Source organism: Monodelphis domestica, chromosome 5, assembly GCF_027887165.1.
Source record: "Monodelphis domestica isolate mMonDom1 chromosome 5, mMonDom1.pri, whole genome shotgun sequence".
NCBI classification, from domain to species: domain Eukaryota; kingdom Metazoa; phylum Chordata; class Mammalia; order Didelphimorphia; family Didelphidae; genus Monodelphis; species Monodelphis domestica.
In genome coordinates, this window is record NC_077231.1 from 105,231,128 (window position 1) to 105,490,574 (window position 259,447).

The following is a 259,447-nucleotide window of genomic DNA, read 5'->3' on the forward strand; positions in this document are numbered from 1 at the left end:
AATTGGGCATGCAAATTAAAAAACTAGGAAGTGAACAAATTAAAAATCCTCAGATGAAGACTAAATTAGAGATCCTAAAAATCAAAGGAGAAATTAATAAAATTGAAAGTCAAAGAACTATTGATTTAATAAATAAGACTAGAAGCTGGTACTTTGAAAAAACAAATAAAATTGACAAAGTACTAGTCAGCCTAATTAAAAAAAGGAAAGAAAAAAACCAAATTGACAGTATCCAAGATGAAAAGGGAGACCTCACCTCTAATGAAGAGGAAATCAAGGCAATCATTAAAAACTACTATGCCCAATTATATGGCAAAAAATATGGCAATCTAAGTGATATGGATGAATACTTACAAAAATATAAATTGCCTAGACTAAAAGAAGAAGAAATAAATTACCTAAACAACCCAATATCAGAAAAAGAAATTGAACAAGCCATCAAAGAACTCCCTAAGAAAAAATCCCCAGGTCCAGATGGATTCACAAATGAATTCTATCAACCATTCAAAGAACAGCTAACCCCAGTACTATACAAACTATTTGACAGAATAAGCCAAGAAGGGGTTCTAGCAAATTCTTTTTACGACACAAACATGGTACTTATCCCAAAGCCAGGCAGGTTAAAAACAGAGAAAGAAAACTATAGGCCAACCTCCCTAATGAATATAGATGCAAAAATCTTAAATAGGATACTAGCAAAAAGCCTCCAGGAAGTCATCACAAGGGTTATCCACTACGATCAGCAATCTACGAGAAGAAAAAAACTATCCTCAAGCAGAGGACAAACTGAGGGAGTAAAAATACCGAGGAAAAGCAACTGCTTGACTACAGAGATTGAGGGGACATGATTGAGGAGAGATGCTAAATGAGCGCCCTAATGCAAATACCAACAACAAGGAACTGGGTTCAGAGCAAGGACACGTGATACCCAGACGAATCGCACATCGGCTAGGGAAGGGGTTGGGGTGGGAGTGGGGGGAGGAAAATAAAGCGATCTGTTTCCAATGAACAATGTATGAAAATGACCAAATAAAATAATGTTTTTTAAAAAATTTAGTTTCAGGACAAATTTTTATCACATCAAATCTGAATTTACATCACAAAATCAAAATCTCAAATTTCCCAAGAAATTAAAGATTTTTATTTGTAAGCTGTGTGATTTAAAATGAGCTTATCTATTTTCTTTTATTATCTATAAAGGGGACAAATTTGAACCCATCTACCTGGATCATAGTGAGATGCACATAGTTTTGAAGTGCTTAACACACAACCTGGCATATGGTATACCCTGTATGCTTATTAATTCTAATTTCTTTAATTTGATGCAATTGTTCCAGAGTAGATAACTCTATATTGGGTTTTAAATGTGATAAGTATATCATGTTAAAGGTTATAAATGAATGATTTTCTTCATAAGATAATTTGGAAATGCATTTGACTGAATTGATGTCATCTGAGTAGTATAGTAATAAATTTGTTTCATGTTTTAAAAGCATGATAGTATGAATTATTATTTCTAAGTTTTCTTGTATTGTAAATTTTAGGAAACTCGATGGAGTCAAGATGGCGGCATAGAGGCAGCAAACATTCAGACCTCTGAAAACCCTTCCTCACCAATTAAAAACAAAATGCTCCTAGGGGACTGAAAACCAAATCTATCAACAGGACAGCGCTAAGGAATCCTCCTGCTGGACTCAACTTAAAAGTTACACCCGCCAAAAGCCTGAATTCAAAAATACTCAGCTTTAAGGGGAAGGAAGAAGGAAGTTCCCAGGACCCCTCCCCCAACTACAGTACTGAGTCTCCAGCAGTGGCTGGAATTTCTAGGCAGGCAAAGGCGCTAGTATGGAGGGAGTACCTTACAGTCAAACTGTGCCAGGCTCAGGGTTTTGAACACAGGCAGCAGGGAAGCAACTGGAGGAGAACCTCAGAGAAGGCAGCCCAATCATAGCTGAGACACTCCATATGCCCCCCACCCCCCGCTTCCTGAGGTTTTTGCCTCAGGGCACATCCAGCTCCACAGGGTTTAATCTTATCAAGTCTTCAGAGGGCAGGGAAGCTCAAGATCCAATACCTCTCCTCCATAGACAGCTCTGAGAGCCTTGCTGATTAAGCACCATGAGTGAAGGCTGACAGAAAAACCCAAACATATAGATCCAGCACATAATGAGAGGAGCAAGACTACAGGCAACCACAGGGGGAAAGGAAGGGGCAAATATGAGCAAACAACAGAAAAAGAAAAAAGAAATTACAATTGACAGCTTCTATCTAGGCAATGAACAAAGATCAAATGTAACAGGAGGATCAAGGAACACCAAGCAAAAACACAGAAACTCCAGTGAATAGGATCCAGGCTTTGAAAGAACTCAAAATACAATTCAAAACACAATTAAGAGAGGATGAAGACAACTGGGAAAAGAACTTAAAAAGCAAGATAAGTCATCTGGAAACAGAGACCCTTGAAATAATGTGAGAAAATAGTGTCTTGAAAGCCAAAATTAATGAGCTTGAAAATGAGGCAAAGGAGATGAAAGATGAGGCAAAGAAAATGAAAGATGACCTCCAACGAAAATCAGACCAGAAGGAGAAGGATGACCAAAAATCCAGGGATGAAATTCAGTCTTTAAAAACTAGAATAAAATAATTAGAAGCAAGAGACTTCACAAGGCAGCAGGAAACTATAAAATAAAAGCAAAAGAATGAAAAAAATTGAGGAAAATATGAAACACTTCATCCACCAAACAGAAGATTTAGAAAACAGGTCCAGGAGAGATAACTTAAGCATCATTGGTCTACTGGAAGACCATGACAAAAGAAAAAGCCTGAATATCATCCTACAGGAAATTATCCGAGAAAACTGTCCTGACATTCTAGAACAAGAGGGAAAAGTGGATATTGAAAGAATCCACAAATCACCTCTGGTAATTAAACCCCAACTGACAACACCCAGGAATGTTATGGCCAATTTCAAGAACTACCAGACCAAAGAAAAAATATTACAACCTGCTAAGAAGAAGTCATTCAGATACCATGAAACTACAGTGAGGATAACACAGGATCTGGCTGCATCTACACTGAAGGACCAAAAGGCATGGAATATGATATTGTGGAAAGCAAGGGAACTAGGTCTATAACCAAGAATCAACTACGCAGCAAAACTGACTATATTCTTACTAGGGAAAGTATGGTCATTAATAAAATAGAAGACTTCCAAGCATTTGTAAAGAAAAGACCAGACCTGAACAGAAAATTTGATGCCCAAACACAGAACTCAAGAAAATCATCAAAAGGTAATTAAGAAAGGGGAAAAAACAAAAACAAACAACACCCCCTTTTAAAGCAACCCAATAAGTTAAAATGATATGTATCCAAAAGGAAAGAGGATATTAGTAACTCTAAAAAACTGTTGTTATCAACTAGGTAGCTAGAAGAATTACAATTAGAGGGAACAGTGACAAACTGAATAGGATGAAATGCCAAGAAATAAATATGTATATAGATATATGTATGCATAAATATATAAGTACATATACATATATAAAGCTAGAGTTTTTAAAAAGAGGTTAATACTAAGAGAAATGGAAAAAGAAACAAAATGCGGTAAATTTATGTTACAAAGAAGTGCATGGTGGGAATGGGGGAGAACATTACTACACTGGAAAGGTAAACAGGTTGGAGATAGGAAATACTCAATTCTTATGTGCATTTAAATTGACTCAAAGAGGGAAGAACAAACAACTCCATTGGGGCAGAGAATTGATTTGCTCCCTATAGAGAAGTAGAAGGGTAACAAAAGAACTGGTGGGGAGGGAAGTAATACAAGGGAGGGAGAAGGTGGGGGGTGAGATAGTTTAAAAATACTTTAAAGAAAATAAAAGGGGAATAAGAAGGGAGGGGGGGTAGAAAGGGACGTAAAATAAGGGTGGGAATTGGGGGGACTGATTAAGAACAAAACACTGGTGTAGAAGGAAATAGTGAAAGAAGAAAGGACAAAACTAGGAGTGGAAATCAAAATGCTGGGAAATACACAGCTGGTAATCATAACTCTGAATGTGAATGGAATGAACTCACCCATAAAATGGAAGCAAATATTAGAGTGGATTAGAAACCAAAACCCTACCACATGCTGTCTACAAGAAACACACATGAGGAAAGTAGACACACATATGGTAAAAGTAAGCGGATAGAGCCAAATCTATTGGGCATCAACTGATAAAAAGAAGACAGGAGTTGCGGTCATGATATCTGATAAAGCCAAAGTAAAAATAGATGTAGTTAAAACAGATAGGGAAGGTAATTATATCCTGATAAAAGGTGGTATAGACAATGAGGAAATATCAGCATTCAACATGTATGCACCAAATGGCATAGCATCCAAATTCCTAAAGGAGAAAATAGTGGAGTTCAAGGAAAGGAAAGATTTTCAGACCAAGCAAGAGTTAGAAAAAAAATCACAAAATGTAAAATAAATAATTTTGATTACATCAAATTAAGAAGTTTTTGAATAAACAAAACCAATGCAACCAAAATCAGAAGGGAAGCAATAAATTGGGAAAAATATTCATAAAGAAAACCTCTGACAAAGGTTTAATTACTCAAATTTATAAAGAGCTAAATCAATTGTACAAAAAACCAAGCCATTCTGAAATTGATAAATGGCCAAGGGACATGAATAGGCAATTTTCAGATAAAGAAATAAAAACTATTAATAAGCACATGAAAAAATGTTCTAAATCTCTTGTAATCAGAGAGATGCAAATCAAAACAACTCTGAGGTATCACCTCACACCTAGCAGATTAGCAAACATGTCAGCAAAGAAAGTAATGAATGCTGGAGGGGATGTGGCAAAGTTGGGACATTAATTCATTGCTGGTGGAGTTGTGAATTGATCCAACCATTCTGGAAGGCAATTTGGAACTATGCCCAAAGGGTGCTAAAAGACTGTCCTTTAATCCAGCCATAGAACTGCTGGGTTTGTACCCCAAAGAGATAATAAGGAAAAAGATCTGTATGAGAATATTCATAGTTGAGCTCTTTGTAGTGGCAAAAAACTGGAAAATGAGGGGATGCCCCTCAATTGGGGAATGGCTGAACAAATTGTGGTATCTGTTGGTGATGGAATACTATTGTGCTCAAAGGAATAATGAACTGCAGGAATTCTAAGTGAACTGAAATGACCTCCAGGAATTGATGCAGAGCGAAAGGAGCAGAACCAGGAGAACATTGTACATAGAGACTGATACACTGTGGTACAATTGAATGAAATGGACTTCTCAATTAGTAGCAATGCATTGATCCTGAACAACTCGGAGGGATTTACAAGAAAGAACACTATCCACATTCAGAGGAAAAACTGGAAGTAGTAACACTGAAGAAAAACAACTGCTTGATTACATGGGTCAAGGGGGATATGATGGGGAATATAGACTCTAAATGATCATGTTAGTGCAAACATCAACACATAGAAATAGGTTCTGATCAAGGTCACATTTAAAATGCAGTGGAATTTTGTTTCGGCTATGGGAAGCAGTGAGGGGAGGGGAGGGAGGGAAAGAATATGATTCTTGTAACCATGGAATAATGTTCTAAATTTACTAAAGTTTTCAAAACAAAGATAAAATTATGTCATTGGAGAATTTATTTCCTGATTTGGATACTGTAAAATTATTAATTAAGTTATTAGAAGCTATTGTTATGTCAAAACCTACACACCATTTAATTGAGTATATTTTAAAAGGTAAGAATAATTACTTTTTGAGTGGGAAAAGGAAAAGGAGGCAAATTTGTAAATCTTCTTCTAAATAAACTTGTCAAGTTTTCTCAGACCATCTGTATGAACAAGGGCCATATCACCTTATCAACACTATAGCAGAACATGCTAAATATTGTGAGGTTTTTAGACTTGGACAATTGAGACAATGGGATTTCACTCCTTGTAAAATAATGGGGAAGAATTCACCACCTTATCAGTACTAAAGAATGAATTTCATTTAAAACCAGCTATCACTTATAAAAATCATGACACTATAGCTGTCAGTTTTACTGTAATTCATGTTTTTCTGGCTTTAATTTTGTGAATGATCATATATTCATTATCTAAGTGGAATTACAGGTTATAATATTTTACTGATGTCTAATTATTGCTTTTTACATCAGGATAATTTTAAACTTGAGAAGAGATGAAATTCCGTGTGTGTGTGTGTGTGTGTGTGTGTGTGTGTGTGTGTGTGTGTGTGTGTGAGTGTGGCTTGGTAAACTTTTATTGCTATCTGACATTGCAACATGAAAATACAATAACTGCATCTAGCCCTAAACTATGATTAATGAGACTTTGCTGAGTAAGGTAAAACCTTTTGGGATTGTGAATTTTCCTTTTGAGTTTTATATTCATGTATGTTTGTGTTATGAAACAAATATTTTTGAAAAACATAATATATAAATGAAAACAAGTTTTTCAAGTTCAAACTGAAATGATTGAAGTGATTCTGTGTCTTTTTAAAAAACTGATCTTGCTAGTTGATTTTATCTTGTAATTGCGTAAGTCATGGATTGGTAGCAACCCCAAAATTGTTGATATTAAAAAGATAGACCTTTGTTTTCATGGGAAGTTTGAGGTGAGTAAAATGTTTGCAGTTTCCTTAAAACAACACAGTCCGTTTTCTCCCTTTTTAACTCAGGGTAAAATTGCAGTGATTATCTCTACTGTATGTTGCATCTATTGACATTATTCAAGTTCAAATGAATGTTGAAATCTCAGCGAGAGACATTTTTTATCCACTCTTGGTCTTTCTTGTGTATATGAACAAGCCAAATTCATTTGAATGAAATCAAGAAAATGAATCTCTTCCAGGAGACTGCAATATTTTGGGAATTTATGCAATTAGCACAATGCTACCCATAAAGAGGAGCATTTGGAAGACCTCATCATCCATAGAGAATCCTTCCTGTAACTGTATTTTGGGTTAGATTTCTTTCATCAGAGAGATGGATACATTTAGTAAGAATATATCTCTGTTTTATTCCTGAGGTTTATTATCAGTCAATGAACTTGGTTATTTTAGCTGTTACATCTTCTATGGAATTTTTATCTTGATATGTGATTGGAAGACAAACTGGATATGATTCTGAAAAGGTAATATTTTATTCTGAATCAAATATGAAGTAAATACATTTCTTTATGTAATCTTAAAAATTAAAAGCACAGTGGAATCTTATATTCCTTGCAAGATCCTGCTTGTTCCATCCCAATAAAAATTAATTGCTGAGGATGTCCTCAATGCTTGTAGATAATTCTGAGGCAGCTAGGTGGCTCAGTGGATCTCTTTTCTGGATCTAGGCCTGGAGATTTGAGATCCTAGTTTCAAATATAGCCTCAGACACTTCCTACCTATGTGACCCTGGACAAGTCACTTAACCCCAAATGTCAAGCTGTTACCACTTTTACCTTGGAACTGATATTTACTATTGAATCTAAGATGGAAGATAAAGATTTTTTAAAGAAAGATCATTATCATAAAAGACTGTGTAGAGGTGAGATAGTGGGCATATACATCAGCAATTATTGATGTTCTCTCATTTTTAAGAATCAATAATCATTTAAAATAACATAATTATCACATAATTTATATTTTCCCCTTGGATACATTATATTCCTTAAAAATTACATCTAGCACAGTTATTATATATATATATATATATATATATATATATATATATATGGTCATAGCATATATATATATATATATATATTTGGTCCAATATATATATTTAGTCCAATCAGGCTGCTTTTCCCATCATTCTCTTTCCTTTCATTTCTACCTCCTTTATAAACATCTAAGAAACTGTGTTAGGGTCCAAGGGTTTTGGTTCCACCATGCTTGAGAAAGCTGAAAAGGTTTGATTTTTCTTCTGTTTGTAGTCCTCTCTCTCTCCATTTTCATCCCTGAACATCCTTGGGTATGATTTTGCTTAATTGAGAATTTTGCCAATCTTGCACCAAACTTATTTTACCCTCTATTCCTTCCTGCTAAATTAGAAGTTATCACTCAAATTGTTCACCATCTTTGGTGTTGCTTTTGACAACCATTCTCTTCTTTTGGCAAATAGGTCCAATGTTGACTGTCTACAGGGATTTTTGCACTTTTGGTCTTCCTATTGTAGCAATTTATATCAGTTTAATTTCTGGGTGAAATTTTATAGTCAATGTTGATGTTATTTCTACTGTCCATTTTTTCCTATTTCTGATATTCAATAACTTGTTTAAATAATTAAGTTACACATTTTTATTTGTATACAATATCTTTTTCTTATAATTCTTTTTTCTTTTTATATTGACTATATCTTGTCATATTCTTGCTTGTTATTAATTCTGATTTTAGATATGATGAGTTAATGGACTGACTACAGGAGAAGCTGGTTCAAAGATGATTTCCAAGTTAATAACAAGTTTTATAACAAGAAAGAGAAGCAGCATATACTAGGCCTTTTCCCTATCCCCATAACAATATTATTATTGTGGTTATTATTTAAATAAATTATGAATATGAGAAATCTAAGTGACTTAATCAATTAAGTGATTTTTATATAAACATGCTTAAGATTTGTGTGTTGTAACATTGCTATAATCCTTAATTTCATTTTAACAAAATATGAAATCAGAGAATTACTTATAGAGTTTATTTTATGAGGATGTTAAAGGATAATTTTTTTGGGGGGTCAAGAATGAGGAATATTACTATTTAAAGTTTTCGAACCATTGATTTGCCCTTAAATAGTGTTCTTTGTAATAAAAATGATACTGTGTGTCAATTGTAATAAATTAGAACACTGGTGTTGCCTATTGTAATAAATGGATACTTTGGCTTGACTAGAGAGATACTAGGGGAAATCTGAGTGTGCCTCGTTGTAATGGAGAGAGATATACTAGAGGAATACTTGAGGATGTCTATCAATTCCTTAGATGACTAATTGATTAATATTTTTCCTACCCTCCTCCCCCCTCAATAACTCCCTTCACTTCCCTCTTCAAAAGCCTTTCAGCTTTGCCCCTACCCCCCTCCTTCCCAGAGTGGACTATGAGATTTAGAGAAAATATTCTTTCTCTCTTTCTCAAGTAAGGGGGTTTATTGGGAAAGACAGAACAATAATGGAAGGTGAGGTGAGAGGGATGGGGTTATCCCTAGTCTATAATGAGGATTAGGAGGATTTTGAGAAATGTCAGTCCTGTCACAACTGTGACACAAAAGTCTATCAGGGAGATGGGAGGATAATTGATTTTCTTCTGTCTTCTTCTAATCAGCCCAGTATATAATGGTCAGTCACCAACATCAGCCACACCAAAGCCTCAGCCTAGGTCAGAAGAAGCCAGGCTCTCCCTTGGTCACAAGCCAAGCCAAGTCTCCCAGTTCATCTGCTGACTAGGCTCCAACTATTTTTCCTGGGAACATTCCAATGGAATGTTATGCTTTGATTGACAGATGAGGTTCTTTACTTTCTGTTGCATGCTTGTCTTGTCTTCTAAATCCTCTCCTTTACGTCTTCCTAGTATACTTAAAATATTATTTGTTATAAAAACTAATAAGACTTTTTCAGCATATCAGGCAAGCATAATATTAAAAAATTGAAGCTCATCTATAAATTGATATACAAATGATGGGTGTGTGTGTGTGTGTGTGTGTGTGTGTGAGAGAGAGAGAGAGAGAGAGAGAGAGAGAGAGAGAGAGAGAGAGAGAGAGAGAGAGAGAGAGAAATTTAACATAAGTTTGCAGTTAATAGGGCTATTTTTCCATGGAGTTCCCTTTTTTTCTTTTTCTTCAGTATGTTTTAAACTCTTGTATAAAAAATAATCACCATAATGCAATGAAAATAAGCCTATCTTTGTTTAGAGACAAAGTCTATTATAGAAATACAGATGGTAATTTTTTTTTTAAGTAGATAACTTGGGGCTGCTTGGTGGTTCAGTGAATTAAGAGCCAGGCCTAGAAATGGAATATCCTGGGTTCAAATATGGTCTCAGACACTTCCTAGCTGTGTGATATTGGATAAGTCACTTAACCCCCATTGCCTAGCCCTTACCGCTCTTCTGTGTTGAAACAAATACACAGTATTGATTCTAAGCAGGAAGGTGAGGTGTTTTTGTTTTATTTTATTTTTTTAAAGCAGATAACTTTTGAGGATAAGTATTTGGCATGAAGAAAGGAGGTGTGGAAATGGGAACTAAAGGAGAAGCGACTCCCATGATTCCAAGTCCCTTCTTCCAGGTGGGGAAAAGTAGAGGTACATTTTTCTCTTCATTGATAAACGTCTAAAAATATTTTTTTAGATCTACTCAGATAGCCTCTGTCACAGGATTTCGGAGTATTTTCTTGTGTCTAGAAAGAATAATGAAGAATGGTGAATGAATGAAAAAGCATTGATTATTTATGGTGTTCTAGACACTCACTACCTGGGGTACAAACACCAATAGTCCCTGCATGAAGGGGCTTACAACCTAAGCAGGGAAGCCAGCATGGAGCGGTAGCAAGTTGTGGTAAGAGATGGGCATTTTTGGACTAGGAAATCTCAGCTGGGGAATGACGCCAGAAGGCAATGGATTAAATGCGGTTTCTGGGGCCGGCATACAGTGAATCCTACTGGCTCCATGTGCCTCCGCTCTGGCGCTAACTCCGTTCCCTCGCTATTATCTGAAGGGTCCAGTCCAGTTTCTGTCCTATGAGCAGAGCTGCGTGTCGGAAGCACGCCTGCCTGCTGCCCAAAGACCCTCCACCCAGAACTTAGGCTGTGCTGACCAGAAACCTGGGCAGACCTGAATGATACGTCTTAGGCAATCTCTACGTCTTCTCAGACACTGGACCGTCAGCCGCCGCCTCCTCGTTCCTTTGATTGAATGCGACCCTTTGGGAAGAAGCGGTGCACCTTTTTTTCTCATTTCGGGGAATTGCACCTGCTCACTCCCCGCTTCCCAACTCTCGCAGCTCATTCAGCCCTCTCTCCACTCAGAAAGGCCCGAATCTTTGCTCTCCTTAGAAATGAGATGACCTCAAATTGCATCCTCATTTCCGGTCCGAGGTTTTCTTATAATAAAAAATGGAGCCCTGAGCGTGCAGTCCGCGGCGAAGCGGAAGAGGTCTGGCCCTGCTGTTATGCAATTAGCACGTATTGCTTAATAAGTCAAGCTCCCAAGCTTTGTTCCGGCAGTTATTTCAGATTTAACCCATCGTATCCGGAACAGCGGTGTAATTATTGCTATTGTCTCAAAATCGAAGGAGGAACGGGGAAGAGTACAATGAAGTCATCTGCCTGGAAAGAAGAGGGCCGGCCAGCAGCATCTTGACCGGTTGGGGTCAGACTCGTGAGGGAGAACTCAGTCAGGGTGCAGGTGGCCCGGACAGAGCTGGGGAGTAGTTTGGGGACAGGGGCGCAGAAGACAATAGCCAGAGGAAAGCCTTGAATAAAGACAAACAAATTCATATGGAATGGGTTTATTTAAGCTCTGTCCAAGCTTTCATTTACAAGAATATTTTCAGCAAAACATATACAAACAAAACACAGAAACAGCATTTTAAAATGTGGCCTTACATAAAATCTTAAACGGACAGCATTTACAACGGAAGATTCTAAGCCTTTGGATAAATTATACATCCTTTTTCATTATCCATTCTATAGCATTTAAAAATTCATACAGGCACAATGGAAAGTAATTTTTCCTTACACTTGACCTATTTACATAGCTTTTCCCACTGCAGATATGTTTCATATTGTAACTGCCAAGGTTTAAAAATGTATTATATTTAAAATGTATTTAGCAGAATATATAAAAATTAGATAAAAAGGAAGGACATTTTGTTATTAAATAAAACGAAATTAAGTGGTGATAATAGAAACACTTCATAGGAAAATAGATCAATATATTGTTAGGACATAAAAACAGTTCTCATCACAGAAGGTCTGAACAGCACTAAGAACAAAATGTAGCGATCTCCTAGTATGTCAGTCCTGAGCACAGAGAATAACAGAGCTGCACAACTTTGGTCAATAAGGGGAAAGGCCAACATTAACAGACACTATTTAGTAGCCTTAGTTGCAGTTCAAGGAGCATCAGAGGTATGAGGGACTAGAATTTCATTAACATTTCTAATCTGTTGCAAACTGAAAATCATGTGAACAGGATGCTTAAAACAGCTAAGGGTTTGCATTGTATTCCATTTTCAAATCCCATACCATGAATGTTATGAAAGCAAACACAGATCAAAGAGTTTTCAAGGTTTTTTTATATAGAGGCACACAATATATTTATTATATTTAGCCACAACTAAAGAAGACTCAAGCATTTTATTCAAAGTAAAGGTATATATTTGTATATGTGTATGTATATATGTATATGTGTGTGTGGGTTAGATTAAGCATAGGTTATATGGAGAAGTTTAATGACGTGACTACAATTCATATTTTCCAATTTTGTTACCATGTGTTTCCAGTTCATTTCATTCATCAATGGCTGTCTAGTATAGGAGAGAATACAAGAGAGTACATAGCATTTTGTCACAGTATTCCATTTAATGACTATCTAAATTTTGTTTAATTAAAGGCAATATCTTCATTGAGGTCTCCTATGTCAGAGATCTGACCATCTTGCAAATTGCGTGCTTTCCAAATCCTCACAGTATGATCACTGCAAAATAAAATATTAAAAATAAATATATGCATAAAGTCAAGTCTATTCAATATTTTAGTAAATGTGACTACTAGTCTAAATCACCACAACTACTTTTAAAATCTGTATTCTTCAACACTTTATCGGCATCTAAGATTACAATGCAAATCCTCCTTGTTAGAAACTAACCATCATGAATTATTGGGTGGCCAACCTTCTCGTGACTTATCCATCATATGATTACAAACCTGCTTAAATGTGGCTTCATATAAGTAAAGATATCAGATAACTAGTCTCATATATATATATAAAACCTTCCAGATTTGGTAGGACTTGACATAACTTTTACTCCATTGGCATGGTCCTAGAAACTTGAGGGTTATCTCCACAGCTATATTCCCCATAACTGCTATTATACCTCCCCAAAAATACCAAAGTGAAATCATACCCAGTTGTTGGGGGACATCAGAAATTTTGTAAAAGGTGAATTCAAATCAACTTAAGGTCTTAAAAAAGAGTCTTACAATAATATTACTGTGTTTCAAAAAAATTATAAGAGCCTATTTTGTGCTAAGAATTGAAGTAAAAAAATGAAATCATCCTTTCCATCAAGAAGCTATCTTCTTGGGGGTCTATCCAAAGAAATTAATAATCAAGGAAAGATGAGTTTGTACTTGCATTAAATGTTACAACTATAGAAGACTCCAACCAAGAGTCACACGAGAAGCAGCACTTGAATAACAACATAACCTACCAAGTGACCTAGGAAAAGGGCTATTTGAAATAGAAAATTTGACCTTAAAAAAGAGATGCTATGAATATTAGGACCTTAGGACAAGTTATTAAATAGATATAATCATTATTGTGCATTCTTACTCTTCCAACACAACAGTCTCCAATGTACTCCTTCTGTCTACTTATGATGCTGACAATGTTATCAGAAAGCTGCAGTGAATGCTAACAGAATGGATATGTTTTATAGAATTTTAGAGTTGGAAGACATAATTATCTAATCCAATCCTTTTTTATAGACAGAATGCCCAATGTAGTCAAATGATTTGCCTGTGGTTACATAGGTAGATAAAGGAAAGGATGGACTTCAGTCTTCATACTTGAGTATGAAGTTTGGTGTTCTCTTACTGCCTACTCTCATTTATATCTCCTGTATTATATTAACCAATGAGAATGTTGGTTTTTATCATAATTGGTGGCCATGTTCAATGCCACGGTTTGAATGAACCTCAGTGATCTGAAATAAAGAGTATCAGTTTGTAAGGCTCAGAATCTCATAACAGTAACTACAGCAATTTGAAATCCTATCTTTTCAAATCTAACAATTCTGTAGGTTTATTTTTGCTTTAGTGTCTTGACATTTCCTATCTTCCTTCATGAGAATTTAATATCAAATATCTGCCAAATATCTGACCAAAAAGGTCAGGCTCAGTTTCTGGACAAGTTCTTAACAATCTCAGAATCTAAAACTCCAAGAGTTTAACAGCTGAAAACAGTTGGCAGTAAACTACCAATCAGATTTGGTTACTTTCAAGGGATTAATGTGAACCAATAAAAATGATGAGGGGAAAAGGGAGAGAAGCTAATAAAAATAAGCACTGTTAGCCCAGATGGGAAGTACAAAGGAAGATGATAATCTGTCACGATATAACATTTGTGAATTTAACTCTGGAACATAGTCTATTACACAGTGGATAAATGTTGAGCAAGACTGTCACATAATGTGGGGAAGTAATCATAACAAATGTTCATGACAAATCTGCACTTAACAATAGATAATAATTAGTCATTGAGAATATCAGATAAAGAGGTGACCCTGAAATCAAGAAGTCTTGGATTCATATCATACCTTGTACCCATGAAGGCTGTGCCACTGACCCCATCTACACCACAGGCATTTCTCTAAGAGCATTAAGTTACACATCAGATGCTACATTGGTAGAGAGAGTTTCACTACCAGAAGTTCTCTATACCAGTGAAAGCACATGTCTGGAATTAATAATGATAATATATTAATAATAATACAATTAGAGAATTGAGCATAACACTCATTCCAAGCCACTAACTAAAAATCCTGTCTTGTTTTATAAGGTAATAAAGAGCTACTATTATTCATATTTATATTATAAGGGAAGAAGGCAAGGTAAGATTTAATTGACTTGTCCACGGGACTGATGATAATTTGTATAAAGTGGAAGGGCCATGATCTTCTGTGAGAAAATGGCTTTTAAAATTATTCATATTGGAAGCATTTTTAATTACAAGTGATCAAATTAATGACTGAAAAATTATTAATGAAAAATGAGATGTACTATTTCAATTTTAATATGAGAACAAAAATGTATTCCTCCAAAGCATAAATGAGATATCACAGAGAAATCTTAAAACAGATATCAGAGTAATTATATAAAAAGTTACAGGAAAAAATAATTTTCTAGATTTCTGTGGGAAGACATACAGATTATAAAATATCTGAAGATTAGGTACAATGTAAATAGAAAAAAAGAAAAACAGACTTACTCAGCGGCAGTAAAAATCTGGGTAGTATTGACACAAATGGCATTTATAGGACTATCATGACCTTTCATCTCTCCAACTGGTGCAAAAGTATCCACATTCCAGAGTTTCAAAATGCCTCCTCTGCAGCCACTGAGCAGAGCAGGCTGGCCTGGAACCATGCCCAAGGCACACACCCAGTCCTTGTGTGCATTTGGAACTTGCTGCAGGTAAAAGGAAACCAACATATAAATGGAGGACTTTCCAACTCTTCTCATATAGAAAAAGTATACATATTTGAAATATCTAAAATGGAATAGCCCAAAGTTTGCCTAAACTTTTTCAGAAACAACTCATGGTTCTTTCCCCTCTCCCCCGTTCTCTCTCTCTCTCTCCTTCCCCCCACTTCTCTCTCTGTCTCCTTCTCTCCCCCGACCCCAGCCCTTGGGTGCTTCCGTGGAGGGGGTCACTGTCTCTTAGCCAGCATCATGACAGCTCTCAGGCCCCTCAGGAAGCCCAAGAACATCAAGAAGAGGACCAAGAAGTTTATCTGGCACCAGCCCAACAGATCTGACAACATCAAGAGAAACTATCATAAACCAAAAGGCACTAACAACAGAGTGCAAAGACAATTCAAGGCCCAGATATTAATGCCCAACATTGGTTATGGAAGCAATAAGAAAACAAAGCACATGTTGCCCAGTAGAGTCAGGAAGCTCTTGGTGCACAATGTCCAAGAGCTCAAAGGGCTCCTGATGTGCAACAAATCTTACTGTGCTGAGATTACTCACAATGTTTCCTCCAAGAATCGGAATCATTGTGGAGAGAGCAGCTCAGCTGGCCATCAAGATCACCAATCCAAATAATAGATTGAGGAGGGAAGAAAATGAGTAAAATGCTTTGCACATCTTTGTCTTAAATAAACCCTCAAGCTACAAAAACAAATAAAACAAACAAAAAACACTCCATGGTTTAAAGAATGAAAAAACATCTTTCATAGTTTATTTTCCAAAGAATGTAAGACGATGAGCCTTCTTCATAAATATAGGATTACAGTTTAAAATAAGATTGCATATTCAAAGTATTCAGAGGCCATCTAATCCAATTCCCTCACTTCACCTGGGAGAAAACTGAGGGCCAGAAAAGTTAAATGATTTGTCATAGAGAGGTTCTAAACTTGGGGCCTCTGGCTTCAGAGTTCTGGCTTACACTATTCTTTATAGTTAGAAGGCTGACATTCTGTCTCTCTGGACCCTCCTGTCCCACTGTATAGATGTATAAGTATATGCATATGTATGTAAGTATGTGTATGTATGTGTATGTATATATACATATATGTGTGTGAATACACACATCCTTGTTTATAGGCAATGAATATATGTTTTCAAATTAAGAAGTACCTTCTGTTGGTAACACCCTTTTGCTCTACCTAAATATACTAATGGTTATGGTATTATCTATTATAAATGACAACACGTAGTCATTTATAGTCCCCTTTGAATAATCTGATAATAATCCAATACCATATCTTTTCTGTGATGCTGAGGATAATAAGAAAGAAAAGACTTTTTAATAAACTATTAAATTTTTATGAAATATTTTGAAACCCAATCACTAACATTATGTTAAATATAATTGCTTCATTTGTGAGCATAGATTTTGGAGTTAGAGGGTTTGTTATGGGAATTACATAAACAAGAATCTTAGGGTTGGAAGTGATTTCAGACATCATCTAGTCTGACTCATCTCTGAGCAAAATGCCTATTTATACCACTGACAAATAGCCTATTCAACTTTTAGACAGTTAAAAGGGTTAAGACATGTTATGTAAATCTAGGTACATTTAATGTAAATGACATTAAAACCCCCCCAAATTTGTTTCTCTTCAAATTTTCCCCACTGCTCCTCATTCTACCCCCTGGACCTTACAAAACATTTTAAAACTTTTCTTCATAAGACATGCCTTCAAATATTTGAACACAAAAATGTCCCCAGCTAAGTCTTCTCTTTTCCACATCCCCAGCGCAATAATCGATCAGTGAGTTAACAAGCATTTATTAATCCTCATATGCCAGGTCTATAGGTACTTCAAATGATGTTCAGATGGCATTGTTACTAGTCCTCTCACAACCTTGAACATCCCCTTTAGACACATCCCAGTTTGCCAATGTCTTCTTTAAAATGCAGCATCCAAAACCAAACACAATACAGAAAGGCCTGATTTGGGGAAACTACAGTAGAACTATAATTTCTCTCATCCTGGATGATAGAATTTTAGTAGGGTGGCATTAGAGAGTAGATAGAGATCTGGCTACAGAGTAAGGAAGACTTGGGCTTAAATTATGTCTGAAACATTCCAGCAGCATGCCTTCTGGCATATCACTTAAACTCAAGTTACTCCCAAGCAGCCTTCTCACACTGAGTTATAGATCAGTTGCCAATATCAATGGGAAGATGTGTCTTCATTGAGAGTTATTAGTATAAAAGAGGCAAACAAAAAACAAATTTTAAAAATCATGTTACAGCATATTCTCCATCTCCTAGTTGTAGAAATGATGTTTTTAAGTAAAGGATTTTCTATTTCTCTACATTGAGCCCATCCACAAAGAGGTCTTTGGATCATGATCTGTAGTCCAATGTATTGCCCTTCTTCCTAGTTCAGTGTCGTTTTCAAATGATCTAGCCCTAAACCTCTTCATTTGACACATACAGGGGAAAGATCTCAGAGAGGTGCAGTGTCTTACGTATCACATAAAGAGTTCTTTTCTCACTATACATCCAACTAGCCTACCTCTTCATGTTTTCAGTAATACATTCATTTAATTGTTATAAGAACCAGTATGGTATTGTGGAAACAGTGCTGGATTTGGCATCAAAGCACCTGGGTTCAAATCTTGATTCTGTAGGTAACCCTTGACAAGTCTTTCAAATCTGGGTACAAATTTCCTCAAAGGTAAAGTGAGGGATTTGGAACAAATGATTTGCAGAAGGAAAAACTATCCTGTTGGACAGTAGAATCCTAACCAAAAAACAGTTTGGTGGGATGAAAGTTATGGGCTGAATACTAAAAGGTAAAATTTAATGGAGATAAATGTGATGCCCTATACTTGGTTTAAAAAACCCCAACATGCATTGTACATGGTATGGCCATACAACAACTTGTGTGAAAAAGATCTGTGGGGTTTAATGGACAATAATAACAAACTAACATTTACTTAGTGCCTACAACATGTCAGGCATGATGCTAAGTAAAGTACTTTATAATTATTATCTTATTTGATCTCACAACAAACCAGAGGAAGGTGCTAGTACTATCCCCATTTTAAGGATGAAGAAACTAAGGTAAATACAGCTAGTAAGTGTCTGAGGCTAGATTTTGTTCCAAGTCTCCCTAATTCCAGGCCAATGTACCATCCACTACACCACTTAGTTGCTTCAATATGAATGAATATTTGACATGCTCCTTGGTAATCCATTCTGCTTGGAGTTTTTTGAACTAGATGGGAAAAAAACCAATAAGTTTTGGGGTCTTTGAATTCATCAAGATTATATGACATATTTATATAGTACTTTTTACTGTATTTACATAGTATCTTGTATAGTTGCTCAGTATTTTATACATATTATCTCATTTAATCCTCAGGAAAACAAAGAAGGGAGCATATTTAGTATTCTTATTTAGCAGATGAAGACAGTTGAGAATCCAAGATTAAATAGTCTGGTCAGAATCAGACTCAAACTTAGGACTTTTAACTAGTGCTCTTTCTGCTCTAGCTGGGGTTCTTAACCTTGGTGTCATGCAGACCCCTTAAGCAGTCTGATGAAGCCTCTGGATTTCACTTTAGAAAAATGTTTAAATGTATAAAAATTAAATACATAGGACTCTAAAGGAGACTGATTCCATTGAAACATAGTTATTGGGCATGACTAAGGCCAGTCCCCTATTATACTGGTTAGATTTTGGATATGAATGAGATTCTCACAGGTCATTTGACTTTAACCAAAGGAGCTTTACTGTTACACTAGGAGAAGGATATCCAGCAAGGCTCTTCACTGAAGATAACCCAGTCTTATCAGCCAAGATGGTGCCTGGAACTCTTATTGGCAGCTTCTATTTGCCCAACCAGGAAATCTACAGAACAAGCCTTTAGTCCCATAAGCTAATAAGACTTAAGGATGTTTTCAGTATCTTTAAAGGCAAAAAACATTACTGCCAAGTTAATATACACAGATCAACATACCAAATCATTATAATTTTGTGAATTCCCTTGGTATCTTATAGATACAAGATACAGCATAATTCTATACCTTAAAATGCTAATTTCGTAAGTGAAGGAATGCAGAGCTTTGAAGCACTGCTATAAAATTCACATTTTCTTTTAACTGAATATTTTGCATGATTGGAACAAAAACTGTTTATAGTAAGCCCTGATTAAAAGGATCTCTAAAAGATATTTATGTAAAAATTATGTACAGAAGTAATGGAGAACAGGCAATAGTTTTTTGGTGTAGATTTCATAGTGCTCAAAGATTTTACCTGAAGAAGGTCTTTTTGAGACAAATCCCATTTCTTTATCCCATTGTCTCTGGATCCGCTGAAAAGATTGTCCCCTTGTATAGTAAGGGCTTCAATGCCATCATAATGAGGGGGCTCAAAATTGTGGGTTGGACTTACAGTTCCAAGAGCTCCTTCAGTTACATCAAACATCTAAAACAACAGAAAAAAAAAGAGTTGAGCATGTCTAATTTTAAGTAATAATTGTTTTCTTTTGAACTAGATGATTATTTAATTGGTATATGGAATTTCCAGCAAGGGAACATCTGCAAACAATGTTATCTGCTATGCAACTTAAGTTTTAGCAGGTTTCCCACAGGTAGTGAGAAGTTAAATGATTTGTCCAAAGTCATACAGAAAATTTCTGTCAATGGTGGTACTTAAACTCAGGTCTTTCTGACTTGAAAAGCTGTCTCTACATGACATTACCACTCTAAAATAAGGACTTACCATAAAATGTCCAGCAAAGAGAATTTAACATGGAGAATAATAGGAATAAACTTGAGCTGTGTTTTTAGGCAAGGTTTTGGGGAAAAAAAATTTTAACATTGTTTATTTTCAACTTAAACCTGTCAAAATACATGTGTAACTGTGAATATCTGATACATACAGTTTGCCCTTTTCTATTATGTACAGATTTTTATGCATCTTAATTTTTTTACAATCCAAATTTAGTATTGTGGTTTCAACCTGCCCTGGAAGTCAATGTTTCTTTCTGAATTCCCTTTATTATGGATATTTTTTAGTTTTCTTCTAATTCTCTCCCCTCTAAAGAAAAATGACAGCCTCTCTGTAGAACAAATGAAGATGGTGGTATAAAACAACTACTCACATGATGTGTGTCTGAAAACATACTTTCCTTCCTATATCTCTAGCTTATCACCTTTCTGCCCACTGATTTCCCACCTCTTTGCTAGAATCAGGATTTATCATGTTTTCTAAGTCCTGCATTGATAATGATCATTCAATCAATCAAATCTGTTACATGTCACAGTTGTATTTGTTTATGTTACAAATAAAAATTTGTCTGGAGGCTCAGCCCTAGAGTTATAAGCATTTATTAGTAAAGAGAAAGTTTGATAGAGATCTCAGCCTTTCTAATTTAAGGTAAGATCAGGTGCCAGATTTTAGCCCATCGAGGTTCCCTCCATGCTTCACTGCTACTTGCCAAGCACCTGCCCAGGGACTCAGTCTGTGCCAAGATCAGAAGGAAAAAGACCCTCTTCTCACCTCCTCGCCTCTTAAGCCCCACTGGTTCCTCCCTGTGTGGCCACACTGAGGTTCATGCTCACACCGAAGCTCAGGTTGATGCCAGGGGACACCAGGGTTAGACCTCGTACTCAGGAGCAACATCCCCTAAATAATTTACTTTACACATATACAATGCTGTAGTTATCACATAAATTACAATGTTCACTTCATGAAGCATCAATTTATACATCCACTCACACATTTTTCTGAATCTATCTCTTTTGTCAGTTCTTATGGTACAGCAATATTCCATTAAATCCAATACTTCGTATTTGTTCAGTTATTCTCCAACTGATAAACACCAATTTTGTCCTACTTTGCTAAAACCAAGTGGTATTTAAATATTTTTATACATTTAGGCCTTTTCACTTTTTATTGGTCTCTTTGGAGCATAAGTCTAGTAGTTATCAATGGGTCAAAGAGAATGCATTTGTGTGACTTTTTGAGTAAAGTTCCAAATTGTTTCTCAGGATAGCTGGATAATTCCACAGCTATATGAGTATGCTAGGCATCCCAAAGCCTCTCTAACAATTGTCATTTTAAACAATCTGATAGGGGTGATGCATAACCTATGCATTGTTTTAATTTAAGTTTCTTTTATTATTAATTATTTGGAACATTTTTCCTGTGATTATTAAAAGCTTCCCTTTTTCCTTGTATATATCCTTTTAGTCATTTATCTGTTCTTATTCTTTTCTGCTTCTAGCTTTGGTGGGAAAAGGTTATAGGAATAGAAATGAAAGGAATCAGAGCTGAATGTGGAAAAGAAATCATGTAGGTAAGTTAGAAAGATTTGGACTAATGAAGTAGGTCAGAGAGTAAATGGGGGATGGAGGGGAAATTTGGCAAAATTTGGGAGCCACTGAGGAAAATTCGAAGAAGAATCTCTAAGTCAAAATACAAGTCCAAATTCTACTTTGATATTGAAAGAGAACCAGGATCAAGGACAAGTAAGGATGACAAAGAAGAATTAGTGAGTAGAGAAGAGATGGCAGCTGATCAAGATAAGCAAAGGTAAGTAAAAAATGATAAATGGAACAATTAAAAAATTAGGTAAACTGATCTTATGAATTTTAGGTCAGTCATTAAGCATTTATTATGCACCTTCCATGTGGCAGGCCCAGTGCTAAGTGCTGGGGATTGGTGGATGGAACAGAATAGTGTAATAGAGAGTAAGAGGCTGAAAGAGAGGTGATTATGACCATAGTTGAGACAAAGTATTTTTAATGGAGATATTGAGTTGGTGATAATTAGCTGTAAAACTTTTAACTAGGGTTGAGATATAAACACTCATAAGTAGTTTAAAGAATCAAAGCTGAAAATATCATTGATAAAAACCAGAGAGAACATTATCTGTGTTCTGTTATGAGTAAATAATGTTGTATAGGAGACTGATAAAAGTTGTCAGGGGTTATTAAATATCAATAGGAGGTTGATAAAAGTTGTGGAGTTCATTTTGGTACACCACCAACACTTTTTATTTAGAAGAGAATTGGGATAGGAAACAGGAGGTAGAAAAATGGAGAATATAGTTCTTATATAGTATACCTATGCCTATAAATCTAAACCCTGTACTAAAACTTCTAATAAAATCCTAAAATCTAACTGTTTTCTTTGCAGTTTCTTCTTGCCTGACAAAGCAGGCCTAACCTCCTACTCTAACTAAAATAATAATTCCCTATCTATCTTACCTAAACTAATAAATAACTCTTTACCTTCTCCAACCTCCTTAACCAAGTATCTGAAATCAAACTGCCAGAAGCCAACTGTCAGATCCTGCTGACAGAGAGCACAATGAACCCCTTCAAACCCCTGTCTCTGAGACAAAATGGGGTAAACTTATATCTCATAAAGAAGCACATGATGGGAGTGGGGGAAAACACCAATACACTGGAAGGGTAAAGAGGTTGGTGACAATTAAATACTTAATTCTTACATGCATTGAAATTGACTGAAAATGTGAAGAACAATCAGATCCATTGGGACAGAGAATTGATTCGTGCCCTATAGAGAAGTAGAAGGGTAACAAACAGACTGGTGGGGAGGAAAGCAATACAAAGGAGGGAGAGTAGAGGGGAGGGTAGTTTTAAAAATACCTAAAGAAAAATAAGAGGGGAATAAGAATGGAAGGGGGGGAAAGGGAAGTAAAATAAGGATGGGAATTAGGGGATCTGATTAAAAGCAAAACACTGGTGTAGAAGGAAAGAGTGAAAGAAGAACGGGTAGGTCTAGGAGTGGAAATCAAAATGCTGGGAAATATACAGGTAGTAATCATAACTCTGAATGTGACTGGGATGAACTCCCAACGAAAACGAAAGTAAATAGCAGAGTGGATTAGAAACCAAAATCCTACCATATGTTATCTACAAGAAACAGACACGAGGCAGGCAGATACACACATTGTAAAGGTAAAAGGCTGGAGCAAAATCTATTGAGCATCAATGGAGAAAAAGAGGGACAAAAGTTGCAATCATGATATCTGACAAAGTCAAAGTAAAAATAGATCTAGTTAAAATATATAGGGAAGGTAATTGCATCCTGATAAAAGGCAGTATAGACAATGAGGAAATATCAGTACTCAACATGTATACACCAAATGATATAGCATCCAAATTTCTAAAGGAGAAACTAGTGGAGCTCAAGGATGAAATAGATAGTAAAACTATACTAGTGGGAGACCTGAACCTTCCTCTATCAGATCTAGATAAATCAAACCAAAAAATAAATAAGAAAGAGGTAAGAGATGTGAAAGAAATCTTAGAAAAATTAGAGTTAATAGATATGCAAACTCTTATCTCTGAGACAGCCAGAGGAAAATAGCATCCAGAACTAACTCCCACAGTTCCTTAAAACTGCTGCTCTTAAAGAGACAGTGTGAAATGAGAAGACTTCTGCTCTTAAAGAGACAGAATAATATTTACGTAACTTCCTCTAAGCTAGGAATTCTGCTCCTAAGGAGATAGAGTGAAATTAAATAATTCCTTATAACAGTTCCAAATTGTAGGCTGATCTCCTTTCTTGAGAAGGTGAAAAAAAATCAAAGGATTCTTTCCATTGTATAGTTTGTAAGGAAGAATTAATGCTAATTCATGGGAAAATTCAGAACAGATCATAGCGATAGTTGGAAAACATCATGCCACACTAACCACATTTCCTTTTTTGACTGTATTATTAAACAAGTTGATGAGGGCAATAGTGTGAATTTAGATTACCTACATTTTTTAGGAAAGCTTTGGATAAAATATCTCATTTGATTCTTGTAAAAAATATGAAGAGACATATAGATAATATATAATCATGCAAATGTAGAACTGGTTGGATTTTCAGCTACAAAGAATATATATTCATGGTTAAATATCAGTATTTTAGGAGGTTTCCAATTGACTACTTCAGTGTTCTGGACTTGTCCCCATACTGTTAATGTTTTTATCAATGCCTGACATTAATGCCCTGATAAAGACATAGATAGTATGCTTATCAAATTTACATATGATACAAAGCTGCATGTATAGCCAATATACTAGACAATAAAGCCTGGATTGAAAAGGACCATGTGATGTTAGGGCATTGCTTGATGGGTCTGAGGGCAAATTTAGCCTGCCATCTGTTTTTGTATGGCCTACAAGCTAAGAAAAGATTTTGCATTTTAAAATGCAAATCATCCCAATATACTTCCACATATGTAATTATTTTTAAATGTAAAAACTATTTTTAGTTTGAAAGATTTTTTTTTTTTTTGTGGCAGAGAAACTATACTTATTCCACTTGGTCCTAGAAGGCAGAAACTAGAGCAAGAATTGGAAGTTTAAATGAATTAATTAAAATGTCAGGAAAAAATATCAATTAATTAGAACTATTTAAATATAAAACTGCCTTTTCAAAAGGATTTCTCCCCTTTCAAGGCCTTCAAGAAGAAGCCCAATGATCAGTTATGTCATAGTAGGTTTTCCTTTAATGTATGAATTAGATTGGATTTGCCATTGAAGCCTATTCCACCTCTCAAATTCTCTGAACATGATGGATACTAAGACTTTTTATGGGCAACAAGAAGTGTTTCTCTGATACATGTTTCCCTGATAATTCTAACTGCATTGATTTTGTTTGTGCAAAAGTTTTCCAATTTCATGTAATCAAAATTGTCTACTTTACCTACAGCCCTCTCCATGGAAGTCCTCTCCTGACTATGGCTATAAAAGGCATCTCTTTCCTTGTTCAAATATGACCTTTTTTGTTGTTGTTTAAAATGACCTTTTACACCTGGGTCTTGTACCCATTTAGAAGCTATTATTTATTGAACATACATAATATGGAATGTTGGTCTAAAGCTAATTTCTGCCAAATGTTTTCTAGTATTCCCAGAAATTTTTCTCAAATAGTGGAATCATAATTAGGGTGGGGGTGGGGTATCCTTGGGATTACTGAATAATATGCTGCTTACTACATTCATTTGTTTTGGGGTCTTATGAATCTATTACAGAGATTTGGGTTGTGATGTTAACTGGGTGTTTTCAGGTTAGGATTTCTATAAGGTAGAATCTTTGGATTTTCACTTGTTCTCTAGTTCTAATAGATTCAGCAGTTTTCTTTGATGATTTTTTAAAAATACATAGTTTTCAGGGAGTTTGATTTTATATTATGTCCCTCACCTGTTTTTTGGTCAGTTGATTATGACTGTGATCTTTGACTTGGTTTTAATATTTTCCTTTCATTCCTAGAGACACTGAAGTGTGATTGCTCCATTCTCTTTATGCTCTAATCTCTCCCCAGGGGGATTCCATTACTTGGTCAAAATTTCTCTTTTCTCCTAAGCTACTCATTCTCCATTGATTTTCTCCTTTCCAGAGCTCTGATTTCAATTCCAATTTTATTTTTTAATTCCTTTCAGCCACTATTTGAATTTTCCTTCTTTGTATAGTTAGTATTTTTTCATTGTGTCTATTATTTTCTTCTTTTTACTCACATTTCCAGCCTCAGTTCCTAGTTTGTGCTGGGGCCAAGCTTAGCCCTCTCATACTCTTCAAAAGGATATCTAGATCCACTTCAGTCTTGATCTTGACTTCTCAGTTTCTTTCTCCCGACTTCCACTTTTTGATTTATTTGCACTCAGACACTGACAGGCTTCAGAGTAAGCAATCAAAGCTTCAGTTCAGGTTCCTGGTCCCTTTTGTATCCCTGGTCAGAAATGATACTTCAGGCTTCAGACCTATTTATCTGAACTCACATAGGCTTGTGAATTCTTCCAGTGCTTATAGCTGCTTTTTTTGTGTAGTCCTGGGTTTGATGAAGGAGTTTATAATTGTTTCTTTTGGGGTTTCTTGACCATTATAGTATTCAATTGGTTTCCTTTTTAGATATTTGCTGTGGGAGAGCTAGGTTCATTTATAACTTTTCATATCACTATCATAACTATATTTGATCACTTTTCACATGTAATATACCTTACTGTCCAAAGAATTCTAAAGAAATGTATACTTATCATCATGAGTAAACAAATATGCCAAATCTTTGGCAACAAGAATCTTATATATTAGAAATAATTGTTACCCAAAACCATTTCAATGCTAAGATTACTTTTTGAGAGGATCAGAAACATTTCAAGTGTCAAAGAAATAATAATCTGGAGGTTCAAAATCAAAAGGTTTTGAAGATTTTTTGGAAAACGGAAGATGAAAGAGAGGTATAGTTCTTTGCTCCTAGGAGTACTTAACAGATGTTTGTTGAAATGAATTAAAAGGGAAAGATCTTTTGTCAGCATTCACATCCTCTCAAATAATGAAATTTTAACTTGATACTACAATTGTTGTTCATTTTAAGAGGACAAACAACATCATAGGGTGATATCTTGACATGTGTGAACTAGATTTAAGTGAGGGAGAGTTGCATAAAGTCATCAGTCTCACTCTCTCTTCTAGTCACTGAAGTCCAGTGGCAAGACAAGAGTTAGGACAAGCGGAAGACCTTGGTCTCTCCACTCTCTTACCAAGCTCCTGTGCTCCACAGCGCCTGCTTTAGCCACCTTCATGACTGTTGAAACAAACTGTTCCTATTCACCCATTCCATTAGGGGAGGTCTTAATATTCACTGGGGTGAACATCTCCCTGACTCATCAATTTGTCTGAGGCTTTCCAGTTACCCTCAACCTAGTGTAGAATGTCTGCAGAGGCAGTTCTACCAAAGCAGGGCCTCTGTGTATGCCACAGCTTCTTGGAGCCATAGATGAGTTAGTTGGACACCAAAGGCAGCCGAGCAGCCTCTGAAGCCTGAAAAGGGTTCAGCAAGTCCTCACCCCAGATGTGGTCATCCTCCCTCCCTATGCCCCAGTCCTACAGGATTATTAGTCAAAGATAAAGACAGGATCAAGAGCTAGAAGGATCAGAAACATGAGGGCTTTCAGTTGTCATCTAGGCCAACTTCTTGATTTTATGGATAAGGAAACTAAGGACTAGAGACATCTTGACTTGTCCATGGTCAAAGAGAGAGTAAGCAGCAAAGGGAGAATTTGTAACCCAATCTTCAAAGGCCAGTGCTATTTTCACTACTGTGCTGTCTCCTAACAACAATATGTAAATACTTGCTAAATGAATTAATGAAGGAAACAAACAGAAATCCTGTACCTTGAATTGGGAAGTGCAATGCTTAATTGAACTGCATACTTTACCACATAATATATAATTAAAAAAAGACAATCAAAATAGAAAAAGAGTGGTGAGGCAAGAGCTTTTTTATAGACCTCTAGAGGCTATAGTTATTACCATCTAAAATCCTGGTGGGCTTTGCCCAGGAGCTTAACAACACTAAAAAGTTATGCCATAGAAAGCAGAGTAATCTGGACTTTTCATGTTGTAAAATTCTGAGCATGGGAAGGAAGATGTGAATTTTTAAATTCACAATTAATTTAAGTCACAACCCCCCCCCCCAGAAAAAAGAAAGAAAAGAAAGAAAAGGCCAAAGAATATACTATATGAATATGAAAAGATGTACATACCTTAATGTAGTGATCTTTGGAACCAGTAATGATCAAATCCTGCCCATTGGAAATCTGATCTACAGTAAGGCACATAACAGGGCCCAGATGACCAGTTAACTTTCCTGTTGACTGAAACCTTAAAAAAAAGAAAGAGGAGAGTTCCGATCAAGATGGCGGCTTAGAGAGAGCTAAAGTTCAGATCTCCAGAAACCCCTTCCTTACCGATCTCAAACTGTATGCTCCTAGGACACCGAAATTCAAAACAAACAACAGGATAGATCCAGGGGACCCTCCTCCTGGACCTGGATCAAAAGGTACGTCCCCCCCCCAAAAGCCAGAACCCGAGATCACTCGGATCTAAGGGATAGGCAGAAGGAAGGTCCCAGGACCCATCCCCCCCAACCCAGAGCGCTGAGTCTGAGGCAGCAGTGGGAACCTAAGAGCCAGCAAAAGGACCCCAAGGCCAGCTATTCTGAAGGCCACACCCTGAAAATAACCTGAGCCAGTTGTGGTGACAGAGGGGAGCATGTAGCCCCCTGGCTGGATCCTTTCGTCCGAGTCTCAGGGAAAGTCCCTGCTTTAAGACACACTCAATCCAACCCAGGGGAAATTAATCCTATCAAGAGCCCTCAGAGCTCCGGGAAGCCACAGAGTGCAGGAACTTCTGAGACAACAGTAACTCTCAGGGCCGGCTATTCAGAAGGCCACATCCTGAAAACAACCTGAGCCAGTCACAGGGGCACCCAGAAAGCCGGGAAACAGAGAGAGACAGAGGGGAGTCTGTAGCCCCCTGGCTGGATCCTTAATTATGGATCCTTAGTTAATGCTATCAGGAGCCCTCAGAGCTCCGGGAATCCTCGGCCCCTCCCCCTCAGAGTGCAGGCCTCTCTGGCCCACAAAGGCTCAGAGATACCTCGGGGACAGTGCAAAGCTAGGCTCAGAGCGTGGGAGTAAGGCAACGAAGAAGCATCGGGAGGGAACTGAGTGCAGTAACACCCACGAATGGACAATTTGCCTGGGGCTAAAGCCTCTGAACACCATGCAGAGATAAGAAAAGCTAGACCTCCCCATGCAGATAGAGATGGCAAACAGCACAGAAAAGCCTCAATACTCCAAGAAAAACAAGAAGAAGGGGACAACTTTGGACACATTTTATGGAGTAAAAATACAAAATACAGAGGAGATAGAAGAGGAAACACAAGCAAATGCTCCGAAACCTTCCAAAGGAAATGGAAACTCTTCACAAACCCATGAAGAATTTGAATCAGAAATGATCAAAAAGATGGAAGCCTTCTGGGAGGAAAAGTGGGAAATCATGCAAAAGAAATTCACACATCTACAAAACCAGTTTGACCAAACTGAAAAGGAAAGCCAGGCTTTAAAAGTCAGAATCAGCCAACTGGAAGAAAAACAAGCAAGAATTAATAAAGCAAAGCCCAAAGACCAAGAAATTAGAAGAGAACATAAAATATCTCACCTACAAGGTCATAGACTTGGAAAAGAGGGAGAAGAGACAATTGAAGAATAATTGGATTACCAGAAAAGCCAGAAATAAACAGCAAACTCGACATCATAATACAAGAGATAATCAAAGAAAATTGCCCAGAGATTCTAGAACAAGGGGGCAATACAGCCACTGAAAGAGCTCACAGAACACCCTCTACACTAAATCCCCAAAAGACAACTCCCAGGAATGTAATTGCCAAATTCCAAAGTTTTCAAGCAAAAGAAAAAATCTTACAAGAAGCCAGAAAAAGACAATTTAGATATAAAGGAATGCCAATCAGGGTCACACAAGACCTTGCAAGTTCCACTCTGAATGACCGTAAGGCACGGAACATGATTTTCAGAAAGGCAAGAGAGCTGGGCCTTCAACCAAGAATCAGCTACCCATCAAAACTGACTATATACTTCCAATAGAAGATTTCCAAGATTTAGCAAAGAAAAGACCAGAGCTCTGTGGAAAGTTCGATATCAAAAAACAAAGAGCATGGAATACCTGAAAAGGTAAATATGAAGGAAAGGGAAAAGGAGAAAAATGTTATCTTTTTCTTTTATTCAAACTCTCTTCTATAAGGACTATATTTATATCAATCTATGTATATTAATATGTGGAGACAATGTAATGTGTAAATAGGGGGAAAAGAAAGACCAAATAGAATAATCTTTCTCACACAAAGATTCACATGGGAGGGGAAGAAAACTCCTATAAGAAGAAGAGGAAGAGAGTTTTTACTTAAACCTTACTCTCAGGGAAATCAACTCTGAGAGGGAAGAACATCCAGATCCATTGGGATCTTGAATTCTATCTTACCCAACAAGGGTAGGGAGAAGGGAATACCAAGGGGGATGGGGGGGAGGGAACATAAAAAAGTGAGGGAAGAAGAGGGGGGTGGGGGAGGGAACAAAAAGGGAGGGGCTAGAAAGGGAAATATATCAAGGGAGGGGACAAGGGGGACTGATTTAAAATAAATCAATGGATTAAAAAGTTAGAGCTGAAGAAGAAAGGTTAGAATTAGGGAAGGATATCAAAATGCCAGGGAGTCCACAAGTGACAATCATAACTTTGAACGTGAATGGGATGAACTCACCCATAAAACGAAGACGAAGAGCAGAATGGATTAGAATCCAAAACCCTACCATATGTTGTCTCCAAGAAATACACATGAGGCGGGTAGACACCCAAAAGGTCAGAATTAAAGGGTGGAGTAAGACCTTCTGGGCCTCAACTGACAGAAAGAAGGCAGGAGTTGCAACCATGATATCTGATAAAGCTAAAGCAAAAAATAGACCTGATTAAAAGGGATAGGGAAGGTAATTACATTCTGTTAAAAGGGACTTTAGATAATGAGGAAATATCACTAATCAACATGTATGCACCAAATAATATAGCACCCAAATTTCTAATGGAGAAACTAGGAGAGCTGAAGGAAGAAATAGACCGTAAAGCCATATTAGTGGGAGACTTGAACCAACCATTATCAAATTTAGATAAATCAAATCAAAAAATAAATAAGAAAGAGGTAAAAGAAGTGAATGAAATCAGAGAAAAATTAGAATTAATAGACATATGGAGAAAAACAAGTAGGGACAAAAAGGAATACACCTTCTTCTCAGCACCACATGGCACGTTTACAAAGATTGACCATACACTAGGTCACAGAAACATGGCATACAAATGCAGAAAAGCAGAAATAATAAATGCAGCTTTTTCAGATCACAAAGCAATAAAAATAATGATCAGTAATGGTACGTGGAAAACCAAATCAAAAACTAATTGGAAACTAAACAATATGATACTCCAAAATCATTTAGTTAGATAAGAAATCATAGAAACAATTAATAATTTCATTGAGGAAAATGACAATGGCGAGACATCCTTTCAAACCTTTTGGGATGCAGCCAAAGCAGTAATCAGAGGTAAATTCATATACCTGAATGCTTATATTAACAAACTAGGGAGAGCAGAGATCAATCAATTGGAAATGCAAATAAAAAAACTCGAAAGTGATCAAATTAAAAACTCCCAGCAGAAAACCAAACTAGAAATCCTAAAAATTAAGGGAGAAATTAATAAAATCAAAAGTGATAGAACTATTGATTGAATAAGTAAGAAAAGAAGCTGGCACTTTGAAAAAACAAACAAAATAGAGAAAGTACTGGTCAATTTAATTTAAAAAAGGAAAGAAGAAAAGCAAATTAATAGTATCAAAGATGAAAAGGGGGACATCACCTCCGATGAAGAGGAAATTAAGGCAATCATTAAAAATTACTTTGCCCAATTATATGGCAATAAATACACTAATTTAGGTGAGATGGATGAATATATACAAAAATACAAACTGCTTAGACTAACAGAAGAAGAAATAGAATTCTTAAATAATCCCATATCAGAAAATTAAATCCAACAGGCCATCAAAGAACTCCCTAAGAAAAAATCCCCAGGGCCCGAGAGATTCACAAGTGAATTCTATCAAACATTCAGAGAACAGTTAATCCCAATACTATACAAACTATTTGACATAATAAGCAAAGAGGGAGTTCTACCAAACTCCTTTTATGACACAAACATGGTACTGATTCCAAAACCAGGCAGGTCAAAAACAGAGAAAGAAAATTATAGACCAATCTCCCTAATGAATATAGATGCAAAAATCTTAAATAGGATACTAGCAAAAAGAATCCAGCAAGTGATCAGAAGGGTCATCCACCATGATCAAGTAGGATTTATACCAAGGATGCAGGGCTGGTTCAATATTAGGAAAACCATCCACATAATTGACCACATCAACAAGTAAACCAACAAGAACCACATGATTATATCAATAGATGCAGAAAAAGCCTTTGATAAAATACAAAATCCATTCATATTAAAAACACTAGAAAGCATAGGAATAGAAGGATCATTCCTAAAAATAATAAACAGTATGTATCTAAAACCATCAGCTAATATCATCTGCAATGGGGATAAACTAGATGCATTCCCAATAAGATCAGAAGTGAAACAAGGATGCCCATTATCACCTCTACTATTTGACATTGTACTAGAAACTCTAGCAGTAGCAATTAAAGAAGAAAAAGAAATTGAAGTCATCAAAATAGTCAAGGAGGAGACCAAGTTATCACTCTTTGCAGATGACATGATGGTCTACTTAAAGAATCCTAGAGATTCAACCAAAAAGCTAATTGAAATAATCAACAACTTTAGCAAAGTTGCAGGATACAAAATAAACCCGCATAAGTCATCAGCATTTCTATATATCTCCAACACAGCTCAGCAGCAAAAACGAGAAAGAGAAATCCCATTCAAAATCAACTTAGACAAAATAAAATACCTAGGAATCTATCTCCCGAGACAAACACAGGAACTATATGAACACAACTACAAAACACTCTCCACACAACTAAAACTAGACTTGAGCAATTGGAAAAACATTAACTGCTCATGGATAGGACGAGCCAATATAATAAAAATGACCATCCTACCCAAACTTATTTATCTATTTAGTGCCATACCCATTGAACTACCAAAAAATTTCTTTACTGATTTAGAAAAAGCATAACAAAGTTCATTTGGAATAACAAAGGATGAAGGATATCCAGGGAAATAATGAAAAAAAAAACACAAATGATGGGGGCTTTGCAGTCCCAGACCTCAAACTATTTTACAATGCAGCAGTCATCAAAACAATTTGGTACTGGCTAAGAAACAGAAAGGAGGATCAGTGGAATAGACTGGGGGCAAGCGACCTCAGCAAGACAGTATACAATAAACCCAAAGATCCCAGCTTTTGGGACAAAAATCCAGTATTTGATAAAAACTGCTAGGAAAATTGGAAGACAGTGTGGGAGAGATTAGGAATTGATCAAAACCTCACACCCTACACCAAGATAAATTCAAAATGGGTGAATGACTTAAACATAAAGAAGGAAACCATAAGTAAATTGGGCAAACACAGAATAGTATACATGTCAGACCTTTGGGAGGGGAAAGACTTTAAAACCAAGCAAGACATAGAAAGAATCACAAAATGTAAAATAAATAATTTTGACTACATCAAATTAAAAAGCTTTAGTACAAACAAAACCAATGTAACTAAAATCAGAAGGGAAACAACAAATTGGGAAAAAATCTTCATAGAAACCTCTGACAAAGGTTTAATTACTCAAATTTATAAAGAGCTAAATCAATTGTACAAAAAATCAACCCATTCTCCAATTGATAAATGGGCAAGGGACATGGATAGGCAGTTCTCAGATAAAGAAATCAAAACTATTCATAAGCACATGAAGAAGTGTTCTAAATCTTTTATAATCAGAGAAATGCAAATCAAAACAACTCTGAGGTATCACCTCACACCTAGCAGATTGGCTAACATGATAGCAAAGGAAAGTAATGAATGCTGGAGGGGATGTGGCAAAGTAGGGACATTAATTCATTGCTGGTGGAGTTGTGAATTGATCCAACCATTCTGGAGGGCAATTTGGAACTATGCCCAAAGGGCGATAAAAGAATGTCTATCCTTTGATCCTGTCATAGTACTACTGGGTTTGTACCCCAAAGAGATAATGGGGAAAAAGACTTGTACAAGAATATTCATAGCTGCGCTCTTTGTGGTGGCCAAAAATTGGAAAACGAGGGGATGTCCATCAATTGGAGAAATGGCTGAACAAATTGTGGTATATGTTGGTGATGGAATACTACTGTGCAAAAAGGAATGATAAAGTGGAGGAATTCCATGGAGACTGGAACAACCTCCAGGAAGTGATGCAGAGCGAGAGGAGCAGAACCAGGAGAACATTGTACACAGAGACTGATACACTGTGGTTCAATCAAACGTAATGGACTTCTCCATTAGTGGCAATGCAATGTCCCTGAACAATCTGCAGGGATTGTGGAGAAAAAACACTATCCACAAGCAGAGGACAAACTGTGGGAGTAGAAACACCGAGGAAAAGCAACTGCCTGACTACAGCGGTTGAAGGGACATGACAGAGGAGAGACTCTAAACGAACACTCTAATGCAAAGACTAACAACATGGCAATGGGTTTGAATCAAGAACACGTGATACCCAGTGGAATCATGTGTCGGATATGGAGGGTGGGGGGGGGGGAATGATCTTTGTCTTTAATGAATAATGCTTGGAAATGATCAAATAAAATATTATTTAAAAAAAAGAAAAAGAAAGGTAATGTGGGTATATATCAAAATCTCAGTTAGGAAGAATTTCTGGAATTATCTAGTTCATTTGAATAAAAAGTTCCACAATCTATGGGATAAGTGGTTAGGGCAATTTTCAGCAAAAAATAATCTAAATGTGCTTTAATATTGATTTTCATTTATTTTTTTCTCCATAAATTAAAAAAGTAGAATTCTGTAATAAATCCTGTTCTAATTCTAAACCTCCATGACACTCCATGTCATGTCAGAAATTTTATACTTAAAGGGGGGATGGGGAAGGAAGTAAATTTGGGAAATGAAATTCAGGTTTGACTAGTTCCAATAGTCACTAAAAAGAACACAATGGATTTATGGGAATTGGGTTCATATTGGGTTTTACTAATTCGGCCTCAGTTTTTTTATCTGTAAAATAAGAGGGCTATACTAAATGATTTTTAGGGTTCTTTTAACTCTAAATGCTAACCATTATAAAATCTTGTTCTCCCATAAAAATATATAGCTAAGGACTAAAACAATATAGACATTCGATCCTCAGTCTATAAAAAGGTTTAACCATAACCCAAATGACTGTAACTTACTAAAAGGCATTGTTCCTAAAACATGAGGAAAATGTTCCTGTATATAACTGTTCATGATTACTTTGTATTTTAGACTTTAGTTGATGCAACAATATCAATGTGACTGGTAACTACATAATCAGTAGTATTATGGGAAAATCTCTTTCATTATGTGTCAGAAGTAGCAAATATGAATGTTTAAAGCATAACTCCAAGGCAGGAAGCCTATGAAGAGATTGAAAAGATATGAAAATGACATTCTTTAATGGAGAAAGAATTAGTTTGGAAACATTAGACTTTCGCTCTATTTCTAACTTTTCCAATGATTTTCTCTATGACCTTAGAGAAGCCACTCCATTTTCATCTCTAAAATGAAAAATAGATTGTGTTTCCTAAGTTTCCTGTAGTTCTAATTATTTATGAGATACATACACAACCTGACTTTTGTTGAAGATCCTGAAGTCAAAAATATTTAGATCCAAGAAAACTAAAATACTTTTTCTTTCTACATCAGGGACTGGGGTACAAAGGTACCTTAAGCTTAAGGATGCTAGTTTACTCACTACTTGTTTCTCAAATAATTTGACAAAATGAGCCCAGAAGAGTCTATTTTGGGGTCCAAAGAAATCTATTTTTGACTATTAGGAAAAACACAGGGCCTTTAAAAGTTGGCCATCTCATCTGTCTTATAGTTTCCTCATTGAATGGAATGACCTGTGACTCTCCCACTTCAAAACAAAAAACTTTAGGTGTCCTTCCTGAGAGATTCCATTTCTTAAAACTTCTAGAATAAATTTCTGTTTGTATGGCTTTGGTGACATGGCATATTTACTTTACAATTATTATCATTTGTTGAGACTCTTACTTTTCTTCTTAGAACTAATATTGTGCATTAGTCCCAAGGCAGAAGAATGGTAAGAGCTAAGAGATTGAAGTTAAGTGACCTGCCCAGGGTCACACAGCTAGGAAGTATCTGAGGCCAGATTTGAACCCAAGAATCCATCTCTAGGCCTGGATTTCAATTCACTGAGCCACCTACCTACTTCCTTACTTTAACTACTTATTTTAACTTATTGAACTATTGGTAAATAGACTCCATTTGAGATTTAGGTATGGACACATTATTACTGCAACTCCTCCCCTAAATAGACTGTAATATCTATCATGAATAGTTATCTTTTAACATAAAAATCCAAGTGAGTGTCCTCTCTCAAGAATGAAATTCTGGAAACAGGAAAATAATTCTTATAAGGAGGCAAAGTGAGAGTTGTACAAACAAACTGATGTAGATACACACACAAGAACCTTTTTGATCCACTTAAATTTTTAACATACATATACAAAAGAGAGAGGTAAGATCAACAGAGGAGAAATATAAAATTATGAAATGAACTTATAAGATAGTTAAGAGGGCAGGAGCAGGTGCTAATAGCTAGAAAAAGGACATTGATATCTGTCCCATTCTGAGGTTACATATTACAATAAATTCTAGGACAGTTTTCTGAATTAACTGTAAAACTAAAGATGTTAGAAAGAATGAGAAAAGAAAACCCTCTGTGAAAACAGTAATGAGGCTCTGGGGGTTCTGGTTACCAAGTAGGTTTTCACTGTAATATTTATTGACGTTTCCTGGGAAAGTCTGGTATATGGGATTATGCTATAAAATGGCTAAGTCATGGCAATGACTCTTATCACAAAACAAATGACAGCTGAATCCCTGGCAATGTCCTCTCAATTGACCTGAATCTTTTAAATGGGCCATAGTCAGTGGACATGGGGCCTTAGCAGTTAGTAGCTGTAGGACACCTAACAACATTTGGAACGAGAAGATCTTGGCTGGAATTTAAATTTCCCTCATGTTCTTCATCTGGGGCCAGGTGTTACTGTTAGCCCTACCTAACACACATGGTTGCTGTGAGAAGGAAATGAGACACAGTTGCACTTTGGAACTTTAAGCACACAAAAGCTAGTATCATTTTTGTTTAACTACATACCTCTTCAGGTCCCACATTCTCACTGCATTTCCAGAAGCTGCATAAAGAAAAGTGCCATTTGGGTTGAGTGCAATTTGATTGATTTGATTCTCTCCTGAAGGAATAGTTACTGTACGGTTAGTACTCGTATTGCAGGCATCACCAGGCATAACTTGACCTGAAGACCTTAACAGAGATGAAGAAAATTATACTTCTTTACATAACTTTGTTGTAGGACTTCTGAAAGTCAGTAGAAACCCAAGTCTTATACATTCTTTTTACATTTTTCTTTTGAATTTGCACAACTTTAAGATAATGCGAAGAGTAATAAACTAAGCAACTCTCTCATTTAGCAGAAGCACTTTAAAGGAGATTTAGAACATCTAAGAAGAGGGGACCAGATTATACGATACTTGAGTTATGAAATCGTATGACTTGAGAGAGGTTTATTTGCTGAAACTGTTCTTGAAAAACATAAAATCCTTGTCTTCCTGCAATTTTTAGGTCTTATATTAAGGATTAGTGATTTCATCAGCATAGAGAACTCTTACATCTCAGTCTCAGACTGAAGTCTGCCTGTGTCTTGTTTGAGTGTGGGACATTGAATATAAGTGATACTCCCATGGTCAAAGAATTAGTAAGAAAGGCAGGATATGAATCCAGAATTTCTTGACTATAAACTGGTACTCTGTTCATTGTGTTATATTGCTTTTATTTTGCCTATATTGAAGTAGATTCTTAATCATAAAAAAGAAACTACTTTCACATATTAATGTATTTATATCAATAAGTATCTCTTAAGCTCCTATTATGATGCTTTGGCCAAATTTAATCAAATGATTAATACTTTGGAAAATATTATGTTTTTATTCCTTGACTTGACTTTGGTATTAAGACAAGGAAGTATGATATTTGTACATGATCTTGTTCTAAATTTTTTAAGTAGATGTTAGAAAAGGGAAAAAAATGTTTTCTTTTACTTACGTCAATGTTCGAATACACTTTGCTGAGTCTCTGATGTCCCAAACTTTAATGTAAGATGTTGAAATAGTGAAGACCAAACTGGTATAATTACAGTATTTCACAGAAACGACATTATTAGGATGACCACCCAGTGACATTATCTCTTGTCCAGTTACTAGATTCCATACTTTACAGGTACGATCTTAAAAAAAAAAAAGCAAGAAGCTTATAATAAAATGCATAAACATATTCATGTCTAGGATTATTTTAAGTGACAGAATAAAATAAATATTTAACTTAAAAAAATAAATCAGCTAGTGGTGCAGTGCATGGCTGTAATCCATTACTGGGAAAGATAAAGCTAGTAGATGACTTGAGGTCAGAAGATTTGACCTGGAATGTGCTTAGCAAATCAGGTAAATCAGGTGTCCATACCAAATCTGACTCTAATATGGAGGGCACATCAATCTGTTAAAGGAGAGGCAAACCAGCTCAGGTCAGAAATGAAATAGGTCAAAACTCTAGTGCTTATCATCAGTGGGATCAGGCCGATGAGTTGTGGTTGCATTTCCAGCTTGGGTGAGATAGGGAGACCAATCTTAAAAAAACAAAAATAAACCAAGTGGTATCCTATGAATGACAGAGAATCCATTTCTTCCCAACTTGCTCTCTTCACTATCAAATAATAACCTCAATTCTCATACCCAAATCTGAGGTGAGATTTACATAAACCTGGTGAGCAGAAAGTATTTTTTCAGTTTACAAAGCTGATGACAGAGTTATATAACATGTTTCAGATGATACACACCCTATTCCAACAGAATCTTGGAAACATGTGCCAAATTACATTATTCAAAAGGTAAACTAATAATGCCTAAGCAAATGTTACAAAATGTTCATGAATTATTCTCACAATTGGGCCAACAGTCCTATTATTGTCGTTGAAGAAAACAATTGTCCCCATTTATTTGAATGTGATCTCAGCTCCAGGAAAAAATACATGGTTAGGGAAGGGAAGACCATTCATATGGGCTCAAAAATGAGATAAAAATTAATTGGACAAAATTTTTTGTACAGACAAAACCAATAAAACCAAGATTAGGAAAAAAAGCAGAAAACTGGGAAAAATTATATAGATAGTCTAGTCTCTTGGATAAAGATCTCATATATCAAATACCTAGAGAATTTTGTCAAATTTATAAGAAAATGAGTCATTCCCCAAGTGATAAGTGATCACATGATATGAACAGGTAGTTTTTGGAAGAAGAAATCAAAACTATAAATAGTCATATGAAAAAATATTTTAAGTCATTATTGATTGGAAGAATGCAAATTAAAACAACTCTGAGATATCATCTCATACCTATCAGATTGGCTAAAATGATAGAAGGAGAAAATGACAAATGTTCAGATGGGGAACAATGAGGAGACTAATACTAATACATTTTTGGTGGAACTGTGAATTGAGCCAACCATTTTGGAGAGCAATTTGGAATTCTACTCAAAAGAGTTATAAAACTATGTGTACCTTTTGACTCAGGAATACCACTATTAGTGTTGTTCCTTAAGTGATTAGGAAAAAAGAAAAAGAGCCTATGTGTTCTAAAATATTTATAGAAGTTCTTTTTGTACTGGCAAAGAACTGGAAATTGAAAGGATGGGGAATGGTTAAACAAGTTATGGCATATGATTGTGATGGAATGTTATTGCACTATAAGAAATGATGAGCAGGCTAATTACAAAAAACATGGAAAGATCATGAAGAGTAAAATGAGCAGAACCAAGAGAATGCTATGTATATAGCAAAAGCAATATTGTTTTAAGAATAATTATGAATGTCCATCTTAGATCAAAGAACTAAGGTTTTATATATATATATATATCTACATAGATACATACATATGTCAAATGATGCCTTATCTGGTGCAAGGTGAGGAGGGAGGGAGGAAGATACCTCAGAACTTTAATGTAACAAAAAATGAACTTAAATTTAAAAAATTAATTGGGCATAATATTTTCTATATTCTCCATAACATAACATAAGTTCAATGCATAATAATGAATTCTAAAATTGTTGTTTTGTCTATGATCCTACTAAATAATTGCATTTCAAGTACTTGATGTCAGGATTTCTTCTGTCAGGACTCTTCCCTACATATTTCCTAACCTTACCAGATAGATAAAAGCCCCTAAGAATCCTTTACTTGTCTTGCTTATGCTGTGTAATTGGATGTGAGCGCATGAGCATGAGGGAGATGGAGGATAAAAAGTTTTGCTGTGGCGTTGCCCTCTCTTGGCTTCCTGGAACGCGCTGAGGAGACTGGCTGGAAGCCAGTTGAGAGAATCCACACATGTGATCAGTTAGGTTAGAAAATCAGGCTTTTACTTCTATTCTTTTTATTTTTTCTACTTCAAGTGATTATTAATAAAACTCTATGGGAAAATGAGAACCTGGAGTTATTGATATTATTTAAAATTTTTGCAACATATTGTCTCTTATGGTTATTCTCATGAACTAGGCCATTTCTGCTTCCCTATCATAACCTTAATTTCTGACTATTACTACCTTCCATTTAGGAAAGAATGAGCCTGTGATTTCTGGCTCTGACCAGTTGTTGTCCTCCTGGAGTTGCTACAACTTGATTTAAAATTCCTGTCCTCATGTAACAGTTCTAGTTGTAACCATGATGTAATTCTGAAGGTTCACCTAAGTTCTCTGGATAGTTATGTAAAGCTTATATAAGGCTGGATTGAGGGACTTCACATTTCTTAGACCAGTTTATCTCATAGTATAGATAAATTTAAAAAACAAAAGCAGGTATCATTGATGTGTGTATGCATTTAAACACCAAACACCACAATTATAGAACAAAACTTATTATATTTAAGTACTTAACATGAAAGTAGGGTTAATTTTCACTCATATGAAATTATGTCTCCATTAGAATTTTCTCTTATTTCTGGAGAGAAATCTCCATAATGAGATATTAGACATTAGCAATTATTCCACTGTATGCAGGTGACCTGGAGCCCTAGAAGGTTATGATAAGAGAACAAACGTCTTGGCAGATCCTATAAAACTGGAACAATTCTGAATACAGGTTCAGTGATGGGACCCATATTTTCCAAGGATCAGCCTAGTTAGGTTTGGAGAGATTGATTACCATGGGACTAACTATGAAGTGATGAATATTTTTGTGGACACTAATTTATGATCACTATCTAAGGGATGCTGAAGTTGTTATCTCCAGTGGAGGGAGAACCACACCAATGAAATAAGGGAAGTTTGAGGTAAGTACAAAATTGTTCCAACTATAGCTGGTCTGCAACTTCAAAAATGTACTGCCAGCTCATTTTTCGTTTTTTCAATGTATCATTCATGTAATAGGAATTAGTTTCTTGCTATCTTCCTATACATATAAGATTACAGTTAGAGCTAGATGCTCTCTAAGGTGCTCCCATGGGTAAGATGCTATGAATCTGTTTATGTTAATATCATAAGTACACTCACCTTTTGAGCCAGTGAATAGAAGATCATCAGTGGAATCTATACAGAGAACAGCTTTTGTATGCCCTTCAGCAATGTGAATACATTGAAGTGGAGAAGATCTGATACTCTTAGAAGCAGGAAATGGGTTGATTATTCCCCTGAGGGAAAAAAGAGATTCATAATGTACTTGCAAATGAGTATCATATGTTGTTATATTCTCATTCATTTTTTAATCCTTGACTTTCAGAAATCTTAAGTAAAAATATCAATGCTACACTTCTGCTTCTATTATTTTAATGAAAATGCAGAGACCCCACAGCACAGAAATAGGGAAATGTAAACTCTGCAAGTCTAATAGAGAAAACTGTGCTAGAAGTAGAACACATTACAAATCAGATTTTTTAAAAGCAACTGAACAATTATAGGGAAGACCTATATTAGGAGCAATTTATACATTTAAAAAAGCCCTGTGACTGTTACAAACTCAATACTGGCCAACTACATAATGCAGCTTCCATAAAAGCTAAAACAACAGAAGTAAAAATTACAGGGTAATAGGCACATTCTTCATACTAAACTCCACCTTTTTTACATTAAATCTGAAGTATGTAATCAGCTCTAGTGGGTATCACATTCTAAGATGAATGTTGACAAAGTAGAACATTTGGTGAGGAACCAAAAGGGAAGAATCTGGAAACCAGAATATTTGAGGAAGAAATAAGGATATTTATTTAATTTGGAGAAAGACATGGTCAATATTTTCAAATACATGAATGAATATCTATTAATCAGGGACTAAACTGTTTTAACTCAAAACAGAAGAACTAAATTCAGGGAATGGAAGTCACAGGCAGACAGATATTGTCTAACAAGAGAATGTCTTTGAAGAAATGAGCTTCTCTGAACCAGACCAGAAGTACCTAAAAAAAGGCTAACTGGAAATTAACTAGAAGTATCTAAGTAATGGCTCCCTTGACGGGGACATTATAATAAAGGGAATATTTTCAGCAATTGAGAAGTCTCAATTTTAAAACTAGAAAGTAGCCTTGGAGATCATCTAGACCCAAGGTATTTGACTTATTTTTATTTTTGAATCCTTTTGGCACTCTGCTAATGCCTAATGCCCCTTTCTCAGAATAATGTTTTTGAATACATACAGTAAAATACATAGGATTACAAAGGAAACTAATTACACTGAAATATAGATTCCAATGTATAAAAAGTTAATGAACCTAAGATTATGAAATCCTGACCTAGGCAAACTCTTTATCCTAAAGAAGAAGAAATTAAAGGCCAGGGAGATAAACTGCATAGTCCAAGATCAAATAAGTAGTAAATGGCAGAAACTAGAACTTTCCCCGACTATATCATGCTGTCTTTCAAGAAGATTATGAGTGCTAATGTGCCTTCTATATCCAAAACCCTATGGTTCTAAATTCTTGGTACAGTCCCTGTAACAAAAAAACATTATTCAAAGTATAATATTTATTCAAGTGTTTTGAGGACTGAGAAATGACAAAGTAAGGATTGGATGAGATAATCTGAGACATAAAAAAAAAACCCCAGATATTAGAGTCATTTAATCTAGGGAGGCAGAAAAAAAGGAAAAGAGAAGATATAATTCAAGGATAAGTGTGAGGCTCATGGAAAAATCTTGGAATGAATGTTTCTTCTTTAATTTCCACAAAACTAGGATTACGTTAAATTGAAGACAAACTAAAATATATGTAGGGAAAAATGAGTTATTGTAGCGAGTAAAAAAATGGGGGAACAAGTGATGAAAAATTTTTGACTATCAAGGTTTGTACAGTTTATATTTAATCCAACTAACAGTAGAAATAATGGAAGTTTCCTTAAAAAGAAAATCACAAGATTAATGAGGAAAATAGAGTTTAAAATATAATTTTCATATCTTTGAGTGCATGTATGGGGGGAGAGGAGAATAGACATAGAGAAAACAATATGATTATGTCAAAGTAATCCAAACATGAAGTAATGTGACAAGGAAATCACTTTAAAAGACTGATATATATTAATTTAAGGTCGCCAAGGAATTCAGCTATGTAATTCCTAAATGAAAACTCAAGTCAGCAGTCAACCTTTTATGGAGTTTAATTACAAACAGGAGGAAGAAAGGTATTAGAGATAGAGAGAGAGAGGGAGAGAGAAAGGGGAGAGAAGGGAATAGGGCTTAAATACCCCTTCTGTTTAGCCCTTAGATAGCTGAGGCAAAGAAAAGAGATCAGTCCCTATCACTCACGTGACCAAAATGGAGAAACAGTCTCAGGGGCCTCCACCTCCAGCTTCCTTCCGAGCAAGCTTCTCAGAGCACCACCTCTCAGAGCAAAAACCTCTCCAACCCCACCAGTCCTCAGACCCCCGATATCTTTAAGGAAAACATCCAAGTTCCCTCCCCTCAGTTCTCACATCTACCAATCACTGTCCATGTCTTCCCTGTGCCAATGGTGGCTCTAGCTTAACCCAGGACCGCCCAGAGGTCTGTGGCTTTGCACATGTCTGTTGAAGGTCATATTCTCAAATAATTAAATCTTGATCCTTTGCTACAGCCCTTCCTAAATCCTGTTACCCTGAGTAGGGTGGAGATTGGAATAATTAAATTTTGATCTATGCTGCAGCCCTTTCCATTGTTCAGCAAAAGGTTTCTGTCCTAAAGTAATCTTAAGAAGGGAGGAAGAACCTCCCTTGCCAATGGGGTTCACATTCCAATAGAGTTCCCACTATCAGTATGAAATTTTCCAAGTATGAAATTTCCCAATGATGAAATTTCCAACATTTATAAGTCTAAGAAATTTTAAGGTTTACAGTAATGTGGAGTTAGAATAGGGAAATGGTTATAGGAATGATTTCTTTTGCATCTCTTTCTACTCAACTTCCCTATAACATTCCTATTCTCCTTTCAATTTAACAATTCAATAAACATTCACTAAATACTATGGGCAAAACAAAGTAGTAGGCTCTGAAGGAGATACAAAATTTAAATGAAAACAATCCCTTTATTCTTGAAGTTTACAGTAGAATGGTGAATTATTACACATATAGAAATGACTACAAGTAGAGAGTAGCAGATTGCGGAGGCACTGAATACCTAGCAAGAGTCTGAATACATTTTATTATATAACATAGAGCCTGTCTATTTCACATGGATAACATGATTTTTGAGTAGAAAAATGACCCACCCAGATCTATGGATGAAAGAATGAATATCAATGAATGCATGTATAAAAAAATAAGCTCATTGTTATGCAAAATTATGTACAAAGCATTATGCTAAATGTTAGATACATGGTTACATTCTAATGGGTAAGGCATGAAATATAATAGTTTTCAACTACAAATAATCAGTCTAGTGTCCAGAAGGATATTTTTTGTTATCAACATGAAAGATAGATTTCGGGGAGGGAACAGAGGTAGAAAGAACAGTTAGGAGGATAATGTAAGAGATAACTGAGAGCCTAGACAAAAGATGGTGGCAGTGGAAATTGAGGAGAAAATGGATTAGAAAGATGTTGGCATCTTAGAATTAGAGCAGAATTAGTGTTCTCTGCTCATCAAATAATGGATAGTAAAATGTCTCTGATTAGGAGTAATGCTTCCATCTTTTATTAACTTAAGTATAAATTGAAACAATTAAATTAATTAATTAAATAATGAAAATTAAATAAAAATTGAAGAGGGAAATAGTTTCATTTATTAACTTCATTTTTTTCTCATGTATAAATCTTATATATTAGCAAAATTCATTGATTTAAGAATCTGGTAAAAAAGTTTGGTCAGTTCTTTTCAGGTTGTGATCCTAGAATTCATGTCTTTTTCCTTAGGCAGAAGTCAACCAATTAATACGTTTGCTGAAAATTAAACAAACAACCAACAAATGGGACATCCTCAAAAAAGAAAAGGCAAAATCTTTTCAATGCTATAGATTCTTAGTTGTCATACTCACGCTGAGTTTAATGTATCAATATACCAAACTGTGTGTGTGTGTGTGTGTGAGTGAATGCATGTGCATGCAGTGTGCACAAGTTTCCTATGGTCATTCACATCATTCCAGAGGTGTTACAGCTCTTCATCAAATAAAATTTTAGTTTCTATCCACAGCAATTATAAAGTAGTTTATTCTTTGATTAATGCTCAGTGTGATAAATAGTTAAGAGTCAAATAGAAAAAAAAAATTATCTCATTATGTAATCTTATGTTTCAGAGGGAAAAATATCAGTTGTTTTTATTTTTCTCAGACAACTGCCACTTTGTTACAAGGATGTCATGTATTGTGCCATAGGTGATGTGACTTCACAGGCTTTTATTACAATATTTCATATTTCTCCAAACATTTGCCTTCTGTGACTTGTGGCAATAGTGTTTACTCCTCAGTAAATTTGATAAAGAGGCATGGAACTATTTTTTTATGTTCTTATGATTGTGTTATGAAAATAATTATAAAATTATAAAATTTGATTTATTTTCATTTTTTATTACATAGAAATAGCCTTAATTTTTTAGAGCAGTAAGTTTTCATAGTACTACAATGTCAACATAAATTAGGCTTACATATTAGAATTTTGTTTTCTATTTAAAATAAAACCATGCAAATTTTTGGGGAAAAAGTCAACTATTGAATATTTTAAAATAATACGAATGAAATTGTTGAAGTTATTTTCAACAGAAACTAAATATAAAAAAAATTCTTTGTTTTTCTCCAGGAAATCCATAAAAGTGTTTATCAACAAATAGGAACATTTTATCTCATCTTCATCCTGCCTACATTCTAGAAGATTGTCTGGTAATCAACAAAATGTCTAGATAACAGGGAAGATAAGAGATGAAAGGTGACAAAGGGAGAGAAGAAAAAAGAGGGAAAAGGTAATAGAAGATTCAAAAAATAATTCTTATCCTTGTTGAGTTGTTATTCCCTTAAATAAAAAACTAATGAAGTGTATAATTCCATACATTAAAATCCTGTTTCCCTTTTTTCTTGGTTAGAAACCTTTTTTCATCATTCATATCATTCAAGGTATTTATTGCTCTGTAGAAATTTTTTTAACCCATATTTTCCATCTTAGAATGAGTATTACATATTGGTTCTAATATAGAAGAGCAGTAAGGGCTAGGCAGTTAGGGTTAAGTAACTTGTCCAGACTCACACAATTAGGAAGTAACTGAGGCTAGATTTGAATCCAGGACTTCCTGTTTCCAGGCCTGGCTCTCAATCCACTGAGCCACCTAGCTGCCCCCCTCTGTAGAACTTCTTAAAAATTCTTGATTTAAAATAATATTAATAGTCACAAGTAGTATCTCACTCATAATCCCTCATATATCCATGAATTAAGTATAGTTAGTAAATAGACAATAATTATTAGCATCTATGTATATATAATTTCCATTAAAATATATTATGCACACAGCAAGCAAAGACTGAAAATTTAAAAAGCCATCATAACAAAAAAGTTTATCCCTCCTTTCCCCTAAAAAGCATGCTTACAAAAGGGTAAATTTCTGGCAAAAAAAAGTAAAAATCAATGCAGCTTTATGGTTTAGAAGGAAAAAAGAAAGGGCATGCAAGAAAATAATGGCTTTGCTTGGAAAACTCATGAAAGACATTTTAGGGCACCAGTAAGAGACCAGAATGCAGGAAAGAAAGAGAGAAAGTACCTGTGTACCTCCGACAGAGAGGAATCACTGTCATCAGACCTATAACGAACAGTGGTAGTAGCATGAGAAGAAAGAATATAGGTATCAGCATTGTAAAGTTTCTGAATGAACTGAACATTAATAGCATGGCTAACCCAGAAATGCTGCCAACCTTTTGCTTGTGATATCTCCTGGGACTCTGAGTTAATATCAGTAATTTAAAAAATTGTTAATATAGAGAAGTCTAACTTTTATTTCAAATTTTTACTGTTATTCCAAATTTTCTAAGTCATAACTTATTTCCTGGAAGAATACAGAATGCAGGGAGGATAAAAAGACTATAATAGAAATTCCTTTGATTTTAAACGATTTCCATTTAATTTTCTTAAATGAAAAATGTTAAATCTATAAAAAGAGGAGTCTCTCATTTAGAAGCTCCACTAGGAATAAGTATAGTAAATTTCAATTTCATCATAAAAAGAAGCATAAAAATATTAAGTTTATTTAAGCAAAGAAAACACAATTTTATTTTTATTGTACAATTTACTCAGACCTAAAGATAGTGGTGGGGTATCACTCTGTGGCTTGTAAGTCTTCAAAATGGAGAATGGTCATGTTTATCCTCAAAAGATTTAGGAAAAGTATGGGGTAGAGGGTAAAGTTTGATGGGGTTTGAGATAAAATTTAGTGTTTGGAATTTGCCTAGCTTGAATCTGCTAGTGTAATAAATGGCCTACGAACTATTTTAGCTTATTCAAAAGAAGACTTATAGAATATAAAATTGATATAAGAGAGTTCCTGAAGGAAGAAAATATGTTGTATATTTGGGTATTGACTATAGCAATTTTTCATTTTATAATCAAAACTTTGCAAATAGCTTTCAGCTTTAAAATGATTATTTATAGAGTCAAATTAAGTTGGTAATTCATAAAGTAATTTCATCAAGAAATGTATATATGTTATCAAAATTATTCCAAATTAAAAAAAAATTTCTTATGACAGTGAAAGGTATTATAGATATTATTTGGTGACTTTTAAAGATACTTAATGAAGTCACAACTGCCAAAAGGCTAATTTCTTTCCTAAATATAATTACAAATATTAATTAACCTAAATAAAGATAATAAACATTTTACATATAAGTTTAAATAAATTAAACCACTTTGATTTCAAGAAAATGATTTCAAATAGAAATTTAACTTATATCCGCTCACTATACTTTTGTTTGCAATTTTTTAAATTAATTAGCAGAAAGTCCTACATAAGCTAGATTGACTTATTCATGGCATTTTGATGGTATTCTGTAAATTTTATGATCCATTGACAAATACTTGAAGAAAATGAATAGCCCAGAAAAGCAAGCAATGAAAAAATATACATACTCTCAATATGCTACTATTTAAAATGAAAGCAGTTTCCAAATATTAATGAAAATTAATATGTGAATTATGCCAATAGGGTCAGTACTGAATTTTTTCAAGAGATTCTTATTTGACAATTTTTTTTAAAGTTTGTTTTTAAAATCTTAATGTTTGTACTGTCAGCATGTTAAAATAAATAACTATTCCTTTTTCCAAAAACAGAATTGATGCCATTCTTTGGTAGAAATAACCTGACAGATCAAAAGGATTAAAGTCCATTTAAGAAAAGTCATTTTAGGGGGCAGCTGGGTAGCTCAGTGGATTGAGAGCCAGGCCTAGAGATGGGAGGTCTTGGTTCAAATCTGGCCTCAGGCACTTCCCAGCTATGTGACCCTGGACAAGTCACTTAAGCTCCATTACCCAGCCCTTCTCACTCTTCTGCCTTGGAACCAATACACAGTATTGACTCCAAGACAGAAGGTAAAGGTTTATTTTTTTTTAAAGTCATTTTAGACTATTATATCTGAAAGAGGTTATTTTGCCTCTAGCAACACAGAATATTGGGGTGAGAAGATATAATATAAGAATTGAAGAAGTCCAAACTTAAACTTCTTGGGGCCTTAAAGATACTTTTTTTTTTAAAGGAATCAGGCAAGTCAAGCTCTGAAAGTATATAAGTACAAATCTTCTAATAGTAAATACCATACAGAAGGAAAATAGCTTTCTATAATGCTTGCTCTGTATTTCATTTAAACATCTATCCACTGGAAAACAAATTTTAAAATGTAACAAGTATTTAACTTGGGAGAAGATGAAAAGTTTTTTGGAAACCATATTGAAGAATTTAAAAGTGCTATGGAAGGTCTTTCCCCTGAGACTTACTTATCCTGCTGAACTGATGTGTTTCCCTGAGAAACAGTAAGACGACTAAAAACATTCAGTTCATTACGGGGCCGGCTTGGTGGGGAAGAAGGAGGTGAAAGACTAGCCTCTGAAGTTCCAGAATCTGAGCTACAAGAAAAAAAGAACATTAAAAGATGTGTCTTTAGTTGGTTATGATTTGTTAGAAAAGGTTGAATGAAACATGTGTAGCACAGCTTTAATTAATTCCAATATAAAAGAAAAGATAGCATGCAATCTCATAAAAATTCTGCAGAATGAAAAACCTTGATGAATTCTTGTGCTGACCACTGGATCAGACTATAAAGTTCTATGCAAAGAAACCAGAAGTTGGTGTAATTATATATCTTCCTCAAAGACATGCAGAATATTTTGCCTAATTTTTATATTTGTAAGATATGTATTTGCCTCATTCCTAAAATAATCTGAAGAAATTAATTTCAATACAAAAAGGCAAAAATAATATAAAAAAGGCAGGTGAATTATTAAAATCTGAGTCTATGTCTCTAGGCATATTTAATTTAATAACCAAAATAGCTAAACAATCTGAGAGATTAATTCTTAGAAATTTGTGATAAATCAATGTGACTAAAAGTTCCTGTCAAATAATTTGCCTTATGGGTACCTCTGTGTATGCACTTAGCATCTTCCTCACTTGAAATTTGCTTTTGAGAGGCAGTTTGGCTCCAGGGATAGACAGAAAAAATGGCAGTGTAAATAGAGACATGGATTCAAGTCCTATCTCTGACATGGCAAATCATTCAATCTTTCCAGGCTCTAGGAAACTATTATAAATTGCAGAAGTGGTACTGACGAGCACTGGTAGAGGAGTTTTCTTAGCTAGGAATATCCTATAGTAATGAAATAACAGGTCCAATCTCTATCCCCACAGTCTTTACAGATGCATTATCACCGAAGAGTACATTTTATCTGGGACATGAAAGGCAATAATAACTTACTGCTTTTGTTCCTTGGTCTTCGATTTTTCTGCTCTCTCAAATGCCTTTCTCTTGGTTAATGGTGATGGTTCAGGTATTTTCTTTTCAGGTACAGAAGACTGTCTAGAGCTAAGATGATAGAAAAACTTCTTTAAGTACTAACATTTAAAAAGTTGAAATATAATTTAACTTGCCACATTGCCACTTTTATCTGGCCATTTGCCCCATAATTATTTCCCTAAAGGAGAAATTAAATAAAAAGCATAATGTGAAAAAGATTGAAGAGAAGAGAAACTCTGGACAAGAAAACCTTCAAATTACTTGATACATTTCATTAAATATATACATTTTATATGGTTCATTTGACATTTAAACATTAGTGGTGCATTATTTCATGTCTATGTTAAATATACTTTAAATAATGGTTAAATTGGATATAAAATCAAACCACTAATTATCAAGGAAGTAATTTAAACGATTTAAGATATTATTTTTAAATGATGTGTATTAAATTAACAAGCTGACTAAAAACATACTTATATAAATGAATTAGCTTCATTTAATAGCACACTAAATTATGAAAATAAGAACTGCTCTCTTGGAATTCAATTCAAGAAAATTCAACATTTTTAAGCACCTACTTTGTACAGACACCTTTTTAACATTTTTAGCACTTAACTTCCCCTCCCCTATAAGCTATCAAAATTTTATATTGTCTTGTTCTTATTTTTATATTACAACAAAATCCTCTAAAAGGCAGTTTATATGAGGGGAAAAAAATCTTTGCTTTATATTTATGCTTGACTACTAAAAGGATTGTTTTATTTTGTTTTAGGCATCTAATTTATTTCCAATTTATTGCATAAATAGTGCTGCTGTAAGTATTTTTATTCAGATAGATCTTTTCTAAATCATTTGTCAGGAAGTATGAACATTTTGGTGACTTTTATGGCATACTTCCACACTGCTTTCCAAAGTCAAAGCTCAACTAACAGCAATTTAGGTTGGCAGTTTTTCCACAATCCCACCAGCTTTGGACATTTTCATCTTTCATCACAATTACCAATTTGATAAATATAAAGTAATACCTCATGCTTATTTTAATTTGTATTTCTTCGATTCATTGTAATTTGAACACTTTTCCAAATGGTTGTTGGTAGTGTTCTTAATATATTTCCTCTTTCCAGCATTTAGCACGACTGGAAAATAGTAATGGCTTAATGCATGCTTAATGACTTGACTTGCCTTCTTTCAAAAACTTTCTAGAGAATTATTTTTAAATGACAATGTAATTTAAAATATAGGTTCCATAGGATAAGTGGAAAAAATGTGACTGTTAAAGCATAGGATATTTACCTCAAAATGTGAATCTGAATTTGACAGAGAGCACATATTGCAGATGAAGTATGGCATACTTTGAGTAAATTATTTTACTTTAACAATAAACAATTTTAGCTTTTATTAATTAAATCTTCATAACAATTCCAAAAAGAATATTTACAAATTAACATTTAAGAAAATTAAATAAATTAACAAGGAGACATAAGACAACTGTGCCTTCCATGATCAATAAAACCCAACACAAAGGCTAAATGATAAAAACTACAAAAAGAAGATATTACCTGAGTCTGGACTCCAGGCCATAGTCTTGGAGTCTTGAGGCTCCAAAAGTTTCTATTCATCTGACAGACTACATATTAAAACATGCACGTGCCTAACATCCACTCTAGCCTCGTAAGCAAATTTTATCATAAAAGCACTGAAATGCTCAGCTGTGTCAGTTAGCAGTGTCTAACAGCAACTGCAATTATTTGGAACATCTCAAGCACATGCAGGAAATATTTGACATCATTAAAATTAAATCTAAACTGAAGTCATCAGAAATATTTGTAGAAAATAAAGGTTATAGTAGAAGAAAAGATATTTTTGAGTAGGGGAAAATGTGTTAATTACCTTATCTGCAACTTTCAAGCCTGATATGGAATATATAGATCATTATTTTTAATATTCTTTAACACAGCTATGCTGTTGGACCTACAAATTATTTGGTATGAAAAATGTCAATAGATCTGAACCAGGAAATGGTCAATATAATTTTTAAATATGAAAATCAATCTGCGGGAATAGATATTTTTCGACCAACAAAGGAACATAATTTTTAATAGAACTACCTCTGAGCTAAAGTTGTATATGTAATGAAATACATACAATGAAAAGAAGTGAATTGCCAGGATGGCATGTGACAAGATTATGAAGGGCTAGAGCTGAGCATAATAACAGGGATGGAGACTGTAGCCTCCATTTATGATACTTTGAAGAAAATACCTTCTACTGAGAAATCCTTAACTGCAATAAATTTCAAGGAGTGAGGATCACTATATATTTTAATTAAATTATGTTCAATATTAGAAAATGAGGACATGTGCAATGGATTTACTGACCTCATTTCAACAGAGCATAATTTAGATGTTTAGAATTAGGATTAGAATTTATATTTATGCAGTGGCTCCTTAAAAAAACAAAACAAAACAACCTTTCACATAAAAGATCCCCTCTAAAATTTATAAATGAAACAACTTTAATTCTGAAAAAAAAATTCATCCAGAAAGATCCCAAAATCCACATAAATTTTAAGGTATGAAAAAAATTAATGAATAAAGTGCATCTAATATTTATTAGTTTGAAAATTATAGATCCTATAAATTAAAAAAATATTAACTACATAAGATATCTGCAACATGCACATAAAAAGCCAAAAGATAGAAAGTTAGTTTAGCTGGGCCAAACTTACATGCTGCCTATCTTAGAAGGTAAGCCAGACGGGGTAATGAGCTCTTTATCCCTAGCAGAAGTACCACTTGTCTCTGTATTCATTCCAATCTCTTGCCCTTCTGCAACAGGTGTAAGAGGGCCAGACAAGATGGCATCTCCTGTACTAGTGTCTGAAGCTAGTTCACTGCTATCTGCATAGAGCAATTCCATTTGAGTTGTGGTCCTCCTTCGTGCCTAATACCCAAAGGGGGAAAAAAGCAGTTAGAAGCAAACTATGATTCAAAAGATTAAGAAATATCTAAAACTTTTGTTTTAATTTTTAATATGGAAAAAATATGTCAAGATGCCATGTGAGAAGATGAGGGTCTAGAGCTAGACTTAGGATGTGAATAAATGGAAATTTTAAAACTGCTACTTAATTATAGGACCAGAAGTTAAAGCTTGGTAGCTTCCTCTATAAAATACTGAATATATTTAAAACATTCAATAATTGTTATAAAATTGTACTATCCTTATGGCACAAATGTGCCCCTAATTCATAATTAAACTAGTAGAGAAATAAACCACTTTTTAGATTTTTGATGAAATGTTCTTATAGCCTAAAGAATATCAAGTCCAATCCCATTCCTTAGATGCTAGATTTATGACAAGTAGGATGAGTGACTTAAGTGTAAGTAGAGAGAATACATAGATGGGCCAATGTACCAAAAATATCAAGCACCAAAATGATAGAAAGAGGGCTGGATTTGGAGTTAGAGGATATGAGTTCAAAACTCAGATTTGCCATTTTTCTGTATGACTTTGAATATTTCAATTAACTTCTCGGGGCCTAGTTTCCTTAAAAGCAATCTTTTACTGTTCTAATCCTATGAAGAGCTACACAGATATAAGTCCTAAATAAATTGGCTAAATCTTTCAATATTATATACTTCTATGTGAATTTTATGTGAAAGAATATAAAATATAGAGTAGGAATTTTAAATGAGACTTCTTAAATGTAACATATTACATATAGCATTTATACTCTTAAAGAACCACCTTTACAAATACACACTGAAGCTTTTGAGTTCTTTAATAGTGACAGGACAAACACTGTTCAGAGGAGTATGTTATAAAAAGACAAACTTTAACAGTAAACTCTTTGGTCATTCTGAATTACTCAATGTTTGTATACCATTTCAGCCTCCTTTGCTTGTTTCGGAATTTCCTCTTCTAATAATATTCTGCCCAAGAAATTATAAATGAAACACAAGTCCCCCCAAAAGAAACCTGCTTCATAATTTTTGGATATTATTTAAAAGGTAAGACAAAAAACTGTTTCTCAATCTTGGAAGCACAATGGCAAAATCTTCCAAGTATGACAAGCTAGTATAAAGGAGAGATATTTTGTAATATACATGTAAAGGTGAGACAGATGGCTGAGTCCATCAATCAATCATTCATCCAAACACATTCACCTCTCTTAAAGGAACTAACAAAATGTCACATCCCCAAACTTTAATCAGGCAAAGACATCCTACAGGGAGAAACTCTCAGTCAGGAGGCCTAGTAGGGAGGTAGTCATAGCTCCCCTCCTGGGACCCAGTGTGGGATTGTGAGTGGGGGTTGAGCAAGTGCAATATATAAGCAATATGCAATATAGAGATAGATATATGTAGTGTGTTTATATACACATATACTTATATATACCCAAAAGTACAGGAAAGATTAGTGGTAGAAATTCACATTTTTCCTATTATTCCTTTATTTCACCTTACCTTGTTTTTTGGTTTAACTTCACCACAAAGCTTCATGAGGTCTGAAGACAGTGAGCTAAAGGTAAACAAATCATTGAAAAAATGCTTAAAAAACTCTACTCCACAAATGTATTGATGGCTGAAAATTCTTAATTGGGACAACTTATCTTTGTTTTGCTATTATCATATTATTATTATAGCATAGTAAGGATGACAAAACTATACCAGTGGGACACAAACTCTGGCAGCTTTAACATGCGACTAAAGATTTAAATGGACACTTAGGTGGTGAAGTAGATTGAGTGCCAAGTCTGGCATCAGGAAGATTCATCTCTGAGTTAAAATCTGGCCTCAGATACTTTACTAGGTGTGTGACCTTAGGCAAGTCATTTAATCCTGTTTGCCTCAGTTTCCTCATCTATGAAATAAGTTGGAGAAGGAAATGGCAAACCACTCCAGTATCTTTGCCTAAAAAAACCCCAGTGGGGTCATGAAGAGTTGAACATGATTGAAAATGACTGAACAACAAAAGTAACAAGGATTTAAGTATGGTTCCAAATGACAAGGTCAGCTTTCTGAGGACCAGCATAACTAATTATAGACAAGCCCAGGACCAGCTGTTAGGCTATCCATAAATACTAACCTGTTGGACTCTAAATGAGAGATCCTTATCCAATCACCAATAAATGTACTGATGGAACTAAATCACATCAGCCTTGATAGTCTTGATATAAGTGAAACCCGAAGACAAATGTGAGTGGTAGTGTGAATTTCAAAACTACTCAACCCTGTTCAAACCATTCTTTAGAGGATGGGATTTGGCTATTTCCTGATCAATAACAATGGAGATAACAATGACAGAATCAGGTCTTGGAAACTACAATCTCCACCCTACTCAGGGTAACAGGATTTAGGAAGGGCTGCAGCAAAACTCAAGATTTAATTATTTGAGAATATGACCTTCAACAGACATGTGCAAAGGGGACAGACCTCTGGGAGGTCCTGGGTTAAGCTAGAGCCACCATTGGAACAGGGGAAACACAGGAAGTGAGGTAGAGGACAGCTGAGGAGTCTGGGGACTTACTGTGTGGAGGAAGGAGGTTGTTGGAGGCTGGTGGCCTGGAGTGGAGGCCCTGAGACTGTTTCTCCATTTTGGTCATGTGAGTGATAGGGACTGATCTCTTTTCTTTGCCTCGGCTATCCAAGGCCTTGGGCCTTTGGCCCAGCCTAAGCAGAGCAGGTATTTAAGCCCTATTCCCTTCTCTCCCCCTTTCTCTCTCTCTCTCTCTCTCTCTCTCTCTCTCTCTCTCTCTCTCTCTCTCTCTCTCTCTAATACCTTTCTTCCTCCTGTTTGTAATTAAAAACTCCATAAAAGATTGACTGCTGACTTGAGTTTTCATTTAGGAATTACATAGCTGAATTCCTTGGCGACCTTAAATTAATATATATCAGTCTTTTAAAGTGATTTCCATATCACAGTAGCCAAATGGAAGAATAACTCTCAGCTTCTTTTCAAAGAAGCAAATAACAGGGTGGGTAAGACTAATTTCATTATGCATCCAAAGATAAAAAGAAACAGCATAATTTCTTAGAATGCTTGATTGTTATATATGGCAGTGTTCAGGATTATCATTTGCAAAAAGTCAACTGAGGACAACTGTAGACTGACATCTGTTGCAGAGAATGAGGAGGTAAAGAAATTCAAGGAATATTTTAAAACTATTCTTCAAGCTATAGCAACATAAAATACATTATAAAGGTTAGGTACAGGGAATGATAGTTAAATACAATGGAAAGTATTTTCAGGATTAAGAGGGCAAAGATAAATTTAAGAGGTGAATTACACAGAATTAAATGCTTGGGTTCTTCAAGAATGATCTAGGGGGCAGCTGGGTGGCTCAGTAGATTGAGAGTCAGGTCCAGAGACTAGAGGTCCTAGATTCAAACTTGGTCTCAGACACTTCATAGCTGGGTGACCCTGGGCAAGTCACTGACCCCCATTGCCTACCCCTTGCCACTCTTCTACCTTGGAACCAATATATAGTATTGATTCCAAGATGGAGGTTAAGGGTTAAAAAAAAAAAGAACGATCCAGAGCTACTGAACATAATGATCATCAAAGCACATCACAAAAAAATGAAACTAATTATATCTTTGTAATAGGAAATGACTGGCCATTACTTTGGCAGACATGTCTAAATCAAATGATGCATATTAAGACTATAAACTAGTTATAGCTAAATTCAAAATCAATACCAAACTGGAAGAAAAAAATTGAAATGAGAAGATAAAAGGTTAAAATCTCATCTCTTTCACTTACTAGCTAGTCACTTAACCCTTCACCTATTAATTGAGAAAGGCTAGAAAGATGACTTCCATATTTTAATCAGACTATAAAATTCCAAATATTGAAAATTCCTCCACCAATACAAATGGAGGTTTGTTTATAACTTGCCACATAAGTTTTAGAGGATTATTTGTGATTCTAAAATGTTAAGTAACTTGCCTAGAGTCACATAGCAAATAAATGTGGTAAGTACGGCTTGAATAGAGATTTTTCTCTCTTTTGTACTTTATGGACTCATCAATAGTCTACAAATTATGCCAAATTTCCTCTTTGAGAAGATATGATATACAATTAAATGAGCTTGAACATGATCTTTTAAGTAAGCTATCAACACCAAGCAAGATGGAAAATGGATGAAAGGACAAATAATAATATAGTCTATCACCATTTCCTAAGAAAGCCACTGTTACATGTCAAATGCAAAATAACCTAAAAGCCTTGTGAGTCAGACTTGCAAAGGTTGTCTGCCACTGGCATATAAACATCCAAGACAGAATTCACATCTAAGTGCAGATGTTCCTGCAGATGGGTAACATTTTGCATCAAGACTTTTAATACTGTAGGACATTCTAAATAAGATTCAGAATTGCTCAAAATAATTCAGTGGTATTATCTTTGCTAGAAAAAACAAGTGGATAAAGAATGCCAATTGACAGACTATGATAGGAAGCTGGAGGGACAGCCCAAAGGGCAAATGTGGTTGCTAAGGTGTTTTTCAGTCATATCCAACTTTTCATGACTCCAGTTGGGGTTTTCTTGGCAAAGATACTAAAATAGTTTGCCACATTCTTCTCCAGCTCATTTTATTTTTATTTTTAAATTTAAATGTATTTGTTTGTTACATTAAAATACCCATTTAACTCCGTCATTTCCTCCCATTAGAGAAAGCATAATTTGATAAATAAGATAAATGTATATGTAAAACTATGTCTTCTTTATTTCTGTTTATCAATTTTTTCTCTGGAAGTAGACATACACAAGTCATTCTTCAAACAATATTTCTGCTGCTGTATATAACATTCTCTTGTTTCTGCTTGTTTTACTCTTCCTCACTTCATGTAGGTCTTTCCCTGTTTCTCCAAAATTAACCTGCTTGTTATTTCTTACAATGCAATAGAATTCCATCACAACCATATGTCACAAATTGTTTATCCATTCCCCAACTGATGGGCATCCCTGAAGTTTCCAGTTCTTTTCCATCACAAAGAAACTCCTATGAATATTTTAGAGCAATATGTTCCAGCTCATTTTATAGATGAGGGAACTGAGGAAAATAGGGTTAAGTAATTTGTTCAAGGTCACACAACTACTAAGTGTCTAAGGCTATTTTTGATCTCAGGAAAAGTAGATTTGCTGACTCCAGGCCTGGCACCACCAAGCTGCCTCAAATATAGTAGACTAATGGAGAGGCACACACGCAAACATAAATATGCAATACTTATTTTTTCAAATATATAAACATAAATATACATATTAACCTATCTATATGGATATAAATATGTCATTATCTAACTATGTCTATGCATAGAAGTATATAATGCACACATACCTGAATACATATATATGTAAAAGAGAAAGAAATAAAATAGGAACACTATTTTTGGGGGCCCTATCATATAGGCTGGCCTAGCTTTTCCTAAAACCTTAATAGGCTCCATTAGTTTTCCCTTAAAAACACTGAAATTATCCCTGAGATTTAATTGGCTCAGGGGATTAGGCTTTGGTTCGTGACTTAAGTTCCTGGATAACAGAGTATAAAAGGGGGAGGGCCACAAGGAGCTCTGGCTACTTTCTCAGGATTCTGACCACTGTCCAGAGAAAAACTCAGAGGCAGTAAGTTGTGTTCATCTGAATCAAGGCTATGTGCTTGTTGAGTATCCTTTTCATGCTGTGGCTAAGAATATGTCCTTTCATCAACTACTAAATGTCCCACAAATGTCTCATTCATTCCAGTCTAAAAGCTGAGGTACCAGGCTGGTGTGGCTGGGCCTAGCCTACCACAGATGGGCAGTGACCTGAGTCCAGAACTCAACTGGAAGAAAATTACACACTTTGTGTCTGAGAAACTGTTTAATGCTTTTAATTACTCAAAGTTTCTTCCTGAAACAAAATCCTGTCTTTTAAAAATAAAAATGCTTCTGGTGATATATCATGGCCAAAAAAGAACATGATGATTGTCAAAGAATGAAAGGATGATGGATTGGTATATGGTGGGTACACACAGTATTATAATCATCAACTAAGCACTAAAAAAAGGCATAAAAGCTAACATCAGAGATGGAGGTGGAATGGTCACTTTTGGAGAGTCAAGCAATAACTAATGAAGTCAAGCACTCTTTTGTTATCTGTTCAAAGTAGAGGAATCCATAGGAAAATTTCTTAGTGCAGAGCTTCCTGTAGAGGTTTCATGGAAAGGCTTCATCACATAAGAGGTGTGTGATATGCATTACTGAATTGAAAATCCACATCAGTAAGATTAAGAATCCATTAAAATACTGAAGTAGGTCTCTGGTTGTAGAAAATATTCATTTAGTTAAGTAGCTTTTCTAATATAGTACAATTTAATATAGTTCATATAATTTCTTAAAAAGTTATAAACAATATTTTTTTAAAAAGCTGGACAAATCATTTAACTTGGGCAAGTCATTTAACCTTTGTCTCAGTTTCCTTATGTATAAAAAAAAAATTATATAATAGAAGTACTCGTTTCTCCCAAGTGTTGTGGAAGTAAAATTATATAATATTGGTTAAGCACTTGGAAAATCTTAAAGCATTATATAAATGTTAACATCATCATCTTCATTATCAGCATCATTATAAAGACTTACCTTCCTTCTATTCCTGGGCTGTTCAAAGGGGCCTCCTCATCAGTACTATCCTCTACATTTTCTAAAAAACAATTTCCAAAATAGAAAAATAGATATAATTTACATCATAGCCCATTAAACCAGCTACCTAGATTTCAATGTAGGTATTTCTGTTCTAGTCACTAAATGGAATAAAACAAAAGAAAATATATAATAAGATATTTTTTCTAGATTAAAGCAAAAGATAAACTTAAAAGTGGGAAGTAGGAGGGATAAGAAAATAATGCATGACATTTCAAGGATGAGCACAATTCTATGGATTTGTGAACATACATATCCTTTGCTCCAAATTTTTACTGTATCATTTCTTAATCAGAAAAGAAAACCCTATGATTCCACATGGGTGTACTCTAAGGTGAATCATTAACATATAAACTGTGTACTTAAACTATAAAGTGAAAACATGTTTAACTTGCATCAATTAAATTAAGCTTGAAAAAAAAACAACCCAAAAACCTGTGCCTGAAATTTTTTAGAAGTTATACACTAATACAGATCTAATTCAGTTTCTCAGGATTCTGAGTGCAAATAGGAAGTTGTGTTCATCGGAATCAAGGCTCCATCCTTGTTAAGTATTCTCTCCATGCCTTAGCTAAGTTGATGTCTTTTTGTCAACTACTAAAGGTTTTACAAGGGTTTCATTTTATTCCAGGCTGAAAGTTGAGGTACTGTACAGGTTGGTGTGGCCAGGCCTAGCCTACCTCACATGGACCATGACCTGAGCCCAGAACAGACGGAGGAAAAGTGCACACAGCATGCCACAGATGTCAGCACTTTGATAAACTTATCCATAATAAACATAACTCCAGTCATTTCAGATAAATGCACCAAACTAATAACAACAAAAACATATAAATCCAATAGTCAGGAAAATAAAATGCCTCCTTTGCATTTTTATGGTCCCCCATTTCAAGAAATGTGGCAGCTAGATAGCCCTGGGTATAGAGTGCCTGGCCTACTCAGGAAAGCTCACCTCCCTGAGTTAAAATCTGGCCTCAGACACTTACTAGCTGTGTGACCCCAGGTAAGTCACTTAACTTTGTCTTCCTCAGTACCTCATCTATAAAATGAGATGGAAAAAGAAAATGGCAAACTACTGCAAAATCTTTGCCAAGAAAACCCCAAATGGAGCCACCAAAAACTGGACATGAATAAAACTGAGTAACAACAAATATTTTAAGACATTGCGCTGATTTGCTTGTTTGTGGCTTTAAAGTAATATCAGTAGGAAAATGATTGATCAGTATACTGCTCTAACACCTCTTAGATCTATACCCTTCTCTGTAGTCTCAGAGCCACAGTTTCAGATCGCCGCCTCAACACCTGAAATAACATCTTAAATAGCCTTCTTGCCTCAAATCCTTACCCTATGGACTATCTAGAATACTTATCTCCTAATCTCGTGGTGGAGAATTGGATTAGAGATACTAAACAAAGTTTTTTTTTTTTTAAATGTTGTTTACAACCCTTTTGCTAATGATTTAATAAAATTTTTACATAAATATACATTAGATATTGGTTCATCATTTTCTTTCTTTTACTTTTCCCTGGTGTAGAAATCAATTGTATTCATTTCACAGGAGTCTAGAGGAATTTTTATTTTTCTTTCTTTCTTGCAAACAATTTATGTATTATTAGAATTGTGTTTTTGAATGTTTGACAGAATTCACTTATAAATTTGTCTGGTCTGGTTTCCCTATCCCCACTCCTTTGGGAATCCATTTGTAGTTTGTTCAATGTCTTTTTCTAGGCTGAGCAATTACTTAAATCTTCTACTTCTTGTTCTGTTATTCTGGATTTTTAAAAATTTTAGTAAATCCTCGTCCTTTTCATTTAAATTCTCAGGTTTTTGTTAGCATGTACCTGGGCAAAAGAATTTTTTAATAATTTCCTTTATTTCCCCTTTTCTATGAACTCTTTTTCAATTTTTTACATCAGCAATTTATTTTTCTGCTTTTTAAAAAGATTAGCTAGTGGTTCAAATTGTATTATTCAAAGACTAGACCCTAGTTTTATTAGTTGAGCAATTCAATGAGTTTTTATTATCAATTTTATTATAATCTTTTAACTTTCAGAATATCTACTTTAGTATTACGCTGTTTCCTAAAACAACAACAACAAAAAAAAAAACCCTGTAGTTTAATTACTGGTGCTCCAGGTGGCTTCACTAGTGTGGTGCTTCTCTCTACCTTCCTTATCTTCACTCATTTACTGGAGCCTGGACTGGTTTCCTCCTTCAGAGATCCAACCTAGTCTGCCAGAGTTAAGGGTGGCTACCTCAGATGTAGGTCCTGTTCCAGATTCCACTGACTTTTGCTCATATTTCTATGTAGTTTTGTTTCTCTTGAGTTTTCATCATTTTTAACTTTATCAGGGGTTCTTCTGGAATACTATCTGGGACTTGTCCAGAAGGGCCAGGCTCCTTTACCAGCTTTTATATCACCATCTTAAGCAGAAGTCCTACCCACTCAAAGTTCATGTTAGGGGCCATGAGTCCTTTTGTGACTCCACCTACACTATGTCACCTCATGCTTTGAATGACTTGTTCTGTAACAAGTACTTATCTCCAAAGAAGTAATGAGAAGTAATGAGATTTACTGAATAGTGAGAGTGAGATGGCCTGAATCAAAAAAGGAATAGGCTCAAGTCTCCTTTTAGTCTGATTATGTGACCCTGAGAAAGATGCAGAGTGGAGGTTTTTTTTTTTTTGGGGGGGGGGTATTACCAATGTAGGAATTTGTTTTGTCTGACTATTCTTTATTTTTATTTATTTATTTATTCTTTATTCTGACACTCTTCTTTATTTATTTGTTTGTTTGTTTGTTTATTTTATAAAAATCCTTACTTTCTGTCTCTGAGTCAATACTGTGTATTGGCTCCAAGGCAGAAGAGTGGTGAGGGCTAGGCAATGGGGGTTAAGTGACTTGCCCAGGGTCACACAGCTGGGAAGTGTCTGAGGCCAGATTTGAACCCAGGACCTCCCCTCTCTAGGCCTGGCTCTCAATCCACTGAGCAACCCAGCTGTCCCCTAAATTTTCAAATTTTAAGATTAATTATGAAAAAATAAAACTTCATGGAAACAAGAACATTCCAAAAGAACCTTTCAGATTTTACCTTGCTGGTGAAATTTATCTAATACCTCTGGGTATTCAGGTGCAAAGTCAAAAAATATAGAAAGGCTAAATTTCCTAATATTATGTATAGAATTACTCTTCTCATACTGACAAAAAATAAAATTCCACATATAATCCATGGAAGTAGTTTAAAATGCATGCTTTTTTAAATGCTGCAATTACAAACACTGACATGCCAGTCTATAAAAGTCTGTCTTAAATATCAGGATCAATAACAACACAATAGGCAAATTCACAAAGAGCTTAGGTTCCAAAATAAGTTACTTGATGTTAAAACAAGGAATGAAAGTTAATAGATATGTCTTTAATTAATACTATTTGCTGTATTTCTCTCAGCTGTAAAGAGAACATAAATGAGATGCAGTCTACTACATAGGGCTTACAAGAAGTCACAGGTTCTACAGAACTTCAGAAGACAGAAAGGTCATTAAGTAAGGCCTATTTCTCACTCTGACCCTCTGGTAATTAAGCGATGAACTGCAACACAAAGTAGTTTTGAATCATGGAGAAAAGTAACTTTGTGATAGTATGTTTATAAAAACAGTACATGCAAAAGCAGGTGACTGTTAAAAAAAACAACACTAAGATGCACCACAGTTAGTGGACATGAATAATTAGTAATTCATGCAGCTGTAGAGTACACAAAAAGCTAATATACTCACCTAATGATATGCTATCTAGATCTGTGTAAACAATAGTAAAAAGGAAACAAAAAGCAACACTCCAATCAAAACAGATCCAACTTCAAAAATTGTCCCATAAAATAAGATTATGTCCTGTTTAACTTTAAGAGAAGTAGAATAGATGCCGTAACAAATATAATTTCATCCTTTGATACATATGATCTGCTTAATATCTTAATAGTCTTAATGACACTCAAATAGCTTAGTTGAATTTTTAAGATCATGACAACTATATTATAAATTATCTTTTTTTCTGTTCTGATCTATCTTCAAAACAGTTCCTGCATACAAATTACAAACATGGAATAATTTTCAGAAACCTAAGTAAATACAGCATCTATTCACAAAAGTAATGGGAAAAATATCTAGCACAGCAGGCAGCAAGAGCTAAAAATAACCATGCATTTTAGTAAACTAAAATGTAATCAAAATTACCTTGTAAAGCATGTCCTAGTAAAGCATCTAGCTCAGGATTTAATTCTGCTTTCTCTTTCAACATATGGAATAAAAGCTGATTTTGAGTGGCACTAGTTATTTCCGTTTGCTTAAGTCGCCCTTCAAGAACTTTAATTTGGGCCTCTTTCTGGGCTGCTTGTAGACCCTGAAATGTCACCAAAAATTAAAATTAAAAATGGGCCACTTTTGAGAAATGAATCAAAATTTATTTCTCCTCAAATGTCCACATTATTGAAGGATTCCCTCTCACCTCGGGAAAAAACTGATATGAATCACAGGACAATTTAACCCAGATTAGCCACAATCACATTTTTTACTCATTTGGGAGTAAGAGGAGAAAGATGTCTTCTAGTCAAACAGGTTTCAAATTAAACCGCTATTTTCTTTCTTCTTTGAATTCTGATTGAATGTCTAAAAATCAGTAACAAAGCAAAAGCAATATGCTGGGATTTGGGGGCAGCTGGCTAGCTCAGTGGATTGAAAGTCAGACCCAAAGACTGGAGGTCCTGGGTTCAAATCTGGGCTCAGACACTTCCTGCCTGTGTGACCCTGGGCAAGTCACTTCACTCCCATTGCCTAGCCTTTAGCACTCTTCTGCCTTAGAACCAATACACAGTATGGATTCTAAGATGGAAGATAAAGATTAAAAAAATACTGGAATTCTTCTAACTTCTAGAACTTTTATCTTTTTGCTTAATGCAAAAGGGATATTAATTTAGTCTCTAGCTGTTAAAAATTTTAGGATAGTAAAAGACAAGCTAATGAAAAATGAACAGCAAAAGTGATTCTGCTATCCAACAAAATGTTAAACTATGCATATCCCTTTACCCAGCAATACTACTACTTCTACAGTCCTAAAGAGTTCTAAGCTAGGAGGAGGATATATATGTACAAAAATATTTATATCGGCTGTTTGTAATGGCAAAGAATTAGAAAATGTGGAAGTCTCCATAAATTGGGGAGTGGCTGAACATGTTACAGGATATGTATGCAATGAAATATTATTGTACCATAAGAAATGATGAAGAATGGGTTTGGAGAAATCTAGAACAACATGAACTTCTGCAGAATGAAGTGACGAGAATCAGAAGAACAATTTAATAACAATATTGTTAGGAAAAAAAATTTTGAAAGACGTAGAAGCTCTCATCAGCACAATGATGAACCATAACTGGAGAGGCCTCATGATGAAATAGGCACCTTTCAATAGAGAGGATGCACTTAATTCAGATGGAAACATTTTTTGGATATTTCCAATGTGGGAATTTGTTTTGCTTGACCATACAAGTTTGTAATGGGATTTTGTTTTTCTTGCTTTCTCCAATAGGAGAGAAGGGTATTTTAAAGGGAAAGTGGAAGAAAAAGAAGGTGGATCCTATATAAAAATAATATAAAGTTTTATTTTAAAAAATCAGTTTGACATGTATAGGAACATGACACATTTTCATAGAACCAATGAAAGTTATTAGGCACAGTAGTTATGTTTTCAGAGAACTGGGCTGGACCTGATTAATATGTTCCAGGATGGCATAAATATTTAATACTATGTTTAGTGTACTCCCTAAATACTGTATTTGTACTTTACCTTATTAATGCCCATTGACAGAAAATGGTCTAGAAGATAGCGAGCCTCTGTAAGAGTACAAGCATTTATCACTGCTGTGACATCAAGGGTCTCTCCTTCTTCCTAAAACACAAACAAAATTGTGATCATTAATTTGAGCTAAATCAATTAACAACTACACAATGAATGTTTAATATGTGTCCTTAATGTTTTAGCAAAGAATTCCTGCTAGTGTAAATATTTTGGCTTTTATATATTACTAAAGACATATATAATTGGAAAAGTAAATGTAAAAAGTAGCAAGAATAATAAGAATCCAGGAAAAAAACCGCAAGCTCAATCATTTGGGTGGGTCTCTTAGAAAATATTTATTACAAAACATGGGGAAAAATCCACACTGGATTAGATGATGTTGATGTTCTTCATGGAAGGAGTTACCCACACTGAAGAAATCATGGATCCTAATATCACATTTATTATTTGTAAGGCAATGTTAACAATTTGGAAAAGCATAAAATGCAATCCCTGCCTTAACATGTTTACAATCTATTAGGAAGAAAAAATATAAAGACATATGTGAAAAGTGAAGTAATATTATAAAGCAGTGTAAGTGCCACAGGAATCATAAGTTAAAAGGAAAGAATACTTCAGAATAAGGTATCACAGAAGTACAGAATCCCAAAAACTGTCTACTCAAACTCTTCCCTAAGGTATGAATCGGTAGTGTTTTTAAAAATTATATTTATTAATTGGTAATAATTTTTCAAACTAAAAAATAAAATTATACTTATATAGTATTTTCCTTATTGTATGAAAAGTATTGTTTCCTCTATTTTACAGATAAGAAAGTTGAGGTAATTTTTGAGCTGGCCTTTAAAGGTTGAGTAGTAGTTGGTAAAAGAGAGGATAGAAGAGGGCATTCTTGGAAAGGAGGAACTGATCAAAGCCATAAAGGAGAGAAAGCACATAAAGTGCATTCTTGGAGAGGTGTGGGTGGGAAGGAATAAAGAACAAATCCAATTTGGCTAGAAGAAAAGGCTTAGAAATTAAATATTGGAGAGCCCTGAATTTTTGTTTCCAGTTTAAGATTGTTCAGCGTAAGAGATACTGAATAAAGCTCCTTAACTTCTGAGGTTATCTCTGTTATAAATAAGACTTTAAGAGTAAGTAGTATAAATATAGGGTTAAGAAATACCAGCAAGGATGGGGGATGGGGGGAGGAAAAGAAAATGATCTTTGTCTTTAACGAATAATGCTTGGAAATGATCAAATAAAATATTATAAAATTTAAAAAAAAAAAAAAAAGAAATACCAGCAAGGACAGAAAGCTTGGAGTATTAGACAGATAGCCAGTCTTGGAGACAAGAAAGCCTAGGTTCAAATCCTGATTCTGACATAGACTGCCTAGTTGATCAAGAATAGATTATTTAATTTTACAACACTCAAGAAATTAAAAAAAAAAAAAAAAGAACAGTTGTCTGTCTATATTGGTAGAAAGAAATTTATTAAACTAGAAATTCCTTATACTAATGAAATAACAGATTTGGATCTAATAATGATAATGTAAAACTTTCAGTCACTCCCCATTACCTATGAAACAAAATATAAACTCATAATACAAACTATAAACAACTTTACATTAAAAATCTTCCACAATTTGACCATATTTTTAAACACTTCCTTACATATACTATATATTGCATCCATGTATTTGACCTTGAGTCCTTATAACAGAATAATTCCCCATCTTTTCCTATTAAAACAAGGCCTAACTCAAACATTATCTGCTCTATTAAGTCTTTGCTAATTTTCATCTCCACTCCAAACTACGTATTTGCTCTCTTCCTCATTAAATATTTCATATTACTTTATTTGGACCTCTCTTAAGTACTCATCCCCCTTACTAGGATATAAGTTTCCTGATGATATGGACTTAGTAAATTATTGCACTAAATTGTTGAAATTTTTTAACTAGTTGTAACTCCTTCAAAAATGTTTCAATTATTTAAATGTTTAAAATTTAAATGTTAAAAAAGCAAAAATGTTTCATTATTATTTAAAGCCCCTATTTTTAAATATAGATATGTTTCTAAAACAAGCACATACAGTGATAGTCAAGTAAGATGAAATAGGTGTAGACTGAACTAAAATAAGGGTCTTTAGATTCCCAACAATGCTAAATAAAGTGTGTTAACAAAAACAAAAACAAAAAAACCCTTGTAATAAATGTATTGAATTGAATATAAATTTCACAAGGGAGGAAGGAGAGGAGGAATAAATAAATGCTTGCTCAGTAAGGAAAAAAAAAAGCAAATAAAAGATAAATAGAAAAGAAAAGTAACTTCACACACACATTTTCAGAGGACTAAATTTAGTATTTATAGACATAGTTTTATGACCCATTGGCAAAATCATAGACTAGATAAAGACAACTAAACCATAAACTACCTTTACACATATTAAAAGACCTCTACAAGTTTGCCAAGTCATAGAAAACTCAAATATTTTGTTGATTTTTAAAAATTAAATGTAAATTTAAAAAAAAGTTCCACTGCACCAAGTCACCAAGTATTTTTTAAAATTACTGACCTTTGCTTCTTCCATCTGCATGATATTGGCTTGACAATCAGAAATACTGTCATTGATGTAATCTATATTTGCAGTTAGTGACTCCATCTCTTCATTAATGTTAAGCACATTTCTATCACTATCTCCATTTTCCTTAGTTAATTTTTCCTTTCTTTTTGAAAGTTTCTCTCTTCTTTTTGTGAGTTCTTCTCGTTGCTATTGACCAAAAAAACAAAAAATGGAACATGAAAAAAATATTAACAAAAGCAAGGCTAAGAAAAAACTTTTTTAAAAATTGGTATATTTAATCATGGAAAGAGTAAGTTGAACCTAACATCTAAATTGAAGTATTATATGTCATACCTTAAGGAGTCTATTCATATCAGCTTCCATATTTGAAATTGTCATTCTCTGCATAATGATGTCTGTGACCCGACGCTCAAGTAGCTGCCATTTCATCCGTGCTGTCTTTGATGTGAACACACGACCAGTTATTCCTTTTCTCTGGTATTTCTTTCTGTAAACATTTGTATAAAAACATTTCTGAGCATAATTTTAGCATACATATTTACATAATACAAGGCTTTTCATGTAATCACTCACTCACCAAAAAGTAACTATGTTAGACCCTGGGGATAAAGACAGGAATGAAACTGTCCTCCCCCTCAAGAAGTTCACATTCTCTCCAAGCAGACCATGTGTGCATCTGTAGCCAAATTTTTATTATTATTATTATTATTATTATTATTATTATTAGCCATATAATATTATTAGCCAAATTATTTGGTGTGAGGGGGAGATAGGAAAGGCTGTGCATAGAAGGTCGCACTTGAACAGAGTGAGCATGAAAGGGACCTGGGAATTGTGAGGGGAGAGGGGAAGAGGCAGTGCTGCTGAGCTACAAAGGGAAGTGTGAAGACAGGAGAGAAGAAATGGGGTTTGATGTGTGAGGAAGAGCAAGCCCAAGTCCTATGTGAAGAGACATCATGTATCTAAGGCTGGAAAGGTATGCTCATGTACATTTAGGGGCAATACCTAAAAGAGCTATTTCAGGAGAAAAGGAGAATTATTTCTACCTGGTACCATTCACTGGAACAATTGGTAATGCCTGAACTCTTGCAACTGGAATCTTCATTTTCTGTTGTATTCCTCCTCTGGCTGAATCTGAATCTACAGAAGTTATATTAGACCCTGAGTCCTGAACAGGGACATCAGGTGAGCTCAGTTTCCTAACAACTTTCCCAGCTACTTTATCTGACATGGGTCTTACTTGCCGACGAAGAGCTGTAACCTAAAAAAAGAAGAGATGAGCTCATGTCCTTACTCTAAGAAATTATTAAATTTATTACAAAAATTTCCAAAACATCTCATTACTATACCTCTTCTGTTTTACGACGAAGAACCACTTCTTGATTTCTCTTTTGAGCTTCCAGAAGCCTGAGTTGATGCTACAAATAACATTAAAGAAGTCAAGAGCGGCAAAAGTAAAAACCTATTATCTCTCATTCTATTCCATTCTGGTCCTACTGAGAGGAAATATGCTTTCATATAGAACAGGTGTCCATAAAAGCAGCCCCAGACTACTTAACATTAACTATGTAACAGACCATAACATTCCTAAGTTCAGCTCAAATCAGACTAAAGCATTGTTGGGAAATATTTAACATGATAAATAAAAATATAACAAACATTTAACAACTAAGTCAATAATTGCCCACAGAAATCTTTTTGCAAGGATTAGTCCCTATTTCTACTTGAGTTTGACACCATTGGTGTAGAGAATTGAGCAGAAGGTTCACATTCAAGTCCTGGCTCAACCATGTTATTTGATCTATCCAAGACTCATTTTCCCTCTCTATAAAATAAAGTAATAAAATTAAATGACCTACTTCACAGAGCAGTGAGAATCAAATGAGACATATGTGACACATGTTTTATAATCACCGAGCACTGTATAAATGTCATTTAAGAGGCAACTGTGGCTCAGTGTTTAAGAGCACTGGACCTGAGTCAGAAGACCTGAGTTCAAATCCAGTCTCAAGACACTTCTTAGTGGCTTAGTGGATGGAGAGCTAGGAAGCCTGGAAGACCTGAATTTAAATTTAGACTCCAATGTTTCCTAGCTATATGGCCGTACCCAAGTTATGTAACTTCTCACTGACTGAAAAAAGGATCCTCTGGAGAAGGCAATGGCAAACCACTCCAGAATCCTAGCCAAGGAAATGCCATGGAGAGCTAGGGTCCATGAGGTCACAAAGAGATGGACGTGGCCGAATGACTGAACTACAACAAAAGTTTTCATTTAACATTCAAGAATCATAACTCTGTTCTGCTATTATTTTTTATTTCTACTAATTCTTCTCAGAGGGAGTCTCACATGGCAGAAAGAGAAAAGTCCTTGAAATCAGGAAGATAATGGTTCAGGCTGCACCACTCAAAGAGATACTCTAGCAGGTACCCAGGAAGGCCATTTGACTCCTCCATGAGCCAGGCAACTCACTCAAACCACAAGATGAAGAGCAGCCACCCACTGGCTCGGGAGCCTGAGGGAGTCTCCTCACTAAGAGCTCCTCAGCCCAACAAAACCACACCTCTGGGCTCCGCTCTTCTTCCCCTCCCAACAGTGATTAAAGGCTGAGATATCAAGGAGTCTGCCTCTGCTGAGATGGGCCTGGACGTTCCACTGCTGATCAGCATCTCAAATGAATCAAGCAGAGTCACGTCTGGTTGGAAGACGCAGTGCTAGGCAGCAGCATGCTGCTTTGCTGGTTCTGGGATATGAAAGAGAACCCCTAGAGAGTACTATAAATACCAAAACTACAAAGAAAAAGTCATGCCAATCACAGAAAATCATCCAAAAGAAATACTTTTAAGAGCAGCAAGGTATAGTGGAAAGTTTGCTGAACTTGGATTGAGAAGAGGCTTAAGTATCTGAATCCTTCCTCCTATATGCACTACCTGCAGAGCCATAGGCAAGTCTGTTAAAATCTCAATCTTAGTTTTGTCTGTAAAATAAAGATGAGAATGCTCACCTGAGTACTGTTGTAAAGATAAACTTAAAAAAAAAAAACCTTATTAAATTCAAAATATCAGCTATGACCATTTTCAGGAGTAAGTTCTTTCAATAAAAAAGCCACTTGTGGCAGCTGGAATTCATGCATAAATTTTTATTTTTATCAGCATTCTATGGCTGTATTTGGAAATATTAACTTGGGTGAATTCCAAATGAGACAGACCATGTCATTCCTGAATTTATTATTTAGTGGTTTGCCAGTTTGTTTTCAAGTATTCCAGACAATTTCTAAAAAAATGGTGACTGCATTTGTATGTTTCTTAAACATTGTAAGCTACACATAAGAAGTATGATAGGAACTAATGGGAAAAGCTTCTGACCAACAGACCTGAACTCTCTGCCTGAACCAGGAATTGAGTGTCTGTCCCTAGACAAGTAATTTCATGTCTCATGATCACTTTTTCTTCAAAGATGGGGTTTAGATGAACTCTAAAATCACTTTTAGCTGTAAAATTCTATGATCTATAGAGCATCTCCCATGTAATAAAGAGTCCTAGATTGTTTTTGAGGGCTTTGAAAGGGGTCACACTGCTGGTAGATGCCAGAGGCAAGATGTGAATATAGACCTTCCTCTCTAGTCATTCACCATTCTACTTTATTCAGAAGGAAATCTCAATTAAGAACTCTGCCTGTGTGCAAACACAGACCCATTCACACTTAGGCTAGGAACTCTTATAAGGCAATTTACAGAGTTATAGATCCAATATGCATCAGCCCCAAGAGGCGGTACAGATTATTTCTAATCCAGAGATGAAGACACAGGCACAGAAATCAACTTGTCCAAGGTGGCATGGCTATGAAGTGGCAGCCCCAGTACATACTGAGTCACAGAATCAGAATCTCAGATAGCAGTTTGGAAAGGACCTCAGATATTGCTCAGTAAAACCCAGTCCTTATAATGAATCTTCATTACAATCTATAGAGCATCCTTTGTTTGCAGACCTCCAAGGAAATTGACTCTGTTTGGGATAGCTCTAATCATCAGGAAATTTTTCTTAACATCAAGCCTAAATATACCTCCTTACATCCTCTACCAAAATTGATCCTAATTCTGTCCTCTGGGGCTAAGCAGAACACATCTCACTTCTCTTCCATACAATGGTCCTTTAAAAGCTAGAAAACAGCCAAATGGTCCTCAAAAGTCTTCTCTTCTATAGACTAAACATCTCTAGCTTCTCAAATCAAACCAAACGTGGCATGATCACCACACCATTCACCACTCTGGTTGCCTTTCTTTGTACACTTTCTTCCCTAAAATGTAGCTTCCATAATGTAATATATTACTAAAGATGTGGCCTGACCAGAGCAGAATTCAGAGGTACTGTCACCTCTCCCTGGTCCAGACCTAGATGCATTGCTTTTCTTAATCCAGTTTATGATCTTATTAACATTTTTGGCTACCATATCACATCTTTGGCTTAAATTGAGCTTGTAGGCCACTAAACACCCTCCTCCCCCCCAATTTTTTTCAAGTGAACTGCTGCTATTTTTTCCATGCCAGGTCCTTCTTTCATTTATAAAATTATTTTGAACTCAACTGTAATAATCTACACTTGGACCTATTTAAATTTGCCTCATAATTCTAGCTGGGATTTTGGAGGATCATGATTCTGTCATCTAATATGTTAGAAATCCCTTTCAGTTTTGTGTCATCACCAAATTATAAATATATTCATTATTGACTATCAAAGCCAATTGATAAAATGTTAAATAGTACCAAACAGGGCCAAAAAGAGATTCCAAATTAGCAGTACACCATTTCTGACTATGTTTTGGTTGTCATTTAAACATTTCCAAATCCACCTAATTTTGATATTGTCTGTCCTGCAACACTCTGTCACTCAACACAGGGAAGCCTCAATCAGGAAAATCTGGGTTCAAGTTCCACCTCTACCTCATAAAGGCAGTGTGGCCTTGGTCATATCATTTAAATTCTTAGCACCTCACACAACTAACTCTAAGACCTATGTTGTAAAACAATGAACAACTGTACTTATAGAAATAATTTTTTCTCCAAAATATATCTAAACAGATAGTCTAGATTTAAAAAAAAAGTTGCCAAAAGACAAAAACTATAATTAGGAAAACTATTTTTCTAAAATAAAATGCCTTCTCTTCCCCAAAGGTCCATTTTAATTCCTCAAAATTACCTATATTTATCTGTATTTTGCAGGGAGGTTTCATAGAATCAAATATCTAGTTTAATTATATTCTTTGAACAGAAATTCTCTACTGACAAGTGATCACGTAGCCCTCCCATTTGAAAACTTCCTAAAGTGCTAGAGAACCTATTACCAGAGGCAGATCATTTCCCTTCAGAATAACTATTCATTAAGAGATTTTGCTTTGCGCCAAGACCAAATCTGCCTCTCTGTAACTTCTACTCAAATTTGACACAATCTGCCTACTAACATACAAAGAATGAGAAAATAAAATATTAAGCGAGAAATCCTTTTCTGATAAGTAACTTTCTTTAAACTGCAGAAAGTTCTGGTTAGAATATCTGATAACAAAAATGGTTTACTCCTTGTGTGACTTTGGGCAAGACATTTACCTTTCCTGGGTCTCAGTTTTTTCATCTGTAAAATGGTGATTTTAGAACTAGATGGTTTCTGAGTCCTGTTGAGCTCTGGATCAATGATCTTCTTGTCTCTAAAACCATACTGTTATCTTAGAGCTAGTCAGCTTTTCTCATTATTCTCCCTATGAAGTCTTTGAGGAATAAATTTCCCCTAACTAGAGTCATAATTTAACTTTTTTAATATAAATGCACATATATTATACTTACTATAATTCATCACTAGTGATGTAAGCTTTTGGAAGCATTGTTAAAACAAAATTCTAGTATTTTCCATATGGCATTTTATGTAAGGTCTATAATCAACATGTTAAAAGAAACTTCTACATTCTGAAATATTAAAATTAGTTTTAATTTTTACTCTTGATAAAGTCAAATTTCCCCAAAGAATTTTCCTGTAACAACTTAGCAAATGAATTCAAAGTCTATGGCAAAAACAAACAAAATATTGTAACTAGAGTATTTGTGGTTATTCATTATTTGGGGGGAGCTGGAATCTTTAGACTCACATCTCGTTTACGCTGATCCTTTTTAAGTTGTGCAATCTCTCTGTTCCTTCTAGATTCTGTCATTCTGGCTTTTTCTTGTTCTTCTTTCATTTGTTTCATCAGGCGTACCTATATCAATCAGACATAAGTACCTCAGAATCACAAGAAAGAAGTTACATATAAAAATGATGTGGTTTACTTCAAAGTAAAACATTTGCAATTTTGTCATAAATTTTAAATGACCAAGGGGTTTCAGCTGGAAGGGGGACTATAAGTACAAATGAATATACAAGAAGGATTCTAATGTATTTTTATGGAAAATCGTCTAAATGCCATGCACTCAAGTCCAAAACTTGGATTTGCTAATTAAGTTATACACACAAATAAACAACTGTTAAGATTTCTATAGTTGCTCATGTTTAGCATTTTTAGGAAATGAACTGTGGTTTCATCTTAAAAATGAAACAGTCTATACACAGAATATGCCAGGACTTAGATATATAAGTATTTCCAAATTGAGAGAATATGGAACACTACTAGTGTAAAAATGGAGATTTGAACCCCAGACTTCAATCCCCAGAAGTCCTTGCTAGTTCCCAGAATGCCCTATAATATCACCGGAGTCCTCACCTGGGCCAAGAACAAAATGGGTATTTAAACTGACTGTACCACCTACTTGCTCTCTCAGCTTCCACTTCTAAGGACAGGCAGGCAATATGTGAGAGGCTGTGAATGAGCTATGTGCCCTAGACACATGCTTTCTTATTTTGTATTTTCTTTATTTCTTAATTCTAATAATCTTTAATAAACCTCATAAAATATAATACTCTTAGTAGAAAAATGAATTTAACTTTTACACTAGGCCATAAGAAATAATGAACAGGGTTACTTTTTAAAAAATGAAAAAGATCTACATAACATTATTAAACACAAAATGAACAGGACGAGGAGAACATTATATACAGCAAGAGAAATGCTGTTTGAAAATGTCCACTTTCAGAGAAAGAACTGATAAATAGAAGCAAGCAAGACATAGTTTTATATGCATACATACATACATATATATATACATATATATATATATATATATATATATACACACACACACACACACACACATATATATTTACTTTTTTTGGTGAAATGCCTTCTCTAGTGTGGGAAGGGGAGTAAGATTCCTGGGAACTTTGATGTAACAAATGAATAAATTTTTTTTAAGAGAATAAATACATGTGAAAATATAAAGGGAAAAAGGAATAAGAATTTGAACTGATTTTTATAAGAAAACAGTTAAGATGAAAATAGTCTCCAATCAACTATTTCTTCACAGTTTTAGGGGCAAGTGTCATTTGCAAGATTGAAAACCACTTTACTGAACAAATATTACTTTTTTGTCTTCTAACCCCAAGCGACAATCATTCCAAAACAATCGATACCTTTGTTTTTTTCATCTCCATCACATCCTGTTGTAATTTCTTTAATTGCTTTTCATACTGAGATTGATTTTTGAGCAAGCGTGCATGTTCCTTTTGGGCTGTTTGAAGTCGCTGTAGCTCTTTGTTCATAGTCTGGAGTTTTTTCTCATACTCAGATCTTACTTTTTTTGCTTTTTCTTCTGAGCAAGATTCCACAGAGCCTAGAGAGTCCAAAATACCTGAATTATCTCATGTGACACTCCTGCAAAATTCCTCATCATTCTGTCTACTGTGCAGTAATTGATGGTCATCATCTCTGCCTCAGTTCAGATAGGTGAGCTTTTGCCTTATTTTGCCCAAAATCAGGCCTCCATGTCCCTTTCTGACATGCTCTATGCCATGCCCTTACCCTGATATCTCTCCTTATTTTCCCTCATTAGAACAGACACTTCTTGGGGTCAGAGACTGCCTTGCCTGCTTGTCTTTGGATGTTCAATTCTTCGCAGAATGCCTAGTGCCTGCATACATGATCCTTTCTCTCTAATCTAATTTATCTATCTGTAAAAGAATTTCGACGTCATCAATTCACAAATCATGATTTTAAAAGGAATACCCACCACAGAATGCTTTCTTTCTTTTACTTCTTTCTTCCTTTTTAAATCCTTACCTTCCATCTTAGAATCAATACTAGTCACTGGTTCCAAGGCAGAAGGGCAATAAGGGCTTGGCAATGTAGCTTAAGCAACTTGCCCAGGGTCCCACAGCTAGGAAGTGTCTGAGATCAAATTTGAACCCAGGACCTCCCATCTTCAGGCCTTGTTCTCTATCTACTGAGCCACCTCAATGCCCCCACAGAATGCTTTCTAAAAGACAAGTAAGATTTTAATAGAACCAGATCTCTTTCTTGTTGGGGGAGAGTTAGAGCAGTGGACAGAATTCTGCGCCTGGAGTTGAAGATTTAAATTCAATATGACCTCCAAAATGTGTTAGTTGTGAGACCCTGGACAAGTTAACCTCTGTCTGTCAATTTTTTTCAACTTTAAAATGGGGATAAAAACAGTACCTACCTTCCAGGGTTGGTGTGAGAATCAAGAGGTATTTGTAAAGTGGTTAGCACAATGCTTGACAGGTCCTTAATTAATGTTTGTTTTCTCCCAAATCTCCATTCTACTACCCATGCTGATGTGCAGGTAATTTATTTTTTATTTTTGAAAAAATATACACATTTAATTGAGATATTAAGACAAATTAATAAAATAGTAATGAATAGTCTGAACTTTGTGCAAAGTAATTATAGGATCCTGAAAAGCTACAAGTCAAGGTAAAAAACAGTCAAGGTACAACTACTTAGTACAATGAAACTAACATTTTCATCTAGCTTCTAATTTGACATTTTCTTTCATTCATAAAAAGAAATGTAAGATAAAATTGAAAATAATCCATGTACACTGACTTAAAGCATAATTTTACCTAAGTTTTGTAGCACTTGATCTCTTTCAAGTTGAGTATCCCGAATTTTATGTTGCAACATCATTAGCTTTTCTTCATATTGCTTTTTAAGTGTCTGTAGTCTTCTCTGGCTGTTTTCTAGTTCATCAATCAGCTTTTGCTTTATTGCAATTTCACAAGTAATATGTGCTAAGTCTTCCTGATAATTGGCTATTTATAAAAGAAAAGAACAAACGTGCTGAGAATGTGTCCAAAAGATGATTGTAAGGCATATGGTGTTCAAATAAAAGCAGGAAAATGGTCATTTGCAACCATATAGTCATATTTGGGGAATAAGGAGAAAATTATAGGGTAAGCCAGAAACTAGATAAATGCTATTTTGTCTACACAAAAGGTCAGCTTTCTTAGTGTACCAAATTATTTTGATACAGAAAACACTGCCTGTTGGAAGTATAGAAGGAAATCAAACAATACCTAAATTTAATAACAGAAGAATCACTTTCCTAAGGAAAATAAGAATACATGGGTCAGCAGTCATGAAAGCTTCTTTTATAGTAATGAGAAAAACAAATGTATTTCATAGAAATTTAGCTCCCCAAATGCATTTTAAGTAATATAAAGGAGGGAAGATGGGTACCTTTTTCATCTGACTCGGAATCAGATTCATCAGAGCTTTCACCAGCTTCAATGTTATCCTCCTCCTCTTCTTCATCTTCTTCGTCTTCCTCGTGTTCACTTGCATCTTGGTTTTCTTCCTATGAGGTGAAATGTATGGAAATTTAATAATGGCAAAGAATTTTGGTTTCCTCATAAAAAGGTTCTACTAATGAAAAATGATTATTTTTATGAAAAAGGCAAAGAAAATTGCATTTTTCAAAAATCCCCCAATCACTGGAAGATTTCAAATAATAATGATATATAAGAAAACTTTCTCCCCTAAAACAAAAGCATATCCAAAACTATCCCAGTATTGTCCTTCATAGACCAACTTCCTTAATGATAGAATCTAAGATATGCCAATCTATGAAGCTAATAAAGAGGAAGAAATTGCCTTAAAAAGTCTATAACAAAAGTAATAATTTATATGTATGTCACATTTTTGTTTCAAAGTAATGTTAAGACATATCCTAAGAATTATAAACGAGTCCAGTGATTAAAATAGAAATACTCATTTTGTCATACTTACTATTTCTATTTCATTATTTTCTCTTTCTGAAATAACCTTTTCTTCTTTCCTTTCCTGTTCAGTGTCTGTATTATCCTCTTTAACAACACTAAAAGAAAATACAAATATGATGTTAAATTAAAGATGTTATTAATTTGCTTCTTCCTTCATCTATTTTCAAAATAATACTCTACGACTATTTTGAAAATATAGTCTCACAACAGATCAGAAGATTAGGCTACACATTGCAATGTCTGATGCTTCAGAGAAAGATGGAAAACAATTCACTCAGTTCTATGGTCATTTATTACTTTACAAGATAACTGATCATTTATTTTATTAAAGAGAAGGAGATTTTGCCCTGAAGCATGAGAGTGATGACACAGCTAAGAACTATCATAGCTAGAATCTGCTAATAAACATAAGCACTACCCTTTCCCCTCCATCTCCCACAAGGATCTATTTTAAAAGCAAATTTCAAATATACATGTAATTTTTCACAGCTAAACATAATACAGTCTGTGTCTCCACTATAGCTCAAGTCAAAGTGGATCATAAAAGTCAAGCTCCACTCTGCCTAAATGATTTGCCTTTGGTGTCCCAATTTATACAAGAGGTCAGCTTTCTTAGAGCAACAATGCTGGGACTTTTTTCTTTAGCCATCTCCATAGCATTTGGGCTATGTTTCTCTTTGTGTTATGACTGAAAAAGTTATCTGGTTTTTTAATTACTATTTTGAGTATCCAGGTTGGGCTCTGAATCTTTATGAAAATCCAAATGGCTTCCTACAAAACTTGTCACACAAGAATACTTTCCTCTTCAATTATCAAAGACCAGAATGAACCTATGAGAGTCATTTCAGATTATTGCTCTTTTCTGGGCTAATCCATTGCTGGACTTTAATGAATGCTATGAGGGCTTTTAGATGAACAGCAAGACTCCATCAAACTGCAGGTAATAAAATAAATAATCACTCTTCCAGGTAAATGGAGACATAGCCTTAGGATGTGAAACAGGGAATTTGCATGTACCTTAATTAGTTGAAGAATTTGCCAAGATAAACCTTCCAAACAAAATAGATGTTTCACAGGATAATAGATTTAGAGCTAAAAGTAAACTTAGAGATCATGACATCTAACTCCATATTAGAAATGAGGAAACAGTCCCTGAAAGCTAAGTGACTTGCTCAGGACAGAAATTTTAATGAATGTTGACTTAAGACTTTGTTTAAAAAACTAAAATGACATTTTAAGAACTAAAAGAATATAGAAGGCATTAAGAATGAGACTTCCAAAATGAAAAACCCCTTGTAATACGTGAGGTACTAAATCAGAATAACTTTACATCAGCATCTTTTAGATATTCTAATGCTTTCTAAAGTTTTCCCTCAAATATACAGATTTATTTTTAATATTTTACTCAAAATAGAACTTTATTGAGATATAAAATTTCTGGAGTCTTTCATAATGAGAACTTAAAATTCACTACACTGTTGCTTTTACCAAAGACGTGTTAATAAAAAAAAACAATTAAGAAGAAAATAATGTATTAACTAAATCATTTTATTTTAAAGAATTAATAATTTTAAAGGTAAAGAGAACAAGAAAGGGATACATTTATAGTGTTAATGCAAACTGGAGAAGCAACAAAAGAATTAAAAGTAGACTATAAAAGTAAGTTAGAAACTTTTAAATTTCAACAATATGTATTCTGATGTTAAGGGAAGCAATCAGTATATGTATGACCATTGGGGGGAAAAATGATAGTGAAATGTAATGAAGACTCACTTGTTCATGGATTTCCCACCTCCATTCAAACAAGGTTGACCCCTATTTTCAAGGAATTCATAGTAGTATTATAGATTTTGTGAAACATTAGAAATACAAGCCTGCTGAATCGAATCAATGAATCAATCACCAATTTATATTATGCACTTTATTATATGTATAAAGACATTAGTACTCTTGTATAAACTTTATACTCAAAACAAAGTCAACATGTTTTTGTGTGCATACTTGGAAACATGCATCTTATTAGGTAACAGGGATTCACACATTTCATACATTTTAGAGTGAAGATAATGATAAGCAGAATCAGGAAACTTAAAGGAGGCTGTGAATAAGGGAGCTGATCTTAAGAGATGGCATAAAGTATGGTTCTATTAGGAGAAAGAAATGAAGGAGATACCAAGAAAATTATGTTCTGACAAAAGAGGAGGGAATAAACAAATTGAGCAGATTTTAGCTATTGTTATCATATCAGGATGATACAAAGATTTGGTCTGAAGCAAAACAGGTGCCACTTGGAGAGGGCTTTTGGAAAAAAAAATGTGTGCAATATACTGAATGCTTCTCTTCTCTTGGTTATTCAACATATTGGAACTGCTGATTTTTCACAATCATAAATTCCTACTTGAAAACTCAGAAGGGGAAGTTAAACTCTTTTACTTAAATACCAAGTCCAGTGTCATCACCTAAAAATATGTCACTGGTAGCAGCACTATACTTAAGGCTTGGAATAAAGAGGTAAAACAGATAGCAATGGAGGAAAAAACAATCTGACAGTCTTATAGCATCTATTTCTTTGATACCTCCTTGAATATTGTATCTCCTTCTCATCTTTACTAATCCAGCCTGGTTCCCTTTCCCCTACTTCATTCAACTTAACTGATTTATTTCAAATTTTTTTTTAATTCAACTATCTAGCCATCACATCTTCTACCTCACTCAGTGCAATGTTGCTCCTCTTTTCTCAAGAATACTTAATTCTTAGTTTCAGAATTCTCTGAAAGTAAGTAGCCCATAATTTTTTCCTTGTAGCTAATTTTCTTAAGTTGGTTATAGAATATTACCCACTAAATTTGATGTGAACCAAGTAAAAGGTCTTTCTGCATGGATTTAAAAAAAAAAAAAAACCTCGTACCTCTAGAGGAAGGAAATCTCCTTCTACAACAGCATAAATTTTGCAACTAATAATCTTAATGAATTACCAGAGGGCACTGAGAGATTAAGTGATTTTCCCAGGGTCATAAACAAGTCTGTGTTAAATGTGGAACTTAAATTCAGTTTTTCCTAAGTCTGAGACCATTATACCATATTGCTTTTCATGGATAGTGCTGTCTCCTAAAGGTAAACTTGGGCCTGCATTTGTCTCCCTATCGAAGATGTTAATTTAACTAAGTAGAAAATATAGTCAAATGAACAAATTTCATTAAAATTCAATATTGCCAAATTTTATAACAGAAAAATCAGCAGTCTTAAACTCTTAAATTAATTTACCTTTATATGTCACTTTTAAGACTTTGCTTTCCAAATCCAAATTTACATTTCACTATTCCAGTATATAAGATAGAGTATTAAATGTTAATCAGTCAATGTATAATCTAAAATTAAGCTAAAGCATTGCAATAAATATTTAAATTTGTGTTTTAAAATGTTCCTTATATTTTAGAATATAAATTAAGTAACTGGGAGGCACGGTGGAAAGAGTGCCAAGCCTGGAGTCAGGAAAACTTGAGTTTAAATTTGACTTAAGACACTTAATTTTGACTTAAGCTGTGTAACCCTGGGCAAGTGTCTTAAGTTCTGGCTGCCTCGGTTTCCTCATCTATAGAATGGAGATAATGACAGCACCTATCCTCCCAGGGTTGTGGTGAGGATCAAATGAGATAATAATTGTAAAATGCTCAACATAGTCTCTGGCAAGTAAAAAGGGCTATATGTTCAGTCGATAAGTAAATTTTATTAATTTAGTAGTTTTCTAGTATTCCTAGTTAAGAAAATAATATTTAGAGAAACAGAAAGTGATTGACTACTATTGACTTTAACTAGGCACTTGACTTAGATGGCTATAATATCAATAAAGTATTTCACAATTATCAGTATCTTAGTTTTAAATATACTATACAGTATGATCAATGAGGGTTTCCTCATTAATTAAAACTAACTAGATGAATCATTAATCTAAACTCAATTATATTGAGTAAGAGCAGGAATCTTGAAATGAAGTTGGGAACTCAGTTTTCTAGCAGTGGATATTAAAAGAAATGCATTATTAAGCAGATCAGTATTATTCAATATCAGTGGTTCATATGCATATAAACTAGGTATTAGGGTTAAACCCATGATTCCATTAGCACAGGGAAATTTCAGATGAGGAAACTCTCTCTTACAATACAGGCCAGAAACTTATCTGGAATTTATAGTCTTGGAAAGCTGACTAGAGGACAGAGAAGATAATGTCTAGCCCAGGGGCAATGAAACTTGAAAACAGATCTTCCAGACTCCAAAATCACTCCACTGTGTCTTGCTGCCTGTCATATATAAACCAATATGTCTAAAATGTTTTAAAATTATTCAAAACAATTTGCTCCCAAATATTTCAAATGTTCTCTATGAAATCTTGTTTAAACTACTATGAAGAAAATACTTGCAAAGCAAAATTTAGGCCAATTCTTGTCTTGATCACAATTCTGAGTCCAATGAGTCCAAATTAATGAGGTATTACTAATAAATCATTTATCTGAGTTTATAAATCTTGCTAATATACAATATTAGTTTATGCAAAGCATAGTTAATTTCTTAACACCACTTCCTTAAACTACAAATGTATTAAAAGTGGTTTTTAGCATGAAATGAAAATAAGTTATAAAACAAAATTATATTTCAACTTTAACAATTATTTTTAAAAGTTTTCTACCATTCACAAACTTTAGTTTTTCCTTTTATAAAAATAATTTTAATAGCAATTTTCATTACTATGTTTAGATAGCCTTTTTAAGAAAAGAGATTCCATAAATCTAGAGCAGGAAGAGACCTCTGAGGCCACCTAGTCCAACATTTTCATTTTATAATTGCAGAAACTGAGGGCCATTGCAGTTAAATCATTTACCCTTGTTACACAGACATATCATAGATGGGACTAGAACTAAAGTTCCCTGACTAGTAGACATACCTTTTCTATAGTAACATCATGCCAAAGATTAAATAGAAATAAAAGCAACTGATGGTTTATCAAGTCTCATCATAAAAGGTAAATTTCTCATCCACTTTATTAATCTCCATGTTGTTGACCAGTTTCTTAAAAATACTGATTTTTTAAAGGAATGGAAAAAATTCATTTTTTGTTGGATTGTTTCCAGGACTTTTAAAATTAAAGCTATGTCACCCCATTTACAGTAGTTTAGTCTAATATATGAAGGTGCCTCATTCAAGTGACAGTTTCTTTTGCCTTTTGGGATAATTTTTTTTAAATTCTTATAAGGTTTATTATCATTACTGTTAATCTGATCTAAATCAATCAATCTAATAGTAGATTTTTTGTGTATGTTAATTACAACTAAATACTGAAATAACAGTTAAAATTTTAAAACCTGGGAAGTATTCCAACCTTTTCTCTTCTTGATTGCTTTCCTCAAGTTTCTGAAGCCTTCAAAAGCACGAAGTACAGTATTGGAAAGCCAAGTCAATGAAGGACAAATCAGACAGTAAAAAGTGAAAGTGACAAGAAGGTAAAAAATGAAACATGAGCTTGAGGACTTAAAAGTTTTAAAAGATATCATCAAGGATATCATTAAAGGACAATAATACATGGTAAAAAGGCAATACATTTTGCATGAATAAAGAGTAAGTAGAAAAACAACAAAGACAATAAATTTATTGTAGCTATTTACATTTTAAGCTTATGCTTAGCAGTTTTTAGATACAATACTTATTTTAGTTGCTCTTTTTCCCATCTTCCCCCCCCCTCCAATCTGCCTTCTTCCTTCAATGCCTCCTTAAAAAACCTTTTAATAAAATCACTAAAAGGCCATTTGAGAAAAGTCTTATAATTCAAAAAGTAATGCCTTTATACCATAAAAGAAGAGAGCTAATACTGGATATTAGCTTACTATCTTAATGCATTTATTTTACATTTTAACAAACTACACATAAACATTAAAATCTATAGAAAACGCATACTTAAAATTGCTAGATACAACAAATGGATATGCTTACTTTTAAATAGATAAAAATGTACAATTCATGTATTTTACAATTATGACCCATGATGGTAGGATTAAAGATGTTAGGCATTTAATTGTTTGTTAGAAACTAACAACCAAAAAAATAAGTCAGAAGCAATGGAAATGTTAAGATGGAAAACATTGCTGTCCACTAGAATTACAAAAATAACTCAATGTAAAAACATACATGGGGAAACTGTAGAAATATGACTAAGATCCTAAATAATGTATTGAATATTCAATACATGCATATTAGACCATTTAGTTAGTGAATGGAATATACTGAATACAAATATTTGGGCAACAGACAAGAATAGACCTCCTGTTTTAGCCATATATAACAATCTTCCTGTAGCACATTCATGCCACAAATTCTAAACATTTTTTGTAAACTACTTAACAGATAGAGAAACTGATGAGAGGAGGAATACCCTGGCAAATCAGGCCCAAAGCAAAGTCTTCTGACTTTCACTCCAAAAAATGTGTGTACTGGAATATGTTATTTTTTGCTTGTTTCAGTTTTGTTTCACAATTATTTTATACACTTACAAAAAAATTATATCCATCTTTAAGAGGAAGGAGAAAGGATAATTTCAACTATAACAAAGCACAGTTTGATGCATAGAAAAAAAGAAGTAAAATCATTAGTGGAAAGAAAAATTTCAATTCTTAAATACTCAAAACCAAAAGTACTGCTTACAGATGTATTGAAGTAAAATTTCTTTTTCTACAAGTTCATTTACAAATTAGATGTCCAAAATGTTTGTTAATCTATTTAATTTACACACTAAATATGTTAATATAATGAATAATGTTTTATATTTGAGACCAATAATCAATCTAGTGTTCATAAATTTCCATCATTTAAATAAACATGATAGTGACAATTGTCAAAACAGCAATGAAAAACAGTTTAAAATAATCTTTCTACTAAAAAGTATATACAAAGAATGAACACATTTTTATTACTAGGCAGACTGATATTTATGCTAAGGAATTCATGCTTTATCTAATTACTTTCACATATTATATACATGTAGGTATACAAATGCTTTATTCATACCTGTATATGTATAGAAATAATACATTATACAAAATTTGAGCAGTCTTTCATATGAGTATTTGTAATTCATCTTTTGAAAACTTCCAATTTTTTACCACATTGATATTGGTTATCTAAAGTGGTGTGTGATTTACTTGTGATAAGCAAAAATTGTGATATGTCTCATTTGGTAAATATATTGATCAAACATGTACTTCTGCTAACACTAGTGGCTGACTCAGCACACCTAACTGACCAGTTAAAACTAGGTAGGGTTGGTTTCTCTAGCTTAGTTTTCTGAAAACAGAGAGCCAGAATTCATACTAAACCAGTTTCATTACTCTCTCTTGTCTTTTAAAATATATGGTCCTGGGGCCAGATAGCCAGGTCTAGAGATGGGAGGTCCTGGGTTCAAATTTGACCTCAAACATTTCCTTAGTTCTGTGACCTTGGGCAAGTCACTTAACCCTCATTGCCTAGCTCTTACCATTGTGCCATGGAACCAATATACAATATTGCTAAGACAAAAGGTAAGGGTTTAACTTTTTTTAATATATTTGGTCCTAAAGAATAGATTTTATTAAAAGGAAATATGGCAAAGTTCTGGGTCTTAAAGGACACACTTCAGTGGCTATTGGAAATATTATAGCAGCTGAGGTGAGCTCTCCTTCAGACCTACAATGAAACTGATCATGTGCGCTAAAGTGCAGAGAGTAGTCAAAAATAAAAAAAATGTAAAGAATTGATAAATTATTGCTGCAAGACCATTTAAATTCTTCTCAGAGAATCAACAAAGACCTTTGGAGGGGCTACTGTACCACAGGCTACATCACAGCTCTCTCAAGGTTGGCACAGAAGCCAAAGGTCAGTTAAAGAACAAACAGATCAAGGCTCATAATTGTTAAGAAAAACAAAACTTTATGTGTTCTGAGCAAGACAATGCAAAGACCAAAGGACTGAAGATTGGAAAGGGAATCTTTTCTGATAAAACTTATTTTATGCTATCACAAAGAACTGAAAAAACATAATGATATACTTAAAAGCAGAATTACAGAAATTCCCAGGTGGACATGGACTTCTATAGCAGGGCTTTGCAACATAACACATGCTACGAATGGCCAAGAAATTTATCCAAGAAATAAACATCCATCAGTGGCCTGGAAACACACTTGCTGTAAACTGTACTAAAACCTGTTGGCTATTTTCAAAGCTGTACTTAGAAAAATGTATTGTTCAACAAAGGTATACTTATTTATCCAATGTGCTGTGAAATTTCATGATGAATTAAAGGCTACATCAAAAACTTAAGAACGCAATACTAAATCATCTGAAACAAGTGATTATAGCAAAGTGAGATTATACATATCAATAAATTTAATTATTTTACATTTTGCCAACAACTTCCCACACCACTATATAAGTGTTAACGTTAATTTCCCATATTATATTTTCTATATACACTTATATATATAAATATAGGTATATATTTGATTATCTATCTCTTATAGATATAAAATATGTATTCTCTCTCTCTGTTTTTATCTATCTATATACAAACTTTGTTAGCTGACTTTATCAGAGCTGGTAGTGCAAATATTTTTCTTCACTCTTTTTTTCCTTAACCTTTCCTTAACCTATCTGCACTGATTTTGTTTGTGTTAATTTTATTTTATCAAAATTATTTTTTACTAAGTCTTTTTTACAAAATAGATTTATCTTTTTGGCTTTTACACTGTCTAGTTTCTGCCTCATCCTACTCTTTCCCCATTTCCATAAAGCCATATCTTGTAACAAAGAATTTAGAAAAGAAAATAACACCAAACCTACCAAAATACTGAAAAAAAAATGTGACATTCTAAGTTCTACAGCCATAGAGAGGATCCCACTCCCACCTCTGCAAAGGAGTGCAGAGAGGTGGTTTCTCATATTATCTTTGGGGCCAAGCTTTTTGTACATTTTTTCCCACTGTAGTGATGGTTCCCTCCATTTCCATCATTCTTGTGATTGTGAATAATATTGTTTCCCTAGCTCTGCTCATTTCACTTTTTAACAGTTCCTCTATCCCTTCTCCAGTTAAGAATATATCTCCTGATATCTGACAAAGCCAAAGTAAAAATAGATCTAGTTAAAAGAAAAAGGGAAGGTAATTACATCCTGAAAAAAGGCAGTATACATAATGAGGAAATATCAGTACTCAACATGTATGCACCAAATGGCATAGCATCCAAATTTCTAAGGAGAAACTAGTGGAGCTCAAGAATGAAATAGATAGAAAAACTATACCAGTGGGAGACCTGAACCTTCCTCTATCAGGACTAGATAAATCAAACCAAAAAGTAAATAAGAAAGATGTGAGAGAAGTGAATGAAATCTTAGAAAAATTGGAGTTAGTAGATATGTGGAGAAAAATAATGAGGGAAAAAAAGGAATACACCTTCTTCTCAGAAGCACATGGTACATTCACAAAGATTGACCACATACAAGGGCATAAAAACATTGAAAACAAGTGCAAAAGAGCAGAAACAATGAATGCAACCTTCTCAGATCACAATAAAATGAAAATAATGATTAGTAAGGCTACATGGAGAGGCAAATCAAAAATTAATTGGAAATTATAAACAATTCGATTCTCCAGAATCAGTTAAAGAACAAATCATAGAAACAATTAATAATTTCATTGAATAAAATGACAATGATAAGAAATCCTTTCAAAATCTATGGGATGCAGCCAAAGTAATACTCAGGGGGAAATTTATATCCTAGCATTCACATATTAACAAATGTGAAGGAAGGAAGCCTTGCAGTCCCAGATCTCAAACTATACTATAAAGCAGTGGTCATCAAAACAATTTGGTACTGGCTAAGAGACAGAAAGGAGGATCAGTGGAATAGACGTGGGGTAAGTGACCTCAGCAAGACAGTCTATGATCCCAGCTTTTGGGACCAAAATCCACTATTTGGTAAAAACCACTGGAAAAATTGGAAGACAGTGTGGGAGGTTTGGATCAACATCTCACACCCTACACCAAGATAAACTCAGAATGGGTGACTGACTTGAATATAAAGGAAGAAACTATACGTAAATTAGGTGAACACAGAATAGTATACATGTCAGACCTTTGGGAAAGGAAAGACTTTAAAACCAAGCAAGAGCTAGATAAAAATCACAAAATGTAAAATCAATAATTTTGATTATATCAAATTAAAAAGTTTTTGTACAAACAAAACCAATGCAACCAAAATTAGAAGGGAAGCAACAAATTGGGAAAAATTCTTCTTAACAAAAACCTCTGACAAAGGTCTAATTACTCAAATTTATAAAAAGCCAAATCAATTGTACAAAAAAATCAAGCCATCCTCCAATTGATAAATGGGCAAGGGACATGAATAGGCAATTTTCAGTTAAAGAAATCAAAACTATTAATAAGCACATGAAAAAGTGCTCTAAATCTCTAATAATCAGAGAGATACAAATCAAAACAATTCTCAGGTATCGCCTCACACCTACCAGATTGGCTAACATGACAGAATTTGAAAGTAATGAATGCTGGAGGGCATGTGTCAAAATCCTGACATTAATGCATTGCTGGTGGAGTTGTGAATTGATCCAACCATTCTGGAGGGCAATTTGGAACTATGCCCAAAGGGTGCTAAAGGACTATCTGCCCTTTGATCCAGCCATAGCACTGCTGGGATTGTACCCCAAAGAGTTAATAAGGAAAAAGACTTGCAGAAGAATATTCATAGCTGCACTCTTTGTGGTGGCAAAAATTGGAAAATGAGGGGATGCCCTTTGATTGGGGAATCGCTGAACAAATTTTGGTATCTGTTGGTGATGGAATACTATTGTGCTCAAAGGAATAATAAAGTGGAGGAATTCCATGGAGACTGGAACAACCTCCAGGAAGTGAAGCAGAGCGAAAGGAACAGAACCAGGAAAACATCGTACACAGAGACTGATACACTATGGTACAATTGAATATAATGGACTTCTCCATTAGTGGCAATGCAGTGATCTTGAGCAACTTGGGGGGGGATCTAAGAAAAAAAACACTATCCACATTCAGAGGAAAAACTGTGGGAGTAGAAACAGAAGAAAAACAACTGCTTGATTATGTGGGTCGATGGGGATATGGTTGGGTTTGAAGACTCTAAATGATAATCCTAATGCAAACACCAACAACATGGAAATAGGTTTTGATCAAGGGCACATGTAATACCCAGTGAAATTGCAGGTCAGATATGGGAAGGGTGGAGGGGAGGGGACAGAGTGAAATAATATGATTCTTGTAATCAAGGAATAATGTTCTAAATTGACTAAATAAAATAATTTATAAAAAAAAAGAATACATCTCCTATCCATATCTGTTCATGGTATATTATCTGCTTCTCTTATAATTCTGCTATGTGATCTTGCTTTAATATTTTTAATATTAAGGTTATGCTCATTTTGAATTTATTTTGGAATATGGTTTAAGATCTCAATCCAAGCCTAATTTCTTCAAACTGCTTTCTACATTTCTTAGTAGTTGGTAAAAAGAGTGAATTCTTTCCTAAACAATTTATGTTTTTAGGTTTATCAAATACTAAGATTTTGTTTCATTGTTTCTGATTCTCTCATTTTAATTTATGCAAATGATCTATATCTACATTTTTTTTTAACCAAGACCAAATTGTGTTGATGATTGCTATTTTATAAAATACTCTCTGGTTTGGAAATGCTTCACTTCTTTTCATTATTTCCCTTGATATTCTAGAGTTTTTTCCGAAATGAATTTTCTAGTTCTGTAAAATATTCATTTTATATAGTTTGTTCAGCACAACACTAAAGCTGTAAGTTAACTTTAGTAATAATGTTTTTATTATATTAGCATAGCCCAAGTCATGAGCACTGAATATTTCTCTCACTATTTGTTTTTATTTCTTTTAGGAGTATTTTATAATTAAATCTACACAAGTATTTTATATGCTATAGTATATTGATCCTAAAATATTTTATATGTTTAGTTTTTTAATGGGATTTCTCATTGTATTATTGACTCCTGAATGTTGATCCTTTTATATACATATGCTGGGATTTGAGGATGGATTTATTGTATGGCCTGCATTTACTGAAGCTGCTGATTATCTCAATTAATCATTTTGTTGATTACTTATGACTTTGTAAGTAAGTAATCATGTCATCAGCAAAAGAGATAATTATCTATCTATATCCATTTAATCTCTTTTCTTTCCTATTGATATTGCTGCCACTTCTAGAACTGTATCAAACAATAACAGAGAGGGTGGGCATCCAGCTTTATTACTGTATTAACTGAGAATGCTTCTTATGTTTTCCTATTGTATATAATGCTTGTTTTTAGCTTTAGACACAAGGTTTTAAAACATGGTCCTTTTATGTCTCTATTTTTAAGACTTTTTAGCACAAATAAGAATTTTATTTTGTCTCTTGCATCTACTGCAATTTGGGATGTTTTTGTTTTAAAGTGATTATATTTATTTTCTTCCCCTTCATGTTTTGCTTCCCTGGTTTGAGGAGCAGCAGCAAAGAAATTGCTGAATGAATCTGATAGTAAAGGTGGCGGTAAAGTATGGGAGCTTTTGAAAGGCTTTGCTAAGAAAGCATGTTCATGCTCTGCTGGTAATTTGTGAGATTATTTACTTAGTAAATTTCTGTGTGTCAACTCGTGGCTATTGCTTTGCTCTTTTTATATAATTCCTATTTTGGGAAAGTTCTTGAGAATTTGTGAGGCATAGAAAAAACATAGTCTTTCATTGTATTGTTCATGTTTTTATCTATCTATCCATCTATGTTTTGTATAAATTTAGTTTACATACACACGTGCTATGAAGTAAATATTAATTCTTTCCTGCCCCTTTTATTATACAGGACTAATATAATCAAGGTAGGGAACTTTTGATGTGTAAAATTCCTCCTCAAACTGTTTATCAAAGGATTTGATCTTAATTTATTATCTTAAGAGACCTGCCCATGATCATCCAGATAACTTGTTTCAGAAGCAGAAATTAAATTTCAGATGATGAGGTATATCAAAAACACTATGCTCAAATACTGATCATACCATATTGATACATTGCTTCTCCACAGTAATGCCTGCCAATCTTATAACTGATTACTTATGATTTCTTAAAATCACCTCAGATTAATATAAATCCAAAAAGTATTTTAGAGGTATTATTTTTGTGAACTTATGAACAAAATTGAAATATTAAATTTGACACTGTTTTTATCTGGGTCAGTATCAGCCCTATTCTTTCTGAAGGTCACATCCTGGTCCATCCCTCTCCTAAGTCTATTTCTGTGTACTCCTTAGAACTTAACTCTTCCAAGTCAACTTCCTTCATCTTCCAAGTTTTTTCTCCAACACTCAATCTATCTTCACCAATTAACTGCACCCTGACTTTCTCCTCAAAATGCCATATTCCTCAGAAACCTCTACAATGTGACCCTCTTCTTAGCCCCAGTCTGTTAGAATAACAATACTTTCTTCCCACTCTTGGGTATAGGACATTCTTATGTTACCATTTCTCAAGAATCTTTCCTATTTCAAAGTTCACTTAATCTGCTGATGGTACCTTGTGATCTTCTCTTTCTATTAATGGCCTACAAACTGCCTTCCAGGTCACTTTTCCATCTTCCTTAATCACCTCATAGCCACTAGCTCACAAGTCCTTTTTCACACTGATCCTTTATATGACCCTTTGGGAACCCTTAACTCACAATTCTTTAACCTCTTCAACTGCAAGCAACTCCAATTCCATCTCATTTTAGCAGATACCACCATGGTTAAATCTCAGGTCTTATGATCAGTTTTCTGATATTATGGATTTCAAAATCCTATTCTCTGAACTCAACCTCCCTAATTTTTTTTTTTTTTGCCTCTTCTGTGCTCTAAATCACACTAAGCCTTATCGTCTTCAACTTGATTTCTAAAATGAACCTTTTGGTATTTTTCCAGGCTACCCCTAAACTATAATTTCTTTTATTTTCCCAAGCAATCATGATTCTACCCTCATTTCTTTCAGTGATTTGATAGCCACAATAGAATATTTTTGCATTCTCTCAATATTCTGATCTTCTGAAATTCTTGCCCTGCAAATTCTCAAGCCTCAGAAACCTTACCATTAGACTTCCTCCTTTTAATTCCTACACTGTAGCAAGACAAAGTAACAAAATCATACTAATTTCATCTTTTTATGCTGGAAAAATCACAGACTCATTACTGTTTACCAATTCTTTTACTCGAGGAGAACTCAAGCTCTATCTCTTACTCCATTCCTGACTTAAAAACTCATAGCAGTCTGCCTCACTCCTATCTTACTGAGATAATAATATTCATCTGAAGTTAATTTGTCTCAGCCACTCTCAATTCTCTTAATACCTCTTCAACTACTCTTCTTCAGTGATTCTGCTGTTTCTCAATACTTTGCAATTTGTTTTCTCCACTCTTCCAAACCCTCTCCTTTCTCTACAATTTCTATCTGAAAAAATCTCATTCACTCCCATAACCTTAACAGGTATCTTTACATAAATGACTCCCAGACATATTGTTAGTATTAAGTTCTAAAATTGTATTTTCAGCAAGATAGTGAATAACTACAACTGACGACTCAAACTCAATATGGCCAAAACAGAAATTATAATTAGCTTTTCCTAAAATCCTATTCATCCAACTTCCCTATTTCTGTCAACAAAATAATCAGTAATCCAAAACCACAAGATTATCACAAAACCACAAGATAATTTATCACTCTTCTTTCCTCTTCCCTCACACATTCAGTTGCAAAATCTTGTCAATTCTGCCTCACAATATTCCTCAAAATCACTTATGTACACCCCTATACTGACCCCTCTTTCTACTTCCTATAACATTAGTCTCATTCAGACTCTCCATCTAGACTTTTATAATAGCTTTACTACAGCTAGTCTGCCCACCTCTAATTTGTTTTAATATCACTTCCAAATTAATTATCCCAACACACAAAACTGACCAAGTTACTCTCCTAAATCATTCAGTCACTCCTAATATGATCCCAACACATAAAAGTGGTCATCACCCTTCAAAATCATTCAGTCATTATTCACTGAAAAAAACTACACTTGCACTATTCTCTCTACTATATTTCTATCTAGCCAAATTTGACCAGCCATGAACATGTTCTACATTTTTGCATTTGTTGTGTCATTCATCACACATAGAATGATTCAACACTTCTAATTTCTATTTGCTGAATGCTATACAGCCTTCAAGCCAAAGGGAAAAGGAACTTCTAGAGAATAAGTATTAAAAGAGTCAAGCACTTTCATAGATCTCAAAATCAGAGTAACTTAGCAGTCCAAAAAAATTTAACTCTCATATTTTCTATTCAACAAACAGAAGCACAGTGTCCAGAGTAAAATAAGCCATAGGTTTCATGTAGACTCTGTAGGCCTCCATACTCTTACTGATCTTCTATCATTCCCTCTCTTTTGGCTGCTTCTCTGTTGCCCACAAATATACCCATGTCCTCCCAACACTGAAAACTCCTCACTTGCTTCATCCATTACCCCCACAAACACACTGCTGTCCTATATGTTGTCTCTATTTCATGGAAAAATTCCTTGAAAATGCCATGTAGAATTGGTACCTATATATCAGATTGCATCTAGAACTCTGTATTTAATTCTAAGCACCACTTTTTAAGAAGGATATTGATAAGCATGTCCATTAAAGCATGTCCAAGAAGGCGAAATGGACAATTAGGATACTTGGAACAATGTAATATGAGCATTATTTGGTGGTCTAACCTAGAAAGAGAAGATATGATTTCTGTTTCCAGATTATAAATTTCATGATGGCAATAAGTATGCCCTATTTCCTCTAGTATTAATCTAGTATCACAGGATCTAGAAAGCTTAAAGAAAAATTGTGCTTTTTAAAAAAAATAAACTGAATTACCTCTGGCATTTATCTACATTTCCTAAGATGACATCTGCATCAAATTTATCTCATAGGAACAAGTAGTATCCCTCCTACAATCTACCAATTGGAAATGGCTTTTTAAATGTACATGTATCCCTTTGACATCTCATCTTTCCCCATCATAATTTTGATATATTGTGGAGTGGTGTAAGAAACTAACTGAGAACTTGGAGGGGACTTTCCCAGAAGCTGCAGATGACACAAAGGCCAGTAGACACACCAAAAAAGTTTAGAAATTCAGAAATGCATAAAATATATATATCACATGTGATACATATATTTTATCTTTTAGCACCATAACTGTACAAAACTTTTTTAAAGTTAAAATAAGTAAAAAGATAAAGTTTGTGAAAAAACAACACAAAAGCACACACAAAGACTAGAAATGTAGATATCTTTAAAAGTTTAGTAATTCATAAATGCATATAAAGTACTGCAAACACTTTAGAAAAGAAAAAAAATCAGACTTCTTCTCTGATATGAAGAGGCCAAAAAATTTTACACAGATTTTCCCGATCACACCCAGGGACACTACACTACAAACCCACAAGAAGTGGAAGGAATATCTATATATTATTCTGTGCAATTCTTTATTTGTGACACCTAGATCTTTATAAAAGCAAATCATAACATTTGACTTTCACACATATGAGAATAATGGTTTTTAAATCGTTTCCTCTTCTGTCTTTATAAAGTAATCAAATAGTCTTAATACTACCATAATCACTACATTACCTATAATTACACTTCATAAATGGGTAAACAATTATAATGTACCTTCCCTTATATTGACACAATCAATCTTCTATGATAAATATCTTTTAAGATGTTTATATTTCAAATACATAATTTCATCTATAATACTTCCTAATGAAAGCTATGAAACTCAAGCTAATTATTCTAATAGTTCCTTTTTAACTTATAATGCACAACAGATCTAGGTAGAAGAATTAAAACTTCTAATAATTCTGTTTAAAAATAATTCATTGTCTGAATAACCTAATTTATACAAATTATGCAAAAGTGGCAAATAAACTACATTAAATATAAATGAGGCAATATACAAAACACATACTCAGTAGTTTTATAAACTGGCAGTTTTCTGTATAAGTAAATATAAAATCTGTAAATATTTATATGGTAAATATTCAAACATAAGTATAACTTGTCATTTTCCTCTTCTTCCTTTGTCCAAGTGACTTTTTAAAAAATTGTACTTTTCATAAAAAAGTACCTGAGCTGCAGACAAGACATAATTTTCACCAAAGAAAGAATATCAGATTCTTTGTTGGGTTCCTTGTTGAAAGAATGTTTTTAAAAAGAAAAACACCAACAATAATAGAAAGAGCTATTGAACCACCAAATTAGAAACTTTGCTCAAAACATTTAATAGATCAAAAGACATTAAAATGTTATTTGGAAGGATCAGTTTGTCATTTTGTCAAATGCATCTAGATAAGAATTTGAGGATATGCATGAGTCTACTTAAATGTATTAGAGAATTAAAAACAAATAAAAAAATGAAAATATTGAAATGCAGTGATATGTTTTGTTTAATACAAGATGATTGCATTTGTGAGATGATTAAAAGCAAAAGTAGCTAATTCCAGATAGCAAAAAATCCTATAATTATAATTTTAAAATAGTCAATATTGCAATATTTATCTAAAATAAATAAAATAATTTTCCCATATGTAATAATATACTTTTAAGGAGAAACAAAATCAAATTTTCTAATTATATTTACTTTCAAACCATCTTATTTTGACATATAAAGGAGGCTATATACACATCTTGAATGCAAATTAAAACATATTTCTTATTAAGAAAAGCAATTATTTAATACATTACCTTTTTTTCTTCTTCTTTTCTTTCCTTTTCAGTTTTTCTAAATCTTTTTTAGCCATATCTATAATTTCAATGGTTTCTTTTTCTGAGGAAAGTATAGAAGGAGAGAAAGCTGATGATCCACTGAAGTATGGCGATCTTGCTGTAGCTCTTGTCAGGTTACGCCGAAGGTTCTCATTCATCGCTTCACTTTCTAATAATTTTGCCCTGGTGACAAATATAACACATACAGAATTTCAGAGAGATTACTTAACATGGTTACAAGTTAATTTTAAAAAACTTTTTTACTGTCAATATTTGCTTTAAGAAAGACTACTCCTTAGAACAGTGATGGGCACCCTTTTGAGCTTGGTATGTCAAATTTGCCCAAAAACCAAGCATAACTTGGATGGTGTGTAACTTTGAGGAAAAAAAACAAAACATCCTTCTTGGCATGTGGCCCTATACTTCTCTGTATGCAGCCGCATGTCATCAGAAATGGCTATGTGTGTCAGTGCTGACATGTGTGTCATAGGTTTGCCATCATGGTCTTAGAAGATGGCCTTCTTGCCAAGGATGCATAAGAGATCACATTTCATTCCGTCTTCAACAGGAAACTGTCCCATTTATCATCCCCACCTTCTTTTTAGTCCCCAATTTCTATATTCTGGTTGCTTCCCTGTGCAGACACACTTCCAGATCTCTTCCACCTTGAAACTACCTTCACTTGATCCCAGCCCTCTTTCATGATGAAATTTCTGAAAAATAGTCATCTTCAGAGTCCTCACTTCCTTTGGTGTTACTCTTAACTCTTCAGTCTGACTTCCACCCTCATTACTGTACTCAAATTATTCTATAAAAAGTTATTAATAATCTATTATTCTCTAAAAAGTTATTAATAATCTATTTATTCACAAATTTAATGACCTCTTCTCAATTTTCATCCTTTCTGACATATGTAACCTGACACAACTAAAGTCTTTCTTCTCCTTGATACTTTCTTCTCTCGTTTTTCATAAACTTTGCTCTCTGCTGCTTCTCATCCTTGTTTAAACTATTCCTTCTCAGTCTTGTTGGCTGGGTCTTTATCTTCACCTGCTGACCAAGGGAGTCTCCCAAAGCTCTGTTTTGGGCATTCTTCTCCCTCTGTATTCTTTCCCTTCATAATCTCATCAGCATCCCTGAACTTAACTATCATCTCTGCGCTGATGATTCTCATGTCTACTCCTCCAACTCTGGTATCTCTGCTGAATTACTCTCTCACATTTCCAACCACCTTCTGTTCAGTTCAAACTGGATGTTGTGTAAACTTTGTCAACTCAACATGGCCACAACTGAACTCACTATTCCCCCCTCTTTCCTCTCACAAACCCACCTCTCTTCTTTGTTTTTCCTGTCTCTGGTTAGGCTATTGCAATCCTCTCCATGACTCAGGCTTATGTCTTTGTTGTCATCTTTAACTTTCCTCTCTGTCATGCCCCCTCCTCCATATCCAATTAGTAGCCCATTCCTGGCCCTCACACCTTAGGAACACTTCTCATACATTCCCCCTTTTCTCCTCTGACACTCACATCACTGATGCAGGCCCTTATTGCCTGATGCCTAGACTACATGACTGATCTCTCTGCCCTCTGGTACATTCCTTTACATAGCAAATTGATCTTCCTAAAGCCTGTCACAACCTCCCTACCCCATCTCATAAACTGTCATGGCTCTCTAACCTCCAGAAAATCAAATGCAAAATCTGGTTTGATTTTTCAAATTCAATAGTCTGAAATTCTCTTACCTTTCTAGCTCTATTATATCTTGATCATCCACAGTGGTCCAATGATTCCCTGCTATTTCTCCTAAAGAAAGCCATTTCTCAACTTTAGACATTTTCATTGACTGTCTTTGCCTAGAACTCTCTCCCTTTTTATCTGTCTGCTGACCCTCCTGGCTTTCAAGTCATAGATAAAATCCCAGCTCCTCGAAGAAGCCTTTCCCAGTCCTCCATAATGCTATGCTGTCACTATTTATTATATCCAACTTATGCTGTCTTTATCTTGTTTGTACATAGCTTTTTCATTAGATTGTGAGCTCCTTAAACAAAGACAGTCTTTTACTATTTGTATCCCCAGCACTTAGTACAGCATCTGGCACATAGCAGATGCCTAATAAACTCCTGACTGACATCCCCAATTCCCAGTCTGGCGTCTCTAAACTTGACATGCTGTATACATTTTAAACTCAGCATGTCCATTCATTATGCTTCCTCCCAGTCCCTCTTATTTTTTAGTTTTCCTGTTACTGCTTAGGGTACTACAATCCTTCTATTAACTAGGCTCACAACCTAAGGATCATCCTCCTCTCCTCAATCTCTTCCACTCACCTCTTTATAGCTAATTTGTCCTTAAGTGTTGTGAAATCTATCTTTGCAAAATGTGTTCTTGTCTCCTCTGATAATCCCTCCACTCTAGTACAGGGTGGTCTCAAGCTTAGACTATAGCTTTCTGGTTGGTCTCCCCTGTTGTGAGTCTTTTGCCATTCCATTCTATCATTCATTCAGCTAACAAAGGGATCTTCCAGAAACAGTCTGACCATGTCTTCATTCTCTCCCCCTATTCATTAAATTACAGAGGCTTCTTATTACCTTAAAGATCAAATATCAAATCCTGTTTGCCATTCAAAGCCCTTCATAACCTGCCTTCCCTACACACCTTTTCAACTTTTCCTATTTTATCTCCTTCACAGTCCAGTGATGCTGGATTCATTGCTGTTCCTCACTCAAGGCCCCCCATCTCCCAACTCTGGACTTTTTCACTAACTGTCCTTCATGCCTGGAGCTTTATCCTTCCTCATCTCTGCTTCCTGCTTTGCCTGGCTTCTTTCAAATCCCAACTAAAAACTCATCTTATACAAGAAGCATTTCTTGATTTTCTCTAATGCCAGTAACTTTCCCCTGAGACTTGCTCCATCCACATTACCTTGCTTATATTTGGTATGTACATAGTTGTTTGTATGTTGCCAGCTTCATTAGAAGTGACTTCTGGGTGGGCAGGGATTGAATTTCTTTGTATCCTTGGCAATTAGTATAGTGCATGGTACAAAGTAAGCACTTGAATGCTTTTTGACTTTGACCAATTATAGATTGCACAGTCATATATCTGAAACAACACTTTTACTGCTCTAGGTCACTTAACATTTTTTTTAATAACTGACCCACTCTGACAGTGTCCTATTAATTCCTTCTTAAAATAACATTTTTTAAATCAGTGAAGAAATTTTTAAATTTCAGTTTGATGTTAAGTTAAAATAAGTTATGATTTTCCCCCCATCCAAGTTCATGGCTATTCCTGAAATCTATCCACAGTCTAGATCACAGATTAAGAACCCTAGTTAAAGGGGATACTGTTGCCTCTGATGTTAAAACTAATTATAAAAAAACATAAACAAGAAAATGGAGCTAAGATGGTGTGGTGGAAAGAAGTACTGGAAGCTTACTTATAAAACTCCTCTAAAACTGATCTAGACATAAGACAAAATCTTGAAGAGGAAATCCAAAATAAAAACTAAGTAAATTACAATAGTAACCTAATGTTTGAAAAACCCAAAGATCCAAGCTACTGGAGCAAGAATTCACTACTTGAAAAAAACTGCAGAGAAAATTGTAAAGCAGTATAGTAGAAACTAGGCACAGACCAAAATCTCACACCTCATACCAAAATAAGCTCAAAATAAATACATGATTTAGACATAAAAGGTGTTCTCATCAGCAAATTAGGGGTTTATAGGAAAGAAAAAGTATTATCTGTCAGATCTCTAGCCAAGAGACAGAGAGAATCACAGAAAGTAAAATGGATGACCTTGATTCCATGAAATCAGAAATGTTTTGTACAAACAAAACCACTGAAGGCAAAATTAGAAGAAAATCAGAAAGAAGGGGGGGGGGTGTTGGAAGAGTTGTGGAAAAAGAGGAATACTAAGTTATTGTTCTTAAAAGTTATGAACTGGCCCAACCATTCAGCAGAACAATTTGGTAAATGACTTAAATATAAACAGGTAAATTATAAACAAATTAGGTGAACATAGAATAAAATACCTGTCGGATCTATGGGAAAGGAAAGAATTTAAGACCAAGTAAGAGATAGAGAATATTACAAAATATAAAATGAATAATTTTGACTATATTAAATGAAAAAAAATTTGTACCAAAAAACAAAACAAAACAATGCAACCAAAATTAGAAGGGAAGCAGCAAACTGGGGAAAATATTTTATAGCAAAAACCTCTGACAAAAGTTTAATTTCTCAAATTTATTAGGAACTAAGTAAAATGTACAAGAAATCAAGCCATTCCTCAATTGACAAATGGTCATGGGACATGATAGGCAGTTTTCAGATGAAGAAATCAAAACTATCAATAAGCACATGAAAAAAGGTTCTAAATCCCTCCTAATTAGAGAAATACAAATCAAAACAACTCTGAGGTGCCACCTCACACCTAGCAGATTGACCAATATGGCAGTAAAGGAAAATAATAAATGTTGAAGAGAATGTGGCAAAATTGGGGCACTAATACACTGATGGAGTTGTGAATTGATCCAACCATTCTGAAGGGCAATTGGAATTATGCCCAAAGGGCATATTATTCTTAAAAAGAATGCCTGCCCTTTGATTCAGTTATACCACTGCTGGGTTTGTACCCAAAGAGATAATAATGAAAAATGTTTGCACAAAAATATTCAAAGCTGCACTCTTTGAGGTAGTAAAAAATAGGAAAATGAGGAGGTGTCTATCAATTGGAGAGTGGTTGAACAATTTATGGTATATGATGGTGATGGAATACTATTGTGCTGCAAGGAATGATAAATTGCTTGATTTCCATATGAACTGGAAAGAGTTTCATGAACTGATGCAGAGTAAAATGAGCAGAACCAGGAGAACATTGTACACAGAGACTGAAATACTGTGGAATGATCATATGTAATGGACTTTGTTACTTGTAGCAATGCAGTGATCTAGGACAATATCAAGGGATATATGAGAAAGAATGCTAACCACCTTGAGAGAAAGAATGGTGGGAGTAGAAACAGATGAAAAACATGATTTATCACTTGTTTACATGGGTATATGATTTGGGGTTTGGGTTTTAAAAGATTATTCTATTACAGAAATGAACAATATAGAAATAGGTATCAAATGATAACATTTGTATAACCCAGTGGAATTTCTTGTCAGCTCTAGGAGGAGGGAAGGAAGAGGGGTGGGAAAGAAAATGAATCATGTAAACATGGAAAAATATTTTTAAAATAAAAATTTTTAAATACTTAATTTTATTTTTAGTTCCAAATTCTTTCTCTCCCTGTAGGCCCTCACCTATGAGCAAGGCAAGAAAGAATATACATATTTTATATATATTCCTTTAGATACCACTTTCTCAGGGAAGGTATTTATATTTGTAGGTCCCTTTTCTAACAAAATTGTCTCAATTTGCCTTGGAAAGTCTCTATGATATTTTTGGGTTATGTTACTCCTACTTTCTTATCAAGTATACTGAAACTCTTAAGTTATTTAGGTTCCATTCTTATTACCACTTTTAAATCAGAGGTCTCAAGTAGGAAATTATACGAACAACTGTCTATGATTGTCCTTAACCTTCCATCCCTTGAGTTTTCACCTCTCATTTATTCCTGGTCCACCAGTACTTCTAAACTAAAAGAGGCTCCCAGCTTTTAGGAATTTACTTATTTTCCTTATAGATGTAGAAATCTTCCCTTTAGTTCAGTAAATGATGAGACTAAAAATGAATATTCCAAGTATTTAAATTTATAGGATTTAATAACAAAATGAGAGAGAAAGGGGTTCCTTCAGTCAAATGAGCAGAGCAAAGAGCCAGAGACCCAGAAGCCCGCCATGATTGAGCCAAAGGAAAAAAAAATAAAAACCCCCACAGCCTTGTCCTTTAAGTCTAACATGACTGAAGCCCTGAAAGATGAAAATTACATTATGAAATAATTCTTTTCCTATTGTTATAATTGTTAGTACATAAAACCCAATTATTTTTGAAAAATAAATCTAAACATGTACCATAGTAAGTTCAAGCCATACCTGAGATCTTCTATTTCTTTGATATAATTATGGATCATATTACTGATCTCCTCATTACCTTCCCCTGAGACATTAAAGAAAATAAAGAAATTAAACAAAAATTTCAATGAATTGAAAACATCAGTCAAATAAAGCCAAGCAAAAACACTAGAAGTTCCAGTTATTTTCTGAGATCAATAGCCTTAACTAAATAAGTAGATAATTATATAATGCATTAAGATTAATTATATGATTTGTTGAGGGAAGGTTTTAAAGTAAAATTATTAGATAGTGAGCTTAATTCACATTAAACATTGGAAAAATGTGTTACTTAACATGGCTGAAATAAATAAATGATTCAAAATATGCTGGGTGCCAATTATAGTATAAAGAATTATCCTTGCCTTTTTATTTTTTTAATATTCACTTTAAAAAAGACTTAAAGAAGAAAACCAAATATAGAATACCTGCTCTGGCAAGAACCTGATTGGCTTGATCACTAACAAGTTGTGTTATTCGGGTTCTTAATGCATCAACAGTTTCTTGCATTGCTTTGATTCTTACACGCAAGTTATTATTTTCAGTTTGTAGCATGGCATTCTCATGAAACATGTCATTGATACTTTCAACACCTTCCTCATCAATAATCCTTTTACCCTGAAAAATAAATTTTAGTTGATATATTTCAAACATAAAATTTCAAAATAAGGAAATGTAATATAATTCTTTTTACCTGGCCTGAACCAGTCCCACCACTGTAAGTGTATTCCCTTCCCTCTATTAAGATGTTCTAGAGTGAACATATCATTGTTATTAATATTATTAATTAAAGTTTTCGATTATTATTACATTATTAAGAGATGGAAATTTAAGGACAACCGTGTTCAATGGTTCCTATACATTCTTCTTCTGATTAGGGCTAGGGAATTAAGACTATTTCATTGATATAGGAATCTCAGAGTGAAGAAACTCTCTCCATCAATGCAGGGCTATAATTTTTCTGCAGCTTAAGAGTCTTAAGAGTTGCTTAATGGGGGCAGCTGGGTAGCTCAGTGGATTGAGAGCCAGGCCTAGAGATGGGAGGTCCTAGGTTCAAATCTGGCCTCAGACACTTCACAGCTGTGTGACCCTGGTCAAGTCACTTGACCCCCATTGCCTAGCCCTTACCACTCTTCTGCCTTGGAGCCAATACACAGTGTTGATGGAAGGTAAGGGCTTAAAAAAAAAAAAAGAGTTGCTTAATAGTGAGAAGTTGAATAACTTGCCCAAAGTTATATAGCCAGTATGAATCAGAGAAAGGACTTGAACACAAATATTGCTGACCGCAGGACAGTTCTTTATTAATTATTGTAGGCTTTGCATTATTGTTCAAATTAATCGTATAATAATAATTCATTTAAGTAATATTTAAATTATAAGTGCAAAGCACTTTCCTCATAGCTTTTCTATAAGAGGTAATAACAGGTATTTATATAGTATTTCAAAGTTTAAGATGTACTTAAATACAATATCTCATTGGATCTCACAACAACCTGTTAAGGGAGGCACTGTGGTTTTATTAATATTCAAATTTTAAAAATAATTAAATTAAGGGTAAAAAAGGGTAAGTAATCAGTAACTGGTTACATATACAGACAGAAACAGGCAGACACAGACAGACAGACAGACAGACAGACAGACAGAAAGACACAGACACACACAGAGTGTATTCCTCAGTGGCATTCATCACATTCCAGCATTGACTTAAAATAAAGAGTCAAAACACTTAAATTCACTGACTCACAGTTTTGTACTCCATAAGTTCCATCTGAAGTCGTGTGATCTCACTGCGAAGTGCATTAATTTGTTGACTGGCTCTATCTTGATTTACCATAACCTTGTTCTTGATATTTCGGGCACGATTGGCATACTTTAATGTATTCAAAGTTTCCATGAAATCCCTGTCTGAAGGGCTGACACAAGCTATCATGACTGTTTGGCTGTAAGTTATAAACATTACTTATGTTTATTGATAGATGAAAACAAAATCCAAGACAGAAAATAATTACTTTATATTTCTTCTTTTTTATTCAACAAGCAAGCAAGCAAGCAAGCAAGCAGCATTTTGACTACTGTGCCAAGTACTGGTGTTAGTTAAGAGAAATACAAATACATAAAACAACTTCTACTCCTAAAAAGTTTGCATTCTAATACCATATGAAATATAAAAACCTTCTATACCATTAGTTCAGAAACACAAGCAGTTTTTAAAAAGCTAAGTATAGAAGTTTCTTACATTATTGTACACTATTTAGAATTTTCCCCCATCCCATCTCTGCCTATTGAACCCTCTTTCTATCTTTCAAGAACCAAGTAATATACCATATTCTTCATGAAGTACTCCTTTATCTCCCTTATCTCGAACTCATAACATTTTGTACTGCTCTGATGTACTTCATACTGTACTTTAGCTGAATGTCACTTCTACTAGGTTGGCATTTTCATTTGCATTTCCTTACTATCATAACTTACAGTCAATAAAAGTTTATAAATAAATTCATGAATAAATGAAGAAGGCATAATGTAGCTCTTGAAAATAGACACTGAATTAATGTTCTTAAGTTTCCAACAGATGATTAAAATTACAGCATAATAGTAGGCAACCTAATTTTTCTGGCATCCAAAATATATATAACAGGGAAAATTTAGAATGAGATATGATACAGCATTATTTACTTTGCTTATTTCAGGATTTTATAGATTCCTTTATGATTTTTTAAAAAAATTATTGCTATCCAAATAAACAAACATTTATTAAACATTTACTAAAGGTTAAGTGCTATGTTAATCACTGGGGTTATAAAAATAAAAATGAGGCATATACATAAATATCTATAATAACAAGTCGGAAAATGCACAAGAATAGTTAAACACAGCAGCCAGAGAGATACCATAAAGGAAGATCAGAGGAGCAGAGATGGATATCAGAGCTGGACCTTAAAGGATGAGGATCTCCTGAGGCTAAGATTATGGTGACAGAGGAGAGGAGAAGGTTCTAGGCCAGGGGGGATAGCAAGCTTAAAAGTATAGAGGCAGGATGATCATACAACAGTGATTAAACTGATTTGGTTGGAGTATAGAATATTCAAAAAAGCTAAAATATGGCTTTAAAGGTAAATTAAAAGGTTTAGATACCTAGAGATTATATTTTAATCAGGAAGTAATAGGTAACCATTAAAGGCTTTTAACCAGAGAAGAGATATAATTACACATAGTTCTATGCAAAATCCTATCAAGCAAAACATTAAGAGAATACAAAGTAGTCTTATAATTGAGATAATATTAGCAAATGAACTTCAGGCTTGTGGAATTTTTAAAAATCTAGTCAAATTACAGATGAAAAATAAAAAGAACACATTGCTTTGTGTACTTTGTTCTGTCTCCCCTTACAAAATAATGTAAGTGAAAAGAAAGGGTTGTGTTCAGTGTGCTCCAACTGTTACCCCTAGGAAAAGACAATCATATGTGGACATTCTCATAAATTAGCACTCCTGCATTAAGAAAAGTGGATGCAGTAAACTGCTAGTTAGTAGACATTTTATTCACATGAGTGAATAACTCTACATTATGTGAAACCTACACCAAGTTTGTCATATGTCATTTCAAAAAATTAACAGAAAAAGTATTCAAATACTTGTAATGAGTGGTTTTGTAGCATAGTCAGTCCATAAAAATCAATGCAAATTTGCTTTCTAAACAATTCTTATGGTTCATTTAGTGAATAATTCAAACAAAGCATTTATTAAGTAAGAAACTGGAAAAAGTGTTTTTTTTCCTCATACCTGTTACCCCCAAGGGAATCCTGCAGTAGTCTTGTTAGTTTAGAGTCCCTATATGGTACATGGGTGGCTCTCTTACTTTTATCTCCCAATGCACTTATTACATTGCCAAGTGCCAGCTTAAAAAAAAAGAGATTCAAAATTCCATAATTACAATTAACATTCAAAATAACTATGAGTATGGAAAATAAAGTTTAAAACTGTAACAATGTTTAAATATTTAAAGATTTTTAATAGACTATTTAACATATACTATATATCTGATATGCAAAACTAACAACTTTCTGTTAAAATAAAGTCTCTAAAAATATATCACATGTGATGTCTAAAATTTTTAAAAATTAACAGGATATCATTTAGTACTCTAGAAAAGTCATTAACACACACTGCTAAGCTAGAAGGGATCTTGGAGAACATGTAGTTCAATTCCCTATCATGACACTGGTGCTTCTCCTTCCATGACTACAACTATCAGAGTGCAACAAAGCAGGTTCAATTGTAATCACTAAAGGACTGGCCATATTAGTGCTTAATTCTACTGAATTTATGACCATTTTTATATTGTTACATATTCATCAAACTTGTAAAAATATGTCTCTCCCTTCTCCCATGTGTTTCCCCCTTCCAAAATGCCAAAGCCACCAGCATTGTCTATTTCTTAGTGGCCATGTCCCCTCAAAAAAGGAAATAAATAACTAACTCATGCTCATTCCTGCTCTGAAAGAAACCAAGAGTAGAAAAGATTATTTTCATCAGTGACTGTTCATGATCATGGTGAAATTCTCCAAATTATACCTCATTTCAAAAAAGCTTGGAATGCTCAGGATTCTTGAGTATTTGATAACATAGCAAACACCACCAGAAGTGTTACAAATCACTAAACGTCTTTTGCCATCACAAAAATAACTGAAATCTGCCCCATTGATGTCAGCAGTAGCTATTTTCTTGCTGTGCAGGGACACCAATGTTCCTCTCCCCCGGAAATTCACAGCAATTATCAAAACACCAGATCATAATCTTCCTTCTCAGTATGCCCAAGCCTGGTGGTGAGATCATTAAAATGGGCACCAGGATATAAAAATTTGGCCTTCCTGGTTCTGTGTCTTGTTATCCCATGAATTAGAAAGCAGACTTAGTCAGCTGCTTCCTCTACATTTTATAAATGGCAAAAAGAGATCACACTCAGAGGCTTCCACCACAGACCTAAAGTAGAAATGAGTGGTAATGAAGGGAAGCAACACACCCTGATATGGACAAAGTTATCTTAAACTGCCAGTACTACACAGAAATCCCACATTAAGATGCAGTATCTTGGCACAGGAAAACATGTTCAACCTTGTACTCAAGTCAATAGGAATACAGCTTTCATTACAAAGAAATTATTCTATAAGTTTGATACCATACCTATTCCATATGTTAAACTCTGTTCTTAAGTCAAACTTTGTTTCTAAGATTTATGGCAACCACAAACTTCACTACAAAAATAAATGTTACTAGGTGGTATTATGTTGTTCAATACAATTTAAAAGTAAGTTTTGGATAAAATACTGCTTCCTTTAAAATTTCTATAATTCATAAATTATTCACATGTTTAATAATTTATATGGTAATGGCATTTGAAATAATTCTTTAAAATTATCAAAATTCAGTATGAATTAAAAGCTTGAAAATTCTTCCCTAAAATATATTCAAAATCATCAACATTATATTTTGTATAAAATAAAAGGATTTAAAAATAATTAATATGTTTAATTTTATACATCAAGAACAAAATGTAAGGTAACTTTATAATTTATAATTAAGAATGACCAAATGTATACCTAAACAGACACTGACAAAAGTAATTCCAATCAAAAGTAATTCTGTAATTAATGAGAACAGAATTTCAACTTGAATGGATTAATACATTTCTCAAAAATTTAAATGATAATTTCATTTGTTAGTTGCTGCCCCAAGTCCCTCACTGATCTATTTATACAAATATTTCCATTTCGGATATTCTGAATTACAAAGGAAAAGAAAGACTAAAGGAATACATTGCTATATTGACAGCGTAACATTCTTAAATTTTTAATCTTACTAGACCACAGTTGATAGATATGCCTTCTTTGGCCCTTTCTCCAGTGGCTCCTGTACGTTTTAATCTTTCTGATCCAGCAAGATCCACAAAATGGAACTTTGCAGTAAGAGTTTCATATTCATTCATCTCAGGTGACTCGGATGTCATCTTATTATCAACTGTATTTTCCTAAAGTTTGGGAAATAAAAATCCAAAAAATCTGGTTAATATGATAAAATGCCTTCTATCTCCCCATATGTAGAATATGTATAATGGTGGAGCCTCAATTAGGAAGAATTGAATTCTAGTTCTGTCTCTGAATCAGAATGCCTATAGTCATTGAACCTGAACAAATCACTTAACTTCTCAGTGGCCAAGGCAATTCTCTAAGACCCTAAGTCATAGAGAAGACCAGCATGGGTAGAGGGAGTTGCTTATTAGATGTTCTGATACCAAAGAAATCACAGCTCTTGCCGAAGAACAATGCAGAACAGAGCTAAGGAAGTCTATGAAGTCAAATGCTAAAGTCCATATAGCATTCAAAGCTTGGATGGGAGGAAGTGACAGAAATCTTCTCAAATGTGGTTAGGTCTTCTGGCAAATCCACTAGACAGTCCAAATAACAGTGACTCTCTGTTGTTATATGTTGTTAAAGGAATAATGGTGGCCTCTTTATTTAGCCTGCTACAAACAGATATTTTAAAAACTGGCCTAGGAAGAGTTAAAACTGTATGTTAGTCACAATCACAACAATGTCTAAGTCTGCCTCTTCATTTTACTGGTTTAGTTTCACTTTGGAAAAATGCACTATGGGAATGCAAACAAACGAGAAAATAATGTTAAGAAAAAGAATGGGAAGATGATATATCTGAAAAGGTGGGAAAATGCTATTCCACTAACAACACTGACAGGTTAGGCTGATAATGTAATGAAATGGGTCAAGTGCTAATCACATGCCAATTTGGCCTTCTCTCTGTTCTTCATGGGCAACAACTCATCTCTTCAGCCTTCATTCTAGCTATCCCCCACCCCTCTGCCTTGGAGAATGCCTTACTGCCCTCAAGCACAGTTCAAAAATCACACATTCCTTTCCAGATCCCCCAAATATCCCTGCCTTCTCTCCCTAAATTATATATAGTATGTGTGTGTATATGTATACACACACATACACGCATATATATGTGTTACAAGTTTAAAATATATGTATTTAATGACTTCATATTTATTAGTATTTATTCTCCTTATATTTATTCTGATTAGGCTTATATATGTCCTTGTTGTCTCCCAGTTCAAATGAAAGTTTGTAAGTGGGTATTATTTCATTTATTGTATCTATATTCTCAGTACATTAAGGAACTTGGTAATTAGCTGATTAAGAGGTGAGCAACTTGGATAGACAAAGTCAGGTCATCCTTGTTTAGGGTAAAACTTAGGTATAACCTTACGGCTAGTTCAGCCTCTAGGCCCAATGTTCCCTAAGGCATAGGGTAGATCATCTATGTGATAAGCCTACCAGGAAGAGGAAGGGCAATTTATATTTTTCTCTTTGATGTTGAATTGGCAAATTTAAAAGTCAGATTATATTCTAGGGAATGAAAGAAAAAATGAAGAAGAAAAGAAAGATAGGATCTTCCCGAAGAGAGGTTCAATCTGGTAATAAATAGGATCAGAGATCATCAGAAAGGTAGTAATAACAAGCTTCTGCTACAGAAACAACTGATTGTCTAACTGGGTTACTGGGACAAAGGCAGAGGCTGGCTAGACTAAAGCTGGGGCTTGTCTAGCCCTCCTTTCTGAGGATGCCTGTGGCTGATCATTCTAATCTGTATATTTTTGATGTTACAATTATTGTTGATGCTTGATGTTATGGATATTGTTTAACAGAACCCCAGCATGGAGTCACTTAAGCAAAGAGGGCCTAACGCCAAAGAGGCATTTGTACTTTTCCACTGTTAACGCTATGTCAGGAGTCACTTAGTAGCTTTTGAATGAACAAACTGTAGACCTGCTTGAGTCATTCCCTCCTTTGCCTGAGTTTAACATTAGATCCTCCCAATCAGTTTGTGATCCTGTTTTAAAAAAAAAACAAAAACAAACTCTGCCTACCTTAGCTTCCCCAAAGATCAGAATCAGTAAAGAACCTGAGAGCTTCTCTACTGCATGTGGGTCTGATTAGTGGTAGCCTCTCGGTGACTGAGAATGACTATTGTCTTTGTGCATTATCATCTATTGATGTACCCTCATGTGGCTTTGGAGTCCAAAGGCTGAGGCGCACAGTTTGTGGCACATGGGGCATGGGACGCCAGTTGTTACAGGAGGGGCGGTTGTGGCCTGGTGTCGGCGTTCACGCACAGCAGCAAGACGTCGACGTCGCTCATTTTCCAAGGTGGTGGTGGCATGGTGAATGTGGGTTTGCCAGCTGCTTCTGTCAGAGGCAGCGAGTTCTAGTTGCTTTGGTGTCATGCCAGCCCACTTCAAGTTGGACTTTAGCTGATCCTTGAATCTTTTCTTCGGCCGGCCTTGTTTCCTGAGTCCAGCTGACAGTTCACCATAGAATACCTGTCTTGGTATTCGCTGTGGGTCCATGCGGATGACGTGTCCAGACCATTGTAGCTGGGCTTTGAGGACCATGCCTTCGATGCTGGTGGAGTTGGCTCTGTCGAGGACTTCCTGGTTGGTGATTCGGTCCTGCCATCGGATCCTCATGATTGACCGGAGAGAGCATTGGTGGAATTGCTCCAGCTGTTTCGTGTGCTTCCGGTACAGTGTCCATGTCTCACAGCCGTACAGGAGCGAGCTGAGGACCACTGCGTTGTACACTTTGAGCTTCGTCGCAGTGCTTATACCTCTGTGTTGGAGGACTTTGATTAGGAATATATATATATATCCTATTTATGACACTGCTTAACTGTTCTCAACCAAGCCCATTCTGAAGGGATATCATCTGGAAACATGAACCTGACTCTGGAGATGTTTCCTCTTTTCCTCTCAAACGCATTTCCTTCACCATCCAGTGATGGTCAGTTTCTTGCATGTGAGGACCAATTCTTCATATTGCAATAGTTTGTGTACATAAGTTTTTTGTTTGTTGCTTTTTATATCAGATAACAATAATGTTCATGATTGTATCATGTCTTGAGCATTCACTTTCTAGAAACCCCAAATCTAGGCATTTGCTTTAAGGAATCTTGCCTTAAGAGGTCAAAACATTCTGGCCTTCCCCATTTCCAGAACTTTCCTTTCTCTTTAAGTTTTACCCTCCCCAAATGCTCACATTTTGCTGAGGTTTGAAGGTGGAGAGATCATTACCATGGGGTAAGGGTACTACGAGAAAGACCCATACTCCTTTCTCATATATTGTCCCAAGTCAAGAGACAAGGGCCTTGCCTAGAAGGAATGACTGTGGAAAAATTCCCTATGGAACCTAAATTCCAAAATCCTAATTAAAAGAATACTCTCCTGGAAGCCAGCAGTCCTCCATGACTGCCTCATGAATCTGATTCCCCTTCTATAAGTGATACAGTTAAATAGTGGTTTCTAAATCCCTCCAGCTCTAACAGTCTTTGAGTCTATAGGGTTCATTTGATTCTACTTCAACTCAACTTCAATTTCTTTTTTCTTCCCCCCAACCCCAGCCTCTCTGCCTCAATTTTATTAAGATTTGGATGTGCCTTAATCTGTGTCCTTCAGCAAGTTACTTTCTCTCCAAAGGGTTGTTTCTTTCTAGTTAAAACCAAGAAGTGGACTAGGTAACTCCTAAGGTCTCTTCCAGCTCTAACATTATACACTAATATTTGGGGAAACAAAAATTTCAACCCTCTCACAAATCATTCTATCTGTTCACTGGGGAAATTTTTAGCATACTCCCAAGTAATCAGGCTTCGTAGATTCCAAGTGAGCAGGAAAAAAAAAACTAATTATTTCAATAACTAGGTACTATGTTCATTTTAAATTGGAGCTACGGAATGATCCTCTTCTAGGGAAGGCTGGCAGGAAGACCACCTTCCCCACAGGGGCAAATTACATTTGTACTGTTTGCTTCAGGTGCAAAAACTCCTAGTTAAACCTACAAGCCTATGGTTAATAGCCGCATGCTCTAAAATCACTTAGGTACGAGCCTATTTTAATAGCTGCATATTATAAACCTATTGTAGATGCTAATCCATTACTTCTCTCTACAAAGTTTAAGTATTCAGATATATGATTGAAAAATTGGATCTATCTGTGTAATATAAAGGGCTTCTTTATAAACACAAATAATCCATGTTGAATTAGCAATCATCCTTCCAGTTACTAAGACTTACAACTTTAAAGTCATCTTTGACTCTTCTCTACTTCTTGTCTCCAAATCCAACGCATTCAAGTACTCCATCTAGCTACCTACTATAGCACTTAGCACACAATAAATCATTTAGGAAAAATCAAACTTGAATTTAGAGAAATCAAAGAGTTTGAGAAATAAGGAATAGAAACTTACAGCATCTATTTTAGGACACACTCTGGTTTGACACAAGTGAATGGTAAAAATGGCATGTGAGCGAGAACTTTGCACATTCATCTGAGTACTTGCAGTAGTTCGAGATAAAGCACCCAGCTTTAAACACTGCATCATCTGGAAAAGGAAAAGAGGAAAAAAGAATAATATTAAAATAAGATACAATATAACAAAGATTTATATCAAAAGGTTAAAACAATCAAATTTACTAATGTATAGAGTTGATAACATACTATTTATTTTATATCATTATTGCAGATAGAGCAAATCTTTGAGATAAAATTCTAACTACATTATTTTAATAGAAGAAAATCCCATAAGATTAATTTATTCAATATTTATTGGCATTCACAGCTTCTATTGCAAAATTATTTCCTAACAAGGCTTTTTACAAAGATTGAAAATATATATTTGTATACCTATGTACACACAAATTTGTTTATACACCTCAAATCTTTTGTTGATTTAAATTTTTTTCACAGTAGTCTCCTTTATGAGGTCACAATAGTACTAAAACTGTGATAGCAAATAATACAAAAGGATTTTGGTTTTTATACTTCACCTAATCCAGTTTATCTCTTTTTCTCCAGGTATTAAAGGAATTTTTTTTCATGAACTAAGAACTATAAAAAGAACTAATACAAAATGAAATATGGATTAGAAGACAAAAAAATCAAAGTAAAATTTCAGAAAACAAATTTGAGACTTTTGTCTCTTAGAAAATATTTTTGTAGTAATAGGTAAAAATTAGGTCATAAATTCTAATTCCTTCTATTCTCAAAACTCAAAGAATTTTGTCTCTCATTCACTTATATTTCTTATAATTAATTGCCAAAATCTTTTTTCTAGATTATAAATTTATTAAAAGACACTATCATTGCATTTCTCCTAATACATAGCCTAAAGCTTAGAACATAGTAAAATCTTTATAAATTTTCAACAATTATTTGAAGTATAAAATAGCCATCACCTCTGATTCAGTATTCACATTACGGGTTGTAACTCCCACAGTATAAATTCCTCCAGTTGAATCTTCATGGATTCTTATATTTGATTTTTTGTTTTTAGCATCAATGTCACGTGTGGTATCAAAAAGGTCAAGAACCTCTTCATTATAAAGCTAGCAAAGTAAAATGGTGGAAAATCTTAGCCTTGATGAATATTTACTTTATAATACAAAATTCCTTTCTGAATACTACTTATCTTCTCAACAATTTATAACTATATTTTATAAGATTTTAAAAGCAGCTAATATAGAAAGAGGCAATTAAAAATAAAATAAACTCTACAAGAAAACATTTACAGAACTAATAGTTTAAGGTATAAGCAACATATCAAATTACCTTTTCGATGACGATACATGCAAAATGTAAAACTCATGCTAAAAATTACCAGTTAGCTGGGGAAAACAAATAAAATCAAAGCTTGAAAATAGATTTCAGGGACTTCTACCACACATAAAAAATATATACCTCACTTTCTACATAGTATAAAAAATGACATAAGGCACTCGGAAAATAACATTTCAGATGGTTTAACATAGTAATTGACAAAATTGGGATTTCTTGGAAGCAAATTGAACAATCTTCAGGTGCCAACAGTTGGAATGAATAAATTCAATCATGTAAAATGTAAATGTATTTAGGAAAATAGTTTTATCTGTACCTCTAGAAAGCTAAAAGTTTCCTCAGGTAAAAACTGTTGATACCAGTAAGTCAGTGTAACCATCACAATCAAAATATGATAATACTATTTTGATATGCTACTTCCTTGGTAAAATACTTATTGCTGTACACAATTTAGGTGTCTGGCTCATGACTGTAATATATGACAATTTACTTAATTTGTTACCTGGATGTTTAAGTAAGAACAATCTGAACTATGAAGGGGCCTTAACAGAATAATTTCAATGAGGTTCTTGATTTAAATGACAAATTGATTAATTATGAAATCAATAATTAAATTCCTCTAGAGGAGAAACACAACAGGCAATATTTAGTTCAACTTTCTAGCAAATAACATAAGTTTAAGTATATTTAATTTTTAAAAACTATTTTGATAGATCCATTATATTATCAATGTGAGTATTGTCTCCACTGCATTTTTTAATTCTTTCACATAGAATTCTCATCCTGTGCAATTCTTGGCCATACTCTTTTCAAATCTTTAATGGAAGATCTAATGTTCAGAAGATCTTTGTTTTAAAATATAATTAAATTATATGAACACAGTATTCAGATTAGATTTGCTTTTCTCTTGTTTCAGAATAGTCCCCACTATTCTGGCTATCTATGTCCATGTGATGAATTTTCACTACTTTTCATGTGTAAATCATTATCAGCACATTACACAACCTACTTAGACAACTGTTTCTACAATTTTGTTTCTTCTGAATTTGTGTTTTATGATTCACACACACATATAATGTCACTTGTCAAATACTCTAGAGTTGAAAAGATGGAGTCTTGAGGCAATAAGTAGCTTAGTATCATTAAAAGTAAAATGAATAAAACTGAAAAAATCTCCAGTGAATAGTAAAAACAATAAACATTGACATAGCACTTATGATGTTACAGGCACTATACCAAGCACTTTACAATTAAAATCTCATATGAGCCTCACAGCAATCCTGGGACATTGTTGCTACTGGTATCCACATTTTATGAATAGAGAAACTGAAGCAAAGAGGTTAAGTGACTTTACCCAGAGTCATACAACCAGTAAGTCTGAGGCTGGTTTGGATTTCAGGTCTTCTGATGCTAGACCTAACACTCTATCCACTATGCAACCTAGCTGCCTTCCCTCCACCAAGTTGATAAATAAAACTATGTGCTATTTAAAAATTGTTAACTTGATTAAAAAGAAAAAGAAATTATCACATCAAAACTGTAAAATGAAGACTCTAATATTTTTATAAATTAATGAAGAATGCCAAGAGCAGAATTGCAAGAACACTTTAGAGACAACACTGAAAATAAGCATCTTTGAAAGCTATAAAAACTATGCTGAATATAATGATTTCATCAGTGATGAAACATGCTATTCAAAAGAAATACTAAAATTGACCATGTTCCCAAAAATGTCTCATTCTGCCTTCTGAATACAGTACTTTTATATTAGTAGGTGGTCAATATATTTTATCATATATTCTAGAATGATGAATTATCACAATTCTTATCAGTGTTCATAAATCTTTCAAAGTTGTTTGCCTTTACTATAATGTCACCATTTTCTATTTACTACATTATCAAATTGTTCTCCTGGCTCTGTTCACTTCATTATGCATCAGTTCATACAAATCTTCCTTGGTTTCTCTAATGTCATTATTCCATCACAATTATATACCTTAATTTGTTCAGCCATTCCTCAGTTTCTAGATGCCCCCTCAGATTCCCATTCCTTGCTATATCCAAAGAGCTAAAATTTTATACAACCTTAGAATTTGTTTTCCTTAGCACTATTCCTTCCTTTAACATATCCCCCTTCTAACCCTCCAGTTTTCTTTCTTCCTTTTCCTACTATTTTCCTTTTGAATGAAATGGATTTCTTTATCCAAGTATCCATGTGTGTGTGTGTGTGTATATATATATATATATGCATATTCTTCTTTCCTTGACCAGTTCAAAAGACTGTGAGGTTTAAATGTCAACTATTCCTTCACATCCTTTCCTACTTTGTTTAGATGACCACTGTGATTAAATTACTGGACATTATATTATAGTTGTAAAGGAGAAGATTCTGAAATTAACAGTGCTAGTTCTTGCCTCATAAAAATTAATCAAGTTTTTTTTATTTATTACTTCCATTATTATGAGTTTATTAGTAAACTTATAAGTTTGGCATTCAGGTCATAGAATGTATCAATGTACAAAATAAAATACAGATATATGGTTTTTACAAAAGATACAATATATTTCAAAGTAGCATAGTAACATATGCATATATTTAGTTAACACAAAGAAAAGGCTCTTTCAACTCATGATGAAAGATGCTATCATGATGAAAGCTGCTCCAGAGAGAACTGATAAACTGTGACTACAGACTAAAGTATACTTTTTTTTCATTTTCTTTATTTTCTTGCTTCTTTTGGGGGAGGAGAGGGGCAATATGACTAACACGGAAATGTTTTGCATGGCTTCACATGTATAATTGATATCATATTGCCCATCTTCCCAAAGGGCTGAGAAGGAATTGGGAGAAGGGAGAAAATTTGGAACTCATTTTTTAAAAATAAATATTACTTTTTAAAAGCAGGGAAAAGGAGACAACTAAGTGGCTCAGTGAATTGAAAGCTGGGCCTAGAGTCAATAGGTCCTAGATCAAATTTGGCCTCAAGATACTTCCTGGCTGAGACCCTGGTCAAGTGACTTAACTAGCATTGCCTAGCCCTTACCACTTGTCTAACTTGGAACGAATACAAAGTATTGAATATGAGACAGAATTTAAGTACTTTAAAAAGTAAAAATAAAATAAAAGCAGGAAAAAAGAAATACCTCTTTCAAGTAGAATTTTTTAAATCATTACTATTTTTAAAAAGAATAAATGTTTTAAAAACAGAATGTTATTTCATTGTTTTTAACTATCATAAGATATGAAAACAATTCTTTCTGAACCACTTAATTGGAGACAACATTTTTAAAAAGAAGAGAAAATAATCAAATATTACCTCTAAGAATTGAGAATTAACTTTAAAATCTGGAGGTGGAACTCCATTTTTCATAGCAATTTCTTTTTTTTCTTCAATACATTTAAAAAGATGTTTAACAGCACGAGAAATAATACCCTGTTCTTCTTCAATGATATTGACATCAAATCCTGTTCCCATAGTATATGTTTTGCCAGCTCCAGTCTAAATATTAAAAAAAGGAAAATTAACAAACTTGCCAAAAAGGAAAGATACAGTTTTAGATAATGCCAAAAATAGAAAAAAAATAATTGCTACTGAATCAGTACTTCTTTTAAGGAATAACTTCACTATTTCGTACCATTTATTCATAATTCAGAACTTACTTGTCCATAAGCAAAAACTGTAGCATTGTAGCCCTCAAAACAACCTTCAATTAGTTTTTCTATACATTGTGTGTAGATCTGTTCTTGCTGGGATTCAATATCAAATACATAATCAAAGGTAAAAGCTTTATCTTTCCCTAGAAACACTTGAGGTTCGCCCGGTGTGACAGAAGTACAAATATGGCATCCTTCAATTTTTTCTTTTGCAAGCTGTGGTCGAATTCTGTGAAAAGCAAACATACAAATAAAATGGTTAGACTTTCATAGCTCTGAGTCTTGTGCTTAGTTGTCAAGAGAGGCAGTACAGCTAAATAAAAGTAGAAAGAAATATGTTGGGCTAGAGTATAGCACAATCATGGTCATTTACACTATCACACCTAAATCAATCAAAATTGGCTTTAATTTATGTAATTAAGTTTGCCTTGAGTTTAATTAATGTTTTAATTATTTTAATTACTATATGAATTATCTAAATATCATCACTCATTACTAAATTATGTAATTATAATGTACAAATGGCAAGACACTAGTATATGTTAAAATACTTCTGATTTTTGAAAGGCGAAGTTAAAGCAAATAAAAAAACTTATACTTTGTACAAAAATGTTTAAGATGGTTTGAAATATGTGATATATGCAACTCAAATTCCATGACTTCACCTTTTTTAACTGTAAAGAACACTTTAAAAATGTTATTATGACCTATTTTAATGCTTGAAATAAAAAATCCTAATGAATTTAAATGTATCTACATTGAGATTAATTTTAATTTTAATGACTAATGATTACATGGTATTTAAAGATTATCTAACAATCCATCAAAAAGTATAAAAATATATATAATACACTCAAAAGAAATAATCACTAAAAAGCAATACAAATTCTAGAAGAATGTTTTTCTTGAATTAGATATAAAGATATACTCAGTCGAGCTACCTTTTTATACAGTAAAATTATTCCTTCATATTCCTTTGAGGGACAGACTCTAAGCAAAAAAAAAAAAAGGAAGCTGAGAAATTGATAAAATTTACCTCTGTCTTCTCTCATCTACTACAGAAATAGTTGTTTCATGTTCTCCTTTCTCCATCCCATTCAACATCCTCTTTCGGAGCAATATTAGATATCACACATCTTCATGTAGCAGTGCAAATTTCAAAGTTGATGTATACATATCTTTTTCCCTGTCTCTAACTTATTTAAAATGTTTATTAATAGCCTTTCTTTTAACATTACTCTCATTTTTGAATATTTTCCTCCGTCATGCCTTAGGACAAAGGAAAGAAAGGAAGGAAGAGAGGGATGGAGAGAGGAAGGGAGGAAGGAAGGAATGGATGAATGGAGGGAGGAAGGAGGGGAGGAATGGATTGTTTAGCAGGAAGCTAATACATTAATTCAGTTTGATAGTAAATGTAATAATACTCCACACTCCTAAGTCCTTCATTTCTCCAATCAAGAGAAGATACATTCTCTCCATTTTCCTTCTGGAAGTTTGGGCATTATAATTACAAAGAATTATTATTATATTATAATTACATAGACAATTATACTTACAAAGAATTCCATTTCTTTTGTTATTTCAATGTGTTGTGGTTGTGTATTTCTCTCAAGAGTTAACAAATTTCCAATAGCTTTTGTGAGATGTATATATATATATGTGATGTATATAATTGCTTTGGAATATCAAGATTATGGAATGGCGAGTATGGAATGGACTAGTATACCTGGAAATAACTTTGCAATGTTCTTTTAAAAAAAATCAGCATGCCCTGAACAGTGCCCACACTTTCCTCTATCTTATCTAAAATTGCATCCTAGTATATTCCAAAAGATATGACAGACTATTTCTTGGGCTGGATAGAAAAATTTTCCACATTACCTAATCCTAAAATACTCCTCTCCCCTTTTTCTTGAAATACTATATAATCCTGTGCTTCCTCTAATCTTTTTTTCTGGGGAAGCAAGGGAGCTTGGGTCTATCCAACTCTCCCCAAACATGTATGCTTCTGAATTTTCTCAGTGGAAATAAACATCTTTGTTAGAGCCTTGTATACTTGTTTGGTTTTAAGGCTGACACTCTATTAATTCACTCAAACATTCTCATCCTTATCTGAATTCTTCCTTTTCCTAATTTTTTTTTAATTTTTTTAAATTTTATAATATTTTATTTGATCAATTCCAAGTATTATTCATTAAAGACAAAGATCATTTTCTTTTCCTCTCCCCCACCCCCCTTAGCCGACGTGTGATTCCACTGGGTATTACATGTGTTCTTGATTCGAACCCATTGCATTGTTGTTAATATTTGCATTAGGGTTTCCTTTAGAGTCTCTCCTCTGTCATGTCCCCTCAACCACTGTAGTCAGGCAGTTGCTTTTCCTCGGTGTTTCTACTCCCACAGTTTTTCCTCTGCTTATGAATGGTGTTTTTTCTGCTGCATCCCTGCAGATTGTTCAGGGACATTACACCGCCACTAATGGAGAAGTCCATTACATTCGATTATACCACAGTGTAATAGTTTCTGTGTACAATGTTCTCATGGTTCTGCTCCTCTTGCTCTGCATCACTTCCTGGAGGTCATTCCAGTCTCCATGGAATTCCTCCATTTTATTATTCCTTTTAGCACAATAGTATTCCATCACCAACATATACCACAATTTGCTCAGCCATTCCCCAATTGATGGACATCCCCTCGTTTTCCAGTTTTTGGCCACCACAAAGAGCGCAGCTATGAATATTTTTGTACAAGTCTTTTTGTCCCTTATCTCTTTGGGGTACAGACCCAGCAGTGCTATGGCTGGATCAAAGGGTAGATATTCTTTTGTCGCCCTTTGGACATAGTTCCAAATTGCCCTCCAGAATGGTTGGATCAGTTCACAACTCTACCAGCAATAAATTAATATCCCTACTTTGCCACATCCCCTCCAGCATTCATTACTTTCCTTTGCTATCATGTTAGCCAATCTGCTTGGTGTGAGGTGATACCTCAGAGTTGTTTTGATTTGCATCTCTCTGATTATAAAAGATTTAGAACACTTCTTCATGTGCTTATTAATAGTTTTGATTTCTTTATCTGAGAACTGCCTATCCATGTCCCTTGCCCATTTATCAATTGGAGAATGGCTTGATTTTTTGTACAATTGATTTAGCTCTTTATAAATTTGAGTAATTAAACCTTTGTCAGAGGTTTCTATGAAGATTTTTTCCCAATTTGTTGTTTCCCTTCTGATTTTAGTTACATTGGTTTTGTTTGTACTAAAGCTTTTTAATTTGATGTAGTCAAAATTATTTATTTTACATTTTGTGATTCTTTCTATGTCTTGCTTGGTTTTTAAAATCTTTGCCCTCCCAAAGGTCTGACATGTATACTATTCTGTGTTTACCCAATTTACTTATGGTTTCCTTCTTTATGTTTAAGTCATTCACCCATTTTGAATTTATCTTGGTGTAGGGTGTGAGGTGTTGATCCAAACCTAATCTCTCCCACACTGTCTTCCAGTTTTCCCAGCAGTTTTTATCGAATACTGGATTTTTGTCCCAAAAGCTGGGATCTTTGGGCTTATCGTATACTGTCTTGCTGAGGTCGCTTGCCCCCAGTCTATTCCACTGATCTTCCTTTCTGTCTCTTAGCCAGTGCCAAATTGTTTTCATGACTGCTGCTTTGTAATATAGTTTAAGGTCTGGGACTGCAAGGCCCCCATCATTTGTGTTTTTTTTCCATTATTTTCCTGGATATCCTTGATCTTTTGTTATTCCAGATGAACTTTGTTATGTTTTTTTCTAAATCAGTGAAGAAATTTTTTGGAAGTTCAATGGGTATGGCACTAAATAGATAAATAAGTTTGGGTAAGATGTTCATTTTTATTATATTGGCTTGTCCTATCCATGAGCAGTTAATGTTTTTCCAATTGCTCAAGTCTAGTTTTAGTTGAGTGGAGAGTGTTTTGTAGTTGTGTTCATATAGTTCCTGTGTGTGTCTCAGGAGATAGATTCCTAGTATTTTATTTTGTCTAAGGTGATTTTGAATGGGATTTCTCTTTCTAGTTTTTAATGCTGAGCTGTGTTGGAGATATATAGAAAAGCTGATGACTTATGTGGGTTTATTTTGTATTCTGCAACTTTGCTAAAGTTGTTGATTATTTCAATTAGCTTTTTGGTTGAATCTCTAGGATTCTTTAAGTAGATCATCATGTCATCTGCAAAGAATGATAACTTGGTCTCCTCCTTGCCTATTTTGATGTCTTCAATTTCTTTTTCTTCTCTAATTGCTACTGCTAGTGTTTCTAGTACAATGTCAAATAATAAAGGTGATAATGAGCATCCTTGTTTCACTCCTGATCTTATTGGGAATGCATCTAGTTTATCCCCATTGCAGATTATATTAGCTGATGGTTTTAGACACATACTGTTTATTATTTTTAGGAACCACCCTTCTATTCCTATGCTTTCTAGTGTTTTTAATAGAAATGGGTGTTGTATTTTATCAAAGGCTTTTTCTGCGTCTATTGAAATAATCATGTGGTTCTTGTTGGTTTGCTTGTTGATGTGGTCAATTATGTGGATGGTTTTCCTAATATTGAACCAGCCCTGCATCCCTGGTATAAATCCTACTTGATCATGGTGGATGACCCTTCTGATCACTTGCTGGAGTCGTTTTGCTAGTATCCTATTTAAGATTTTTGCATCTATATTCATTAGGGAGATTGGTCTATAGTTTTCTTTCTCTGTTTTTGACCTGCCTGGTTTTGGAATCAGTACCATGTTTGTGTCATAAAAGGAGTTTGTTAGAACTCCCTCTTTGCTTATTATGTCAAATAGATTGTATAGTATTGGGATGAACTGTTCTCTGAATGTTTGATAGAATTCACTGGTGAATCCATCAGGCCCTGGGGATTTTTTCTTAGGAAGTTCTTTGATGGCTTGTTGGATTTCATTTTCTGATATGGGATTATTTAAGACTTCTATTTCTTCTTCTGTTAGTCTAGGCAGTTTGTATTTTTGTATAAATTCATCCATATCACCTAAATTGGTGTATTTTTTGCCATATAATTGGGCAAAGTAATTTTTAATGATTGCCTTAATTTCCTCTTCATCGGAGGTGATGTCCCCCTTTTCATCTTTGATGCTGTTAATTTGCTTTTCTACCTCCCTTTTTTTAATTAGATTGACCAGTACTTTGTCTATTTTGTTTGATTTTTCAAAGTACCAGCTTCTAGTCTTATTTATTAGTTTAATAGTTCTATCACTTTCAATTTTATTAATTTTTCCCTTAATATTTAGGATTTCTAGTTTGGTTTTCTGCTGGGGGTTTTTAATTTGATCGTTTTCGAGTTGTTTTATTTGCATTTCCAATTGATTGATCTCTGCTCTCCCTAGTTTGTTGATATATGCACTCAGGAATATGAATTTACCTCTGATTACTGCTTTGGCTGCATCCCAAAAGGTTTGAAAGGATGTCTCACCACTGTCATTTTCCTCAATGAAATTGTTAATTGTTTCTATGATTTCTTCTCTAACTAAATGATTTTGGAGTATCATATTGTTTAATTTCCAATTAGTTTTTGATTTGGTTTTCCATGTACCATTACTGAACATTATTTTTATTGCCTTGTGATCTGAGAAGGCTGCATTTATTATTTCTGCTTTTCTGCATTTGTGTGCCATATTTCTGTGACCTAATGTATGGTCAATCTTTGTGAATGTGCCATGTGGTACTGAGAAAAAGGTGTATTCCTTTTTATCCCTATTTATTTTTCTCCATATGTCTATTAATTCTAATTTTTCTAAGATTTCATTCACTTCTTTCACCTCTTTCTTATTTATTTTTTTATTTGATTTATCTAAATTTGATAATAGTTGGTTTAAGTCTCCCACTAATATGGTTTTACTGTCTATTTCTTCCTTCAATTCTCCCAGTTTCTGCATTAGAAATTTGGGTGCTATATTATTTGGTGCATACATGTTGATTAGTGATATTTCCTCATTATCTAAAGTCCCTTTTAACAATATATAATTACCTTCCCTATCCCTTTTGATCAGGTCTATTTTTGCTTTGGCTTTATCAGATATCATGATTACCACTCCTGCCTTCTTTCTGTCAGTTGAGGCCCAGAAGGTCTTACTCCATCCTTAAATTCTGAACTTGTGGGTGTCAACCCGCCTCATGTGTGTTTCTTGAAGACAACATATGGTAGGGTTTTGGATTCTAATCCATTCTGCTATTTGTCTACGTTTTATGGGTGAGTTCATCCCATTCACATTCAAAGTTATGACTGTCATTTGTGGATTCCCTGGCATTATGATATCCTTCCCTAATTCTAACCTTTTCTTCTTCAGCTCTACCTTTTAGTCCAGTGATTTACTTTAAATCAGTCCCCCTTGTCACCTCCCTTGATATGTTTCCTTTTTTAGTCCCTCCCTTTTTATTCCCTCCCCCACACCCTCTCTTTCCCTCCCCCTTTGTTTTCCTTCCCCCCATTTCCCCCTTTGGTTTTCCCTTCTCCCTACCCTTGTTGGGTAAGATAGAATTCAAGATCCCAATGGATCTGGGTGTTTTTCCCTCTCAGAGTTGATTTCCCTGAGATTATGGTTTAAGTAAAAATTCTCTTCCTCTCCTTCTTATAGGAGTTTCCTTCCTCTCCCCTTCCCATGTGAATCTTTGTGTGAGAAAGATTATTCTATTTGGTCTTTCTTTTCCCCCTATTTACACATTACATTTTCCCCACATGTTAGTATACATAGATTGATATAAATGTAGGCCTTATAGAATTGAATTTGAATAAAAGAAGATAACATTTTTCTCCTTTTCCCTTTCCTTCATATTTACCTTTTCAGGTATTCCATGATCTTTGTTTTTCGGTGTCGAACTTTCCACAGAGCTCTGGTCTTTTCTTTGCAAAAACTTGGAAATCTTCTATTTTGTTGAATGCCCATACTTTCCCTTGGAAGTATATAGTCAGTTTTGCTAGATAGCTGATTCTTGGTTAAAGACCCAGCTCTCTTGCCTTTTTGAAGATCATGTTCCATGCCTTACGATCATTCAGAGTAGAAATTGCAAGGTCTTGTGTGACCCTGATCGGCATTCCTTTATATCTAAATTGTCTTTTTCTGGCTTCTTGTAGGATTTTTTCTTTTGTTTGAGAGCTTTGGAATTTGGCGATTACATTCCTGGGAGTTGTCTTTTGGGGGTTTAGTGTAGAGGGTGTTCTGTGAGCTCTGTCAGTGGCTGTATTGCCCCCTTGTTTTAGAATCTCTGGGCAATTTTCTTTGATTATCTCTTGTATTACGATGTCGAGTTTGGTGTTTATTTCTGGCTTTTCTGGAAGTCCAATTATTCTTAAATTATCTCTTCTCTCTCTATTTTCCAAATCTGTCACCTTGTCAGTGAGATATTTTATGTTCTCTTCTAATTTCTTGGTCTTTTGGCTTTGCTTTATTAGTTTTTGCTTTAAAGCCTGGTTTTCCTTTTCAGTTTGGTCAAACTGGTTTTGTAGATGTGTGAATTTCTTTTGCATTATTTCCCATTTTTCCTCCCAGAAGGCTTCCATCTTTTTTATCATTTCTGATTCATATTCTTCATGGGTTTGTGGAGAGTTTCCATTTCCTTTGGAAGGTTTCAGAGCATTTGCTTATGTTTCCTCTTCTATCTCCTCTGAGTTTTGTATTTTTGCTCCATAAAATGTGTCCAAAGTCGCCCCCTTCTTCTTGTTTTTCTTGGAATTTTGGGTTTTTTGTGCTTCTGTGGAGTTTGCCATCTCTATCTGAGTGGGGAGGATTAGCTTTTCTTATCACTGTCTGGAGTTCAGAGGTTTTAGCCCTAGGCAGATTGTCCTTTCTATGGCTTGGCCCTTGTTTCTGTGCGTCAACCAGCACTCTGAGGGGGGAGGGGACTCAGCTTCTAGGAGCTCTGAGGGCTGGTGATAGGATTAACCTCAGACTGAGTATGCCCTCAGGCAGCGACCTTCAGTGAGACCCAGATGGAAGGTTCTGGTCAGGGGGCTACAGGCTCCCCCCATCTCTCTCTGCCTCCCTGCTGTCTGGGTGCCCCTGCGACTGGCTCAGGTCGTTTTCAGGGGGCGGCCCTCACAACAGCCGGCTCCTGAGGCCCCCCTGCCTGCCCTTAGGTTCCTGCTGCTGCCTCAGACTCAGCACTCTGGGTTGGGGGGGGGGGGGGATGGGTCCTGGGACCTTCCCTTTGCCTTCCCCTTAGATCCCAGTGATCTCGAGCTCTGACTCTTGGGGGGCCTTACCTTTTGATCCAGGTCCAGGAGGAGTGTTTCCGGGGTCTATTCTGCTGTTTGTTTTGAATTTCGATGCCCTAGGAGCATTCCGTTTGAGATCAGTAAGGAAGGGTTTCTGGAGCTCCGAACTTTAGCTTTCTCTAAGCTGCCATCTTGACCGGAAGTCCCTTTTCCTAATTTCTTAAGGCATTATTTTCCATTATAGTCATACACAACAATTTGTTAAAACCCAATGAGTTAATCAAGCATTTATCAATAGGTATTTACTTTGCTGCCCATTCTTTGCTACTAGAAAAAGTACTGCTATAAATATTTTAGTGTATGTTTCCATGCGCCTTCCCACCTGATATTGTACATTCTCATCCCTATCCACTCCAATACCACCCCTCTAATATCCCATTTCATATATATTCATTCTTTCTGTGGCCCTTCTTTTTAGGAAACTTAATGTTATTTCCATCTTTTGACACTCATGGAGGCCTAACTCCTCCTGGCTGATACTGCATCACTGAACATCATTTTCAGTACTAAATGCATTCTCTCTCACACCTCTCTTCATTCCAAATCACCACTCCCACGAAGGAGTCAGAATATTCCTTATTTCCAGAATACTCAAACTCCCTCAGTTGCTGTTACTCAGCCACCTCTTTTAACACTATCTAAATTCATCATTTAATTCATATCTCAGAAACTGTTTTCTACTAGCCCCCAGGTCATTCTCCTTCCCCTCTCAATGAGATCAATAATTGGCTTACAACCTCCCTCTCCAGTCCTTTACAAAGAGATGAAATTAATAATCTGGGGTCTTAATCTTCTCATCTCCCAAGATCTAGTCCTCCACTCCTACATCTCCACTGCCAAAAGGGAATGGTCACACCCTTGAATGGTTACAAATTCTGAATTCCTCTATCCTACCATAATCTTCTGTCATTCAATCTTTCCCTGTGCTTTCTTTCTCCTGAAACTATTCTTGATTCTTAGAATAAGCTCTGCACTCTTATCCATACTTTCCTCCCTTCTCAATCTAGACATCTAGTTCAATTTTATATTTGACCTCACTCCTTTGCCCTAACAAAGCCTATGCTTTGTTGTCTCTTACTTTGAATTACTCTACCAACTACATTCTCTTGCCTTACTTACTGCTGAACAGAGATGAAGAATTATCATGTCTAAATTGATGATTGTCAAATCTATTTATACACCTCTTAAACCTCTCCTGACCTTTGGTCACATGTCTCACATTGCTTTTCAGACAGCTCAAACAAGATGTCCAACAGACATATTAAATTCAATAAAATATAAATTGAACTCATCATTTCTCCCCCAAATCATCTCTACTACCTCCAAACTTCCCTATTACTGCTGAAGGTACCATCTTGTTCCCAAACACCCTGTCTCATGATCCAGGAGTCATCCTTAACTCTTCACTTTTCTCATTCCCCCAGATCCAATCAATTGCCAAGTACATCCATTTTACCTTATAACATTTCTTATATCTGTCCCCTTCTCTTATCTGACACTTTCATTTCAGGATTAACACAATAGGCTGTCACAAGTCACCACTCCAGTTCACTCACCCCTCAACTATCAAAGTAATCTTTGATTCCCAGGTGTGACAATGGCATCTCTCCTTTTGGGCAAACCCAAGTGTCTCCTTATCAAATATAAAATCCTGTTTGGTGTTGAAAGTCATTCATCAGTCTCAATACTATATATAGCAAATATATCCTATATATGTTTTGTTTCAAAGAGAACCAATGACATCATGGGATAATGTCTTTTTCCCCAGTAATATTTTATTGAATTTTCCCCAGTTACATATGTAGAACCAATTTTTAACATTTTTTCTGATAATTTATGATCCAAATACTTTCCCTTCCAGGCTCTACTCCTCCCTCCCTAAGACAGCAAGTAAAAAATGTCTGATATACATTATACATGTACTATCATACAATACATATTTCCATATTTGTCATGTTGAGAAAGAAGACATATTGCACATTTAAGAGAAAACTAATAAAGGAAATACAGTGAAAAATGGTATGCTCTAATATACATCAGATCAGTTCTTTCCATGGCAGTGGATAGAATTTTTCATCATGAGTCTCTTGGACCCTTGCATTGCAGATAATACTTATATCATTCATAGTTGATCATAGTACAATATTACTGTTACTATATACAATCTTCTCCTGCTTCTGATCATTTCATTTTGGATCAGTTTCGCATAAGTCTTGTCAGGTTTTTCTGAAATTGCCTTATTCCTTATATGCCACAACTTATTCAGCCAGTCACCAACTGATGGACATTCTCTCAATTTTCAATTGTTTGCCACCATAAAAAGAGTTGCTATGAATATTTTTCTACAAGTAGGTCCTTCCCCCCCCCCTTTTTTTTTATTTCTTTGAGATACAGACATGGTAGAAGTATTGCTGGGACAAAAGGTATGCAGTTTCTATAACCTTTTGGGCTAGTTCAAGATTACTCTCCATAATAGGTAGATCACTTTAAAACTCTACCAAGAGTATATTAGCATCCCATTTTCCCCACATCCCCTTCAACATTTATCATTTTCCTTTTTAATCATATTAGCTAATCTAATAGGTGTGAGGTAGCACACCAGAGATATTTTAATTTTCGTTTCCCTGATAAATAGTGATTTGTAGCATTTTCTCATATGACTATATATAGTTTTAAATTCATCTGAGGATGATTTATTCATATCTTTTTTATCAATTGGTAATGACTTGTATTCTTACACATTTGACTCAGTTTTCTATATATTTGAGAAATTAGGCCTTTGTCAGAGACACTAGTATAAAAATATTTTCACCTTCTAATCTTGGTTATATTGCTTTTGTTTCTTCAAAAGTTTTTGTAATCAAAATTATCCATTTTACAATGCTTAATGCTCTCTCTTGTTTGGGCATAAATTATTTACTTATCCATAGGTCTGACAAATACACTATTCTCTGCTCTCCTAATTTGCTTACAGTAGCACCCTTTATTTCTAAATCATGTATCCACTTTAATTTATCTTCTTATATGGTGTGAGGTGTCAGTCAATGCCTAGCTTCTGCCTAACTGTTTTCCAGTTTTTCCAGCAGATTTTGTCAAATAGTGAGTTCATCTCCCAAAAGCCTGAGTCTTTAGATTGTTCAAATGCTAGGTTATTATGGTAATTTACTGTTATGTGTTGAATACCTAATCTATTCCATTGATCAACTACTTTTTCTTTCATTACTGCTTTATAGTAATATGGTTTGATATCTGGTATGGTTAGATCATCTTCTTTCATATTTTTTTTACTAATTATCTTGATATTCTTAAACTTCTGTTTGTCCACATGAATTTTATTATTTTTTCTACCTCTATGAATTTTATTTTGGTAGTTTGGGTTGGTATGGCACTAAACAGGTAAATTAATTTAAGCAGAATTGTCATTTTTATTATACTGGCTCAGCATACCCATGAGCACTTAAGGTTTTTCCAATTGTTTAGAACTGACTTTATTTGTGTGAAGAGCACTTTATAACTGTATTCAGGTAGTTTCTGGGTTTGACTTGGCAGGTAAACCCCCAGGTATTTTCTATTGTCTACAGTTATTTTGAACAGAATTTCTCTTTCTATCATCTCTTGCCACTGGACTTTATTGGTAGTGTGGTAGTGATGGTAACTTTGTTTCCTTATTAATTTTTTAAATTTCTGTTTCTTCTTTTACTGTTCTAGCTAGTATTTCTAGTACAATATTGAATAGGAAACCTTGCCTCAATCTTGATCTTAGTGGGAAGGCTCCAAGCTTATTTCCATTACAGATAATGCTTTCTAATAGTTTTAGATAGATGTTAATTATAATTTAAGGAAATCTCCATTTATTCCAGTGTTCTCTAATGTTTTTAACAGGAATTAATGCTGTGTTTTGTCAAAAGCTTTTTCTACATCTATTCAGATAATCATATGTTTTTTGGGGGGGATCTGTTATTGATGCAATATTATGCAAGTTTTTCTAATATTGAACCATCCCTGCATCCCTGGGATAAAACTCACCTGATAATAGTGTATGATCCTTGTGATATATTGCTGTAATCTCTTTGATTTTATTTAAAATTTATGTATCAATATTCATTAGGAAAATTAGTCTATAGTTTTCTTTCTGACTGATTTCAATATTCTCTCCTTGGCCTGGTTATATAAAGTCTAGAATTTGACTTTATATAACTGTCTTGAAATTTTTTAATTTGGGGTCTCTTTCAGGAGATGATTGGTGGATTCTTTCTATCTATTCTATCTATTGACTCTATTTTCCTCTCTTGTACAAGAATGTCAAGACAGATTTCCCTGATGACTTCTTATGCTATCCAAAATCTTTTTTTTTTAATAATGGTTTCCATATGCTCCAATGATTCTTAGATGGTTTTTCTTATATCTAGTTTCCAGATCAGCTATTTTTACTGTGAGATATTTCAGATTTTATTATCCTTTTTTCATTGTTTTGATAAGATTCCATTTGCCCAATTCTAATTTTTGAGTTTTCTTTATTGAACTACTTACTGTATTTCCTTTTCAATTTAGCCAATTCCATTTTTTACGTTTTCTTCAGTGAATTTTTGTGCCTCCTTTTCCATTTGGACAATTCTAGTTTTTTGATAGATATTTTTTTTAGTGAATTTTTTCCCAAGCTAGTGACTTTCATCTCTTTTCCCAATTTTTCTCCTACTTCTTTTATTGTTTTTTTTTAGTCCCTTTTAGATCTCTTCTAGGCATTCTTTTGGACCTGATATCCTTTCCTTTGAGATTGCAAATCTTTGCACTTTGGTATTGTTTTTCCTCTTATGAGTTTGTGTTTTGATTTTCCCTATTGCTAAAGTAGTTTTCTAGGATTAGGTTTTCTTTTTGTCTTTTGCTCATTTGTCCGGCCTTTTTTTCCTTGACCTTGCCTATATGTTGAATTTCATCTCTATTTCTGTGGTGGAGGGAATATTGTCCTAAGCTTGCATTGGCATCTACTACGAAGGCAGCCTGGCTACCTTGGGTCCTGCAATGTGAACTTCAAGGGGTTAGCCTAATTGGCTCTCTGTGAGAAAGCCTGCAGATTCCTCTGTCTAGATTCTATCTGTGCTGGACCAAACTGGATTCTCCTCCCCCTGCTGCTGGTTCCCACAGGTATTGCCTGCTTGCTGGGTTGAGCTGGACTCCACACCCCTGGCTCCCATGGGTGCTAAATGCTTGCTCGCTTGACTTGGATTCTGCTCCTCCCTAGTGTTGGTGACCCCACATGCCATATATGCTGGATTATTCTCCCCTCTTATCCTAGTGAGACATGTCTTTCCTGTTCAGCCTGTTTTTTGTTGTTTCTGCTACTTCAGATTTTTTTTTGGGGGGGGGGGGCTTTTTTTGTTTTGTTTTTGTGGATGTTTGGGTGAGCTCTAGGTATTTCTTCCTTACTCCACTTTCATAGCTTTAGGAAGCAGAAGAGGTGATGTCTTAACTTGAGTATAAAGTAGATTTAAGTAAGGCGGAGTTGCACAAAGTTGTCTGCCCCATTCTCTCTTTCAGTCACTAAAGTCCAATGAAAAGAAAACAGTAAGGAGTTTTGTTGTTTTCATGGTCCTTGGGATTCATTGTCCACCAGAGGGCATCTTTTTATGCATGGTGCAGACATCCCTTCAACACACCAGCAGCTTGGAGGTCTGTCAGCTGCCCTCTCCTTGGCTCAGTCCCCTTTGCTGAGATGGTTCTGGGTGGGTGAGGCAGCTGTTCATGCCACGTTTCTTAGAATCACAGGTGAGTTGGGTAAAAGGTAGACACCAAAGGTGGATGATTAGCCCAGAACAGACTCAACTAGCCCTTACAGCAGAGGTGTTAGCCCTCTCCAAATATCCCATACAACTCAAAAATTGTTGTTAGTCATTTTCAGGCATGTCTGACTCTTTGTGACCTTACTTATTTTTCTTGGCAAAGATCTGGGAGTGGTCTGCCATTTCCTTCTCCAGCTTATTTTACAGACAAGGAAACTGAGGCAGAATTAAGTCCCAGGGTCCCACAGCCAATAAGTAGTCTGACGTGGAATTGGAACTTAGGAAGATGAGACTTACTGACTTTAGGCTTGGCAGCTTTATCCACTGCACCTCCAGGCCACATAGCCTGCAAGTCTTGGATGTGGGAAGACTAGTCTTCCCAAATTAAAATCTTTGTCTCTTCTTTTGTGTTTTTTCCCTCAATATTCAACATGAACATCAGAAAGCCCTGGAAGACTCTCAACCTCTGGTGACAAGAATGTCCTCCCAGAACAATTACAGTAGAGGCTAGAAACAGCAGGGTTATGTTTTTATTTAGAAAAGATTTCATTATCAGAGGGAAAGACCACCAGAAAGATCAGGATTCATATTTGATTGAACCTATGGCTAAAGCAAAGATGAACTGAGAGAAGCCTCTACCTAATTAGCAGCCTCTTAGCATATCGTAGCCATAATTGTGATTAGTTACTAAATTCTATTCTAATGACCTTTCTATCCTGAGCATTCCTTTTGCTGAGTGAGAATAAATTATCCACTCCATATCCAATTGTATAATGGGTACTTTTTTAAAACTGATTCCTTCTTGCTAAACTCTAGACAACCAGTAAAAACTGAATTATTCCCCTTTTTCCCCACATTGCCAAGAAGGCAAAGAATTTCAAGATGAAAGAATCAATTTAACAATGAATGAAACCTATTTCTACTTATAGTTTGTTAGATAATAATTTTATCATAATTGACTTAGATATTACTAAAATATGCTAATTCCAACTCAACATAAAAAAGTTAGATATCAGTTTAGTTGCTAGGAAAACAATATTAAGATATCCCAGAATGTCTCTAATTTAACTTTATAATTTATACTCAAAGGCCTATTTGGTCTATTTTCCTTGCTAATGAAAGAGAATCATAAAAAAAAATCAACAATAAAAACTACTTTAATTCATCACAATCTCAAAAGTATGGGAAAGCCACTTAAGAATTACCACAATAGGTAGGATCATTGGGAGGAGGTTAATAGCACCAAAGTGGGCTGATAAAGTAGCAACCTCAATTCATCTAGGGTTACAGTGTAGGGGATGAAATCATAGAAATGCACATAAATTGGCGACATTTGAAAAGTTAAGGATATAGGCATTAGAGAGACTTTCAAACTAAGTAAACCCCCTAAAATTGTATATAAATCTGAAATTCTCAGATGAAAACAGTTCAAACTGATTCATCCAAAAATATGATGTTTGAAAACTAATTTGTCTTTATATCATCATGAAGTCTGAGATCCTTTATTCTCAAAATATACCAATCCTTATATTACAGAGGGGACTAGAAAAAAAGCACATAGAATACTTGAAAATTTTTCTTAAATGAAAAAAATTCATCAAAAACTTAAAAGCCATGAGGAACAAAAATGCAAGCTACCAAAAGTGAAACTAGGAGGCAAACAAAAAGGAAAAAGGATGGTTATACTGACAAATAGATATGGTAAGAAGAGATAAGTATATGGGGAGGGTGGGGGAGAGGGGGAGATGAAGGGTGAGAGAGAAAAGAGGAGGGTAACTTTCATTTCTACCTTCTCTGGCTCTCATGCTTTAGGAATTGCCTGAACAGTGCCTAAGGTGTTCTAATAACATAATGGATTCTTCAGTAACAGTTAAAAGCTCCCAAGTGAAACATCAACCTAGGAATAGGGATTATTACGCCCTTAATAGGTTGCAATGAGCAGATGAACTGTACCAATACTGATAATCCAGTTTTTAAAAATGTTTAAGTTCGCTGGCAGTTATTATTTAGGCAATTCATCCACATACCAAAAAAAAGTGCTCTTTTGGACTCTACAGTGACATGCTTGCTCATTCCTTTACATTTTGACATTTTTAGTCCCGCCTTGTTATTTCATTGCTATGGGGAATTCAGGGCAGAGATACTCCCTCCACTGACTCAGATTTGCAATTTGGTTATGACTTAATCATCTTTAGAGAGTTGCCTGCAGCACTTATATGTTAAGACTTGCTCAATATCACATAGTCAAATTGTGTCAGAGACAGGACTTGTAACTAGGTCTTCCTGACTCCAAGGCCTGTCCTTTACACAATATATTACTTCTCCCTTCTTGTTATGTTATGAAAGCTAATTTATGATTTGGGGAGGACAAGGGAGATATACTTTTGATAGACTGAGTCCTCATCGATCTCAAGTACAGGGTTGACAAATTAAACAATCTGATATCACAGGTCAGTTGAGTATAGACATTAAAATGACATCCTTATTACTGGCTCATATTCAGAGACAGCTTTATGAGTCAATACTTTTTAAAAAGAAGAATTGAGGGGCAGTTGGGTGACTCAGTGGATTGAAAGCCAAGACTAGAGAGAGGAGGTCCTGGGTTCAAATCTGACTCAGACATTCCTAGCTGGGTGACCGTGGGCAAGTCACTTAACCCCCATTGCCTAGCCCTTACTGCTCTTATGCCTTAGAACCAATACTTGGGTACTAAGATGCAAGTTAAGGGTTTAAGAAAAAGGGAGAAGTTGATTGTTCTAAAAAAAAAAGCACAACTCATTTATTAGCAGAGACATTAGACAAGATTATACAATTTTATTTCCAAGCATACCACCACACAAAAACTTAAAATTTTTTCTTTCTAGGACTTCCGGTCAAGATGGTGGCTTAGAAGCAGTAAAAGTTCAGACCTCAGAAAACCCTTCCTTACCGATCACAAACTGAATGCTCCTAGGGCACTGAAATTCAAACTGAACAACAGGACAGACCTGGGGAACCCTCCTTCTAGACTTGGATCAAAAGGTACACCCCCCCCAAAAGCCAGAATCCTAGATCACTCAGATCTAAGGAGAAGGCAGAAGGAAAGTCCCAGGACCCCTCCCACCCAACCCAGAGAGCTGAGCCCACAGCAGCAGTGGGACCCTCAGGGCCAGCAATACGGCTTCAGGGCCAGCTATTCTGAAGGATGCACCTTGAAAGCAACCTGGGCCAGTCATGGGGGCCCCCAACACATACGGCAGGGAAACAGAGAGACAGGGGGAGCCTGTAGCCCCCTGGTTGGGTCCTTCCATCTGAGTCGGTTCCTGCTTCCATCTGAGCAGATTCCTGCATCAGGGAACATTCAGTCCAACCCAGCTGAACAAAATCCCATCAGGAGCCCTCAGAGCTTCTGAAAGGATAGAAACCTCAGGGCCAGCAAAGGGGTGGCTCCGAAGGGAGAAGGGCTTACCTTGAAAGTAACCTGGGCCAGCCTCAAGGCATCTAACACAGACAGCAGAGGAGGTTTTCTTTGCTTTGGGGCTCATTCTGCCCAACCCAGCTGAACTTAATCCCTTCAGGAGCCCTCAGAGCTCAGGGAGGCCAAGACCCCTCCCCCCTTAGAGTGCACGGTCTTCTGAGAGAACAGAAAACTCGAAGCCAGCAAAGACACTGAGGTACCTTTCGGACAGTGCTGTGCCAGGCTCATAGCATGGAAGTAAGGTAGCGGAGAAGCAACGGGAGGGAACTGGGGGCACTAACACCCGAAAAGCCGGCAGGCAGGGGAGGGCAGGCTCTGGGCTTCCCCGGAAAGACAGAACAGCTGCGGAGAAAGGACAATCTGCCTGGGGCTAAAGCCTCGGACCATCAGACAGATACAAGAAGAGCCAGTGCTCCTCACTCACATAGAGATGGAAAACAGTACAGAAATACAAAAGCCTCCAAACATCAAGAAAAGCAAGAAGGGGGTGACTTTGGACACATTTTATGAAGCAAAAATACAAATACAGAGAAGATATAAGAGGAAACACAAGCAAATGCTCCAAAACCCTCCAAAGGAAATGGAAACTCTCCACAAACTCTTGAGGAATTTCAATCAGAAATGATCAAAAAGATGGAAGCCTTCTGGCAGGAAAAGTGGGAAATAATGCAAAAGGAAATCAACAATCAGAAACACGAAAAAATGCAACTACAGAAACAGTGTGACCAAACTGAAAAGGAAAACCAGGCTTTAAAGGTCAGAACCAGGCAACTGGAAGACAATGATCTTGCAAAAGAGCAAGAATTAATAAAGCAAAGTCAAAAGACCAAGAAATTAGAAGAGAACATAAAATATCTCATTGACAAGGTGACAGATTTGGAAAATAGAGGGAGAAGAGATAATTTAAGAATAATTGGACTTCCAGAAAAGCCAGAAATAAACACCAAACTCGACATCGTAATACAAGAGATAATCAAAGAAAATTGCCCAGAGATTCTAGAACAAGGGGGCAATACGAGCATTGAAAGAGTTCACAGAACACCCTCTACACTAAATCTCCAAAAGACAACTCCCAGGAATGTAATTGCCAAATTCCAAAGCTCTCAAGCGAAAGAAAAAATCTTACAAGAAGCCAGAAAAAGACAATTTAGATATAAAGGAATGCCAATCAGGGTCACATGAAACCTTGCAATTTCCTCTCTGAATGACCGTAAGGCATGGAACATGTTTTTCAGAAAGGCAAGAGAGCTGGGTCTTCAACCAAGAATCAGCTATCCATCGAAACTGACTATATGCTTCCAGGGGAAAGTATGGGCATTCAACAAAATAGAAGATTTCCAAGTTTTTGAAAAGAAAAGACCAGAGTTCTGTGGAAAGTTCAATATCGAAAAACAAAGAGCATGGAATACCTGAAAAGGAAAATATGAAGGAAAAGGAAAAGGAGAAAAATGTTATCTTTTTCTTTTATTCAAACTCTCTTCTATAAGGACTACATTTATATCAAATTATATATATTAATATGTGGGGAAAATGTAACTTGTAACTCTCAAAAATTATATGCATCATTAGAGTAATAAGAAGAATCACTCATACGGTACGTTTGGGGCATCAAGATGATATGGAGAAAGGGGAGGATAGAAAGAAAAATGGAGGGGGGAATCATTGATGGTACTAGAATATACTCCAAGAAATGGGGGGGGGAACTAAATAGAATAATCTTTCTCACACAAAGATACACATGGAAAGGGGAGGGAAGAAAACTCCTATAAGAAGGAGAGGAAGAGAGTTTTTACTTAAACCTTAGTCTCAGTGAAATCAACTCTGAGAGGGAAGAGCATCCAGATCCATTGGGATCTTGAATTCTATCTTATCAAACAGGGTAAAGGAGAAGGGAAAACCAAGGGGGGAGGGAGGGAGGGAACACAAAAAGAAAGGGAAGGAGAGGGGGGAGGGGGAGGGAACAAAAAGGGAGGGACTAGAAAGGGAAATATATCAAGGGAGGGGACAAGGGGGACTGATTTAAAGTAAATCACTGGCTTAAAAGGTTATAGCTAAAGAAGAAAGGTCAGAATTAGGGGAGGATATCAAAATGCCAGGGAGTCCACAAGTGACAATCATAACTTTGAACATGAATGGGATGAACTCACCCATAAAACATAGATGAATAGCAGAATGGATTAGAATCCAAAACCCTACCATATGCTGTCTTCAAGAAACACACATGAGGTGGGTAGACACTCATGAGATCAGAATTAAAGGATGGAGTAAGACCTTCTGGGCATCAACTGATAGAAAGAAGGCAGGAATTGCAATCATGATATCTGACAAAGCCAAAGCAAAAATAGACCTGATTAAAAGAGATAGGGAAGGTAACTATATTTTGTTAAAAGGGACTTTAGATAATGAGGAAATATCACTAATCAACATGTATGCACCAAATATTATAGCACCCAAATTTCTAATGGAGAAATTAGGAGAATTGAAGGAAGAAATAGACATTAAACCATATTAGTGGGAGATTTGAACCAACCACTATCAAATTTAGATAAATCAAATAAAAAAATAAATAAGAAAGAGGTAAAAGAAGTGAATGAAATCTTAGAAAAATTAGAGTTAATAGACATATGGAGAAAAATAAATAGGGACAGAAAGGAATACACCTTCTTCTGAGCACCACATGGCACATTCACAAAGATTGACCATACACTAGGTCACAGAAACATGGCATACAAATGCAGAAAAGCAGAAATAATAAATGCAGCCTTTTCAGAACACAAGGCAATAAAAATAATGATCAGTAAGGATACATGGAAAACCAAATCAAAAATTAATTGAAAATTAAATAATATGATACTCCAAAATCAGTTAGAGAACAAATCATAGAAACAATTAATAATTTAATCAAAGAAAATGACAATGGTGAGACATCCTTTCAAACTTTATGGGATGCAGCCAAAGCAGTAATCAGAGGTAAATTCATATCCCTGAGTGCATATATTAACAAACTAGGGAGGGCAGAGATCAATGAATTGGAAATGCAAATAAAAAAACTTGAAAGCAAACAAATTAATAACCCCCAGAAGAAAACCAGACTAGAGATCCTAAAAATTAAGGGAGAAATTAATAAAATTGAAAGTGATAGAACTATTAAACTAATAAATAAGACTAGAAGCTGGTACTTGAAAAAAAAACAAAATAGATAAAGTACTAGTCAATCTAATTTTTAAAAAGGAAAGAAGAAAAGCAAATTAACAGCATCAAAGATGAAAAGGGGGACATCACCTCCAATGAAGAGGAAATTAAGGCAATCATTAAAAATTACTTTGCCCAATTATATGGCAATAAATATAGTAATCTAGGTGATAAGGACGAATATATACCAAAATATAAACTGCCTAGACTAACAGAAGAAGAAATAGAATTCTTAAATAATCCCATATCAGAAAAAGAAATCCAACAGGCCATCAAAGAACTTCCTCAGAAAAAATTCCCAGGGCCTGATGGATTTACAAGTGAATTTTATCAAACATTCAAAGAACAGTTAATCCCAATACTATACAAACTATTTGACATAAGCAAAGAGGGAGTTCTAACAAACTCCTTTTATGACACAAACATGGTACTCATTCCAAAACCAGGCAGGTCAAAAACAGAGAAAGAAAACTATAGACCAATCTCCCTAATGAATATAGATGCAAAAATCTTAAATAGGATACTAGCAAAAAGACTCCAGCAAGTGATCAGAAGGGTCATCCACCATGATCAAGTAGGATTTATACCAGGGATGCAGGGCTGGTTCAATATTAGGAAAACCATCCACATAATTGACCACATCAACAAGCAAACCAACAAGAATCACATGATTATTTCAATAGACGCAGAAAAAGCCTTTGATAAAATACAATACCCATTCCTATTAAAAACACTAGAAAGCATAGGAATAGAAGGGTGGTTCCTAAAAATAATAAACAGTATGTATCTAAAACCATCAGCTAATACCATCTGCAATGGGGATAAACTAGATGCATTCCCAATAAGATCAGGAGTGAAACAAGGATGCCCATTATCACCTCTATTATTTGACATTGTACTAGAAATACTAGCAGTAGCAATTAGAGAAGAAAAAGAAATTGAAGGCATTATAATAGGCAAGGAGGAGATCAAGTTATCGCTCTTTGCGGATGACATGATGGTCTACTTAAAGAATCCTAGAGATTCAACCAAAAAGCTAATCGAAATAATCAACAACTTTAGCAAAGTTGCAGGATACAAAATAAGCCCACATAAGTCATCAGCATTTCTATATATTTCCAACACAGCTCAGCAGCAAAAACTAGAAAGAGAAATCCCATTCAAAATCACCTTAGACAAAATAAAATACCTAGGAATCTATCTCCTGAGACAAGCACAGGAACTATATGAACACAACTACAAAACCTCTCCACACAACTAAAACTAGACTTGAGCATTTGGCAAGACATTAACTACTCTGGGTAGGATGAGCCAATATAATAAAAATGAACATCTTACCCAAACTTATTTATCTATTTAGTGCCATACCCATTGAACTTCCAAAAAATTTCTTCACTGATTTAGAAAAAAACATAACAAAGTTCATTTGGAAGAACAAAAGATCAAGAATATCCAGGGGAATCATGAAAAAAAATACAAATGATGGGGGCCTTGCAGTCCCAGATTTCAAACTATATTACAAAGCAGCAGTCATCAAAACAATTTGGTACTGGCTAAGAGACAGAAAGGAGGATCAGTGGAATAGACTTGGGGCAAGTAACCTCAGCAAGGCAGTATACGATAAACTCAAAGATCCCAGCTTTTGGGACAAAAATCCACTATTTGATAAAAACTGCTGGGAAAATTGGAAGGCAGTGTGGGAGAGATTAAGTTTGGATCAACACCTCACACCCTACACCAAGATAAATTCAAAACGGGTGAATGACTTGAACATAAAGAAGGAAACTATAAGTAAATTAGGCAAACACAGAATGGTATACATGTCAGACCTTTGGGAAGGGAAAGACTTTAAAACCATGCAAGACTTAGAAAGAGTCACAAAATGTAAAATAAATAATTTTGACTACATCAAATTAAAAAGCTTTAGTACAAACAAAACCAATGTAACTAAAATCAGAAGGGAAGCAACAAATTGGGAAACAATCTTCATAAAAACCTCTAACAAAGGTTTCATTACTCAAATTTACAAAGACCTAAATCAATTGTACAAAAAATCAACCCATTCTCCAATTGATAAATGGGCAAGGGACATGAATAGGCAGTATTCATATACAGAAATCAAAACTATTAATAAGCACATGAAAAAGTGCTCTAAATCTCTTATAATCAGAGAGGTGCAAATCAAAACAACTCTGAGGTATCACCTCACACCTAGCAGATTGGCTAACATGTCAGCAAAGGAAAGTAATGAATTCTGGAGGGTATGTGGCAAAGTAGGGACATTAATTCATTGCTGGTGGAGTTGTGAATTGATCCAACCTTTCTGGAGGGCAATTTGGAATTATGCCCAAAGGGTGACAAAAGACTGTCTGCCCTTTGATCCAGCCATAGCACTGCTGGGTTTGTACCCCAAAGAGATAATAAGGAAAAAGTCTTGTACAAGAATATTCACAGCTGAGCTCTTTGTGGTGGCAAAAAATTGGAAAATGAGGGGATGCCCTCCAATTGGAGAATGGCTGAACAAATTTTGTTATCTGTTGGTGATGGAATACTATTGTGCTAAAAGGAATAATAAAATGGAGGAATTCCATGAAGACTGGAACAACCTTCAGGAAGTGATGCAGAGCGAGAGGAGCAGAACCAGGAAAACATTGTACACAGAGACTGATACACTGTGGTACAATCGAACGTAATGGACTTCTCCATTAGTGTCAATACAATGTCCCTGAAAAATCTGCAGGGATCTAGGAGAAAAAACACTATCCACAAGCAGAGGATAAACTGTAGGAGTAAAAACACCGAGGAAAAGCAACTACTTGACTACAGATGTTAAGGGGGCATGTCTGAGGAGAGACCCTAAATGAACACTCTAATGCAAATACCAACAACATCGAAATGGGTTCGAATCAAGAACACATGTGAAACCCAGTGGAATCATGCTTCGGCTATGGCGGGGGGTCGGGGGGGAGGAAAAGAAAATGATCTTTTCACCAATTAATAATGCTTTGAAATGACCAAATAAAATATTGTTTAAAATTTTTTCTTTCTAATATACAATATATAATAAAGTTTCATCTCAGGAATGTTTTAATTTAATAAGTATCCTATAAACTTTCAGATCAGTGCAAACCCTTATGTTAAGTTGCCATAATGAGAATTTTTATACTAACCCTGTTGATAACACTCTATCTGCATATAACTTGAAAGTAATTTTCAGACAAAAAAATAGAATCAAAGAACTATACAAAAGTCTACATAGTTAACAATCATTTTTACCAGTATATAAAGTTAAATTGCTTCAATTCCTTCAATAAAAACTTATTAAGCATTTTTAGTCAAATATTTATGTACAGGGTAGTACAACACCTTAACTCTCAATGTTAAAATATTTTTCTTCATTATGTTACAATATTATATCAGTTACAGTATAAGGTTTCTTTTCAAAATGCCAAAATACTTAAAATTTCTATTCATCACATAGTGTCCTCCACAAAATTTCTTAAAAAATAATTAATGAGTAAATAATATTATCAAATTCCTTATGGAAATAAGTAAATGAAACCTGCTTATTTCTGTTTTTCTCTTTCAAAAACTTATGTATTGATGAAAAACAGCTGCTTGATTACATGTGTCAACAAGAATATAATTGGGGTTATAAACCCTAAATGATCACCCTAGTGCAAATATCAATAATATGGAAATAGGTCTTAGCCAAAGATACATGTAAAAGCCAGTGGAATTGTGTGTCGGATATGGGAGGGGGTTGGGGAAGGGGAAGGAAAGAACATTATTTTTGTAATCCTGGAAAAATACTCTAAATTAATCAATTAAATAAAATTTAAAAATAGAAATAGAAAGAAAAACATATGTATTAATTTTGACTATTCTAAAAACATGCACTTATAATGTCTCTTCTACTACCCTTCCACTGAAAAACAACAATAACATTCAACATAAAGATGCATATTCCAAACAAATTCCCACATTAGTCATATTTACATTTTAAGTTCATCACCTCTCTGGCCTGAAGCAAGGGGCATGTCTCACTTTCAGTTTCTAGGTTCGTGATCTGTCATTGCCTTGATAAGAGTTCGAATATCTTTCAAAGTTGTTGTTATTGTTTTAATAGAAGCATTGGATAAATTAGCCTTTGAGTTCTGTTCACTTTGATTTGTATTAGTTTATAAAAATCTTTACAGTTTTCTCAGAAAGTGTCCTTTTCATAATTTCTTATGGCACAATAGTATTCATATAACATAATTTGTTGAGCTACTCACCCCAAAAAGGGCAGCCCCTTAGTTTTCAATTTTGGCTATTACAAAAAGAACTGCTATAAATATTTCTGCCCATAGTATAAATTTTTTATTTGTTTTCTTTATGGCATAGGGATAGTAATAGTATAGAAGGGTGAAGAAGTATACAGAATTTGATAACTTTCTGGGCATACTTCAAAAATGCTTTCTAGATTAGATGCACCACCAATTCATAGATCCTCTAGTGAGCTTATTTTCCCACAGTCCCTCCAACGACGACATTTTCACCTTTTGTTATAATGGTCTGCCTGATAGGTATAAGGTAGATCCTCAGAGATGCTTTAATCTATATTCATCTATTTTTAAAATAATATTTGATTTCCCCCCAATTATATATATAAAAATTTTAAGCATTCTTTTTTTTTATTTTAAGTCTTAAATTCTTTCCCTCCCTCCCTCTCTCCCTATCCTCTCCTATCTGAAATGGTAGACACAAATTTTATATGTTCAATCAGGTAAAATATTTTTCCATTTTAGTCCTTTTGTGGAATAAAACTCAAAAAATAAAATAAAAATTTGAAGAAAATGAAATGTAGTATGCTTTGGTTTGGATTCAAACTTCATCAGTTATTTCTCAGGAGATATACAGCATTTTTCATCAAGCTTCCTTTGGAACGGTTTTGGATCGTTATATTGCTGAGAAACGATAAATTATTCATAGTTGTACATCATACAATATTGCTGTTGCCAAGCACAATGTTTTCTTGGTTCTGCTCACTTCACAATGCATTAGTTCATGTAAGTCTTTCCAGATTTTTCTGAAATCATTTTACTCATTTCTCATAGAAGAACAGAATTTCATTACATGTAACACCACTACTTGTTCAGCCATTCTCCAATTGATGGGTATGACTTCACTTGCCACCACAAAAGGAGCTGTTAAAAATATTTTTGAACATATGGGTCCTTTCCTTTTTGCTTTTTATGTCTTCGGGACACAGACCTAGTAGTGGTTTTGCTGGGTTAAAGCGTATGTATACAATTTTATAGGTCTTTGGGAATAGTTCTAAATTGCTTTGCAAAATAACTAAATCAGCTTCCAATTTCCCCAACAGTTCCTGTTCCTTAGTGTCTCAATTTTCCCATGTCCTCTCCAACATTGTCATTTTCCTTTTCTGTTGTAATAACCAATCTGATAGGTGTGAGACAGTACCTCAAAGTTGCTTTAATTTGCATTTCCCTAATGATTAATAATGATTTAGAGCATTTTTTTTCACATGACTATAGATAACTTTAATTACTTCATCACTGATTACATTACTGCCTATGCATATTCTTTGACCATTTATCAACTGGGGAATGGCTTATTTTCTTATAGAGTTGTCTCATTCTTAATGTATTTAAGAAATGAAACATAAAAATTGGCAAATATTTTTCAGTTATGATTGTGAATTCCCCACTCCATTCTTTTAACTCTTGTTTATCCCCCTCCCTCTCTCTCTCCTTTCATTCTGTCCATCCTCAAAAGTGTTTTGCTTCTGACCACCTCCTCCCCCAATTTTCACTGCCTTCTATCAGTACTCCTCACCTCCCTTATCCCCTTTCTCTTCTACTTTCCTATAAGGTGAGATAGATTTTTATATCTAACTGAATATGTATGTTATTGTCTCTTTCAGTCAATTCTGATGAGAATAAGATTGAAGTGGTCTCTTCCCTTAATTATAAAAACTCTTTCATGTGAGATGATTTACCCCCTTCTACTTCTCCTTTCCTCCCCCCTCCTACTCTTTCTCATCCCTTAATTTTATTCATTTAGGTATCATCCAATCATATTCAACTAACATCCTGCCTTCTTTTCTATGTATATTCTTTCTAATTGTCCTATTAATGACAAAGTTCTTAGGAGTTATAAGTAGCCTCTTCTCATATAGGGAATAGTTAAACTGTATTGATCCCTTATTATTTCTTTTTCCTGTTTACCTTTTTATGCTTCTCTTGAGTCTTGTCTCTGAGAGTCAAATTTTCTATTCAGCTTCAGGCTTTTCATCAAGAATTCTTGAAAGACCTCTATTTAATAAAATGTTCACCCCCTCCCCCCAAAGGATTAGATTTAGTTTTGCTGGATAAATGATTCTTGGTTCTAATTTTCTTTTGCCCTTCAGAAATATTGTAGGCTGTCTATCCTTTAATATAGAAGTTGCTAAATTTAGCATTAATTCTGACTGTGCCTTCATGATATTGGAATACTTTATTTTTGGCTGCTTGCCATATTTTCTCCTTGCTCCTAGGGAGTTTTCATTTTAGGATCTCTTTCAGGAGACAATTAATGTATTGGTTCCATTTCTATTTTACCTTCTAGTTCTAAATTATCAGCAGTATTCCTTGATAATTTCTTGTGGCTTTTAGGGAGTCCAATAAGCTTTAAAATTATTTTTCCTATATCTGTTTTCTAAATCAGTTATTTTTACAATGAGATTTTAAATTGTCTTTCATTCTTTTGTATTTGTTTTATTTCTTGAAGATTCATGGAGTCATTATCTTTCATTTGCCCAATTCTAAATTATTTTCTTCAATGAACTTTTGTGCATCTGTTTCCATCTAGCCAATCTCCTTTTTAAGAAATTCTTCTCTTCAATGAATTTTTGTATATCTTTTCTCCATTTGTCCAGTTCTAGTTTTTATTGAGTTCTTCTCTTCAGTGGATTTTTGCACCTCTTTTACAACTTGGCCTATTATGTTTTTTAAGATGTTTTCTTCAGCATTTTTATGTTTTGTTTACCAAGTTGTCAGCTCTTTTTTCATTATTTTCTTTCACTACTCTCATTTATCTTCCCAATTTTTCCTTTACTTCTCTTATGTGACTTTTTAAATTCTTTTTGAGTTCTTCAAAGAATTCTTTTTGGGCCTGAAATCAATACACATTGTTTTTTTGAGGTTTTGGAATAACAGTTTTAACTTTGTTGTCTTCTTCTAAGTTTGTGTTATGATTTTTTCCTGTCTCCATAATAATTTTTCTTTGGTGAGATTTTGTTTTGTTGTTTATTCATTTTATTTTCTGAGTATTTTTCTTGACTTTTAACTTTAAAAAACTGTTAAAAGTTGGATTGTGTGCCTGTGGTGGAGGGGGCACCATCCTATGATTCAGGTTTTACTGTGTAGCTTCTCTCAGAGCCAGTTCTGGGGAATCTATACATTTTTACTTCTTCCAAGGTAGTATAGTCAATCTAAGGAGAGGTGTGCTTATGACTCTCCTGGCCTATGCACTGTTCTATGAGCAACCATAGGCAATCTTTTCTGCTCTATAACTATGAGCAAGGATACAGCTACTCAGCAGCTATAAGCAAATGAGTGCTGTTACTCCTCCTCCTCACCCTGGGGCTGTAATCCAGGATCATGACCTAGATATGTGTATGGGCAGAGCCAGAGTCCTGCACCCAGTGCTAGCAAAGGGACCCACCTTATCATCTGTGGACTGAGACTCTAGAAGCCAGTGCTGCTGATTCGCCTACCTCAGTGGGCCAGACTCTTCCCACCAACCATCTAAGTTGCCTTGGACAGGAAAATTGTTTCATCCCATCCTTTCGTGGGTTTTACAACTCTAGAATTTTTGAGGCATTATCTTAAAGTTGTTTGGTGGGAAATTTGGAAGAGATCAAGTGGGTCCCTGTCTTTTCTTTACCATCTTGACTCCCTCCATGCTAGCCTCTTTCTCTATTAATGATTTGGAGTATTAAAAACATGAATCTTGATTGCTTAGATTTCTTTCTTTGTAAACTGCTTCATATCCTTTTTACCATTTATCAATTACCAAATTTATAACATTAAAATATTATAAAATTTCTTAGGGTTACAGATGAACAAATCCTTCTTGATTCAATACATGTTGCTCTCTATAATACTTTACTGTAATTATTTTCTTTATTGTAATTAGCTTGTATCTGCACTAAAATCCTTCTTTCAGAGAGTAGAAACAGATCTAGGTTCTCAAAGGCTACAAAATTGGATTAGCTGTAGCAGATATTAAAAAGCTTGAAAAGTCTTTGTAATACATCCTCTGGGAAAGAATAAATATGCTTTTTCTTTGTGGACCAACACATCTAAATCCCAAGAAGATAAATCTGTGATGAATTTTTGGCAGCCACCAAAAACCTTGAAGGCTCTACTAAGGCACAAGGGGATTACAAACTGCTTTGGTGAAGAGAGTATCTGCACTTACTTATGTGTGGGGCAGGCTTGATTCAAATCAGCACCCTAATAGTTAATGTTCAACAATTAAAGTGTTTACTTAGCAACAGCACAATAAGGATACTGGGGCTTTTAGTTCAAGGAGAGGAGCCATATGGAAATGTACCTCCTCAACAGGGCAGACAAGAGTGCCTCACAAGGTCTTGGGAACTCAGCAAGTACAAAAGTGCCCTGGATTCCACATTCCATCTTTCTTTGTCCTTAGGTCAGCAGCACTTAGCATAGTGCCTCCAGAACTGAGCACAGGGCCTGGCATATAACCTAACCTTTATTGACTAACTGACTAACAAGGAAGTCATGTAAATATAGCCAGAGGCTACCAGGAAGCTGTGTCAAGGGCAGTGGAAACACAACTTCAATCTTCCCCTGGGCCAATCAAATTCTAGGAACAGCTCTGTCACCTTTCAGGAGCAAAAATGAGCCAAACTCATTCGTTAAGAAAGATAGTTCTAAAAGAGGAAAAGGGGGAGGACCTTGAAACAGTGATCCTTTTACAATTCAATCCCTCAATGGGTTTACCAGAAAAATAACAATTTACACTTGATCCAAATAAGTTAGTTTTTTAAGAGTAGAAAAATACTAAAAAGTTTACCATATTTACCTCTGTAGGCAGTCTTATTATCTGTAATTGTTTTCTGTTCCCTTATAAATTGTTATAATTTTGTGTTATCTTATATCCCTTATTAGCTACCTCTCCTTTTTTCTTTGGACTGTCGTATTTCATCCCTGGAATTTTTCTTAGTCTTCAATTAACTGACCTAATTTCTATGATTAGGATTTTTTTGTGGTTGTTTTTTATTAAAGTCAACACAATACAGCACCTTGTTACCATTCCTACTCTTTCTACATGTATTGCTATAATTATGAATTTTATGTCTTTCTTATATTTTTTGCTCTCCTGAATGTTCTAGATGTAAATTTAAATATGAATAAATATGAAATGTGAAAACTAAATTACTATTAGTGTTCTAAGGCTGTTAAAATTTTTCTTACATTAATTTTGCTTCATCATGCAAATTTATCTCCATTTTGTAGGGATTCTGAAAGCTATAATTTTCTTGTCATAATCAATCAAAATTTATATTCATGTTCAGATACTTTCTAATTCTCTATTAATAAAAAAAATATAAAGAGGGCTATTTACCATAATTTATTACTCCAACTTCCATTGTAGGAAAATACTGACACCATCCAAAAATCTGTTTGATAATATGTATATATGCATACTATATGTGTATATTTGTATACTGCATATGCACATACTATATATATATATACATATATGTATATATATATATATACACACTGAAAAAGTATTGAAGAAGCAAGAATTGACCAAAAAAATATCATCTTCAATATACTACAAATAATTTCATTTCTTGCATTTTCTCTGGGACTTTCATTGGCTGATTGAGTTGTCAAGAAGCCCTTATCAAAAATAACCACAGACATATCTTTTCAATGTTCATGTGTGTACATTTGTACATTTTTATTCTATTTAAACTATTCACAAACTAGCTTCTATATAAAATAAATAGTGAAAATATTTAAAGCAGTATTTTTTGTAGTTAACAAAAAAATTGGAAAAAAATGATGCCAAGTGGTATATTACTGTGCTATAATGGATACAAAGATACAAGACACACTCACTGATGCAAAGTGAAGTAAGCTGAATGTGAAAAATAAATATGGGGGGGGGGCACCTAGGTGGCAGTGAGGTGGCTCAGTGGATTGAGAGCTAGGCCTGGGAGCAAAAGATTCTGAGTTCAAATCTGACCTCAGACACTTCCTAGCTGGGTGACTCTGGGCAAGTCACTTAACCCTCATTGCCTAGCTCTTACCATTCTTCTGCCTTGGAACCAATAGACAATATTGATTCTAAGACAAAAGGTTTAAAAGAAAAAAAGAAAAAAATTCATGTATAGTTATATATGTATGAGAAGGAATAAAAAGTGAAAATGAAAGCTACAAAAATATAATGGCCAAATATAGTCCCAAGGATATATGAGAAGATATTTCCCTCTAATTCCTGAGGTGGAAAAACAAAGATGTGGAATATTCATATAACATCAGACTTTTTTGTATGATTATTTTTGCTGAACTTTTTTTCTGACTCTTTTGTCTTTATTATAAGTAATTCTTTTTAGAAAATGGGAGGCCAAGAATAAATATATGAAAAGGTAGTTAATATAACAACAAAATATATCAATTAAAATTCTTTTAAGAAAGGAAGGGCAGGTACTGATAAGAGTAAAACAATCATTTCCCCTCGTTTATTTTTATCAGGTCAGAACACTTCCCCTGAATCAGAGCTAACAATAAATCAAAGGAATGAATTAGATGTAAATAAAATCTAAATATCCCTATTAAATCAACTTATCAAAGGCTTTCCTAGGTGTTTTAAATCCTTAATAAGCTTAGAAGTCCTCAAAAGTCAAATACTAAGAAAAGTAGTAGTAGTCTAGTAGTTGTCGTCTCTCGGTAACCGAGGATGAAGATTGTCTTTGTGTGTTTTTGTGCACAAAGACACTTGTGCGTGAAGGAGATTTAAGTGGAAAAGTCGGTGCACAGAGACAGTCCCACTCTCTCGGCGTTGGAAGCCTGGGTCCAGTGGCATGAAAAATCGTTACACCTGGAGACTTCCTCGGCTGCATTGGATGGCCGTGTTGTCTTTTGTGCTCCAACATGCCCTGAGCACTCCACAGTGCTTTGCTGCGTCGCCCTCTCAGCTGTTGAACCTTCTTGTTGGTTTCTTCCGCGGGTTCCGCCGAAACAGTCTTCACATGCTGGGTGAGCAAAGCCCTGGTTCACCAGGGGTCGATGACCCGATGGCTACCCTCACAAGTTTTAGCCGGCCTGTCGAAGCTGTTGCCTGGGGTGTGGCCGCTGCCGCATGCTAGCAGCTACTGGGAGCCACAAGTGAGAGCTGGGTGTCAGGTGAGGGTCAGAGGCCGGAGAGCTGCCCTAGGAGGACACGACAAAATGAAAACTCTAGACCAGTATCATTAATAAGCCAGTGGAATAAAGGGAAACCTTAGAAGTTTGAGGAGGGATGAAAAGATTTGGAAGAGTTGCTGTGGAAAGTAGGATAGTGAATGGATTAGAATTTTATTACTTCATATCTATCAGATTAGCTAATATGACAGAAAAGAAACTTAACTACTAGGTTTATATGCAAAAGATGCTCAATTCTTTGACACCACTATAAGAGCTGCTATACATATTTTTGTAAATACAGATGCTTTTTTCTTTTCCTGTTTAATAGACTATGCCAATTTATCTAAAAAATCATTCATTTTTGACCAAAAAGGGTTTATACCAGAAATGCAAGAATGGTTCAACATTAAAAAAATAATCAACATAATTAATCATGCCAAAGTAAACCAAAACACTGAAAAGCATATATTTTTATAGCATACTTTTATGCTAAAGACTACACAAAGTATAGGGACCATTTTTTAAAATATCATTAAAAGCATCTATTTAAAACCCAAAGCAAATATATATATATATATATATATAATGGAAATACACTAGAAACTTTACCAGTAAATACATAAATGAAGCAACTATTATTTACATAGATAAGCAGCCAGCAGACAGAGAAAGACTGAAAATAAATTTGTAAGAGTGGGAACTGCAGAGGGACAATCTGTGGGGGGAGAGATGGAATGGGATAGGATAACTTGAAAGGTAGAGGAGTTAGCCTTAGTAAGAAGTGAGGTCACCTCAATCATGTTGAGCAGTAAAGGAGGAAACAGTAGCAAAAGGCTTATCTTATGAAAAAAAGGTAAAAGAGGGAACTTTTTTCTGTAAAATATAAGGCCAAGTTCTCAATAGAGACAGTTGAAGGAGATGTAGCCAAGGTAGATTTAAGGAGGAATGAAAAAGATTTTAGAAGAGCTGCTGTAGAGAGAGATGAGAATGAGTTGAAGATGGAAGTGAAGTAGGACTGCCTAAAAGCACTGAGTAGACAAGCTGAGGTTGTATAAAAAATTCATTAAAGAAGGTGATCATAAAACTCTATTGCTATGGATAGAATATATATTTTTAACCAAACAAATAGGGCCAATTACAAAAGATAAAATAAATAGCACTGATTTTTTGAAACTGCACAATCAAAATGAATGCACCCAGGATAAAAGGTAGTCAAATAAGAAAAAAAATCTTTGTATCCAATTTCTCTGATGAGATTTCAATATTCTAGATAATAGTCATCCCCCAATAGATAAGTGGTCAAATGATATAAATGGTTCTCCCAAGAACTGTAAAGTATTCATTAATTCATGAAAATGCTCCAAATCAATGATAATAAGAGAAAGGAAATGGAAACAACTGAAGTCTCACTTCATACTCTGAAAATTGGCAAAATGACCAAAAAAGAAAAAAAAACAATAAAAAAAAACCCAGCAATAGTCAATGTTGGAAGGATTGTGGAATGATAAAACATTCCTGGTGTATCTGTGGAACAGCACAACCATTTTTAAAAGCTATTTGGAATTATGCAATTAAAATAAATAAAATATCCCTTAAACCAATTAGCAATAAAAAGAAAGTTCCGGGGCAGCTGGGTAGCTCATTGTATTGAGAGCCAGGTCTAGAGACAGGGGGTCGTAGGTGCAAATCTGGCCTCAGGCACTTCCTAGCTGTGTGACCCTGGGCAAGTCACTTAACCCCCATTGCCTAGCCCTTACCACTCTTCTGTCTTGGAACCAATACACAGTATTCCAAGACAGAAGGTAAGGATTCTAAAAACAAACAAACAAACAAACAAATAAACAAAGAAGAAAATAAATAGATAAATAAATAGATAGATAGAAAGTTCCCATATACATGAAAATATTTATGTCATCACTTTTTATAATAGCAAAGAATTAGAAAAAAGTAAATGCTCGTTGACTGGGGAATGGCTAAGTAAATTTTGGTACATAAATATAAACTACCATTGTGCTGTAAAAAATCATACTTGTGATCAACACAGAAAAGCATGGAAAGATCTACATGAACTGATGCAAAATGAGACAGAGCCAAGAAAACAATGTATATAATAGATTAACAGTGTAAACAGAAAGATCAACCATAAATAAAAAAAATTAAAAGTAAGTATAACAAAATTATAAAGATCAACTCCAATGAAAAGATACAAAAGGATACTTCAACCCACTTACACATTGCACATGTTTTTGGACTTTTTCAATATATCAAACAGTTGTGCTGACCTTTTATTCATCTTTAAAAATAGTACTTGTTATATGATATGGCTCTCTAGTAGAGAGGGAGAGGGAAAGGGAGATGGGATAACTATGATCATATAAGAAACAGAAGACATCAATCAAAACTTAAAAAAAAAAGAAATGATGTTAGTCTGACAGGACCCTTTCTCGATAATGCCATGCTTGCTCTTTGTAATCACTATTGGCTTTTCTAGATGTTCATACACAATTTCTTTAATGATACACTTAGAATTTCCAGAAACCAAAAGTCAAGAGCAAAAGCCTTTAGTTTAGTTTAATTTTCTTCCCCTTTTGAAAGTAGGTACATTTACTCTTCAACAATCTTTTCATACTGCTCCCATTTCCCATAATATTTTCATTATCATTGATAAGAGCTCAGAGTCCCAGCATTTGGAGAGATGGGCAATCACATCTGACAGTTCCTTCATTCTCCAAGGATGTCATCGATATGGGTAGGTGACTTGAATTTAGGAAGAACATGTGTTCTCTTATTATTTTTCCTTACTTAGGTATTAACTCCCTGTTAATCATTTGTGTTTTATCATTTCTACTATAAAAGTTACTCTCTTTTGCAGAAAAATAGAAACAAATTAATAATCAAGCACCAGTCTTCTTTTTTTCACTATGATCATCCTATTCGTTACAAGAAAAGGTTTAATCCTCTTCCTTCAATCTTTTTCTACCAATATAACAAAAAAAGGTTTTTGTTGTTTTTCTTACCTTCTCTTGCCAGGATCAGTTCATTATGGGTTTTAGTATTCGTGGCAATATTTTTTACAGTTCCACGCCATACTTTATCTGCTCTTCCTTCTATCTTTCAGACTTTTTTACAAAAAATAATACTAGATCTTCCTATCTTGCCCAGACTGAGAGTCATGAGCCCAATCCAACTACTGACTGACAAGGGAGTATTACTCCATTTCCAAACTAACCTAGTTTGCCACTTCCTTAGGCAATATGGTTTCTCCCATTCCCTTATCCCAGCCACAAACTCACCATATTAATGGCAAACTTAATGTGTAAACCTAATCATTCATAGCCCACTGAAGCTCAAATCTCATATCAGAGATCCGCAAGTCTCAGAACCTCCAAGCTAGTATTAAAGAGTGTATTATCACACCTGATCTAAACATTTCCTTTTGTAATCTGAGTTTTTCCTATTGTATCTTCTGAATTTCATTCTTGAATTCAATTTCCTGAAGCATTTCAACCTTGAATTTTGAAATCTATTTTCCCAAAATCCAGGTGTATGTCAAATTATTCCAAGTTTTCTTCCTGTCTATCACAAACTCTTGGTTAGAATGGTCACTTTCCCCACCAATGGGGCAGGGAAGGGAACAAATCTGTATAATTTGGTTTTACAGAACACAATTCAGTTAAAGCTATTCCTCTCTATAAGTAGATGGCAATAGAGCTCCACTCCTACTGCTCCCCCCACGAAAAACACAGTATAATGGAACAAATTATTCAAAATTAAAGATATTTTATATTGCTCTGCATATACTAGGTCTCTAAAATTGAAAAGGTTCAATTTAGTTCTGTGTATAACCTATAGGAATTAAAAAACAATGATGAGACAATTGGTAACACAATTACAAAATCTTCTTCTCTGAAGACATGGGATTGTTTTCTACTTCAGGGTTCAGAAACTAATTTCATCCAATATGATTTTAGATAATGTTGTTATTGCTCATGTATGTCCTCCAGTTCATTATTTCTTTGAGCACAATAGTATTCCATCAACAACAGAAATTCCCAATTAGAGATCATTCCCTCATTTTCCAATTTTTTGCCACCACAAAGAGCACAGCTTTGAATATTCTTCTACAAGTCTATTTCCTTATTCTCTCATTGGGGTACAAACCCAACAGTGCTATGGCTGGATCAAAGGGCAGATAACCTTTTAGTTCCCTTTGGGTATATTTCCAAATTGCCATCCAGAATGGTTGGATCAATTCACAACTCCACCAGTAACGCATTAATTTCCCAATTTTACCACATCTCCAACATTTATTACTTTCCTTTGCTGTCATGATAGCCAATCTGGTAGGTATGACATGATACCTCAGAATTGTTTTGATTTGCATTTCTTTGATTATAAGAGATTTAGAACACTTTTTCATGTGCTTATGAATAGTTTTGATTTCTTTATCTGAAAATTGCCTATTCATGTCCCTTAACCATTTATTGATTGGGGAATGACTTTTTTATACAATTGATTTGGTTCCTTATAAATTTGAGTAATTAGACCTTTGTAAGAGGTTTTTGTTTAAAGATTATTTCCCAATTTGTTGCTTCTCTTCTAATTTTGGTTGCATTGCTTTTGTGTGTCAAAAAACACTTTAATTTGATATAATCAAAATTATTTATTTTACATTTTGTAATTTTTTCTAACTCTTGCTTAGTCTTAAAATCTTTACATTCCGAAAGATCTGAAAAGTATACTATTCTGTGTTCACCTAATTTGCTTATAGTTTCCTTCTTTATATTCAAGTCATTCACCCATTCTGAGTTTATCTTGGTGTAGGATGTAAGATGTTGCTCCAAATCCAATCCCTCCCATACTGTCTTCCAATTTTCCCAGCACTTTTTATAAAATAGTGGATTTTGGTCCCAAAAGCTGGGATCTTTGGGTTTATCTTAGACTGGCTTGCTAAGGTCACTTACCCCAAGTCTATTTCATTAATCCTACTTCCTGTCTCTTACCATTACCATATTGTTTTGGTGATCACTTCTTTATAGTACAATTTAAAATCTGGTACTGGTAGGCTACCTTTTTCATTATTTCCCCTGATATTCTTGACCTTTTGTTCTTCCAAATGAACTTTGTTATGTTTTTTTCTAATTCAGTAAAAAAGTTTTTTGGTAGTTCAATGGGTAGGGCATTAAATAAGTAAATTAGTTTGGGTAAGTGTCATTTTTATTACGTTAGCTCATCTTACTCATGAGCAATTAATGTTTTTCCAATTATTTAGATCTAGTTTAAATTGTGTGAACAGTGTTTTATAGCTGTATTCATTTAGTTCCTGTGTTTGTCTTGGCAAATAGATTCCAAATATTTTATATTGTCTAGGGTGATTTTAAATGGAATTTCTCTTTCTAACTCTTGCTGCTGAGATGTGTTGGAAATATATAGAAATGATGATGACTTATATAGCTCCATTTTGTATCTTGCAACTTTGCTAAAGTGGTTGATTATTTCCACAAGCTTTTTAGTTGATTCTCTAAGTTTCCTTAAGTAGATCATCATATCATTTTTGCAGAGTGATAGCTTGGTCTCCTCATTGCCAATTTTGATACCTTCAATTTCTTTTTCTTCTCTAATTGCTACAGGTAGTGTTTCTAGTACAATGTTAAATAATAGAGGTGATAATGGGCATCCTTGTTTCACGCCTGATCTTATTGAGGCTTCTAATTTATCCCCAGTGCAAATGATGCTTACTGATGGTTTTAGGTATATACTGGTCATTATTTTTAGGAAAGGCCCATCTATATATATACTTTCTAGTGTTTTCAATCAGAATGCGTGTTGTATATTGTCAAATGCATTTTCTGCATCTATTGAGATAATCATGTGATTTTTGTCAGTTTGCTTGTTAATATGGTGAATTATATGGATGGTTTTCCTAATATTGAATCATCCTTGCATTCCTGGTATGAATCCTGCCTGGTCATAGTGAATAACCCTCACGATCACTTGCTGGAGTCTTTTTGCTAGTATCCTATTTAATATTATTGCATCTATATTCATTAAGGAGATTAGTCTATAGTTTTCTTTCTCTGTTTTTGACCTGCCTGGCTTTAGAATCAGTATCATATTTGTGTCATAAAAGGAATTTGGTAAGACTCCTTCTTTGCTTATTCTGCCAAATAGTTTGTATAATATTGGGATTAGTTGTTCTTTGAATGTTTGATAGAATTCATTTGTGAATCCATCTGGACCTGGGAATTTTTTGTTCAATTTATTTTTCTGATATGAGATTGTTTAGGTAATCTATTTCTTCCTCTGTTAGTCTAGGAAATTTATATTTTTGTAAATATTCATCCATATCACCTAGATTGCCATATTTATTGCATATAATTGGGGAAAATAGTTTTTAATGATTGCCTTAATTTCCTCTTCATTAGAGGTGAGGTCTCCCTTTTCATATTTGATACTGTCAATTTGGTTTTATTCTTTCTTTTTTTTAAATTAGATTGACCAGTACTTTGTCTATTTTATTTTATTTTTCAGAGTACCAGCTTCTGTTATTATTTATTAATTCAATAGTTCTTTTACTTTCAATTTTTATTAATTTCTCCTTTTAGGATCTCTAATTTAGTTTTCATCTGAGGATTTTTTTATTTGTTCACTTTCTAGTTTTTTTAATGCTCATATCCAATTCATTGAACTCTGTCCTCCTAATTTTTTAATATATGAACTCAAGGATATAAATTTTCCCCTGAGTATTGCTTTGGCTGCATCCCATAGATTTTTAAAGATGTCTCATTATTGTCATTTTCTTCAATGAAATTCTTAAGTTTTTCTATGTTTTCTTCTTTAACTGATTTTGGAGAATCATATTATTTAATTTCCAATTAATTTTTTACTTGTCTCTCCATGTTCCTTTACTCATTATTATTTTTATTGCATTGTGATCTGAAAAGTTTGCATTTATTATTTTATTTCTGCTCTTTTGCACTTGTTTGCAATGTTTTTATGTCCTAGTACATGGTCAATCTTTGTGAATGTATCATGTGCTGCTGAAAAGAAAGTGTATTCCTTTCTGTCCCTATTTATTTTTCTCCACATATCTATTAACTCTAAATTTGCTAAGATTTCATTCACATCTCTTACCTCTATCTTATTTATTTTTTGGCTTGATTTATCTAGATCTGATAGAGGAAAGTTTACATCTCCCACTAGTATAGTTTTACTATCTATTTCATGCCTGAGCTACACTAGTTTTTCCTTTAGAAATTTGGGTGCTATACCATTTGGTGCATATATGAGTACTAATATTTCCTCATTGTTTATACTGGCTTTTATCAGGATATAATTACCTTCCCTATCTCTTTTAACTAGATCTATTTTTACTTTGTCAGTTATCAAAATTGGGACTTCTGCCTTCTTTTTCTCAGTGAATGCCCAATAGATTTTGCTCCATCTGCTTATCTTTACCCTGTGTGTGTCTACCTGAATCATGTGTATTTCTTGTAGACAACATATGGTAGGATTTTGGTTTCTAATCTACTCCGCTAGTTGCTTGAGTTTTATGAGTGAGTTCATTCCATTCACATTCAGAGTTATGATTACCAGCTGTGTATTTCCCGACATTTTGATTTTCACTCTTAGTCCTGCCCTTTCTTCTTTCACTATTTCCTTCTACACCAGTGTTTTGTTTTTAATCAGTCCCCCTAATACCCATATTTATTTTACTTTCCTTTCTCTCCCACTCTTCTTATTCCCCTATTATTTTTCTTTATGGTCTTTTTATAATACCTCCCACACTCTCCCTCTCTTGTATTGCTTCCCTCCCCACTAATCCATTTGTTACCCTTCTACTTCTCTATAGTGCATAAATTAATTCTCTGCCCCACTAGATCTGATTGCTCTTCCATCTTTGAGTCAATTTCAATGCATTTAAGAATTAAGTATTTCCTGTCTCTAACCTCTTTATCCTTCCAGTGTATTGATGTTCTCCCCACTCCCACCATGTGCTTCTTTATGAAATATAAAATCACCCCTTTTTGTCTTTTCCAATTTCTCTTAGTATTAACCGCTTTTTTTACCTCTAGTTTTTCCCCCCCTGCTTTAAACATTATTTTATTTGGTCATTCACTGGAAACAAAGATAATTTTCTTTTCCTTCCCCCCCCCACCTCTCCCTCTCCCATAACCGACGCATGATTCCACTGGGTATCACATGTGTTCTTGTTTCGAACCCATTTCCATGTTGTTGGTATTTGCATTAGAGTGTTCTCCTCAGTCATATCCCCTCCACCCCTGTAGTCAAGCAGCTGCTTTTCCTCGTTGTTTTTACTCCTACAGTTTATCCTCTGCTTGTGGATAGTATTTTTTAGATCCCTGCATATTGTTCAGGGACATTGCATTGACACTAATGGAGAAGTCCATTACCTTCGATTGTACCACAATGTATCAGTCTCTGTGTATAATGATTTCCTGGTTCTGCTCCTTTTGCTCTGCATCACATCCTGGAGGTTGTTCCAGTCTCCATGGAATTCCTCCACTTTCTTATTCCTTTTAGCACAATAGTATTCCATCACCAACATATACCACAATTTGTTCAGCCATTCCCCAATTGAAGGGCATCCCCTCATTTTCCAGTTTTTGGCCACCACAAAGAGTGCAGCTATGAATACTCTTGTGCAAGTCTTTTTCCTTATTATCTCTTTGGGGTACAAATCCAGCAGTGCTATAGCTGGATCAAAGGGCAGACAGTCTTTTTTTTTTTTTAAACCCTTACCTTCCATCTTGGAGTCAATACTGTGTATTGGCTACAAGGCAGAAGAGTGGTAAGGGTAGGCAATGGGGGTCAAGTGACTTGCCCAGGGTCACACAGCTGGGAAGTGTCAGAGGCCAGATTTGAACCTAGGACTTCCCATCTCTAGGCCTGGGCAGACAGTCTTTTATCACCCTTTGGGCAAAGTTCCAAATTGCCCTACAGAAAGGTTAGATCAATTCACAACTCCACCAGCAATGAATTAATGTCCCTACTTTGCCACATCCCCTTCAGCATTCATTACTTTCCTTTGCTGACATGTTAGCCAATCTGCTAGGTGTGAGGTGATACCTCAGAGTTGTTTTGATTTGCATCTCTCTGATTATAAGAGATGTAGAGAACTTTTTTCATGTGCTTATTAATAGTTTTGATTTCTTTGGCTGAGAACTGCCTGTTCATGTCCCTTGCCCATTTATCAGCTGGAGAATGGTTTGGTTTTTTGTGCAATTGATTTAGCTCTTTGTAAATTTGAGTAATTAAATCTTTGTCAGAGGTTTTTATGAAGATTGTTTCCCAATTTGTTGCTTCCCTTCTGATTTTAGTTACATTGGTTTTGTTTGTACAAAAACTTTTTATTTTGATGTATTCCTACCTCTAGTTTTATATATGTTTATGCATACATATATATAAATATGTATTTATATAGAGAGAGAAAGATATATAGACCTTTCATCCTATACATTTTGTCACTGTTCCCTCTAAGTATAATTCTTTTAGCTACCCAGGTGATAATAACAATTTTTAACAGTTACCAATATCATCTTTTCTTATAAGAATACAAATCATTTGAACTTATTGGGTCCCTTTAAAAAAAAAATTTCCCCCCTTTCTTAATTAACTATTGGTGATTCTCTTGAGTTCTGTGTTTGTACATCAAATGTTCTATGTAAGTTCTATCTTTTCTTTATGAATGCTTGGAAGTCTTCTATTTTATTAAATGACCATTCTTTCCCCTGCAAGAATAGAGTCAGTTATGCTGGGTAGTTGATTCTTTGTTGTAGATCTAGTTCCCTTGTTTTCCGGAATATCATATTCAATGCCTTTTGATCCTTCAATGTAGATAAAGCCAGATCCTGTGTTAGCCTAACTGTGGTTCCATGGCATCTGAATGCCTTCTTCTTAGTAATTTGTAATATTTTTTCCTTGTTCTGGTAGTTCTTGAATTTGGCTATAACATTCCTGGGTGTTGTTAATTGAGGATTAAGTACAGGAGGTGATCTGTGGCTTCTTTCAGTCTGTACTTTTCCTTCTTCCTCTAGAATGTCAGGGCAGTTTTCTTGGATAATTTCCTGTAGAATGATGTCCAGGTTTTTTTTCTTTGGTCATGATCTTCCAGTAGTCCAATGATTCTTAAGTTGTCTCTCCTGGACGCATTTTCTAAGTCTTCCATTTTGTGAATGAGATGTTTCCTATTTTCCTCAAAGTTTTTATTCTTTTGATTTTGTTTTATAACTTCCTGCTGCCTTGTGAAGTCATTTGCTTCTAGTTGTTGGATTCTAGTTTTTAAAGACTGTATTTAACCCCTGGCTTTTTAGTCATCCTTCTCCTTCTGATTTGATTTTCTTTGTAGGTCATCTTTCATCTCCTTTAACTCATTTTAAAGCTGATTAATTTTGGCTTTCAAGACACTATTTTCTGTATCCAGATGATTTATTTTGCTTTTGAAGTTCTTTTCCCAGTTCTCTTCATCCTCTCTTAATTGTGTTTTGAATTGTATTTTGAGTTCTTCCAAAGCCTGGATCCTGTTCACTGGAGTTTCTGTGTTTTCGCTTGGTGTTCCTTGATCCTCCTGTTACATTTGATCTTTGTTCATTGCCTGGATAGAAGCTGTCAATTGTAATTTCTTTTTTATTTTTCTGTTGTTTACTCATATGTTTTCCTTCTTTGTTGCCTGTCATTGGCTATGATCTTGCTCCTCAGATTATTTGCATAATCTGTGGGTTTGGGCTATTCTGTCCTGAAGGGGCTTCTTCTCTGTTCTGCTGATTGACCAGGTTAGGTTGATGGTATTGATGAGCCCTGAGGTCAGTTCTTCCCCAACTGGCAGCAGAAGCTGAAAAGGAGCTGGGCTTCTCATCCTGTTATTGAGATTGTAGCCCTCTCCCTTGGACCTTAGTCAGCAAGGCTCTCAGAGCAGTCTGTGGGGGAGGGGTTTTGGAGATTGTGCTTCCCTGCCCTCTGAAGGCTTCTTATCTACCCTATTGATAAGATTAACCCTGGGCAGAGTTGATCTGCAGAGATGGATGTGCCCTAAGGCCCAAACCTCAAGAGGCCGGGGGTCAAGATGGAGTGTTTTGGCTGCCTTGACCAGTCTGCCTTCTCTGTGCTTTTCTCCAGCTGCCTCCCCAGCACCTGTGTTCAGCACCCTGAGTCTGGCATAGCTGTGCCAGCAAGGTACTCCCTATGGACTAGCGCCCTTGCCCAAATTGTAGGTGGTGGAGGGGTCCTGGAATCTTTCTTCTTCCTTCCCCTTAAACCCATGTGTTCAAGAATTCAGGCTTTTGGGGAGTCATGCCTTTCAAGTTGAGTCCAGCAGGAGAGTTTCCTACCTCTGTCCTGTTGTTAGATAGGGTTTTCTGTCCCCTGGAAACACTGTGTTTTTAATTGGTGTGGAAGGGTATTCAAAGAGGTCTGGACTTTTGCTGCATCTAAGCCAGCATCTTGACTCCACCTCCCTGCCTCTGATTTTTAGTAATACTAATTCATTTAATGGGGACAAAATATCCTAATAATATCAATTTGGGTCAATCAGGAATTTTTTTACCCTCTTGCTTCTTATAAACCTATAAAGATTCTTCAAAAGCTGTATTTTTTTTCTCATATGCAACTTCCCTCCTCTCTAGCATCGCCATCCAGGTTCCAAGCCTGTCTTCTCCAGATAAACATTGTTAGCATATCTATAAACTATTATTTTTAATTCTCTAGTACCTTGACTTTGAAGAGCCTTCCATGTATTTGGGGATATGGAATTATTATTGGAATTCAAATTTTGAGTAAAAAAGTGAAATCATATAAAAGTTGATAAGTAGGTAATACACATAGTGAGTACACTAGAGGATTCACATACTGCTATTGGTACTTATTACCAGTGTGATCTTGGACAAGTTACTTAATCTCCTTGGGTCTTGGTTTCCCTTTCTGTAAAAAAGGGTTTGAACTAGATATAGATAGCCTCTGCCTCTGATTCGATGATCCTCATCTTAATTCACTATCACTTAAAGTACTCCCCCTCCACCTCTCAAAAGTCATTGGGAAGTGAAATAAACTTTCTAGCCCAAAGAAGAAACAGGAAAATGGCAACAAAATTAGTTACTTGCTCTATTTAATTGCTATAATTAGGAAATAAGTTTCCTAAATCCCATTCCAATATTTTTTCCACTTAAAAAAATTACCATCAAAGAAATAACGAGCATTAAAAAGCAAAAATCAATTGTAATAGCTAGCATGTTGAAAGATAGAAAATTGAAAATTAAGAGGCAAAAGCCTGAAAGGAACAGTGTGTATGAGTGTGTGAATGTGTATGTATGTGTGTTGGGGATAAAAGGCATTTTATCTCACTCTTGAAGTTGTAGAAGAGAGGCACACTAATGATTACTGGTACAACTGAGAATTAGTAGAACTATTCTGGAAAGAAATTTGAAATTATATAATTAGTAAGTGACTAAAATTACCATCCATGCCTTTTGGCCCATAAATATTGCTGCTTGGAATAGATTTCAGAGTAGTCAATAATTTTTTAAAAGATCCTATACACTCCCAAAAAAATTATATGTATATATATACATATATATATATATATATATATATATATCAGCACTATCTTTTGTGGTAGCAAAGAATTGGAAGCAAAGTAAATGCTCAGCAGTTGAAGAATGGATAAGAAAAATAGAGTACATAAATGAATAGAATTTTATTATTTGATAAGAAATTATGAGCATGAAGAATCTAAAGAAGTATGGAAAGACCTACATGAACTGATGCAAATTTAAGTAAGCCAATCCACAATACACAATAACAATATAAATGGAAAGAAATACAACAAAATAATTGAAACCGAGTACTCCAAAAATATATTGTTAAAGTCTAGCCTCCAAGAAGAGACAGGAAATGGCACTCCTACTCTTTTTCAAGGGATAGAATTTATACTGAATGTCTTTTTTTTTTTAATGAGTTGAATTTCCCCCTTTTCTCTCCTTTTTCTTTTTTTAAAAATAGTACTAATTGGCTCTCTAGGAGTAGAAGAAAGGCTACAAAAGGAAATCTGGACATGCAAAAACAAAAGTTATCAATATTTTTAGAATTCTTACATAGCAAATGGCCCGGGGCAAAGTTACTGATATCTGCTGAACCTCCCTTTAAAAAGGCAGAAGAAAATATCTCTAATAAAGATATTAAGGAAACAAAGTCTCCAGCACTTAATCAGAAACCAAGGTCAGAGAACAAGATGGTCAAAGTGGATCAGAATCATATGGAATAAAATAAACAAAGAATCCTAGACCTTACACAGTTATTTAACTTCTCTTATCTCCTCAACCTCCTCCCCATAAAAATCTTTTTTTTTTATGAAAAATACATCTATTCCTTTAAAAAGTTGCTTTAAGTAAATAACTGACATATTTCTTACTCCTTTACAACCTGGCTTAAGATTCCACCAACAAGCTGAAATAACTCTTACAGTATACTAGCTATCTCTTTACTGCTAGGTCTAATAGCCTTTTCTCAATTAACATCATCCTTGACTTTTCTTAAAAAAAAAAAACAACTCAGCTAGGACCAAAAGATCCTCTCACTTGGTTCTGTGACACTGCTGGCTTGGCTTTCCTTCTATCTCTCACCAATTGTTTTTGTTTTTGTTTTTTTTTTTGCTTCCTTAGCTGAAGCAACATAGATCTCCCACTCAGTTAATAAGAACATCTTCCAATACTTTCTCTCTCTACTCTTTCTATTCACATTCGATTACAAAGGTTCGACTATCTCTTTTGAATAGTAAAGTTAGTAGAGTGCATCCCAATCCCCTCCCTGCCCCCAACTATACCAACAAAGATGGAGGAAGAACACCAGACCAAGTAGTGAGGGGAAAATACAAGGAAAAACCTGTAAGGAGAAACCAGGAAAGAGTCTGAAGAAAAACTAATTTTTCTATCCCAGGTCATCATGCAGAAACAGGAAGATGCCCCTCTAGTCACTAAATAAAGGAGTCTAGCAAAGAAGACCTTTGCCCAGAGTTTTAATACATTGTGACAGAACTAAGGCCCATAGCAAAGAGCTCTAATGACTCTAGACCACACCAAGCCTGAGGCTGTATAACCAATGAGTGCTGTACAGAGCCGATACATGCAGCAGAGAGCAGAAACAGAGCTTTAGCATCTTACAGTGTAGCAGAATAAAAAGCAGATATGCTCCCACTCAGACCTTGCCTTAGCTTGTGGTAGGTAGGACCAGGTTGTTCAGCTCCCAGCCCTCTACCAAAGTAGGATCCGCTGAAGGGGAAGGAGGAAGCCTCCCACAGAGGCCTTTAAGAGGACAAAGATTTTGCATCCTTCTCCTAATGAAGGTCTCAGGGAGGAGGGATTTGGCAGGAGGGATAGGGAACATGAGTGGGTGGTGGTACAGGGAGAGCCTTAATAGCACCTCAGATTCCAAGACAGTTTGCAGGCCAGAAGCTTATGACCCCTTAGCCACTTGCTACAGAGGATCTTGAAGGGTGATAAAGAATTATTGACCATCAGAAATTACATTCCTATAGCAGCTCCTGCTCATCATCTCCATCTCATATCAAAAGAAATCTGACTACATGGAAGTGTGATCCTCTGTGCTGTGGCTCCGTAGGTCATGTATCAATTCTGGTTCACTGTCACCACTTGGCACACGGAACCTACTACATGGACCAGACTGTGAACCTTGAAACTTAGGATTAGGATGTCTGGCTTTTAGATTCCACCATATTTCTGTTTTATTTTTTATTTGTTTTTATTTTTTTTTTCCCTTTTCCCACATTTTCCTACCTTAGTTTTACCCATGATAGGATAGGAGGATTGTCTAGTTACTTAAAAGGTGGAAGATCCTTTGGAAAGCCATTAAGACCTTTCCATCAAAGGGTGGTATATGGCAGGACAGCAGTTTCCTGATGCAGCTCCACTGACCAGAAAATGACTTTCACATACAATCCCCACATAATTTCCTTCAGCTTGAAATCCTCTCACAATCCCTTTGGTAAAGCTTCTTCCCCTCATGAAATTTGCTAGGCCCTAGATTCTCTGATATAACTTTCTAGCCCAGACAAATAAAAAGTCCTGAGCCATGTGGACTCTGTGCCTCTCAGATTTGGTGGGTGCTGGACACCACATACCAGATGGAGACAAGGGGGTCCACATCCAGAGAAGCTAAGTGCTACTGTATCTTTGTGGAATATTCTTGTTTGCATATCTTTGCCATGTTAAAGCAAAGTAAACTTCCTCCTTTCTTAAATATGCTCACAAGTGCTCCACTTCATCTCAACATTGAACCTGAAATAGAAGATAACTGACTTTAACATCATGCCTACTATAAAGGGAAATCTGTTACAGGAGCCAGCAATCTGGGACAATCTATTAGAGGAAAAGGCATCAGGTAAAGAGGTTAACCTTGTCAAGGTATGAAGCTACCTCAGGCTAAACCAAAAGAATTTCCCTGTATAAAAGGTGGAAGCCTTCTACACTAGGCTACTGAAATAGAGTAAATTTCAGTACATGAGTGTCTAGTGCTCCTATGTATTGTGAAAAAGAATGTGCTCTGAGAACAATAATAGAAGTAGAAGTACTGCTATATACTTATTGTTAATAACAGTCTCTCGTGTGCTTAATTCCAATATATACTTTAGTAGATTTCTTGCCACTAGAACTTTACCAACATGGGTGAAACTTCAATTTAAAAGCAACAGTGGTTTAACCCATGATATGCTTCAGCACTACACAGCAGTATCAGTAACCTATTTACAGAAATGGGTGACATGTTTGGAAGGCAGAGAGGTGACTCAATGCTAGGTCTGGAATCAGGAAGACCTAGGTTCAAATCCAGTCTCATTTACAACAGGCTGGCGACAGACTGTATGCAATGTGAGGGATAGTGAAGAATTAAGGATGACACCAAGTTTGTAAAATTGGGGGACTGGGAGAATGATGGTGCCCTCAACAGTAGGAGGGAGGTATGGAAGGTCAGATATATAGATCTGAGAATATCAGTGGAGATGGTATTTTTGGTTGCTGATGATGCTTCTATGGTAGCATAGAAAGAGAAGGAGGGCTTAAAGGTTAGAGGCATGAATTGATGTAGTAAAGTCAATAAAACAAGAATAACTTTAAAAAAACAACACCACTATAAAGACAAACTACTTTAAAAGACAGCTTTAAATATGCAGTTGGCCTTTCTAGAGTCTTTGTATTGCTGCTTCTGAGTTCCATGTGAGTGCTTGCCTTGTATGAATTCTTTATGAAATGGTCTTTTAGGAAAATGTAGAAATATTTTTGCTTGATTATGCATATTCTTTGCAAGTGTTTAATTTTCTTCCCTTCCCATTCCAATGGAGGAGATGTAAAAGAAAAAAATAAATGTATTGTTATTGAACTTTAAAAATTTTTAATCTCTTTACAAATGACTCCCAAAATATCATTTAGGCCAAATCATCCTCCTAATCAAACTTGACATGTTCAGAAACTGAACTCATAAATCTTTCCTTCAAAATTCACCATTTCTGTTACAGACATCACCATTCTAGTTACTCAGAATTATTAGCTCAAAGTCAACTTTGACTTTCCTCTTTCTAATAATTAATTAAATTAATAATAGTAATAAGCTGATACTGAATAATGATTTGTTGAAGTGAGTTGGCAAATTATGTGTAAAATGAGTGATTTTTGTCTTCTACTTTGGTAGATACCTACATAATACATAATTCCAAATAGTCTTTCCAATGTTAAAAGGTGTGATTACATATTTAAATTATAATAAACTACAACATGAATGTCTTTGGGAGCAGCTAGGTAATGCAATGGATAGAGCCCTGGTCTGGAGTCAGGAAGATTTAAGTTTAAATGTGACTTTAAACACTTTCTACCTATGTCATGCTAGTTAATGTCTATTTGCCTGAGTTTCTCATTTGTAAAATGGAGACAAACTGGAAACGGAAATGGCAATTATCTTTGCCAAGAAAATCACAAGGAAAAAGTCCAGGGTATTCACATAGAGTTGGATATAGCTAAATGACTGAATAACAACAGACTATCTTTATTGGTACCCTGATTTTTATTTTCACATGGAAACTATATCTCATTACCTACATTACTACACTTTAAATTTTTAGTGCTTGATAATTCTAGAAGCAAAAATGGGTTGATATAACAATTAAAACCTTAAAAATGCTATAGCCTTCTAATGATGAAATAATGCAAATAGAAGTGATGGTTTCAACAGGACTGCATGATAAAAACACAGCTTTTCAAACTGTGTAAAAGATTTTTAAAATGCACCTTTTAAAAATATTCTTTAGGTCAGCACTTAAGAAACAAAAAACTATGGATGCTTTTCTCTGTAGCTGTTTTTAAAAAGGTGTATATAAAGTTCCAAAATTAACTACCAAAAAAGACCTATAGCATTGTTGATTATCTTTTTGCTAACAAAACTTTCTCTGTTTCTGACAGAAAACAGCCTGTTTCACTGTAATGCCTGAAAACACTGAGTTTGTCATTCTTAATTGTGCAATTGAAAAAAAAAATGTGAAAGAAAAATAATTAATTACTGGAATAGCTCACCAGGGAAATCTACAAATCACTTACTATATTTGTAATAAAATCATAAGTTGTTTTTCTCTCTACTGTTAAATGTTAAATCTCACCTTAATGAAGTATATTATATTCTGTATTTTCTTCTTAAAGAGTCTTCATAAGAAAGATCAAAAGTCCTCTAAATATTCCTATATTTTTAGATAAAAAGCTTAAAATGAAGTTCAAATTCCATATCTAATACAAACTAAACTAAAACAAAAAATATTCAGTACTAAACAATAGTAAAATTTCAAAAGCCCCAATTAATTTCTTTTTTGATTCCATTATGTTTTATTTTGCTTATTTATTGTTATGTATTTGCTTATTTATTGTTAAGTATTTCCCCAATGGCATTTCTTCTCAATTTCAATTTATGTTTCCCTAATTACATGTAAAAACAATCTTTAACATTCGGTTTTTTTTAAACTTTAAGTACTAAATTCTCTCCCTCCCTTCCCTCCTTCCTCACTGAGATGATAAGTAATCTGACACTGATTTTACATGTGTAATCATGTAAAACATTTTTCCATATTGGTCCTTTTGTGAAAGAAAACTTAAATCTAAAAAATAAGAAAGAAAAGTGAATTATCGTATGCTCTGGTCTGGATTCAGACTATAGTTCTTTCTCTGGAGACAGATGGCATTTTTCATCCATGTGTCCTTTAGCATTGTATTATAGGATTAGTGTAAGATCATTGTATTGCGGAGAATAGCAAAATAATTCACAGTCATTCATTGTACAATATTGCTGTTAATGTGCACAGTGTTCTCCTAGTTCTGCTCACTTCATTCTGTATTAGTTAATGTAAATCTTTCCTAGGTTTTTCTAAAATAATCCTGCTCATCATTTCTTATGGCACAATAATATTCCATTACAATCATATACCACAACTTACTCAACCATTTGCCAACTGATAGGCAAGTCCTCACTTTCCAATTCTTTGCTACCACAAAAAGATGCTACAGATATTTTTGTACAGATAGGTCCTTTTCTTTCTTTCTTTTCAATATCTATGGGAAACGGACTTATTAATGATATTGCTGGGTCAAAGGGTATGTACACTTTTATAGGCCTTTGAGAATAATTACAAATTGCTCTCTAGATTATTTTAATCAGTTCACAACTCCACCAATAGTGCATTAGTGCCTTAATTTTCTCACATCCTTCCCAACATTTGTAATTTAGCTTCCCCCTGTCCAATTCTAATTTTTAAGGAATTCTTTACTTCAGTGAGCTTTTGTATATCTTTTTGCATGTGGCAGATTCTGCTTTTTAAGGAATTCTTCTCAAGTGAATTTGTGTATATCTTTTTCTATTTGGCTATTTTTGTTTTTTAAGGAGTTCTCAGTGGATGTTTGTGCCTTTTTTTTTTTACAATTGCCCTATACTATTTTTAAAGATATTTTCTTTAATTTTTGTGCCTTCTTTACCAAGGTATTAACTCTGCAGTCATGACTTTCTTGTATCTCTCTCATTTCCTTTTCCAATTCTTCTTCTAGCTCTCTTATTTGATTTTTAAAATCTTTTTTGAGTTAGTCCAGAAATTCATTTGGAGTTTGACACAAATTCACATTTTTCTTTAAGGTTTTGGATGCAACAATATTGACCTTGTTGTTCTTTTTTTTATTTTTATTTTTATTGTCATGCAAAACAACTATAATAGTCATTGTTGTAAAAGCACTTATACATAACCAAAACCCAAAAATAAAATAAAAGAGATACTGATGTGAAAGACATTGTTGTCCTCTACTAAGAGAGTTTGTGTCTTGGTCTTCCTTGTCATGAAAATAATTTTGTGTTGCTTTTTTTTTTGCTATTTATACATTTTTCCAGCCCTTTTTCTTGACTTTTAAATTAAAAAAAGAAAAAACAACTGTTAAACTTGAGTTCTATTCCTGTGGTGAAGTGAACACTATTCCAAGCTTGAGGGTCTTTGTCTATTTGCTTTTAGAGCTAGCTTTGGGGAGCTCTAAGTTTTCAATTGTTCCAAAATGGTATGATCTAAGGAAAGGTGTTTCATATGCTCTGGTCTTTTAGTGACTGCAAACTTTTGTTCCTGCCCTCAAATTGGGAGTAGCCACAAGTGCTGTTGTACTAGTTCGTGTTCCTCCTAACCCTAGGACTATCATCCAGGACTGCAATCTGGACCTGCATATGGGCAGTACAACAGAGCTATGCACCCAGAGTCTATAAAATGGTGCCTGTAATCTGTTTTGACCAGTTTTCTGTGTCCCCTACCATCTGTGGGCTGAGAGCTCTAGAAGCCAATACCCTGATTCAGATACCCCCCAAGGAGTCCTGAGGTGAGGTCTGCCTGGTTGCACTGGTCTGCACTCCACTTCCAACCCTGCATAGACCTTTCCTGCTAACCAACCAAGTGGTCTCGGCATCAAAAACTGCTTCATTCCTTTCTTCTGTGTTCTGCTACTCCAAAATTGTTACGTCATATCAAAGTTGTTTGGAAGATAATTTGGAAGAGATCAATTGAGTCCCTGTCTCAACTCTACCATCTTGGCTCCACCCTTCCCCCAGTTAATTTCAAATGATTATAAAATAGCAATATGTTGAGATTTGATGTGTCTATGACTTATAGCTAATGAACTTTAGCATTTTCCTATCATTTCCAGTATCTAGTAAAAAATGCTCTGCTTCACATTCAAAGTCTTTCATGACGTAGCCCTTTCCTATCATTACAGTTTTCTTACAACTTACTTCCTATCACATAGTCTGTAATCCAGTGCACTAGTCTTAGACTGTTCACCAATTATAGCCTCCACACTCCAGGTCTTGGCTCCAGGAATTTTCTCTAGCTGTTCCCAAGCCTGGAATGCTCTCCCTTCTCAACCTGCCTATTGACTCCCCTGCTTCCCAAATTTGAAACTAAAATCCTTTTTTTCAGGGATTTGTTTTCCCAAGTGTTCTTAATCCCAGTGCCTTCTCTGTGTTATTTCCTATTTATCATGCATATAGCTTGCTTTGCACAAATAAGTGCAAAGCAAGCTATATGCTATTTCTCAGGGGTCCCCAGACTTTTTACACAGGGGTAGTTCACTGCCCTTCAGAACATTGGAGGGCCAGACTATGAATAAATCTGTATAATGCTGTCGGGATAGTGGAGACTGCAGCGCTGGCTGTGATGGGCCTATTACCTTGCACAGGCCCATCACCACCACCACTATACCAGGCAACAGAATACACAGTGCAGAATCTCCTCCCCAGATCACCACTCACCATGTTGATGTCTTCCATTATGCAGCCACATAATCCTTTGCGCGGCACCTCGTTCTGGTTCAGTTACTCTCAGAAAAAGGTGCCATGCAAAGGATTATGTCCCCAGAAGTAGTACTGTATGTGAGTGACACCGCACTTTGCATGGTCTCTCTGATCACCAATGAAAGAGGTGTCTCTTCCGGAAGTGCAGTAGGGGTCAGATAAATGGCCTCAGGGGACCACATATGGCCCACAGGCCATAGTTTGGGGATTGCTGGAGAGTATAAGGTCCTTAAGGGCAGGGATTGTCTTTTGCCTCTTTTTATATGCCTAGAACTTAGAATAGTGCCTGGGCCTAATAGAAATTTAATAAATGTTTATTGATTGATTGATCATAGTTACAGTTATTTATTTTAATATACACTGTGTTTTGACCACTGGTACATTGAACTGGATCTAATATAGTTACAAACGATAAAGAATTCCAGGACTCTCCATGAAAAGCATTCCTAACGCTGAGATGTTAACCAACTGTTTCTATCCCCAATGAATGAATCAAGAAGCATTTATTAAGCACCTGTTATATACAGGCACTGGGCTAGATGATGGAAATAGATACAAAAAAAAATGAGCAACGGGCTTGTACTCTATCCAGAGAAGCAATGTGATGTAGTGGAAAATGCACTGGACTTGAAATCAGGAAAGCCTTGCATTTGGACCAAGCTACTTTGGGCATTTAGTATGTAACCGTAGACAAGGCATTTAAATTCCCCTGGTTCATCATTTGTAAAATACATATACCTTAACATCTTTAACTCATACTTCAAAGAGACCTATAAGAATAACATGAGATAATATGTATAGAAAAATTTTTGAAAACCACAAAGATCTACATAAAAGTTCATTATCATTATTCTTACTGAAATCCAATCTAAATGTCAACTTCTATATAAACTTTGCTTTTCAATTCAAAGATTTCAACTCCTAATGAAAGAGAAGTAAGAAAGGTCAGGAAAGGGGGGCATAACTATTTTTCCGCTATATTATCTTTACAAAAATTGACCAATTAGGGCATAAAAACCTCAGAAAAATGCAGAACCACAGAAATACTAAAATCTTCCTTTTAGGAATTAAATTACAATAAAAATTACATTGAACAAAGGGCTTTTTGAACAGATTAAAAATAAATTGTTAGCTAAATAATTGAGTCCTAAAGAATGAGTGGATCACAGAACAAACCATAGTAACAATCAACAATTTCATCAAATGATAATGACAACAATGAAACCACTTGCCAAAAATTATGGGATACAGCCAAAAAAGTAGTTCAGGGAAAATTTAAATCTCTAAATGTTTACATTGTTTTAAAAAAGCTAGAGTAGATCAATGAATTGGACAAAAAACAAGGAGAGGCGGAATCAAGATGGCAGTGTAGAGGCAGAAAATGTTCAGACCTCTGAAAATCCTTCCTTACCAATTACAAACTAAATGCTCCTAGGGAACTGAAAATCAAACCTAAAAAAAAGACAGAGCCAAGGAACCCTCCTGCTGGACTCAATTCAAAAGGTAGGCCCCCCAAAAGCTGGAATTCGAGAACACTCGGTTTTAAGGGGAATGGAAAAGGAAGGTCCCAGGACCCCTTCCCCCCACCTAGAGCGCTATGGCTCCAGCGATAGCCAGAACCTCTGGGAGAGCAAAGGGGCTGGTCTGGAGGGAGTAACTTGCAGACAGGGTTGTGCCAGGCTCAGAGCATCAAACATAGGCAGTGGGGAAGGAGGTGGAGAGAAAGCACAGAGTGGAAAGCCTGGTCATAGCTGTGGAGACCCTCCATATTTCTCCAGCCTTCCAGGAGGTTTTGGGCTCAGTGCATATCCAGCCCAACCCAGCTGGACTTAATCCCATCAAAAGTCTTCAGAGGTCTAGGAAGCACAAGCTCCAACACCCCTACCCTACAGACTGCTGGACTTTAATCCAATCAAAGCTTCCAGATGACAGGGAAGCTCAAGCTCCAACACCCCTCCCCCACAGACTACACTGAGAGATCTCCTGACAAAGCTCCAACAAATGAGACAGACAGAAAACCTAAAAACAAAAACAAAAACAAAAACAAAATGAGAGGAGCAAGAGTACAGACAACTGCAGGAAATAAAGAAAGGGTAAATATGAGAAAACAACAGAAAAAGAAAGAAGAAATTATAATAGATAGCTTCTATACAGGCAATGAACAAAGAGCAAATGGAACAGAGAAGGAGGAAACCACACACAATAAACCAGAAAACCCAGCAAATTGGATACAGGTTTTGGAAGAACTCAAAATACAATTCAAAACACAATTAAGAGAGGCTCAAGACAAATGGAAAAAGAACTTAAAAACTAAGATAAGTCATTTAGAAACAGAAAATAGTGTCTTGAAAGCCAAAATCAACCAGCTTGAAAATGAGGCAAAGGAGATGAAAGAAGAGTTAAAGAGGCTGAAGGGTGAGGCAAAGGAGAACAGAGATGAGGTAAAGAGAATGAAAGATGATCTCCAAAGAATATCAGACCAGAAGGAGAAGGATGACCAAAAAGCCAGGGATAAATTCAAGTCTTGAAGAACCAGAATACAATAACTAGAATCAAGTGACTTCACAAGGTAGCAGGACACTATAAAACAAAACCAAAAGAATGAAAAATTTTAGGAAAATATGAAGCATCTCATTCACAAAACAGAAGGTTTACAAAATCGTTCAAGGAGAGACAACTTAAGAATGATTGGTCGACCAGAAGACCATGACAAAAGAAAAAGCCTGGACATCATATTACAGGAAATTATCCAAGAAAACTGCCCTGATATTCCAGAACAAGAGGAAAAAGTGGAGATTAAAAGAATCCACAGATCACTTCCTGTACTTAATCCCCAAATGACAACACCCAGGAATGTTATAGCCAAATTTAGGAACTATCAGACCAAGGAAAAAATATTACAAGTTGCCAAGAAGAAGTCATTCAGATACCATGGAACCACAGTAAGGATCTGGCTGCATCTACACTGAAGGACCAAAAGGCATGAAATATGATATTCTGGAAAGCAAGGGAACTAGGTCTACAACCAAGAATCAACTACCCAGAAAAACTGACTATATTCTTACAGGGGAAAGTATGGTCATTCAATAAAATAGAAGAATTCCAAGCCCTTGTAAGAAAAGACCAGACCTGAACAGAAAATTTGATGCCCAAGCACAGAACTCAAGAGAATCATCAAAAGGTAATTAAAAAAGAGGGAAAAAAGAAAAACAAAACAAAAAAACCCTTTTTTAAAAGACCCTATAAGTTAAAATGATATGTATCCCTATAAGAAAAGAGGTCATTGGTAAATCTTAAAAATTGTTATTATCACCTGGGCACCTAGAAGAATTACACTTAGAAGGAACAGTGACAAACTGTATAGGATGAAATGCCAAGACAAAAATATGTATATATGTGTGTATATATATATATATATATATATATGTGTGTGTGTGTGTGTGTGTGTATGCATAAATGCATATATATGTTAGCATATATGTACATATATATACACAATTAGAGCTAAAAAAGAGGTTAATACTAAAAGAAATGGGAAAAGAAACAAAAGGGGGTAAATGTATATGTCACAAAGAAGCTCATGGTGGGAAAGGGGAGAACATCAATATACTGGAAGGGTAAAGAGGTTGGAGGTAGGAAATACTCAACTCCTATGTGCATTGAAATTGACCCAAAGAGGGAAGAACAATCCAATCCATTGGGGGCAGAGAATAGATTTGTGCCCTATAGGGAAGTAGAAGGGTAACAAATGGACTGGTGGAGAGGGAAGCAATACAAGGGAGGGAGAGGGTGGGGGTAGTCTAAAAAGACTGCAAAGAAAATAAGGGGGGAAACAAGAAGGGAGGGAGTAAAAAGGGAAGTAAAATAACGGTGGGAACTAGGGGGACTGATTAAAAACAAACATTGGTGTAGAAGGAAATAGTGAAAGAAGAAAAGGCAGGACTAGGAGTAGAAATCAAAATGCTGGGAAATACACAGTTGGCAATCATACCTCTGAAAGTGAATGGAATGAACTCACCCATAAAATGCAAGCGAATAACAGAGTGGATTTGAATCCAAAACCCTAACATATACTGTCTACAAGAAACACACATAAGGGAGGTAGATACCTATAGGGTGAAAGTAAGAGGATGGAGCCAAATCTATTGGGCATCAACTAATAAAAAGAAGGTAGGAGTCACAATCATGATATCTGACAAAGCCAAAGTAAAAATAAATCTAGTTAAAAGAGATAGGGAAGGTAATTACATCCTGATAAAAGGCAGTATAGACAATGAGGATATATCAGTACTCAACATGTATGCACCAAGTGGCAAAGTATATAAATTTCTAAAGGAGAAATTAGTGGAGCTCAAGGATGAAATAGATAGAAAAACTATACTTCTGGGAGACCTGAACTTTCCTCTATCTGAACAAAATTAATCAACCAAAAAATAAATAAGAGAGGTAAGAGAACTGAATGAAATCTTAGAAAAATTAGAGTTAGTAGATATGTGGAGAAAAATAAATAGGGAGAAAAAAGAATATACCTTCTTTTCAGCAGCACATGGTACATTCACAAAATTTGACCATATACTAGGACATAAAAACATTACAAACAAGTGCAATAGAGCAGAAATAATGAATGCAACCTACTCAGATCACAATGCAATGAAAATAATATTCAGTAAGGGTATATGGAAAGGTAAATCAAAAATTAATTTAAATTAAACAATATGATTCTCAAAAACCAGCAAGTTAAATAGCAAATCATAGAAACAATAATTTCATTGAAGAAAATGACAATGATAAGACATCCTTTCAAAACCTATGGGATGCACCAAAGCAGTACTCAGGGGGAAATTTATATCCTTGAGTTCATTTATTAACAAATTAAGAAGGGCAGAGGTCAATGAATTGGGCATGCAAATTAAAAAACTAGAAAGTGAACAAATTAAAAATCCTCAGATGAAGGCTAAAGTAGAGATCCTAAAAATCAAAGGAAAATTAATAAAATTGAAAGTCAAAGAACTATTGATTTAATAAATAAAACTAGAAGCTGGTACTTTGAAAAAACAAATAAAATAGATGAAGTACTGATCAATCTAATTTAAAAACGTTAAGAAGAAAACCAAATTAACAGTATCCAAGATGAAAAGGGAGACCTCACCTCTAAAGAAGAGGAAATTAAGGCAATCATTAAAATCTATTATGCCCAACTATATGGCAACAAATATGGCAATCTAGGGGATATGGATGAATATTTATAAAAATATAAATTGCCTAGAGTAACAGGAAGAAATAAATTACCTAAACAACCCTATATCAGAAAAAGAAATTGGACAAGCCAGCAAAGAACTCTCTAAGGAAAAATCCCCAGGTCCAGATGGATTCACAAATGAATTCTATCAAACATTCAAAGAACAACTAATCCCAATAATATACAACCTATTTGACAGAATAAGCAAAGAAGGTGTTCTACCAAATTCCTTTTACAACACAAATATGATACTGATTCCAAAGCCAGGCACGTCAAAAACAGAGAAAGAAAACCATAGACCAATCTCCTTAATGAATATAGATGCAAAAATCTTAAATAGGATACTAGCAAAAAGACTCCAGCAAGTGATCACGAGGATTATTCACTATGACCAGGCAGGATTCATACCAGGAATGCAAGGATGGTTCAATATTAGGAAAACCATCCACATAATTGACCATATTAACAAGCAAACCGACAAGAATCACATGATTATCCCAATAGATGCAGAAAAAGCCTTTGACAAAATACAACACGCATTCTGATTGAAAACACTAGAAAGTATAGGAATAGAAGGGCCTTTCCTAAAAATAATGAACAGTATCTATCTAAAACCATCAGCAAACATCATCTGCAATAGGGATAAACTAGAAATTTTCCCAATAAGATCAGGAGTGAAACAAGGATGCCCATTATCACTTCTATTATTTAACATTGTACTAGAAACACAAGCTGCAGTGATTAGAGAAGAAAAAGAAATTGAAGGTATAAAATAGACAATGAGGAGACCAAGCTATCACTCTTTGCAGATGATATAATGGTCTACTTAAAGAATCCTAAAGAATCAAACAAAAAGCTAGTTGAAATAATCAACAACTTTAGCAAAGTTGCAGAATACAAAATAAACCCACATAAATCATCAACATTTCTATATAACTACAACACATTTCAGCAGCAAGAATTAGAAAGTGAAATTCCATTTAAAATCACCTTAGACAATACAAAATACTTAGGAGTCTATTTGCTGAGACAAACACAGGAACTATATGAACACAACTACAATACACTCTCCACACAATTAAAACTAGATCTAAATAATTGGAAAAACATCAATTGCTCATGGGTGGGATGAGCAAACATAATAAAAATGACAATCCTACCCAAATTAATTTACTTATTTAGTTCCATACCCATTGAACTACCAAAAAACTTTTTTACTGTTTTAGAAAAAAACATAACAAAGTTCATTTGGAAGAACAAAAAAGATCAAGGATATCCAGGGAAATCATGAAAAAAAAATGGGAAGGAAGGAGGACTTGTAGTCCCAGATCTCAAACTATACTACAAAGCAGAGGTCATCAAAACAATTTGGTACTGGTTAAGAGACAGAAAGAAGGATCAGTGGAATAGACTTGGGGTAAATGGCTTCCGCAAGACAGTCTATGATAAGCCCAAAGATTCCAGCTTTTGGGACCAAAATCCAGTATTTGATAAAAACTGCTAGGAAAATTGGAAGGCAGTATGGGAGAGATTAGATTTCTATCAACATCTCACACCCTACACCAAGATAAACTCAGAATGGGTGAATGACCTCAATATAAAGAAGGAAACTATAAGCAAATTAGGTGAACACAGAATAGTATATATGTCAGATCTTTGGGAAAGGAAAGTCTTTAAAACCAAGCAAGAGCTAGAAAAAAAAATCACAAAATGTAAAATTAATAATTTTTATTACATCAAAATAAAAGTTTTTGTACAAACAAAACTAATGCCTCCAAAATTAGAAGGGAAACAACAAACTGGGAAACAATCTTCATAACAAAAACCTCTGACAAAGGTCTAATTACCCAAATTTATAAGGAAATAAACTAATTGTACAAAAAATCAAGCCATTCTCCAATTGATAAATGGGCAAGGGATATGAATAGGCAATTTTCAGTTAAAGAAATCAAAACTATTAATAAGCACATTAAAATGTTCTAAATCTCTTATAATCAGAGAGATGCAAATCAAAAGAACTCTGAGGTATCACCTCACACCTACCAGATTGGCTAACATGACAACAAAGGAAAGTAATGAATGCTGGAGGGAATGTGGCAAAATTGGGACATTAATGCATTGCTGATGGAGTTGTGAATTGATCCAACCATTCTGGAGGGCAATTTGGAAATATGCCCAAAGGGTGCTAAAATACTATCTGTCCTTTGATTCAGCCATAGGACTGCTGGATTTGTACCCCAGAGATATAAGGAAAAAGACATGTACAAAAATATTCATAGCTCTTTGTGGTGGCAAAAAAATTAGAAAATGAGGGGATGCCCTTCAATTGGGGAATGGCTGAACAAATTGTGGTATATGTTGGGGATGGAATCCTACTGTGCTCAAAGGCATAATAAAGTGGAGGAATTCCATGTGAACTGGAACAACCTCCAAGAATTGATGCAAAGTGAGAGAAGCAGAACCAGGAGAACATTGAACACAGAGACTCATACACTATGGGTACAATTGAATGTAATGGACTTCTCCATTAGTGGCAATGAAGTAATCCTGAACAACTTGGAGAAATCTATGAGAAAAACCACTATCCACATTCAGAGGAAAAACTGTGGAAGTAGAATCACAGTTGAAAAAACAGTGCTTGAATACATGAGTTGAGGGGATATGGCTGGGGAGGTAGACTCTAAATGAACATCCTAATGCAAACACGAACAACATGGAAATAGGTTCTGATCAAGGACACAAGTAAAATTGCGAGTCAGATGCAGGAAGAGTGGATGGAGGGGAAAGAGGGAAATAATGTGATTATTGTAACCAAGGAATAATGTTCTAAATTAACTAAATAAATGTTTTTAAAACCAGGAAAAGAACAAATTAAAAATATCCAATTAAATATCAAATTGGAAATTCTAAAAAAATAGAGGAAAGATTAATAAACCTGAAAGAAAGCACTGAACTATTTAGAAGTACTTGGGAGAAAAATTTATGTCTCAAAATGATCATATCAATTTTTTTTTTTAAGTACAGATCATTGAATTGGATGCACAACTAAAGGAAATCCTCGAAAAGCAGAAAATTAAATATTCCCAATTAAATACAAAACCTGAAATTCTTGAAATCAAAGGAGATTACTAAAATTGAGAGAAAAATATATTGAAGTAATAAATAAAACCAAGAGATGATTTTATGGGGGAAAAATTTAAATACTAATTTGATTTCAAAAAAGAAGAAGAAAACCCAAAATAACCAGTGTAAAAATTAAGAGTGAATGCACTATCAATGAAGGTGAAATTAAAATGATCATGGAAAGCTATTTTGCCCAATTTTCTGTCAATAAAGCTGATCTTTGAGATGTATGAATATTTCATTGTTGTTCATTCTTTTCAGTCCTGTCCAACTTTTTGTGATTCTATTTAGAGTTTCCTTGGTAAATATACTGATTCTGTCATTTTCTTCTCCAGCTAGTTTTACAAATGAGGAATCAGAGACAAACAGAAGCTACTTGCCCAGGGACACAATAAGTGTCTGAGGTCAGATTGAACTCAAGAAGGTGAGTCTTCCAGACCCAGCACTGGTTTCTGCACCATCTAGCTGCCCTAGAAGCATATCTACAAAAATATAAATTGTCCAGTTAAATTGGAGAGGAAATATATTTGGACATGCAACTAAAAACTATGAAAAGAACAAATTTTAAATCTCCAATTAAATATCAAATTTGATATTCTAAAAATCAAAGGAGAAATTAATAAAATTGAAAGTAAGAAAACCATTGAACTAACATATAACTATGAGAAAAAAGAGTAAAACAGATAAACCATTTGTTAACATAATTTTTAAAAAAGAAAATCAAATTATCAGAATCAAAAATGAAAAGGGTGAATTCAGCACCAATGAAGAAAAATTAAAGCAATTATTTGCAGCCAATTGGCTCAATTGCATGCCCAAAAAACTGATAATATAAGCAAAATGGATAAATATTTACAAAAATATAAATTTCCAACATTAACAAAAGAGGAGATAGAATAATTTGAATTAACTCCATCTGAGAAAAGAAACTGAACAAGCCATCAATGAACTCCATAAGAAAAAGTTTCCAGAACCAGATGGACTCACAAAGTGAATTTTACCAAACATTGAAAGAACTCATATAAAGATTTTATTTCTCAAATATGTAGAAAACTGAGTCATAAGAATACAAGTCATTCCTCAAATGACAGTCAAAAGATATGAACAGACAGTTTTCAGAAAAAGGAATTAAAGCTATCTATAATCAAATGAAAAAATATTCAAAATCCTTACTGATCAGAAAAATGCAAATTAAAATATCTATAAGGTACCACCTCACACTTATGAGATTGGTTTAATATGACAGAAAAGGAAAATGATAAAGGTTGAAAGGGATATGGGAAAATTGGGACAATAAAGTGCATTGTTAGTGGAATTGTGAAATAGCCCGACCATTAAGAACAAATTGGAACTATGTCCAAATTGTGTATATCCTTTGAACCACAATACCACTACCAGGTCTGTATCTCAAAGAGATTTTGGGGTGAGGGAGGAAAAGGAAAAGAAAAAGAAAAGAGGACCTACATGTACAAAAATATTTATATTAACTTTTATATGGTAGTAAAAATTAGAAATTGAGAGGATGTTCATCAAATGGGACATGACTGAACAAGTTGTGATATATGATTGTAATGGAATACTATTGTGCTATAAGAAATGATGAATAGGATGGTTTCAGAAAAACCTGGAAAGACTTATATGAACTAATGCAATGTGAAATGAGAGCAGAACCAGGAGAATATTGTACATAGTAGTAAACAATGATCCTAGAGAATTCTGTAGGACTTATGATGAAAAAAGCTATCCACCTCCAGAGGAAGAACAGATAGACTCTGAATTCAGATTAAAGTATACTAATTTTTACTGTATTTTCTCCTAAGTTTTTTTATGTGTGTCTTCTTCCACGACATGACCAATATAGAAATGTGTATTGCATATGTAATATGTATAATCTACATCAAATTACTATCTCAAGGAGAGGAAACGGAGGGAAGAGAATTTGGATCTCAAAATTTTAGAAAATGAATGCTAAAAATTGTCTTTATAAGCAATTGGGAAAAAAATAAAATATTTTTAAAAATTAAATGCTGACAATATAAAATACTCCAGAGTCTATCTAGCAAGACACACACAGGAGCTTTATGAACGCAGTTAAAAAGCATTCTTCCTGCAAATATAGATATAAACAACTAGAGAAATATTAATTGCTCATGGGCAGGCTGAATTAATATCATAAAATGATAATTTTGATGAGCAGAATGCTTTCAGAATAACTGGTGATTTGCATGAACTGATGCAAAGTAAAATGATTAGAACCAGGAGAATACTATACATAATAACAGCAAAATTCTACAATGATCAACTATGAATGACTTAGAATGACAATATCAAGAATACAATGATTTAATATAATTTCAAATGACTTATGATGAAAAATGCTATCCACTTCCAGAGAAAGAACTGATGGAGTCTAAATTTAGATTGAAGCATTTTTTTTAACCCTTACCTTCTGACTTAGTATCATTTCTAAGACAGAAGAACACCAAGGGTTAGACAATTGGAGTTAAGTGATTTACCCAGGGTTACACTGCTATGAAGTGTCTCAGGTCAAATTTGAACCCAGGACATCCAAAATCCAGGCTTGGTGCTCTATCAACTGTGCTACATAGCGGCCTCATATTTTTAAACTTTATTTTTATTCTGGGAGAGAGGATACTTTCTTTTGCAACATGGCTAACATGGAAATGTCTTGCATTACTACATATTTAATTTATATAATTTATATTCTCAAGGATAGAACAGCAGGTGGGAGAGAGAATATGAAACTCATTTTAAAAAAATAATAAAAAACTTTGTGTCCATATAATTGAGAAAAAATAAAAAAATTTAAAGAACAAAAGAGTCAGTATAACCTAAATTAGTTTACTTATTCAGTGCTGCTTCAATTAACCTATCAAGAAATTATTTTATGGAGCTAGAAAACAATAAGAGCAAAATTCATCTGTAGGGACAGAAAGCCAAGAATATGAACGAATCTATTTTAAAAAAAAAGAAATGAAGGAAGGTGGCCTACACAACCAGATCATAAACTATACTACAAAGTGATAATCTTCAAATTGATCTAGTACCAGTTATGAAATAAAGTGGGTAATAAGTGGATGGTAAATGCAAAGATCCAAGTCAAAATGGGTACATGATTTAGACATAAAAGATAATATTAGTAAGCAAATTTGGAGAGCAGAGGAAAAAATTGCCTGTCAGATCTATAGATATGGGAAGAATTCATGACCAAAAAGGAGATAGCCAGGCTCAGGAGAGGTAAAATGAATAATTTTTAAAATATAAGTATTTTTCTTTTTCCTTTTTTTTATAAAAACCCTTACCTTCCATCTTGGAATCAATACTGTGTACTGGTTCCAAGGCAGAAGAGAGAGGTAAGGGCTAGGCAGTGGGGGTCAAGTGATTTGCCCAGGGTCACACAGCTAGGAAGTGCCTGAGGCCAGATTTGAACCTAGGACCTCCCATCTCTTGGCCTACCTCTCAATCCACTGAGCAACACAGCTGCCCCCTAAATTTAAGTATTTTTCAATGGTTACATGATTCATCTTCTTTCTCTCTCCTTTTCCCTCCCCTTTCCCAACAATAAACAATTCCACTGGGTTAATACATATATTACAAAATGGATAATTTTGAATCCATTAAATTAAAAAGATTTTTCATAAACCAAACCAACAGCCAAGATTAGAAAAAAAGAAAAAAAGCAGGAAACTGGGGGAAATTTTTATGCTAAGTTTCTCTTATAAAGGTCTCATTTCTCAATTATGGGAAATGAGCCAAAGTTATAAAAATAAGATCCATTTTCCAACTGATAAATGGTTAAAGGATATCAATAGGCAGTTTGCACAAGAAGAAACAAAAGCAATCCACAGTCATATGAAAAATGCTTTGTCTCTAATAATTAGAGAAAGACAAATTACAACAACTCTGAAGTACTACCTCATCATTGACTAACATAACAGAAAAGGAAAATGACAAATGTTAGAGTGAATGTGGAAAAATAGGTGCACTCATGAACTGTTAGTGGCTGTGAACTAGTCCAACCATTCTGAAGAACAAATTGGAACTATGCCCAAAAGGCTATATAAAACTATTTTTTAGAAAAACAAAAAGAATCTTTGATCCAGCAATACCATTATTAGTTCTATATTTCAGAGATAAAAAGAAAGGGAGCCTTATATGGTGGCAAAGAATTTGAGACAGGAAACACACAACAATTAGGGAATGGCTGAACAATTTAAAGTATTATGATTATGACAGAATGCTATCATACTGAACAAAAAACAATGAAGGAGATGGTTTCAGAAAACCTCGAGTGAACTCTTAAAGTAAAGTGACCAGAACCAGGAGAGCAATATACACAGGAACAGCAATACTCTAATGATAATCAACTACATACATATATATGTAATGATCCATGACAATTCCAAAGAACTCATAATGAAAAATGCTATCTACTTCCAAATAAAAAGCTGAAAAATTCAATATAGATTGAAACATTTTTTCTCTTTATTTTTTCTTGCCCCCCCCACACACAACTTGATAAATGTGGAAATAGGTTATGCCTAACTTCATGTGTATAATGGATGTTGTACTTCTTGCCCTCTCAATGGGTAGAAGAAAGGGAAGAACGGAAATGAAAATAAACTTTTTATATTGAGAAAGGAAGAAAAAATGAAATGTTACATATGTGTATAGTCAAGCAAAATGAAATTCCACAATAGCCAAGGGCAACAAAAATGTTTCAATCTGTACTCTGAGTACATCTTCTCTAAATGGAAGTAGATAGAATGTTTTATCTTGAATCCTCTAGAATTGTGGCAGGTGCCGCTGTGTTGTTCAGAGTTCCTAAGTATTTCAGAAGTGATGGTCTTGCAGTATTGATGTTACTATATAAATTATTCTCTTGCTCTGACTCACTGTAGTTCACCTCTAGTTCATTCAAGTCTTCCCCAAACCATTTCATCTGCATTTCTTATAGCACAAAAGCATTCTACTGTTATTTATTCGTCTGTTCTCCAATTTATGGGCACTCCCAGTTTCTAGTTCTTTGCCACACAAAAAGAGCTGCCAGACAACACCTCTTTGTGGACTAGCTCAGCAATCTCCTGGGATCTCTTTCTCCTTCCAATGTTTCTTGCCCTAGTGCCCTGTTATAGCTATATTTAAGTCTCTAGCACTAGAATACTGCTGGCTAAATCCTCTGCCCAATTTCCAAAGATCTATTTGCCTCAGTTTCTCAACTGTAAAATGGGGATAATAACATCACCTACCCTAGGGGTATTGTGAGACTCAATGAAATAATATTTTTCCCATAAAAATGTTTTTTCTTCCAAATTTTACAAAACAAATAAAACAAGCATTTTTATATACAAAGAAGACTGTACATAAATGAAATCACAAATCTCTTAACTTTTCTTCATATCTACATAATATCTAAATAATAAATATCTACATAATAAATCTCACCTACAAATGTCCCAGCCCCTTCCCACTTTCCCAACATCACAAAAGGTATTGTCTGGGAGATGGGTACATTTGTACAAATTAAGTATTTCATGTCTTCATCTTTCAGTTCACTAACTGGAGGAACATTCACAATTTATTCTTCCAGTTATTAATTTTTTAGTTATATATAATGTTCTCTTGGATCTATTAATTTCACTATGCATTATCTCATGTAGTTCTTTTTTTAATTTTTAAAAAATTAGCCTGCTCATTTGCTTCTTATGAGGCAGTAGTATTCCATCACAATCATGTACCACAATTTGTTGGTCATTCCCCAAATGATAGGCTTCTCTTCAATTTCCAACTTTACGCCACCACAAAGAGAGTTGCTATAGAAATTCTGGAACATAGGTGATATTTTCCTTTTCTCCTGACTAATGAGATAACATTTGTAAAGCATTTAGCACTCATAGCACAATGAACTCCTCCCACCACAATAAAGAAGATAATAAGGAAAATCACTTATTGAATTCTTCAGGTTTTAGAGAGCCCACATTCCTCAGCTAGGTATACTAATGGTCTCCGTTTACCAAACCAGCCACAAGTTAGGTCCAAAAAAGGCTAGTCTTAAAAAATTTAAAGCATGTTGCCCAGTCTGTCCTGGAGCTCTGAAAAGGAAATTGCCTTTATTATTTTTATATCAGTGATTATAAAAGAAGGAATCAAGTGTAATCCTTTAGGTAGGTAACTACGACTATGATTTTGGGAAGTTGGGCCCAATTAGTAAACTGACTGTATAATATATCAATTATAACAACAATAGTTATAATAATAGAAAAGATAGCTATAGTGTAGGGTATTCAAATAGTCTAGCTACCAAAAAAAAATTAAGAACTTCTATTATTGACTTTAGAATGCTAAGTGTTTAGCTTGACTGAATCCTGATTCCTGATAAAGATAACAGAAATAATCATTGATTCAGTGGTAGAAATCAAGAATGTTTTATCAGGACAAAATGGCATTTGTTTTTATGAAGTATTTACATTCACTATAGGTTCCCTGGAGTTAATGGCCTAGTTAGGATCTTTGCTTTATCTTTAAGTTTACTCCCAGAATCAGTATATTGAGTTAAATATGCTTGTATCAGTCTAGTATTTGTAGTATCAATTAGAGATGACTGAAAATTGTATCTGGATCAGAGTATTCTAATATTTTTGATATTGTTACTTTTGTAAACCTTAAAATTTCTTAGACTTATAAATGTTGGAAATTTCACCACTGGGAAATTTCATACTTGAAAAATTTCCTATTGATAGTAGGAACTCTATTGGAACGTGAACCCCATTGGCATGGGAGGTTCCTCCTCCTCCCTTCTTAAGATTACTTTAGGACAGAAACCTTTTGCTGAACAATGGAAAGGGCTTTGACCTATGCTTAAGCATAGAACAGGAATTTCTTTGAGTCATGATTGATTTTAGAATTGATACAATAGAGATACTTGGAATGACAGAACCAGGTCTTGGAACTTCCAATCTCCACCCCACTCAGTCCTAACAGGATTTAGGAAGGGCTGCAGCAAAGGATCAAGATTTAATTATTGAGAATATAACCTTCAACAGACATGTGCAAAGCCACAGACCTCTGGGAGGTCCTGGGTTAAGCTAGAGCCACCATTGGCACAGGGAAGACATGGACAGTGATTGGTAGATGTGAGAACTGAGGGGAGGGAACTTGGATGGTGTCCTGAAAGAGAAAGGGGTCTGAGGACTGGGGGTTGTTGGTTGGAGAGGTTTTTTTGGTCTGAGAGGTGGTGCTTTGAGGGTTGGCTCTGAAGGAAGCTGGAGGTGGAGGCCCCTGAGACTGTTTCTCCATTTTGGTCACGTGAGTAATAGGGACTGATCTCCTTTCTTTGCCCCAGCTATCTAAGGGCTTGGGCCTTTTGGCCCAGCCTAAACAGAAGGGGTATTTAAGCCCTATTCCCTTCTCTCCCCTTTCTCTCTCCCTCTATCTCTCTATCTCTAATTCCTTTCTTCCTCCTGTTTGTAATTAAACTCCATAAAAGGTTGACTGCTGACTTGAGTTTTCATTTAGGAATTACATAGCTGAATTCCTTGGCGACCTTAAATTAATATATATCAGTCCTTTAAAGTGATTTCCTTGTCACACTTTCAAACTACAGTGATAAATGATGCTTGTGACATACTATGAACCACACACTCTAGAGACTGAGACATTTAACAAAGGCCTTCATCTTTGTAAATCCTTCTGATGTCCAAGCAAAATTGGTGCTAAATCACCAGAAGGACATGAGCAAATGAGGACAAGAGCCTGTCTTAAACCGATATTGAAATTTATTAACTCTTAGCAAATATTCCTAAACTTTAGTAACATTCTGCATATTTGGTATTATTAATCACTTGTGTTAATTAACTGTCAAAAGTCTATAGAATAGACTGTTGTACACCTAAACAAAGTCTTTGCCACAGGTTGGGCACAGTGAGACCTTCAGGTCTAATTTCCCACAATTAATGTTTGAATCTTCAACTCAAAATGATGGCCCAGATACTTTTATTTCTTACAGCTCTTATAATCCTTCAAGGCCCACATTTCTAGAGCCCACTATCATAAGGTCAAGGCTAAATAGAGCTTTTAGCAAAGTTGGCCAGAATAAGTGATTGTCATGGTTCATTCATTAGTTAGATTCAATAAACATTTGTTAAGTACTTACTAAGTTGCCAAGCACTATGCTAAGTTCTTGTCATAAAAAGAGGCAAAAGCTTTCCTAAAGGAGTTTACAATCTAAAGAGAGACAAAATGCAAATAAATATACACAAAACAGACTATGTACATGATAACTAGGAAATAATTAAAAGAGAAAGCAATAGAATTAAGAGAAGTTAAGTTTCTGGAATTCCAAGTTGTTTATCTGCCATAGTTGCCAGTGAACAGATGATGCAGGGCTATACAATCACCCTTTGTCCAATATTGCCTATGAACTGGGTAATGCCAGATGTTCCTAAAGAACATTGTTTTGCCTGATTTAACAATGGCTTCATCCACTTTGAGAGGCATATATCCAGCAGCCATTTCCCCAGGGAATGCCCTGGAAATGAAGCACCAACAAGTCTTCTTAGGTAGGCTAAGCTCTAGGCTAAATGGCTGGCATGAGAGATGAAGCCTTGAAGGATGAGGAAGGGAAGATATCCCTGTATACTGACTCCTGAGAGGGGATTGATTCTGATCAAGTGGTTTGAGACCTGGAAGACACACGACTAGACAATCAAAGATTCTTCAAGATTAATAGAGGAATTTTTTCTATGTTCTGCTTCATACAGTTATTTGTGGGGCATGACAACACCCATCAGTGACATCAGGGAGGTCAGGGAGTAGGTTGGCTGCCAACGTGGAAAATTGGGGTGGTGATGCCTAGTGGTTCCGGGCACAGGGCCATACCAATCCCCCTAAGAACAAGGTAGCTATTCGTGCTCAGCTGGGCTCCTTGTGCCAATAAAATTGCCAATTTAACACAAATGCTCTTCAACTTGTTCCAGCTGGTAAAATGGTACTCCTATCTCATTGTAATGGGCTTGCCCCTGCTCATTAAGAGCTGCATTGTCTGGTACTTAACTGCCCAGGTTAGAGGTCCAAATACCTCTAGGAGCAATATCTATGGCAAACCACTGCCAACATCACCCAAGTGGAAAAAGCTCTAGCCCAATGCTAGATCCAGGAAGATTTATTTGGAGACATATCAGAATAACATAAGAAGGGTTAAAATGCCTCCCTGTTGGTTATTTTGTTTTACTAATTAATATTTCCTACATTTCAAAGGGGATTATGATGAAAGCTCACAAAAAGCCACACATGGCATTCACATGATACATAGGTTTTTGTTAAATTGAAGTAAATTCTATATTCCATTGATTTAGAGGTGGGGTGTGTTTTTTCTTCATCATTTTATCCACTGAATATTATCAGACTTCTAGCAGAATTCAGTGGCTACATTCATTATCCATTCTCCACAGACATTGATACTGCTGCCCACTCTCTCCTCCCTGATATGATCTTCTCTCTAGAACTTCAGGCCCTTCTCTCTGTCTCCTTTGCTGCATCCTCCTTCAGATCACCCCCTCTCCCCATAGGTGTATCCTGCAGGTTCTGTCCTGGGCCCTCTTCTCTCTCCCACTAGATGACTTCACTTGGTGATCTCATTAGCTCCCCACTGAGTATTCTCCAATCTACCTATCCTTCCCCAACTCTCTGATACCCTCCAATCTAAAATCTCCAACTGCTTTTCAGGTATCTCAAACTGTCTGTCCAATAGGCATATTAAATTCAATACGACCAAACCAAGTTCATTATTTTTACCCCAGTCTCACCTCCTCCCAGGCCTAGGGCTCATAGGCTGATAGAAGACAACCCTATCCTCCCAGGCCTAGGGCTCACAACCCGGGAGTGATCCTGTTACCTCCCCAGATCTGATATGTTGCCAAGGCCTGTTATCTCCCCTTTCCAACATCTGTGGAATACCCTCTCTTCTCTCCTCCGATACAGCCACAACTCTAGTGCAGGATCTCATTCCCTGGCACCCTGATGAATGCCATAGCTTTAATGGTGGATCTTCCTGGCTCAAGTCTCTGTCTACTCCAATTCAAACTCCATTCAGCCTTCAAAATGACTTTTCTAAAGCTGCCTATTGCCTCCAGAACCAAACACAAAACCCTCTGTTAGGCATTCAAAGCCCTTCATAACTTAACCTTGTCCTACCTTTTCAGTCTTCTTATGCTTTGTTCCTCAGCATACACTTTTTGTTTCAGTGATAGCAGCCACCTGGCTGGTCAGTGAACAAGATATTCCATCTCTCTACTCCAGGCATCTTCCCTGTCTGTCCCCTATGACTGGTACGCTCTCCTTCTTCCATTCTGACTACCAACCTTTCTGGCTTCCTTTAGGCTCCCACTAAAATCACATCTATTTATAGGAAGCTTTCTCAACCCTCTTAATTCCAGCATCTTCCTTCTAGGAACTGTTTCCTCTATCCCCATTTGTTTGCAGGCAGCTTTCCCTCCCCCCCAGACTGTAAGCTCCTTGAGGGTAGGGCCAGCCTTTTGCCTCTTTTTGTGTCCACAGCATTTAGGGCAGGCATATAAGTGCTTAATGACTGACTGATGGAGGTGCTGACCCCAGGCCAAGAGAGTGTAGAAGCAGAGTAAGTGTCACCAAATGTCCCCATGAGGTCTGAGGCAGGCCAAATATTCCTGACCCCAAAGGAACGGAAATGGTGACTCCCATTTCATCAGTCATCAAAGCAGTTAAGTAGCTCAGATGTGCTGTGCACTAGGGACCAGGAAGAGAATTAAGGGAGAAAGGAAAGCAGAAAGCATGTGGAATAGAAACAAAACTGAAGAATCCTATGCATTCTGTGCAGGAAATGAAAGGTCATAAGGCAACAGATGGAATTTTTGTTGGATGAAGTTAAAGATGCTGGTTAGTTTTATAGCAAGTACTGAGAAATATAAGAAACCAAAATAACAGCAATAATATGTCTTCATAAAAGAATCCACAGTAAAATAGCACTTAATCATACATTCTATGGAAACATCTCCAATTTGAATTTAAGAACATTTTCAAATATACAGATAATACTCAAAAGTGGTAAAGGAGATGTAACCAGAATTCTGGTAGAGGGGAGGGGAGATGGCAGATTCATTTTCATACAAATTACTACATTTCTCTCCCACCAGTAGACTCATTTTGTTATTTCTCATTAGTCTTTTTAATCTATTCACTTGTTAAGTGGATTGGGATCATTTGTAGTTGTTTTGGTGGGGAAGGGAGAGGAAAAGTGAAGAAAAAGCCTCCCTTACAGTAGGAATGTTTTGCTGCACAGAAAACACAGTAGGAAATGAAAATTCACATCAATGTATATATGAGTTATTTACTTAAGCAACAGGTAGAGAGGATGATTAAAAGTCACATTAGCAAATGTAAGGAATGCATTATAGTTGTATACAAATAATAACACTAAAAATAATTATCAAAATAGTTAATGGAAAGGTTAGAGGCAAGGAAGAAATTAATATAATGAGTGCCTCAAAAAAATTCTATTTAAAAGCTAACTAAGAGAGAGTGAGAAGTCTTATTTTTAGGTGAGACAGATTCAGTTCAACAACTGTTAATTCCCTGTTAATCTGAAAGAACAGAAGACACAAAGCAAAAAACAAAAACAGTACCTGCCTTCAAGGAACTTATATTATATATATATATATATATATATACAATTATAATATAATATAACTTATATAATATAAAAACACAACATTTACATAGATGAAACAATATAATTTGAGGAAGGGGAGGAAAAATAACAACTAGGGGATCCATTAAGTCTTCCAGTAGAATATTGTACCTGAGATGAGCCTGAAGGGAAAGAATGTTTTGGTATATGATAACAAATGGAAATAGGAAAAAATGTAATAACCTATGATTCATTCACAGATAATAAAAACAATCACTTCATAAAACACTTTTTAAATATAAGGCCAATAAAAACTAAATCCTATGTGAAGACTAGTTTAATTACTGTAATTTGGAGTATTTCAAATTCCAAATATACTTTAATAACGGAGAGGTAATGATGTAGTGGAAAGATGATGGGACATAAGAATCAGAAAACACTTAGCTTTGAATCCTGGATCTGACACATTAACTTTGAAGCCCTGGGCACAGCACCTATCTTCTCTGTATCCCTTCAAGATTCACTTTCATTTGTGAAGAATAATATTCAGGCTATCCCCCTCACAGGATTATTGTGAGGAAATCAATCATAATACCTGAAGTATCAAAGAAATCTGAATTATAAGAATAACATTTTTATATTTAATTACCAAAATGTCAAACTCGTCTTTTAAGAGCCTAGAATTTGTCAGACACTCCTCTCCCCTCTCAATGTTTTTTATCTAATTAAAGCAAAATAGATTAGGCATGCCATTAAAGAGTGAAGTTCTACAGCATCTTCCTGAGTATAACCTATGATCAATCAATAGCAAACCATATTGACCCTCTCCAGAGTTCTCTGAAGATGACTGGGATAAAAAGATTTTGGACTGGATCCTAGTTCTGCTCGTTTTTATCTATATGATCTCTAACAAGTCACTGAAACTACCTGGGCCTCAATTTGCTTCTCAGAAAAATGAAGAAACACAGAATTATAGATTAATAACTGAAAATGACCTTAGAAGCCAACAAGTTCAATCCCCTAATTTTACAAAAAGTGGCATTCAGTGCTGTACCCAGACTGAAGAAGACTGAGTTCAAATTCCATCTCAAGTATTTATTTACTAAGGAATCCTAGGCAAGTCACCTTATCTGTTCATCAGCTGTAAAGTAGGAATAATAATAATAGCACCTACTTCCCAGGCTGTTATGAGGATTAAATCAGATAATATATATGAAGCCCTCAGCATAGTGTCTGCCTTATAGTAGATGCTACATAAATGTTGGGTTTTATGATTATTTATTACAACAAAGTCAAATTCTCCTTTGAGGAAGAAATATGTGAATAATGAATCATTTTTTTAATAACAAAGAAAGTAATTTTTAATTCTACAAAACTTCTCTTTGTAAGCTTCATATGCTCAGGCACCATCCATCAAATAAGTAACTAGCATGTCTTCACTTACTCTGAAACTCAAATGATAAAAAGGTACGTCTAATTTTGACAGAAAATAATATTTCCAAAAAATGTTTATAATCATTGTCACAGAAGGGAGTTACATGGCTGTTTGTGAAAAATTAGACATAAGAAAAATTGTAACTCAGTTTCTTTCTGGCGAAAATGGAAAGAGTAGAGCAAATTATGATGAACTGCCTAATTGTTGGTTTAACTGCCAAAATGCTTTCAGACTTCACTGAACTGGAATTTCTGGTGCATCTTTTACTACACCATAATTATGCCCCCAAAATATCAACCAATTAGCATGTAAGAAGGTAAGAGCTTAAGAAATATTATGAAAACATTAAGGAAACATTCTAATTATACTTTACTTGAAAATTATACATAAACAATATTGTATATATAAAATAATTTTCCTATTTACTTATACTTCTATAGATTCTCTATCTTCATTTTAAAAATAATCTTCAATTGGGTATCCTAACACTTTAGCTTCTAGTTTATTTCTTTTACCTTTCCCTTTTTAACATCATTGGAGTCAAATTATTTGTTAAAAAAACAAAATTAAAATGACAAAAAATTTTATTTATATATTTTATTGTAATGTAAGAATCTTTATATGATGCTTTTGTTGTTGTCGAGTTGTTTTTCAGTAATGTCCAACTATCCATGTCCATTTAGGGTTTTCTTGGCAAAGACACTGGAGTGGTTTGCCATTTCCTTCTCATTTTACAGATGAGAAACTAAAGCAAATAGTGGTTAAGTGACTTGCCCAAGATCACACATAGCAAATATCTGAGGCAAGATTTGAACTTAGACCTTATTAAAATTACAACTAGACTACATTGCATAAAATTTTAAATCAGGTTCAAGTAATCATCTTCTTAATTCCTGAATGAAAAACTGAAAAGCAATCTCTTCTGCATCTGTTTTTTCCCCCTATTTCTGTCATATTTTTGGAACTGACATCCTTTAGGGAAGATGTCATTCCCTTAGGAAAAATAAAGTCTGAATTTCACTGAGTCAGTCTTATGAGGACAAGAAGTATTAAAGGAAGCAATCCCTAATAAAGTCCCAAGTTTTAATTATTTAAATTATAGCAGAGGGGGTTTTCTTATTAGGGAGGTCCCTATGCCAATGAAATAACCCTATCCTTTTCCCCCCTTCAAAATATTATTTTTACAATAAGTTGTTCTTGTTCAGTTAACTGAACTTTTTTTTTGCCACTTTCAATATCCCCCCCCTTTTTTTTGGCCATGGCCAAATATCATTCAATTCAATAAAATTTATTAAACACCTACTATGTGTAAGGTGGTATACTAGATGCTGAAGAAAAAAAGATGCCAGGCCATGGCTTTGAGAATCTTACAAACTATATGGGGGAAGGAATACACAATTAAGTATAATAGAAAGTAGAATGTGATGGGGCAAATGAGACGACTAGACAAAGTGTGCTGGGAAAACGAGGAGAGAGAATGTATACAAATTGCAAGTGTTATGAAAAACAACCTATAATCACGAATATTTTAAGTCGGCTTCTTACAATTTACAAAATTAAGAAAAGATTCCAGAAAAATACATATTACATTGAGTCCATTCAACAACACTTAACAAAACCTACTGTAGCAATGAAAAGCAAGGTAATGACTAGGCTACTGAGGAAGAATATAAATATGAACAAGCCAAGAATGAATACATGTAGTCCCCCACCAAAAGGAACTTATAATTTAGTAGGGAACAAATACAACAGTAAGTAGAATGCAAATATGATATGAGAGAATTACAAAACAAAATATGGAAAAATTCAGATGAGGTAAAATAACTTCTTACCTGGTAGACAGGCAGAGCTAGGAGGAAATAAAGGAAAATTGACCCAGGCCTTGAAGAATGTGAAGGATTTTATCAGATATATTTAGGGAAACAGTAGCATCTTGGTATCAGAAATGGTATGGTAAAAAACATTAGAAGGCAAATAGTCCAGTTCAGCTAGATTATAGGACGTGTAATGGGAGAAAGATGAGGTGGCATTAGCCATGACATTTTATTCTATGCTTGACTTCCTCCCATCTTTTAAAAATGTAAACTTGTAGGGGGCAGCTGGGTGGCTCAGTGGATTGAGAACCAGGCCTAGAGACGGGAGGTCCTAGGTTCAAATCCGGCCTCAGCCACTTCCTAGCTGTGTGACCCTGGGCAAGTCACTTGACACCCATTGCCTAGCCCTTAACACTCTTCTGTATTGGCTCCAAGACGGAAGGTAAGGGTTTAAAAAAAAAATGTAAACCCCTATAGGGACTAGACCTGAGTACACTGGCACAGGGATCAACCAGCTAGAGAAACTCTGCAGATTAGCAGTTCTCTGCGATTTACAGTCTTTAGTGAGTGACCTAGAGCACTGAGAAGTGAAGTGGCTCAGGTCAACCCTCTACCCATGATAGCATGATGCTTCTATCACAAATAAAAAAGAGCCAAAGAGAGTAGTAAGAGAATAATGCACTATGCATTTTGGCTCTATTGTTTACTATCTGTATGACTGAACAGACTTTCTCTGGGCCTCAATTTCTTCACCTATAAAAAATAGTTAGATTAGATCACTGGAGTAACCTAGATTTAGAGTTGGAAGGAACATCAGAGCCTATCAATCTAACCTCTCATTTTACAGATTAGGCCCAGGGAGATTAAGAGGCTTGCCCAACATAACTGGTAAGCATTAGACACAGGATCTGAAGTCAGGTTTTCTAATCCAAAAGCCAAGTTCTTTTAACTGTACTATGCTAGTTCCCCTTCCTCCAACCTAATGGGACAAGTTGCTTTAGAATCAGCTAAGACCCCATATAGTTCTAAATTCTGTTCTTCAAAGAACCAAAGAAATATAATTATATAAGCAGCCCTATTAAAAGAAGAAACAGTTAACTACAGTAGAACTTCCAAAATTTTGTAACATTTGCTTCTTAATCTGAAAACGATGTTGAGTATTTTTCATTATAAAAACTTAGTTATAAGTATTAACCACAATTTTTCCAACTTAAAAATGTTATCACTGAAATGCTATTTTCATACACAAATAACTGAAGGTGGAATTATTTTACTAGTTTTCAAGAAATAGTATGAATTATGTGTGGATTTTATATCTCTTTACATCTCTGTAGTACATTTACTTTAAAGATCAAAAAGATGCATATGTATACAAATAATAGATATTTAACCTCAAATCAGGTGTTTTGGGGAAGGATTTTTAGTACTCCTGAAGAAAAAAAAGAAAGAATCCTAGTACTTAGCCAAACTAATGCATTTGTTCTACCCTGAATGCTTCATTAATTTTTCAAGCAGTGCACAATGATATTGCAATTTTCCATAAACACAAATGTCATACTTAACAGAGAATAAGTGAAGCTCTAAGTTATAAAATCTAAAATAATCCATTAATGGCTATGCTTTCTATTAGAATTTGTTGACCAAAGTAGTTTGATTAAGGCCATACATTCTCAAACTGAACTCAATATCGTGTATAATTTAAATATTATTTTGGAACCACTCTGCTTAACCCCAGGATGTTTCATTCATTCCAAATAGTCACCTGTTTAATCCCTTCACTACTGAAGGATCCTAATTTCCTCCAGTTACATATAAATTATAATGGCCCCTACATAGTGTGTAATAGAACACTCAGAGAAGTAGGTTACACACATACACAAAGAAAACACAAACAAAAACGTCCCAGGCTTATCTGGTTCTTTACTTTTTGCGAGTTATTCAATAATGCAGAGAGAGGGCCTTTCACAATCTGTTTTATTCTTTGTTTTCTGCTTCCTAGAATTTATACATGTTTGACAGTTCGTAAATAATCAAAATAACACCAGAGCGAAGAGGGAGACCAAGCCAAGCAGGGCAGACAGTCGCCCAGGGCAGCCAAACATTTAGCAATTGTCCATTGTGTGTGCAGAGGGTGGGAAAAGGGAGGAGAAAGAAATGTACTTGTCTCCTTGGGAAAACAAGGCAGTACGGCTGAGGCGGTGCAGCCACCTGCGGTGTGGAGGAACCAGCAACCATGAACTCGGGATTACAGACCAGAGTACCTATATACACAGATAAGACACAGTAAAGGAACGAGTGCAGGGGTAGGTGACGGAGCTGCCTCTCCATAAACCCTACGCACTGATCATAACCAGGAGACTGACATGGCCGGGCCGGAACGCAGGGCTGGCAGCTCACGACTTTAATAGCACAATAAACTCTTCCCTGACATCACGCGGACCCCTAGCCCCGACCCCCACAACGGGGCGCCCCTGTGCCTCGTTTCTCGCCCTTACCTGACAGCTACTCTCACGGAGCTCTCGTCCTGGGCGCCCCACATGCTCCTGGGGCTCCGCCGCGCGGGGCCGGAGCCAGATCAGGGCTACTTTCTACACCAGGGGCTTCCGCTGCCCTGTGGCAACGAGAGAGAGGGAGGGGGGCCTCACGGCTCAGAGCGGAGAAGGCAGGCGGGAGGAGGCGGAGGCCACAGGCGGGAGGCGGAGGCCACGGCTCACCTCCAGAGTGCTCCAGCCATGTTGGGTGACTGAATGGAAAGGTGGTGGCCACGAAGAAACGGGAGGAGGTGGGAAGTGATTCACCGCCCCTCCTCTCCTCCCCCTGGAGGATCTGAAGATTCAATGGATCGCAGGCCGGTTCTCCACCTCCCTCGCCGCCCTCCGGACCCGCCCCGCGGCCCGCCCCCCTTCCTTCTCTGGCCTGCCTGCGGCCTCCCGGCAGGCTAGTGGTTCTGACTCCTGGTCCTTCAGGTTCCTCGCTCTGCAATGCGTCAGGAACTGCGGCCGCCTCCGATCCACCTTCCTTTCCCACGCCCTGTTCCGTGGGGCTCTCACTGAGGGAGAGGGGAAAACACACGCGCGCGCGCACACGCACACACGTACACACACGCAATCTCGTCCCAGCCCTGCATCAGTGGTGAAACTAGTCAGGTGGTATCCCGTTCTGTCTGTTTTCATCCTTAGCTTTAAGAGTGTTCTCCCCAGCTTGGACTTTAAACGACTCCCCCGCCCCCTTCTCATTTCTCCATCCTCAGCACGCTCATGGCCAAAAACCCTGTCTGCCAGGCAAGCGCTTTCGTTGTCCATTAACACGCATATAGCATCCGGGGATAGAATGGGCAATTATTTACTTTGGGGACCTAATTAGATGTCCCTTAAATCAATTATTAGGTAGTAATATAAAGGGCCTCTTTGTCTGTCTGGAATTCACCGAACTGTATTTCCATGATGCAGTAAATTCTTTTCCATCAAAACCCCAGGCATTTATCCAGCACCCAACTTTTGAGGGTTTTGTTATATTATGAGTTCTATTTTGCCTCCATGCTTCCTTTTTGTTTGCAGTTGTGATGGCATCTTTGTGACCCTATCTGCGATTTTCTTAGCAAAGATACTGCAGGGGTTTGCCATTTTCTGCTCCAGCTTATTTTACAGGTTAGGAAACAAAGAAAAACAAGAAGACGTTACATGTCCGAGGTCTCACAGCTAGTCTGAGGCCAAATTTTAATGGGGAAAGAAGAATTTTCCCAATTCCAGGCCCAGCACTCTACTCCCTACAAAACCTAGCTGCTCGATGGCCTTTTTTTTTAATGGCCTTTTTTGCTTTCTCATATATGTATCTTTTCTGAAAGAAATCACTACCAAAAAAATACAGGAATTTTTACAACAAAGTCCAATAGCATTGAATGCATTGGCAGTATCCAAACTAATGCACACATATTCTTCCTCTTTTCTCTCTGTCCAAACAAGTTCACTTTGAGTGGAAGTGATCCCTTGTTCAGATAGGCTGACTTTTTGTGGTGTCTCAGCTGACCTGTCATCCACTGTATCCACTTGCACTGTCAGCACAAGTAGGTCTATCTGATTCTTACATTGACTCTTCAACTGATTCAACAGACTCTACTCTAGTTGCTGAGAGTTCTTGGCTCTTCTGCCTTTTTGAAAGCTCACAAGGTTGTGACCTGACCATATACATTTCTCTTTATTCCCTTAAATCAGGAAAAAATAACCAAAAGAGAAATAAAGACATCATAAATTCAAGAAAAGTTGGGGATAAAACTTAACAAGCTATTCTTTTCCTTCTCATACCTAAATGTTATTCATTTGAAAGCTGCCAGATATCTTATAAACCCTTTTGCATATATATTCAATTCTGTATTTTTAGCCAATTAGAGATTCTTTGTCATCACAGTACCATCACCCCAAATGCTCATTTGCAGAAGTAGGCTTACCCAGCCGCCACATGTTAGACTAGAGCCAGGTAGGTATTGAAGAAAAAATGCACTCTAGCAAACAATTTTTACTGATTTAACATGTCATTTTAGAGAGATGATTTTTGGGGAGTTTAATTGGTATGGCATTGAATAAGTAATTTAATTTTGGAATTGTCGTTTTTAAAAAATCATATTGGCTCAGCCTTGTTCAGTTGCTTAGATTTGACTTTATTTTTGTGAAAAGGGTTTTGTAGTTGGGATCATATAGTTCCTGAGTTTGTCTTGGCAGGTAAATTCCCAGGTATTTTATATTGTCTACAGTTATTTTAAATGAGAATTTTAAATGAGCCTTCTCTTTCTATCACCTGCTCTTGGGTTTATGCTTATGGTTTATTGTGGGTTTATTTTATGCCCTGAAACTTTGCTAAAGTTGTTAATTGTTTTGATCAGTTTTTTTGGTTGATTCTCTAGGATTTGCTAGATATGCCATCATATCATCTGCAAAAAGTGACAACTTCATTTCTTCATTGCCTATTCTAATTCCTTCAGTTTCTTCTTTTCCTCTTACTGCTACTCCCAGCATTTCCAATACTATGTTAAATAATATTGGTGATAATGGGCATCCTTGCTTCATTCCTGATCTTATTGGGAAGGCATCTAGCTTAACCCCATTACAGATAATGTTTGCTGATAATTTTAGATAAACGCTATTTATCATTCTGAGGAATTTTCCATTTATTCCAATGTACTCTAGTGTTTTTTAAATAGGAATAAGTGTTGTATTTTATAAAAAACTTTTCCTGCATCTGTTGAAATAATCACATGGTTTCTGTTGATTTTGTTAGTGATACAGTCAGTTATGTTGATAGTTTTCCTAATACTGAACCATACATCCCTGCATTCCAGTTATAAAACTTACCTGGTCGATGTGTATGTATTCCTTATGATATATTGCTATAATCGTCTTGCTAGTATTTAATTTAAACTTTTTAATGTTCAGATTTTAACAAATAAAGAATATGAGGTCATTTCCCCAAGAATAACATTGTTTATTAATGGGAACAGGCAATTCCATTAACAAAAAATGGATCTTTTGCTGGCCTCCTTAGCCCCCCCCCCCAAAAAAAAAAAAAACCTGAGTCTTGCCTCTTGCTTATAAAGGGAGCCGTGTTCTCTTTCTGATTGGCCTAACAATTTGACCTTTGGACTTCTCCTGACAGCCAACATTGATGGATATTCCAAAAGAAGAGGTGAGCTTAGAGGTCTCAACTCCTTCATTACTTCATCAAAGGTAAGGCAGTCTTTGTCTATTCAAGGAAGATGCCAACATACTTTCTCTTCCTTGTCATATGTCTGGTCCAACTAACTTTTCCAAAGATACCAACCCAGTTTGATAACCTGGGTGGAGGAGGACTGGGAGTAACCCCAGCCTGTTTCTGCCTGACCCTGGGAGGTCAAAGGGGAAATTATTTCACACAGAAATACTAGTAAAATTAATACAATTCAGTATTAATTTTCCTCATTTTCTGCTAATTCGCCGAGAGATATAGTCTCTCCAATGAATCATTCCCAGATACAATATTTAAATATTTCAGGATTGGCTCATCAGGATACATAAGGACCTGAAGGTACCATCCATTTCATGGAGGGTCTAACTATGATACCTGGGTGTTTCTTAATATGACATTAAAAATGACTGATAGATGCACTGTCAGGGAACCAACAAGAGGGGACCTTACAAACAAACGAAATTACGATACATGGGGATGACATGAAAGGGATAGGTGACCCAACTCCCATGGTTCAGTTCAATATATCCAAGGTCTTCAAAGTCTCGGGATGCAGCTCTCTGATTTCTAGGAACATCTTTTATTGTCGTCATCCCCCCCCACCACCCACTTAGTCTTCCTGGAATCATGCTGGCTCTCAGAGCCAAAGAGTTACTCCCCCAACTTTTCCCCTGAGACAGAATTCCACCTGCCAATCCCAGATGTCACTCCCATAGGGCTGCTGGCTCTAGGATCATTGCCTTAATAGCATTTCCTGAGGAGCATCCCAGGAATTCAACTCAGAATAATAATCAATTACAGTCCCATAAGATTTCATTTTAAATAATAAGTTTTATTAATTACACCTTAGGGCTGAATTATTTCTCACCTGGTGTTCTAATAATACTGTTTAACCAGGTCTCAAAATCTTACATCCTCTCCTAGAAGCTAAACCCATCCTGGTATGTAACCTATTACTAAAAATAAAGGAATTGATTACATTTTGGAATTCCACATAGATAGTGAATAGATGATAATTTATTCAAAATTCTAGAAAATTTTTTATCAATTGTTATAAATTCCAGATCACACACACATACCACAGAGCTCCAAATTACAATTCCAATGCAAAAAACTTCATAATTTGCAATTATACAATTTTATAAAAAAATAAATTCCCAATTACCCTTCTAATAATAATTGTTCCTCTAATTAAAGAGTGACTATGATGGCAAAAGGGGATAGGAGTTTTCACTTGATGCTATGGCTATCAAGCAAACAAGGTGATTTAACTAGATCTCTGAATTTTTCCTTTAAAAATATAGCCAATTAAATACTTTATGAGTTTCGATAATATCAATATTACCCAATAACCTTCTTATGACTTTCATAAAGAATAGCCAAATAATTTGAGAATATAATTTAATGCTTCAGAACTAGATTTAGAATCAGAATTGGAATTAAAGTTCAGAATAGCAATGCATTATATTATATTATTATATTATTATATTACAACACATTAACAGTAGGGCTAATAAAATAACATCACAACTTTTCCAAATATATGTACATATACATATATATATATAACTTCCTTTAAAAGTCTAATTCATAATCTAGCAACAGCCAGATTAAAGATAAATAAAATTTTTACAATATACTTTTACATTAGTTTACCAAATTATACTCTATCATAGACAATATTAAGAATTCAAATAAGAAACAAAACTTATTACCAACATTTCAAATTATCTTGCACAGAATTCCTTTAGTTTATTGCCCTTTGTAATGTTTTATCATATCTAAAACCCTGTATAAAGTTATCTAATATGAAGTAATTATAGTCCATTGAAGAAAAAATAATAACAATGATAGTTAACTTATATAGTGCTTGTCATACACCAAGCAGGATATTAAGCCTTTTAGGTGCTTATATTTGTAGTAACATTTACACATTAGATTTTAACTGAGACCATTATCTGAAGTTAGGCATTTCCTAGAATTATCAGTGTGTTTTTTTTAATAATCTCAACTAACAAATGTACTTATCATCATCATTATTATTATTATACATTGATTTCTGATTCAGTAAAATTATAATCCAATAGGAAAACACACTTCACTGTTAATGAGTCCACAGAATGATTTCATTTTAGTGCCAAATTAAATCTTGATTTATAATTTACCAATGAACATTTAAGTCTCAACTTATAAAAGTTTTAAGGTAGTTATTCTTAGTTTCCTGAACCTAGGGTGAAGCTTTTTAGATTCTAATCCAAGTCTCTCATTCTAGCAGTTTACCTTTTAAGTATTGATAGGGCCCAGTTGAAATCCCAGAGGGAGGGGTGAGGTAGTAGGAGGACTGAAGGCTTCATGTAAACAAAAAGACTTACTGTAATATTTTTCAATTAACAATATAATAAGTCACTGAAGATCATAATAACAAACATTCACATAATATTTGATATATGGTAAAAGACAAAGTCCTGAGCAAAATTTCTACTTGAAACAGACCAAAGACTTTAGGTAGTGTGGTTTAATGGTTAGTGATCACACTAAGTATAACCCAATCCATTTTAATACTCCCTAATGAATTATCACATTTATGTTAGGCTAATAAGTTGGTAAACTGAAGTAATTTGACCTAACATCTTGTTTTAATTCTAAACAAAAGAAAAACTCTGACATCTTAATTGCCGTACTAAAACCACTCTAATTACACCTGTATCAAATCATATCACAAAAAATACTCAAGAATTCCAAGAATTTTTGCTCTAATATTTATAATACCTAACTACTTTAAGGTTCATGAATTTCAGCTAATTTAAGGACAGAAATTTTAAATGGCTATTCCTTGTTTTTCACTATAATTTTCCTAATAAAGAGAAGGTTTTAATAGAACATAAGTTTTAACCAAATCAAATCTAAGTTTTACAACTACTAACATAAAATTCTCCCTTATTTACTTTGGAATCACTCATCTAAAAATTTCTCATCATAATTTAGAAATTTTTTTCCAATAGTAAATTTCCTAACAAATTGATCTAATTATTTTTATATTCATCTCTAATTCTCTGTAATCCTCAAATATTGGCCATTAGAGATACAAGAGGAAAAAAAGAAGAAAAATAATTTGCCTCTTATAGTTTGCTTGAAAGTTTTACATTCTTTCCCCTTTGGTTGTTCAAGTCACAGGAAAAAGTAGAAAACAAAACAGAATTTGGAAGCTTCTGCCAGCATTATCACAATTTAGCTTTAGGGAGGAATGGAGGGGGATCATCACTTTTTTAACTGATCTTTCCACTGAAGCCAAAACTCTCTTATTTTAACTTCTTTAGCAGCTCCTCTGGCTAGTTGCTTCCATCTCCTTTATAACCTTTCAAGATAACATTAAATGGGACAAAACAAAATTTTTCTTACATTTTTACAAAGAAAGAGTAACAATAAAAAAGACAAAGCAATAAGACAGATATATAGACAACACCAATAGGAAGTTTCAAATGACTAATTGTTAATCTCTTTTTCAATAATTTGCAAAAATGGTAAGAGCCAAATTAACAAAGTATTACATAATAGATTTAACTTTATCAATTTACAAAAATAAACCACAATGAGAAGCTGCCATGGTCTCAAATCCAGCCAAGCCCATGTCTCCAGGGGGTCCTCGGCATGCGGACCAGCTAGGTGGAAATGAGAGAAGTAAGGCAGTTGTATGTGTATATCTGCCAGGGGCGAGACTCTGCAAGAAGTGGCTGCTTTTCCATGTTCAGGTTTCACCTTTATTTTTATACCCGTTTTCTTGGCACACAGCTACATTATTCAACATACATGTTTGAGTAATGTGATATATTAACTTTTAACAAATCATTTAACATTCTGAGATAATTCTATAGTCTTATATTGTAACTATTGATTCTGACAGGATACACAAAGGTTTTACACAAGATAAATTATTTCGTCACAGTTGGCTTAATTTTCTCATTAACCTGTGAGGAGGTTTGAGCTTACAGACAACCAAGGAAAATCACTTATTACCGTTAATAAAAATAGATAATCAATCAGAAATCCTGAAGATAATTAACAATCATAGTAGTGAAATTTAGAGATCAAAGGGATACTGAGAACACAATTCAGATTTAATATTAGGCTGATCATTTTTCAGGGTTTTTTAGGGAGTTTTTCAAGATTGGTTTTAGATGGTAAAATCAAGTCACTGAGGCATGATGAAGCATGGTGTACCAAAGAATTTTGTATGGGCCTCTCCTTATGACTGAGAATAAGTTTTGGAGCATGGGAGTAGGGGATATCTGGGGATGGCTTTTAGGTACAGCTTTTGCTGGGAATTTTATACGGCCTGGCAGACACATACAACTGCCTTCCATCTCTCATTTCCGCCTAGCTGGTCCCCATGCCAAGGATCCCCTGGAGTCATGGGCTTGGCTGGATTTGAGACCATGGCAGCTTCTCATTGTGGTTTATTTTTGTAAATTGATAAAGTTAAATCTATTATGTAATACTTTGTTAATTTGGCTCTTACCATTTTTGCAAATTATTGAAAAAGAGATTAACAATTAGTCATTTGAAACTTCCTATTGGTGTTGTCTATATATCTGTCTTATTGCTTTGTCTTTTTTATTGTTACTCTTTCTTTGTAAAAATGTAAGAAAAATTTTGTTTTGTCCTATTTAATGTTATCTTGAAAGGTTATAAAGGAGATGGAAGCAGCTAGCCAGAGGAGCTGCTAAAGAAGTTATAATTGAGAGTTTTGGCTTCAGTGGAAAGATCAGTTAAAAAGAAGCTGCTGGAAAAGAAGCAGTTAATAAAGGCTGGCAATAAAGAGATGGGATTAAGGAATTAGCAAAAGTGGATTCAGAGAAGCTGGCTGGTCAGGGAAGGAAAAAAAAGTTGCTTTAAGAAAAAAAGAAACACAAAAGAACATACATGTAGGGGACAAAATTTTCCCTCCCTAAGCCCTTTCAAAACTGCAGGGATCAGGACAAGAATAGCCTCTGTCTCTGGAAGGCCCTTCCCTCAAGAATGAATTTTCCTTGAAAGGATCACTTCCCCAAAGGAAAGTCTTTTTCAAAAAGCCAAAAAAGTCTTGACAACTAACCACGCACACAGAACCTGATTTATTTGGGGAAGCTATTTCACAAAAATTCTCTTCACACCATGAGCAATCTCTCTCTCTCTCAATATTATTTTACAGCCTTAAAAATATGAGTCAAATGGGATTATCTATGTCCAATTATTTCCAAATTTTCACAAAAAATTCTAAGATACATACACATTAAACATACATTCACCCAGAAGTAGTGACCAATTATCAGTAGAGAGTTTTAATGCGGTAGCTTATTTATTTTTGCAAACAAAAAATTCTATTTATTTTTAACGTTCAGAAAGATGAAATAGAATTAAATAAAAGACAAATAGACACTGTTAAGATCTAAACTAAGATACCATGTCAAAGTAAAACGCCATACGTTAAGCCTATTATTTCCTGCATAGAAGGTCACATTACTGCAGGAGCCATACAGCTGTCATGGCAGCTCAATTATACTTCTAGGACTTCTCCAACTTTTTAAGCTCAGAAAATGGTACATCATGCATACTCCACTGCTCCCTACCCTATTTGAAGATGGAATGCTCTATTGAAGTCTTAAAAATTCTGATAATGAAAAATCCTTCAAAGGGGGAACTAGCTCCTAATTCTATTTCAAATACAGAAAATATAACAAAAAGGGATATTCAAACATAAGGACATGGAGCTCATAAGAAGACATTTCCCTTTTTTCCCAATTCCCCAATATAAGTTGGTGGACTCCAAGTTCCAATTTCTAACAAGGACACAAAACAGACAAAAGGTACAATTATTCATTCACCCTTTTCTGTTTCCTGGACATGATCTGACTGTAGCAGATAGGGAGAGAGTTTATCTACAATCGCATTTTCCCTCACTATCTCTTTAAGGACAAATTTGTCCTTTTAGGTATATGGATTAGAGAGAAGCTTCTGGTAAGGCTCTGAAGCATGGAACTCTTATTCCCTATCCCACCCAGAGTTACCAACACTGTAGCATCTGCATTTTGACTAGCTAATAATAATAATAATAATAATAACAATTGACCATGAATAACATTGTTTATTAGTTTACTAGTAGGAAGCATACAGTCACATTAACAAAAAATGGACCTTCTGCTGGTCTCCTACTGCAAAATAACCCCTCTGTAAGTTTTGCCTTTTGCTTAAAAAAGGAATTGTGTCCTCTCTTTGATTTGGCCTAATGATTTGACCTGTGGACTTCACCTGATAGACAACATTGGTGGATGTTTCAAAAGAAGAGGTGAGCTTAGAGACTTCAACTTCTCCTTCATTACTTCATCAAGGGGGAGGCAGGTTTTTGTCCCTTACAAGGAAGATGCCAACACACCCTTTCTTCCCTACCATGTGGCTCACCAACCTACTTTCAAATGGGTCAAAGTTCACCATGGCTTTAACTATTTTAAGATCTTAACAAAAGTCAAAAGATCCCAGCCCTGTTTGATAGCCTCAGGGTCTGGGGCAAGGACTGGGAGAAACTGGAGCCTGGAAGCAGGCTGTTTCTGTTTGGCTGTGGCTGGCCAAAGGAAAACTATTTCACATAGAAATACTACTAAAATGAATCCTCAGAAGGAAGGAAGGAAGGGAAGAAGGCAGGCTAAAAATCATGAACTTCCCTTCTCAGAGAGAAAGTCTGGTCCCAAAGGAGTCTTTGGAGCATATGGGACCAACTACATCACCTCTTCACTTTCAGATGAGATAATTAACTGTCCTTGATGAAAATTTCTTTAATGCTTTCCTGAAACATATAGGGCATTCTACCTAAAGGGATGGACAAAAATTTCTAATAGGTCTCTGAAATAGATAGGGTATTCCAGATGGAGATCCAGATTCATATGTCAATAAGTTTCTATATGAAATAAGTAGATGAACTTAAAAAAAGAAATCAAGCAGCCAAAAATAATTTCTGGGCTAAAAGGGATTATAGTTTTGGGGTGGATTAATCAGGTTTTCTAGGGCATCAGATAGATGTTATCTTTTGAATATTCTCTCCATATGTATCTCAGTCAAGCTAAGAGACAGGCAGTCTGGATATGCTCAAAAAGTAAAATGAAGCAGGGAATTCCCACAGTATAATCAAGGTGTATAACTAGGCAGCAATATTCTAGGGATACAATAACCATCTTATTCATATCAGCTCCTACACTTATAATGGACACCATTATGATAAATATCACTACACAGACATTCAATATATATAATATATATACATATATATATACATATAATTTTTCTCAAAACAACTGGTCTTGAAAAAATACACTGGAAATTTTACTGCTTCATTATAGTAAGAAAACAAAATAAAAATACTAGTTTGTTTTTTCTAGTGAGTCATTACAAATACATAAGGTAACCAAACACATTCAGGAGTAATTCCCATGGTATTGCTCCATCTCTGGTCCTTATCTCCTATGTAATAATTAAAGAGATTGTAGAGTGATTGAAGAGGGACAGGGGATAAGGAAAGTTTTATAACAGGGAATGGAGGGGTTGGAGGGAGAGAGGGAATATGGCTGCCAGTGAGGTAAAAAGAGAGAGATACCCCTGCTGGGAGTTTATTTTTGAAAATTGGGTTTCCTGAGAAATGGGCCACCTATGATAGCCTGAGGGGATATCTTCTCTATTGATTTATGTTGAAGATACCCCAGAGCAGGTAAGCAAGGACCCTCCTAAGTGAGGGACAAGCCTCTCCCCAACCAAGGTCCCCCAGCAGAGGTCCTATAAGTACCATCTATGGTTGAATGGCTGTCCTTGAGTTTTGCTCCTTCTGTGTCCATCTGAAATGATAGTTCTTTTATCTGACTGAGGGTTATTTAAATAAAGATGAATTTTAATAACAAGTTTGGATTGGGAGGTATCAGGATAGAGGTAATAAGGATTTTCCTATATTTTTCCCCAGATGGGGTTTGAGTCTCTCTCAACTTTTGAGCTAAGGCCACAGGCTGGTGGAGGTTTTCTTTTATTCCTTTCTATGCTAATCTGTGCTAGCTTTCTTAAGTTCAAAATCTTTAGCAGTAGACAGCATAAGGAAGAAAAGATTCTGACCTTCAGAGCTGGTTAGGCCTGTCTCTTCAGGCTGACACCCCTAAAGACCTGCCTTACAGCTCAAACCGCTCCCCTTAAATCCTTTTGTTCGATGACATGATCACAATCACAGGAATCCAGATAGAGCACACCAGTTGGGAAAATCATGAATGGAGGTACTTCTATCCAGAGACAGGGAGAGAGTGTTCCTGACAGTCTAAGGGCCAGGAAAAAGAGAGTCCTGAGACCAACTGTCACTCTTCTAGTTCCCTCTCCCCCCCCACCAACTGTCATTGCTATCAATATCTTCTCTCTAACATTCCAACTGCTGTTTGTTCTACCTGAGTGGCAGAAAGTCCAAAATATGCTTCAGTTTTCCTTTCCACACCCAACATTCACATATTGGGCTTCTCAAGGGACAGCTACTTTTGGAGTCCTACTGAATAATGAATAGACCAAAACACAAGTCATAGATGTACTTATTATATGAAAAAAGCATATAATTCATTATATGAGAAATAATCAACTAATCAACACACATTTATTAAATACATACTATGTGCTAGTTGCTAGAGAAACAAAGACAAAAAAGAAACAGCTCCTGCTTTCAAGGAGTTCCCATTATATCAGGAAAAATACATTAAAAAAAATAATAAATACAAGGTAATTTAGGGAGGAAAGGCACACTAGAAACTGAGTAGACCAGGGAAGGCTTCATGTAGAAAGCAGTACTTGAGCTGAATCTGGAAGGAAATCAAAGGTTGAAGAGAGAAGGGAGAAGATTCCAAGTTGGAGGGATAGGATATAAATGAAGTATCAAATGTGAGTAATAAGAAGAATAGTTTGGCTAGTCCACAAAATGTGAGAAAGAGAACAATACATAATAAAAATTAGGGTGAGATGGTTAAAAGCTTTAAAAGCCAAACAGAAGAGTGCATTTTTGATCCTAGAGGCACTAAAGAATCACTGTAGGTTATTGAGTAGAGGGATAACATGGTGATTCTTGAACTTAAGGAAAATCACATTGGGAGATTTGCTGAGAATAAATTGTAGAGAGGAAGGATTTGAGGCAGAGAGATCAAGTAGAAGATAATTATACTAATCTAGACCAGTGTTAGTGAGAGCTTGAAATAAGGTATGGGCTTTATGAATAGAGGGAAGGGGATAGGTGCAAGAGATACTGAGGAGGTAACGGGATGGACATGTTGAAACAACAGAAGAACTCATGATTTTCAGTGGTCTCCATTCCAACAGCTATCAGTTTTAGGCATTGACAGAACCTCCATGGTAATCACAAGTGTGTAACTGAAGTCCTACAATTAAGCCATCTACTTATGCTGAATTCTCATTCCTTTCTCCTGTCTAGGGGGAGACATTGAATACAAGTGGAAAACCTACCACCTGAAGACCCTCATTAAACCAATAACTTTTCTTTGTAGTTGCTTTTAAGACCATACATCCAAAATCCACAGTTATCTCTGTAAGGCTTATGCATATAATGACACTAGCATAATCACTCTGACTCTGCCCCTAGTCTAACTATAATAAGCCAAAAAAAAAATTATCCTTTAATATTAAGAAATGTGATCTACTATCTCCGTATCTCTCTGCACATGCAATAACAAAGCCAAAATATGCCTAGCTGTTGTCATTACATTTTATTTGTGCTTTAGATAACACAATTTTTTTAAATGGAGAAATTAAATGTTCTCTTCCTGATAGTCATTTCTTTAGAGCAATACCTGAGGGCCAGGGAACTTAAAGAAGTTCTTTGTAGGCATGTAAGGTTTAAAGAATAAGGTTGGACTGAATATGATAGAAATGTGGTCACCAAAATGAATATATCTCAAGTCAAAATGACTTTATAGCATTATTTATTTACAAAATAGAGGGAAAGAGTAAGGTAGAGAAATAAGAAAGGGGTAGAGTAAGAAATCTGGCTTAACATGCTAAATATCTGCTCCAGCATCTAGACTTACTCTGGTAGGGTTCCAGAAGCCAGAAGCCCAGCCAGAGGGCCTAGAGGTAAATTAGGTATCACCCAAGTGGCCTATCTGGTGTTAATCTCCCAGCAGTCAGGAAATGTCTTAAAAAAAAATAAAAGAGAGAAGGGAAGGGATGTATCCCTAGAGGAGGCTTGGACCCCAAGGTATGGAAAGAGAGAAAAAGAGGATAACCGCCCTTCCAAAGAGGGGTTCAGGGGAGAGAGTAGATGTAACAGGTTGGCTCAGAGAGAGGATATTTGAAGATTTTTCCCCCTACTGCCTACCCTCTTTAGCTAAAGCTGCTCTCCCCAGTTCCCTCTTGTCTCTCTTGTCCCCTCTCCACTATTACAGACCCAAAAGGTCTCCCCTTGATCAGATCACTCACACTAAGCTTAGGGATCAGGTAATACAAAGGAATAATGGGAAAGGAATAATGGGAAAGGAAAGTGGGAAAAGGGGTTCCCTGTCTCTATCTAAACCCTTTTCCTCCCTTGGCAGCCTGAGCCCCCTGAGAGAAAATCAGGTTGACTCACCCCTGGGGCAATAGGGCAATAGGAGCTGAGGTAAAGTCTGCTCAGGTTTCTCTTCAGAAAGTCCCTTCAATTGGGTAGTGTTGGGGGAGAAAGATTTCCAGGCACCAGCAGGAAAAATGGGTAACCCTCAGGAGAAAGTCTTTATCCACCTTCTCTCTCCGACATCTCAAGACAGAGAGACACTCATTGCTCTCCCAGCCAGAGTCTTCTCTCCCCAGGATTCTACTCCTGGGGCTCCTCCCCCATCTAAGTGATCAATTTCACATACTCTTCAGTCTGGCACTTTTTCTCTAGTGCCAGCCTCTATCACAGAAAGGAAGGTCAGCTTTTCCCACTCACCAATCCAAAGTCCAAGGGGAGAAGATCCAAGAGCAGTCTTACCAGAAACAGTTTGACATCCTAAACCTGAGGTCCTCCAAGGCAAAGTTTGAAGGAAAAAGAGGTCGAACAACTAACTCACAGGAAGTTGCAACTACTTTTAAAGACCCTCCTTTTCATCACTTCCTGTGCCTTCCTCCTAATTTAAGGGGACCAATTTGTAGTTTTTAATTTTTCTTAGGACTACCCAGGGGGAAGTCAGTTGTTTCTGAGTTCTCACTCACTTTAACATGTGGGTTGCAGACATCTCCCACTTTAGTGTAAAGTGGGGGGGGGGATATATTTCTGGTGATTAAATCTAAAAGTAGGCAGGAAAGAGTTAATCACATCCTCATAGGCAGTAAAATACTAGAGGGAAGAGACTGGAAGTAGATCCTCCTAGCTCATGCTTGGACAGCAATAAAGGTCCATGCCCCTTTTGAATAATCCTTCTGTCAGTTCCAATGACTTTTTTTGCTACTGCTATTTGTTATGGCACCTTTGACTTTTCCAGAAGTCTCTTAAAAGGTCTATTTTGTGGGCACTTAGGTATTCCTTGTAGCCTGATCTCAGGTCATGTCCAAGGCCTCCAAGATCTGGAGAATTATGAGAAATCTATCTTAGCAAATTACTTACCAAGTTCTGAGTTTCTATGAAAATACCTGTGGTCAGGCAGGGGACATTACATGAGGATTGAGGAGCTAAGGATAATGCTAAAGTAATAAAGCATGGAGATTAAAAAGATGTGGTTCAAAGAGATCATAAGGAAAAAGACTTGTGCAAAAATATTTATAACCACACTCTTTGTGGTGGCAAAAAATTAGAAAATGAGGGGATGTCCCTTGATCAGGGAATGGCTGAACAAATTGGGGTATCCTCTGGTGATAGAATACTATTGTGCTGAAAGGAATAAAGAACTGGAGCAATTCCATGTGAACTGAATGACCTCTAGGAATTGATGCAGAGTGAAAGGAGCAGAACCAGAACATTATAAACAGAGACTGATACACTGTGGCACAATCGATTGTAAAAGACTTTTCTCTAAGCAGCAATGCAAAGACCCAGGACAATCCAAAGGAACTTATGAGAAAGAACACTATTCGTATCCAGAGAAAGAATTGTGGGAGCAGAAGCACAGAAGAAAAACATAGGATCAGTCACATAGTTTGATGGGGACTGATTAGGGTTTCAGTGTTGAAAGAGCACTCTACTGCAAATATGAATAACATGGAAATGGGTTTTGAACAGTGACACATGTATAACCCAGTGGAACTGCTAGTCAGCTTCAGAAGGGGAAGGGGGGGGGGAGGGGGAAGGATCATGAATCATGTAACCATGGAAAAATATTCTAAATTTTAAAAATTTAAAGAAAAGATGGGGTTGCTCTTATGTGGAGGGAATAGGGAGAAATAATTAGTAGAAATGAGTTTTAAAAGAGTCTCTGTTTTATTCATATTGAATTCGAGATGTACATGGAACATGTACTTTGAAGTATCCAATAGGCCAATATAGTGTTCAAAATAGTGATATGGAATTGAAACTCAGGGAATAAAGAGGTTAGACTCTACAGATATATAACATGTTATTTCTATCTCCTTTCGGAAATAAAATGATAATTTCTAAAAGTTCCAAAGGTTTGTTAGCACCTTATCTTGAACCCAATAAGCCTCACACTTTTTAGTGGCATATGTAGCTATCCTGTGCCAGTAAAACAGATTCCTTATCAACTTCAGGGTCTTCTTGACTCATGTATCCAAAATCACAATCCAGTCATGGCATAGGCTAGTAGCATTTGCACTCACACTCCTACATAATTCTATCCCAGTGCCAGTGTCCCTTTTGAGAAATACTTTGAAACACTGTACACTCAGCATTCCCTGGATCGCCAGTTGGAACTCTACCCTTTCTCTGGGAGCCCCAAGGAAAGAAATACCAAATTCTTCCCTTCTCAGAGGAGTGTAATGGTAATGTTTAACAGCTGAATCTAGGGTACCTGGAAGTGACCAGAGTCAAGAAGACTCATTTTTCTGAATTCAAATCTGGCTTCAAACACTTATTAGCTATGTGACCCTTTTTGCCTCCATTTCCTCATCTGTAAGATGATCTAGAGAAGAAAATGGCAAGCCACTCTAGTATCTTTGCCAAGAAAACCCTAAATGGGGATATAAGGAGTTGGACATAATTGAAATAACTGAATAACAAGAATCTCTGAATAGAACAATACTCAGGACACACTTTCGTTGTAAGAGTTTTTAGTTTTCTTTCTAATTGACTCCAAAATAGTCATTCTATTTGTAAAGAAAACCTTACTTAGTTACATAGTTTTCCTTTTTAAAAGGGTTTTATTTAGCTAGACTTCCAATAATTTAACTCAAGGCAATTAACTGAATAGGAATAAAATAATTTCTGACTCAGTTTTAAGATAAGCATTTGCTAATCGTAAATTTTAGACTAACTCTGTCAGTTGATGAACAACTTCACTTGATGGTTTTCTCCTGTTTTCTTTTGACATTAATCTATTATATCCTACTATATTTTTGAAAGGTAAATCTTAAAGGGGCTACTAGGGAGCATAGCAGATAGTATCAGGCTTGGAGTTAGGAGACCTGGGTTCAAATTTGGCCTCCGACACTTCCTAGAACCTTGGGCAAGTCACTTAACCCCCATTGCCTTTACCACTTTTCTACTTTGTAGTCAATACTTAGTACTGATTCTAAGACAGAAGGTCAGGGTATAAAAAAAAAAAAGTAAATCTAATAAGGCTAAGATGTTTTAGAGTCATTATCTTCCAGGTTTGTATCCTAAACAGTCCTATCATCATAATACTTTTTATGGAACAATTTCTTTCTTTCTTTCTTTCTTTCTTTCTTTTTGGCTCATTATAGCCTACTTGATGAATTTGACTAATCTGGTTTCTCAGACTAGTAAGATCAAATTGGACAGGCGAAAGTAACTTCATTGTCTTCTTCAGGCACTGAAATTGTAGTAGTAACCGCATAACTCCAAAAGTGAGAACAGCTGGCTGCCTAACAAAGCAGGACCTCTTGAACTCCTGGCATAGTGTACAGGTCCACTTTCATTCTTTTGTTTAAGATCTGGTAGTCTACATAAACTGAAATTAAGTCATCATTCATTTATTAAGCACTTGCTATGTGTTAGACACTGTGCTGAGCACTACAGATACAAAGAAAGATGCTAGTACCTATTTCAAGGAGCTCTCAGCTGAGAGACAACCTCAAAATAATCATACGGAAGGGCAAGAAACACTGAAATTTTTTAAAATGTATATGCTATTTCAAGATTAATGGACAGACCAATGTGAACAAGCTTTTAAACACTTTGTCAGTGGCCTCAGACATGCACCAAAGTTGGCTTCCACAGATCCAAATAAGATTTTTTTTTCCTGCCATAGATTCCAGTTTTGAGGACTTGAGAGTCACTAACTGATGTGATGATTGTTAGAAACCAGCTGTATTGGATGATAGGACTCGTTTATTCACTGTGAATTCACTTATCCCTTTCCCAAAATGAACTCCTTGACTTTGCAGTGGTTTAAATTCCAAGTATGAATTGACAATAATCCATTGACATATTTTGCTCTATGCCAAGTTACAGGGTTACTTGACAGAGATGGAGAGCAACACTATTAGCTATGAAGTTATCATTCACTACCAGTCAGGGAAGACTTTGATTCTTAATCCTAGAGGCCAGTGTACATCAAAGCTATAGTGGTACCTAAGGAAGGAAGGAAGATTACAGGAAGCGCTCAGAGAAATTAACCACAATTAAATGGAAGAATTACAGAGTTTGGGACTTCCACCAGCCAATATACCAGCAGTATCTGTGAGTCTTGTTTCATTCAAACAGCCTTCACTGTCTCTATCTGTGGATGACTGGAAGGGAGAGCAAATGAAAAAAAAAAAAGAAAAAGCATTTCATTGTTTGCTATATGCCAGGCAGGGAGATTATATATATGAATGAAAAAGGTATTTTTAATGTTATGGCAAGCAGTATGCTTGTGTTACTAATACAAAAGCAAGACAGTCCTTGACATTAAGGAACTTACATTTTTATAGGGGAAGACAACATATATAAGGAAATTAGAGGCAATGGGAGGTATTTTGAATAAGAAAATCACAGGGATGGTGAGCAGAGTCAGGGGGGAAATTATTTTCAGGATAGTTAATGTTGATTTGATTACTATTCCTTGGTCTAAGTAGAGGAAATGTGGAGGGAACTGAGAGATAGAGGAGAAGAAAAAATATGTAAACAGCTTCATAGTGTGAAGATGGCTAGTGAGCTTTATGGTAAGTCTCTGTCAGGCTGGATTTGATGAAGGCTTGCCAGTCAGAAGCCTAAGGCCTCAGGGTGGGAGCTGAAATACTGACTGATGATGAATTATGAGATTTAATATAAGCCAAGAAATAAAGTTATTATACTTAGAAAAAGGAAGCTTTGGATACAAATAAAAGCAGAAGTTGGAGCTTTTCAGGAGACTGCTGTAATAGACCATGAATAACCCCATAAATAATACGAGGAAGCAGTTGGAAATGTTGAACACCTACTAGCCTATGTCATGACTACATTGTGATTTTGGAAACATGAATCAAGAATACCCTGAAGATGATAAGTGTAGCATACCAGGCATGTTGGCATCTGGGAAGTATGATTGATGTATTGATATTGTGTTACCAGACACACAGTCAGACCTCTTGATGGTCATTGTATGGAAAGGGATAGGCTGAAGCACTAGCAAAGGACAGGCAAATTCATGGGCTGGGCCTTGAGGGCCACGCTTGGCTCTGTGTACTTTCATTTGCAAAGCTCTAGTTAACAGCCATGTCTCCACTAGGACTACACTCATTTGCAAAGCATGGGTTGGATTAATCCCCATCACTTTGATCTCATCATTATCAATTCAACCAATGTTAAAGCCTATGTCATGTTATGTATTCGTTGATCCACAGTCCTAAAAACCTTCAATAAATTCTGGGGAACTAGTCGAAACTTTTTCTTTTTCAAGCTCTACTACCAGCTCTCTTACTTTTACTTTTACTCTTACTCTCTCTCTCTCTCTTCCCCTCTTCTCCTCTTTCCCTCTTGCTTCACTATATCTCTTTCATAGCGATGCAGTCGTCCCAGTGCTTCCTATTGCTATAGGATGTACCAGGGAGTTGAGACTCCCCCCCTTTTTAGCGACATTGTCATCCCCAGTGCATCTTACTAATGCTCAGACTCCCTTGTCTATAGGAGGCACCAAGGAGTTGAGACGCCTCCCTTTTCTAGCAATGCGGTTGCCCCCAGTGCCCCTTATTGTTATAGGGGGCACCAAGGAGTTGAGACTCCTCACTTTTTCTAGCAACACTGTCACCCCCAAAGCAGACTCTCTTGTCTATAGAGTATCAAGGAGTTGGTACTCCCCACCTATTCTCTTATTCCTCTTATTTCCTCGGAGTTCACGTTACTCCCCATGTGTTTCTACTTTTGCCTTTGAGTCATTATTATTCTCCCATTTCCTTAGCCTCCTCTCTCCACCTCAGGTTATTACCCAAAGATAAATATTATAGGACTCCCATGGGGGGGTTGCTATAATAAGAAATCAGTTTTACTGGCACAGGATAGCCACATATGCCATTAAAAAATGTGAGACTTATGCTTATTGGGTTCAAGATAAGGCACTAATAAACCTTTGGAACTTTTATAAATTATCATTTTATTTCTGAAAGGAGATAGAAAGAACATGTCATATATTTGTAGTGACTAACAATTTCACCAACCACATAAAAGCACACCCAATCAAGAAGCAGAAAGCATACATAGTTAACAAATTCTGGAAGTATTTCTCAGTGTTTGGGTACCCTGCTACGATAGATTCTGACAAGGCAGAGAAATTGAGAGCAAGCTACTCCAGGAAATGCTAACTTTGGTAGGTATCAAGAAATCTAGAACTACAATTTACCATTACATAACATGAACATCAACTATATATTATTGAAACTGTTGGGAGCCCAAAGACTAGAACAAAATCTCAGAGAGTATCTCTATGACATTTCCAATGCACATATATAACTCCACTAGTGAGGATACCATGGACTTTACATTATATTTGTTGAAGTTTAAACAAGGACACACCTACCTATTAATGTATGATTTGGTCTTAGAGGGTGTAGAGGAAGCAAACACTCACAATCAGTACATCTTTTGACTATGAGACAGGCTGAAAGATACCTATCAGCTAGACACTTCAAGTCAGAAGAGCTTTGACTAAAATAAATAATGGTATGATGCCTGAATCTACTGCCAAGAACTTCAATAATGAAATAAAAATTCTACTGAGAAAACTTAGACAAACAAGTCAGTAGATCAATGGAAAGTTATTCTATATCTAGTTGAATAAGATATCTAAAGCATCAATGGTTTGCCAGTTTATAAGATAGTCAGTCAATAAGTATTTATCAGGTGCCTAATATATGCAGGCACTGTGCTAAGCTTTGAGGATGCAAAGAAAAGTAAAAAACAATCTTTACTTTAAAGGGGCTCACAGTCTAATGGGAGAACACATGTAAACAACCATCTACAGCTATATGAGGATAAATTGGAAATGATCAATAGAGGCAAGGAACTAGAATTAGAGGGATCTGGGAAGTCTTCTTGCAGAAAGAATTTTAGCTAGAACTTGAAGGAAACCAGGAAGAGGGACGAGGAGACGAATACAGAATCAGGAGATAAAATGTCTCTGTGAGGAATAACAAGAAGGAAAGTGTCATTTGATCACAAAGTATGTGGGGAGGAATATCAAATCTAAGAAGCTTGGAAAGGTAGGGAAGGCTCAGATTAATAAGGGCTTTGAATGCCAAACAGAGGATTTTAGATTTGGTCTTGGAGGTGTTAGGGAATCACAGTGGTATTTACTGAACAAGGGGATAACATTTTCAGATCTATGCTTTAGGAATATCCCTTTGACAAATGAATGAAGGACTAGAATGGGAAGAGGCTTATGCCTGGATGATGGCTTATGCCAACAGCATGTTGTACTGAGGTGTTATTTTCAGGGGGAAATGAGATGGTATAAAGGTAAAATGGGAGGCTTTAGCAACAGATTGGCTATGAGGGAGAAGTGTTGAAAGAAAGTGAGGAGTTGAGGAGAATACGTAAGTTGAGAGCCTGTATTTCTGAGAAGATGGGGGTATCCTTGACAATAACAGAAAAATTTGGAAGGGAGAAGAGTTTCAAAGAAAAGATCATGAGATCAATTTTGGACATTTTGAATTCAACATATGTAGAGGACATCTTGTTTGAGCTGTCGAATAGTTCAAGATGGGGATACTAGAGGTCAACAGAAAGGTTAGGGCTGGATAAGTAGATTTGAGAAACATAAGCATAGAAATAATCATTGAATCCATGGGAGCTGGTGATATTACTAAGTGAGGTAGTATAGAGAGACAAGAGAAGAAGGTCCAGAGCAAAGCCCTGAGGGGTTCCCACAGGTCCTGGATAAAGATCCAGAAAAGGAGACAGATGAGAAGTTATCACATAGGTAGGGGTAGAACTAGAAGAGAGCAGTTTCATGAAAACCTAAAGGGAAGAATGTGATCAACATTGTCAAAGACTGTAAAGAAATCTGAAAGGGTGAGCACCAAGAAACTGATATAATCAATTCCAATGTCATCCACAAACAAGAAAAATTGAAGAATCTTGACATCAATAGTAATCTCTGTACCATTTGAAGCCTGTGCTGTCATCTTCATCAAAGCAATAGAGGCTTTTAATGAGCATCTAGCTTCTACCTCCCTATTTTAAACTCTGCTTTTTTTTTTGGTAATCAAAGAATCACTGTTCTAGAAAGTTTTCAAAGAATCTTGCATAAGAAGCAGGTGCTATTAGTAAGCAAGGCAGACTGAGATGACAATACATTGGCGGTGGGGCAGGAAACTCCTTCCTCTATATAGATGTGACTGACTTTTCAAATCCATTTGTTTTCATTTGAATAATGACTGCCACTGACTCACAAATTAATAAGCTTAAACACACATTATTCACTCTTGGTCTTCCACTCTCATTGACTCATGATATTCTTCTAGGAGTATCTAAGTTCCAACTTCATGTATCACATACTTCCACTTTGTGCTAATAGCTCTGAATTCCCAGATCAATTCTGGCTAACCAAAGCTTTTGTTTCCCTAGAATAAGAAATGCTCACTTTATTATCCTCTCTCTATTTATACATTTGCATAAAATACATATATAACTTAACGTTTTTAGATCAATAAATTTTGTAGTAGACTAAAAAGAAATCTAAATTGAAAGTAAAAAATACAGAAAGTACCTGGTTAATCAAAAGAGATTAAAGTGCTTTGCTAGAAAGTAGAAAACATCACTTACAACAGTCCCATTCCCTTGTCCACATTTCCCTGACCAGCAACTGTAGATACCTGCTGCTGTTTTAGCTCTCACTCTAACTGTATTGCTAGTATTGCAGCACAGGGGCAATTTAGATTTACTGGTAGTTTTCCCCATAACTTTCTCTCAGCAGCTTCTTGCTTCTATCTTGGTTCTTCAATTTCTTCCAAATAGCATTCCCAGAGAGGAGAAAGGAGTACTAGCACTTGTGGTAATAGGAAACAGAGACTTTCTTGGGTAAATACCAGACCTTATACCAGAAGAGAAGTGACCACCCTTTTCCCTGGATCATACCACTTTGAAAGCACTGAAAAACTGTAGATTCCTCCAGAACTATATGTGAAAATAGTAGGGCAAAAAAAGCCTAAGGCTTAGATGGTAATACTTCACTCCCAAATTTACCCAAATATACCCAAAGCAGAGATTACTTCTAATAGAAAGTTCAATGTCAATAAATAAGCTTGAAAATGAGCAAAAATAAAAAAAGAATCTGACCATAAAAATCTATTATGGGTACAGGGAAGCTCAAACTCAGCAGAAATGACTTATAAATATCTATAAGCAAACCTCAAAAAATGCTATGTAGAAACAAGCAAAACATGAACCTCTAGAAGAAGTAATGAAAAATATTTTAAGAGCAAATATTTTATTTTAAAAATAAAAAGGTAAGAAAAATAAAAGTGAAAAAATATGTACTCAAAGCTTGTCTGTTCTCTTTCTGGTAGGGAATTGAATTTTTTCATGAGTCTTGAAATTGTCTTGAATCATTTGAAGGCTGACAACAGGTCGTAGTTGATCATTATACAATATTGCTGTTACTGTAGAGAAAAGGAAAAATTTTGGAACCCCCCCCAAAAAAATGTTAATTAAAAAAAAAGTACCAGAGCACCAAGTGGAAATAGAAAGGATCCACTGGTCATTTCCTAAAGGAAATCCCCAAATGAAAACTTCCAGGAACATTATAGTCCAAAACCAGCATTTCCAGGTCAAAGAAAAAATGCTGAAAGCAGCTAGAAAGAAAGAACTTAAGTACCAGTGATCCGCAATCAGAATCATACATGATTTATTAGCTATCACTTTAAAAAAATCATAGATGGAATAGAGATTAGAATATGATATTCCAGAAAGCAAAGGATAGGCAACTCTAGCTAAGAATAACTTACCCAGGAAAACTAAATATAATCCTATAGGGAGGAAATGGGCTTTTAATGAAATAGAAGGCTTCTAATTATTCCTAATGAAAAGACCAGACTTTTAGAGAAACTTTGAAGTTTAAGCACAGAAGTTGAGAAAAACATAAAAGAATAACATGAATTCCATCAGTTGGGAATAGCTGAACAGGTTGTATATGAATGTAATGGAATACTATTATGCCATAAGAAATGAAAATAAAATGTTCACAAAAAATACTGGGAAGACCTATATAAGGTGATGCAAAGTGAAGTGAAAAGAACCAGGAGAATACTGTACATAGTACAATAATAGTGTATGATGATCAGTTATGAATTATGTAACTATTATCAACAAGGCAAGGATCTAGGACATCCTCAAGCAATTCATGATGAAAAAGGATATCTACTACCAAAGAAGGAATAGAGTCCAAATGCAGACTGAAACATGCCACTCTGCACTTTATTTCCTCCATGATTTTTTCTCTAGTGTAAGCAAAAAATATGTCTTGTTTCACAATATGAGGAACATGGAAATAAATAATAATATATTCCTAAGGAAAACAAAATCTAAAATGAACAAAAATATTTATAACTCATTCTGAGGTGGTAAAGAATGGGAACCTGGTCATAAATTGAAAAATGAATGAACAAATTATGATATATAAATGTGATGGAATACTCTCTAGTTGTAAAATATGATGAATAGTTTCAGAAGAACCTTGGCAAACTTGAATAAACTGATACAAAGTGAAATAAGAACAAAATAAACAGTTTACACAGTAACAACAATACTATTAAGACAAACAACTTTGAAAGAATTTGAGACACTGATCAGAGCAATGTTTAATCATAATTTCAGAAGATTAATGATGTAATATGCCACAAACTTCCTGAAAAAAAGGTGAAAGGTACAGACTACAGAAGGATACATATAATTTTCAGGGCATGGCTAATGCCAAATTTTGTTTTGCTTGATCAAACATGTTTGCTGAAGGAGGTTAGTTTTTCTTTTGCTCTCAATTGGAGGGCAGAAGAGTTTGGGTTGAAGGGAAGGGAAAAGGGAAAATAAGGAAAAAGGGAAAGAAGATAGATTCTTGCTGATTGAAAAGAATGTATGTGTGTGTGTGTGTGTTTCCTTTTCTCTCATTCTCTTTTTAACTCACTCCAATACAGCTTCTGATCTCATCATTCATCCAAAATTGCTTTTTCCAATGTTTCTAACAGTTTGATAAATCTAAAGAGTCCCACCCCGCCTTAACCTTCAAGATTCTTGATTTCCCTGCAAGCTTTAACACTGTTGATCACCCTCTTCTTCTAGATACTCTCTTCTCTCTAAATTTTTGGGACACTGTTCTATGCTGGCCCTTCTACCTCTCCAGATGCTTTTAGCCTCCTTTGCAGGATTTCCATCTAGGTCATGCCCACTAACTATGGGTGTCCCTCAGGGCTCTGTCCTATGCCTTCTTCTCTTCTTTTGTTTCACTTGATGATTTCATCAGCTCCAATTGATTAAATTATTGTCTCTATGTTAATGATTCTGAAATCTACTTCTCTAGCCCTAATCTCTCCATTGACCTCAATTCTCACATTTCCAAAGGTGTTTTAGACATCACCATGTCCTGGAGATGAGATATCTTAAATAACATATCCAAAATAGATCTCATTATTTCTTCCTCCCTGTTACACTTCTTTCTCCTTATTATTAAAAACTCTTAACTTCCATCTAAAATTATATTTAATTTGTCCTGTATAGATCTTGTTTGTAAATTGCTTTTTGCATGTTGTCTTTTCCATTAGACTTTGAGCAAAGAGTGGGTACTGTCTTTTCCCTATATTTATATGCACAATGCCTGAAAAACAGTAGATACTTAATAAATGCTTATTGACTGACTGCCCCAGCATGCAAATAGAGTCAGACTTTGACAGAGAGAGGCAATGTTTGTCCTAGAATAAATAGACACAATTAGGTCCAAGAAGAACTCACAATGTTTTTGCTCATACACAGGGGGACAGTGATTGTGGTATCCATTGGAATGTTTTACTCTATCAAAGAAGCATGGAGTCAGATCTAGGAATATGGGAGCAATCTTCAGCTTGGCACAGGGTAGCAGAGCTTGAGAGAAATTAGTCCCAATAGTAGCAGAGTGGGCAGAGGCTTTGGCAATGTTAATGACGTCTCAACATAATCTTTTGCTTTCTGTAATTTAGGACTGGTTGGTCTTTCCACATGACTACCACCCCAGTAGTTAGGGATCATTGTACAATTCCTGAAACAAGGTTTGGAGAATAAAGGGGGAGGTTTGTTGGGAGGTACTTGTAATGAAGAAGAGGTGAAAATGCCTATTCAGCTCCTTCAAAATAAGGGTAACTACCTCAGAATCTTCTAATGGGGCAAGCATTTGGTAGATGCTCCCTTGTGGAAGGAGAACTCCTGGCTGGTGGGACAAGGAACACTAAGTAAAATTTGCCAGAGGGAAATTATATTTGAACGATAATGTGTATCAGTGACAATGCAGGAAGTGTCATCATCTTCACTGTACCCCAGATGTCTTTTATGTCATTCCTGCTTGTTGGTTGTCACTACAACAGGGACTCATTATAAACTATCAAATTTGACATCATCCAACAAATGGAACAGATTGTTTAGATATGGGACCCCTGCCCAATGTGGGGAGACATTTCTTATATTTTTCCCCCATATTCAATTTCTCCTTCAGGAGGCCATTGGATTATATTTATGTTTTAGTTTTTCTTTTTCTTCTTCAGGGCTGCTTATGTAAGACTATTTAGTTCCCCAAGATCAGTGTTTAACTCATTTTAAGTGGTGGAAGGTCCTCTAGAAGACCTTACTGACCTTAAGACTAAGGCTTCTGGTATAGTGGGAGATTCTGGTATAGTGGGAGCAATATCCTATCTCAAATCCTAATTACTTCCTTTTTCTTTTTTCCATTTTACTTTCCATTTCACGATCCATCTTTTAAAGTTGAAGTTTATTTTTCTTGTGACTATACCCTCCCTGATGCTATACTTGTTTCTTAACTCCATCCCTGCTTATCTCCTGATCCCTGTTTCTGTATTGAGTTTAATTTCAACACCAAAATTCATATCTGTGTAGTCAACCTTGCTTTGACTCATTCAGCTAATAATAATATTCATGCAATGTCACTTCTCTCCCGTCCTTTCTCTTTGTATATTCTTCTTGAGCATCTGATTATGAGAAATAGTAAGTTTCATACATTACTTTCTTCTCTAGTGTATTCCTCTCCTCTTTCATTTCCTCTTCTCTTCTATAACCCGAAAAGAGAACAGACTCACCCCCTACTCTTCTTGAACTGCTTTTATGATTCTTGAAGTCAGTAAGGTTCTAGAGTGAAACAATTATTTTTCTATTAGAATATGACTTTTATAATAAAGCCTCTTCTTTTTGCTCAACTATTATGAAGAAGCAGAGGACTTAGAATTAGACATTCAAGAAGACAAAGGAGCTAGACTTAATAATCAAGAAAACCTACCCAGAAAAACTGAGTATAAACCTGTAGCGGGATAAACAAACATTAAAAAGTGGAGGATTTTCAAGCACTGCTGATGAAAAGACCAGAGCTGAATAGAAAATTTGACATTCAAATATAAGGCTCAAAAGGAGCATAAAAAAGGTAAATATAAATGAGGAATCATAAAGGAATTAACGCGGTTAACTATTTATATTCCCATCTGGGAAGATGATACTCATTAGGACAGTCAGAAGGAGTCTTCTTAGACAGAGTTATGGATTTATTATGTTGGGATAATATCAAAAGAAGAATTGGAAGGTGAGAAAGAGGGATGCACTGGGAAAAGGGGGAAGAAAGGAAGAATGGGGAAAAGTATCTTACTTAAAAGAGGCATGCAATGAAGAGTTTTAATAAAGAGGAGAAATGGGGAGGTGAGCAAGATTTGAAACTCATTTTCATCTGACTTGGTTCAAGGAGAGAAGAATATATACATACATATAAAATATACACATACTAACACAGGTGGATATAGAAATTCATCTTACCCAACAGGGAAGTAAAAGGGAAAAGAACTTATAGAAAGGGAGGGACTTTTAGAAGGAGTGAGGATTAGGTAAGTAGTGGTTAGAAGAAAAATAAACTTCTAAGTAGGAATAGGGTAATAGGGGAAGCAGAAAAGGAAAAACAGTGAGGAAAAATATAATGGAGGAAAATTAACAAAGAATAATTATAACTTTGAATATAAATAGGAAAAATTTTTCCAAGAAAAAAGTATCAGGACCAGATGGATTTTCAAGTGAATTCTAGCCAACATTTAAAGATCACCTAATTCTAGTATTAAATATATCATTTAGAATAATGGTAAAGAAGGAGCTCTGCCAAAATCCTTTTATGGAACAAATATGGCACTGATACCTGATGAGCACACACAGAGGAAGAACATTAGAGACAAATGTCATTATGAATACAAAAGCAAACATTCTAAATAAAATATTAGCCAGGAGAATACAATATATCACAAGGATTATACATTATGGCCAAATAGGATTTATACCAAGTATGCATGCATGAATGGTTTAATATTTGGGAAATTATTAGCATAATTAATTACATCTACAACAAAAGTGACAAAAATCATCTGATTATATCAATAGAAGCATAAAAATCTTTTCACAAATTACAATACTACAACTGGAAAATGAGGCAAAAAAGTCGAAGGAGGAAAAAATTAATGGACCAAATGGAAAAGGGGGATCAAAAGGTCATGGAAGAAATTCAGTCTTTAAAAATTAGAATTGAGCAAATAGAAGCTAATGACTTCATGAGACATCAAGAAACAATAAAACAAAATCAAAAGAATGAAAAAAATAGAAGAAAATATGACATACCTCATCTTATGAGAGGAGGGAAATATGCCTCAACATCAGTTTTCTAGGACTAGTTCCTCATAACTTTTGAAGTAAGTCATCTAATTGTTGATAATAAATATAGGAGGTCTCATAGATAGACAATATAAGCAACCACTGAGGTTATCATTTGGTATACATGCTCTCACATTTATTTCTTAGTAGTTGTTTGCTATCTGTGGTAAAATTGGTGATAGTAGGCTTGGGTTTAGGGACTTAGCCCTTTAACAGAGAGCCTTCTTCCCATTTCCTGATGAGGTCTCATAGGACTAATTCACCTATAATTTGGATTAGATTACATCTACAAAGCAAGTTTAGCAATTGTTGAAACTCTCAGAGATGAGCTTTTTTGAGGATATCATGTTCCATCTGATTTCACAGAAAGGAAGAGATGGGACCAGAGTCAAAGCAAAACTCAGTGGATAGCTGTTATTATTCCATCCTCCCTCCTGGAAAAGGACAAAATGTTCAGGTTACCGTATTCCACAAACTTTCCCTTCTGTGTGCCATTTCCTCTCTCCCCAAGTACAATACCCAACCCTGGATGAGAATCTGCAAATAGTGAATATAGCGTCAACAAATATTCTCTATGCATAGGATTTCCTATTATGAAATGCAGACTGCTACTGATTTTAGTTTAATTTGGTCTTAGCATTTCCTGACAGGTTAATTCCTCCTTTTCACTCTGGTATGAATTATCCCATTTATCTATCTAAAGTACATATGAATTATGTGTCAGATACAAGAAGGGGGTGGGAGAAAGGAGGGAAAGAACATGAGTCTTGTAACCATGGGAAAATATTCCAAAACATCCAAATAAATAAAATTTTCAAAAAAAATAAAGTGCATATGACAATATTCAGAGACATTTGGTATATATACAATTCACTTGTTACCAAAGTTACACATCTCAAGGCTTAAGATCACTAATAAAATCTTCTAACATTCCCTGTGGAAATGAAACTCCCTTCATTTTACAAATAGTTTAATGAAAGTCTGAGCAATTTGCCTAAGATTACAAAGCAAGTCAATGATAAATACCAATTTGAAAGCCAGGAGGCTTGATTACAAGGTTTGTTTGGTTTTTTTGTAACATCTAAATAATACTTCTGTTTGAGTTGTTTCACATTTCAATGTGGTCTTAACAATACCTCAGTGAGAGTCTGCCTGAAGAGACAGTAGCACCTTTCTGTTCTGTAATATGATGCCTATCTCTGCACATGCAAAGGATTCTCTATCAGCCTTTACTGTGGAAATTCAAAGGCTGATGAACTACTTCACAAGGTCATAACAAACCAAATGAATAAGTAGCTCTAAATTTCTTTCAGTATGAGTGCTTTGCCAATATTGGTTGCCTTTTTATTTTACTTTATTTATTTATTTATTTATTTATTTAATATTGACATTTAAATTTTGCCATAATGGACAGAGGGCCAATCTTGAAATCAAGGTCTAGGTTTAAGTTCTAAGGACTTAGTACAGCAGTGGTTCCCCAAGGGGAACCCTTTCCTTTTCTTACTCCCCTTTCTCATCCTATTCCTTGCCCCTAATCTTCCTTTCAGTCCATCAGTGCCTTGCTCACCATCACTTCCTCCATGGCAGGAAGCACAGAACATTGGTTCCATTCTAACCCCCATTCCTTACTTCATAATGGTAATATACCCAGGTCTTCCTAAGTCCCTTAGTTATGGGGAGGGGAGGACATAGCTCCCATCACTGTAGTGAAACAGGCATTACCAACTACAATCTTTTGGCAAAATGGAAGAGAAGATTTTTTAATGAGCTGAATCAGCGTAGGGTCTGGCCTAGATTCAGGTCAATCCCCAAGTTGTTTATCTCCAAAACTGGGATAAAATCAGAAATTTGGAGATCCACAGTTAATAAAAGGATAACTAGCCACAATAGTACAATGATATAAGGTTCTGCATTGAAGACACCTGAGGTTAATTTAACTGAGTAAATCTCCCTTTTCCAGGTTGCCCATATATTTCCATCAGGTAAACAGCAAAGAGAGCTCTCCTGGAGTTCCTTGGGGCTATTTGTATTTAGGCAAAAAAGATGTAATATCAGCAACCTGAGGCTTTCATTCCCTAAACTAACCATGGCATCAATACCTTTTCAGGAAAAACTAGCCTAACTTGCTAGTTTAGCTAACTGCTAGGAAGCAGGGGTTAGGATATTGCTCCTAAGATGCCAGATATTTTGCCACCATGACCCAAGGACCAGTAGCCCATAACATCTGCCCTGTGCTGAAACCTTCAATGTGTATCATCTCTTCCAGATAGTGTGTAGGTTCCTTGAGAGCATGAGTTGTTTAGTCTTTTTGTCTGTATCCCTAGACTTTTGCATACAGTAATCATTTCATATTGCTTTTAAATGTATTTATTCACTCATGTACTGGCATAAATAAATTAACTTGTACTTTCCAGTTTGATTAATTTTCATCAGGAAATGGCAAGTATTATATAGTTCTTTAAGATTTGCAAACCTCTTTACATGTAATCTCATCTAATCTTCACAACACCCCTGTGGGGTGGGTGCTATTTTTATCCTCATCTGTAAGATGAGGAAATTGATGTTGAGAAATGTTGAACAACTTGCCAGTTTCTGAGTCCAGGTCTGCCTGACTGGAGTCAACACTAAGAAGTTAATTTTTTTCTTTCATATTTTTAATAAACAATAAATATATTAGATCCAACATTAGATTTTCTTCAATCATGAAACTATTCTCAAATCATTCAGCATATAATGGTTTTATTTAATTTGGTTCTTAATTAAGGAAATAACAAAAAAATTTCAATTACTAATAAATTTTAAATGTTGGTTTGGTATAGATAGAAACAGAAGGAAAGGTAAAATATTTCATTTTTCTTCAGGTATATTTTAACATATGTTCCAAAGATCAAAATGAAGTGCCATTATTGAGATTTTAAGAAAAAGTCCATATATGTATCTCCATGAACAAAAATACATATACCAGCTCTTTTTGGGGTAGCAAAATATTGGAAATTTAGGGGATACTTATTAATTGGGAAATGACTAAGCAAGATATATTATGTGAATATGTTATAATACTCTTTTTTTTTAAACCCTTACCTTCTGTCTTGGAGTCAATACTGTATATTGGTTCCAAGGCAGAAGAGTGGTAAGGGCTAGGCAATGGGGGTCAAGTGACTTGCCCAGGGTCACACAGCTAGGAAGTATAATACTCTTGTACAATAAGGAATGAAGATGATTTCAAAGAAAATTGGGAACTGATATAAAATGAAGTGAACAGAACCAAGGGAACAATTTATAACAACTCTTTAAAGATAAACAACATTGAAAGGTTGAGGAATTCTGATCAAACAATGGCTCATTCCAGGGGACTGATGATGAAATATACTACCTAATCCAGATAGAGAGGCAAAGAATTCATAGTGTAGAATGAAACATACATATTTTAACATGACCATCATGAGATTTTGTGTTGCTTAAAGATACATGTTTGTAATGGATTTTGTTTTTCTTGTTTTCTCAGTGGTGGGGTGGGGAAATTAAGGAGGAGGTGAGAGGGAATGTGTACCTGAAAATAAAATTTAACTTAATTTTTTTAAATGGAGAATTCATTATTATATTAAATAGAAGAATCATTCACAGGAAAAGATTGGGGCATTAAAGGCTATAAAATGATATGCAAAAAAAGGGGGTGGGGGAATCAATGATGGTACTAAGAGATACTTGAAAAAATCAAATAAATAGAATAATCTTTGACACACAAAGCTACACATGGGAAAAGGAGGGGGAAGAGTACTTTTATAAGAGGGAGAGGAAGAGAGTGCTAATAGGTAATACTCAAATATTACTCTCAGTAAAATCAATTCTGAGAGGGAAGACAATCCAGATCCATTGGGATCTTGAAGTCTATCTTATCCTACAGGGTAAGGAAGAAGGGAAAATTAAGGGGGATAGGGGGGAGGGAGTTCAAAAAAAAGGGAGGGAAGGAGAGGAGCGAGGGACCTTAACAGACCCTAAAAAAACAAGAAGGGAACAAAAAGGGAGGGACCAGAAAGGGAAGCATATCAAGGGAGGGAAATAGGGGGATTGACTAAAAGTAAACCATTGGTTTAAAAGGATATAGCAAAAGAAGAAAGGTCAGAACTAGGAGAGGATATCAAAATGCTAGGGAATTCAAAAGTGACAATCATAACTTTGAACGTGAATAGGATGAACTCACGAATAGGAGAGTGGATTAGAATCCAGAATCCTACCATATGTTGTCTACAAGAAACACACATGAGGCGAGTAGATACTCACAAGGTCAGAATTAAAGGGTGTATCAAGACCTATTGGGCCTCAACTGACTGAAAGAAGGCAGGAGTTGCAATCATGATATCTGACAAAGCCAAAGTAAAAATAGACCTGATTAAAATGGATAGGGAAGGTAAATACATCCTGATAAAAGGGAATATAGATAATGAGGAAATATCACTAATCAACATGTATATACCAAATGGTATAGTACCCAAATTTTTAACGGAGAAACTATAAGAATTGAAGGAGGAAATAGATAGTAAAACTATATTAGTGGGAGACCTGAACCTACCACTAACAAATTTAGATAAATCAAATAAATAAATAAATAAGAAAGAGGTAAAAGGGGTGAATGAAATCTTAGAAAAATTAGAGTTAGTAGATATATGGAGAAAAATAAATAGGGACAAAAAAGGAATACACCTTCTTTTCAGCAGCCGATGGCACATTCACAAAGATTGACCATAGCCTAGGTCATAAAAACATGGCATACAACTGCAGAAAAGCAGAAATAATAAATGCAACTTTTTAAGGTCATAATGCAATAAAAATAATGATCAGTAAGGGTACATGTAGAGCCAAATCAAAAATTAATTGGAAATTAAATAATATGATTCTCCAAAATGGAGTAGTCAGAGAACAAATCATAGAAATAAATAATAATTTCATTGAAGAAAATGACAATGATGAGACATCCTTTTAAACTCTATGGAATGCAGCCAAAGCAGTACTTAGGGAAAATTTATATCCTTGAGTTCATATATTAACAAATCAGGAAGGGCAGAGTTCAATGACTTGGACATGCAAATCAAAAAACTTGAAAGTGAACAAATTAAAATCCCCCACAAGAAAACCAAATTAGAGATCCTAAAAATTAAGGGAGAAATCAATAAAAGCGAAAGTGATAGAACTATTGAACTAATAAATGAAACTAGAAGCTGATATTTTGAAAAAACAAACAAAATAGACAAAATATTGGTCAATCTAATAAAAAAGAGGAAAGAAGAAAATCAAATTAACAGTATCAGGGATGGAAAGGGAGAACTCACCTCTAATGAAGAGGAAATTAAGGCAATCATTAAAAACTATTTTGCCCAATTATATGGCAATTGATATGCCAATCTAGATGATATAGATGAATATTTACAAAAATATAAATTGCCTAGATTAACAGAAGAAAAAAATAGGATTCTTAAATAATTCCATATCAGAAAAAGAAATTAAACAGGCCATCAAAGAACTCCCCCCCAAAAAATCCCCAGGGCCTGATGGATTCATAAATGAATTCTATCAGACATTCATTAGTAGTAGTCTTTCGGTAACCGAGGATGACGATTATCTTTGTGCACTTTCATCTGTGATGTAGATGAGTGTGCACAAAAACACTTGTGCGTGAAGGAGATTTAAGTGGAAAAGTCGATGCATAGAGACAGGTCCACTCTCTCGGTGTTGGAAGCCTGAGTCCAGTGGCACAAAAAATCATTACACCTGGAGACTTTCTCAAAGAACAGCTAATCCCAATACTATACAAACTATTTGACATAAAAAGCAAAGAGGGAGTTCTAACAAATTCATTTAACAACACAAATATGGTACTGATCCCAAAGCCAGGCAGGCCAAAAATGGAGAAAGAAAACTATGGACCAATCTCCTTAATGAACATAGATGCAAAAATCTTAAACAGGATACTAGCAAAAAGACTCCAGCAAGTCATCATGAGGGTTATTCACTATGATCAGGTGGGATTTATACCAGGAATGCAAAGATGTTTCAATATCAGGAAAACCATCCACATAATTGACCATATCAACAAGCAAACCAACAAAAAATCACATGATTATCTCAATAGATGCAGAAAAAGCCTTTGATAAAATACAACACCCATTCCTAATGAAAACACTAGAAAGTATAGGAATAGAAGGGCCTTTCCTAAAAATAATAAACAGTATATATCTAAAACTATCAGCCAACATCATCTGCAATGGGGATAAACTAGATGCATTCCCAATAAGATCAGGAGTGAAACAAGGATGCCCAGTATCACCTTTATTATTCAACGTTGTACTAGAAACACTAGCAATAGCAATTAGAGAAGAAAAAGAAATTGAAGGTATTAAAATTAGAAATGAGGAGACTAAGCTATCACTCTTTGCAGATGACATTATGGTCTACTTAAAGAATCCTAGAGAATCAACTAAAAAGCTAGTGGAAATAATCAACAACTTAAGCAAAGATGCAGGATACAAAATAAACCCATATAAGTCATCAGCATTTCTATATATCTACAACACATCTCAGCAGCAGGAATTAGAAATAGAAATTCCATTCAAAATCACCTAAGACAATATAAAATACTTGAGAATCTATTTGCTGAGACAAACACAGAAACTTATATGAACAAAACTACCAAACACTTTCCACACAACTAAAACTAGATTTGAGCAATTGGAAAAACATTAACTGCTCATGGGTAGGATGAGCTAATATAATAAAAATGATCATCCTACCCAAACTTATCTATCTAGATAGTGCCATACCCATCAAACTTCCAAAAAACTTTTTTACTGTATTAGAAAAAACCACAACAAAGTTCATTTGGAAGAACAAAAGATCAAAGATATCCAGGGAAATAATGAAAAAAAAAATAAAAGGAAAGTGGCCTTGCAGTCCCAGATTTCAAACTATATTATAAAGCAGTGGTCATCAAAACAATTTGGTACTGGCTAAGAGATAGAAAGGAGGATCAGTGGAATAGACTTATAGTAAGTGACCTTAGCAAGACAGTCTATGACAAACCCAAAGACCCCAGCTTTTGGGACAAAAAAATCCACTATTTAATAAAAACTGCTTGGAAAATTGGAAGATAGTGTGGGAGAGATGAGGTGTGGATCAACATCTCACACCCTACAGCAAGAAAAACTCAGAATGGGTGAACAACTTGAACGTAAAGAAGGAAACAATAAGTAAATTATGTGAACACAGAATAGTATATATGTCAGACCTTTGGGAAGGGAAAGATTTTAAAACCAAGCAAGACTTAGAAAGAGTCACAAAATGTAAAATAAATAATTTTGACTACATCAAATAAAAAAGTTTTTGTACAAAAAAAAACAATGTAACTAAAATCAGAAGGAAAGCAACAATTGGGAAACAATCTTCATAACAAAAACTTCTGACAAAGGTTTAATTCAAATTTACAAAGAGCTAAATCAATTTTACAAAAAAATCAAGCCATCCTCTAATTGCTAAATGGGCAAGGGACATGGATAGGCAGTTTTCAGATAAAGAAATCAAAACTATTAATAAGCACATGAAGAAGTGTTCTAAATCTCTTATAATCAGAGAGATGCAAATCAAAAGAACTCTGAGGTGTCACCTCACACCCAGCAGATTGGCTAACATGACAGCAAAGGAAAGTAATGAATGCTGGAGGGGATGTGGCAAAGTTGGGACACTAATGGGTTGCTGGTGGAGATGTGAATTGATCCAACCATTCTGGAGGGCAATTTGGAACTCTGCCCAAAGGGTGATAAAAGACTGTCTACCCTTTGATCCAGCTATAGCACAGCTGGGTTTGTACCCCAAAGTGATGATAAGGAAAAAGACTTGTACAAGAATATTCATAGCTGTGCTCTTTGTGGTGGCAAAAAAATTGGAAAATGAGAGGATGCCCTTCAATTGGGGAATGGCTGAACAAATTGTGGTATATGTTGGTTGGAGTACTATTGTGCTCAAAGGAAAAATTAACTGGAGGAATTCCATATGATCTGAAATGACCTCCAGGAACTGATGCAGAGTGAAAGGAGCAGAATCAGGAGAACATTGTACACAGAGACTGACACACTGTGGTACAATCAAATATAATGGATTTCTCTACTAGCAGCAATGCAGTGATCCAGGACAATTCTGAAGAAGTTATGAGAAAGAACTTTGGGAGTAGAAACACAGAAGGAAAACAATTGCTTGATCACATGGGTTGATAGGGATATGATTGGGGATGTAGACCCTAAATGATCACTCTAGTGCAAATATAACCATTTGGAAATGGGTTTTGATCAAGGACACAAAGTAAAAATTTAACAATTTAAATGCCGTTTGTGTATGTACATGTGTGTGTGTGTGTGTGTGTGTGTGTGTGTGTGTGTGTGTGTGTGTATTTGGTGATCCTTTTTATTTCTTGTTTTGTTAGGACTCTTCCTTTACCCATACATCGAAATGGTTATTTCTTCCTTGCTCTCTAATTTGTTTATGATTTGACTTTATGTAGGTCATATATCCACTTATAGTTCATCTTGGTGGGTAGTATGAAGTATTGATCTAAATCTAAATTCTGTTGGACTGCTGTCCAGTTTTTTTTTCTGTAGCTTTTATCCAACAAGTACTTCTTTCCCTGCACCTTCTAGTAAATGAGGTTTTTAGGTTTAGTAAACAGTTTGCCACTATTTTTATTTCTTTATCCTATGTGTTATATGCCATAATTGCTTTACTGATCTACCCCTCTGTTTTTAACCAGTACAAAATAATTTTAAATGATTATTGCTTCACAATATAGTTTGAGATTTAGTTCTGGTACACCTCATTCCCTCCTGCTTTTTTCCATAATTTCCCTGAGTTTTTTTTTTTTTACAAAATTGGTCAGATTTGTTCAAATGTGAATTTCATTATTTTTTCTATCTTATACATTTTTTGAAGTTTGAGTATCAAAAATTAAATAAATAGATTTATTTAGGCAGTATTGTCATTTTTATCATTTTGGCTTGACTTACCCAAGAGAGACTAATATCTTTGCACTTACTTAGATCTGTATTTCTAAAATGATTGCTTTATAATAATGTTGATACAATTCTTGGGTGAATTTTAGGAGGTACATTCCCAAGCATTTTTATATTTTATGAGACAATTTGAATAAAATGTTTCTTTCTACCTCTTTCTGTTGGTATTATTGGTTAAATATAGGAATGCTGAAGATTCATGTGGCTTTGTCTTATATTGTGTATCTGCTACTTATTTTTTTTGTAAAGTGAACATTTTTCTTTCTCTTTCCTATGCTTATTCCCTCAATTTCTTTTTCTTGTCTTATTGCTCTAGTTTTCAAATTCAAACATTTTTTTAAACGCACAGAGTACAATGAGCAAAAACTGTGAAAGATGATGAAAATGTTACAACACATTCCTCAGCACCAACATTTCATTTCCTAGAACTGCATATAAACTGTAGAGGAGTTACAAATCCAAGAAATAATGATAAATAACCAAAAGATGCTTCATTTCAAATGACAGAAACATCCTTTGTGGAGGGAAGAACTATCAGTGTTTGTGGAGAGCTGGGGTTCCAGCGAACTTTACTAATGAAACATACCCTCAAAGTTATAAAGTATTGCTCAAACTGCTCTTGAAGGACATAAAAAACATTGCTCTAGTTTTCATGTCTAGCATCATGTTAAATAGTAACTGTAGTATTGGACACCTTTGCTTTATCCTTGATCTCGGTGAAAAGGCCTCCAATTTTTTTCCTTTTCATATTTCATATTTGATTTTAATGTCATTTATTCCATAAATAAAAATTATTTTTATAACTCATTGTAATAGAAATGTATTTAATTTTATCAAACGTTTTTCCAGCATCAGTTGATATCAACATATGGTTTTTAATATTTATATTATTAATATGGTTTATTACATTTATGATCTTCCTTGTGTTAAATTGTAAGAGTTAAATTAATATCCAATACTTCAAGTATTATATTTTTAAAGTTTACTATCTGACAAAATAGAAACATGTGACTAAATTAATCTACCTGTTCAAAAGGACCCACTCCACCAAAGCCACTAACAGCAAGGAAAGAGGGCTAGACAGGGAACTCCGCCCAATTTATATCCTGTCTACATCAGCATGTAAGGACAGAAAGTGAGTGGGGTTCTAGGAATGGCAGTTTTTGCTTGGGATAATAGTTTTGAGGGTAACAGATTATAATTTCACAAAATCAAGTCTGCATTCTTTATATAAATACAATTTGGTCATAGTGTACAATCTTTCTAAGATGTCATTGTAGTTTACTTGCTAATATTTTATTTAAATTTTTTTAGTCAATGATTATCATTGATGTTGCTCCACATTTTTCTTCCCATGCTATATCTCTCCCTGGTTTGAGTTTCAAAAACATATTTGTATTATAAAAAGAGATTGGAAGAGTGATGGAATTTTTTTATTACAAATGATTTGCATACCTTTGGCACTAATTGTTCTTTTCATGTCTGATAGAATTCACTTATAATTCCATCTAGTCCTGGAAAACTTTTTCTTTTGGAAGTTCATTTACAACTTGTTTAATTAGGTTAATGTTGGATTATTTTAAAGAATCTATCTCTTTTGTCACAAGTTGTTGATGGAACTTTTTGGTCAAAAATTTATTCACAAATTTTTAAATTTTATTTAATCAAAATTGTCTATTTTACTTTCTGTGAAATTCTCTTATCTGATCATGAATGCTTTCTCTGTCCAGAGACCCACTTGCCCCTTATGATCCCAACCATTATATCTATATCATGTGTCTAGTTGGAACTTTCTATACAGTGGGAGATATTGATCTATATATAGCCTTTGCTAAACTGTTTTCCAGTTTTCCTATAGTTTCCTTGATAATATTTTATTTTAAATTTTTGCATGAACTTTCATAGATTTTTTTCTATATATGTTCTATAGTTTTTGATTCACCATGGTTTAGGTATCAAATGTGGGTGATATTTTTCAAAAAAATCACAAGTTTCATGGGATCTAGGCTTTCATCATACTTCTATTAAGAACTCAGTTTACCTAGGAAACAACAGGAATAAAATGAAGTATGGCAATATGAAGAATGGAACTTTGGGCTGTCTTTGTTGGGATTAAAAGATTTTATATGGCTAAAAGTCAACAACTAATTGTTCCTTAGGAAAGATGACAGAATAAAAGCCTAGACATTTTTTAAAGGGTCATATGTAATATAATTTAAATATGTATATGTATTCTTCCTCAATTACTTGCAACAATTTTTAACATTCTTTTTTTTTTATTTTGAGGCCCAACTTCTATTTCCCCTTCTCTTCCCTACCCCCTTACTAAGACAGTAAGCAATCTGATATAGATTTTACATGTGTCACCATGTAAAACATTTTTCCATATTAGCCCTTTTATGGAAAAAAATTAACATACAAATTAAGAAAAATCTAAAGATAGTATGCTTTGGTATGAATTCAGAACTACATCAGTTTTCTCTCTGGAAGCAGATAGAATTTTTCAGCATAAGTCCGTTAGGATTGTCTTGAATCATTGTATTAATGAGAATAACTAAGTCCTTCATTGTTGTTCACTGTACAATATTACTGTTTCAGTGTACAGTGTTCTGATTCTTCACGTATCACTTTGACTTACTCCATGGAAGTGTTTCCAGGTTTTTCTGAAGTCATTCTGCTCATCATTTCCTAGAGGAATAGTATTTCATTACAATCATATACCACAACTTACTCAGCCATTCCCCAATTATTAGACATCCCCTCACTTTCCAAATCTTTGCACCCACAAAAAGAGCTTCTTTAATTATTTCTGTACACATAGGTGCCCCCTTTTTATTTTTATTTTTTTCTATATGATCATAAGATCACCAATTTATTTATTTATTATTTTTTGATTTTTTATTTTATTTTAATTTTTGGTTACAATACTCACTTTATTTCCCTCCCTCCTCTCCACCCACCCTTTCCACAGCCAACACGCAATTTCATTGGGTATTACTTGTGTCCTTGATCAGAACCTATTTCAATGATGTTCTTTGCATTAGGATGTTCATTTAGAGTCTATATCTCCAACCATATCCCTTTGACCTATGTATTCAAGCAGTTGTTTTTCTTTGGTGTTTTTACTCCCACAGTATTTCCTCTGAATATGGATATTGGTTTTTCTCATAGATTCCTCAAAGTTGTTCAGGATCACTGCATTGCCATTAATGGAGGAGTCCATTACATTCAGTTGTACCATGGCGTATCAGTCTCTGTGTACAGTATTCTCCTGGTTCTGCTCCTCTCACTATGCATCAATGCCCAGAGGTTGTTCCAGTCCCCATGGAATTCCTCCATTTTATTATTCCTCTTAGCACAATAGTATTCCATCACCAACATATACCACAATTTGTTCAGCCATTCCCCAAATTGAAGGGCATCCCCTCATTTTCCAAATTTTTGCCACCACAAAGAGCACAGCTTTGAATATTCTGGTACAGGTCTTTTCCCTTATCATCTCTTTGGGGTACAAACCCAGCAGTGCTATAGCTGGATCAAAGGGCAGACAGTCTTTTAGCACCCTTTGGGCATATTTCCAAATTGCCGTCCAGAATGTCTGGAGCAATTTATAACTCCACCAGCAATGCATTAATATCCCAACTTTGCCACACATCTTCCAGCATTCATTACTTTCCATAGCTGTCATGTTAGCCAATCTGCTAGGTGTGAGGTGATACCTCGGAGTTGTTTTGATTTGCATTTCTCTTATTACTAGAGATTTAGAGCACTTTTTATGTTTTTATTAATAGTTTTGATTTATGTATATGAATACTGCCTATTCATGTCCCTTGCCCATTTATCCATTGGAGAATGGCTTGACAATTGGTTTAGTTCTTTATAAATTTGGGTAATTAGACCTTTGTCAGAGGTTTTTCTTATGAAGATTGTTTCCCAGTTTGTTGCTTTCCTTTTAATTTTGGATGCATTACTTTTGTTTGTACAAAAACTTTTTAATTTGATATAATCAAAATTATTGATTTTACATTTTGTGATTTTTTTAGCTCTTGCTTGGTTTTAAAGTCTTTCCTTTCCCAACGATCTGACAAGTATACTATTCTGTATTTGCCTAATTTGCTTATAGTTTCCTTCTTTATATTCAGGTCATTCACCCATTCTGAGTTTATCTTAGTGTAGGGTTGAGATGTTGATCCAAACCTAATTTCTTCCAATTTTCCCAGCAGTTTTTTATCAAATAGTGGGTTTTGGTCCCCAAAACTGGGATCTTTGGGCTTATCATAGACTGTCTTGCTGAGGTCATTAATCCCTAGTCTATTCCACTGATCCTCTTTTCTGTCTCTTAGCCAGTACCAAATTGTTTTGAGGACCACTGCTTTATAGTATAGTTTGAGATCTGGGACTGCAAGGCCTCCTTCCTTCACATTTTTTTCATGATTTCCCTGGATATCCTTGATTGTTCTTCCAAATGAACTTTGTTATGGTTTTTTTCTAATTCAGTAAAAAAGTTTTTTTGGTAGTTCAATTGGTATTGCACTAAATAAGTAAATTAATTTGGGTAGGATTGTCATTTTTATTATGTTAGCTCGTCCTACCCATGAGCGTTTAATGTTTCTCCAATTGTTTATAACTAGTTTTAATTGCATGGAGAGTGTTTTGTAGTTGTGTTCATATAGTTCCTGTGTTTGTCTTGGTAGATAGATTCCTAAGTATTTTATATTGTCTAGGGTGACTTTAAATGGAATGTCTCTTTCTAATTCTTGCTGCTGAGATATGTTGGTGATATATAGAAATGCTAATGACTTATGCGGGTTTATTTTGTATCCTGCAACTTTGCTAAAGTTGTTGATTATTTCGACTAGCTTTTGGGTTGATTCTCTAGGATTCTTTAAGTAGACCATCATATCATCTTCAAAGAGTGATAACTTGGTCTCCTCATGGCCAATTTTAATACCTTCAATTTCTTTTTCTTCTCTAATTGCTACTGGTAGTATTTCTAGTACAATGTTAAATAATAGAGGTGATAATGGGCATCCTTGTGTCACTCCTGACCTTATTGGGAATGCATCTAGTTTATCCCCATTGCAGATGATGTTGACTGATAGTTTTAGATACATACTGTTTATTATTTTTAGGAAAGGCCCTTCTATTCCTATACTTTCTAGTGTTTTCAATAGGAACGGGTGTTGTATTTTATCAAAGGTTTTTTCTGCATCTATTGAGATAATCATGTGATTTTTGTCAGTTTGCTTGTTAATATGGTCAATTATGTGGACGGTTTTCCCAATATTGAACTATCCTTGCATTCCTCATATGAATCCTACCTGGTCATAGTGAATAACCCTTGTGATGACTTGCTGGAGTTGTTTTGCTAGTATCCTATTTAAGATTTTTGCATCTATATTCATTAAGGAGAATGGTCTATAGTTTTCTTTCTCTGTTTTTGACCTGCCTGGCTTTGGGATCAGTACCATGTTGGTGTCATAAAAAGAATTTGGTAGAACTTCTTCTTTGCTTATTCTGTCAAATGGTTTGTATAATAATTGGGGTTAGTTGTTCTTTGAATGTGATAGTGAATCCATCTGGACCTGGGGATTTTTTTCTTAGGGAGTTCTTTGATGGCTTGTTCAATTTCTTTTTCCGATATGGGGTTGTTTAGGTAATTTATTTCTTTCTCTGTTAGTTTAGGCAATTTATATTTTTGTAAGTATTCATCCATATCACCTAGATTGACATATTTGTTGCCATATAATTGGACAAAGTAGTTTTTAATGATTGCCTTAATTTCCTCTTTATTAGAGGTGAGGTCTCCCTTTTCATTGTGGATACTGTCAATTTGGTTTTCTTCTTTCCTTTTTTTAATGAGACTGACCAATACTTTGCCTATTTTTTTTCAAAGTACCAGCTTCTAGTCTTATTTATTCAATCAATAGTTCTTTGATTTTCAATTTTATTAATTTCTCCTTTGTTTTTTAGGATCTCTAATTTAGTCTTCATCTGAGGATTTTTAATTTGTTCACTTTCTAGTTTTTTAATTTGCATGCCCAATTCATTGACCTCTACCCTTCTAGTCTTTCATCCTCTTTGCCTCATCTCTCATCTCCTTTGCCTCATCTTTCAAGTTGCCTCATTTTCAAGTTGGTTGATTTTGGCTTTCAAAACACTATTATCTGTTTCCAGATGATTAATCTTAGTTTTAAAGTTCTTTTTCCAATTGTATTCAACCTCTCTTAATTGTGTTTTGAATTGCTTTTTGAGTTCTTCCAAAGCCTGTATCCTACTCACTGGTATTTCTGATTTATCATTTGCTGATCCCTTCCCCTCTGATCCATTTGCTCTTTGATTGTTGCCTGTACAGAACCTGTCTATTGTAATTTCTTTCTTCTTTTTCTGTAGTTTGCTCATATTTACCCCTACTTTGCTCCCCATGTTTGTCTGTGCTTTTGCTCCTCTCATTTTGTTTTGTTTTGGGGGTTTCTGTCAGTCTCCCCTCTTGGAGCTTTGACAGAAGATCTCTCCCTGCCATCTGTGGGGGAGAGGTGTTGGAGTTTGAGCTTCCCTGACCTCTGAAGACTTTTGATGGGATTAAGTTCAGTTGGGTTGGGCTGGATATATTCTGAGGCCAAAACCTCCTTGAAGACTGGAGCAATATGGAGGGTCTCAGCCACTCTGACCAGGCTGCCTGCACTTTGCTCCCTCCCCAGTTCTTTCCCCACCACCTGTGTTCAACACTCTGAGTCTGGCACAGCTCTTCCCATAAGGCACTCCCTCCAGACCAGTGCCTTTGCTCCATGGAGGCTTAGCACTCGGGGGGGGGGGAGGGGTCCTGGGACCTTCCTTCTGCCTTTCCCTTAAACCTGAGTGTTCTTGGATTCTGGCTTTTGGGGGTGTACCTTTTGGATTTAGTCCAGCAGGAGGGTTCCTCGGCTCTGTCTTGTTGTTAGATTTGATTTTCAGTCCCCTAGGAGCATTCATTTTGTGATCGGTAAGGAAGGGTTTTCAGAGCTCTGAACTTCTGTTGCTTCTAACCTGACATCTTCAAGATCGCTGCCCCCCCTTTAAAATCTTTGTAAGATACAGACCTAGTAGTGGTATTGTTGGATCAAAGTGTATGCATGACTATATAGCCCTTTGTGCATAGTTTCAAATTACTCTATAGACTCCCCCAGCCCCTTTAGAATTAGGCTAGTTTTTTTACTTTAAAAGCATTACAACTCTCCTTGAGAGCACTGATAAAATTTCCTCGTCACTTGTGTAAAAAATAATTAGGACATGAGGGACTAGAGCTCTTTCTTTAGAACTGTGATGACAGACTAGCAGGATAACCAAAATGATAGAGGACCAACTAAAAAGCTTAACCAAGGCTATATCATGGATCCACAACCATTCATCAATGCCTTTTTGTTAATTATTCAACAAACTACAATGACCCAAGTCAGGTCTTGACACTCAGTTCTTTGTAAGCTTCCAGGATTTATAAATATCCAAGTGCTCTTGAGTTCTTATTCACATACATTAACATTGAGATCTTCATCACAGATTCTATGTCACACCTACCATTCTACTAATATTCTTGGCTTCCCCAAAACTCCTATAATTTCATTCTATTTTTCTGTATTGCTTTGTGTATCTGATTAATATGTAATTCCCATAAATAATCAACATGAAAGAACATGCACTGTGCAAATGCCACATCTTAATTTTGTTGTGATACAGAAAAATGTCTAAACATTTACACATCTCTAGATGGGATGTGTTATTTTTGAAGTATTCAATAAATCATCAGATTTAATAGTCATTTGTGGAATGAGATATACATGCAAAGAGCTATGTCTCACAAGAAACCTTTTTAATTGGCCTCAATCTAGAAACAACCTTCTCTGAAAACAACCATAAAATACTTCAGTAGGAATTTTGACTGGTTAAAATATGAGACTCTGCACAACTAGGTTAGGTGTAGGCTTCAGTTCAGAATGTTTGTTTGTTTTTAAATTAAGAACAACAAATAGCTATTGTCCTACCTTAATATTCTAGCAAAGCAAAACTTCCTTCATCTGGGATTCAAGAAAAGACATCAGTATAGGACATGATTCTGCCAGGTCTCAAGTAAAGTATATTAGAATCAGGAATCTTCAGATATTTCAAAGTATTAATATTTCTTAAGTCAGCTGTATGATGGGAAAAGAAAAATTAGCAAAATCTCTGAACCTAATAAGAATCCCCAAAGGCTCCATTAATGGCTTTATTTAGCTTATCAGCATTCTGGAAGTAGCTAGGTTCTGGGCACTTCTGCTTATAAATATGTTAGATGAAGAATCTTATCTTTTACATTTATCCTTTCATGGTACTTCAATGAATTGCAAACAGTTTATCATTTATTCTCTCACTCTATCATCATGTCCTTCCTTTACTAGGCTAATCCACCCAACTCCACCCCACCCCATCAAGCTAAAATTGGTGTGTTTCTAGATTTTAAATTAAAGTTAATTTTGCTTTCAGCATTTTTCAAACTTTATCCCTTATGACAACAGACAATCACTACCATAAAGTGTCTGAATTTCCAATACTCCTTCATTAGTCTGTAATTTCACAAATAGGGACATTCCCTTGAACAATATAGATTGCAATTCAATCATGCCTGTTTCTACTTTATTATACCATAAAATATTGCAGTCTTGCAAGGAAATAAAATATTTGCTTGCCATGCTTCCCCCTTTTTGTTGGTATGAGATAATGCTCACTGGCACCAGATTATGTTTAATATCTTCCTTTTGGGACATAATCTCAATAGTCAGCAAAAATCTATTAGAATCCCATGAAACCCAGCCCAATGAGTAAGCCTGCCTAAGAAGCAATGAGAAGGAAATATCAGAGGTAGCCACTAGAAAGAACTGTGATGGTAAAAGCAGAAACATTGGGAGTTAACTCTGGTAACTTTTTCCAACTCACTCAATTTTGACATTTTGGGAATCATGAACAGAGAAGTAGATGGAGGAACACTTGCAGTTCCTGGTAAGAGTTAAGTGCCACCACACTAAATATAATTAGGAACTTTGGGGTTTGGGGAATGCCTATTGGTTCATGTCTAAAGCTATAGGCTAAGACAATTCTAAAGGATTCATGATGAAAAATGCCATCCACTACCATAGAAAGAACTGGTGAAGTCTGAGTGAAATCAAAGAAGACCATTTTAAAATTTATTTCCTGAGTTTTTTTCTTCTATGTGTGATATGTTTCTTCTCTCACAACATGATAGATATGGAAATATGTACTGTATAACAGCATACACAGACTTTTCATTAGTTCTTTAAATACCCTAAAGAATTAGTAGGTCAAAGAATAAATCATAGAAACAATCAATAATTTCATTAAAGAGAATGACAACAATGAGACAACAAACCAAAAACTATGGGATGCAGTCAAAGTAGTACTTACAGCAGTGGTTCTCAACCTTTCTAATGCCGTGACCCCACAATACAGTTCCTCATGTTGCAGTGACCCCAAACCAAAAAATTATTTTGGTGGCTACTTCAAAACTGTAATTTTGCTACAATTATGATTCAGAATGTAAATACCTGATATGCATTATATATTCTCATTGCTACAAATTGAGAGGTTGAGAACCACTGACTTAAAGGAAAATTTGTAGCTTTAAATGTTTACACAAATCAGAGAGAGAAAGAGCAGGCCAGTGAATTGGACATGTAGCTTAAAAAAAAACTAGAAAAAGAACAAATGAAAAATCCCCAATTAAACACCAAATTGGAAATCTCAAAAATCAAAGGAGATGTTCTTCTCTCAATTAATAAAATTGAAGATAAAAAATCATTGAAATAATAAATATGATTATGAGTTGGTTTTATCATGAAAAAATATACAAATCATTAGTCAATTTGATTTTTAAAAGAAAGAAAAAATGAAATTACCAATTGTAATATTTATTGGGAAAGGAAATGGGAGGATTGGAAAACAGGGGAATAATGTGAGGTTGGAGGAGTAAGGAGTAGTTGAGGGGAGAGAGAGAATATTGCTTGGTGAAGCAAAGGAGAGAGATGCCCCCTTCTGAGAGGAAGCAGCAGGGGTCCAATAAGGTCTGTTTGTCCTGGAATGACTGAAATGAAGTTCAGCTCCCTCTATGACCAGAAAAGATAGTCCACTTATCTGACTGCGAATTCAAATAATATAAAGTTGAATAACCAGTTGGGATTGGAGTTTTTTCCTCAGCTTCAGAGTTGAGGCCAGGTCCCGAGCTGGTGGAGGGTTCTCCCACTCCCGTCTACTCTATATTAGTCCTGCTTATTCTAATTCAGAATCTTAGCGGTAGACAGAAAGCAAACAAGAACAGTTCTGACCTTCAGAAGCCTGTGTCTTCAGGCTGAACCAAGAAGAGCATGCCACTCCAGACTGAGCTGAATGGGCTCCTCCCTCCTCCAACACCAGGAAGCAAGACCAAAACCCGGCAGGAAGGAAGTGCTATTCACAAGACCCAACTGCCACTCCCAGTTGGAAGGAAGTGCTAGTCACAAGACCCAACTGCCACTCCCAGTTGGAAGGAAGTGCTAGTCATAAGTCCCAAATGCCACTCCCAGATGCCCATTCCCCCACAAACTGTCATTCTTGTTTCCTTTCCACACAATATAAAAAATGAAAAGGGTGAATTACCACCAAAGAAGAGGAAATTAAAGCAATTATTAAGAGCTATTTGGTCTAATTACAAATCAATAAATCTGATTATATAAGCAACATGGGCGAATATTTACAAAGTTATAAACTGCCCAAATTAACAGAAGACAAAATGGAATACTTTAATTATTTCATCTTAGAAAAATAAATTGAACAAGATTTCAGCGAGATCCCTAAGAAAAAATCTCCATGGTTAGGAGTGACAAGTAAAGAACCATTAATTCTAATATTTTAGAAACTATCTGGATTAATAGGCAAAATAGGAATTCTACCAAATTCCTTTTATGCCAGAAATATGGTGCTGATACCTAAGCCAAGAGCAAAAACAGAGAGAGAAAACTAGACCAATTTCCCTAATGAATATTGATGTAAAATTTTTACATAAAATACCAACAAGGAGATTATAGCAATATATCTCAAAGACCATATCCTCTTACCAGGAGACATATACACAAGGAATTCAGGGTTGGTACAATATTAGAAAGACTATCTGTATAACTGTATCAACAACAAAATCAAAGGAAATCATATGAATTATTGCAATATATGAAGTTATTTTTTCACAAAATACAACACCTATTCCTATTAAAAAACACTAGAGAGTACAGGAATAAATTGAGCTTTCTTTTAAATAATAAGTAGCAATACTATGGAAATATATTTTGCATGATAATACAAGTATAACCCAGATTGAATTGCTCATCATCTCCAGGAGGGGAGAGGGAAGAAGGGAGGGAGATAATATGGATCATAAATAACTTTGGAAAATTTATGTTGGAAATTTGTTATCAAATTTTTTTAATTCTAAACTTAAAAAACAAACAAATAAATAAAAAGCAGTATCTAAAGCCATCAGCAAGCATTATTTGTAATGGGGATAAGCTAGAAGTCGTCCCAGTAAGGTCAGGTGTGCTGCAAGGATGTTCATTATCAGTGCTGTTATTCAATATTGTACTAGAACTTCTAGCTATAGCAACAAGAGAAGAAAAAGAAATTAAACAAATTATAATTAGAATAGAAGCATACTATTTTTCACTTTCTTTAACTTTTTCAGTTACTTTTGTCTGTTTTCTTTCACATGACTAATGGAAATATGATTTGATTGAGCACATATATAGCCAAACTACTTACCATTTCAAGAAAGTTGAAAAGGAGGGAAAGGAGATGGAGGGTGAGAATTTAGAACTCAAAACTTTTAAAAAGGAATGTTAAAAAATTTTACATGTAATTGAGAAAAATATTATTTAAAATACAGTAAGTGAAGGAACACAAAAAATCTCATTGATCCCAGCAGGTTGATTGATAGTGAGAGGAAGAACATAGGATGGTTATTCATAAGTGATAGTATTAGAAACCATATTCCCTCAGACTTACCTCGCTACAACTCTGAGTGGAGCAATAATACTCCTGTCTCTAAGAACATAACCTGTCTTTGTGTTGCATTTGGGGAAAGTGAGTCTAGTTGGAGTTCTAGATTTGTAGAGTCAAAGTCAAATAAAACAAATCCATATGTTGGCCATATCCATATAGGTTATCCTAACACATATATATGAATTTTCCCCTTTAAAACCACATCTCTCTATAAGGTGGATGTTTTGCTTTAAAATGTTAACTTTTATAAAAAATTGTTCTGCTTCTGCCTACTTTACTCCACATAAGTTTAAAGTCTTTTCTAGGTTCTTTGACTATCCTTTTCATTGTTTCTTATGGTATAATAATATTCTTTTCTATTCACATGTCATAATTTATTAATTTCTTCCCGATTAAAGTACATGTCTTTGTTTCCAATATTACCCAAAAAATAACTACTATAAATATTTTTATACAGATGAATTATTTTACTCTTTCTTGGATTTTGTTTTGGTATATGCCTAGTGGTATGACTTGATCAAAGAATATGGATGCTTTAGTGATTTGGAGGGCAGAGTTCCATATTGCTTTCCAGAATAATTAGACTACTTCACAACTCCCCTAACAGTGTTACTGTATTGTTGTGAGTCTTTCCTCCCACATCCCCTCCAACAATTTTAATTTTCTTTTTTTGTTGTCTTTGTCAGTTTTATAACTGTGCAGTTATCAAACTGTGATAACAGTTCAATTTTTTTTTAAACTGTTACCTTCCATCTTAAAATCAATAAGAATGAAGGTCATTTCAGTGATAGATAAATGGTAAAAAGATATGAAATAAACCCAGACTATCAATAACCACATTTTAAGTCTTCCAAATCACAGGTACTAAGAGAAGCGTACATTAAGACAACCTTGAGTCTATGCTGTGGTGAAGACCAAGCCTCTAGGCAAAATAGCTCATGGTGCTCAGTCTTGCAAGCCATCAGCAGAGGAGACAGAATCAGCAGCTTTCAGAATTCCTAGTCCTTAGGAATAAAAAAGGTGGGGAAATGAGCAAACAACAAAAACAAAAACAAACACACACCTAACCCTAAAAAATTTCTATGGTGACAAAGAGGCACACAGACTTAAGAGGGGACAGTAAGATACAAGTAACCACATGAAAATTTTAAAAAATAAATAAAATTATGAACATAAACACAACATACTTGAAAATTCTCACATATAAAGAACAACAGAGGATTATATATGAAATTATGAATACCTATCACATATAGATAATTTTTGAAAGTATATATTAAATTTAACATGACCGTACTAATTCTGCCCTTCTTGACTATACATATTTCTTTTTTTTTTAAACCCTTACCATCTGTCTTGGGACCAATATTGGTTCCAAGGCAGAAGATGGTAAGGGCTAGGCAATGCGGGTTAAGTGACTTGCCCAGGGTCACACAGCTGGGAAGTGTCTGAGGTCAGATTTGAACCTAGGACCTCCCATCTCTAGGCATGGCTTTCAATCCGTTGAGCTACCCAGCTGCTCCCAGGTATACATATTTCTTAAATTTTTGCTTTTTTCCATAGTCTTTTAAATAACAATATTCTTTCTTTTTTTACATTATTGTCCTTTTACAACTGTCCTTGAACCAAAAAAATTAAATTCCTTTCTTATAACAAATAGGTAATAATCATGCAAAGTATATCACCATATTGGCCTTGTCTGAAAATGTACATTTCATTCTGAACTTTTGAATCATCAACTCCATGCCAAAAGAATGGAAATATGCTTCATCACCAATATTCTGGAGCCAACTATATGATGGCTACTGTGTTGGCTCTACAGATACAAGTATATAAAATGAAATAATTCCTACTTCTGAAGAATTTAAATTCTAATGAGGAAGTGAACAAGTACATATATAAATATACTGATAACAAACACGGAAAAACAAATTTAAATTCATTTAAAGTAATTTAATAAAAAGATCATTTGGGGAGGAAGGGCTTTAGCAATCAGTAAGATGAGGAAAAGCTTTACATAAAAGATGATGTTTGAATTGTGTCTCGAAGGAGGAACTCTCTGAGGTATGGGGCATGACCAGTGGAAAGGCATAGGAGATGTGTTCTGTATAAGAAACAGAGAAAAGTCCAATGAAGCTGAAAAAATACACTGATGATAGGTTGTAAAGGCTTTAAAAGTTACGCAGAGTTTATATTTTATCCTTGAGTGAAAAGGTAGCCAGTTGAGTTGATTGGGATGGGGAGACTCATCGTTATATCTGTGCTTAAGGAAAATCACTGTTAACAGTAGTAGTTAGGATGACCTGGAGTTAGGAGATACCTAAGATAAGGAGACCAATTTTGGGACTATAAAAATCTAGGTAAAAGGTGATAAATACCTGACTTAAGGTGGTAGCTATGTAAATGAAGAGAAAGGATCAGCCAAAAAATGATGTTGTGGAAGTAGAAATGGCAAGATTTGGTAACTGACTGTTCAGGGAAGAAAAAGTGCCAAGTCAAAGATAATGCTGAAGAACCTGGGCAACTAGAAGAAGGGTAATGCCCTAGACAGAAATAGGAAAAGTTGGAAGATGAAATGGTATAGGAGGAAGGATACATTATTTTCAGATAATTTTGGAACATCAATTTTGAAATGCTCAGTATGTAGTTTGTGATGCAGGATTAGAGCTCAAAGCAGAGGCAGGGGTAGTATATATAAAACTTTGAATCATTTGCACCGAGATGATAGCTAATTTTATGGTTGGTATAAAGAGGGGGATCAAACACAGAACTCTGAGGAACAACCACAGAAGAATAAATAATGTGAGTGATGAGCCAGCAAAGGTGCTTGAGAAAGAGTGGTCAGACAGGTAAGAGGTGAAGTTCAAAATAGTAGGAAAAACTCAGAGAAAAGAATTACCCAGGAGGACAGGTTAGACAACAGTGTCAAGGATTAGGACTGAGAAAAGGAAATTAGATTTGGCAATTAAGAGATCATTGATAACTTTGAAGGGAATAGTTTCACTTGACTGATGAGATCAGAAGCCATATTTAATGAACTGATGAGTGAATGAGAGGAGAAAAAGTGGAGGCACTAAGAGTAGACAGTTTTTTCATGAAGTTTGAGAAAGGGAGGGGAGATATAGTATGATAGCTTTGGGATATTGTCATTTCTAGTGAAGCTTTTTAAGGATGAACGAGATTTGAGTGTGTTTGTTAGCTATAAGGAAAGAACCAATTGCTAGAAAGAAGTTGAAAGACTAGAGAGAAATGAAGGATGATTCAGGTTACAATATGCTGGAGAACATGGGAAGGATGAGATCAGGAGCACTTGCCAAGAGATTAATCTTGTCAAGAAGAGCTACCTTATTATCAGAAGTTGGATAAAAGTGTGAGATAGATGGTGTATAATATCAATAGGTTTTTTTATATGAAGAGAAAGAGATAAGAGGTAACACACCTCAAAAATCTTCCATTTTCCCAATAAAGAAGAGGTGTAGTTCTCAGGGGAGAAAGAGGTGGAAATGAGGCAATTTTAAAGGAAAAAATATTTGGAATAGCTTCTATGGAAAATGAAACTGATAATCAATTAGGGAGGAATAAAAATATCTATTTGCTGCAGTAAGTAATTTGATAGCATGAATTATAGTTGTAATTGGTAGCAGGATCTTAAAATTTATCTAGTCATCAGAGTTTTATGACATCTTCCATAGTAGCCTATGAGGAAGTGAAGAGGAGGCTAAGTAATCAAAAATTTAGTTTGGCAAGAGATAACAGTAATAGGAATGTTTTTAGTAATAAGACTGTGATTGATTACTGCAATTGATCAGTGTTGTTAAATATTCCAAATTAGTTTTTCTTCAAATTATTGTAATCATTGAATAAAATATTTTCCTAGTACTGGCATCACTTGGCATCAGTTCATATATCACATATTCTCTAAAACTATTCCTTTTGCCATTTCATATGGGACAAAAATGGCGTAGTGGATAGAATGTCGGGGCTAAAGTCAGATAGACTCATCTTCCTGAGTTTAAATCTGGCCTCTGACACTGACTAGCTATGGGAACCTGGGAAAGTCACTTAACTCCGTTTTCCTCAGTTCCCTCATCTGTAAAATGAGTTAGAAAAGGAAATTAAAAACCACTCTAGTATATTTGCCAAGAAACCTCAAATGGAGTCATGAAAAGTCTGACACAACTGAAATGACTGGACAACAGGATGCAATAATATTCCATTATCTTTTTTTTCCCAGTCTTTCCCCAATTGGTGGATATTGACTATGATTTTGAGTCTTGTTATAACAAAACTGCTGTTATAAGTGTTTAATGATGTGAATTATTTTATTCTATCTTTAACCTCTTTAGGGTGTGGACAGTTTAGTTAATTTGGGATTTGTAATTCTAAATTGCTTTCCAGAATAGCCAGATTATTTCACAGCTCCACTCACTAAGAGTTAGTATTCCTTTTCTACCACAAACCCTCCAATGATTGTCATTTTCATTTTTTTAGTTTTTGCCAATCTGATAGGTGTGAGGTGGAGGTTCAGAATAATTTAATTTGCATTTATCTTATCAGTGTTTTGGAGCATTTATTCATGTTTTTCTTGATTGTCTACATTTCTCCTTTTGAAAACTGTCATTTGAACATTTATTGGAGAGTGTCTCCTGTTCTTATATACTGGTCTTAGTTTCCTACATATTTTGGATATCATAACTTTATCAGAGAAATTTATTTGAAATATTTTTTTCAAGTTAACTTCTTTCCTTTTAATTCAAACTGCACTGATTTCATTGGTATAAAAGCTGGTTTCAATAGTGTGTAATTAAAATTGCCTTTAAAAATCTAATATGATCATTTATGTCCCTTTTTTGGGTCAAGTAATGTCCTATTATTCATAGTTGTGAATGCACTATTTTATTTTTCATTGACACCATTAATGAGTTTAGTTTTTTAGTTCTTTGTTCTGAGCTATTTATTTTTATTTCAACTCTTTCCTCAAGCACTTTAATTTCATCATTTAATTTATTGCTATTGCTATTCACTTACTATTATATCCATTATGTACAAGCCTTTTTTCTTGAGGGGAAGGCAGGTGGTATAGCAGATAGATACTACACCTGGCATCAGGAAGATCTGTGTTCCAATTCTACTTTAACCACTTATTTAGCTGTTTTACCCTGGGCAAGTCACTTAACCGCAGCGGCCTCCGTTTTTTTCATCTGTAACAAGTAGCTATATAGACTTATTGTGAAGATCAAATAAGACAATAATAATAAAGAGCACAGTGCATGGCATATTGTAAGCACCATTTAAATGCTGAAATTAAAAAATGTTCTTAATCATTGTTATATTGCTTGCACTTTTAAGCCTTTGTTGAAATGTTTGTGGGAGAACTGGGTTAATACAGGAAGTATCACGTCACCATCATACCAGAAAAGCAATAATTTCTATTCCTTTGCTTCAGGTTTTTAATTATACTCACTATTGGCAGAACTATATCCAAGGATGAATGGGGGGGAGGGGCAATATTCACATGGGAAAGGCAAAGAAATCTGCTTCAATAAAAGTATGATGATACGTAATAAAGTTCTTTGTTTCCCAGTTTGGACAAGGTAGTGACCTTCTGTATTATTTCTGGAAAGCTGACTCTGAGATCAACACTGACTACATAACCAGAAGTGGAGTGCCTCAAAAGGCACAAGTTAGCAAGAGCTAGTCTCCTAGTTCTGGGCTTCTTCCTACCAGGTGTAACATTTCACTGTCTTTGACTTCATTAGGGTCAAGGAAACAAGAAATAAAGCCTCAGTAAGACCTCAACTATGTCCTCACTGCTTCTAGGCAATCCTATTATTTCTCCCTTGACTCATTGTCCCACTTTCTAAAATAGCTCTCCAAACAGTTTTATGTTTCTTCAAACCTCCTATGGCACCCCTTCCCCAATCCTCTCAGCTGAAAATTGTGCCTCACATTTTATGGGAAAAAATTGAAGCTATGCTCTGTGAGCTCCTCCTTTTCCATTCTTCCTCATTTCCTATCCCTCAGGTACCTTCTGCCACTCTCTCCTCCTTTATTCTGCCTCACATGATGAGGTGTCCTACTCTATCAAGGATAACCCCTGTACCTGTTTAAGCAATCACAATAGAACCAATCGTCTCCAACAGACTGCTTCCCCGTCATCCCCACTCATTCACTGATTTTCAATCTTTCCCTCTATGCTGGCTCATTTCCTGCTGCTTATACACATGCTCGTCTCCCTCTTCCCCACCAAACTCTCATTTGAACCTTCTATCCCTGCTATCTCTCTCTTCAGCCCCTTTGTAACTAAAACTCAAAAAGCTGTCAACAATAGGTGCCTCCACTTTCTCCCTCTTTTATTCTTTTCTTAACCCTTTAAACCTACTTCCAAGCCCATCACTCCACCCAAACTGCTTTCTCCAAAATTATCAGTGATCTCTTAGATGTCAAATCTTTTCTCAATCCTCATTCTTCTTGGCCTCTCTGCAGCCTTTAATATAGTCAATCATTCTCTCCTCCTTTATACTTTCTTCTCTCTAGATTTTTAGAACAACACTCTTCTGGTTTTCTTCCTCCCTATTTAACTGCTCTCTCTTAGTCTCCTTTGCTGGGTCTTCCTCCAAAGGACACTCTCTCAATGTAGGTGCTCTCTCCTGGGTCCTCCTCTCCTCTCTCTGTACTACTTCACTGTAGCATACCAGACATGTTAGCAACTTGGAAGTATGATTGATGTATTGATATTGTATACTATATATTCATTTACCAGACACATGGTCAGATCACTTAATGATCAGCATATGGAAAGGGACAGTCCAAAGGACAAGCAAATTCCTGGGCTGAGCGTTGTCAGCCACAGTGCCCTGGCTCAGACTACATTCCTTTACAAAGTGCAGGTTGGATTAATCTCCTCCTCTTTGATTCCGTCATTGTCAAATCAACCAATGTCAAAACCTATATCATGTCATATATTCATTAACCACCTCCCAATTGACATTCCTAAAATCTCCAATAAAAGTTGGGGAACATGTGAGAGCCTTCATCTTACTTCTCTTGCCTTGCCTCTCTTGCACTTGCTCTCTCCCTTGCCTCTTACAATCTTGATCTTGGTCTTGCCTATATTGTTCCTCATGTCTGACTGATTTGCACAGTGCAGCTGCCCTGCACATCTCCCCTTAATCTCTTGGCCAATCTGGCCCATGGGGGATATCCCAGAGTTATCAACTCCCCACCTGTTCTCTTGTTTCTCATACTTATAATTTCTCCACTTGTTATCTTCTTCCAGAGAGGTATCAACAGAGGAGCTCGCAACTCGCCATGTGTTTTAACTTGTGGTCTCTGAGCCTTTATTCCTATGTCTCTCCCTATAACTGCATTACCTATTCATCCATATTCCTAGAGCCTCCAATCTCCTTCTCAGGTCACCACCCACAGGTTCATTATATAGGAGCTGCTGGCAGTTCCTATATTCACTTAGTGATCTCATTAGCTCCTGTGGATTTAAACATTAACTCTGCTAATGATTGATAGCAAAGTATGCAGTTATATTTAAATTAACAGAATTGTAAATAACAGCTTCAATTTTTAAAATTTGGTTATAAGCTATGGAATTAAAATAAAATTTTAATACTAAAAAAACAGAAAGAAGAGGATTGTACATAAAAATGAATGTCTATTCAATTATTTGTAAGTATATCAAATTTATCTCCATAGAAACAATACTGTCCTGCTCATCTACGTCCTTTCTCATCTATGTTTCTCTTCTGCATATTTTATTCTTTTTTCATTATCATTTCTTTCTTTTTTATGTTACTAATACTCCCCAACTTTACTTTTCCAGCACCCCCCAAATACCCTCCTACTCTTATAATAAATTATTTTCAAGTAAAACACTACCAAGCAAAAAAAAAATTGTTCATAAACTGTCATCATTAAACTGGTGTAAAGTTGAGTGAATAGAACTAAAGTGATTTTATATTACATTTCTTTCAAAGTTGTTTGTTTTTATCTTATTATAATTATTGTAAAACTCACTCTAGTTCTAGTAATACTTTATTGTTAAAATGGTAGGCTACATTAACTTTTTTTTTTGCTACATTAACTTTTATCTCTTTTTTATTTTCCTGTCAGAGCTTAGCCTGACACAAAATGTTTAATGTTTAAATGTTTAGTGTTTAAAATGCTTAATAAATATTTGTGGATTAAGGAGGGAGTCCTCAGGTTTTTATCTTCCCCTCTTGTGAAGAATGAAATGAGCAGAACTAAGAAAACATTGAACACAGTAACAACAATATTGAACAATAATCAATTGTGAATGACTTAACTATTCTCTGTAATACAGTGATCCAAGAAAATTGTAAAGGACTCCTGATAAAAAATGCTATCTACATCCAGAGAAAGAACTGATGGGATCAGAAAACAGATTAAAGCATAGTTTTTAAAACTTTCTTTTTCTTTTCTTTGCCTGTATTATCTTTCACATTACTAATACATGATAAACCAAAGATCCCGTCTTTGGGGAACTCTCTTTGACAAAAATTGCTGAGAAAACTAGAAAACAGTATGGAAGAAACTGAGTATAGAAAAATATTCTACACGCTTTACCAAGATCAGGTGAAAAAGATATATAATTTGGACATAAAAGGTGATACTATAAGTAAATTTAGGGAACATAGAATATTTTACCAGTCAAATTATGGATAAAGGAAGAATTAATGATCAAACAAGAGACAAAAAACATTGCAAAGTATAAAGTGAATAATTTTGACTACATTAAATTTAAAAGGTTTTGTTCCAACAAAACCATTGTAACCAAGATTAAAAGGGAAACAAAAAGGGGGGGGTGGATTTTATAATAAATTTCTCTGATAAAGGTCTAATTTCTTAAATCTATAGAGAACTAAGTCAAATTTATAAGTCATTCTCAAATTGACAAATAGTCAAAGGATATGATGAAACAGTTTTCAAAAGAAGAAATCAAAGCTATCAATAATGATATAAAATGTTCTACATTATTATTGATAACTAGTATTTGATAAACCCCCAAGTCCCAGACTTTGTAATAAGAGCTCACTTTTAAACAAAAACTACTGTGGAAATTGGAAAATAGTTTGGCAAAAAATAGGTAAGGATTAATATTTCACATCCTATGCCAAGATAAGGTCAAAATGGACATATGATTTAGATACGAAGAGTGATACCATAACTAAATGAAGGGAACACAGAATATTTTAAATGGCAGATCTTTGGAGAAGAGAAGAATTTATGAACAAACAAGATAGAGTGTTATAAAATATAAAATGAATAATTTTTATTTTATTAAATTTAAAAGCTTTTTTACAAACAAAACTAATCTAACCAAGATTAGAAATGAAACAACAAACTAGGAAAATTTTTTATAATAAATGTCTCTGATAAAGGTCTAATTTCTCAAATTTATAAAGATCTAAATTAAATTTATATGGATACAAACCATTCCCCAAATGACAAATGGTCAAAGGATATAAACAATTTTCAAATAAATAAATCAAAACCATCAATAATCATATAATAAAAATGTTCTAAATCACTCTTGATTAAAGAATTGCAAATTCAAACAATGCTGAGGTACCAATGCACACGTATTTGATAGGCTAATATGGCAGTAAAGGAAAGTAATAAATGTTGGAGGGGAGGTGGCAAAATTGGGACACTCATGGTGAACTAGTCCAACCATTCTAGAGGGCAACTTGGAACTATACCAAAAGGGCTATAAAACTGTGCATACTCTTTGATCCAGTAATGTCACTACTGGCTTTATATTCCAAAGAATTGGAAATTGAGCAAATGTTCATCAGCTGGGGAATGGCCGAAAAAATTGTGGTATATGGTAGTGAGGGGATACTATCATGCTATAAGAAATGATGAGCAAAATGATTTCAGAAAAAGCTGGAAAGATCTGAAGGAATTGATGCAGATATCAGTGAAAACTTGGCTACTCTCAGCAGTGCAATGATCTGGAACAATCCTAAAAGACTTATGACAGAGAATGCTATCCACCTCAAAAGAAAGATCTATTGGAATAGTCTTTTACATCAATGTATCTTTGGTTTTATTTTGGTTTTGGTTATGTATGACTTTGCTTTTACGATGATGACTAATATGGAAGTATGTTTTTCATTACAATAAAAAATGAAAAAAAGTTATAATGGAAGATTATTGTAATGTCTACGTTTGGAGCAAAAAAACATTGTTACTATTTAATTTGAAAAATAAGACTCACTCTTCTAATAAAAAATCACTCATGTTTAGAGAAATGCAAATTAACACAACTCTGAGGTAAAATTGCACACCTATTTTAGATTGGCTGATATGACAGGAAAGGAAAATGATAAATATTGGAGGGAATATGGCAAAACTGGGACACTGATGTATTGTTGGTGGAGTTGTGAAATGATCCAACCATCCTGGAGGGCAATTTGAAACAATAAAGCCCTAAAAAGGAGTACAAAACTGTGTGTTCCTTTAGAAACCAAAAAAAAAAAAATAGGGGGAAAGACATATTTGTCCAAAAATATTTGTAGCAGCCCTTTTTTGTGGAGGCAAAGAATTGGAAATTAGAGGGATTTCCACCAACTGGGAAATGGCTGAGCAAATTGTGGTATATGGTGGTGATTGAATACTGTTGTGCTAAAAGAAATGAGGAAGAGGATGATTTCAGAAAGAGATAGAAAGACCTACATAAAATGATATAAAGTGAAATAAGCAGAACCAGAAGAGAATTGTACACAGTAATAGCAATATTGTGGCCTGATCAATTGTGAAAGATTTAGCAACTTTCAGCAATATAATGTTCCAGGACAATTCTAAAGGACACAAAGAATGCTATCCATCTTCAGATAAAGAACTGTTGGAGTCAGAATTCCGATCAAATAATATTATTTTTTCACTTTAGTTTATTTACTTTTTTATTTGGGTGGAGGGGTTGGTTTTATATGAATATAATTTTACAACAATGAACAATTCAGAAATGGGTTTTGCATGATAATTCATATATAACCTGGATTAAATCATCACTTACCATTTCTGGGAAGAAGGAAGGAAAGAAAGGATAGAGATAATTTGGATCTTATAACTTTAGAAAAATTACATGGAAAATTATTATTACATGTAATTGGTAAAATCAAATATCTTTAATATTTTAACATAATTTAATTTTTAAAAATAACCAATATAGAAATGTTTTGGAGAGTGACACATGTATAACTCATATCAAATTGCTTGCTGCTCCAGGGAGGGGATAGGGGAGAGAAGGAGAAAATTTGGAACTCAAACTTTTTTTTAAAGAATGAATGTTAATAAGTAATTTGGGAAACAAAAGTATTTTAAAAATTTAAATATATGAAATTCTTTATTCTCCATTTTTCCCAAACCAGGCATATTATTTTCAATTCCTTAGCCATCTTGATTAGCCTCCTTTCAATTTTCTCCAGTTTATCAATATCACTTCTAAATCATAGTGCCCAGAATTGAACATTATACTCTAGATGTGATTTTCCTCACAAGAGGACTTTGAATCTATCCCTTACTTTTTCTATGTTTCTGTTAATATCAGTCTAATACTACATTAGCTTTTTGGACTGCTTTGTATTACTATTGACTCATATCAAGCTTATAGTCTAGTAAAGAACAGAGCTTTTATAGAGAAATTGCTATCTTAGTGATAGTTTATTAAAACTTTTCCATATTTCACTTCCATGTGATGGGCAAAAATCTGTACCCAGATTTTTTCCAGATAAGAAAATTAAAGCAAGAATTTTCATTCCCTGTTCCAATACACACAGATGAGTCAAAGTAAAGTTGAAATTAAACTTCTCACAATGGTATTCCTTTCTTATGCCTAAATATTATTCCACTTCATAAAACCAAAAACTTTATAGCTGCGAAGGAACCCCAGAGGTAATCTAGTCTAAATTTATTATTTTAAGAACTTTGACTTATCCAAATTCCTATAAGGTAGAAAGAAAGTTTGAATCCAGGAATTTTATTTCCAGACATGTTGCTTTTTACATTGTACTATGTGGCAGAGGACATGGTTGAGCCTGCAGAAAAATGTCACCACCTTACATTTATATTTCATTTATTTCAAGGGATATAAATCACTTCACCAATATTCTCTAGTCAATATGATTTGTGCTTTAGAAACAGATTTGTGAACCAATTTTTAGTATTCATAGTTACATATATTGAAAGTAACTATAGGTCAGGTGATTTTCTCTGGATCACACAATTGAACAAAAATCTTACAAATACTACTAAGATTCATATTCTATGTTTTGTTCACTGGTAATCAATCTGTTACCAATTATTATTTTTTAAGTGACTACTAAATGTGTGTGAAGGATTGATTAAGGCTAAAGAAAATCCTGCAAAGCAGTTGCAATGAATGGAAGCTTGAAGATCTGTCCATCAAGGAAAATTCCAAAGGAGAATGTGACCAGGTGGAAGGCAGTTTGAACAAGCTGGCACAATCTGTTTCTTACTCTTTTTCCTTGAACCTTGGAGAAGGAACTATAGAGAGATATCTCTACCTTTCTGGTTATTGGTTTCCCCCTGAAAGATTTGGGGCTTGGCTCTGAAGATCTTTGAAAGTTGCTAATAATATCCCTCTTAAAGACTATACAACCGTATTTATTTATATTGAGAGTTATATTAGATAAGAGAAATCCTAAATTCCCTTTCTCCCATCTAAATTCCCTTACCCTTCCTTCCTTTAAAATAAATCACTGTTTCCAGTATTATCGAGTGTAATTTGTTTGTTAAAAGCTTTAGTCAACTCACCAATTCTGAATCTCTGCTTGACTCCA

General features: G+C 35.1%; 2 protein-coding genes across 10 annotated transcripts; one reads left to right on the top strand and one right to left on the bottom strand.

Annotated features, from left to right (window-relative positions):
- Positions 1-11,465: 11,465 nt before the first annotated feature.
- KIF21A (kinesin family member 21A) lies at positions 11,466-197,481 on the bottom strand. 9 transcript variants are annotated; one of them, XM_056799000.1, is made up of 37 exons: positions 196,826-197,462; positions 118,048-118,270; positions 117,704-117,886; positions 114,008-114,157; positions 113,020-113,154; positions 108,564-108,731; positions 106,487-106,602; positions 104,449-104,644; positions 103,133-103,322; positions 102,687-102,750; positions 96,622-96,825; positions 84,129-84,167; positions 78,762-78,849; positions 78,213-78,330; positions 77,597-77,785; positions 76,148-76,347; positions 74,733-74,840; positions 69,952-70,020; positions 69,649-69,863; positions 68,936-69,089; positions 68,594-68,788; positions 66,026-66,127; positions 64,420-64,585; positions 63,964-63,984; positions 60,129-60,189; positions 54,975-55,029; positions 53,237-53,451; positions 50,467-50,574; positions 49,490-49,618; positions 47,268-47,306; positions 41,622-41,758; positions 38,132-38,312; positions 37,169-37,333; positions 27,953-28,070; positions 19,699-19,869; positions 15,186-15,385; positions 11,466-12,671 (listed from the first exon to the last, which is right to left on the bottom strand). In XM_056799000.1, the coding sequence occupies exons 1-37, from the start codon at positions 196,867-196,869 to the stop codon at positions 12,578-12,580; spliced, it is 5,010 nt and encodes a 1,669-aa protein (XP_056654978.1). In that variant the 5' UTR covers positions 196,870-197,462; the 3' UTR covers positions 11,466-12,577. The 9 variants fall into 9 exon arrangements, with proteins under 9 accessions (XP_056654978.1, XP_056654980.1, XP_056654979.1 ...); XM_056799002.1 differs by lacking the exon at positions 84,129-84,167 and having other exon boundaries at positions 196,826-197,481; XM_056799001.1 differs by lacking the exon at positions 63,964-63,984 and having other exon boundaries at positions 196,826-197,461.
- LOC107650109 (60S ribosomal protein L32-like) lies at positions 15,650-16,027 on the top strand. The gene has a single exon (XM_056799009.1). It carries the CDS (start codon positions 15,650-15,652, stop codon positions 16,025-16,027), a length of 378 nt encoding a protein of 125 aa, XP_056654987.1.
- Positions 197,482-259,447: the final 61,966 nt, after the last annotated feature.

Coding starts and splice junctions, on each gene's coding strand:
- LOC107650109 (XM_056799009.1), top strand. CDS start 15,650: ATGACAGCTCTCAGGCCCCTCAGGAAGCCCAAGAACATCAAGAAGAGG.
- KIF21A (XM_056799000.1), bottom strand. CDS start 196,869: ATGTGGGGCGCCCAGGACGAGAGCTCCGTGAGAGTAGCTGTCAG. Junction 69,864..69,951: donor TTCGTCGTAAAACAGAAGAG/GTATAGTAATGA, acceptor TTCTTTTTTTAG/GTTACAGCTCTTCGTCGGCA. Junction 38,313..41,621: donor TCTATTCACTGGCTCAAAAG/GTGAGTGTACTT, acceptor TTTTTTTTTAAG/ATCGTACCTGTAAAGTATGG.